General features: G+C 38.6%; 3 protein-coding genes across 6 annotated transcripts in view; 1 reads left to right on the top strand and 2 right to left on the bottom strand.

The window, feature by feature from the left end:
• Positions 1-5,064, bottom strand: part of SLC25A21 (solute carrier family 25 member 21) — a 251,729-nt gene extending 246,665 nt beyond the window's left edge. For both annotated transcript variants that reach the window (XM_032187582.1, XM_032187581.1), the window contains exon 1: positions 4,985-5,064. In XM_032187582.1, coding sequence (XP_032043473.1) covers positions 4,985-5,051 — 67 coding nt within the window. In that variant the 5' untranslated portion in view covers positions 5,052-5,064. The remainder of the gene's footprint in view (positions 1-4,984) is intronic.
• A 4,442-nt stretch (positions 5,065-9,506) lies between these two features.
• On the top strand, positions 9,507-197,065 carry MIPOL1 (mirror-image polydactyly 1). Of its 3 annotated transcripts, XM_032188980.1 has the most exons (13): positions 9,507-9,583; positions 35,135-35,196; positions 39,154-39,233; positions 55,528-55,723; positions 58,552-58,687; positions 62,248-62,353; positions 74,870-74,999; positions 80,167-80,200; positions 80,460-80,630; positions 102,166-102,273; positions 148,598-148,692; positions 177,261-177,488; positions 195,541-197,065. In XM_032188980.1, the coding sequence occupies exons 3-13, from the start codon at positions 39,161-39,163 to the stop codon at positions 195,605-195,607; spliced, it is 1,344 nt and encodes a 447-aa protein (XP_032044871.1). In that variant the 5' UTR covers positions 9,507-9,583; positions 35,135-35,196; positions 39,154-39,160; the 3' UTR covers positions 195,608-197,065. The 3 variants fall into 3 exon arrangements, with proteins under 3 accessions (XP_032044871.1, XP_032044873.1, XP_032044872.1); XM_032188981.1 differs by lacking the exons at positions 9,507-9,583; positions 35,135-35,196 and adding an exon at positions 36,729-36,792; XM_032188982.1 differs by lacking the exons at positions 148,598-148,692; positions 177,261-177,488; positions 195,541-197,065 and adding an exon at positions 127,137-127,910.
• Positions 197,066-222,381: 25,316 nt separating this feature from the next.
• Positions 222,382-226,078, bottom strand: FOXA1 (forkhead box A1). Its single transcript, XM_032189216.1, has 2 exons — positions 226,007-226,078; positions 222,382-223,644 (listed from the first exon to the last, which is right to left on the bottom strand). The coding sequence occupies exons 1-2, from the start codon at positions 226,076-226,078 to the stop codon at positions 222,382-222,384; spliced, it is 1,335 nt and encodes a 444-aa protein (XP_032045107.1).
• Positions 226,079-236,258: the final 10,180 nt, after the last annotated feature.

Genomic DNA, 236,258 nt, shown 5'->3' on the forward strand with positions numbered 1-236,258 from the left:
AGAAAATTGGCTTTACTGGTGCATTTACAAGTGCATTATTTGGGAATAATTTAGCTTGTAAGATGTTTCCTTGAAACTAGTACTATTTGACTGCTTCCCACCCTCAGTTTGTTAATACAAACAGTTTTTGTTGATGTCCAAAATGCCAGCCAGTTCAGTGCAGGTGGTGAAAGACAATGAACTGTAGTCTCAGATATTTCAGTCTTAAGAGACTTCAGAAACAGCAAAGTTTGATCACTTTAAAACATTATGGTTTCACATTGAGATATTTAATAGTTTCAGCTATAAACTTAGATAGTTGAAACTACTGCTGAGTATTAAGTGATTATTTTAAATACCATGTGAATGCCTGGCTTAAACGCAAGAAAAAGAGCAGTTAGGAAAACACTGAACAGTTACCCTAACTTTAGTTTCCAGAAAAATGTCAGCAAAATAAATTAGTTAAACACCTTGGGAAAAAATAATAATAATAATAATAAAAATGATAAAAAAATAATAAAAATAGCTGATTTTCCAGCTGTTTGAAAGTGTTTCCTGTACAACTATTACTTAAGTTGTTTCACAGCTTATGCTGGCTGGCATACCTTGCAGTGATTTTTGTCTGCCTAATGCCTCTAGTGATAGGAGGACCAAACACTGCTTTTAATATTATATTTGCATCCAACACTCTTACTCTGATGATTGGCTTTCCTGCTTGTAGATCTGGTTCAAAGGGGTTGCTGCAATCCAGGATAATCAACTTTGTCTACTCCTGAAATAAAACACCTCTCAAAAGAAAAGGTTTGGACTTTCAAAGGAGCTTAAGAGAATTAGACTCCCAAATCCTATTAGATTTCAATGCAGCTGGAAACCTAACTCTTTCCAAAAAAAATCAAAGCCGAGAGGTCTAGACAGGCAGAAATCCTGCTGTTTCATGAAAATAAGGAGAACGAGAAAAAAAGACCAGCTCCAGTTGTTCTTACACAGCAAGTAAATGTTTTTCTTTAAAAAGCAACCAACCAAACCTCATTTTATACATACTTTTGCATATTCATCTCACAATAACAGAAAGCCAATAGCTTATGATAATTTATTACATGGAAGTAGCAAAAGAAGCATGCTGAATTACAGCAAAACAAGTACTTAAAGATCCAGTCAATATTGCAGATTTGACAGACATGTTATCTTTGTATTTATCACCTTTGTATTTATCACTTTGTATTTATCACAATAAATAAACCCTTCAACATTTTAACTTCAGTATTAAAGACGTTTATCTTATTTATTTGAAAGTGTATGGGAACAAAAGAAGTGAACGTAAAATCTCATTTACATTTACTTTCTACTTATGTTACCTATGGTTTTAGCTAACTGTTTCCTTCTGCAGCCTTTATTACTATTATTAAATACACATCTATACCAAGCAGCAGCATCCTATAACCTTCCAGGTAACCAAATTCAGCTACTTCACTTAGCCAAGGGTCATCTGTGCAGTTGTTTGAGATGACATTTGCACTTCATCATTCAAACTGACTCAAGGGACAGTTCCCAGCATGTCATGGCAAATCTACCCAGGTATCACACAACGTAACTTGCAGTATTCAATTCCTCTTTCTCTGGAAAGAAATTTCCATTGACTTTGCATGCAACACTACTATATTTCTTAAATTTCTGCCTTTTCCACGCTGGCAGAAAATAAATAAATAAATAAATAAATAAATAAATAAATAAATAAATGTTTTTCTGGTCCTTATGAATTAGAAAAATTATTCTTCTGTGACTTTAACCCTTCATTGACTCAGCTGCTAAAATAGCCTTTAGGTTTCCTAGATCTATAGCAGTCCTGCAGTTACAGATTCCTATGTTCTTCTTTTCGCAATGAGATTTACAGTTTACAGATTTTGTTTTGTTTAATTTTTGCTGTACGTGCCACACATGCCTCAGTGTACTAATTAACCACTAGAGAAAAGGAGCATGCCATCAGCTCACTGTACTGGAAGGGACCAAACTTAACAAAGGGCCCCAGTTCCATTTCACTCAAACTCCTGTTCCTCACTGCAATTATACACCAAGGCACCCAAACAAAATCAAGTATTTTCAGTTATAGTATTGACCTCCACTCAGGAATCTGAAAATGGGAGCACACTGAAATGCCAACAGGAAAAAATATGCCAAGACTGACTTCGTACTTGAGATTGAGTTCACCCTCGGGAAGCAGAGCTTTCAACTTGATATGAAGTCAGGCTGTGAGCCACCCAGAAGCAGATGCCCCCCCTGCCACGGACATGAAGTAGGCCTGAGATCCCATCATGCCTGAGGTCTACAGTTCAGTAATATCAGAGCACCACTCAAGTTTATCTTTAACTTAGAAATGCCTCAGTCAGCCAACAGTATGTTTAAATCTTTTCTTTTTCAACACTGAATACTTTAATTTCTCCTTACTTCAGCATGCTAGTATCTTCTATTTTATCAGTCTTGTTGACTAGGGGTCACGCTTAATTTCTTTTTCCCCTTCCCCTCTCTTTATTAAGTACATGAACAAGTCCCGTCATCTTCCATAAAGCTTCAAAAATCCCTTTCTTCCTGTTCTGACAGCTTAGGCTTATCTGTAATCATTTTCCACTCGACCTAGCAGAATCACTTCTTATCAGATCCTTTTGCATCAGACATGCAGATGCTAAATAATGTCTCATTTTACCTATGCAGACAGTATTTCTGACCCTTCATTACACCTACTCTGCTGTACAATTCATTCCCTGACTACCTGGCTACTTTTCTATCACTGTTTTGACTAAGACACTGAATTATGGCAGCTTTCTTACAGCTTCCTACCTTTTTTTTTTTTTTTTTTTTTTTTCTGAACTGTGTGAGTTATGACTATCAGAACTTCTTAAAAATATATTCATCAATTCACCATCATATACATTTTTTTTTTCAGTTTCCTACTAAATACCACTCTGTGATACAGTCTAAGATATCTGTGACATTCACACAAGGCTAGTAAACATGAAAAAAGCCCTACAAGAGCCCTATGTCCTTCTGCAAAGGCAGCCAAAAGCAATGTAAGGTGTCTAAAAGAGATACTGGAAAACTAAGTTCAGGCAACCAAATTCCTTATAAGGGTAAAATACTAAGTACACTGTCAGCAACTCATGCCCTCCAGCATTTCATTTCTGCTTTCACTTTCTCCATGGTGGATCTACACAAATCTGAAATTTAACCATTGGCCTGAAGACCTCAAAGCTATGGCCTTCCTCATCTGTCTTATCTTTAAATCACAAAATACACCACCAACCTTCTAAGCATGTGCCAAGAAAGTTAATTTTCAAGTTTGATCCACTTCCCTCCAATACCTTAAAACTCTCAGTTTAAGCCATAGGCTTACCAATCCCTCAGACATGATGTTATTGTTAAGATGTAAGGAACAGTCCTTGTTTATTTCAAAATCAATGAGTAGAGATCTCTGGACAGATTTAAGGTTAGTGATAGAGTTAAGGAACCTGCCTGACTGGAGACTAAGCAAAAGGATGCAAGCACCTTAACTGCATATCTCTGGATTAGATACAATAAGCTTTCCTTATTATACTTAAATAAATAAATAAATAAAATATGTTAGGTGCAGCTTAGCTGTCTCCTTGAAAGGAAAATGCTGTCACTTTAGCATTTAAGCCTACCAGGTAAGTGCAAGCAGTTTTCATCCTCTCTGTTCCCTACATCACCCTCTGTTTTCCAATTCTAATCCTTCTGTAGGACTCTGCCTTCATCTCAGTGACAGTTTTCCTTGCAGTATGTTAGACAAAGTGCCTGTACCTCTGTGAACAAAGAACAGTGCCTGTAAAGAAAGCAGGCTGCCTTCAGAAGACGGACAGATACTGAGTTAGATCAGTCTGAATCAGTAACGTACAGACCCTCAGCTATGGGCAGAGAAATCTGTCATCTTGCAGAACATCTGCTGGCAAAACATCTCGCTATCTCTCCAGATACAAATGGACTTTAAGGGGCTGGTGCAGATTAAACCCTTCTTTTCTCTTCTAAGGGAAGAGCAGGATGGTACTGAGCTGAACCTAAAAATGCTTTAGGATTTTTAGAGCTATGTAAATCCAGTATGCTGGCAGGGCCCAGACAGCAGACCTCTCTGTTTCTGGTGTGATGCCTCTCTGCGCCAAAGCAGAGGGCTGAAAACAAAGGCTATGCAGAGTCAGGAGCACACAGAGGAAGCACACAACTGCGTGTTGGGGGCAGGAGCCCACAGGAGTGGGTTTAGTGGGAGCCAGGGAATTAGAGGGAAGGGAGCACCTACTCACACGTTAACCAGAGTGTTACATAAAGCACAGCTGTCCTCCTTCACATAAAACACTACATGGCAAAACAGCACCTTGACCCCGAAAGAGACACTAAAGAACAATTAAAAACACACTGCATAGCTGAAATGCCAGCGGGATTTACAAACATACCCTGCAACAGCGAGCCGTTGTGCAAACATTTGCCACGCTGTAGGCTCACGTCAATATTTTAGGTTGCTTCTTACTTAGGGGAAACAAGAAACTGAACCAGCAGAGCCGTCGTTGGGCACAGACAGACAGAAGTACGTGGTTTCGACACGCGTGGCTTGCAGCCCACGGCGGAACCCCCCACCGGAGTACGCGGGGGGCCACCGGAGGCTGCTGCGGTTTAACGGGACTCGCCCGCCAGCCTTATCGCCCGAGGGGCCGCGGGGTGTGCTCCGGGACGATACACCGAGCCCCGGGGGATGCCCGCCCCCGGGCAGGGGGGGCCGGCACACTCGCAGGAGTCGCAGCAGCGGCCTCGCAACGCTGCCCCCCTGCCCCGGGACCCCCCGGGGCCGCCCGCCGGGGGAGGAGCCGCCGCCGAGCGGGGCCGGTCCCCGCCGCTCCTTCGCCTGAGGAGAGCAACGGGACGGCGGCAGCGGCCTCGCCGCAGCCCGCGGGGCTCCGGTGCGGGGCGGGAAGAGCGGAGGGCCCGCGGGAGGGAAGTGGCCACTTACCCGCCGAGCCTCCGGCGGCGATTTGGTGAGAGGCCTCCTGAAGAAAGCCCGCGGGCTGCCGAGCCATGCTGAGTCGCGGGGCGGGCACGGGCGGCCGGAGAGCGGCTGCTGAGCCGGGGCCGAGATGGCGCGGGGCGGGAGGGGGCAGAGCCGGGGGGAGGCGTGGGCCGCCGTTATCGCCGGGGGGGGGGAGCCGCGGTTATCGGCGGGGGGACCGCGGCGGGGCAGGGCAGGGCCGAGCCCCGCGCTGCGGCCTTCGGCAGCCCGCGGGCGGAGGGCAGGGCTGGGCTCGCAGCTCCTGCTGGTGGCGGCCGGGATCGGGCTCTCCACCCGCTGCCAGCCCGCAGAGCGGGGCAGCAGGCGCCGGCATCCCCCGAGGTGGGGAGAGCGGTCGTGTTCTGTCAGGGGACTGACGGGGAAGGCCTGTCACCACACACCTTGGGCTTTCGCTCCCGTTTGGGGGCTTTACAGCACACGCTTCTTGCAGTCCTGCCCTCTACACGGCGAAAGCCCACAAGTTCCCCCGGGCACTACTTCCAGGAGGGATCGGGAGAGCCATTTGTTTCACCCACCGCCTTTCAGAAACATACTGTACTTTGAAAACCTTTGGACTTTGCTTCCAGCTCTTCAGTGTTCGCAGGACCCAGGTCTTTTGAGTGGCTATTACAGGTCTTACGTGGACCCGCTTGTTCCTCATGGTAAAGTAAACATGGCTTGGGCTCCAGCACTGGGACACAATCAGTCCTGGTTTGGGCAGTCCCCAGCGTTGTTTTTGCTTAGGCCAACCAGCACTTTTCCAGAAGATGCCAGGGAACAACAAGGGGATGACGTGGGCCAAAGGCTCTTCTGCAGAGGCTGTGTGGGCAAGGCTATGCGATGAAAGGGGAAGAAAGGCTACCTGTATGGATGTGAAGCACCCAAGGACATCTAGTCTCAGGGCAGAGATACATTATATTAAGTGCCAGGTTCATAACAGCATTTAGGTTAATAAACTACAGCTTACTCACTTAATCAGCAACTCAATACCTAGATGTTTTTATGGATTCAGAGCCTCCAAAAGCAGATGCAGTATCACAGGTGGTCTTTTGCTTTTCCTGTTGTATCACTGACCCTGTTCCACTAGTCAACCCCCTGGGTTGCCAACATCTAGTAGTAAATATTTTTTCCTTATGTCTCCAGTTTCTGTCTTCTCCCTGAGTACTACTGTGGTTTCCCGCATTCTTCTCCATTTCCTTTTTTTGCACATATTTCACAGCCTCTAATACTGCTGATTTTTATTAACTCAAGTAAAGCCTTGTCTGAGCTTAATGTTGCTCCTTTTCTAACAGTGAGAGGATACTTACAAGTATGATTATGTCAGTTTTGGAAGAAAGCAGAGCTACTGTTGATTTCAAAGGAACATTTATCAGTGTTGAGAATATGGATTTTAAGAGAATGGCTCTTGAATAAAGTTCTTGACTGCTTGTTTAACCAATCACCTAAATAATTGGGGATATTTATTTATTTGTTTGCTCTCTTGCTGACAGATCTACAGTGTTAATGCAGACAAGAATATCAATTTTGAGTGAGAAATCCTTCACCAGATCTTCAAAGTGATTCCGAATACTGTTTGTGATCTTGGACATCTTGAAGTAGAGCTAAGAGACTAGATTTGCTGGCACTTCTTCAGAAAATAAAGGTAGTTTTTACATAGTTATGTTTTAACTTCTCTCACCTAGAGAACAAACAAAACAAATTACTGTTACCTTAGAAGGGCATCAGTGTATACTAGTCTCTTAAAAGCATAGATAATTTGTAACTAGTTGCATATATTTAGTCCTGCAGCACAGCTACTAAAGGCAAATGTTCGTACACAGTTTTTTCCTAGTCCTTATGATTCATATTAAGCTAGGTCTGTTTAATATGTTCAAACAGTATTCTCACACACTCTATTCATGCCTCAGATAGGTATTTAACTACTGTCTGCAGTCTGCATAAATTTTTAGTTTAGGAAGAGTGAGGCTTCCAGATGTTCACTTAACGACTGAGCCAGTGACTTTAAGGTAAAGTCCTTGGCACTGTGAATCCTGGGCACCCCAGAGGCACAGTACTAAAGTCGTCATTTGATGGCCCAGACTCAGGTCTCACAGCACGTCATTTGATGGCCCAGACTCACAGCAGAGCTGAAGAGAATAGATAGTGGTTTTCCTTACCCTCCATTCCTGGAAAGGTTCCTTAAAGAGAGATTTGGCTTTGTTTTAACAATACTACATCTTTTCCTCAAGAAAGAGGGAAAATTTTGAATAAAAAATCCATTGTAAAGAAAGGCATACATAATTACTATAAAAGTGAAGATGGAAATACCTACAGTTGATAGATAAGAGAGATAGCATTCCAGCATTCCAATGGCTAGAATTCAAACAAATAGATTAACTAACATAGATTAAATAGATTAATCAATGGCTAGTAATCAAATAGATTAACTAGTAAAAGAGGAAATTAAGTAAAAGACAAAATGTATTTTACATTGAGATTAAAATACCAGTATCTATTTCATAAAGACAGAAAGCAGTACAGTCAGAGACAATTTCAGATAGTGTGAGAGAGTTCTCAGGTCACAGCTCTCCAGATTGGCTGGATGGAAATACGAAGGTTAATGCTAGACTGAGACAGAGAATCTAGAAATAAGTGAAGCAAAATAATGAAAGACTGTTAGAAACAGGATTTGTGTCATTTAACTGTCCATTTGTCCATTTTATTCACTGAGAAATAACCTTTTTTTAATTATTATTATTTTTAATACAAACCAAAAAGCTATGATTTGTACACTGAGGAATATTTTGAGAAGGAAGGATTCTTCAAAAACTTACAAGTGGGTTTTGTGCATAATATTTTGAAACTGCAGTACTTTCATCCTCCTCAGTCACCTGAGAATCATTTGTCAAGCCTTTCTAAACATGTTTTCCTGTTTTGAGAATGAATTGCAATCATCTTAATATTTAGAAGTCAAAGTTTTTTAAAAGCATCTTTGGAAAAGTCTTGTCATAAAGTCTGCTCATGAAGTACTGTTCTGATATATTAGTTTGCAGCGTATGCATGTTTTGCGAAGTGGCTAGAGATTCCAAGGTTGAAATGAAATGTAACCTTTGATAATTTAGAGCAAAGATAAGAGAAAAGCAAAGTTTTTTATTGCTAAAGTGTGAGAACATAGAAAATATACACAGAAGTGTTAATAAAGTGAGAAAATACTGGGTCTGTAACTGCAAAATGGAATAATGGGTCTAGTATTTAGTTATTTAATTTGCATGCATCAGCAAATAAATAGTAACTTGAATTCTTTGGTATATGTAAGAGCAGAGTGAGGATTGCTGTGGGAATACAGAATAACTCCCTAAAATTAATAAACTCCTAATGTGCTGACCTTTAAGTAATTAAAATCTCAACTTCAATGTTTCATTAACATTTGCATTAGTTCCCTTGGTTTTGCTCTTTGAGACTGCTGCTCAATAAATATAGCAGGATCATCAGGTCTCCAGTGTTCTTCATCATCAAAAAACAGATGCCAAAACATCACTACTTTTTTTGTTCCAGGGACATAGGTCTCACTGTGTAATGCTCCCTTTGATACAAACAGCAAATCTAGTATTATGGTGCACTTTCCGTAGTAGTTCAATGGTAAAGAGAATTTGAAATTGATCCGATGGTGAAGAAACTGTTTAGTTAAATTTGTTTTCTGCGCAAGGTTTCATTGCAGCACAAAGCTTTACATTAAAAAAATAATTTGCTTAGAATAGTTAGAAACTTCAGAATTAGAAACGTTCAGAATGCATGTCATTTTCATACAGATGCATTGACAGAATAACATGACATCCTTAGAAAATAAACTCTGCTATTAGGAAACTAGTAAATCTGTCTCAGAGTATTCAGTAAAACAAATCTAGTCACCCCAACACCATTATATTCTCTTGCTGAAAGTCTCTCATGTATTGCACGTTTCCCTCCCCACTCTCCCTCCAATCCAAGAACAGCATTCCCATTGTGCGGGTTTCCTAAAGCACTTCCAGACTTAATCTCATTTTCACATGGCCTCTTCCCAAGCCGGTCCATGTGGATCCACACTCTCCTCAGTAGGCTTGGCAGCGCGTTCTTCTCCGCGTGCGCTCACTACGTGCATTACCGCTAAGAAATACGGCTTCTAGCCCACCTGGGCAGCACTCCAGCGCCAAGCCCACCAAGAAGACAACGACTTCTCTCGGTGCATGGCCAGCAGGGGCTGGGAAAGACGCCAGCTCCTACATTCCCGTGACGGGGAATCAGGCAGCAGGCTCCCGGCTCCCGGCCCCCCGCAGACCCCCGCACCGCCTCTCCCGCCCGCAGGCGGCGCCGGCCGCTTCTTCTTGCCCTGCCCGAACCCGTGCACGAGCCAGTCCCCTCGCCTGGGCCGTGCTGTGCCCCGCCCGCGGCCCTTTCCGCCACTGCGCGGCTCCCGAGGGCGGCGCGCTCGGCTCTGCTCCGCATTCCTCCTCCTCCTCCTCCTTCTCCCAGCCCGCCCGCCCCCTCCGGGGCTTTGTTGTGGAGGCTGCGGCGCCGGGAGCGGGCCCGCGGGGGAGGAGCGCGCAGGTAACGGGCCAGCGGGGCGCTCGCGTGGGAACCCGGCCCCTCACCCGGAGCCGCGCCGTGCCCCGGGGGCTGCCCGCAGCGCCTCCCCGCCGCCTGGCGGCCCCGCACACCTCCTCGCCTCCCCGCCGGGCCTCCGCAGCCGCAGCGTTGCGGGCCGTGGAGCCCCGGAGCAGCCCCCGGCGAGGCGGTGGCTCCGCCAGCCTCCCCTCCGCTCCCCCGAGAGCCTTCGGCTCACCCCGTCCGGCTCCGAACCGGGGAAGTCGGGCAGCGAGTTGCCCGCTTTGGGGTGCAGGGTTTGGGGTTTCGATCGATGTCACTGCAGTGAGGAGGGGGGACACGGGAAGGCTGGCCTCTGCACGGAGGAAGGGCAGCCGGTGGCAAGGTTATTCGGAGGCTATGAAGTGAAACCTTTCCCAAACAAGTTCAGCAGGTCAAAGCTGGATCTGTAAAGTCAGGTGAGAACAGGCTGTGGAGGGTGCTCAGGCCAGCACTGCATTACAGAGAGGAAAAAAAGCCACATGCACCAAAAATGCCAAAGTAAAGTTTGCAGCCTGTGCTTTTGTTTTGAACATATATGACTTTAAAAGCACCTTTGAGAAGTTCTAATGAATTTTAAACCTCAGTTTCTAGGACTAGTAAGTTTCATACAAACCTGCTTTCTTGATGCTGTTGTAAAGGTCAGTTTCACGTGAGGGGAAACTAACAATGTTTTCTCATTGTGAGCAGTTCAGAGTAAAACCATCCATTCTGTGTGAGTAGCCTGAGGCCTGTTTTATCTGCAATAGCACGCACCTCCATGCTGCCTGTGGAGCACCTCTGTTGGCATCCAGAAGTAGCTCCAGGGGTTCGAGGTAGTTGGAGCTGGTTGCTGTAGGAGTTTGCTGGCCCTTCATTTGGGAATGCTGAGTGCCTTGCAGCAGCTGGATGTCATTTGTAATACTTCTGCAAGTTGTAGCTACAGTTGAACACTCTTATATTAACCATGCTTTAGGCATGGAAGAAAAAAACACTTAGCTACTGCAGAACTGCTACTTCTGTCTCAGGCAATTCCAGAAATGGGAATTCTGGAGGTTGTGAGGAATGTGGTTATTAGGACACTGATACACCCACCTTCTGTCCGTCCTTGAGCATCTGTTCTTGGCTCACTGTGTTACTTTGGGAATATACAACCTTGGTTCAATCCCAAACCACCATTTTTCTATTCTTTCCTTGCCTAAATATACTATGGCACTGACTTTTTTTTTTTTTTTCCTAAAACTTCACAAAATATCTAAAACTAGGTCCTAACTGTTAAGGTAAGCATGCTGTGGTTAAGTGACAACTCTGTTTTGGTTTTGTTTGCTTTGCAAAATGTAGCCATTCACAACAAAGTCCTTCAGCTGTTAAGCAGATTTGTGAAAATGAGCTATACATGGAGGAGGTAGCATGGGCGTGATGGCTAGGGGCTCTTTTGCCCATCACTGGTGAAGGGACCAGTGCTAATTACATTCTCTTGAAAGTGACCAGCTGAGGAGAAGTTACTGCAGTTCTAGTTGCAGTGTAGACAGTGAGTAGAGGGGCTGGGCAGTAAAATCAATGTACAGAAGTTATGAAAGGACAGCTGCTGCTGCAGGTTTGGGGAAGTTGGGATGCCGCAGTGACTGCACAGTTTCACATAACAGTGATAACATCACTGGGAAGATGATATCCCCCCCCCAGAACTTTGCTTCCTGGTAAATTTGCCTGTGGAGGCAACATCTGGGAGCAGAATATCCATTTACCCTTTCCTAGCCATTTCTTCACTAGTTTTAGATGTTTTGTCTAGTTTTCTTTGAAATGCCTGAACTGATGGGGCTCAATCCAAACTAGATCTTGTGGTCGGAAAGGTTGTATAATCTCATATATTTAACAAATGATTACTTATTATATGCATTTCTATATATCTTTTTTTGAGGTTACTGCATGTTTTCATATAATGATATCAAAAGTTCTTTATAGCCTGTTTCTGATTTCCATGACAGTCTGTAATGGGAGCTACTTTCTCTCCAATAGTATTGGGTAGCAAATGAATTTTTAAAAGAGCTGTCACCAATTGTCGTGTGAGAACTAATTAGACTTCATTGTGGGTTTTTCATTGGTTGGTTGTTTTTTTCTTGATTCACCTTATTTCCCTTTTAATCATTAGTTTACACCTTTTGGAAAAGGAAGTGTTGCTCTTGTTCTTTGCATTCTGTTCTTCTATCTCCCTGCTTTTTATAAATCATTCTACATTGTGCTGAATTAGAAATACATGATTATGGTGTTACCTGATTTTCTTGACCATGAAGAAATAAAACAATTGTACCAGGCTTACTATGTATCTTGCAGCTAGGCAAACCCAATGCAATATATTACCAGCAGTTACAGGACTATAGTGCTGTCACCCTGTAGCCCAGGTCTAGCTTTTTACATTTTGTGGAATTTTTAGTTTTTTAGGGTCTCTAGGTTGGTAGAAATGTAAGAAAATTTTCAGACCCTGCTGGAAGGGGTTAGAGGAGCAGGGAAGAATGTTTTTTGGTAATTGTTTGTGGAAAAAATCATTAAATTATTAACTGATCACTAGAATTGAAAGAAGGAAGATACACGTGAGCTAAGGGTGAAGAGTAATAGATGTTTTAAAGCGTACTTAAAGAAACAAAAACTTTCAGGGGTGCAGTCTATTAATTTCTCTGCATAGTAATGTTGCATCTGGCAGATATTCCTTAAAGTATGCTTTTTAAAGTATGCTGGCACTTGCCCTTACATTTTAAAGAGGAACAGCTTTTAAGGAGTAACAGAAGCAGTGTTGGACCCCTACCTGTAGAAGATTTTGTTTACTTGTTTGTTTTTAATTTCTCAAATGGAATTACTGCAATCTTCCTTATATGAGGTTTGGAACATCTATTACTTGTCTGTCCCAAGCACAAGTAACAGAAATATGATCACTTAAATTGCATGCTATCGGATATCTGTCATAGTGTGCATCATTACTGTGTATGGAGTTCCTCTGTTACTGAGCATCAGCTCCATGTGAAAACAGCTTGCCGTATTTACTCTGCACCATTATAGTTGGCTGAGCCTTGTCAAAATTATTCGCAGATTTGTCTTGTTTTTCAAAATAATTAAATCTTGGTGGTTCAGATAATAATTTTGCCAGTTAATTCTTTTAAAAGAATTTTTCTTTGATTTTGAAAGCTGGCACTGTAGCACCATGCCTTACACTGACCTTTATGTTGACCACCAGAATACATATGCAGCTTGCTTTCTTTCCTGTTTTTGTTTACCAGTGCTTTTCTGATACAGGCTTGTGAGAAGAGTGATGGGCTGAGGTGACTTGTGGGAAGCTATCTCTCTGTTTGCTGTGAGTTGGAAGCAATGCATGTGCGCAGGCATGCTTCTGTGGGATATAGAGTAGGGAAGGGGAGGAAAGACCAAGTAGGGTCCCTGAGTGGCCATGCAGCCTATCCTCATAAGAAAATCCAGCAGCTGGCTTCCTCTTCTGTGTGATCAAAGCTTGCATGTAATGCATCAGTAACATAATGTTCAAACATCAAAAATAAAAACAAGTCAACCTGTAGGCAAGCAATTATGCCTTCCCCTGTTTAGGCAATTTTAAAAAGAAAGCAGTCCTATAGATCACTTTGAAAGTGTCAGCTGAATGCTGTACTTACCTGTGTAAGTTTTTAGCACGTGAGAATAATGGGATCCCTTTACAGTCAGGGTGCAACTGGTGCTGTTGGTATGCATTAACCTGCTGGGCAGCCCTGCAACAAAAAGAAGGGAGTCCTCTGATATCAAAGACAAAAGTACTTGTAGGGCATTTTTTCTTTTCCTTTAAGTTCAACACTTTAAAGGAAAAAGGCAGGCAGAGTATGAGCAGAATGAGTGTTTGCCAAAATGTATTGCTGAAATTTATTCTAGAAATTAACGTTGACAAAAGCATATAATTCTGCTGGCAACTTTTTGTATAGATAAAACTATCAGTACATATATGGCTCTTGGTTTTAACAGGGAATAAAATACACAAGACTGGTTTACACACTCTGTTTTCCTTATTCAAAAGGAGTCAGCATCTATGATATCATTTATAGTATCACATTCTGGCCAGCAAATCAAGGAACAGATCCAACTTGCCTGCAAGTGAATGGTAAAACTTCTGCCTGTCACAGTGGCATGGGATTAGGCTCTAGGTTTGGAAGAAGTAATTGGTAATGACTTCAGCTCCCGAAGGGTGTTAATTTTTGCACCGTGAAATCCATAGTAAATTGAGTTAAGGAGATCCACATAACATGCTGGTAGACAAATGTTATCCTTTCTGTCCTTTTATGTAAATCTGTTGAAGACAGAATTTGATCTTTAAGTTACACATTCATTTAAGTAGTAATATTCCAGCCAGCTATGCTCTAATTTAAATGTTAAGTGTGAAATAAATTAGAAAGATCTAATCTGTTTCAGGAAGGTAATATTAGGACAAAGAAGGATTAAAATGTTTGGTTACTGGTGAGTTGTTGGGAAGAAGGTGGTGGCAACTCCTGTCAGAATTCATGGAATGAGAGCATAATTGTGTGTGAATCCCAACCGTTCTGGGAATGCTGTAGTATTCCCACTGGAAGAGAATTTAATGCAGCATCATAGGCTATTGTACTTAAAAGACTATTAAAATACAGTATTTACTTCAAGAATGTACAGATCCAGTAATGTATGTAGATTTGTACTTTATAAATAAAAATGTCCACTTGTAAAGAGTGCTGAAGAATTGCTTCATGGTTGTGTGTGTGTGTGAATTCTGCTTTGTGGGACCAAACCCAGAACTTCTGTCATTAGTTGTGAATTTAATAAATGGTACTAAGCTTAGATTCACTTTGCAAAAGGGAGTAGGGCTTTCTGAAGCATGGCAGTTGATATGTATAGAAAAGAGAAGGGAAAAGTGTTTGATTGATTTATTGGCAGAGCACAATTAAAAATATTGTATCTTGTTTCAGTTTTTAATACACGTTAAATATGTTTATAAATATTTGTATTATGAACACTGATTCTTGTTTTGAATGTTCTAGGTTTGTTACCTCTGGGAGTAATCAGTTCTGCTTTAGCCTTCTTTCTTGATGCTATTTCCAAATATATATATTTGTTCCCCCTCCCTCAAAGAAATCATTCTTGCTGCTTACATATTACATCTGATAGTAAATAAAATACCAGTTTAAACTTTGTTTGTTTGTTTGTTTTTCTATCAGTGCAGCATAGGTGTACAAGCTGAATTGACTGGTAAAAAGGCAAGCCAACTTACTAAGAAAAATGGTAACTCAGCTTGTAGTAACCTTCAGAGTGTAGTTAGAGAATGGAGAGTACTAACTGAGTATAATTAGAAAATTATTCTAAGACGTTCTAGTGGTCATTTCAATGCCATTGTTAGCAATTGTGCAAAAATAAATATTTTCTAAGTATTCATAACTCTCAATAATGGTATTTGTGTGTACAAATATGATTAGTTACGTATTTTATTGTGATCAGTTAGTCCTACATAACAGAGATTAGATGATGAAATGTGAAGATGTGTATCTTAATGCAGTGTCCTGTCGTTTATGCTTGTTGCATAAATTATACCCATCCTATAATAAAGCTATTAGTATTATTTTAGGTACTATTTGTTTTTGTCAAGTACAGTTCTTAATTTTTATTTATTTATTTTTTTTATTTACAGTTGGATTTGCTTTAGGATTCAGTTTCTCAATGCATTGTCATTGTGACTCATTCAAGTAAATAAAGTTTCAGGTTCTATAGGATTTTGCAAGGTTAGGTGCTTGGTAGGTGAGAATGGGGTAATTTGGTCATCTAAATTTTTAGATACAAATGTGAGAAACGAAGTATTTTTCATCATAGTAAGCTATAGTGTGTCCGTGTGTATCTGTGCAGGGATACAGGCAGATTTTCAATTTTCCATTGTATTTGAATGTTAGGATGTGGCTTTCCTTGTCTAAAGAGTTTGCTATATCCACTGTAGGAATCATTTGCTCCTTGTAATGAGGAAAATGGCATTAGAAAATAGCCACCATAACTTGAAGATCTGATGAATGTTTTCTGCTGACTCTTAAAATTATGCAAATGTTGTAGGATTTAAAGTGACGTTAAACACTAAACAACTTTTATTTTATTTATTTTTTTTTTAACTCATTGGAGTTGTGCAGCTTTTTATTTGCGGCACACATTCCCAGTTTTTGTAGGGCAGCTTTTTCTGTTGTTTTGCTGAGGAGATAATAAAAAAAAAAAAAAAAAAAAAAAAAGATGGCAAGGAACATCTTATGGAGAAGGTAACTGAAAAATCTCCTTTTCATGTTTTTGTCATGGACAGAAAATTATACTTGGAAACTTATTCAGTTGAGCCACAAGAACAGATTTAAGATACTGATTACCAGAAACACTGTCTTCTGTGTTTCCTTGCCTTGTCCTCCCTGAGACCTTTTGGTTCCTTCTCCCTGCCCTGGTAAGGTGGCAGCTGTTGGTACTGTGCTCTGAACAGGGAGCAGCTTTGTCAAACCATATTTTTTCTTCAGATAGCTTGAAGAAAAAAGTTTCCCTGATGGCCCTTGACGCCTAGGGAGTATTATTCTGGAGAGTGACGAGGAAAGGCTGCTTTCTTCAGTGCTTTGGCCAGCAGCAGGAAGACTGAGCAGAGCTTTCATGTATTCTTCAGTATTTCTGAAAGCTCCAAAGGCTATGTGACTTTAGACACATTTAGACACATTTGGCAGCTCTCCTTTGGCTGCTTTACCTTGGGCTGATGTGATATAGATAGTGGCAGTAGGCGGCGTCTTCTCTCTTCTGAATTTTCCAGGACCTAGGTGTGTGTTTGTTTGTTTGTTTGTTTTTCAGAAAATGTAATTCTAAAGCATTTATTAGAATATTCTTTTTTTTTTTTTTTTTCAGTGAAGGCAAGCCTTGTTTTCTTTTTGTGACATAATGGTGCAGTGCTTGTTTCTACTTTTAATTATGATGGGGCAACAGACTTATTTATACAAGTAGAGTGGCAGCTGACAATATGAATTTTCTGTGAAGATATTCTTAAAATAAATAAATCTGAAATCCCAAATGTGAGAGACTGACTTCAGCCAGAATCTCAGCATTTTCTGCATGTCATCCAGTAACTTTAAAAAAAAAGTCTCTACTTAGACCAGTATAAAAACAGTACAAACGTACTTTTGTCTCCTGGGCAGGTGATAAAAATGCTAGTAAAATTACACAGTTCTATTTGGACAGTAGTTGATATTTTTAGATATTTTTGAAGTGCATTGCCTCCTTGACAGAACTACAAAAACGTTTCCTTATACTGAATGTCTTTATTCCAAATATCACTAGATGAATGATACAGGTGGAATCAAGGACATTCTGTTACTCAGTAATCAAAGCAGGACAATTAATGTCAGATACTAATTAATATCTGCTTTCACATATGCTAATCAACTTTTTAACACTTTTTCATTTTTGCTGCTGATTGTCAGGATACCATGAGCTTGCTGTCAGTGAAAACAGTTTAAGATACAATAAAAGTGAGTCTTGAGGTACCTCAAATAAATACCTCAGTTCACTTGACCTGTATCTGAAGAAAAACAAACAGTAGGTCTATATTTGTCTATCTGATTGTAATGGTATTTATTTTAATTAGACCACAGGAATCCTGAACTTAAACTTTTCTCTTTGCACCTGATTACATATGATGAAAAAGGATGTGGTTCCACACCTATATCCTTCTCAACTGATGTCATTGTTCTTTAAGGGAGGCAGCAGCAACCCCATAGTTGTACTCAGTTATGTTTTAAAAATGCATTTTGATTACAATCTTAGCTTAGCAAATGAAAATCCCCCTTTAAGGATTAAACTTTGTTTTTCCCTCAAGTTCCCCCCCCCCCCCCCCCAAAAAAAAAAAAAAAAGGCAAAGAAGCATTCTGTTCTTTCTGTTATGCTTGCAGCTATCTTCTACCTGAGTTCACTGTAGGAGGTTTGTCCATTAGTGTCTTCAACTATCTTTTTAGAGGGACAAACTAAATTGGAAAAATAGGGCCCCAAGTAGGGCTGTGTGAATTCACTGGTGGTGTTGTTCACTATATCTCCCTGCCCATAGTGCCTGGGTGTTATTACTCCCTGTTCTGTTCCTGCCTTCTTGCTGCAATGATATCTCGGTTGTTTCCAGGTGCTTCTGGCTAAAGTCATGCTATCTCTTCCTGCAGAGGCATACAAAGAGATGTACTATGAGGGATATAAGTATTTCCATGATTCTGTTACCCTGACTTCATTGTTCTTTTGCCTCCTACAATACTCAGCCCCAGTTAGTTGGCTTAAACTTGGTGTTGAGTAGAGGACAGGATGCTCAAAGAAAAAGGCAGGGGGGAAGTTGTGGAACCCACTGCGCTTTTCTTGTGCCGTCTCTTTTCTTGCACTGTATTAAGTTAGCTGCTGATCTTCCTTGGCATGCCTTGGAGAAGAGAATTGTTGTGCCTGGTAAGCCATTTGTTGGCCTTGCCACCTGTGTGTGATCACCAGTTGGGCATGTTTACTAATTTGTCAGGTATTCCTTTCCAATCCCTGTAGTAAGCCTGTTCAAAAGTAGTTCAGGGAACTATGTGGACTGCTGCATAGAAGTGGTAGCACTGGCTCTTCTTTCTGCTACAGCTTCTCTTCTACAGCATGAGCTCATGCTAAATGGCCTTGGTTGATGAGCATTATCAACCCATGGGCACATGTGCTGCTCTCTTTCATTGCCATACGTGACTTGAAGGCAGAGTGGGGTCAGTCAGGTGAGGGTGTTAAATGACTCAATTTGAGAAATGCTGCACATAATATGTCGGTGGTAGCCAAATTGGTGTATACAATTCAACATGCTACAATTGCATGAGCTGCAGTTGCTACAGCCCAGAAATACCCTGGGTGACTGGTGATATCACCTATTGAAACATTTTTATCATAGAATCATAGAATATCCTGAGTTGGAAGGGACCCTTAAGGATCATCAAGTCCAACTCTTGACACCGCACAGGTCTACCCAAAAGTTCAGACCATGTGCCTAAGTTCACAGTCCAATCTCTTCTTAAATTCAGACAGGCTCGGTGCAGTGACCACTTCCCTGGGGAGCCTGTTCCAGTGTGCAACCACCCTCTCTGTGAAGAACCCCCTCCTAGCTTTTGCTTCTGGACAGTAGGGAAAGGTTATAGGTGATCTTCACTTTCTATGGAAAGTGAAGATCACCTATAACTGATGCCCCAAATCAAGCAGACATTATGAAATCAATTTCCAGTAATTTCCTGATTTTATCTGCATTTGCTTTATAGCTTGCTTTAAGAACAATAAAGCTTTGCATCTGGATCAGGCATGTAGAGGTGTATGTTGCATCTTGTAGAAAAATAAGGGTTCTTTAGGACAGTTGTCAAGCCATATTTTACAAATCCTAAAGGATAATAAAAGATTTCATACACATACACCTGTCCCTACTCAGTGGGTGTGTGCACATGTATTTGGCTGACAGTCTCCTGCTGAACCAGGACTTCTTTAGCAAATAGAGATGTAAACTAGCAGGTGGGAAGCTCTCTGCTCACTGTGCAGCGCCAGCAGCCAGGAGATGGAGCCTGTGCCCGCAGCAGGCCCTGCATGGGCTGCGCTCATAACACCCGAACCTGGCCCTGCATCTGAGTCTGCCCCACTGCACTTAGGGCATCACCAGGGTGGTCTATTTAATCATCCGGTTTTAGTTTGGGTGCTTGGTTCTCTCTCTCTCTCTCTTTATATATGTACATACATATATACATATGTATGTATATGTACATACACATATACATATGTATGTACATATGTATATGTGTGTGTATATATATATATATTTATTTTCTTGTTAATGCTAACTATTAATCCTGTTGAAACTAAGTGTTTGAGCACTGAGAACTTGAACAGTACAGTGCATAAATTCAAAATCAGCAGTAACTTATCCTGCAAATTCCATATTTGGCATGGTGTGTCTGCACACCTGCATTGTGGCATGTGGCTCAGCTAGTCAATGGGGTGGCTGTGGTTCATTCACTTCTATGTGAGCTGTTTGTAAAGCTGTTAAGAATATGCAAGTTGCAAACAATTTCTTTAGAAATAAGTTTATGAGGTGCAGTCTTGTAGGTAGACTGGTTACTACTCTAGTGTGAGAACAGTTGCTAAGTAATAAGGTGCTAATTTTACTTGAAAATGTGAGTTACAGCTCTTAATTTTAAAGGGACAGAGCAGGATAATGTTTCAGAGGTAATACGAGGTAGTGAGTTTGTTGTTGTGGTGAGATTTTTGGTTTTGTTTTTCTTTTTGCTGCCAAGAATGTACTTACTTCAAAGATCTGCCAGATCTGTTCTGTGATTGTAAAAGGTACACACTTTGTGTACCATGTACCTCACATTTCTTATTTGAAATTCTAAATGACTTATGTTTACACTTCAAAACAATGGAAAGGGTGTGGGTCCCTAGGGCTCCTGCTCTGACTAATATTTCTGTGCAGTCACACTCCTGTAAAGTGCGTTATAGCACAACAGGAAGGTAAAATCATTCTCAAAGACTGCAGATTTGTATGATGACCATATGATTACTAGGCTAAGTTGCAAGTAGAAATAATCTTTGGAAATGTGTTTCTCTGTGCTGGTTATTATGAATATTAAACCTGCATTCAGACATTAGGGAATGAGGTTAAAAGTGAGATGAAATTAAGAAGGCAGTTGTCAGAAATAAATTATTGAGTTAAAATTCTGCTGGAATGGTATAATTTGGTTTGCTTTATTTGTTTTGATGGTTAATAGTCACTTATGGTTTGCAAAAAATGAAATCACGGGTTTTCTTTAAGATGGCACATTAGCAAATTGCAATACAGCACTGAAGGATGGGTCATGTCTGGAGCTCTCTCTCCCAACGTGCAACCACATGTGTTAGTTAGACATTTAGTTGAAGTTGAAGTTGCCTTCTAATTTCTATTTGTGTCTGTCATCAATAAATGCTGGCAAAAGTAGAGACAGTTATAAAGTAGTCTTAAGCATTAGTCTTTTCTAAAGCACTGTGTTTTTAAAATATCGCTTATTTTTCAGCCAACTGCATGTAGTTGTCACCTTATCAGACCATTGTGATATGTGTGATGAGTTCTGAAGCCTGTTCTTGAAACTGATCAGTGATGTGTTTATAAGAGGAATTTAAAAAAAAAAACTGAAAACAAACAAACAACCCAACAAAACATGGAAGAGTTTGAATAGGGATTAACTGTTGTTACAAACTATCAGTTTTGAGGAGATCAGCTTGTGGCAGACATCTGGGCAAAATGCTTAGAAAATATTAACAAATCCCAAGCTAACCCCTATTGCTAACAAAGCAATTAGAATTCAGCCTCTGAAAATGATCTTGGAGTACATACAGACTTTCCTTTTTGGTGGAGATAGAAGATGCAGGTGAAAGTCCAAGTAGACGAGAGATTAAGCTGAATAGTGTCATCTCAGCCTCCTTCCTCCTGAACAGAAAGACAAAATAGTTCGTGCAAATAGTGCGTGGTGCAAAACGTCAGAAGTCTGAGTGTCCAGAGCTATCAGCTGTCCTTCTTCAAATATCAAAATATGCAAACATGATGACGAGAATGATGGTACATTTAGTTCTGAAGATATTGCCCTGGATAATAAAATGGTAGAAGCAAAAATTACCTACCTGAAGTTAAGTGGAAAGCGTATCATTTGGATAGCCCAAATGCAAAAAAAAAAAAAAACAGTGTGGTACCAGGCAGGAATATTATCAAAAAAAGCAAGCTGTAGAAGAATATAAAGATTTGTTTTGTGTTTATATAATAATCTTACTGCCATCAAGGGAAGGATTACTAAGTTTTAGCTCATGTTCTTGTCAAAGGAGTGTGGTTTTTTTGTTTGTTTGTTTGTTTTGGTTTTGAATTTGTTTTTGAAGAGGGGGAGGACTTTTTCAGGAAAAGTCTGTTGATAGAAAAAAAATTTCCGTGAAATACAAGTTAGAGCTGAAAAGACAAATGGTCCAGAAAGTGACATTCCAACAAATGTTTGCCCTTAGAAGCAAAAGAAGAGCTTAATAATCTTCTGTGAAACGTGAAATGAATGATAGAGTCAACAGGATGAGTTTCCTGCTCATTAAAAGGTGGGGAAGAAAAGACAAGTCTTCATTAAACTTGTTGGCCTTAAAATGTTTTAAAAATAATAATAATAGTAATAAAAGTTTTGCACATGTCAGTGTATAGAGATCATGAAAAGATGACTGATAGCAAATGGTTTTCTATGCTTGATGCATTGGTAGAATTTGGCAGTTGCCCTCAACCAAGTGGAGACCTACATCTGTGTGTGTGTTCAGCTTTACTTATGTATCAGCACCTGCTTCTTCTGAGAGCCATTTAGATTTTATGTAGTGCTTGAAGCATTTAGCAGAGGAATACAACAAATGTTTAGTAGCAGATATTGAAGTCTGAAGGAAGGGAGGATGACAAACATGTAGAACTAGCAGTTGTGGGAAACTCTGGGAAGATGCAAGGCTTCTATGGTCTGGTTCCATCTCTTTTGATCTAAAAGATCTCAGGTGGTAACTGAAACACAGTAATTCCAAATGATGGTATGGGCAGAAGTATTATAGTTTTTGCCTAACAGTAAAGGGTATTGCAAAGAGCTATTGAAGATCACCTGTAACATAATGAGATTTCCCTACTACAGTTTTTCTGTTGACAAGTTACATTCACTGGGGAGTGAGATTTTAAGCACTGAGCCCTTTAAACCACTCATGCAAAACAAGAAATCATAACGTACAGCAGGGGCTTCAAATCCTCTGTATTGATCAGGTGTGAAACAGCAACTGATTGGAAGGGGCCTGTTGGTCTTCTAAGGTCTGAATGGTTTCCGAATGCAAATGGGGGGAAACGGAACACTTTGACAACTGCAGTATTGCATGGAAAACTAATTTGCATGAGGTCATTGAGGTTTTTATAGCTTAAATTTGCATCTTAGCAGTAGGAAAGGCCAAAGTTTTAATGCTTGGAGTTCAGTGTTCATTCAGAGGCGTAAGCTTGCTAGATCTAATGCAAAGCATCTCACAAAATGCTAATTTTTCTGTTTGTAAGCATATACACAATGTATTTTACTATCTAGCCAATGCCTGGAAACCAGATTTCCTGCTGGACTAACTACCCCTAATTGTGGGCTAATTATCACTATTTATGGTACTTTTGTGTGGCAATAAAGGAAACTAGCAGGAGAAACTGGTCTAATATTGAGATTTATGAGATAAACAGTATAGACTATACTGTTCTTGTGTAGTGCAAAATTTTAGTTTATATGTGATTCAGGCAGCTAAGAGGGAAATTCAACTGATAGCTAAAATATTTTAAATTGTATGCGTTGGTGACAGCCTTTTCTGAAAGCTGAATGGCTTTGGTGGTGATTTTATTTTTATTTCCCTTTGCAAGTGGATTGTGTGAGGTGGGGAGTTGTGCTTGCTTCCCTGTTTAGCTTTGTAAATGTTGTGCTGTTCAAACTGACATTACTTATCCAGCAATGATCAGTATTCTATTTCTTTGTATCTAAGGCACAGATTCCAGATGGGTGTCACAAAACCCCTTTTTCCTTTTTTTTCTTTCTTGTTTGTAGAATAGATTTGAATCATCATTTCTAGAAGGAGATAGTGATTCATTCCAGTAATTCATGCAGGAATGATTTACAGTCTGATACAGGAAGGATAAGTCAGATCTTACCAAAGTTTCTTATGCTTGTGTCTGTTCTTAAATAGCATCAATTGCCTCCCAAAGATTTTTAACGTATTTTACACTGTTTATAAGTGTGTCTATTTATATATATTTAAAGTTATTAAAATATGTATGTATTAGGATTTTTAACTGTTTGTTCTTTAGGGTCTGGCCAGCTTAAAATTAGAGCTAGTGTTCTTTATCTCTAGTTATCTGTTGCAATACAGCTTTACTGAAGGACCTCTGTTGATCAATTTTTCATAATTTGAAAAAGCTGTAGGAGAACCCCTGTACCTATTTTCATATAAAACCATAACATGAAGAAAAATAGTACAGGAATGTTTTCCTGCATCAATTAAGAATGTACTGCATTGTCTTGATACCAGATAAACAATTTGATACGCATATATAGAGTTACATATACATAAATAGGACTTAGATAAACTACTTTAATCACTTACTTGCTTCTATCTTCTGATTTTATAGTTAACTTGGGAAGTAAGAATAATATTTTTTGTTGTATGCTTTTGTGGACTGGATGTAAATTAATCACAGGAGTACAGTGTCAGCATGAATTAATTATGTAAGTAAGCCAAATGGCTATTTCATTATTTTATTTAAATGGCAATAGCTTGAGAAGATCTTTTGTCCTAATAGATTAGCCAGAATTCATTTGAAAAAGTCTTAGTATGTTTAAGGTAATGGAAAAAAATCACTTTCAGTACATCCTAGAATAGATCCTGTTTAAAACAGATGACAGCCTGTCACGTTCAGTAGCATATCAGTCATCAGATTTATTCTAATTCCTTAAGCTGAACATTTCATTCAAGCCTGTAGATTGTCTTGTCAAGCTACCAAAAGCTTCATAGCTTTCCTGTCAAGCATATAGTTGCACCAGCAGTTCACAAATAAACGTTAAGCTGCAAAAATATTGTTTATTTTCTTTAACCTTTTATTCAGTTAATTCTGGTGTTCTTCGTGTTATTTTCTGCACATGTGTTTATCACAAGGTATTCAAGGTACTACTTCCTAAGCATGCCTCATCCTGACCATAGCCACTTCAGACCAAGGGCCACTCGTTTTGCCATGTGTTGTTTTTGCTCATAGCGGTCTAGACCACCACAGTTATGACATTCCTGCTTTAATCACAAAGGCCCAGTGAGCAGCTTAGTTTGCTGCAAACATCTAGGAATTCCACTACGAGCGTGCAGGAGGCACAGGGGGAACCAGTCCTGCCTTGTGCGGGGCAGCTCTGCTGGTGGAGATCTGCCCTGTCTGGAAAATTACAATTTTGTTATCAGCCTGTATAGCTATGTCATTCCCACTTCATCAAAATGTCTGTGGGCTTTTTTTTTTTTTTTTTAATGCTTTACTGGGCGTGTTGGTGCACATGGGGCATGGATGAATTGTGCTTCTTGCTTTTCTTTCAGATCTGCCACCTTTGAGCACAAATCTTTAAGTTGTGTTTTTTTGTTGGTTTCTTTTTTGACCTTCTCTTATTCTGAGCCTTTTACTTTGCTTAAAAGAAAGCTTCTGTGTAAATTGTAGCACTTGCATACAAAGTACTTGAGCCTGTGCAGTAGTGAGAACTTGGCTTGAGAAACAGTTGACTTTCTTTGACATCGACATGCATATGTCTAAGGGCAGTAGACACTGGGGTGGTTAGTAGAAGTAATGCTAATTAATGCTTGTGCTAAAAAAGCAAACAAACAAAAAAACTAAACTACTAAGTTGGGGCATTTGTATAATTTATATTTAAGTCCAAAAAATTGCTCAGTGAAGTGAGTTTTCAAGGATCACTAAAAAGCACATCTGGGTTAAACTAATGGCTAATATTAAACTGCTAATGCTATGGCATTGAGTGTAAAGTTGTGACTGCCCTTTTATAGGGGAAAAAAACTTCCTTGCTTACCTTTTTCAGCAATAATAAAAATCTAAGCTGAGTGTTAATAATTGTCCTGAACCACCAAATTCAGATTTCTACTCTACTTTCTACTGTTCTTCACTGGAATTTGTGATTTCTTGTGGCTTTTATTTTCTGTCATTTGCACATGGTGCTACATTTTCTCCCCTAATCAGATGTCTTTCTTTGTCATAAAATCGTACTTTTTTAATATACAATATTTTGATTTGCTGAATGGCAAATATATTCTTTTAGCTGGCTTATTTCTTGAACAGGTATTCTGGAAGACAGAGTGTACTTGTCTAAAAATCAACTGTGGGGTTGAAGCCCTAGATAGAATCATAGAATCAAAGCCTGAGTATTAAAAAAAAAATAATAAAATGTCAAGATAATGAGAAATCAGAAAATAAATTATACCTCTTACTAATTTTGACTTGTATTCAAACACAGAAATACAGAAATATGTAGCATAGACACAACATGGTTACAGAGAGATAAAATAGAGTTTTACAGAAGCATAATAGGTTTTTTGTTTGGTTGTTGTTGTTTTATTTTGGTTTGTTTGTTTGTTTTTTTAATTTAACATTTATTTATAAGATGAAGGCCTGGAATTCTCAGCATAAATCACAGTATGGTTCTGATGAATGCCAAGGTCAGTAGATGGAAACTTTTTCACTTGCAAAATGCATTTCTACTGTGGAAAATACCAATTAAATAAAGTGAAACTGATAAGCACCACCTTTCTTACTATGCATTCTTCACTTGCTTTATAACGTTAAAGATTTGGATACTTTTGGTATTCAAAGGAGTAAATATGTATTAACTCTCTCAGTATCTTCCCATACATTACCTGTAGCCCAATTAACATCTTATTAATTAATATAAAACTTGCTTGAATTTTTGGCCAAGAATGGAACTGTTGTTGAAATATCACTGAGAAATTAGATTGGCCCTGTAAAAGCAGACTTTTATGTACTGAAGATATGGTTGATGGGATCCAAATGATGCAGAGATGTTAGATCATATTTTAAGAATGATGAAGAGTGGTAAGAATTAGACTTCTCAAGGTATCATCTACTTAACAAGTACCGTTAACTAGACAAAAAGTTATTTTGTCAGGCTCGATATTTTGAAGAAGTGTTGGCTTCCAAGACGTCTTGATCAGCTGCTCTTGTTATGCAGAAATAGTCATTTTCACATCTGTTATTAGTTATAGACTCCAGGTTTTCTGAGCTCCTGTTGAAGCACCACTGTCCCCGAGGTCAGTTATTTGCTGCTGTTCCTTATGTTAAGTCATGTCAAAGGGTTGTGGTGTAAGTGACTCAGCAAGCAGCCCAAGAGTGCTGACCTGATGTTGCCTCTAGGTAAGTGTTGGAACTACAAATGGTCTTTTGTGTTCTTCAAAGCTCTGATTTGTGAGGTTCCAACTTGTTCCATTTCATCAAATCAAGGGGCTCTGTGAAGGAATCAGAATCTGTCTGATCAAGATCTTTGTTGGATAGACTTCAAGGTTTTGTGTGCCATCTGGTTTAACGAGCATGAAATTGTAGTATGGCACAGGTCAGCAGCTTTAATTTGCTGGGCTGATGACCAGATCATTGATGTCTGCTCCTCATTGCCATTTAGAAAGAATGCCGAGTCACAAAGATTGATGAAACTGCAGAAGGACTGATAAGGAAGTGTGACTCCTTGTGAGGTAGCACTTTTTCTTTTTGATACAATGAGATTTCTTTCAGGATCATAATGAACCCATTTCTTATGCTAAAACTGTTAAAAGGATGGTAGTGTACCCAGTTCACTAGTTTGTTTATGGCACCCTAAAGGTATGAAAGAACAGAACACCAGTGAAAGATTCCTTTAATCATAAATGTTATGGATGAGTGTGTAATGGTTGTGTCAAGAGACTCTTGTCCTGCAATATACCTACAGCCATCCAGCTAAGGGTGCTTAAGTTAGTTTCCTACACTAGCGTAGCATAAAGGTATGGCAATGTAATCATAGCTAGGAGCAAAATTTAGGCTTTTGCTTTGAGGCCTCAGAATGTGATGGTAGCAAAAATAAACATGGTTGTGGAGTGTAACACTTTTTCTCACACTGTACTGAAGGTGACTGCTGTGGAGGTGTACAAGGTAACTCTAATTAAAACAGTTTCCCCTTGAAATGTAATTTTGTTCCTCCTCTTCACTATCCAGTGGTAGACTAATATTTGTCTCCAGAATGTTTTTCCAGGATCTGAAGTGGAATTACAGTATCTGAAGGTTACTAAATATTAGGCAAAAATTATAATTCTCTTCATAGTTTAAAAGTATCTTTCATATTTCAAAAACCCTCCTGGATGTAAAATTCTTTTGGCAAACATTCACTATCTTGCACTTATGAGAGAAAACTTACTAAAAATAGCATATGCTGTTATCATACTAAGGTTCCCCACTGGTTATATCTGCCCAGTAGTTTGTTTTCTGTTTGGCCTAATATGCACTTTGCAAATTTATCTTAAAAGTTAAAAAACAAAAAACAGTTTACTGAGTATTTAGTATTACATTTTCTTTCCAGTAATGCAGCCATTCAGCTAGTTCTTAAGAATCCCACATGTAGTGAAAATAGCACAATGATGGATAAATATATATGTACGTGTGTGTGTGTTAATCTTGTTTTTTTTTTTAAACTAATCCAGTAAAATATAATTATTTGTAAAAGTATTACAGTTTACTAATGCAAGTGAGGAATTTGATCTTGTGAGTAAAAGCAGAATTTTTTTCCAGTTGCTATAGAAATTATTTCATAATATTATATTTCAATTAATAAAAAATAGATAATATTCTCCAAAATATTTTGAAACAATATTTGAAACAATTTTTAAAACAAAATATTTTGAAATAATAACCTGTTATCTGATTTTAAAATTGTGTTTGGAACAAACAATTGTTATTTACAGGGTGTCTGGACTTCTCAGATATCTAGAGATGCAGGTTTTTAGGAAGGTGTTTCTTAATGGTTTTCTGAGAGTATGAGTGTATTTTTATTTTTATTTTTATTATTTTTATTTTTATTCCAATCTGTTTTGAAAACACTCTGGGAAACCTTCAAATCCTAAACTGCTTTTTTTTTTTCCTTAAATTTAGCTTTGTTTAGAGTGAGCATCCTTATAAATCAAAAGTAACTTTGCACCTCAGTGAAGTTCAGTGTGATGTGTAAAAGAAATTCACTGAACTCTTACGCAGGTTGAGCATATTCTAATAAGCTAAGTTATATAAGGCAAAAACTGCCATCTAACCATTGTACCTCTTTTTCCAAACCTGTCTACTCAGTACATTCACAGTCCAACTGAAGAACTGAGTATGGTGAAATACTGCCTTGAGATCAGAAGGAAGCAAAAGAGGGCTGTTACTTATTGAAATGTTTTCAGAAAGGGAAATAACTGTTTAGATGTTGTGGTTTTAAAGTCTTGAAGAAATTAAAAGAATTAAGTACTCTGTGAATGCAGTGTCAAAGTGACATAACTTTATCAGAAAAATTACACCTTTTTTACATTAAAGTTTGAACATGTTAGGTTTTGCTTTTGACAACAAGAAGTCATGTTAAGTCTTGCCTTCAACAGCAAGGTGTTATAAAAGCACAGCAATCAAGAAAAGTTGCCTTTCTTCATAGTGTTTAAGAAATATTCCAAATGATTTTCTCCCTTCTTTCCTCCCAGTTTGACTGTGAAATAGAAAGCTGTTTAGGAGGTTTTTCTAATGCTGTATTAGACACAGAAGACATCCTAGTGCAAATACCCAACCTTCTTATTAGCTATTCCTTCAACATACAAGGTGAAGCTCTGGAGTCTAAAAGTCTTACAGTTTCAGCATGTCCAAGAATATCTTCAGAATTGTTCTATTTGTGTGTGTCTGTATATGTGTAAAATCTTGCATACTATGTATACTTATGTTATCAAGTCTTCTTGCTTTATCTTATTTATTTTTTTTAGTGATGCCAAGCAGTGCAACTTGTAATGCCCAGAACGTCTGACAAACAAGACTCAAACTGTTCAACAAGATTATGTGCATGAGAAAGCAGTCATCAAAATGAGCTTGGGTTTCAGAAGTGCTAAGTAAGGATTTTGCCTCCTTTGTCTAGTAAGTGGATTTAGAGCTCTTTTGCTCCACCCAGGAATAAATTGCGGGGCCAATATTCAGCTGCTCTCTCGGCTCTCTGAAACCTAACCTAATTTCTTCTTTTCACCTCTGGTGTCAAGTGTCGTGGCAATTAAAACATTAATGTAGCTTGATGAATCAAGGAATAATGAGTGTTAGATATCAGAATTTATGATGAAGTTGTAAGAATGAAGAGAACATCCATCGGTTTCTTTTTATAAAAACTGAAGAGAATCTTGCTGAAACTGGCTTGAGAATTCTAGGTCTGAAACTTTTCCAGGATTTTTTTTTCTTCCATTTGTCTTTGTGGAAAGAATCTGACTTTTTGAAGCTCAGAACCCCTAGTAAAAACTTCTGTCAGTTATATAATCTTCAACTTACCTGAACCTCTTTTTAGATTGTTCTCAGATAAGTTCTTTAAGGCTTCTTCATTGTAAATTATTTTCATGTTTTAGCCAAATAACATGCTTTCTAAGGCTTTCAAGTAACTTCAAAACACAGTAAATAAATGTTTTAAACAATGTAAGTTGGTCTGGCTTTTCTATTCTGTTCTTTATTCTTTATTTATTATGATGTTTTATGTAATCTTAAATGACGACAAGATCAAGGAACGCCAGTTCCTCAATGATCTAATTATGCAAGTGCATATTTCCAAAAATACTGAAATATTTCATTGGTTGAAATAGAAGAACAGAAATGACAGAGCTTTTATTGTATTGGGAATCTGACAATTTTGCCTGTTTTTTTTTTCAAGTTATCCTGCATCTCTTTCTAGACCTTTTTCTTTGAGTTTTCGATCATTTGTAAGTTAACTATTTTAGATTTTTAACTTTTATTCACAGTAGATATTTCTTTTCTACTCTGTGAAGATAACTTTTTTGGTCAGTTTCGGCTGAGAAAAAGTTTGAGGTATTTTCCAAAGAAGCTTAGATTAAAGATAAATATATTGTTTTTCCCAAAGTAAACAAAAATATTGCAGTAGTTTGATTGAGAAGAAAGCATTTGTTAGTGAACTTCATGAGTTTTGCACGGGCCCACATATCAAGCCTTTCAAGGTCCGTATGGAATGCATGCCTTTCCTCCAACATGTCAACCATGCCACTCAGCTTGGAGTCATCCACAGTCTTGTTGAGGGTGCAGTCAGTCCCACTGTCCATGTCGCTAACGAAGACATTAAATGGTACCAGTCCCAATACAGACCCCTGAGGGACACCACTTGTCGCTGGTCTCCACCTTCTCACTTACAAGTATTTGTAGTAAACTAATATTTGTTTGTTTATTTATTTAGTATTTGTAAATGAAGACACTGTGTGCTGGATATAGTTGATAGATTTAAAAAGAAACATAACTTGAAGAGAGACTATAAATTTGTTGAGTTGTAGGCAAAAGTATGTTGATGTTCACACCTGTGCAACATCTTACAATCGTGCAAGCACATTTTAGGAAACAGTTATGATCTTACATAAAGAGGACAGCTTAAAGGACAGCTTTCTCTTCAGATACTCATTTTTAAAAACTGGTGGCTCGGTTAATTCTGTTAAAGATCAAAACTGATCTGGATTTGTTGCTTTATTTCTCTACTCTTTTTAGTTTGTAAAATTTCAGGTGTCATGATTCTTGTCAGCTCTTGAATTTGAGTGGGTAGATAATTTTGGGGTACATACAATGCACTGGATGTTTTGTTTTATGACAGCACAGGAGGTGCGTTTGTGCTCTCATGCTGCTCAAAATGTTCTGACATAAGTAGTTGGTACAGCTGTATTTCTCTGAGAGGCCTGTGGGCCTCGTTCACTACCAGGTCTTGAAAGGATGGCACATTTCTAGCAGGCCTTAACATGTTTAGTACTCATGATGGTTCTTGATCAGGTTCCAATATCCACAATATTTTGTAGCCCTTATGCTTTACATTTTTAATATGTTTGTTGTCAGGAAAAAGGGGGCTATTTAAAGAACTTTGAGAAATGTGAGTTGGCTGGATAAACTGAGACTTTCTTTGCTTCCATTTGTTTTGTTGCCTCTGTTCCTTTTCTAAGTTTCTGCTCAATCTTCATTTGTTCTGTGAAGTCAGCTCAACAATTAAATTGGGTTGCTTTGGACAGGAGAAATGTCATTTCTGTTTAATGTTATTACTTGTACTAGTGGTTTATTATTATGCTACTAAATAACCCCTTCTCATTTTTACACGCGCATAATATTCTCTGACTTTATTTTTGTTTTTATGGCAAAATCTAGGCTAGAAACTTACTTATATGGTAAAATAAATAATTCTTGTGCCTTTCTACTTTTTCTCTGGTCTGCTGTCCTGCACTGTCAAGTAGAAAGCAATGCAGAATTTAGTGTATTGTAGTAATACTAGTTTTGATGACTTTAATTACAGTCATTGGCATAATAAACTAGGTAGGTAGGAAGGCACTTCTGAATATCACCCAGTTCACACCTCTGCTAGACCAGGCCGTCTAGCTTGTTAGGTCAGCTTGCTATATCCAGATGAGTTTTGCCTTTCTTTAGCAACAGGAGATTCAGTGTTTGACCTTCCTCACTGTGAAAAAAATCCTTTACCTTCCTTGTAAGTCATGTGCTACAGACCTCTCATCATCTTTCTGGCTCTTCTTGACTTCCTTCAGGATATCCCTGGGAGCCTCATACTGGACACAGCACTTAAAGTATCATTGTAGAAGTGTTAAATAGAAAGGATTTATCTACTGGTGGTGATTTTGTCAGCAGACTGTAATAGGCATCACCGTGAGGACGTATTCCTAATTCTACTAAATATTCTTTGCTCCAAATAGGACAGAAGCTGCTTTAAAAATCTATGTCTTTATCTGTGCAGGCTATGGAAACAACAGCGTAGTTGTAAACTATTTAGCTATGGAGATCTAGTGCCCTGGACAATACGTAATAATTGACTGGAAGACCAGTGATTTACTTACAACAAAGCTGAAGGATGGTTAAATGAATTGACTATTCTGCACTTAACCAAAGCATATCACGGTTTCGTGATTAGAGTGAAAAATAGAAAAAATGTTAACGGAGAAGTCACAGAAGAAAGCTACCTCACAGAACACACATGCAGATGAGAAAGATGGACAAAAAGGTAGAGACAGACTTTAACAAGATCCTGTGCAGTTTTCTTTACATTTCAAAGACATGGCAGAGAGGAAGAAGGAAAAGGCATGTATTGTCAGAGGAAAGACAAAACTAAATAAAAAAGAAAAGAAATGGAAGACAAAGGGCAGCTAAAAACTGGGATAGAAGAGAACAGAGTAGGCTGAAGATTGCTTAATAACTAAAATACAAATATTGTTATTTCATTTTTTTTAATGGGGGAGAGAGAATATAACAGGGGATAAGAGATATGGGGATCGGTGATTTAATATGCAGATAAAACACTTCCTTGTATGTGTGAAGAGAAAAATGAGCCTTGAAGACACTGACCTAATACCAGAAATTAGTCAGGGAGGAAAAATAAACAAAGATAAAAGTGCATGTCCTTTATCCAATTAAATTTAATTCAGGAACAGGTACAATCTACTCTAAACCAGTTAAAAACTGCAACAAAAGATGTATTCTCTCTTGCCTTTGTCAAAAGCACAAAACAGCGAATGAGTACTCTGTTTCAGAGTATGTCATCGTTAAAAGCATCAGATGCAAATTCTTCATAGAGAATGAGAAGTTTGTGCAGCAGAATAAAAAATATCTGAGCCCTGGTTCTCCATGTTTTTCTGATATATACAGGTTGCTCAGAACTTAATGCAGGTGTCTCATCTCTTTCAAGGCCAAGAATTGCTACAGGAGAAAAGCTAGGGATTATTATATTATTCTGCCCTCTGGGAAAATGTTTTTATCAAGCTTCCAGGTAATGCATTTAACTTCTAGAAGTCAAAATCTGGAAGTCTTTGTGGCAGTGCTGGAGTTTTACATGTGAAGTACTACTCATGCTGCATTCATTCATGGGGAGGGCTAATACACTTGCATAGCTTTTATATTCCCTTTAAAATGAAACAATATTTTGCATGAAATATTTCTATTTTAAAGCAAAAAAGAGTAATAAAATACAATACAATAAGTAACTCCATAATCAAATTTAAAAGTATATTTAATTTCATGGCTTTCAAATACCTAAGAGAGTGATTTTATTCCACACCTGACAAATATTTACAGTGACTATTTCAGTTATTCTTTGCCTAATATTTTTCTAATTTCCCCAAACTAATTTTAACTTATTTAGAGTTGCATTGTGTTTCTGATTTTCCATAAAGTTGTGTATGTTAGTGAGGAAATGCAAATACTTTTGTGGAGGAGTGTATCACTGCTTCAAAACTTGTCATGCACCTGAGCTAAAGAAAACAATCTGTTCCCTAGGGAAATGTTTCTAGAAGGTAATTTTGTTTCTTATATAGTATACCCTCCTAAATTAAGTTCTTTTGCTTAGGTTGGCCTGAGGCAAAACGTTTCAGGATATTTTAGGAGATCCTGGTGATCTAATTAAGCTTACAAAAATAACACTAACATTCATTCTTTATTTCCCTATCGATGAATTGTGTGGTGTTAACCTCTCCTTTAGAGCTCTGTCATTGGCAACTGCACTGTTAGGCAGGACAAAGGGTGGCTTGGTGCCATTCCCAAGGGTGCTGGGAGCTGGTGTCTAGTTCTGCCAGAGGCTGAGCAGGTAGAGGAGCCCCCCTTTGTGGCAAATGCTTCCAAGACCTAAGGACTTTTCATTAAGAAGAGGTGAATTCCATCAACACCAGCAGCCATTTGCTTCTTGTTGCAGCAGCAAAGATTCAGTAGCTCAAGACCTGTAAATGTGCAAACAAGGAAGAGGGATTTACATCCATCAGGGCTTCATACAGAGGGGTTTTCAGCCCTTTGGTTTCCAGGGAGGGAAGTCAGGAACTGAGCTCCAGGAACTGAAAAGCTGGACTTCCTCATCTGCTGCCCAAGGGGGGAGTGTGCTGGGAGCTACAGCAGACTGGCAGGAGTCAAAATGCTTTGGGTCAACATCACTGGTCCGATGGTTGAAAGTTTGTGATATTGTGTGGGTGCTCACTTGTGTGTGCATAATCTATATGCTGCAGAAGCTCCTGAGTTTGTTTTTTTCTTTGTTTATTTTTTTTCCTCTGAAAGTGGAAATATGTCCACAGCTGCAATAAAAGCTACCCAGAACTGCAAAAGCACTGTATGCTTCGTACCTTTGTAGATTTATGGTGTTTTTATATACCTCTTGTTTTTGTTTAATTCCTCTCAAGTGTTTGTGTTGGTAAGTAATTTGAACCAGTATTGGAATGCCTTCTTCTTAAATAACTCATTATTTTGTTCATTTTTTTTCCCCTTCTAAGATCCACTTCAAAATGCAATGTACCAAAAGGCAAAATATTTTGATGACAATCTTCTCAGTAAGAAGTAGTAATTTTAGCACTAATGTATTAAATAAAATAATAATAACAATTATGAAGGCAGTGTAGTGAGCTAAGTGAGCTTAGTTCCCATGGTTGTCTGTTACGGTTGTGAATAATTCAAACATAAGCATGAAAAGAAGTTGGGAGTTTGCAACTGTGACTGCTTGACTCTTGTTGGACAATAATAAGATTTCCTTTGTTTTGACATTCTTTAGGAAAAGGCTGGTTTTGCTGAAGTATATACCAGTTAAATGCTGTTGTGTTTTGTTTTGTTTTGTTTTTTTTTTTTCCCACAGGGCACCCATGCTAAATGGGAATGTTTATGTATTTCGTACATATACTTATGAAATTAAGCATCTAGTCTTTTTTTCTCTCTGGAAGGTACTTCTGCAAATCAGCAGTCCATATATGAAGAGTTAAGATGATATCATCTGTTGTTTAAGGTAAGGCTAAGGACAAATATTATTACTATTTGATAATAGATTCTTAATCCTTTGTTTTGTGAAGTGTTGATGTCTTCATTAGTCTTAAAATATGTTGCATATTCACAGAAAGCCTGAAATATCAGTATGTGGACCTATCAATTTTAATTATGACTCATTAGAACATCTAATTTTTTTTTTTTTGCTTAAGGTGCACAAATGTACCATTGAATCTGTTTTTTAAGTTTTTTTTTTTTTCACTTTAATGTCTGAATCCAAATTCATAAAGAGTTGGAAAAATGAGATGTCTGAGCTATAGGATTCACAGGGATTTTATATGAAGCCTATTTAATCAGGATAACACTGTTATTAATATTCATAAAGTCAGCTGGAACACAGATGACAGTCTATGGAGCCTAAAATTTTTTACTTGTGAATTTATTAAAAGCAGCTTAAAAAATTAATGGAATTTAAGTAAAGTTGACGAAAATGAAAATCTTATGTTAGCAGAAAAAAAAATCTTTATTAGAACTTTCTCTAAGACCATCTTGCATTGATATCTTTGACAGATCTCATTGGCACTTAAAGAAGAAAGATGCATGAATGGTCATTTAAAAGGATTTAAACACATTGGCACATTAATTTTTACATGAATAATAAGTAGTTTCCAAAAGCAATTAACTTACAGTGTACAAGATTTGAATAGAAAAATAGGACTGTGACATCAAAGGGCAAAGCAAATGTGCTGTACATTTTAAACTTTTAATAATATGACATCTTAAAGTAATTTATTTAATTTCCACAGTAGGTACAGTCACAGTGACGATATTTGTGTTCAACTTTGGTTTGTTTTGAAATACACAGAGATCAGGAACAAAGGCATATCTTGATGCCAAAGTTCTCTTGGTAAAGAACAATTTCATGCGCTAGCAATGATACATCCTTTTGAATAAAGCTTTTTTTACAGTCAATTTATGCATGTGGAAAATAGTCAGATACTGGTCCCAGCATACGATTCTTTCATGTGCTGGTGTGTGCTGCACTGGGAAGCATCTGTTATTTCTGTAGAGGACAAAATAGGTAGATCTGGGATTTCTTTAATTAGTGGGAAGATATTGGTTAATTTATATTTACAGAATATGTAAATATATATTATATATATAATATATATATATATATGTTTATATGTAAGTGGTTTTGTACTTAAATATTTAGAGTGAATTTTACTTGACTATTGTTTATTATATTCATCAGATAAAGGCTATTTTCCCCCCTCGGTTTCTTTGCTTAATGTAGAAGTAGTAGTCTTAACAAACACTGATTAAATAAATAGATAGTGAATAGGGAAGTCAGTATTTAAAATTAATTCCAGATTTTGATTTACAGTTTCATCTCGTATTTTCAGTTTTGTTTAAGTCTACCAATATATTTTATTCTTCATCTTTATTTTCATTGTTAGATAGATTGATTATTAGCTGATTGTATTGAAATTAAAGAAAAGCCTTGAAATAATTGTATTTGTTTTTTTTTTTGATGATTCCTCCTGAGAAAACCTTCATGGTTGTGTCCAGCTGCCGATAGGTGTTGACTTGAAATTTAATACTGAATAATAGTTTGGTAAGTTTAGATTCCAAAGATATGTTACCTTTGAAACGCCCACTGTAAAGCTATATCTTGAATAATACATAAATGTTGTACATAAGTTAGATACCCACTGCAGTATTCTTGTATGTGTTCAGAACAACCAGTTTACTTAGTGTACGGAATATTTGGCCTTCTATTTCTAATAATAGGGAAAGTATACTAAGAACCCTAGGGAGCTCCCCGAAGGTCTTTGTTTCACTTCGATAAAAAGGTTGCCTTAATTTGATATCAAAAGTATGTTTATTTTCTGTAAGTTTACAACAGAAAATACCTGTTAATTAACAGAACATATTTTCGCTACCGAGTCTGTGAAATGAGTCTCGACTTCTTTCTCCAATTATCTATTTGATATGCTCTATTATTTCCAGGAGAGGGCAGCATTTTCCTACCTGAGGTACTTGAAAGAACATGCCCTGCTTAGACTGTCAATGTTTCTTGTAATTACTCCCAGTATATTTGTTGCTTGCTTATGAATTAACTTGCATTTATGGAACTAAATCATTCCAATCATTTAATTACACCTGAGGAGCTGAACTATAATTGCTTGCTTCCAACTAGGATCTGATATGGCTTGAGCAGTATTAATTTGGTGTTTACTTTTCTGAGTGCTAAAAGCATTAAAATGATTGTGCAATGGGATTACATTTTACTAATTGCTGGCATTCATTAGCTGGGTAAATGGCGAGGAAGAATGACTGTATATTGTGGAGGGATAAAATTATGGTTTTAAATAGTATATTACTAGGCACATTAAGGCCCTAAGACATGTTTTAAAATACTCCAGAGGTTATTAAATACCGTATTTTCTTCATGTCTTGCTATATGAATATCTTATTAAAATACTGCAATTATTATGAACCTTTTTGTGCAATATGTAGGGAAATGGCTTCATTGACAGAAACCTATTTCTTGATATTAATAACCTTCTATATTTTCAGCTAATCCAAAGGTAAATGAGGAACTTAGGAAAAGATTGCCAACTCCAGATCAACACAGTTATACAGAATTGAAAAAGAAGCGTACAGCTTCATTTAAGGGACTTCTATAAAGAACTTGGTGTTCTGTAATGAAGTGGGTTTTTTTTGTTTTGTTTTGTTTTTTTTAAGACCTAAGCACATCAAGTCAACATTTTCTTATAATGCCAATTTATAGGTAAAAACAAATATGAGCTAGATATGGATTTCTTGAATAAATGCTAGTCTCTAATTTTACGTATTTGGAGAAGTATTATATTTTTTATAATCTGAGAGATAAAAAAGAAAATATCTGCCTCTTTTGGTGTCATGTAGGAAAAAAAAATTGTCTCCTGCTTTATTAATTAAAAATACATGTCCTGGTGTAATGCACTTGAATTTTAAAATGTTTATGTAATGTGTTTTGGTTTAACTTCTACATTTATCAACACAGTGACAATTCTTTGGGTATTTTCATGGTCTGGTTATTGCATCTTCAAGGCATGTGCTGTATCTTTTTAATAAGTGTAGAAAAATTTTTGCAGGGAAGAAATACAAAATAAGCATAATGATATAGTAAAAGTTGAAAAATTGTTCTTTGTATAATACATTTTAAAGGAGATGCCTTTGTAAGTAATAAAATTTCTGGTAAGCTTACTATATCAGTAAGATTACTACTTTCTTTAAATTTTTAACCTATAATAATATATATTTTTACATTTAAAATGTTACATAGTAAAACTAACATTTTACTGTAGGGCTTATGTTTGAGTTTGAGGGTTGTCTTTTGAAGATCCTCAGTTACACGAAGTATTGCAACCATGTAATAAATTGTACAGTCTGAAGCAATATGTATGCAAGTAGTAGGATGTGTTAAATTATTTATTTGTTTAGAAAAATGTTTGAGTACAGAGTTGGCATTGTCAAGGGCCACTTCATCTGTATTTAGCCAGGAAATTCAAGCAGGTGAAAGAATGTTTTAAAGTGAAGCATATACTACCATCTGTAATAATTACCAAAGTAAGCAGTCTCATTCCTTCGAGAGTGGACTATTCAGTGTGGTTTGTGCTGTGCTCAGCAGCATGTACTTCCAAGATCAGACTCTAGAACAAGAAGACAAACTAATAAATTTTGCCATGAAGGCATTGCATGCTGTAGAAAGCTGAACTAAAGCATAATGTAAACTAGATGTGTGAAGAAAATATCTTTTACTGAGAAATACAATTTAACACTCTTTGTTAGAGTACACAGACTTTATTGTGCTATTATAAATATTTTTAAATCGTTTGTCTTGTAAATTTTCTGTCAAATGAAGGCAAAGTATAAGTGTGTTATAAAGTATTGTTTCAAGTTTATTTATCTAGAGTTTGCTTTATTTTAGCTCTGAAATGTTGGAGGAAAAACTGGAGTCAGTGCCAGATCAAACAAGTTCAGAAGAACAAATGGAGAACTCGTCAAAAGGTAAGGACTTTTAAGATATTAATAAGGAACCTCAGGTGTTGTACCAGTGCTAGGCAGTGACTGGAACGTATTTGTTCTTGCCGATATGTAGCTGACTTTGGAAGAAAAGAAAAGGGGGAAAAAAACAAAAAACAAACAAACAAAAAAAAACAACAAACCAAAAAAAAAAAACAAAAACAAAAACGCTGCCTCTGAAAAGTATTTGGGTTAACAGGAGAGCAGCTACAAATGTGATTCTTTCTAGACCTCTATATATGTGCAGGCAAAGTAAGGAATGTAACGTATCAGCTTTATTTTCTGGGTTATTGAAGCTGCTTTTGTACAATCCTGACAAGTTTTATTTAAGTTCTCAGCCAGTATACTACACTTACGCTATTTAAAATGTTGGAGAGTAAACAACAGATCTGAAGTCTCAAAGTAACTTTCTTTGCTATTCATACCTGGCCAAAGTATGATTGTCATCTACTAATATTAGTAATTTCTCACTATTACCTCAACCAAATGTAGTCAGTAAGGTAGGCTGTGAGGTTGAGAGGGTTAATGTGGAAGGAACGGCATTCATCCTTTCCATGGTTCATGGAACTTTAATCTTGATGTGGATAGATGCTTCTTTCTATATTTGGATGACCATATTGCTGTTCTCTTCTATGCTTCGTGAGAGAAACTTTTTCTAAAGTTTAGTCTGAGAGCATGTTACATGAATGACTTACTGAGAAAAGTGTTGGGAAGTGGTCTGTGTCTATATAACAATGCATAGGTTGAAGAAAGCACACACACAGGAAGGAGACCTTCAGTACATCATAGAAGGGTGGATTTTTTCAGGAAGTAGCTATATGTAGGTTGAAAATAAAAAATGGAATAGTTGTGTCAACATCTAAAATGCCTCTTACATGGGAACCTGATTTGACTTTATTTCTTTTGGGGAATCTTATGCTCTGTATTCTTTCTAAAACTGTAATAAATATCAAGTTTCTCATGAGGAGAGAAGGAATACTCCATTTTGGAGATAATGCATTTCTTAGTAATGTAAAGGAATTCCTATCTATATTATATAGATAGGAATAAGTATAACGAACTACTTGTAGACCCTTTTTTATTCATGACATTTTGAGCTATTACTGACCTAAATTAAAAATGTTTTTTAATCAAATACACTGAAAACAAAAATAGTTATGGTGTAATAAGTTACTGGAGAACTGTATTCGGAAAATTTATATTTCAAACGTGTTATGGCTTAATCAGATTTAGTAATTTTAGACCTTTAGGGGTCAGCATACCCAAAGAATGGTTCAAAAGGTTAACTTTTCCAAAGTAGGCTGCAAGTGAATACCATGAACTGATTCTCTGTGAAATATTTTCTGTCGAATTGCAAGAAATGATGTTCTTTTGCAGTTCTCAGATACTTTAAAAATTGGGTAGTTACTGAGTTTCATGTTGTTTATTCCTCTGATGCAGTAAGTTAAAATTTTGTGCTATTTAGAAAGCTATCTCTTCCAAGCTACCATTTAATGTATTTGTCAATGTAATGCAAGTTGTTGTATGAACATAGAAAAACTTGGAAGAAAATGTGTTATACTCTATTTTTGTGTGTGTCAGTCATTAGTAAGTAATAATTTCTTTATGCTTGTACTCTTAGGACACTAAAAAAAAAAGGATTATGAAGTAAATAAATCTTGTCATACTGGTTTGGTTAAGGTGTTTTTTTTGTAAACTTCTATTTGAGTGTTAACAAGTTATTTTTTCTTATCATAAAGATGGCACCTCAATAAAATAACAGCAACAAAATATTCATTAGGTACCCTTGGTTCTATTACATTTTCTCATTGAACTACTATATCAAAGTAATTTTAATCTTCTGTTTAAATGTCTAAAGTTGAATTGTGTGTCCTTCTGTGTTCCACTTTCTTTATCTCTGATATCTTTCCTTTTTGCAGTGGGTACAGTACCATATCTAGCTGTTCTTACCTTATAACTTGGAAGGTAAAAAAGGTCCTTTTAGAAAAACATAATAATGACTTATTCAGTTTTTTTAATAACATAATGAGATCTTACAGATTATTTTATTTCGTGAAAAACAAGAGTTCTAAAGCATGTCTGATATTAAGTTCAGCTGATTGCTTGAGTGAATTTTCATCTAGTCAGAATTAAGAAAAACAAAGTACTGAAAAGTAGCAGGTTTATGGTGGTCGTGTGGAATAATGTTACCTGTTAACAGGTGCTATAAAATAAAATGCTTGAAAGAAAGGCAGTGTTTAAGAAAAATATATCTGAAGTGTTTGAAAGTTGAGAATTTATTTTTAATGTTCTGCATTGTTTGGAATGTTCTTGCATGGATTGAGTCTTTCTGTCTCTAGTCTGGTATATTAAGAAGGGGTAAGTGCAAGGCTTATTATTTTAGGTTTGTATCTAATTCAAATGTACTGTTTATCTCCATAGGATCCAGTTTTTAATAGGGTAGTGACTTTTCTCATTTCTCTCTAAGAATACTTGAGGGAATGTATTAGGAGTGTTGGCAGCAGGCCAGTGGAGGCTATAATTTCCAGATGAAAAATGTTCAGAATACAAGCTAGAAAGCATAGGACCATAGTCCATTATATAAATAAACATATATTAGCAAATAGGTGCATAGCTTTACATTTTGCAGGGCACTGTACCTGGACGGTGTTGTTACTTTTACATGGTTTACATGCATGACAAAACCGGCACAATCATTAATAGTGTGAAAACATAGGAGGGGACCTGAAATTGGGTGCCTTATGTATTTACACGTATATTCAGGACTTGATAAGTCAATTTTACAAAAGAGCTAGCAGGACAGCAAAGTGGTGAGTGCAAATACTGAAGGTAAATTTGTGTCTCATGTGGCTCATACCATGTACTGGGTTTGAATGGGTGCAGGTATACTTGTTCTGTGTTATATTGTATTGAACTACTGTAATCTTGCCTTGGTCATATTTCTGAGTGACCGTGATTTTTAAGGACAGGGTAGAAATTAGGCGGAGACTTTCAGTATAAAATACTGTTTGTTTTGTTTTGACAACAATGTTATAATTTTGCTGGCTCCAGAATGGAAAACATTGCATAATTATTATTTACATTTCCTAAAATGAGATAATTGATTATTTTTAAAGGGACAGTGGTTTGCTTACTTTCAAAGACAATTGTTAGATGTTATTCCAATGCTTGAAAACTATATATATTATTTTAAATCACTACTTAAAGCACATAATGTATTGCGTGTCAATGAACCAGTTCCACCTGTAAGAATTTGATGTCAGCTTTTATATAAGTACAGATACTTTCACTGTAGCTTCTTGTCCTGCAAAACAATATTTTTGTGGCTTATAAAAATGCTTTAAAATTGCATGCCAGTAAACTTTTCAGAGAAGGTTCTTGAAAGAACCACCGTAGTGTAGATTAGAATAAGATCGCAGAATCAGTTTGTGCAGGGAAGTTTGAAAAGTAAGTGTCTTATCTGGTGGTGAGCTGTTGTTTTCTAGTCCTGCAAAACTGAGGAAAAACAGAGGAGGAGTACAGGTATGTAAACCTAATGAATTAGTTAGGTGTATATATAGCTGCTCAGACACAAGTGTATGCAATAAGCTTATGCATAGACAATAGTCTTCATTGCATTGTGTGTTTGTGTATGCATTTGTCTTGTGTAAGTGAATGGTGCTTGCTGTTTTGATTTGTCTTCCATGTAAGCTTTGCTTTCAGCATCAAACATACTCTGTGTAGCTGCCCATCTCCAAGTGGCAAGGGTGGTAACATGTTTCTCTGTCTAGTACTGGATGCGAACTAGAGGTCAAGAGAATAATATTCCTATGTATGACTCATGCAAGATCAATCACATTGGCTCATTAATAAACATTCATGTTGAACAACAGTAAGAATGAAAGATGAAGAAAACATCTTGCGTGGACGAAGGGGGAATAGCGTGCCATGACTTAAGAGCTAACAACAAATGAAAAATCATCAAATGCTATTTGATCTTTCTCATAAATCCTTTCATGTGTATAAATTCTCATGTCTCCTTTTTGCACCCCCTTTCATTTCTTATACATTTTGAATAGTTAAATACAGTGCATTTGTGGCCAGTCTGCATGGAGAAACATTCCTCATGAGAAGCACAATGAAGTCTCAGGTATCTGCCTGACTCATTGGGGTGTTGTGATTTTGTTAGACCCTTTACAATACACTGAAAATGTGTAGTGCCTGATCTATGCTGAGTCCTGCAAGCACTAAAGATGGGGAGAGTGCATACTGAATCATTTAGTTCTTTAAAGTTTGAGTGCAGCTAAATTCAGAATGTTTTGAAACGTGCTCCAGGAAGGAGCAGTGCTTATTCCCACAGTGATTGTTATGTGGTGCTCCAGAAGGACCTTTTAGAAGACCTAGCAAAAGTACAGAAATTTGGTTATTTTCTTCTTTATAAACGTTTGGTGCTTGTATTTTAACAGCTAGAATGAAGCTTAAGTTCAGAGTAACGTAACAAAGGATTCCGTTAAAAAAAGCATGCTCTGGTTCTCCAGGGAATGCACTGGAGACTCTCATTTGAGAGTTCATCTACAGCTTTAGTAGAGCTTTTACTTGAGGTAGAGGGTATGTGGGTAAGGTGTCTTCCTGGTACTTTATGCAGAGTGACCTTTCTCTTAAGTCGGACACTTTAAATTACAGTATTTTTTTCTTAACTAATCCTAAAGCTGTAGTTTTCTGGGATTTTGTTCAGAATATTAAATTCAGAAAAGCCTTAGTTGTTTGTTTGTCGTAGGGGAGGTTGAGTACGTTTGGATAAGCGAATTTTCACTATAATTAATGGACATCAGGAAACATGACCCTGCCTAGATAAAAGGGAGTTCTGGATCATTAAGATTTAGATAATGGAAGGGGTTATATGTGAAAATCAATTGTCTGAGATCACAATAGCAAAAGAAAAATGGGATAGAAAGGCTTACTTTGTTTTTAGCTGTTTTAGAAAACATAAACACCGCATGCTTAGTAAAACTCTAGCAGACACTATGTTTGGAAATTATGTAATAACTCCATATAGGCTGTAATGATATCCTGAAACCCTGTATTTAAACTAACCTGAATTACAATGAGAGATAAACAGAATATTTACCCATCCCTTATGAGCTGCTGCTGATATGTAAATTTATTCTTCTACTTTGCACAAATATACTTTTGAGCTACTGCTTAAACACTTCAAGGTCCTTAGCCAAACAGTTTTAATGATGCCTCCAATATTATGAAAGTGTGACATTTGATGAATGCCTTGTATAGTTGTGATATCGGGGAAAGTGTAAACAAAAAACGCACATCAAGTCATCGTGCAACACCTAGATAATTTATAATTTTACTGTTTATATCCATCTTGACATTTTTTATCTGCCAAAGGCAGGTTTCATTTGGAATCTTAATCTGAGATTTATTTGGTGGATCTGGAAATCATAGCTAGAGTTCCCACAGGAAATGGTCCATCTACCAACAGATTAAATGGCAGTCCTGCAGTTGTTAAGGGAGCTCTGCATTTAACACACATGCATACTCATTCAGTCAGCACTGTGGAGAAAAATTAAAGTAGTAACCCAGGTTTAGGAACAATGTAGCTAAAAAGTCCCATATTTGCTGAATGACAAAGGGTTATATAGCAGCATTTCATTTTATTATTCGTGCTTGAATTTCTTGTTTGCTTTGTTGAGTCTGCTGACGAATACTAATAAATGCCTGCAACAATCCAGACGAGAGATGCCTGGCAACAAAGCTATGCGGTGGACCTCCCTGATCTTCTCCAGTTCACAACCTGACCTTTTGAAAAATTGGCTGGGCTAAGCTGCAGAATTTGGGTGTAATGGTTATTGTTAACTCCAGCTTTAGGATTTATTAATTTGTGTGATCAAGACTTACCTATACTTCAAAGTTTCAAAAGACCAAACACAATCATCCATCCATTAGAACTAACATTGTGTTTCAGTGAATCCCACTTCGTATCTGCCTAGAGATTCTGCTATTTTGATGCATTCGGAATATAAAAATGCTTTTTCAAGTGTGAGACCAATCCAGTGAAAATCTGGTGTCTCCTCAGGGACTAATATTTTAAAATAACAATACGTTAATGAGTGGCAAATGGAGAGTGGAATGCCAAAGGAAATGTGATATTTACACATTAATAAATGCATCACGATTAACTGCAGTGACTACCCAAATAATGATTGGTCACATATTTTAAGGACTTAGAAGCATTTTTCTGTTTTAAATATTCGCCAGTTTGTACACAATTGCTATTTAGATGTAAAATAGGAGAGCAAAAGACTTGATAAGAGACAGATGAGGGAAACATCATTACTAAAATAATCAGAATCCTCAGAGAATTGTAAAAATTGCCTTTGCCAGAATAACTCCAACTGTTCTTAATCTCCCTCTCAATTTATTTCTTTATGAGGGGTGTTGCCAGGGTTCCACACAAGTACAGGTGAATAAAGAAGCATTCAAAGTAACACAGATGTACCCCTGCTTAAATTGCTAACACAGAATGAATTCACTGTTCTCTTTAGATTCCTTTAAGGAATTAAAAAATGAACCATTAAGCTTCTGAGTTTTGTCTGTATTTTAGTTGACAAAAAGGTATTTTCAGGCCTGTGTGTGTGTGTGTCATTAGATCAAGCTAAGACAAAATATAATGTAGGTTATTTTTACTTCATTTGCAGAGACCTTTTTCAATAAAGTTCCAATGAGAATACATTGGGTTTCTTGACTGATTTTGGACTTCGTAAATGTTTAACTGTAGCCAATGATTGAGCATTTGAATTGCATTGTTTTGTTAATCTGACTGACTTCTAAAACAGTTTTAATTGTTCAAAAGTTTTCTGTATTAAAACCATAGTCAATGTAAAAAACAAAAACAACAAAAAAAAAACACATTTCTTCTGACTACTATTGGAATTACAAGAAGTTTGTATATGCTGTACGCTGCACATCTGTCTTCTAATGTAGAAATACTACAGTCTGTCATGTGAATTAAGATCATTGTTATAAAGGAGCGCAGAAGGATACCAACCTAGCTATTTTAAATTCCTCTTAATTTTTTGGTTATATAAACACTACTTTATCATTCACAAGTAAAAGTGATTTTTTTTTTCTTGGAGTCCATTTGAAATTAATTGCATTTTGTAGAATTCAGGCTTCCTTAAGCCCCTCTGACAGAGGAGAAAAAGAATTCCAGGTCTCTGAGGAGGAGAAAGAAACAAGAAGGGCTGCCAGTGAGGTAGCATAGCCTCCAAGATCCAGCATGGAATGGTGCCTTGGATTTCTGCAGCTTTATTTCTACCATGGCTTGTTTGATGACCTTAGCCTATTACTTCATTAATCACACTGTATGCATCAATCTTGCTCACTTTAAAATTACTATCATGGTGCTTATGTATCCTTTGCAAAACACCTTGAGAGTGTCCAGAAAATGTTGTTTTCAACATTTATTTCAATGAGTTTGTCATTTGTTTTGTAAAATAAGAGCACATATCCTGTCTCACTATGAGTTACCTCATCCTTTTCACTTCGGCCATGGTGCTCTCTGCATAGCCAAGAGTTATGATTGTTGGGGCACTGAGTGTACAATGCATCTATATGGTGATTTCCTCTTCATAAGTGCTAAGCCCTTGGCACTTTTCATAAGTGACATTTTGGCTAGGCAGAGCACTGAAAAATAAAGACTGTTAACTTTGTATTACAAAACTATTTGGATTTCAGTTTTCACATGTTATTAGGTTCCTGTGACTGTATTTCTGCTTTGCAACACAAGTGAGACACTTTGAATCTTACTGAATAATCACCTTATAATTTGTCCATTTTTTTTAAACACTAGGAAAAGTGTGTCATAAAAGGATAATTGTTTGCTGTTAGTTGCAAGTTATTGGTTCTCAGTAGACTACACTGCATTGAAGGGGGCTAAGTGATTGCTAACATAAGTAAATCTGTAGTAAAACCAAAGGTGAGTAAAGCTGCACTTTTGTTTGTTTTGGAGAAAACACATCTTGACCTTGTACTTTTTGTACTGAGCTCTTGTAATTGTTTTCCAGGAACAGGAATTACTTTCTTCGTGAAAATAAGTGCAGCATCTTGCCATGGGATTAACTCTGAAAACTTGCTTGCAGATTGTGGAAAAGTTAAAAAATATTGAGCAAAAAGTTAAAAATAATAGAATACTCTTTGAGGTATGCATGTAAATCATGTATGCTGTGTCTGTGTCAACTTCAATAGGAATGAAAGAGGAAGCTCTGAAAATGCATAAATCCTAAACCAACTCCTATCTTTCCACTTATGCCAAGGAGCAGGATTAGATTTCTCCCACCAGCTTCATTTTCTTTCTTTGCATATTTATGCCTATAAAATCCTTTAATTTTGTGCTTCCCACTCCTTTTCAGGATTTATGCCTTTTAATCATTCAGTATGCGGTGAACAGTTGAGTCATCTGAGCTTTTCACAGGCACTGTGTTTGGTAGAAGTTGCAGTAGTTATACAGCCAAGTGAATGGATGCTTGTCTTTGGCAGAAAGGCTGAGTTGTCATTTTCAGTTCATGAAGCCACAGTACTAATTTGTCATAGCTAGAAAAGTTGGTAGTTATCAGGTTCAAGTTTTGAGTTCAACGTTAATGTAGAATTTATATTTATTTGTATGTATTTTTATCTAAGAATTCAAGTCAAATGGCATTAGATATTATGAATTTAAGACAATTCCATAATCCATTTTTTCAAATGAAGCAAGTACAGATTGCTTTTTGCTAATGCAGCAACTGTATAGTGCTGTCCGAAGAGCTTGTTAAAACATTCACAAGTACGTGTGCATTGTCATATATGCATCCAACAAAAATCACCTTTTCAGAAATTTGTGATATTATTAAAGCACAAAATCTCTAGATAACCGGAAAGTTAATACAGAAGACCATCTAGTCTAGCAAAAATAAAAAGGTGAAGCTCTTGAGTAGAGCTCTGGCACACTTGACAGTTATTGCAGGAGGTTGAGGTAGATGCTTGGTTTGTAGGTAGGTTGAGTAAGAAGTATTTTTAAACTTTACTGTGTCCTTGCTTTCCAGTGGGAATAGGTTATTTTGGTATAGGGTTGTGGTGGCTCTTTCTTTGATTGTTTTAATTGGTAAATTACTATTCTCCTTTGGTACTTGAAATTCAGTTTTTGTTATTTTACAAAAGCAAAAACAAAAGAAAAACAAAACAGATCAAAGCTGAAGAAAAACTATAGGTTAACAATTAATTAGTTTGTTAACCACTAAATTTTAGGGGAGGTTAGTCACTGAGTTTGTAGTCAGTTCCACAAATGTAGCACCATGGTTTCTTCTGCATTTTTTCAAAAGTTTTTAATCTGACAGTATCATGTAGGAAGAGTAAGCTACCTTATTTGCAGTCAGCTTTGCTTTTTCTCCCAAAACTTGTATGGCTCATTCTCCTCCTTCCTGGTTGTACTGATTTTCCTATTCTGTTTCTTACTGCCATACCTCTAGGGGTTCATTCATGCAGTCTTTTGCAGGTAGACAAGAGCATGCTTTGTCTGTGCTACAGACTGCCTTAAAATGAATACTTGGAAGATAGAGGTAGCAAGTGAAGCTGGCTTGGAGCACCCACAAGGGCTTCCAGGGTCCCCATAATCAACTAGAGGGAGATTTGTAGCCAACCATGTATTTTGCACTAATGTATGCATGTTCAGTTCTTGTTGTTGTTCCTGATTTTTCCTTTATTTTTATTTCTCAGAGATCCCTCCTGCAAACATCTGAGCTGACCACAGCATTTTGGCTTGTGGGATGTTAAAAAGTGCAGATGGGAGAGGAAGGGCCCATCCAGCTTCTGCTGGATGATGGGACTGCTAAACGTGGTGTGTGGTGCACAAGGGAGGCTACTGCTTTCTTAGCCTTGTGGGTGAATCTCTGCCTCCTGTGCACTTACATCTTCAATGCTTCTTTCCATATTATCAGTTTCCATACTGCAGGATCCCCTAATGCTCTACTTTCGCCTCTCTTAGTGCCAATCCCTCTTTTCTGAGGAAAAAGCTCCGAGAAATAGTGGCTGCCTTCAGTTGCCCAGACTTGTTCAACATCTTCATCGATGACCTTGATGAAGGAATAGTATCTGTGCTCAGCAAGTATGCCGATGACACAAAGCTGGGAGGAGTGGCTGACACACCAGAAGGCTGTGCTGCCATTCAGCGAGACCTAGACAGGCTAAAGAGATGGGCAGGAAGAAACCAAAGGAGGTTTAATAAGAGCAAGTGTAGAGTCCTGCACCTGGGAAGGAAAAACCGCATGTATCAGTACAGGCTGGGGGATGACCTGCTGGAGAGAAGCTCTGAGGAGAAGGACCTGGGGGTCCTGGTGGACAACAGGTTGACCATGAGCCAGCAGTGTGCCCTCATGGCCAAGAGGGCCAATGGGATCCTGGTGTGCATAAAAAAGGAGTGTGGCCAGCAGGTCAAGGGAGGTGATCCTCCCCCTCTGCTCTGCCCTGGTCAGGCCTCACCTGGAGTACTGTGTCCTGTTCTGGGCTTCCCAGTACACAAAAGACAGGGATCTCCTGGAAAGAGTCCAGTGGAGGGCCACAAAGATGATACGGGGCCTGGAGCATCTTCCTTATGAGGAAAGGCTGAGAGACCTGGGTCTGTTCAGCTTGGAGAAGAGAAGACTGAGAGGGGATCTCATCAATGTGTATAAATACCTGAGGTGTGAGAGACAGAGGGATTTGGCCAACCTCTTTTCAGTGGTTTGTGGGAACAGGACAAAGAGTAATGGCCACAAGATAGAGCACAGGAAGTTCTGCACCAACATGTGAAAGAACTTCTTCACGGTGAGGGTGACAGAGCACTGGAACAGCCTGCCCAGGGAGGTTGTGGAGTCTCCTTCTCTGGAGGTATTCAAGGCCCGTCTGGATGCCTCCCTGGGCAGCCTGCTCTAAGGAACCTGCTTTGGCAGAGGGATTGGACCCAATGATTTTTCAAGGTCCCTTCCAACCACTTCAATTCTGTGGTTCTGTGAAAATGTGTTAGGTTTAATGTTTTTACTTGACTTTTCAACCACTCCCAGCTTAGCAGCATTGAATTCTGTCCTAGCTTTACTATTTCAAGCCATGACAGCGTTATCTTCCCCCTACTTCCATCACAATCAATTCCCAGCTTTAATTCTAGTGTCTTTATATTCCTTCTTCCTAACATTTGCCTTTCTTTCCCTCAATGTGAATGAGGTATTCATTCAAGATAAATACATAAAACAGAAGATCAGCTTCTCCCTATAGTGAAATATTAATATGGGCTTCTGAAGTTGTTCAATTCTGTATGGAAAATACGTTGTTTAGTATACTCAAGAACCAAAATCAATGGCGGTGATACCACTTAATGAAAACTACAGCATTTTTTCCAAAGCTTGCAAGGCTATTGTATGCTTTCTCTGATGTTCCTTGTGCAGCCTGATTATTGCAAATGCTACTTACTCCCCAGTGTGTCTCTGCAGCATTGGTAATTAGTGCACAATACAATTTGCAGGAGGCATGAAGAAAAGCACTGACGTGCATTGCTACTTGGTTTAAAAGGAAGACAAGAATCTATCATGTATCAAGGTCTAAATTACATGTGTTGGGGAACAGTGTGCTGTAGATCACGGGCTAAATGGAGAAGTGTTTTTAAAAATAAAAGAATTACTATGCTTATTGATCTGACTGTTTCAAACATCTTCCCCAAATCGTTCTACTGAAAAATTTAGCATGTTGATAAAACTTAAAAAATAATAATTAATAAAAGAATTGCAGCTCTATTAAACAAGCAAATAACCCTCTAACCTTAATGCCTTTAGGCAGAGTGCTTCTAATTCAGAGGGGATGAGGCTGCTGTCCTCCTCTCTTTCACAAAGCCATCAGGGGGAAAAACAGAGCCTCTGTGTTTCATCTAATGTTTCCAGGAATGCCACTTACAGGCTTGCTGTAATGCTTCTCAGTCTTACCTATGTCCTTGAGGGAATTGAATTTGGATGAAAAGGTGTGCAGCAAATGTAAGTTGCTTAAAGAAGCAGCATTAGCAGTAATAAATGCCAAAACAGGTATAGTCCCATGATAAATTCTTTTATTTTCAGCTGGTTTCTTTTACAATTGAAAGGGGGCATAAAATATCCCAATCTTTATAGGCCTAGGGATTTAACCAGGAGTTCATCTGCAGGTGTTCACATCATTATGCGGACCAGTGGAAGAAGCCTCATGTTCACAGGTCCTCATGTGGGACTGCAGTGATGCTGATAATCTGCTGGAAGGCTGATCATAGCATGACACAAGTGATTGAGGTGGGTTTCTGGAGTTCTTTGATGACAACTGCCAGACACAAATGATTGAGGAGCCAGCAAAGAGGTGTTCTTCTGGACCTCATACTTAGAAACAAGGAAGAACAGGCCGTGGGTGACAAAGCGGGAGGTAGATTTGGCTGCAGTTGTTATTAAATGGCAATTCTATATATGAAGAGGAGAGAACAAGGCAAAAAGCAGGACCTCAGCCATGGGCTTCAGGAGAGTAGATCATCATCTTAGATCTGCTTGGAAGAATTACATAGGATATTGTCTTAGTGAGAAGAGGGATCTAAGAGAGATGGTTCATATTTAAGGATCACCTACTCCAAGCTCAAAAATGCTCTATCCTGGCAAGCAGAAAATCAAACAAAGGTGGTCAGACACTTGTACGGGTAAGCAAGGAGCTCCTGACTAAACTCAGACATAATAAAAAAGCATACAAAATGTGGAAGCAGGGGCAGGTGGCCCAAGAAGAATACAGAGAAGCCGTCTGATTGTGCAGATATGGGATTTGGAAAGCCAAAGCCCACCTAGAGTTGAACCTCTCAATGGACATGAGGAGAAACAAGAAAGGTATCTACAGGTATCTAAAGAACAAAAGGATGAGGGGGGAAAATGTTGGCCCAGGGTTTAAATGCAGCAGGGGCTGTGGTGACAAAGGACATAAAAAAAAAAAAAGGCCACGTTACTCAATGTTGTCTTCACCTCAGTCTTTACTGGTAAGATCTACCTTCAGGAGTCCCACCCCCTTGAGACCAGGGGAAAGTCAGGAATAAAGAAAACTTAGCCTTGGTTGAGGAAAATCAGGTTAAGTAACACTTAAACTGAACATACATAAGTCCATGGGGCCTTAGTGGATGCACCCACAAGTGATGCACCCACTGGCTAATGTTATTCTGAGGCCACCGTCAATTGTATTTGAAGGATCTTGGTTGACTGGGAGAGGTGCCTAGGGATGAGGAAAGCAAATGTCACTCGTGTCTCCAAAAAGGGTAAGAAGGATGATGCTGGGAACAACAAACCAGTCAGCAACACCTCAGTCCCCGCGAAGGTGATGGAACAACTAATCCTGGAAGCCATTTCCAGGCACATGAAGGACAAGGTGGCAACTGGGAGTAGCGAAAATGAATTTACTTAGGTGAACTCGTGCTTAATCAACTTGGTAACCTTCTAGAATGAGGTGACTTAGCCTCTGAGGAGAGAGCAGTGGATATTTTTCTTTTTGAGGCCAAGAGAGCTGAGACTGAGCTTGCAGAAGGGAAGTCTTGGGCCAGGGGGGATGAGGGATCTTCTCAGTATATGCAAGTACTTGATGGAAAGGAATGAAAAAGTGGCCAGATTCTTCTTGGTAATGCCCATTAACAGGACAAGAGGGAACAAGTACAAATAAAAACAGATGGAATTTCCATCTGAATACAAGGGAAGAGGTCTTGGTTTTATTTTTACTATAAAGGCGATCAAACACTGAAACAGATTGCCCAGAGAGGTTGTAGAGTCTCCCTCCACTGAGGTCTTCAAAAGCTGCCTGGAGATAGTCTTGGGAACTCTGTTCTGGGTGGCCCTGCTGGAGCAGGGGGCACTGGATCAGGTGATCTCCAGTGGTCCCTCTAACTTCAGTGATTCTGTGGACTCTCTTGAAAGTCCTGGCACTAAAAGTAGCAAATTATAAAAACAAAAAATGTGAAAAGAGAAAAAAATATGTAGTTAATTATTCCCATGTTAACAGTGTAAATGTGGTACATAACTTCATCTAATGTTTTTAGCATTACAGAGCAAAAAGTTTTTTCTTCAACTCTTCCACGTGCTGTTGGTGAAAGGAAAGTGATGCCTAAACTAGGAGCAATTTTATGGCAATACAGTCACTGGTTGTTGCAACAGTTATGTTGTGCTTGAATTCCTCCAGGGAATGTAACATGCTTTACCCAAGGCACTTCAAATGTATGTGGCTTATAGAAAACGTTGATGGCCAAAGGAGAAGGGGAGGAAAGGTTGTTAAAGCAAGTGAAGCATTATGCTTGCCCTTCAGCATGTGAGAGAATAATTTGCAACATTTTTAATTTGTGTATATATACGTGTATGTATACGTATATACGCACACACAGATGACTGTGTCTTAAACAGGAGAAGTGGACAGGAAGATTTATTTGACTGGCAGTTCTTTATAATATAGATCAAATGGGAAACATCTCAACCAGGTGAATGCCTCCCTATAAAATGTTTTGCAAGTATTAAAATTCAAACTAGGCTGATTTTCAGATAGTAATAACTAGAGAGGATTCAGAAGTTAGCCATGTATGTTGCAATTCCCAAGCTGGGGAAGATTCTTAGAGTATAAACAATGATTTTTTAATGCATGTTCTTTTAGAGATCATCCTTGCTATATGCTACAAGGAGAATCGAGAGGTTAAATCCAGTTTTAAAATGTAACAGGTCTTTGAAGGAATCTATGCTCACAAACCTTCAGGATTTTGAGCCAGTGAACATTCGCTCAGAATCGAGGTGGCTATGTTCAATTTCTGCATTAGCTGTGAAAGGATCTGATTTGAGAAACATGTTTCAATCACAGTACTGGAAGCACAATACTGGATGCAGTGTTAGGTTATACTTACAAATGAATGTTTTATAAAGTTATGGTTCCCTCATGTTTATTACTACTCAGAAACAGATTCTGCTGCACTGCTGACTATTGTTCTTCTAGTATGAAAACCAGTGGTTATAGTTTAGAGGAATGGTGAGAGTAGACTCAAGAGGACTTACACTGAAGTAGATACAGAGAATATAGATCAGCCATGAGCACAAAAACATTTCCACAAGATAGTAATGCACAGCTTTGCATACAAACCTTTTCAACCAACTTAAGTCAAGCTACAAGAAGCCATCTCTCTGTGCCTGTGCCACTGTTTGTGCCATTCTTTCTTTTAGGAAGTCAACAGATTTTACAGACATGCTTCTTTATTTTTGACTTGGAATCTGTGCTTTTCTTTTTGATATGCAGCACGACACCTTGACACTGATTAATGTGTATTTTCAGGCTATTTGTAGATGATTGCTAGTGCACAGACAGTTCTTACTATTTCTGAGGAGGCAGTAATAAGTTGGATCAAAGAATATATAAAGTACAATTTATCCGAAATTTTTGGAAACTTTATTAAATAAGCTAAAGCTCCACCATGTCTTCTCAACCTTTGAATAATATATGCTTTTTTTTTTTTTTTTTTTTTTTTCCATTTTCAGCTTTTTTAGGCTTCTTCCTTGTAATTTTTAATATAATTCTATAATTAAAAGTTACTTGTTCTTGCTTTATGAAAGAGTATTCTTGTCATGTAGATCCTTCTTCCATTTAAATACCTTGATATCAGAAATGTATCCTAAAAATATCTACTGGCCAGGCTTAGGAGAACTACGTATTACACTCAACATTATAATCAGATCATTCTTCCATTTGACACAATTTGTGCTTTGCATTCTCAAGGTTCTTTAGTTGTATGAGCCTCTAGCTCATCCTTTCCAGGAATGCACAATGGGACTTTTTTGCTGCTAATTACAGCTTGCTAATACTCTTTTTCAAAGAGTGTTATTTCAAATTCCAAACGGGATTTGAAAATGACCTCAAAGCAAGTGAGACTCTAGTTTACAAGTTGAAACTGTACCTGTTTAGAGCAGAAACTCATCACATCTATCCAGGGTAGAAATGATTTTTACAGAAGATAGGTAGATGCAAGGGTCGGTATTACATTAAACAGTCATTGAAGGGGAAAAGGGTTTCAGAAATGAAGAATTTTTCAGGTTTGCGTGAGAAAAATCCAGTAAATAGATAGTAACTCCTGCCTCAGTGCTTGAAGGAGTACAACACATGTTCCTTAGTGGAATGAGGAGGCTGTGAATGGGAAACTAAAGTTCTTTCTCCCTTCTGCGAAATTTGTAATTTTTTTTCCAAATTAAAAAATATGTTCACTTCTATTTCCAATTAGAAATGCGCATCTCAGAAGAGAAAAGAGAAGACTTCTGTGCAGAATTTCAACTTCATCAGAATTCATCAAAAAAAGCAGAATTTTTCATCCAGGCAGAAGCTGAAGCATTGAAACTTTCAGATTTGTCAATAACCAGTCAAAGAAGAGGACCCCCAACTATGTGTGGTGATTGTAATTCCAGTCCTGCAGAACTAAGGTAAAAACAAATCCCTAAATATATTTTTTCTATATTCATAATATAGATAATATATCTATGATTTTTTGATAAAAATAGGGAAGTTTAATTCCTAGATGAGAATCAGCATGTCTTCTTTTTACTTAGACTGGGAAATCCCAATTTGTATAAACATTTTGTGCTAGTGGATAGCTGATATAACTGTGGTTAACCTGGAATGCAGCATTTCACCAGTGTCTTCTCCAGCATTGATGCAAAATGTGATCATGGCAATGGCTTATGAGGCACACTGTAAATATTTCAACTAACTGTGATCACTTCAGAGAATTGTAAAAATGCGTATTGAACAGAATTAGAAAAGGTGATCTAAGTCTAGACCATAAGTCCAGGGTACCCAAAGTATGATGAGTTAGTTGGTGATATAAGCTAGGAAGCAGGAATAAATCAGGTTGAAATCCAGGTGAAGTTGGAAGAGCAAAGATGTGAAGCTGTATTGAATACTTGGTAAAGAGTCTGTGGCAGGAATCTGGAGGACGAATATGGTTGAAGTGTAATACAAAGTCTGAAGATTTTATTCTGTCATTGACTTCTGTACTGAGCTGTGGTTCTGTACTGCAATCTTAAGAAACATAAACACTCATGCAGTATGTGACATAATATATGCAGGTACGTACTGACTATAGAATGTTATCAGTCTTGAGTGATAGGCAGTCTGAAGTTCAAGCGTTAAAAGTGTTACCAAGTTGCTTTTGAAGATGAGATCAAGGCTGCAGAGTTCTGTGACCTGCTTTTGAGAAGTCTACTCTAGCTCTTCACCTGTCTGACAGAGATTCTACATCTGTTTTTATTATCTTCAGAATGATCCAATGGAGACCCAATGTAAGAAAATTAGTCCATAGTACTTTTCCATCTGCATTGTTGCCTTTTTTTTTTTTTTTAATTGAAGCCGGGGATATGATGCTTGGACAATGCATCCAGCTTTAAAAGCCAAATGTTTGAGTGCTTAAGTAAAGCCCAGCATAGTGTCAGCCAAAGTCTGTTGCTCCTACCCTCGACAGTGTCACTCATGCTAGCAAGCAGGCTGGGCTTTTGAACATTGAGATTAACTTCCCACAGCAGTTAGCATGTTGAACCATTGTATCTGCACGTAGGATTCCAAAGCTATAGACCAAGACCTCATTGTGATAGAGACTGTATAAACTGCACAAAATCTGTCCTTCCCCAAATAGTTTGCAATTAGAATATATGATGAGAAAATAACTTCATACAAACAGAAAAGGAAATATTGAGTCAGTGTTGATTTGCATTATAGGTGATGGTCTTAGTACACCAGCAAGTGATTTATCAAGTTTTCTTTTACACAATAGGAAGAAAAAAATGAAGGAGGAACTCAAAGACGATGAAGTATATTCATAGTTGTTCATGGGAAGCATATCCTGAACATGGAAAATACACACACACGCACAAAAAAAAACAAACAACTCAGTGTTTAAAATGACTGGCCAATAGTCTCCAGAGTTATTCATCATTTGCAGTCCAAAACAATAGTAAGTGAAAATGAAATTCACTAGACAGAGTAAAGATGAAATAGAATCTTGAAGGTGAAGTTAAGCAGCTTATGTACCCTTCCGTCCCATTTAAATTATAGTATAGTATCCTAAGCATTTAGTTATATGTGAATTTCCATAGTGCCTATATATGAAGTGCTTTGAGTTGCATCATCGTTTACATGCAGAGTACAGATCTTAAGTTCTTTCTTAAAGAATCATATGAATAAGAAGTCAGATGGAAGCAGGTGAAGAAGCGGGTAGCTGAGTACAAACAAATGTTTACCTAAGCGGATGACTCTTTGCAGTAGCAGGTAGCTTTCCTTTTCTTTCTAGGATGTGAATTAGACATGCATGTGGTATAAAGAAAGTAATTTATACATTAAAATGGAAGTTCAGAAGGTACCGTTTTTCTGTGGCTACCTCTTATGACTGATAGCCCACTATAATCCATGAATCTATTTATTTTGCTCCCATCCTGGAAGTGAGATCTGGGTTACCTGTGATTATCAAAGGATACCCAGGGTGTTTTATTAAAGTCTTGAGACCGAATTTTTGTGATCATGTTTGTATTGCTGCTTCTTAAGCTTGCATTTTAAGCTGAGAGTGAAAAAATCATTTTATAGTCAGTTTGGGTTTTCATACTTGTTGCCAGCACAACAGTGAGCCCTATCCATTGATAAAAAAGATCATTGTTACAAGTCTGTAATATTTAAATCCATCCTTCTTCCTTACAAAAATAGCTAATTGAATCTCTTCTCATTTTTACCTGTCTATGGCTAGATAATCTTAAAACTCTGTGGATATACAGTATAGAATTCCTGCCATCAAATATAATATTTATAGTAACACCATCATTTTACAGTTTTCTGTAATACAAACTTATAGATCCTGTCTTCTGGATATTCTCATTTTACTTCATGTGGAATTATCCATCCTCCTGAAGAATTTGGATTCTTTTAATCTGAGCATCAATTTGATCCCTAAATATTTCATTGCTTTGTTGCTCCATGTTTTCATATTTGCTTCCTGTAAGCATTTTCTGTTTATAGGCTTCATACCCAATTTATATTCATCTGTTTCATGCCTTAGCACTCTAGTATATTTGCTTAATATTTCCATATTCACAGATTTTCTTTTAGAGTAACAGATTTAAGAAGTGACAGAGAGACATTCCTGTTACTGCTAATTAATATATTTGCAGTAGTTAACAAATGTTGTTAATTTATTTCTGCATATTTTGAGGGGTGGGGTAAGTGTTCTTTGCATTATTTTTCTTTTTTTTTTTCCTCCTAAAAATAGCACTGTAGAAGAAAAGAGTAAGAGGTTGCTGCCTGAATTTATATCCTCATGGAAGGATGGCACAGATGCAGGTGGAAAGACAGAAACTGCATTCCTCCTAAAAGAACTGGACACTCTGAGGGCCAAAAACAAAAAGGTAAAATTGAGATATTCAGACCACAGAATTTGCTGGTTTATGGTTGTCTTACAAAACATATATTTTAAACTGTTCCTAATTTAGTTTTGTTATTTATTTACATGCACCAATCAGTAGCTTTCTAGTCATTTTGGATTCTTAGTATCTGTTTAACAACTGCTTTTTCTGGAATTAAAAAATCTTTCATGCAGCCCTTTGACCTTTTTAATCAGTGACATAGGTTCCTGCATCATGGATAAAAAAAACACTGAAGTTAATGGAAAAGTTTTTGTTGGCTTAAAAAAGCTTGTGGATTAGAGTTCATATATGAAACATATTTATTATACATGGAACTATTACAACAGAATAATTAGTAGTAATGGCTAGAATCCCATTCATGTTACAAAACTATCCAAATCAGTAATTCTTGTAAGTCAACACAAAAACAATAGTAATTCTTCACCGAACTCTACAGTGTTCATATATTTTGACAGAAGATGCATTTTACTTCAGTGTAGTATTTTCATAGCATGGTGGAAGAGATAAAACCCATTAATACTTGGAGGTAAACAAAATCTTAAGAGATGTTCTGAAATGCTTGCTAGGAGACAAAAAAGCTATTGTTCTAATGCTTGCATATTGCTTGTAAGAAACAGTAAACTACTTTGAGGCCTGATCCCAAAAACATGGTGAACTGAGATTAAATATGGGAAACAGTTCACTATGTAAAGTCACAGTGTGCAGATTCTTACAAATTTAACATCTTAAACCTGTTTTATTTCCTTTTTTTTCAATCAGAGTTCTGACATTAGAGTTAACATAGTTGATTTCTGTATTGTAGTTCCTTTCCAATTATATTTCACAGAATCACAGAATTTCTAGGTTGGAAGAGACCTCAAGATCATCGAGTCCAACCTCTGACCTAACACTAACAGTCCTCCACTAAAACATATCCCTAAGCTCTACATCTAAACGTCTTTTAAAGACCTCCAGGGATGGTGACTCCACCACTTCCCTGGGCAGCAAAAGGAGCCCGCATCTCTCTGTGTTGCCCAGGCTACGCTGCAGTGGCTATTCACAGGCGCGATCCCGCTACTGACCGGCACGGGAGTTTTGACCTGCTCCATTTCCGACCTGGGCCGGTTCACCCCTCCTTAGGCAACCTGGTGTGCCCCGGCTCCCCGGGGCTCACCATATTGATACCGGCCTTAGCGCGGACACCCGCTCGGCATAGCGCGCTGCAGCCCAGAACTCCTGGGCTCAAGCGATCTGGCGGGCTCAGCCTCCCGAGCAGCTGGGACTACAGGTGTGCGCCACCGCGCCCGGCCACCGCTGCCCCACGTTCCCCTCAGCCTCGAAAGGAAAATGGTGCCCCCAGCCCCTCAGGATGTCCACAGCAGGGCATCCTCTCCCTCACAGAGCCGCTTGTTAATCCATGTGTTGTCTCCCAGAAGCTCAGCCGTTAGCCAAATAGAATCATAGGATTATTAAAGTTGGAAAAGCCCTCCAAAATCACCTGCTCCAACCACCCCCTACCACCACTGTCACCACTAACCCACGTCCCCAAGCACCACGTCCAACCTCTCCTCAAACACCCCCAGGGATGGTGACTCCACTACCACCCTGAGCAACCCGTCCCAATGCCTGACTGCTCTTGCTGAGCAGAAATGTCTCCTCATTTCCAACCTGAACCTCCCCTGGTGCAACTTGAGGCTGTTCCCTCTGCTCCTATCACTAGTTATCTGTGAGAAGAGGCCGACCCCCAGCTCCCCACACCTTCCTTTCAGGTAGTGAAAACTGGAAGGACCCCACACTCTCACAGGGGAAATACAAACAACCCTAACAAAGTAAAATAAAATAGAATAAAATAAAATAATAGAATAGAATTTGATCCATGCTTCGCCATCTGTGCCTTGTAAAACCTCTATTCATTTAAATCAAAATACCTATCTTCATCCAAAGTTTTGATATCTACTTTCCATTTCCTTTGCATTCTATTTTGTATTTATATGTATTTTTATCTATGCATTTTTATTTGTATGTACATTTAGTTTAGCATCATACTAGAAATGAAAGGATGTATGTTTTTCCTCGCATCTGCCATTTTAAGATATTGTAGTCATCATCATGTATTCTATTGAAAGTGGCATGTGTCTTCTCAATGATTGCTTTGGTTAACTTGATTAGCCTTCTATTTTTTGCAGTGTAATACTAATTTTTTCCTCTCAGAAATTTGACAGTTTTTGATGCTGAAATAGCACTTGGTAGTGACGTTGGCTTTTTACCAGAAGAGCCAGTGTATTTTATGACTGTCATTTAAGTATGTTTTGCTTCTACTACAGCCTTGTTTCTCTTGTGTTTTGATATAATGAGGACAGAACTGTAGCTTTTCTAATGTAATAGCATGGTTCAAATGATGAAACTTTGCTAAAGTTTGAAACTTAATTTCTAGAATACACCTGGTCTCTTTCATTAAACATGCCATCCCTGATCTGAGGTGACTCAAGCATTTCATGACAAGTTTTTCAGCTGTTGAATATGAAAAAGGACCAAAACCAAAGCAGTGTTTCATGAACAGAATCTGGAGCTCATGCTTCTGTACAAGCATGTTCTGGTCTATATAATGAACACACCCTGATATTTCTATGTTAACAGGAGGAAAATTCCATCCTACTTGAACACTGCATTGTTTGTACTATTAGTACTGTTGCATATGTTACTACCGGACAAATGAAAAATCTGTACTCTTTCCATTAAATTGTGCCTAGTGTTAGGACAAGAAGCAGTGGGCAAAAAATGGAACATCAGAGGTTCCCACTGAACACCGGGAGGAACTTCTTTATGGTGCAGGTGACTGAGCACTGACACAGGTTGCCCAAAGAGGTTGTGAAGATCTTCAAAAGCCAGCTGGATGTGGTCCTCAGCAACCTCCTGTAGGTGGCCATGCTTGAGCATTGGGGAATGCTCAAAGCTTGAGCATTGGGGAATGCTCAAGCTAACCAGCTGACACAGAGGTCACTGCCAGCCTCAACAGTTCTGCAGTTCTGTGAAACATCATTAAATATATGATGGCAAGCTCAGATCTGTCAAAAGACAGACTAAGTGAATTTCCAATTAAAAGAAAGATCACAGCATGTGAAAGCGTGTAGGTTTTCTGTCTGGTGATGCACATGGAAAATGATTCATTTACACCACAGGCTCTTCAGACATCAGTGATGTCAGTAATCTTGCTAAGAAATAGGCTACTAATGCCTGTTTCACCATCACCTCACCATCTGCATTATATTCCATGTAACTTTGACCTTCCTTAGCAAGAAAAACATAGCTAGTGATATCTGAAGAGGGGAATCCAAAATAAAAGTAATGGCAGGCACATTGCTGCTTGTTTCTGAGAGCAAGATAGGGCAACTGATGAAAGAAAAGAAAAAAAAAAAAAGCATTTGTCCTTTAAATAGATAAATTTCTGTGGTATAGCCTAGATTTTGTATTTTGCTGGTAAGAGAACTATTATTTAAAATTTTGTTTTGCTGGTTGACTGTTTCTGAGAGATAAGAATCTTACTGTCCACTTGTTCTGTTCAGCTTCAGGATAAGCTGTCTGAAAAGGACAAGGAGCTGAAGACAATAAAACTGGACTTAGAACTGCAAGAGAGAGCTACAGAAGCTAAGATTGCAGAAAAGATTGCAGGTATGGTAGGCAAGCGTTTAACAGATGGCTGTAAGGCTCTAACAGTACCCGCGGTTGCTATATGACGTGGCCTAGTGAATGTTAGCTTTATTTGCTAAAGGAGGGAAGATTTGACTTTTTTGTGTGTGTGTGTGGCTGTTTAGAGTTGCTTAGAAAATAGGTGGCTTTAACATCCTGGTACTGGTATTAGCAGGAGCTTTACCTGTATTCATACTGATTTGGGCATTAAATGCATTGTTAACACCATGTCAATCCAATCACAAAAAGGTTGTTTGTTTTGTTGGAAGGTCCTGAACAAACAAGGGGAAATAATGATTACCAGTGCTTCTACCTTTCAACCAGCAGTTCAAATACCACTTATTGTTTTAGCTCGTTCAGAGCAATACTACCCCTCTCCCAGTGTATGAAGATAGTCGCACATTCACCTCAGCTATAGACCTGCACTTTTGAAAAATCCATTCTTGCGGTAGTTAATGAATTTTTGTCTGATGATGATATGTATGTCTTCAGTGAATGAAGTTTATGCAAATTGCCAAAATGTAAGGTTTTTAAGTTTACAGTTGAAAGTAAGTACATGCTTATATTCTTAAGTGTTCTTTGGATAGACACACAAGAATGGAAAAAAATTGTATTCTACGGTTACAGAAATTTCAGAAGTGGTGAAGTTGACTATTTTTATTATTATTGAAAAGTGATAGTGTGTATAGTGTGGATGTGGATGAAAAATATCCTGAGGTTTTGCCCCAGATGTTTCAAGGAAATTTATGGGAGTACTATTATAAATTAATCATATCATTTTTTCATAAATGAAGTGTAGTATAGGTAAAATTATATCCTTGTGGTACTTAGGTGCCTGTCAGGGTCAAACTGAAACAACCACAGACAATTCACATACTACTGATAGTGAGTACTAATACCTGCCCAAAAAATATTGGTACTAGAGTAAGGAGTAACTATCTTTAAGAAAATAAAGCTGAAAATAAACTCTGTGGCTGAAAAAAACATACGGCTGACTTTAAACATGAAAATCCTGGGAATACAGGAATTCTGTGTATATCATAGGTGGAAGAGAATTGCTAAATTTTCTGTGATGGAGGATGGGAAAGGAGAAACTAGATATTAGGAAACAAGTTTAAGTGAAATACAGGCATAATTTTACTTAATTTTATTCCATCTTAGATAAACTGTTTTCTGTATTGTCAGAAGACAAAAAAATGTCTGAACAACATATCATAGTTGTATCCAGCAACTGAATGCTAACGCAAATTGTTTGGATTGAATTCAAAGTTTTGTGTTTGTTCTTGGATATTTGCACAGTGTTTTACCTCTATACCTATAACACAGAAATATTCTATTTGATATAGGTGTTCATTGGTCATTAAAACATGGAAAGAAATATGAAATGCGTGTCATTAGTTTCCTTGTTATGGATACAGTCGAAATATTTGTTAGTAAATTGTTTTCTCTTGCATTACTGTTTAAACTTTCTAATTATGTCCTGAGTATGATATCCCCTCCGAAACAGTATGACGTGAATATGGATAGAATAATTAACATAGTTATTCCATAGTTATTCCAAGAAGAGTAAGCCAAATTTTAATGAGAGCTGAAATATTTAGGATGGCCTTTAAAAAGATACCTTTTTGCTTCTTTTATGAGTTCAAGAAGTATAAAATCCTTCAAATACTGGGAGTAAAGGTAAGAGGCTCCTTACACTTAAGCAAAAAAAAAAAAAAAAAAAAAAAAAAAAGAAGCCTTGTTAACATCTTACGGATATTTGCTTCCAATTTTACTGTTCTAAGAATCTTACCAAGTTTGGATAAACATTTTGAAATCTGGAATGATGTGAACCAAAAAGAATTTGGAGATCTATGTGTGTCTCTCACAAAAAGCCTTGGGGAGGATTGTTATGCACAGACATAACCTAATAAAGAAGACTCAGCATGTTTCAGGAGAAACTTTTTCCTCATGTATTAAGTCCTTTGAGGAAAGGAGAACACATGCTGCTGTGATTTCATGTTACTAGTTAATGTTTAATTACTGCAGTGTATAACACATGGTAGAGTGAAGCCTGTAAATATGGGTGTTTGCATTTTTATTATTACTTTGTACTGACTTTATGATAAGAAAATGACTCCACAAAATTATATTGTAAAAAACATCAGAAAGGTACACCATAAAATGTTATCTACTTTGAGGAATATTACAATTCTATTTTTAAATGGAACCCTCTAATTGATGGGTTTTACCTAAGCAAGCCCTGTGGCAAGAACAGAAAAGCTGAAGACAAAGGCCATTTTAAAATTAAACTGCAGAACTCCTCAGAAACAAATAACCCAGAGCTTGACATTTTGTGCTTTTTACTTTCTTCAGAGAAACATGTGAAGAGGAAAAGTGTAAATTTGTGAAAACGTTGTGAGAGAATTAAAAAAAATAAATAAATAAAAATAAAAGTAAAGGTAGAAGAGAATGCTTACTATGTGCAATAAATAGTTTATTTTCAGAAGATTTTTATTTTTATTTTTTCTATCCTGGAGTTCACAGTTCATGAGGAAATTCACAGTTCTGATTGCAGTTTCTTAACTGTTAGATACTATTGTTTCTGGTGGTCTTAGTTGCCACAAGTTACTACTGTTTGTGCACTTCTGTTAGGTTTCCTCTCATATAAGGCAATGTCAGAAACTACAATTAGTTTCACTATGAAAGAATAAAAAGAGAGAAGGATACACAGGAAATATCAAGGGGAAAGCACTTCACAGAAGAACTGAGCCTAGGATAATGCACAGGAAAAAGAAAGAGGAACATCAAATGTGAATTGGATGTGAAGAACAGGACTGCAGAATTTTCATATGTTGAACAGAAAAGGGAATGAGTGCCCTCTTTGGGAGGGGAAAGGAAGAAGGAGCACACTTCCTCTGAGGACAGTCTGGAACTTAAGGATGGAGGTGCAAAGGAATCAAGTCTTTACTTTAAAAGAGAGAGCCAGCAGAGAGAACAGATCTTACTTTCAACAGACATAATAAATGACTTTGTTTTAGCCTAACAAGAATTATACACAGTGTATATTGGAATTTTTAGAGTAAAGAGCTTGCTGTGTGTAAGTGACAGTGGTAGAGCATAATGGTGTACCCTCTCTAGACTTAGAAAAATGTCAAAGCCCTGAACTTCTGACAGTTACCTCCACCATTACTGTAACAAGATATACCGTAGTTGACAGCAGAGCTTTGTCTTTTGGGGTCTTTGTGTTGCTATCACACTGCTTTATATTGGGATTAAGAATAATTTTGAAGGAAAATATAATCAGAAATATTTCTGATTATATCTGTTACAGAATTTCTGTTAGGGCAATAATTCTGTTAGGGCAAGAATTTCTGTAACAGGGGCTATTTTGTTTGCTTCTTTCTTTATTTGCTTTTTTTTTTTTTTTTTTTTTAACAATATCTGATGGTAATGTTATCAAAATTGAATACTTTTCAAATCAGAGTCAACTCAGCAGGCAGAATTGGATTGTCTCCAGTCTGCTAAGTATATTAGGTGCTGCACACCACCTTTAATGCTCGAAAAATGTATCAACATTCAGCATATACTTTCTGAAATGCCAGGGAAATGACAGAAAATACAGCATGGAAAAAAAAAAAAAAAAAAAAGAAGGTAGTAAAGTAATACTTCTAATGCAGTTGTATCTGTTATATACCTTCCAAACTCATGGAAACTACAGCAATATACCAGTAATTAAGTTCTTGTTGTCAGGTCAGTTTGTACTAAAATGTGGAGAATTGACATTTTTGGTATTATGGAATTCTTGTATATAGTGTGGAAATTATTCATGAGCGTTATTTAGCATTTCCTGAATTAACTTGAAAAATAATGCATATGCAATGGTTTTAATAGCAAAAATGAAAACAAATATCCAAGTGGCTATTAGCTTAAAGTTTGATTTAATATCCCATAAAGTAAGAGGAAGTAAGTAATCTTGCCAGTAATAAACTTTGGGTGGCAATAACTTCCAGCACAGATGTATTTTCCATTTCTTCAAAGCTCACTTTAGAGTCCCTTTTTAGATGTTATTTTTCTTTCTTGCATGTCATCCATTAAAGATTAGCTGTGGAAGGTTGGAGCATGGAGAGATTATGAATGACAGAACAACTCCTGCAGAATAATAATCAGTTTTTGGTATTTAATGCTGTTTGACTTTTGCAGACACATTTCTTATTAACCTTTGGTACAAACAGAAATCCAGGTTCCTGATATCTCATGGAGAAGATGAATTCAAGATCCTCTTCCAATTAAACTGAAATAAGGCCAATATTGGGTTTTAGCCAAAAGAACTCAATAGTTCCCAACCCTCGTGTTTATAAGCCTAAATATGAATAACATTTTACAGTTTAAGTAGGTAATGCATATATTTCCCTAACTTATTTTTAGTGCATAATTCATTTTGTTATGTAGTCCATATAATTATGAGCTTTTTTTTTTTCCCTGTTAATGCTTCCTTATGCAAAACTACTTCCTGAATATTTTTTTTCAAAATATTTCCTGGTAAATAACAGAATTTTGAGAATAGCTGTATGACTTGAATCCTCTGTACAGGAACGTAGACAATCCATCAAAAGAACAGAAAAAAAAAAGAAAAAAAAAAATGAAAAAGGTGGGGGCATTGTGAGAACATCTTATTTTTTGACTGTTTAATTTGAAACAATTTAGTTTTACCTTCAGGTTGTTAGAATCATCAACTGTCAAAAAAGTTGCATGCAGAAATTTGACAATATAAGATTAGCTGTAATAGGTTAAAATGTAAATTGTTAAGTTATTTATGGGGTAGAGTTTTTACATAAAAGCAAGCTAGTAATTTCTGCAAATTATATTAGTCTGGTCCTTCTCTCTTCCCCAGTATATGGTGCTAGATGAACATAAAGGCTTGGGTTTTACTCAAGAATATAAGTTCTGCAAATATTCTACTTGGGGCATTACAGAAACTTTTCTTTAACCTGTCAAATTTTAACTTGCAAACTTTAATGCAACATTTATATCTTTCCCCCCTAAAGTAAATATTCAGGCATCAGCAATTATTCACTGAAAAAAAGTTTAACAGCATTATTGTTTGATTTTTGAAGTCAGCTGTGTTTAGTGTACTAGAAACAGAGGCTTAAGTATCATACAAGGATTGGCTTTCACAAGAACTGCCTTGGGGTCTGTGTATAATACTCTCTCCTATTCTTTTCCCACTTTATTTTTTTTTAATTGAATTGGAATCTGAGTACACAAAGAACACCCTATACAGAGTTACCACAAAGCAACCTTAGCCTTTTATTAAGAACACTGTGTTTATAGCATTGGAAATGTAGGAGCAGATGAATGCTGTGCACTAAATACATACAACAAACACAAAGCAATAAAGAAGTCAGTGTGTTCTATCAGTGTTTGTTCAGATTGCTTTATCTATAAAGTCACATTTAGGTGTAAATGACTTGTAGTCTATAATTCCTGGTATAGACCAGTGAAAACTCTTAAGCAGTTTTCCTGTGATCTTCTTATCATTATTTTGCTTTTATTTTTCAGTTATAGGTCATAACTGAAAGTAAATGAATGGTAGTTTTCAAAGAAAACAGCTAGCAACTTAAGTTGTCTGTTTCATAATAGAACATTTCAGCACTATTTTTAAGTCAACAGTCAGCCCTGGAGCTCATGGTAGTTTGCCATTAACCTGAATGAGAACTGCATAAGGGCCTTAGGCTTTGAACATTTCGAGGGATTATCTGCATTTTGCAACATGTATGCGCAGAGACCAATTAGTGACACATTTTAAAGGCTTTCATAGCAATGCAGTAAATCTGTTTTTCAGTTCATTTGGCTATGATTGATTACTTATTTAAGAATTGTGAGCATAGAGTCATTAAATCTAGTAGAAAAAGAGTCTCACAGAATTTTGATTTCTAATATGACTGAATTACAAATGCATGCATGTTTGTTATTGTGTAAGGAGATCAAGTGTATATCTATATGGTTAAATAAAACATAATAACATTTACCCCTCTGGAAATAGCAAGGATAGTTTCCAGGTCCTTTTGTGACAGACAGAGACCCAGTAATGGGGGGGCTGATGAAAAGGAAAAGTCAGATCCTCATTGTACCTCTTTTCCCCTTATACTTCCCTAATTCCTTACACCATCTATCTGCTCTTCAGAAATCCAAAGAGAAAACACAACAACAAAAATCCCTAAAAAGCTTTAATTAAACCTCTCTGCAGGATAAATTTCAGCTGACAGTTTTGTTTTTTTTTTTTTTCATAGAAGCGACACAACATAATAAACAAGAAGCATGTTACAGGAATCTTGAATTCTAAGTATTACTTGGACAAGCAAGTTGTTTCATGTTTGTGCTTTTCCTTTAGAATAACGTGAATCTCCAAAAGGTAGAAAACAAAATATTCTTTGCTTAGTTTTCTCATGTATTCAACCTTTGCTCCCATGTTAGAGCTGTATGCCTGTATGACACAGAAGTTGAATCATAGGAAAAAAAAGTTTGGAGTAATTAGTTATGACTCTTTCAGGCAATTCCTGAATACTGAAGATGTGAATATGCCCTGTGCCTTTTTTTTTTTTTTTTTTAATATAAAAACATATCATCTCATTTGTATTTCTTGTTGCTGTCACAGTGGGAGTAACTATTAAAATTACTTTGATTGTGCCAGAACCAATGCTATAGAAAATCCCAAGTCACTTATTTTTCAGGAACCATTGTCCTTGAATACTAAATCTTAAACTGCAAAACTTTGACATTCTGCAATAATACATTGTTACTAATAGAAAAACATGCTTACCATGTCTTCTTGGAAGTAGATGATTACTGTAACTAATGTTAATTACAAAAGCAATTAGAGTTTTATTTGTAGTATTTCTTGGATCACTTTGTTATCATGTATTCAAAGCAAAAATAATAATTGCATTGCATCAGGTGATTTCAAACAAAGTCCAGAATATTGTTGCTTCATCTGTAAGACTGAATTATCCAAAAATGCAATTATTATAGTATTGTAATATTTATCATATCTTCTGAGATAGTGGTGTGTGTAATGCTGTCATCTTCTACTTATAAGGTCTTCCCTGTGTTCTTGTTTATAAATGTTTTAATGAGTACTCTTAAGTGATTTCTGCTGATGTAGATGTTGTAAATCCTAACAAGTTCTTCTTTCTTGACTCTCCTTTTCTATTTTATTTTTTTTTTCTTTTATTATCATTAGCACAGATGACCTTAGGAAATCAGCAGTTTTTTTTCCTAGGAACTGTGCTTCCCTCCCTTCTCCCAAAGTTTTGTTGTTAGGAACATTGTGAACCACTGTTTAAACTAGAATGGTTTCCAACACGCCTTCTCACTACTACTGTATTTTAAAGGTAGTTTTAAAAGTGTAGAAGACAAGTTTGCCAAAAGAATCAGGTTCAACTAAGAAAATATGTACACTGCTTTGACTCAGTAAACTCATACTCGGTATGGTTCATCTTCTTCATATTTACTTTTGCCCATATTAGAAAACAATTAGCTTACTAAACAAATTTGAGTATTTGGGAAGAAAAAATCTACTTTGAGTCTCTCTCATTTGACTAAGAATTACATGATATTTGATAAGCTTGTTTAAAAATGGACATATCCAAATATTATTGTAAACACCCATTGATTTGTTTTACCTGCAATATAAGTATTTTACTTAGTTGGCTTACATAGTAGCTAATAATATTTGTTAATGTAATTTAACTGCTGTGAACCTTTACTGAACAAATATTGAAATTTATACAAGTCAAAGAAAGAGAATCTCTAATGACTTTTGTAAAAGCTTCCATTTAATAGTTAAGGAGAAAAGTTTATATGACATACCAGACGCAATTAACAGTAGATTTTACATTTAATAAAAAGAAAGAAGCATATGTATTTGCTTTATTCATTCCATCATAATTTGCATTAGAGCTGTGGGTGTTTAATGAGCAAATTCCAGCTAAAATGCTATATTGATTTTCTAAGTGAACTTTGTAATAGCTATCTACCTTACAAAAGCTCTCTGTTTACAATTGTTTTCTTTACTAAAAACTAAAAATGTTTTAGAATTGATGAGTTTAGCATGATGATTCTTTTAAAATAAAGAGCTCTTGTAGAGTATGCAGAGGTTTTAGTTACAAGGCAAAAGATGTTATTAAATTATTCCAAAGCAAATAAAGTTTATGCAACTAAATAGTACTGTCACATTTGTATATATTGCATTATTTATATATATTGGAAATAATTCTTTTTTCTTAATTTTTCACTTTGGAAATTGAATATTTTAATTCTTGAATATCATTATATGTATATGAATTAGTAAATAACGCAATTCATTTTAGCTTAATACTTGACCATTCATAGTTCATTTTGTATGTCATTTTCATGCTTGAAACATGAGTACTATAAGAATTTGTGTTTCTTGTTGGTCAGGCCTCAAGATAAACAGGATAGGGTTGGTTGGTGCACCATTGGAAGGTCTCCAAGAAAAACCTCATGGTGTCGACCAGAGCAGTTGGTGACTAAGTAGCTGGATTACTTTTTCATTGGATCAGACATCAAGTGAGCATTCCAATATGGGGCTAGTGGTTTGCTGAATATGACATGTCTTGAATGGGACTTAGGAACCTGACTCGTTACTCTCAAGTATTTTTTGCTTGGCATTTTTAAGAAGCATTGGGATAATAATCTGGATAATTTTTTTACAGTTTTTCATATGGAGGATTTTTATGTTTTTATGGACACCTTACACTCCACATACTTTCCTAAATTTGACATCAAATGTTTTGTTTTGCTGCTGTATTGAAACCCAGAGATGTATGTGTTTCAGTGGCTTATTTGAAGAATCTCATGAATCTTATGATTTAGATGACTTCTGAACATGAACAGCATGGCATAGCACAGTTTCCTCAGGGTCACAAAGGCTAAGATAATGCTGAATCCTTGTTTGGAGATGCACAGAAACGTTCCTTATCCCATGCTCCAAGCTCTTTGCCCAATTTTCAAAGAAATAATCCACATAGTTCTTTAACCTAGGGCTAAATTCTGATACTATTTCTATTCATTTTTAGGTAGTCTTTAAGTTGTAATTGAAAGCATAGCAGTCTGCATGGAGGTCTATCTGCTAAGCAGCTTTCAGGAATTGAACTGGACTTTTGACTGTGACTCATCCATTAGCTCAATCTTAATGTTGAACATATTGTTAACAACATCATACTAATGAATACCTGAAAGTGTGTATCTATTATACTTTAAAAAATAAATTTGTAAAAATATTAAATACCATAAGAAGTGTATTGTAGTATAGAAGTATATAAGCATTGGATAACAGAAATGTCTAACCTAAATTCAGCAGAAGCTGTGGCTGGTAAAGGAATGTGAGGTTTTGTAGCCTGTTGAAATGAGTTAGATGAGGACTTTATTATTTTTAACTCTATTTTTTGTCATTTCTTGTTGTCGGTGTCAGTATTGCTACATGGTATTAAAATGCCACTGTCCTAAGTATCTTTTTCTTTTCATTTTTTTTTTTTCTTTTAAATTGGAAAAGTTAAGTCAGTTCTCCACAGCTACTAGTTAAAAAACAGTATTTTGTAATAAACCTTTTAGGTGGGGTTCACTGTTCAAGGCAATCAGCCTCTTGGCTGCTATCAGGAATGGTGAGATCTCAGATAAGCGGGATGCTTACGTCACCTGCAAAATCTCTTTCTCTGAGTGTTTTCATATTGCTATATATACATTTCTTTGGTTTCAAGACAAATAAGCAATAATTTTTTTATTTTTTTTAAGGCCTATATATTCATTATTGCCACTGGTTATTACTCGTCAGAGAGGGAAATAGATAAACCAAAACACAGACATTCTAGTGTACTCACATGCTCAAGATCCATTTTAACATTCAGCAAATGGCAATTTTCCATGCTGAGATGGGGAAAAAATAAGATCTGATAGAAGGAGTACACTTAAAGAGACCAGATGGAAGTTAATTAATCTGGAAATTAATTAACTCCAGAACAGTAATAAGTACAAAATCTGCAGTTATTTTAGACAGCTTTCTACTCATTGCAGCAATTGTTTTCATGATGAAAATTTTATAATGTTTTCACTTGCAGCTTTATGGAAGGGGTTCTCTGTGCAGTGTCTCTGGCATCATACTAGATAAACTGACATAATTTACTGGAAAAAAATATAGTAAAAGAGTACTGTAAAGTACAGATAGGTAATAATTACCACACATTAAAAAACTGCTTGTGTATTCCAGATCCAGCCAGGACCTAGTGGTTGCAGTGTAGTTTACGCAGGCACTCAGTGCAGAGGTACAAGATTCTCTGCCATCACAGACCTCAGCAGCCTGAGTGGAAGTCTGATGAGCTGAAATGCATTGCCCACCCCATACAGTTTCTTCTTGCCAAGTCACCTACCTTTTCAGACATTGGACTCCTCTTCTGCAAGTGCTGTGTACTTATTCCTGCCTACCAAGGTGTGCGCAGGCAGCTTTGTACCTGCTTTACTCATGCTTTATTTTTTCCCTTCCACATCAAGCAAAGCTTTCTTGTTGCAGATGGGGCAAATAGATCTTAAAAAAAAAAAAAAAAAAAAAAAAAAAAAAAAAAGTTATGTTGTTCTTGTGGAACAAGAAAATGCTCAGATAGAGTTAGGTCAGTATTTGGTAAATTGTGTGGACATTTCAAGCTATGCACTTCTGATCCTGATTTCTTTTGGGGAGGGCAGGGGCTGGGCTGGAGGAGTAAGGATGCAATTTGTTAAACCTCAGGCCTTATCACTAGGTTTGCAGCTCTTCTACAGATTTTTGTGAGACAAGGAACTTCACCCCCAGAAGTAACATTTAGCCTTTCTTTATATTCTTTTGTCCCATCTACTGTTATTGTGCAATGTTTTGTTCTTTTGCTAGAGCTTCAATAAACATTTCTTTACCCCTCAGTAACACACTTTTCCCCAGCCTGGGGACAAGAGGATTGCTTTCCTACCTTGAGCATCTTCCTAATTCATCTTTCCACATGCTTTTTCTGAGCATCTTCTCACCCATCTTACTTCCCTGGTTATCTGAGCTTCTTGTATTTCAGTTGGTTGTTGGTTGTTGGGTTTTTCCCTTGGTACAGATAAAGTGTATCTGGTAAAGCTGTGCCAATGATACAGCTGCTACCAAAATCTGCTGTTCCATTTTGTGAAGAATTAGAAAGTGTTTTATATTATATGGTGTGAAGTTTTTATACAATAATGTAGAAACATGAAGTAACAGTAGAAAAACTAACCTATAATGGCAACAAAGTTGACGTCAGCTGAGGTAAGAATGAAGGGGATAAAAGCTCTAGGCTGATGTGAAAAGGAAGCTTTTCTTTGAGATCTCAATGACATTAGCAGTGGTTCAGTAGGAGCAAAGAGTTCTTAAGAGAGTAAGGAGGTCCAACAGCAGTGGCTTAATAAAGAAGAGACTTGAGAAGGGGAGTAAAAATTGCCAAAATTAGAAAGAGTGTAGTATGGTGTTAGGAGGCTGTGGCTGAACACCAGCATGGCATTCTCATGTGCATTCAGAACTCTGTGACCTGCAGACCTTTCTCATAGCTTATTTTGTTGGAAGTTCCCATGACAATCAGTGAGGATATAGTCCTCTGTCTTGAAGTGACAACAGCCTTTCTATGGTATCCTGAAAGTCCCTAGACATTCAGACTGCGGGGTTTTATGATGACTGCGAGGAGATTTGCAGTATTGCAGAGGGAAATGATGAAAGTATGAATAAAGATTTTAGTGGAGGCAGGGTCGAGGTAAGGATTCTGGCAGTGTGCCAGAAATGGTGTTAGACATATTGACAGGGGAGAGGCAGGAAGAAAGCATAAGCTCGGGATGAGGAATGACTTGAAGGTGTTAGTTTGCTCCCAAGGATAGACAGTAAATCTTAGTTTATTGGCACCTAATGCTCCAAGGTCCATGTATGCTGTAACAGATAATATAACAGTATATTACACAATAAAGCAAAGGCTTGGCAGGGAAGGAGACATGCCAGCACTGCCATTTTTGTGATACCAGAGATAGACATCCTGGGAAAATATTAAAATTTGTAGTATTTATTTCAGCATGCCACCCTGATAGGAAGCAGTGTGATGATGGAAGTATTTTCATTGGTTCATTACTCTTAACTCTGTGTGATGTAGAAGAAGAAACCTACTATTGTCTCTTATGATTTGGAGATTTAAAATGCATTTTTCTATGATGCAAGTATTCCATGAAGCAAAGCAAATCACTTCCTTACCCTGTTTGATTATAAAGAGGTCAATTTAAAAAAAGTATTCATTTTAGCAGTCTATAGCTATTTAGTGTTGTGTCTGAAGAGTAATACAGACCTTATGCAAAGTAATCTGAGGTCAGTGGAAAAATGTTGATTTTAGCAGATGCTGGCAAAGGCCCATGTAAATGTGCATAATAGTGTCTTGCCCTGTAAAGCTTGTTTGTAAAACACACTGGTTACGTTTGCAGCTCTCGTGGAAGAAGTTTATTCTGCTCAACGAGAACGTGATGAGGCCGTCATGGCAAGGCTTAGATTAGCCAATGAAGAGAGAGATGAAGCATTTTTACGAGTCCAGCGGTTAGAAGAATCTCTGAAAGAGTAAGTTTGCATTTACTGCCCTGTGCAAAAAGATTGTTGTGTTAGTCTGTGATGGTCATAAACTGCTTGACAGAAATTTTGTTGAAAATCTTAGTACAAACTTGTCTATGATGAAATACCAGGCTAGTGCTAGTCTTACTGTGCTATTGGTTAATTTTTTAGCCATCTTTTGAGACCGTATTTTTCACTGGAGACTGAGTGCAAGGTGAATAATTTTGATTACAAAAATTAAAAATATAATCAAAAGCTTTGGTATTGATTTATTCAGAGATAAATAAGAGGAATGTGACATTTTACAAGGATCTTTTGACATGGAGTACCAAAATGTCAGTCAGAAGTTGCAATGTATAGGAAATCAATCAAGCCTTTAAGCCCAGTAGACATTTCTTTCAGCAGAATTTCTACTAATTATGTGGGTGATGTAGTAAAAATATGTTTTCCTCCATATCTTTAGTGTAGGAGCAGTTTGTAAGGGAAGAAAGGGATAACTAATACTTTCTAGAAATTTACATAGTACCATGTTAACCCAAAAGAAATAGGCAATCTCTTGTTAAAGACAACGCTCGAGTCAGGAGAAGAAGATAAGAACAGTTTCTTTTCTCTCTTTGGGATATACATAGCTTTGAAGCTATAGTTTGCTTTTGTGTAATCCTTCTCCATCCAAGTTGTGATCATTTTGGCTATCATCCAATACCCCCCACAGTCTAGAGTGGCTGAGAAATTTCCCCTATTTTTCTGTCAAGAGAAATTAAGAAAAAAATAAATAGGAAAATGAGTAGCTACAAACAAGTTAGTACCACTTCTCATGGAATATATGAATAAGTTCATGGAACTTAATGTACGTGACCTTATCCACATGTACCCTTTTGAATATTTGTCTGTTCCCTAAAATTTCTCCACCACAACAATTCTTGCTCTCTTTATATTCTGTGTAGGCTAAAATGGCCTACGGCCTTAAAATTGAAGAGGGTTCAAGGTCAAGCTGGAGGGGAATAAGGCCTTCAGAAATTGTTACTGACGTCTGATCCTTGAAATTATATGCTTTCTTGCCTTTTTTCTGTTTCATCTGTGGAATCTGTTTTGGTGGTTCTCCATTTCAAATTTTCACTCTCCTTTTTTGCATTATACTCATGTCTTGTCTTTTCTCTGTTGCTGATCTGCTTTTTCTCCTCAGCTTCCTTGTCTTTTTTTTTTTATAATTATTATTGTTTCTTCTTTATGGCCTTTGTAACTCATCTTTTACTTCCACTTCAGCCCTTTGTCATTTCTTCTATAAATCCAATAAGACTGCTGTTATTTTAATTGTGTTTTTCAACTAGCTGAAAATGTGAAAGCAAAAGAAATATAAGAGAGAAGGGCAAACAAGATAGGAGAACTGATGGAGGCAACAAAATGGGGACAAAACCAGTCTAATTCAGAATTATGCTTGCCAAGTTGCTTGTATATGATAGAACTAGAGTTTCAGTATTTTGCAGGATCTCCCATTCTGCCCTCCTGATACTGACTGTGGCACTGGCAACTCATTGGGAACAACCATAACCCAAGTCTTTCACATCCTGAGTACATTGTGACCTGTCACTGAGAGCATTACCAAATTCCTTAAGGAGATTCCAAATAGGCTTCTGAATCCCTAAGGGCACAAAGATGTTTCTGAAAAATGTTACATGCTTTTATTTTTATTAGTAGCTTTTAGTGTTGGACATCAGAGTGATAGAGACGAAAAATCTTAATTGACAGAAGCCACAAAGGCAGAGATCCCAAGTGCTGTATTTGTTCCCAGATTAAAGTATGTTAATCATCTGTGCTGCAAGCACTTAATGGTAACGAATTATTGGGCATTAATTGCTTAATATATAATTACCTGAAGGGGATAGAAAATCATTCTTTATGTCCAATAGAAGTCATGTTCCCTGCATCAGCTGTCTTAATATTTGTCTCTTTTCTGACCTTGTTACCTATTAAGCCAAACTAGTTTGATTGGAATGTCTTAAACCATATCAGACAGTATAAGATACTTAAAGTTGCCTTGCTCTGTTCCACTAATTTACTCAGTACTACCTCAGTCCATGGTGGCTGCAGCCATTTCCACAACCTGACCACTGTCAAGCTGACCACAGCTCTTTTTTCTTCCATATCAGTCATCTCTGTGACAGCACCTTCTTGATAACACTGTGTTTCTTCCAAAAGGAGTGTTGCTATAATACAGAGAAACAGTGCTTGTTGTGATTACTGGTTTGGAGGTTTTGCATTCTTTTTCTTTGAATAAAATTCTTTGTTATTTTTGAAATCTTTGGGGATTACAGAATCAAGAAGACAGGATTACCTCCACCAAGCTCAGCTGCTTTTCTTCTGGTTTACATGTGCTAAGCTTAGAGGATGCTAATTAATGTAGCTGTACAACTTGCAAGCAGGAAATTGCTGAGGGGAGCCAAGATCCTGCTGGACCACTGGCCTGGCCCCAGCACTCAGGTTTTTCGGAACATTAAGCATCATTACTAACTGTGGTAACACTTCACCTGAGGTGACAAGCATACTTTTCTACTCCTACATGGATGTCTGACATGTTGCAATGGGAGGAGCAAGCCAGGATTGTGCTAAGAAGATTCAAATTGAGGTGCTTAGGGCTCAGCTGCCCTCTGCAGTATTCACAAGAGTAGAGTGATTCTGAAACCTCACCCCTAATTTATCAGTAAAGGTTATCTCACTATTTATCTTAACTAAGCCTCATTTTTACACACTGCCTTCTCAGAATCAGAGCCAACCCCACAAGGAAATTACTTTTCTTAGCCTCCTTATTCTAAATAGTTTAATACTTTGGCTGAATGGAAATTGGGGGGAGCAAGTTCACCTTGACTCTCCACTAATCCTTGGGAAGGAGCAGTGATGATGGGATGAGCCATGAGGGACTTGGTTTATTTTGTTTAATTTGGGGATTTCTTCTAGAATCTTGGATCTTTTCCAACTACCACCCTTCATATATTCTTCCTGATGCTGGTTGTTCAAAACGTCAAGCTTTCTGTCGTAAAGGTGGAGCACATAGAGTATTTTTTTTGCAAAGTTTGTAGACTACTTGTGCCACAAGCATCGAGTTTTAGGTCACGAGTCACTCCCTCCATCTGCTTTGGACTTGTTCCAATCAGAGATTTCTACAAGAGGGCAATACTGAACAGACTACCAACCTTTATCAAACGCTTTAATGCTTTCTTTAAATTAGCTGCTAGAGCAATTCTATTGTCATTATTTAACTGTAGCAACTGAAATTCTTTTCGTTTTGTTAGCTCTAGGGGATATGTTAGTGTAATGTGTGCAGAAATGGGGGGGAAGGAACCCTTGGTTACTGCTGTTTAAAGTTGTGAGACATCTAAGTGAGACATCTAAGGGCAAATCATGAGAGGCACCAAGGCAAATACTCAGCTTTGGTTGCTGCTTTTTAATAAATATTGTCACCATAGGAAAACAGATCCCTTGTGACAGCAGTATGCTGAAAAGCTACACTTATGGTAGAAGTTCATGTTCTTTTTCCCACCCCCATTTCCTGTTTAAGGTGTCCTGCTTACCCAGCCTGATGGTCAGCTGGGTGATTTGTTGACCCATACTTTTAGCAGGGTAGAAGTCCTCTGGAGATGCCAGATCAGTCCTGCCAATTTACTTTGGCAAACACTGTTCCTTTCATTGTGAATACAAACTAGATGAAGATCCATTTTTAAGTCCCTCATGAAGTGGAACTTGGAGCAATGTAAAAACCTAGAGTAGGAACTCTACAAGGAGCAAACTCAAGGAGCCAGTTCTGAGAATTTAGACTTACATCTTTGTTGTTTTATGGTTTATATTACTTTACAAATACAACTGTAATGCTGCAAAGTTAGCTTTTTGTGGTTTTTTTTTGTTTGTTTTGTTTGGTTGCTGACTGTATGTGTTGAAGTAATTGTTTGTAAACTCCACATAATATACCAGCTATTGCACAACAGTAGTACATTCTGACTTGTATCTTTTTGATTTAAAGAATTAATTTCTGTATGGTCAATTTACTTTGTTTACTGTTATCTAGTAAAACTAATGCTTTAAGGTAAAAGGTGATGGTGTGCTGTCAAGTGCTCTGCGATGTTTGCTAGCTAAAATCTTGGCCTTATAGCAGCACCTGTCACAGCACTACTGAAGTGTGTGTTGCTGTTTAGCAGATGTTTAGTGGCTCATATCTGTCTTTTTAAATAGTGAACACTAGTAATAAACCTATTTTTAATAAAAGTCACCATTAAGTAAGTAGCAATGGAGTGGTGATGTAATTGTAATGTACTTGTTTTTCCAGAAATGAGGTCTCGTCCATTATAAAATACACATAAATGTTGTAAATGATATGCTGTACATATAACTAAGCTTAAGTGAAGTAAAATATATAGCATCTCATTTATTAGGTCACTGTGCTTTCACTCATTGCTTTTGCACAGTCAATGTTGAAATGCATATAACTAAATTCCTTGTATCATCATTATATTTGACAGGTCAATATATGTTATGTTAAATAAAAAGGGGAGAATGTGCAGGAGCGGGTTATTCTGTACTTAAATAAGGGTCTTTCAGAGAATTGGCTTAACTTACTATTTTATGCAAGATGTAAAAACAAAACATTTTTAAGGAAATTTCAACTAGTTTTTTGTTTGTTTGTTTGTTTGTTTTACTCCTTTTGGAAGAGAGAGGTAGAAAAAGAATTACTTTTAAATGAAAAAAAAAAAAAAAAAAAAAAACAGAAAAAAAAAAAAAAACAATCTTTGCAAAAGTCCTGTCCTGTTTCATTTGAGGTGCAGTAAAAACAACAAAAATACAACATCAGGTAAAAGTTGTAAGTCCAGAAATAAATAAAATAAGAGCATCAGTCATTTCTATCACTGGGGAACTTTCTTCATCTAAGCACATATGAACAATTGATCCTTGTAGTCATATATAGCAGTAAACATTAATAACTTAACAGTCTGAAGTCAGTGCTGAAGATATGGAGCATTATTGAAAGATGGAGTCGAGCAGGTGGCACTTTAATATGTTCAGTGTCATGGTTGACTCTAAAGACTAGTAGAATGAAATTACTTGAGGTTCTAAAGATTTAAAAAGCGAACTCATTTTGCTGCACTAAGGAAATGCTACTGATCAGGCTTTCTGTGTCCCTTTTTTCTAGGCTAGAAAATATTAACCCTGAAGAAAATGACATGGTAAGCCATTCTCTGAGGAGATTTCTTGATGTCAGTCTTATATCTTAGAGGCTTAAGTTCAATTGAGTGGGTTTCAAGAACTAAGATGTGGGAAAAAGAAGAATTGACACACTAATAATGTACATCTTTGCTGCAATATGAAAATTCAATAACTTCACTCAGTCAATTTACAATTCACATGTGCCTATTAATTAAAACCCTATATTAAATAAAATATATTAAAACTTCATGTCTGACTAACATATAATGCTGTTGGTAGACATTACAGGAATTACTGAACAGAATAAACAATGCAGACACAGGGATAGATATACTGAAGAACGGAGCTATAATTCTGAATCGAATACACAGGACCAAAGAACGTAAAAAGAAAATAATAGCTGAGGAAATGACTGCAGTAATAGAACAACGGGATGCTGCTTTGTCTCAAGTAAGTCTCTACAAGTGTATAAACACTCAATAACAAATTCCTTCTTTTTTTTTTCTAAATTTAAGTTTGGGGAATAAAATTATTGCTAACTTCTCTTTGCTGAAAATCTCAAAAACCACCCTTGTGGTAAACAGATGATTAACGAGCAACTGTTTCTTCAAGGTAGGAGTGCCCACTGAAATGATGTCAATCCATTTCAGAGGAAAGGTTGTGTATTGTTTGCCCCTGATCACTAGATGACCCTTAAAAAAAAAAAAAAAAAAAAAGAAAAGTTTTCAGTATTATTGTCCAATCCATAAAAATATTAAGGGCTTTGTTTTGCAGTATGCTGTAGTGGTAGTCCCACTGGGTGACTGGGACTCAAGGATTTGTAAAGGGTTATAAGTGGCAAAAATATACCTTAAAGGAAGATAAAAGTGCCACATGTAACAAAGCGATTCCTCCCTTTGTTTCTTTACATTCAGAAGCTGAAAGCCAGCATGTGGTCTGTGACTCTCCATGTCTTACACTTCTGCTACGTATCTTAAGAGAATATGATGTCCTTTTTTTGCTCAGATCAGCCATTCCCTGCACTTTCCTACTTTCACAGAAAAATATTGTCTTCATTCTCTTCACCTTGGAGTCTCCCTGTTTTTCCTGTCTTGTGGGAGAGTTGTTATGGCAGGTTTTTTCTTTCCTGGGTTTTTAAACTATACTTAGCTCAATAGGAATAGTCTGTGGGGAGAAGCAGACTAAGTAGGAGGTTATACGTCCTGGGAAAACACAGTATTTTAGACTGGATGGAAGTCCTTATGTATTTATCCTAACCAAAAAATAAAAAATAAAAAATAAATCTAGTTCTTATTTCAATATTGAAAATTTAGATATTCATTGAATATGAGTAACCTAAGTTAGCCTACATCTAAATAATTGTCATTATATTTAAGATCAGGCTTGTGGTCTTGACTGGTACTGATAATGTTGATTGAATTTAATTTGCGAAGTCTCCTGCTAAAAGATTCCTTTCTACACACCCTATAATGTTCACTTTTTTTTTTTTTTAGTCACCATTGTTTTTGCATTCTATCCTACTGTAACCTCAAAAGCCTCATCTGCTTGGTGCTTAAAATATTTTGTGTCTATATCCAATATGCACTGCAAAGGATGTTAATGTTGGAACTCTACTTTTTCACTGTGCTTTCTTTTGCTTTTATAGCAATGATGAGCAGCATAGCTACTGGGGCACATCCAACCATCCTGCCAAAAGTTGTTGCTCTTTGTTTTTTTAATTATGATTGGCTTTCTTCTGTGCACAGGGCATTTGAAAAGTGGGCAGCTCATTAGAGAAAAGCTTTCAGCAAAAGAGAAGGATCTGCTGATAGTTTTATTTTTGTTCTGTCAGGTTTTGGTTCTTTATTGAAGTGGACTTTCAGGCATACTTGGACCGTAAATATTTCATAAAGGATGTCAGAAGAATGTCCTTTTATGGTGTTATAATATACATTTTAATTGAGTTGGTTTTTATGCTGCCTGTTCAAGGAGTAATCCACAGGTGTTTATGAGTCCTTTTTTCCAAGTATTCTGCTTGGAAATTATTAAAGATAATTATTTTATAAAATAGTGAGCCAAGTACCACAGCTAGCAAAGCCATCTTTAGGTCTAACAGTGAAAAGCACAGGTAATGTTAAATAGGTAGTGCAGCTGAAAAAATAAATGAATGAAATAATACCACTCCCCCAACTCAAGTATTTGATATTTAGCTGTACCACTGTAATTTATTATTTATTGTAATTTATAATAGTTTTCTAATTATTATTAATAAAAGTCTGTTGCTCATATGTTGTGTTTCCACATTAGTGATCCTTTTGTGGCTGTAACTATTGAATCTGGAAGACAGGTCCTTGGAATTGAAGCTATTATATCAACCTGTGTTTCTTACTTGATGATTCCTTGGGAATTCGTACGGTACTTGAATTATTAGTAGTCTTTTGTTAACATTGCAATAACAGTAGTTATTACAGTGCTAACAGCAAGAACAATAGGAGAGGGATTCCTACATTAGACCACAAAGGGACTAGATATAATTCAGGGGATGTATATGCTTAGCATAACAAATGCAAATTATTAGAAGTTAGAACTGAGGTCACCTCAGGCATTCATAACATACGCAAGTTAAAATCTTTTCTTTTTGGTGGAGGTGACATCAAAATGGGGGGTGGAGGTGCAGGGGGGACTGATGAGAACAGACTGAGGCAAAGCAGAAATAGAGTAAGCCATTAGCATGCAGTGTCTACCTTCTGGAAGAAAGTAATTCTAAAATTCAGAGGTCAGTGGGCAATGGATGAAGCTAAAAACTTCATGACATGTTGTATGAAGACTGTGTTGTGCTGTTCCTGATTGCTGTTGTGCAGTGCTGGAGACAACAGTGTCTTCTGAGTGATCACCATAACCGGTTCCATGTGAGAGAGGACTGCCAATCTGATAATAAATGCTGGGACAGAAGTTTAATACAACTGGATCTATTATCCTTCTTAACAGTTGTTTTTTTTTTCACAGGAGACTGGCAGTTGACAATTAAACACCATGAATATAAATAACGTCTAGCTGTTGGAGTTTTACTTGTAGAATTTCTGATTTTTCTCAGTACGAAAGAATAACAGAAAAGCTATCCAACTCAAACACATTGCTTTGTTTTCAAGTAAGGAACGTGTTACATTGCTAGAGAATGGGCATTCTATAAACTGCATTTCTTATGACCAAATAAGTATAGACTGCTTTCAACTCATATTTTGGTAGTTTTGCAAAAACTGGTAGTTTTGCAGTGTCTTTTCTGGTAGCCATACTATAAAGCTGCATTTTACTGAACTGCTATTGCATGCATACAATGGTTAGCTAGTTCTTCTGTTTGAATTTCACTTGAATATTTACTTTTTTATTCTTCAAAAAAATAAAAAGCATTGCTCATGTCTTAGAAAGTGTATGAAAACACTTTCTGAGCCTCAAAAGCCCAGCAACTGTGCATCCTTTTTGAGACTTCAAATGTGAATGTTGCTTCTTATTAGGAAGCAGATAGAGGCACTGCTATCACTGTATTGAGCTGCACATGCGTATGTAATCTTAGATCATTCACTAGATTGCTGAGCAAATATGCAAACTACTTTTTGTGTGTGTGAAAACAAATAAAATGGTATAAACTCAAATATTTGATACTACTTTTAGTATGTATTTTCGAGTGAATAAAAAACAAACAACTAAAGCGTGGCTAAACATTGACATCCATCTTCTCCTGTACCTACCCCCTTAAAAAAACACACTCAACTGTTTGGTTGTATTTGCTAAGATATGTTTGTTAGTGAAGAGATACTGTGTTGTACTGGGAAGTTTGTGTCTGTTTTATGACTTGTTCTATGAGCAGAAAATGAAGAAAGATGCTGACTATCATGAGATATAAAGCATAAGTTTCTTGTCTTTATTGTTTGGATTTGTTTAAAGCCGTTCAAGAAAAAAAACCTTACCTGTCCAGTTGGTTGTACTACAGTTCTGCCTTTCTTCCAAAGTCTGTCTTGCTTGAGTAATCCGATTAGTGACAGACATTTAGGAAAGCTTATACATGGCCATAGTCACATTGTGTGATCTTTATAAAATACTTTAAGGAAAGTGGTTTCCAGCAGGAGGCAATACAGTGCAATATCTCACACTAGCAACCACTTATTAACCATATTACACCTTATGGACAGGCATGTTAATGTGATTACAAGGTTTGCAGCTGGAGGTGGGGACTTGAGTGAGTCATTACAATTACTTTTCTTACGATTTAGAGAAGAAAGGGGACCTTTCTTATTGATACCGCTTGAAGGAAGTGATTTTAAAGAAGCTAAATAAGAGATGAGATGGCTTATAGTTCAGGGGATTGTGTGTGTGTTACATTTTCAGTCCTAATTTTCTTTCTGTAGGCAATTTTTAATTGCGAAGTCAGTTCTATACAGAGTTTTAAATATTAAAGGTGTAGAGTTTTCAGTTTAACAAAAACAAACAAACATAACTCAACCAAGGTTTCATGGCTGGCAAAGTATCATCTGTAATACCCTGATCTTGAAGCAGTAACGTAACTGGCAAGCAGACCTGGTTTTACAGCTTTGAATAGTTTGATCACATCCTGCTGTGCAGGAACATGCTTATGACTGTTCATGTAAAAAATTGGCATGCACCCAGTTGTTCATCTGAAGCAAGTTTAAGTACCTTTCTCCATTTTGAGGCACTGTTTGGCAATGAGCAGGAGTTTTTTGTCATTGAAAACAAAGATGAGAAGCACTGCTTGACTTCCCATCATTATCAGTTTCGACTTATGACTAATAACTGATAAATGTCTGTAGTTACAAGCCATTTTTTTGCTAACTTTTTTGTAATGTTCATCTCAAACAATTTCCCTACTTCTGCACAAAATAAGGTGTACAACTCTGTTATCTGCAATTCACAGAGCATTAAGGCATTCTCAGCACACATGAGCAAACAGGTCTTATTGAAGTAATTAATGCAAGTGTAAAAACAACAGAAGCATACGTGAATGAAAAAAATGACTTACATATCTTGGACCCTTAATCGAGGAATCCTTAGGTGTTACAATGCTGCATGATTCTTATCTTACTACAGAAATAATTCCTTTGCAACCCAAACCACAGTTTAGGATATTATTTTTAGTAATTTGAATTAGCAGTTCAGTTTTACATTCTGTTTTGGTATCCTTTGATGCTTCCCCTACTACCTTTCCCCTTTTGCCCGCGTATTTGGAAAACACAAGAAAAAAAAAGGTAGAATGCTGGTAGAATGCACAGTTGTTTCTGAAGCAGGCATGTGCTGTAGGGTAGGGATGATTTTTGGTCACAGGCTAATTTCAGGAGGAAAGTGAAGGTAAAGGGGCCTTTTCTTGTAATTTGAGGATCCAAGGACCATTATGCTGGTTCACAGTTATGACTGGTGTGCTTTGGGCAGGCAACAGCAATTGTCCGTTGCCCTCATTTGCAGAGCTTTTCATTTGCAATAAGAAGTAGCAGGTGAGTGAGTGGGTGAGGGGAAATTACTTGCCAGCAGGATGGTTAAGCAGAGAGAGGTCAGGTGAGCTATCTGCAAGGTGCCCATTTTGGTGCATAATTTTAGTCCACGTCATGAGAGAAAGCAATAGGGATATAGAATAAATAATGGAATAAATTTAAAATATATATATAATTTGATATTCAACATTAAAAGTTACACTATGACAGCAGGGGAAGGGGAAAGAAATGTAATAGGAATTGAGGAAATTATTAACAATTTATTGATATTCACATCAGTGAATCTCAACAGACTTTTCTTCTTTGGAGGTAAGGCTAAATAAGAGGGATTCTGAAAAAAAGATCACAAAAAGCCAAGTCATATGAGCAATTGTTGCGGTTAGTATTATTAGTCTTCCATTTGGGTGTGTTGCATTGGAACAGTGCTTTAGAGTGCATTTATTTATGTGTACCTAAATAAAGATAATCCTTTCAAAGTTTAACTAGATCCATGTTTCAGGAAGTCCATTTAAGCTGAAATGGTCAAATCCATGTTTTCCTTAGATTATTCTAAGAAGCAGCAAAGTTTCATTAGCTACAGAGTTTACAGTGTTCCAAAGGAGCCAATGACCTCTGTAGCTGGGAGGCATGGAGCACTGAAGTATCATGTAAAGCTATTGGGAATGATGCTGAAGAATATCAAGAATCTTCTGTGTCTTACAAAAGGGCAGATTCTTCCCTACCTAGCAGCTTTAGTGTTCTAAAAATAAACCAAGCTGGAAAAATTATAATAGTTACTTTCTGAGACAATTAGGTATGCACTGTCTCTCTACCTCAGATATATTTGTGCTACCTGGAGCATGAGCATTTTCCAGGGGAACGCTCAGTTAAATATTTGGCTACATTCAGAAGATGTATGAAGTATTCTTTTTCCTTCTGAAGTAAGAATTTCAGTCCACAAAATCCCAATAGAGAGGAAACTGGCCAAACAAAATCCTGTTGAAGTCTTGCATTGGGAATTCTGATTTGTGTAGAATATTCCCCAAAAGAATAATGCCTATTTAAGCTTCCATCATGGTTCTCTGTTATGTTGCTTAATCCTTGTATATAACATACAGTTCCCAAAGCAATAAGAAAGCTGATTAGATATGAGATGTTTGGGGAGAATGATAGGAGATTAGACAGAGAATATTTGGAGACATCTGTGTATATGATGTTTGTTGGTCTTCTGACATAGCAGAGATTGTGATTTCTTCAAAGTCAGGTGTTAGTATTGAATGAAACTCCCTTTGACTTCACTGGAGCCAGCATTTCATTAGTAAAAGTGTCTTCCAGTTTGACTACAGCAAAGCTTTGGTTGCATGAGGTGGTGTAGTTTCTGAGTTAATGATGCTCACAGCTGGAAGTGCAGGTCATTAGCGGGAGAGAGTGGAGGATCTGGAGGAAATTACTCTAAGGAGCTCTTATACCTAACTTTTGTATTTAGTCCATGAATGCTAAATATGAGTAAATACGTAAATGTGAATGCAGTGTTTCCTTGAAGAGAGGGATTACAGTTTGCCTTTTTGAACTTGTGAAGCAAATTTTTAATTGCTACTGCATTTCCTCTTTTTACTGCCATAAGGTTTTGGCTGAATGATGCCCTGAGACATGATTGTTTGCATTGTTAAATCACCTGTTGTTCCTCTGCAAACAGTGTGTTGTAGAATTCACAAAATACATGTCTGCATGGTATCTGAGGGCATGATCAAGTCTTGTGCCTTTAATTGTAAACTTTAATGAATTTCCAGTAGAACATTCATCTTCTCTTCAGTACCTAGAAACTCCTCACCCCTTTGAAAATGACAGTAAATTTGCATGCAAGCTTGTTTGATTAATTGCTGTTTGACACTTCTATCACAGTGCTAAGCTCTAGGTTCACACAGCTTAGACTTCCAAGCCAATTTCTAGAATTAATTTAAATATTTAATGTCAAAACTCTGGGATGAAAGAGCAGAAAAATGTTTTGTATGCTTATTGATCACCTGTTGCAATAGCAACAACCCATAGATGAAATTTTCAATGTGATACAAGCGGAATTCAAACAGTATTCCCTCTGAAGAGGAGACTGAATGATTGTGCATGCAATAAATTCTCTAAGTACCAGAACTGTTTAGAGGTACTTAAAGGAAGTTTTCCATGGGACTTAACATCTTACAGTTTCAAGTTGGGTGCTGAGTATTAAGTTTGCTTTTGGTTTACTTGCATGTTGGTTAAAGCATCTCTGATTTTCTTAGAAATTAAAAATATCCAACTATATGTTTCTGTTTGAAAAGCTGGTTTTGTTAGTCAACTTCCTGGGAAATATTTCTGCAAAAGTACCTGTTATTTTGGGTACCCAGATGAGTTTGCATAAAAATTCTCTCTCTGACAGGAGAGGTTTGTGCTTGATATTTATATTTAACGTGGAGTCTGGAAAGGGTGATATGTCTGACCTCTGCATTTCCATTCTTGCTACTACCCTCTTACCATTTACTGAATGCTCACAATTGTAACTTTGCTGTTGGTTATGTTTCTGTCAGCAAGTAGTTGGAACAAGCAAGAACGAATATGGAGTAGGAAACAATTAGTTCCTAGCACCTGAGATCCATATGAACACAGTTTTCTCTGTGTGTGTGTTGGGAGGTGTTATTGGGTTGAATTGTATTGGTTTTGGTGTAATAACGAGTTGGTTCGTTTGGGTTTTACTTTGGACTGACTGTAGCCTAGATCTGTGAACTAAGTAAATACCCATTTGTTTCAGAGTGCACCAGGTGCATTCCTGGAGTGCATCTTTGAGCTTGTTTTAATCAAAAAAGGAATCCAGTTTGTGCAGTGGAGAGGGCACTCCTTGGTTCAAACCAAACCATATTAAATAGAGACAAGTGAGAGAAAGTCTAGATTGCACTCTCAGAGCAAAGCAGTATGCAAATTGTATTTTTTCAGTGAAGATCTTTGAGAGTCATTGAGAATTTTAGACAAAAGTTCAAGTGTACATTATTTGTAAGTATGGAAAAGAAAAACAAATCCTTCTAATTCAATAAAATAATTTTAAAATTAGTTACATTAATGCTCCGATAGACTATTAAATAAATTTAAGGATAAAAATGCAAGAGGTGACTTCAAGAAGGAGAATTAGATTTAAAAAAAAAAATACCTAAAAAGAAGTAAAAGGTATCAATGTTTTTGGAGGAAGTTTTCCAGTATGCTCTTATTCAACCTTTTTACTTTGAAAATTATTAATGACTTTGTATGCAGACTTTTCTGATGAAGATTTTGGATGTGTCCACAAGACACATATCAATTGTGTTCCTTCAGCAAGAGCCAGGTTTCTAAACTAGTATAATAGGTCACAAATAAATTGACATGAAGAATATAAAGTTTGGATTTAAATGGGCAATGAAGATATCTCCCAAGGATACGTTTCTGATCATGCTACTACCATAACATCAGTAGTTGACTGAGAATTTTGTGGGACATGGAGCTAAGGCGAATGGATAGAGCTGCTCCTTGTTGACTTCATTTATTTTTTTATCCCTGAGTCTCTAAAATGAAATATTCACCTATTAGAACACCCTTAGAACAGCATTAGAACACCCTCCTCAGTCACCTTCATTATTCAGGATTGGTGTTAAGCTATAAAGAGTGGTAGTAAGAAAATTTATGTCTGTCAGTAACAGAGGATGTAAGGAAAAGTGATTGTAGTAGTGCTAAGGTCGTTACTTATTTACAGCAGGATGGTACTTTGTGAAGGAAGTGGTGAAAGACTTCATAAGTATTATTGTAATTGTGATTTCTTTCTAGATTTCTATTTGTTTTTAAATGAGCGAGTAACCAAAATACCATAACTGCAGTTTCCCCTCTTCCTTTGATCTGTACATTGTGACCTTTTTTTTTTTTTTGGCTGTGAAGCCATTAGTCAGTTTCTAGAAGTCCTTAGAGTTGATGAAGTCAATTTATGTATTCTGGTTTACAGTGTTTGGTGGCCCTGGCCAAAAAAAAAAAAAAAAAAAAGGCAAGAAAATCCATGAATATTCTTTTTTAAAGAAAGATTTCACAGTAGTACTGTTTAATTTATCTATGTCTCATGTACCAAGTATGCCTAGATTTGTTTGTTGTATGGCTTTACTGTTTCGTGCTTCAGATGGTGAGTATCTAGGATTTGCCCTCTTTTCGATGTTCTGTTTATTCACCGTTAATTATTTTTCAAGCTGAGTTGCTCGAGAAGAAGAAAAATTTAGCTTCTGTTACCCTCTGTTGCAAATGAAGGGCATGCATTGCATGTGGAGGGCTTGTGATTTTAAGATAAGGTGGTCTGGGAACTTGTTAATATTTTCTGATGTTATATTTTATTGCCATTCCTTTCAGTAGTGTTTTTGGTGTATTTATTATTGAGTATGCTGTGAGTATACACAAAGTTTGTTTTTTTAAAAAGTCATATTCCAGTTCATAGTCTACTTTTACATTGAAAATACTTTTGTAAATGACACAATTCAAATATGTAGAAATGCTTATTTAAAGGCAGTCACAAAAGCTGAGATTTTGTAAAGTATTAACATTTTGGCTATACCGAAAAGGAAAAAAAATAATTGTGGATAAAGAACAGTACTACTCCATAAAAATAGAGCAACTTTTTGCAATTCTGGACGTATCAGAAATACAGAATATGTGTTCCAAATAAGTTTATAGGTTCAGAATATTACATTGGTATAATGTACCAAACGGGATAATGTAGAATGCAGAAGCAGTAATGCTTCTGAATACTATTGATACTTCTTTGTGTTGTTGGTAACATAAAATTGATATTGCCTTTTGCAAGAGAGTTTTAACATTACTTCTAGCTAATGATTTAGCAGTTATAAAATTATAAATCTAAGTAGAGTAAATTAAAAGGTCTGTTGTGGCATAGAGCTCTGTATTGGAAGAATGGTTATGGCCACTTTGCTTCCAGAACTTGCATTAGATGAGTTGTCACTGACAGATAGGATTTTCTTCCAGGTCATGTTCTAATCATGATGAGTAATCTTATACCTCAGACAGAGATTGTATTAATAGCTCCCAGCGATGTTAAGAACCAATAGCTTTCACTCTTTTTGTGTGGAAGAACTTTTGTTTGTTGTGTTCAGGACAGACATGAACATCACCTATTTGTGAGTTTACTTCCTTTGTCTTTTATAGCTTTGAGAAAAGTGTTCTTTATCAGTCTGCAAGGATATTTTTTTAGCCTTGTTTTTTGAGGTCCCATTTATAATCAAAATATTAAGACTTTAACTGAATCTGCAAAGCTAGTCTTGAAAATCTCACTGTGAAAATGAAAGCATCCAGTACAAACCTCCCAGAAGAAACGACAAAATCCTTGTTAATCCCCTGTACTAAAATCATCAGCCTATTTTCTACTGTAGGCTCTGCCTCTTCAGCAGAGCCAGCCTACTTTCTACTAGCCAGCAGCTGTGCATCTCATTACATGTTCTCTTTATGTCATGTGTGTTGTCTTCTATGGTACCCAGACACTTCTCAGCAGTAGTTATGCATTTACCAGTTTTGTTTATTTTGGCAGGCAGTTCCATCACTTAGCTTTCAGGATTTGTCATAACATTCTTCTATTGTTGTGTTTTTCTTAAAATTTCTCTGCTTAGGGTGTCCTATTCTCTATACATGAGGGATGGAATTGCCAGGAAGCTTTGAGCTGGATGAGGGTAGTGTTGGAAAATGCACATGTCAAATGCAGCTGATTTTAGGTTTAAGCATTCCTGCTTTTCTGTGACTTATATGAAGGCTGTTAATTCAAAGCTGCGTAATCAAGGTATAGAATGCTCTTGAGAAGAGTAACATGAATCCCTACAAAACACTTCAGTGAAGCTAAAAATAATTTCTGTTACAGTGTTCAAATTTTTAGATGCCATCATTACTTAATATTTTAAAAGTCTTATTCATGTACCAAAATCATGCAGACATTTCTCACTGTTATTGAAACTGAGCAATATAAAACTTAGAAATGTGTGGTTTTGTTTTAGTTTTGCAGAGCTTTTATTTACTTTCTTAAGCATTTCTTTGTGGGGTATCATTGTCTTCCGTATCAGACATATGACATGTGAGTCAATTTAAGCTTTTGCAAAGCTGGTTAAGCTCTTGATTTTTTTTTTTTTTATTATTATTTTTTTTTTAGTATTTTTATATAAATGGTATGGTATATATGGCATACAGGTATATATTTATATAATGGTATATGGTATATATAACCATTTTGCAATGCAGATAAGCAATTTGAAAAGATGTCTGAAATATGAATTTTATAGATTTGCTATTACCTAGATTTCAGCATTGGTGAGAAACTGATTTCACAATGAAATATGAAGATTTATAAGGTTACTTCATTTTGACACCTGTTTGCAGGCTGTTATAATGCTAGTATTAATATTGCTTTCAGGTACTTGTGATCTTCGGTGTTAAGGTTTGTTAAAAAAGCTTGTTGGTTCCTTGGAGAAAAGAGTAACTACTTCTGACTTTAGGTCATTTATTCAGAAACTATTTCTTGTCCCTGGCATGTCTGCAGAGTTCTGTGCTGTCACCTTCCTAGTTAGCTGTTATAGTTTGTCATAATCTCTAGTTTAAAGTAGCTTTTATTATACAGTAAAGAAATTTTGGGATAACACATTCCATGCAACAGAAAAACTGAAGAACTGACACTTAAGCAACTGATGGCTCAATTAAGAGTACAGTATTTAGCAGGACAAACAGATAGTGTGTACAGTGAGGAAAACCTGCAGTCCCATGATTACAGTATCTGAATAAAGAGATTTAAAAAAATGTGGCTTCTTTGCAGTGGTCCATGATACTATTTTCTGAAATAGTGTGATGATATTTAAAAATGGACCAGGAGTATTCCTGTCCTTTTACGCTGTAAATGCCAACTTAAGGTTTAGACAATAGTCTTGTTTGCATATGGATTTTAACAAAATCCATTGAAGATTATTTGAAAACTACCTCATTAGAATGACAGATTGTTTACTAAATCTTGTTTTCTTGTCAACTAATAATGGTTATGTTCAATTAAACAATGTTACACTTCCTAAAAACATGTCTCTGTCAGCAGTTGAGTGCCTTGCATATACATGTATCTGAGGATCGGATTTTGAATTTCTAGAACTAGGTGGAGGATCAGGCTGAACACTCATTTCTAAAATTTATCTTTTCGTACATCTTTGGTAGCTGGTGTTGCTGAAAACTTGGGTGTATCAGTCAACACTGCCTGCCTCCACTCTAGTACGTATATTTTTGAGTACTATCACTATGGGGATGCGGGAAAGGTTTTAAACAAAACCAGTTATCAGCTATCTGTCAGATGTCTCTTGGCCACGGGCCACCTGGTTGCAATGGAACTGGCTATGCTGAGGAGCCAGCAAAACGTGGCCACAGGATGCAATAGCTTGGTGTCATTTGGTCAAGTTAGCAAAGCAAAGGATTTACGTGTAGTAATGCCAGTTCTGACATGATCTTGTAGGTTGGTTTAAGCTTCTTAAACTTCCTATGTTAATTCTTCATCCCATAAAACAAGTCCTATTTATTAGTTTTTCCATCACTTTACTGAAATTGATTAGTTAATGTTCATCAGGTGTTACAACATCTCCAAGCACTCATATAATTAAACAATAAGAATTATTGAGAAAATTATCATAATAATGAGAGTATTTATGGGAATTGGATGAATCAAAAAGTAGACAAAAATGAGACAGTGCAGTGGAATAGACCTCACACAGGCCAAGATGAGAATTGTGAATTGGAGTGTGCAAACGTTCTGCAGTGCAAAAGAAAGGAGGAAAGATGCTGGATTCAAAAGAGGGAGAGATTAAAGAAAAATTGAAGGGGATGACTTGTTTCCTTCTTCAAGAACAAAGCAGGAGAAATAGAACAAAAAAAAAAAATAAAATAGCTAGTAAAAAAAAAAGTTCATGGTTTTTTAAAATTCATGTTCCTTTATTATATTTCCATTTTAGAAAGAATGTGTATAGGATCTACAAATCTGTAGGAGAATATTGTTATTTTTTGAGCCCATGTGATGAAGAGGTGGCTGGCTACTGTGGAATTTCTCCCTATGTAACTGAAGATAGAAAATCAACAGTATATTATCTGCATTTACCGAGTATTGTGACTGCAGTGGCCCATTTCATAACATTACAGCTCATTGTACTGACAAATCACAGAGGTTAGCACTGTCTTTCAAAACAGTGTGTGAACAAGTATGTGGGAGTTGTTGTGACTTAGAAAGTGCTGAGAACTTTCGTAAAAGAAGATCAGTATAGTATTTTAATATTCAGCTGCTCTGACTCGCTTCAGTGTAGGGCTTCTTGTAGGGCTATTTAATACGCAATCAGGTTGTGTTTTGTTTTGCTTTTTTTTTTTTTTTTAATCAGATGTTTCACTATGGGAATTAAAAAGGATAAAATAGCAAGAAAAATATTAAATAAATATTAAATATATAAACTCCTACATGATTGTGCATCCACATTTTAAAATTTTATTTGTATCTAACCATTGTATCTTTCTATTTAGTCAGTACCATTGTTTATCATAACACAATTGCTTTACACTATAGTTGACATGGCTGCCAGATGGTCCAAACTCTGATGAAGCCAGCCTTCCTGACCTTCAAGCCACATATCATGATTCTGCTTGGCCTCAGAACACTTAAGAAAAGCATCAGGAGCTGTGGAGGGGTTCAGTTTTGCCTAAACATGCATGTGATCAGGCAGTGTTCTGGTTTCTAGGCCTCCAGTGGTTCTCCCATAGGTCTACCTTCTTATGTCTTCCAGGCCTGTGCAGGTGCTTCCAATAACCTAAGGCTTCCCACATGATATTAGCCACCAATTTTTAGGTAACTGAATCAAGCACGGGATGACATAAGTTCTTATCAGGAGCATTGATGCAGAGGGATACAGCGAACTGTGAAGGCAACCAAATTATGTGGCTTCAGCAACTCTGCTGTTGTTTCCTCCTGTAGTAGGTGATGAGTCAGTCACAACCTGTCTTCAACAGAGCCAGGCTAGCTCAGTGGCACAGCCAGCACAGGAACCCTGCTTGAATGACTGGTGAATTACACAGAGCTGAAGAGCATCAGGTTTTCTTTTTTCATCTAGCATGTTTTCTATTATGAGTGACATTGATTAGGAAAGCCTGAGTGCACTGAGCTCTTCAAGAAGTAGATCAAATTTGTCTTGATATTTGAAATGTCATCGCTGAAAGAACAATAGGAAATGTTCTTATAAATATAATATAAAATATTATAAAATATAAAAATATTAAAATATAATGAGAATGAAGCTGTTTGGAGGAGTATCATAGGGCTAGGCAGTGCTGTTGAATAGTTGCACATTACAATTATTATAAAATGAAGAGTAAAAACAGTTAATTGTTTGAATTTTCTGAATGTCTGTGCACTTACAGTTGCTTTAACTGTTCAAATGAAAATGAAAGCTTGTTTTGCTGCATCTTCAGATGTTCAGAAATATAAAGGGAGAGGAATGGTAGGAGGAAACCAAGTCGTGTGTATAGAATGTTATCTGCCTTAATGCTGCAGGTTCCAACTGGCTCATAATGACAGAGAATACAAAAATGTTTCATTTGTATTTTAATGCATTTCTTTTGATGGGGCAAGACACCATTGGAAAAAGAGGTGTTTGCATGTAAGTGTTTCTCTTACTAATAGAATATAATTTGTTTTAAGATGCGTATGTTTCTGAGGCCTAAGCTCTACAAAAACACTTTTCTTTCTTGAAAACCTAGTAGTTCTAAGCTGCTGGGCATTGTATAAATAATCATTTAAACACATTTGTTGATGGTTTGACAGAACTTTGAAGGAAAGTATTTTCTTTCAGAGGCTTGAAAGCCTTAATTCAAAATTATAATTTAATGGAAAAATTTTTCTAGTGATTATTATGTAGAAACTCCTTTGTTTCTTTCTCTTTAACTGATTATTTTAGAAGAAAAAGGATAAAATCTATTTGTATAAATATAAGTGCTTCCAAACATCTGCAGTTCAAAGTACATAATTCACAGTGACACCAAAGGTTGGCTTGTGTTTTGACTGGATCACATTGGTATTATTTTTGTCTGCAAAGGAAAGAGTTGTGTAGCATCCAAGTGGTGCAAGATGTTTGCCTCTCTAGAAATCATGATGAATTTGGGACAAGAGGCAGACTGTTCAAAAAAATAAAATACTGGGGGGAGAGGGAGAGAAGGGCTGTCAAACTGAGAACACTTGCATTTTGTTGGGCATCCTTGAGCTGGGAGTTACTTTTAAGTGTGGATCGTTATACACGAAATAGGAAAAGGAGAACAGAATAATAAACTAAATGTACAATCAGTTGAACCCTGTATGTTCAGTTAATGTTATTTATTGTATTTATGTTACCACAGATAACAGCTTAAAATAACAGGTGAAAAGGTAGACAGGATTCTTCTTTTTTCTTTTTTTTAATGTTTGATATGTAGGTTAATTATTTGTACTTCATTTTTTCATAGCAGTGAATGTTCATTAGTTAATCTCAAAATGTATCTGAAATACATCGCTTCCAAAAGTATGCTGTGTAGTAGGATGTTGGTATCCCAGGAGCTCAGCTTTTACTGGTAGCTGTGCATTTTCCATCAAGATACTGCGTGTCATCTACTTTGTTGGAAAGTGTTTTGTTGAAAATACATAAAGGGAAAAATGCAATTTCGAAAATAGTTCATCTGTTATTTAAATGAACTCCTGCTTTACAATAATTTAGAGGACAGAAACCATTTTCCTAAGTTATTTAGTAGGAATTAGGTTTGTTATATTTCTCACTACTTCACTAATTGAGATCCCTGTTTAGGACAATCTTCGTGCATAAATGTCCACAGAATATAATGGATTACTCACAGATTAAAGTTAAGACTTCTGTATGCACTAAAGCAATAATGCACCAGCTGACCCATGGTAGTTGACTTTACACTCATTTTTAATTTTTGTATGACTTGAATAAAGATGTTATCTTTAGTTCAGTGAGAGAGTAAAACTATTTGTGGGAATCTGTACTAGATCTATTATTAAACTACAGAAAGTACTTAAGACTGACTGGATTGGATCAGATCAGACCAAAGATCCACCCAGCTCACCACCATGAGCCCATTCTCAGACAACAATCCGGACTTCAAGAAGAGTACAAGAACAGAACAAGCATATTGCAGCACTTCCATCTTATACTATCCCTTTTTTCAGCCATCTTATCAGTGGAGTCATGTGTTTATACCAGTGCTGATTTATAAGATTATTGGCATTGCAGATTTTGACAAGGATGATAGATAATTTTTATGCAAATATTTTTTGTTATCTTTTGATTTTCTAATCGAATTAATATATACAAATGTAATTCAGAATTCAGGAAAGAATTCTGCAAAATTTGGCCTCATATTAGTCTGAGTAAATATGTTTCATTAGACTTTGACCCTCGAATCTGCATTAACTGAAACTGTATTAACTTTTTTTTTCCTAACATATAAATTACATAATAAGTTGATTCTTTTATTTTGCTAGCATATTGCCATAACCTCACAAGGGGCTAATTTTAATTCCTTTTAATGGAGACTGAGAAAAATATTGTATGTTATACAGGAATATTAAAAGCAAGCGTAGAAGTAACAGCCACCAAGACTGTATTTGTAGTAAGTTGGTAGTACAGTTCTCTGTTATATTCAACTTATTCTGCACTTAACCAGCCATTTCGTTGATTTCTCAGCCAACGGGTGGTACAGTACACTTTCTCTTAGTCAAATCTGCACTGAAACACAAAATGAGCAACCCACCTCATAACTGAGATGAGAGCCAGGGTCATAAGTGTAACAAAACACTTAAGCCTATTTCAAAGCACGTGAACAGCCTGATTGACCTGAGTTACTCAGAGTTAAATATGCTTCTACATGAGGTCTGTAGGGGTAAGTGTTATCTTCACATAAATAAACTGACAAGTTACCAAATTGTTGTGGGACAAGGGGGTTCTCTGCCTAAGTTAGCACTTTTCCATATTCCATCTTTTTCCCTATTGATGCTACCTCTCCAATTGCTTGTGGATTTGTCTTTATTGTTGTATAATCTCTTTACTTTTTAATATTAGAACACGTCACTGAAGAATCACACTAAGTAATGACCAAAAATTACTCATCAATCTGTTTAGACATGGCAGGCACCGTAACACCATGTTAATACGTTGTAGATAGAAGTCAAAGAAGAAAATGCTGATAAGCTGACAGCATGTTTAAGATGATTTGTTTATACAAGTGCTAAAGTTGTGTTTGATATGTTAATGCAACCTCATTTTCTAGTAAAGGCCAAACACTATTAAGTGGTTATCTGCATTGATTTTTCTATCTTCCATCTTTGCTCCTTTTGTGTACCTGGAACTAGGACTATCTTTTAACAGTCTCTTCCCTGCGTGAGCCTCCAGGACTTTACTCTGTGGTATTCTGCTGGTCCAGGTCCACTTTTTGACTTCTCCATCAACATCCCTGTTAGTAGGTGCTCCGTTTTGCTGTTTGTCTGCATTTTTCCCCCATGGTAATCTTGGGTCTCCCACCACCACCACTGAAAGAAGTCAGCACCTGCTGAGGGTCAAACTGGTGCCTGTCTTGAACATCCAGGTTCTACCAAATCATATCAGCTGATGTTTTTTTTGTTTGTTTGTTTAAAAAAAAAAAAAAAAAAGGTTTTTCTAACAGTTTAAATTAGAAGATGGGGAGAACAGGTGTTCTTTCTGTCTATCTTTTCTTTCCTGAGTCACTTTTTTTTTTTTTTTTTTTTTGGGGGGGGGGGGGGGGGAGGGAGGATATGTCACGCACTTTGCTTTTCATTTTATGTCTAGCTACTTGTGATATATCCTGTGCAGGGTATTGGGGTATTTGTCTGGAAAGACGTGGTGCATTTAAAAGGGAGAAACTAGTTTGTACAGTGAAAATATGGTTAAAGAGAAGATTGAGTGCCTCTTGCTGGGAAGGGATGACATTCTAGTGAAATCTGTGCAGATGGGCACTGATGGTTGCTCAAGGAATACCTGCAGTAAAGAGGTTCACTGCCTGGCAAGTATCTTATCATCAGAATAAGGCTAGCTTAGGTGGGAGACTTTTAGAGGGAAAGTGTATATTCAGAGAGGGGAATAAACATTAGGATTTGAAAGGAGAGAGGGTTTCTTTTTTTTTTTTTTTTTTTTTTTCTTTTTCTTCCTTTTTTTTTTTTTTTTTTTTTTTTTTCACCATCAGGATTGCCACTCTGGCTGATGAACTCTGAACACAAGTCTGTGTGATGAGGCTGATCCTTGGTGAATTGCTTGTGTGAAAACTTTAAAAATCACATGCTACCATTTCCAAGGCTTTAATATCCTTTTCTTGGCAAAGTCTTCAGCATTCTGGTCAAGGCATATTCTTGACATTAATCTATGCTGTTTTCATATTCCTTGCAGTACTTAAAGTATCTGAGATAGAGTAGCAGTTTTCTCAATTACTGTCCGGTCTTTCCTAAGTGTGTAATTACACCTCAGACCACAATGTCTAGGCAACCTGAGTTGCACAAAATATTTTGTTTCTAACTTTAAGAGGATTCTATTCAAATGTTTTGCAGGTAGAAAGTTTTGCAGGTTTGGGGTGACTGGTTAGATATTCTTATTTATAATAATTAAAATGAAATATTTCCTTTAGCTTTCAGCTTTCTTAAAAGGATACGTCTGATGTTTCCTTTTTGCTAGTACTGAATTGGATGATGGCTTCTCTTCACTGTGCTCCAAGAAGTATTTTTATATATGTTTTTAGAAGGAAATCCAGTTTCTTACTTGCAGCTGTTGGCATTTTAAAGCCCTGGAATGAACCAATAAAAATAGATGTTTTTTGAAAGAACATCTATTTTTATTGGACCTTACTAACAACCAATGACACAGAATTCAAAAAATGTTGGCTGAAATTAAGAGAAGGACTGCATTGTTTAAAATCCTATTTTTAAAACTTTTATTTACAGTAAGATTACACGGAAGTATCGTATGCTCTTGTTCTTGTGAAAGAGCCCTTGTTTTTAGAATGCTATTTTTAATGGTTAAAAATTAGTTCAGGTATAGAAGTGTTGTAAATTGTAAAACATTAGTAAGTAGTAACACAATATTACTGTTAAGACTATTATTTCATACTTTCACTAGCAGGATGTTTAAAGATTTTGCTTCCAAGACAGCTACGTATAATAAATACATCCAAATTCATAATTCATTTGTGACATCTTCTGTAAATCCATTGTTTCCAACATATTAAGACACTTATGTGCAAAGGTCAAATGAGATCACCACTTCTTTCAATTATATCCTCAAAATGGTTTCAAGCAGTATACGAATTGAGTATACCCTTTTTTTTTCACATATCAACGTTCTTACTGAGAATGAAGTTAAAGGTGAATTACCATATGCTACCAAGGTTGATGTAGTGTGCATCCCTATCAACTCAACCTTTGCACATCTGTTTTATGTTACTTCTGTTGCATCTTTATGCTGCTGCGTGGTATGAGGATCACCCTGTGCTGTTTATTTCAGTGTTCTGACTTTACAGGAGTAAAATGTAGAGTGGGGTAAGATTGTGCCCATACTCTTAGTTGTGCAACCAGACCTACACATCAAGGTCTTTTTTTCTGTCATGTCCTGAAGCTAGGCTTTGCTCTTAGCATATTTTCACTTTTCCATTTTTTTAAAGGAATAGCATGAATATAAATTCTTGTTATAAAAGAAGGTTGAGATTTTGGCCTTTCATAAAATATTTCCTATAAGAAACCTGTGATGCTGCCAAATTGGGAATTATAGAGCAGTGTTTTAAAGAAGAGCATTGGCAAAGCAGAAAGGTGAGAGGCCTGCTGATATTACATAGCAACAGGAGTGTCATGAATAATGTCTGAAGAAGTAGACTGATTTTATTTACTTAATGATGTTTAGATCCTGTATGCTAGAGAAAAAAAAAAAAAAAAAAAACCTAGAGTGGAAAAAAAAGCATAATTTGGATTTAGTTTTCAGTAATTTTCCTGGGACCTTGTTTTTCATGCCTGCAGAAACACAATCTTTATGCTGTTCATTGCAGAATTACAGCTGTGATTTATGTTTTTTTGTTAGATTAAATACCTCAACTTTATAAAAAAAAAATATTTGCAGTCAAGTGTATCTTAACATTTTTATCTGGATTTCCTTATTTTGTAAGTGTCTTTTTTTCATTTTATTGCTATAAAAATGAAACTGCATTAAGGAACTTTATAACTCTCACTGAGAGAATTCACTACTCCAGGGAGATTTGTTACCTTTAAAATATTTTTTGTTTAGAGTTAACATCAGCTATGTTTCCTTGTCCCGAGTACAAAATTGTGTTGAAATATGTTGCATGCTCTTGTTAGTAAGCTCTGCTCTGTGCTGTCCAGAGTCACCAAGGTAGCAAAAGAGACTGAAATATTCAGGTGTTTTGAGTCAACAGCACTCATGTGAGCATTATATCATAATTCTCACTCCTTTCTTACTAATGTTTTCAGAAAGTATTTATTAAAATATTAGTTATCAATTTTGCAATACTACTTCCTTGCAATATATTGTTTTAAAATATTCCTGTTAATTTTGTATTTTTGCCTAGAGCTGTCCAATGGCTGCTCCTCTATGTCTTCCTGGTCCTTCATCCTTTGGGGTTTTGTTTGTTTGTGTTTATAGAACTCTTTTTTTTTTTTTTTTTTTCATAAAGCAATGCATTGTCTGCTGCTAATTACTCTTTTAAAACAAAGTAACTGTGCAAGGTCTCTTATGGTTACTGTAAAAAACAGTGAAATATAATTTAGTTCATGATTTGCTGACCTTTAAAATAGGTTCTCAGCTGACCACAGGAAGTATATCTGTGTATGCATGCAGTAGCAAATGTTAATTTTTTTTGTTCTTTGTCATTAAATTAAATATTTAATCAAAACAATCTTAAAATTTCTTTTATTTCAACATGTGTTGTGTACTTGGAATAATCTCAGCATAAAAAATACAAGTATATAAATTACATGTGTATTTCCTTATAAAAGGCTGGTTGGGAAGAGGGTGTTTAATTTATATTTAAGAGGGTGCTTGCTTTTCTAAAAGTATGTATTACTTCCTTGATAATCACTTACTCAATACATAAAAGCCAAAATACGGTATTATATTGGCATAACTAGGAGCAGAATTTCATCCCCATACCTTTGCAATTTTTTAAGACTTCTTAAAACATTATGCAAAATGTCTTTATCTGATACTAAACTTTGCTTTTTTTTGACATACAGTTGGACTAGGAGGAAACTGAATAATGCTGCACATTTTTAAAATGTAGCTCCAGTGCTGTTTTGGGATTGTAACATGCTTTTGTCTAATGTTTTCTCTACTGCAGAAATGGTGACGGGGTTATTTACGTTAATTCATTTGGCTTGTTGAAAAAAATATGCCCACACTCCTCTACTTAATGGGATTCTTCCCTCGTTGCAGTGCAAACGGCTAGAGCAGGAGCTTCATCATCTGAAAGAGCAGAACCAGACTTCAGCAAACAACACGAGACATCTGACTGCTGAAAACAATCAAGAACGTGCTCTGAAGGTAAATCTCCATTTCTTCTTGCAGGCAAATTAAGGTTGTAAGCCCCTGGTGCCAGCTTTCTGGGCTGCATATATCAGTTGTGTACATTTCAGCAGAAGTGAGCTATGGTGTTTGCCAACAACCCCTTCTTTAAACACAGATACAGCATCCTTCTGTTATGGTTTTATTTTATTTTGTGTAAGAAAAAAAAAAAGGAAAGAAAAAAATAACATACTCAAAAATATTGGGCTGATAATTAACACTAGGTTCTTGGAGTCTGTCATTGCACTACATTTTATAATGTGAAGAAAACTGCAACTATTTGCCTCACGGTACCTTTGCAAAACTAATATTTTAAAGCATGGCTATTTGATCTGCTCCCAGCAGTGTGTACTATATTAATAACATTGTTGACCTATACTACTAGTGACCACATAGTTGATACTACTATTTGCAAAAGGGTAGCTAGTTGGAATTGGGAGGAGGAATAATAAGTCTTGTCAATAAGAATAAAAATGAGCAGAGAGGCGGGAGAGGGTCAGAGAAAGGACAGTGTAAAGTGACAGGTTATTGCTGCTTTGAGAAAGGGAAATTGTAACGTCAGAGGAATTGATAGCTACATAACCAGCAGTCTCACTGCTAGCCAGAATAAGAGAAAATGCCAGGTAAGATGTGCAAGTATCATGCACGCTTATTCAACCACTATATTCTTAAAAATCTCTTTTATAGATAGTGGAGAGACAATGTAAAGGCAGAAGTTGCTTTGTTGATACTGTGTTGTCATTTTAAAACTGTTTGATGTAGGCAGTAAGATCCAAGCACATGTCATTTATACACAGATTTTCCTCGGCCGCCTTCTTCCTTTATTTTTTTTTTTTTTTTTTTTTTTAATGTTGGGAACATTGTTATTCATGCAACAACTCAACCAATGCAAGATATAGGAATTAAAGTAAATCTGTGTGTCATTTGACATTTCTCAGTTAAAAAAAAAAAAAAAAAAAAGGAAAAAAAAAGTATGATGAATAAACAGAGAGGCTGCATGACATAAAAATGCTATATGTTCTATGATCTTATTGCCATCAGAATCCATAGTGATTATTTCAAAATCAGGTGAGTAATATTGAAAGCAATCTATTCTCAGATGATGAGAAATAGAGATCATAAATATTCAGAGCTGTTTCTAACTGTAATAATAGCATTGTTTTGAATCCGGTATCACTAAAAGTTCATGCTTGTCAAGCATGCTACTTATAGTAAATAATATTGCTTTTCATTAATCACATGCTGACTTGTTTTTCCAGTGTCATTGAAAATGTTATGCCCAGACTCTTTCCTTCAGAAAATATAAATGCTTTATTGAGAATACACTTTTACATTTAATATTTTCTGACATAATGCTTACAGAATAATTGTATTTTCAGAGCAAGAAGTGACTTAATAGTTGAGAGTGTTACTAGGATTTCATCCTAAGCCTGATATTGCTCTCCTAGCACCTAATCTTTAAAGAATTTAATTTCTGGCTCTCACAGGCATTTTTTGATTTATTTTTTTTCTCAGAGTTAGAGGTTAATTGGTCGTAGTCTTTTAGAGATGAGAGTTGGGGAAGGAAAAAAAAAAGGAATGCTTTTAAATTTCTGGTGAAGTTCTACTTTATTAATGTTGTACCTCTCTAAAGTTTGTCTCAGCTCATATTACTGTTGTCTACAGTGAGGGCAGGGCCATCTGAGTACTTTTTAAAAGGCTGCTTGGTTAAGTTGAATTCTTGACCTTGAAAACTAAAATGCCTATTATTGCCAGTATTTCATACAGGCAGCATTGATATCCAGCATATCAACACTCATCCTGACCTAAGCAGTTATTTAAACGAAAAGCTAATCATCCATTTTTAGTGCAGCTATAGCCTGGAAAATACAGACTGGCTGGTAGGGATGAAAGTCAGATCAGCGCTTCTTTAGCCGTGGGTTGGACCGGCACTCTGGGCCTGAATGGTGCTTGGTTCTGGTGCTGTTGGCAGCAGAGCTCCCCTCAGGAGCCTCCTGCCAGGTGGTGCAACACGGGCTCTGGACACACACCTCCCCTGGGGAATCCTGCTCTCCTCAGCTGCCTTGTCCTTCCTTCTGTACGTGCTCAGTAGCTGTCAGGGGTGCTACGCACAGGTTGTGTGTACAGACCTGAGCAGCCCTCTTGGCTGCTGCTGCCAGTCATCCTCTGGGTTGTCTGACCATTTTCAGAGAAATATAACAGGCTGTTTGTCTCTGTGGTGCAGGGTTAAACATCAGCACAATTATTTTCACCATGATGCAAACAGCTGACTGCTTTAGCTATCTCCACATGCAGGTGAGAAACTGGGCTATGTACTGTTAACTCAGATGGAAGCATTTACACTCCTGCAGGAGGAGTCCAGATACTCATTCTATGTCCCTCCAGGAAAAATTATATCCAGGAAAAAATATATTATATATATATATACACGTATATACGTGTGTATATATATATATATATATATTTTTTACACTTAATAAAAAAGAAAAAATCACTTTTCCCTACTCTCTTAAATTAATAGATGTTATCTGACATAGTTTGGCAAAAGATGTATTTTGGTGATAGATGGCACATGAGGAACTTGATTTGCTTTAGGGAGCAATGGAAGTGCAAACATCAGATGTGGTATAAGAATACTTTTAGTCTTAACTTGATAAAAATACTGTAATAAGGATCGGCTACATTAAGGATGGCATAAAAGTTTATTATAAAAGGCGAGTTTCAGGACTCTGCACTGTCCTAAAATACTCAACAACAAAACCCTAAGTGTTACTATTTCTCTCTTAATTTTTAAAATCACCTCACAATTGTAAGTTGCTCAGAAGGAAAAAAAAAACAACACAAAACTGTAAGACCAGTATCCGCAAGAAACATATTTCTTTCAACGTATGTTAGAGTCTAACAGGTAAAACAAAATGAAAGCTTTCGACTTTATTTTTAGTTATATTAGCTCATGGGGCTGTTTCTACCCTGTTTTGAGGCACCAGTAGCACATAGACTCCTGAGTGAAATAAAGCAGCGGAGAGACTGTTTTTACCTGCAGGAGAGGTGTGCTGGCAGTAAACTGGACAGATGTAGGATCTGGGAATAGCAAAACTGATGTAAACACTCTGCATACTTTCATTTTTACATACTTTTACATCCCATGTCACACAAATAAAACACATGACACTTAAGGTGTGGTGTATAGATCTATAAAGTACCAGTTCACCTTAGTGTTTGATGTAACATCTGTACATGTTTGGTAATACACCTCTGTTAGATGTATTAATATGATGTGGTTTAAGATTTGTGTATTTAATGTATTTATGGGATAGAACATTCCTTATAGTGATGTGGGCCATGCAGTCCAACAATGCCAAATCGGTACTCGTAATTTTTATAGTATCCTTATTAGTCATAGGGGTTTATATTAATTGCATGACAAGACTGATTTCAAATCTTCCCTCCAGGCAATGCCCACAACTGCACAGAGGTCATTCAGGGAAGTGTGTGGGCCCGTATTTCCATAGCTAAAGTAAAATAATCCTCTTCTTTGTGAAACCATTTTTTAAAAAAATCTCTTATTTCAGATTGAATTATAGCTAAATCTTTTAGCGATAATTGCTTCCTAAGGGCCTATACATTTGCACTCTTAGTACATTTTCATAAAATAAGATCTGCAGAGTACTTTGCACTTCTAATGTGTCAGAGTCTATACGTAAGATTATTCGTTAGTGCTTGGCCTTCATAATTAACATTGGTCTCTACTGATTCTGATAAGTATATTCCCACAATACGCTGAAATATCAGATTCAATTAAACATAGAACAGTTAAGGAATTGATATTTTTTCATTAGTATTCAAATATTGTTGTGGATCATTTGATTGTTGGCTTTATAGTGTGTATTTTTGAAATACAGAGCTCCAAGTAATATATTTTCATAAAGAAAAATAAATTTTTTGCCTGTGTCAGTCCTCTTTACTCTGTTGAAAAAGAGTAAGAAATAAGTCTTGTGGGACAAATAATGTGAAAATTCATAGAAAATGTTTAACTGGATTTGAACGAAAAATAGGGAGACATGAATTCTTTTTTTCACAGGCATGATTTCACAGAATCACAGTATTTTCTAGGTTGGAAGAGACCTCAAGATCATCGAGTCCAACCTCTGACCTAACGCTAACAGTCCCCACTAAACCATTTCCCTAAGCTCTACATCTAAACGTCTTTTGAAGACTTCCAGGGATGGTGACTCCACCACTTCCCTGGGCAGCCTGTTCCAGTGCCTAACAACCCTTTCAGTGAAGAAGTTCTTCCTAACATCTAACCTAAAACTCCCCTGGCTCAACTTAAGCCCATTCCCCCTCGTCCTGTCACCAGGCACGTGGGAGAACAGGCCAACCCCCACCTCGCTACAGCCTCCTTGAGGTACCTATAGAGAGCGATAAGGTCCGCCCCTGAGCCTCCTCTTCTCCAGGCTGAACAAGCCAGCTCCCTCAGCCGCTCCTCGTAGGACTTGTTCTCCAGGCCCCTCACCAGCTTCGTCGCCCTTCTCTGAACCCGCTCAAGCATCTCCATGTCCTTCTTGTAGCGAGGGGCCCAAAACTGAACACAGTACTCGAGGTGCGGCCTCACCAGAGCTGAGTACAGGGGGACGATCACCTCCCTAGCCCTGCTGGTCACGCTGTTCCTGATACAAGCCAGGATGCCGTTGGCCTTCTTGGCCACCTGAGCACACTGCTGGCTCATATTCAGCCGACTATCCACCATCACTCCCAGGTCCTTCTCTGCCTGGCAGCTCTCCAACCATTCCTCTCCCAGCCTGTAGCTCTGCTTGGGGTTATTGCGCCCCAGGTGCAGGACCCGGCACTTGGCCTTGTTGAACTTCATGCAGTTGACCTCAGCCCATCGGTGCAGCCTATCCAGATCCTCCTGCAGAGCTTTCCTACCCTCAAGCAGATCGACACACGCACCTAACTTGGTGTCATCTGCGAACTTACTGAGGGTGCACTCGATGCCCTCGTCCAGATCATCGATGAAGATATTAAAGAGGACCGGCCCCAGCACCGATAAAAAATATTTAATAAATATTAAAATAAAAAAAAATATTTTGTAATTTTTAATCAGGAGGTACATTCTTTATAAAGCAGCTGTTAATCTGCTTTAAACACCAAAGAGACATAGTAATTTACTTTCAAGCCAAACTCTTAGAATGGAGGAGAGTCCGTTTCATGGTGATACAAAAATCAGGTGCCCTTTAGTGACTTAATGAGTTTACTCCAGCCAAATATGATGTCATTAGAATTTGTAAAGGTTATTTCTCTTCTTCAGAAATTGTTAGGATGGTAATCTTGGTTATGATTGTCCTTTTTTTTCTTTTAGAACTTTGTTTAATCATTTTTTTTAGTTTTCACTTTCTGTAGAATTCATCCTAAATGCTTCCATGGTTTTATTAATGATATCATAAATTTAGAGCAATGGGCAAGAAACTGGCCTGCAAGATCCATCAGAAATTCGTCTACAGTAGTGTCATAAAGCAATTATGGCTGTTATCACCTCCTTTCTGCTGACACATAAGAATTGTGTCAGGGCAGGAAACTATAGTACGTAGTGTTTTGTAGATAATCCAGTGAGGATGCCCATGAAAAAGCCACTCTGTAAGACTTAATTTAAGTACTTCCTGATTCCCTTCATAAATTGTGTTGATCTCTGGTTTGATTCCCAAGTTAATTGGAAACTGTTTTTCCATACCTGCTATGCTATGCCAACCACAAGAATAAATCCAGTCAACATGTCATTTATGAAGAGCATAATCCCAGAAAGATCTGATGTCTTGAGAGGTTAAAATACTTTTTAAAAATCTTGAACATGAAGTTTAGAATGTTTCTTAATGTTGAAACACGTGGAGTATCCATCCTATTTAGACGTATAGTAGTGGTTATTGAATAAAGGGCTGCTTTCAGAAGATAGTAGTTGTGGCCTATGTCTAGTCATTCTAACAGTAATTTTCATGTTTAGAGCTTCGGGGCTGAAGTTTCAGAGCTTCATTTTCCTGTGTTTAGAGCTGATTTATGTCTATAAAGCCTCTGATTTTTTTTCTGACAGAGCCACATGCTTTTGAAATATTTAGTAATCCAGAGAAACTTGCCTGAACCAGTGATAGGAGACTAGGAGATTCAAATCTCATCACTTCTATTCAATTGAGCATACAACTTTTTATATTTATTATAGTCATTAATTGCATCCTAGAAGAATGACAGAAAAGCCTTTCAGTATTTTAATAATCATTTTATATAAGGCAGCAGAGATTTTTTTGATTTATTGGAAACCTATGAACATGGCAAGCCCCAATCGCATCCAGAACACATCTCTGCTGACTTCAGCCATTTCATCTGTTATACCATTATTAACTTGGCCAAATACTGTTTGAGTAATAGAAAACAGTTTCAGTTGCTGATTAACACTATTTGCAGCTAACAGATGAATAGCTATGCTATCTAGTGGTGAAGTGGCTATTATACCTTTCTCTAATATGTAGTCTACAGTATAACTAGATATTACTCCCTGAAAAGTTTAAAACTTGCTGTTGAACTTCTTGTTGACATGGTGTTACTGTTTGTCAGTCATATGATAAAATTTCCCTTGCATTTTGCAGTAAACGCCTCTGGCCAATATGCACTTTCCCTCCATATCTAACAGAGAATATGAACCTCTGAAAGCTCAGTTTAAGAGCTTGTTCTCTGGAGTTAACCATAAGGCAATTATGCTTTCATTCAGGATGTCATATGTATAAATAATGCTTTTCATTCAGGATGTCACATGTATAGGATATCACACTATGTATAAAAGGGACTGCAACCCCATTTGCAAATGAATTTATAGGTGTGTTTGAAGACTGGGATGCCAGCTGCATCTTGGAAGTAGGAGAGGAGGAAAGGTAAATTGCAGATGTGCTGCTAGTGGGGACCAGATACACCCTGCCCTTGCATTTGCTTATGATCTGTTTCTATTTTATTGAAGTTACAGGAATGTTTCAAGAGCAATAGGAGTAGTTAAAAGGATTCTTGCAGGTTACCTCCAGCAAACAATACAACTAATCCTGAAAGGTTCTTCATGCTATTCTGTCAATAATTTATATGTGGATAAAATACTAGAGGATTTATCAAAACGAGATACATGTACAGTCTCTAACTTTGTACAAGAGCCTCCTAAGAAAGGTGATGCTTCTCTTCCTCTCTCAGGAGAGCTGTCCATTTCAGTTTATATACAAAATTATGTAATATGTTCATTGCACTCTCCAGTAGCTACCCAGAAGCAGTGTGTATGCTGCTTTTAAGTGCCTGGGGTTTGTGGGAGACAAATTTGCTGCCCTTCCAATAAAACTGTTATAAAGTATAAGAGATCACTATTCCATTTTTTGAGTGGAAGTTTGCTAAATTTGAATAGTCTTTGCTTTTAAGTACATAGTGGAGGTGGAAATAAAAGACCTAGTAAAACTTTGAACACGCTGCTGGCAATCTGGATAAGAATACACAAACATTTTTCTTCAGTTGGTTCTTCCTAGACACTCTAGCAGACAGAATAGGTGCAGTTGCAGTCTTAATTACCATTGAACAGAGCCTTTGCTTGTGCTGCACCCAAATCACTTACAGGTTGTCTTACAGGTTGTTACTGAGATTAGACCCAAGTCTGCTTAGCTCTTATCCATGCTAGAATGATTACTCACTTTATGGCTGGTATTTTGAAGCAGTACAGAACACCTCAGAAGATCTTAGTATAAGCCGGTGCATCATGTTGTAAATGAACACTAAAATGAGGCCATGTACAAATCCAGCAAAAATAATTTTGCCCATGTTCCACTTGAACGTTAATTTTTTGCATTCCTTTCTGCTAAACTTACAGTGTCTCCAAAAAGTGGCAACTACATTCTTAATAAGTTATCTTCTTACCCAGTAATTGATGCTTTTGCACTGATAGATATTTGTATTCATTAACAAAAATATCTTTGTTTGTAGCAGTATACAAAAGTTACAATAATTCCCTAAATGTAGCATAAGCTAATAATACAATATTTTCCTCTGATGGAGAACGAGGGGAATAAATGATGAAATGCAACACTTGCCATTTACTGAAAGTCAAGTCATCCAGAATCCCTCTAGAAAAACAGTGTTCTAGAGTCTGATAAATCAGTTGTAAATGAAAGATTATCTCCCTAGTTTCAGGGGAATGAGGTTTGACATAAGATTTTACATGATTTTTCAGAGGGCAGGTAGTGATCTCTTTAAGTGGCCATATTTTTGCCAGGGCTGTAAATAGAAGGTGGTGGTGGTAGTAGTAGTAGTAGTTCTGTTCTTGGTTTACTAGGGGACAGAATTTTGAACCCAGTCAAGCCTTGGGTTGTTACTGAATTGAAGGAAACAAGCATATGTACCAGAGTTTGCTGCATCGGTTGCACTGGTTGTGCCACCTTTCTTTATCTGTAAGGCTGTCCTTTCACTGACAACATTGTCTCACAAGGCAACCCTGTGTGTATGTTGTTCTTTTCACAACAGTTGCTAAGGATTTCTTGGACTTTGTTCAAATGAAAGAAGACCAAGCAGTGTTGTTTCTTACTTACTGTGACTTTGAGTCAAAATTATTTCAAAGCAAAGTAATACATGGAGTAGAGTGAATGTTTATAGGCAAAACAATATTTGTCCAGAAAATTATTTTGAGAAGACTTGCTTCTGTCTAATTTAGTTATACTTTTCCAAAGTATTGTGTATCTGAAGTAATTTTGGAATGTTTCATATTACCTGTAAACACCAGCACAAGAATGGCACTGCTCGTGTCTTGACAGACTGAACAAAGAGCATCCTGGCAACAAGCGTTTGTTCACCTTACCTGATGAGTTTGTCTTCCTTCTCTCCTGTTAACAGATACTGAACATCTCTAACCAAAGCAGATATGTTTATTGAACTTTAATTCAGTTCTAAGCATTAAGAAACTCGCACTGTGTTTGCTGTGCACTTTCATCTGCTCACTAAAAATTCCTTGGAGGTCTGTTGCTTTTTATTTGACAGGCTTCGAATCTATCTTGGCATCACATTACACTTGATGATCTTAAACATCAACAAACTGTTTGTATACACTACAAATGTCTCTTTGGCATCGGGGATGATGTGGTCATTCAGATCTTTTGTCTGAATGTTTTATATTTTGTTTCCATTTCATATGCGGAAATTGTCTTCCCAGTGGGTCACTCAATATTGTTACTTCTGGTTATCAAAAGTATTATTTCTAATGAATAGTACCTACTGTGCTACTTACTGCAGGTACTTACTGTGCAATATTTTGTTTTCAGGTTATTTTAAATCTGGACTATCATTCTCCCGCTCATCTAGACTGCTTCCATGTCCTCACTTTTGCACTCTGTGCAAAGAATCACCTATTTCATGATAGTACACTTCTGTGACCATGACCTTTCTATTGACATGGCCCTCTCATCCATATTTTTCATTTAACCATTCTGTAATTGCACATCTTATATTAACTTCATATGTTACAAATACTATGCACTTTCAGGTACCTGCTTTTCCTTCTAAAAGGATAGATTTCACTTTGCATGGTTGATTCACTTGATCACTGTTTGCCTTCCTGGAATTTTTTTCTTGCCCAGTGGCACGGCCTCTTGGACTTACAGTACAGTAAGATCTGCAAAAGATTTACATTTTTTTCAAGTGTAAATCTTTTGCAGCATTTTTATATTGTTTTTCTAAGCTGCACCAATGTACCTCAAAATTGGAGTAATTTATGGATCTGAGGCAGGTTGCAGATATATGTATTCCAGAAATATAAACAGACCTTCTGAAATTGTAAAAAAATTAAAAAAAAAAAAAAAAAAAAAAAATCTATGCAAGCATCCTGTGGCCTTCTAGAAATCTGACTGCTATGTGTTATTTTGCTCCTTATCTCCTTAAAAATGACACCCATGCTTTAAAACCATGACAAGGAATTAATGAGTTCTAAATTACACTGAAATCCGTCAGTATAGTTGTATTTGGAATCACAGAATCTGCAAGCAAAACATACTGTAGAAACCACAATAGTGTTAGAAAAGCTGTTCATATGAGAAAGTACATTCTTAAATAACAAAGACCCCATTAACTGTAATGATAAGCTTCATTGGTATCAATGGCATTGTTACCTGCTCCAGCCTTGGTTCATTTTTCTTTCATTCTCCCTAATAATATATTAGTAGTAGTAGTAGTAGTAGTACTTTGAACATCTGAGCTAGTGTCATGTTATAGAATCATAGAATATCCGGAGTTGGGAAGGACTGACAAGGATCATAGAATCATAGAATGGCTTGGGTTGGAAGGGACATTGAAGATCATCTAATTCCAACTGCACTGCCATGAGCAGACATGGCATCCACTAGATTAGGTTGCTCAGGGCCCCATCCAGCCTAGCCTTGAACACCTCCAGGGATGGGGCAACCACAACTTCTGTGGACTTCTATGTTCCAATGCCTCACCACCCTCTGAGTGAAGAATTTCCTCCTAACATCTAATCTCCCCTCTTTTAGTTTAAAACCATTCCACCCTGTCCTATTATCTGTTCACAAAATTAGTTGCTCTCCATCTTTTTTTATAAGCCCTCCTTAAGTATTGAAATGAAAGGTCACAATAAGGACTCCCCAGAGCCTTCTCTTCTTCAGACTGAACAGCCCCAGCTCACCCAGCCTTTCTTCACAGGAGAGGCACTCCAGCCCTCTCATTGTCTTTGTGCTCTTCCCCCAGGCCTGCTTTATCAGATCAACATCCTTCTTTTGCTGGGGCCCCAGTCTTGGATGTAGCACTCCAAGTGGGGCCTCACAAGGGCAGAGCAGAGGGGGACAGTCCCCTCCCTTAACCTGCAGGCCACTCCTCTGGTGATGTAGCCCAGGATGCAGTTGGCCTTCTGGGCTGCAAGCACATACTGCTAGCTCGTGTCAAGCTTTTCATCCACCAAAACTCCCAAGTCCTTCTCTGCAGGGCTGCTCTCAATGAGTTCTTCTCCCAGTCTGTACTCATGTCTGGGATTGCCCCAACCCAGGTGGGGTTGACCTTGCACTTGGCCTTGCTGAACCTCATTAGGTTCACCTGGGTCTACTTTTCTAGCTTGTCCAGGTCCCTTTGGATGTCATCCCTTCCTTCTGTTGTGTCAACTGCACTACTTCACGTGATGTCATCTGCAAACTTGCTGAGGGTACACTCAATCACTTTGATCATCAGCATCGATAAGGATATTAAACAGTATTGATTATCAAGTCCAACTCCTGGCTCCACACAGACCACTCAAAAATCAAACTATGTATCTGAGTGTTGTCCAAATGCTTCTTGAACTCCAGCAGGCTCAATACCTTGACCCTGGGGAGCCTGTTCCAGTGCCCAAGCGCAAGCGTGTTCTTGGTGAAGAACCTTTTTAAATCATCAAGCCTGAACTTCCTCCATCACAGCTTCAAGCCATTCCCTTGGGTTCTCTTGCTAGTCTCCAGAGAGAAGAGATCAGCACCTGCCCCTCCACTCTCCCTCGTGAGGAAGCTGCAGGCTGCCATGAGGCCTCCTCTCAGTCCGCTCTAAGCTGAGCAAACCAAATGACTTCAACTGCTCTTCATATGTCTTCATATGTCTTTCATTTGCCACTATAAATCATGTAAAATTATAATTCGATACTATAAATCATATTTCCAAGCATAGAATAGAATAGAATCATTCAGTTTGAAAGGATCTTCAAAGATCAAGTCTGACTGCCTCACTACTTCAGGGCTAACCGAAAGTTAAAGTGTGTTATTGAAGGGAGTTATCCAAATGCCTCTCGAACACTGACAGGCAAGGGGCATCAACCACCTCTCTCGAAAGCCTCTTCCAGTGTTTGATAACCCTAATGGTAAAGAAATTTTTCCTCGTGTCCAGTCTGAACCTCCCCTGATGCAATTTTGTGCTACAAATGCATTGTATCCAATCTCTCAATTTAGATGTGATATTCTAAATCTGAAACCATTTTGTATGTAAACCAGTAACTGTTTTCTGCAATGTTTAAAGAAGCCTTTAGTATTAGTTTCTGTTAATAATATAATCCCTAATCTTCAGTGGATTTTGCTCGTGGTTCTATAAGTAACCACCCACTGTGGCTTTACAGCGTGAAAGAATAAAATAAATGTTCCCAACATCACATCTTAAGACTTACATTGGCATAGTTTTCAAAGATGTATCCACATAGTACTCTAATAAAGCAAAGCAAGTACCAAAAATATTTAGCCAATGTTAACTTTTTCCTTTCTCACAGAGGCTGAGTAATAAATGATGCTGGAGACAAGATAACAGATTAAACAAAAGAAGAGGAGGAGTGATATTGTATTACTTTTTATTTTACAAATTTTTTTATACATATGAAATCGTACTAATGCATGTATAAAGTGTGATAAACCTTAATTTAAAGCCATTTTTTCTGTGTCTTACTGTATACCCTTTTTTTTATATGCTGCACAAGAAAATGATCCTCTTGTGTTTGAGCAGCAACTGTAAACAAAATCATGAGCCTGAGTGCATGATGACATGTTAGTTATTTGTCCTACAATAAAATGTATAAAATGTAGTAACCTAAGCTCTTGTGCAAAAGGCAAGCTACAGGGTCATTAAATAGCAAAGGTCTTGCTCTGACCCATCCATGACCTCCTTATCTAAAATGTCTCTCAGAATTGATAGAATCCACTTTAGATCTTGGGTAAAGGAAACCAGGGATGGGATAAAAGATCAATATAAGTATTTCAGAATCATATGTACGTACTAAGGGTAATCTTTGGTCTTTGTATGTTTAAGTTTATCCAAGTTTCTGTTCAGAGCTGGAGAATCCCATGCTAGCAAGTGATTATATAAAGTACTGCTTGGAGTAGAAGGGGGACAGATTAAGGATAATACTGAAACATTAGGTCTTATTATGGTCTTAAGGCTGTAGACTAACCTCAATTCAGAAGCCCCAAGATACTATTTGTTTGCTCCTATTTGTCTGTCTGTCTGTTGTAACCTGAAAATCTTTACTAGTCTGTTCCCAGGTGAGAAACTTCTTTAGGTTTTACAATGAGATGAAGTCAAAAGAAAAAGTGCAGTAATGTGCATAGGCATCATGTGCTTGGAGGAGTCAGGGCTTGATTTGCTTCTCCTTTTTAACTGCCATCTGTTTATTTGGTCTGGTGCAAAAGCACATTTACAATAATTCCCTATGATTTTAAATGACTATTATTCCCCATAAATAAAAGCAAAATCCTGATTTGCCTTCTAAGTGTGTGGCCGTGCAGAGGTATAAAGGAAAAGTGGACTCTTCTGTTCACAATTTTACACTGCACAGATGTGTTGTGTGTTGTGTTGTGAGATGTGTTGTGTGTTGTAGATTTGTATTTCTATCCTGGCATTATAGAGGTCTTTACAAAAAATGCTTGAAAAGCAGAAAGAACGAATGGCGGCATTTTATTTATTTTAACCTTTTTATTTTTCTTCTCTGAAAGTTTGCTTTATGAGGTAAAATGTTCTTCATCTCTTTTCTGGCAGATCACAGCTTTTCTGATGAGATACACTGGCAGCAGAGCTTTGGCTTTTCTGTAGGAATAAGCTTTAGAGTACTAAGTTACACATTAGGAGTTAAGTTGTAGATTTGGTAGTAATTCTTAGTTTCCAGGTCTTAACCATATTTAAAAAAAAAAAAAACACCTTTGCAGGCTTACTGGTGTTATACCTATTCTGGAGGTAATATATCTTTACTGATTAACACATTAATACAAGCACAGATAGAATTTTGGCATATGAAGTACTTAACCGTGTTTTACGTGTATATGGTTTGTAAGATGTCAGAAGTGTAAAATGAGGTTCACATCAGCGGAGGCATATCAATGCATTAGGATTTCAATTCAACATATTTTATATGAATCTTCATATTTAGAAACACTGCATGCATAGCTGGCTCCATCAAGTAGCTGAATCAAAATTGCTCGATACAAAGGGGAAAAAAAAAGTTGTTCACTGGAAACATTCAAAGAAGGTCTGATTTCTCCTATAAAATGTGTTTTCAATTAAAACCTCAATTTTTTATGCCTCCAGAATTCAGCCAGCTGTGTTCTTATTTCCAAAATTCAGCTTTCATTACTGGTAAGGTAAATGTATTTTACAAAGAAAAAGCAATAAAAATGTGAAATTAGAAGACAGATGCCTTAAAACTTTGGCTAACAAGTTGAAGTAACAATGTTATTGTTTAAATAAGTACACATCACATTTCCTAAACACGGTATTGATGTGAACTGGTGATTGTGTTAAGCTGCTAAACAGCCAAATTTGCAATTAAAAATTAAACTCAAAGACTCAAATGTCATTTTATACTTAGATTAGTACATAAAGAAACCTACTGGGACTTTATTTTCTGAACTGTGTTTGTTGATACTGTTCTTTCCATCTCCAAAATTGGTTCTCTGCTCAAGAACAGAGGTCATCTTTCCCAGTTTTACTAAGTATGTTCAGATTCTGTTCAGTTTCATAAATTTGCCATTTCCTTGTGGATCACAATGAAGACGATTATTTCAATGCTTGCTTGTATTTGATTATTAAAGAAATAACTGTGACGCTGGAGGGGTTATTAAGGTGTTGTGATTTGCACACAGAGTTCTGTCTTTACAATTACATTGGCCACCCATTCTGAAAAATTTTGAGAACTTATTTTGAATACATCAATACAATTTAAATTATTATTTACACTGCAAGCATCATTTGGACCAGGCTTTCAAATAGTGAAGGTAGTCTTGTAGATTAAGCCCTGATTCAGTGTACATACATAGCAGTGATTGTTCCAGAGAGCAGTCCTCCTGACACTAACAGTTACTATTATAAGATCTAAATTTTGAGAAGAAAGGAGCCCTTTCTTACTTTGATCTAAGCTTGTGAGTTCCACATGCACTTGAATTTTAATGGAGCTGGGTCTCAAATATACAAAGTCTCAAAGGTGGTGCCACACACGTTTAGGCTGTTATAACAGAACTCAGAGATAGTGGAAACTATTGAAATTTGTTTTCATAAACTAGGTATCTTACAAGATACAAGAAGATCTGGTAAGCATACATTTATGCTTCACTAGTTCTTTCAGAAAAGCTCAGACCAGAACACATTCTAATAGGAAAAATCTTTGATGCCCACATTAGACTCTATTGTGCTTTCTCAGTTTTAAAAAAATAAATAATAATCATATTCCTTCAAACTCTTTCCATCCAAAATCTCATTATGGACACTTTTACTTTAACCATACTTCTTAATTGAGTTCTTTGGGGAAAAAAAAAAAAAAAAAAGAATCACAGAATACCTCATTGCCACGGTACTATAATCCTTTACCCCATCTCTCCATCTCTTAAAAGGATGGAACTATTTAATGCAGGTTTTTATTTTAAAAAATTGAACTGTGCTTGCCTCCACTGTTCAACAACTGCAGGTAGTTTGAATCCACTACTTGGTGTCAAGTAGCTCTATTTTGAAGAGACATTTCAAAGTTTTTCTTTGGAAAAGGAGCATGTAGGCTAGAGGGGAGTGCACCAAATACTTTTTTTCTTTTTTTGTAATTAGACTTTTTTTTAGACTTTTAATTATTAATTATATGCTAATAATTAAGAATATGAAATGAATTAGTTCAGTTCATTATCTGCTTCTATTTCTTACAGCTGAGGTGTAATTGTCTTAGATGTTAGAAGAGAGAGAGACTCAGGGTAGAGTGACTGAAATCTCGGAAATGCTTGGATAGCTACTTCCGTTTGTAGTTGCTGTACGGCAGTAACAACAGAAACACTCATTTTCCAAACTAGATAAAATAAAATCTGTTTATCTAGCCTATTAAACCTGGGTGCCAACTTTCAAACAGATGCAGTTTTAAGCTCTGTAGTTGCTAAATCCTGAAACATTTGGTGTATAAACAAAAAGCTAACATCAAATACAGCATTGCTGCAAGACATAGTAATGGTGTATATATGCTACATTCACACAAAATAGGGAGATGATTGCTTTTTTTGTATGTTGCTTAGGGTTTTTTCTTATGTTAGAGTATTAAAACAGATATTAAATTTTATCATTAATGCAATGCGTGGTCTCTCTTCAAATCCCCTTAATTACAGATTGACTCCAAGGATTACACAGCATGGATTTTAATTTTAACTGCAACAAAAGGAAAAGCTGCTTAAAAATTATTCTTGCTGAGTGACTTCTTGGACCACAAAACAATTTTTTACATCTTTTGACAAGTGTTGTCAATTTTTTTAAAACATTAGAACAGAGTTAAGTGCACCGTCAAACTCCAATCGTATTGTGTCTACTTCCCAAATAAAATGTTTTATTAACTTTGTCCTCACGAAGGAATGTCTGCTTCTCATATTCTTGTTTTTTCAGTTATCCTTTTGGAGAAAAAGGCTCGTAGTCTTGCTGAGATGTGTTTATGTTTGAAGAGAATGACATCAGACTTCATATTTCGTTTCTTTAGTAATTTGAAAAAAATTTCCAAGCAAAGTTGACGTTGTAGCAGCAGCAGCGTATTTCACACCCTTACGTTGTTCCCACTCTAACCTCTGTCTTTAGGGCTTAAGAGCTCCACTCTGAAAACTTCATTCCAGCCTGAAAGTTAAAATAGCATGTCTCAGTCCAGAAACAACATTTTCACAAATTGGGGCCTAATCCAGTAAGCCTCACTCAGGAAGCTACTTCTGTGAGTACATATTATTCATAAGAGTAAAACTTGCAGGATTAGGGCCCCGTTTTGTAATCTGAGGGGTTTTTCTCCCCATTTCTCAATGATGAAATCAGCTTCTCATTTTGTTTGTTTCATTTATGAATGCTCATTTTTTACGGTTAAAGTTCTGTAGTACTTTTTTACAGTTTTACTGTACTTCTCATGCCAGGTCTTCAAGACACAAGAGAAAAAAAAAAAAAATAGTAGTTGCTCTCCAGAGCTGCATCAAGTAATAGTAAGTGTCCAATGCTGAGTGTCTACAACTTCTCTTGAAGTTAGGTGCAGCTGAAAGTGCCCCTTGTCTTTCAGAATGTGAATGTGAGTTTCTTGCTTCAACAATCAGCCCCTTTTGTGACTGAGTATTAACTTTTTATACAAAAGGCTGGAAGGATGAGAAATTAGTTTTTGGCCAGGAGGTCACTGTAGTGCTGAGGAATAAATCTGTTATTGCTGTTTAATGGTATTTAGTAGTTTGATTAAGTTCCCCTAACTCCCATTTATTAGCCTAAAACATACTTTCTGAGCTTTCCCAAACCTGCAGGTGAATAACACCATTTTTGCTGCGTTATTGTGTGGAGTGAAATTTTTGTTCTTTAAACGGGTTAGTTCAAAAAGCATTTCTTCCCTCTGTTTTCACCTGCCTCTGAATTGTTGCTATCAAAATGCTTAATGGCTTTCTCTGTTAGCGTATTAATGCACTTTTTTTAATGGACCAAATTAAACTAGTGGTTTGTATTACAGTCAAGAACAATTCCTTTCTATTTTAACAGAAAAGTATTTCTAATGCAAACCCATAAACACTCTAATTTACACACAATGTTGTTGTCTAATTTCTCCATTATGTGCAATAGTCTTAATAGTATATGATTTTTGAGTCATGTGTGCTTAATGCAAAGGCCAGAAGTAGCAACAAATGAGGCTAAATTGTGAATACACTTGCTTTTTATGGCTTTTGCTGCAATGTTTGCATGCGTAGGTTAAGAAGTGTGCACATGTGTGCAATTTAATAATTTGTTAGGTGATTCACGGTACTGTGAGTAACATTGGCTGATGACAGAAACTTAATGCATTACATTTGTTACAGTTGTGTTCTGTTGGCTAGATGCAGCAAAGTTTTGCATGTATTATTTGTTAGACTTGTAATAACGTATACAAAATAGTGTGTAATTTGGACATAAAATGGCCTACAGGGAATAACAGTGACTGGTTTTTAATGTATAATTTAAATTTGCAAGTCATCTTTTGAGGACTATTCTGTGAGGTTGTGAATGTTTTTGAGAGCCCTGGGAAGTTAACAGGATGAGGATGCTCAGGGCCATTCAGACAGGTCCTCTGATAAATAATACTGTCTCTTTACCACACACTTTTGGAAAAAGAAAAATCCTGCTTATGTCCTAAAATAAATAAATAAATGTATGCCTGAGCTCTGTCTATCTTATGAAGTAGTTCATGTTTGTTTAAGTTAGAGTACAGGACACGCAGACAGTCTGGTGTCTGGTTTTTGAAGCGGGGGTGTGTAAGCATCTATGTCAAAAAGAAAATCGTTCAGGAATCTGGAGGCTGAGACTGACAAGAAAAATCATCCTTTGCAATAAGCAAGGCCTGATTTTGACATATAGTATTGCTGAAAAGAACATATGTCTGCAGCACATTCACTGTTGATAGAGGTTTTGAGGCTCGCACCATTTTCCATATAAACTGTCATTCTTATTTTCTTGATCTAGATTTTAATATATAGATTATGAACCCGTTCTGCTTTTTGAGGCAAGGTGTGTTGCTGGGGCTGTAGTTTCAGTCCAAATGTCACCATCTCTGGTTAGTGCACCAGCCTTCTAAAATTATATTGGGACTGGCTGTAGCTGGAGCTGTTTCATTTTTGTCACCTGATCATTATTTTCTCTTTTTTTTCTTTTTTTCTTTTTTTCTTTTTTTCTTTTTTTCTTTTTTTTTCACATTGATTGCATAAGTGAAGACTAACAACATAATTTCTGGGAATTAGGTCAGCTTTTGCTTTCCATAGTTTTTCTCTAGTCAGTACTTCAGGGCTGCTGAACAGGATGCACTGTTTCCTGGAATAGCTAATTTACAAGCAAGTGCTTTTTCAGTTCTGTACGTATTCTTGCACAATAATTGAAAATCAAGGTTCATTCTTGTAGTTTGGGGGACTCGGGGTTTTGTTTTGTTTTTATTTTTCCTCTTATCCACTGGGTTAAATCTCTTCTTTAATTATTGCAAAATCCCCCAGCTGTCTTTAGTTGAACCTGAATCATGAAAATGAGGAGTCTGAATTACATTCAAGGAAGAAAGGGTTCAACTTGTAGCATGGTGCTTGCAGGTATGTCAGTGGGCACTGAAAATAAAATAATTAGAAATAGAATGGCTCTTTTTCATGCAACTGATTTGTAGTTGGCTACATCTGAAAAGGAATGAAAAAATGATCTTTTTGCTTGCAATTTCCCAGACAATACTATGAGCTCCAAGTTATTTTGAGGTGGTGAAAGGTGAAACATTTGACATGTTCTTTTGGGGCACTACTTTAAAAAAAGAGAGGGCGGGAAAGAGGCGTTGCCACATCAGAGTTAAGGGTGTTTGTGGTTGTCCGTGACAGCGGCTCCAGTTTTAAAACACCTGTGTTTACTTTCCAGCTTTTCTCAATCGGCCTGAAAGTGGCCTAAGAATGGCACAGACAGACCTGCACTGTGGCTGTGTTGCCTTTGCAACACACGTACACACAAAAAGAAAGAAAAAAAGACAGAGATAAATCTCTTGTTATGCAGCTAATCATTAACAGCATTTTTGTGCCTAGCTGAACTTTTCTAAATTTTCTAGTCTATCAGATTGTGTGTATATATTTTTTTTTTCATATCTCTTAAGCTTTTTTTTTAATCTTGCTGGTCATTCTTTTCCTAGCAAAAATAGAATTAACTTAGTGGGATTTATTATTACTAGTAGTAGTAGTGGTAAAAATAATACCAGAAATTTGTAATTTTGTTGCAAAGTGATATTGCATTCCAGTATTTAGACATATATGTTCCAGTGTGCCAATTAAATATATATATACACACATTATGTATATATATATAACACTATCTCTGCCACCTTCCCTGAAACTTATCTTACAACTTTTTTCTGAGTAGAATTTTGCTGGACAGAACCCTAGTATTTGATGTATATTAACTTTTTGTAATGTCTTAGCTTGCATTTTCTCCTGCAAATGCCCTTGTCTAGCCAAGGGTTATACAGTTAAGTTTACAAAAAAAAAAAAAAAAAAACTGCTTTCTCTAGTATTTTTTTTTTTTTAACTGATTTTTCATCTCTTCTACCTTTCTACTTCAAATGACATTGCTGATTGTAGAAATATGTCTGCCTCGTAAATACAATGTTGTGGGCTTTCGGTGGAACACTTAACATAGCTCATTTTTTTGTTTTTCCTGTGGTGCAAAGAAAGAAAGCAGTGCTGATAGAGGAATGCTTCCTCCCTTGGACTGATTTCTTCTTGAAACTGTCTATCAAGCTTATAATTTTAAGGTCACCATATTGTGGTGAACAACATGAAAACCTTTAACCAAGTCACCTAACCTAACCAGAGTACTGGTTAATACTGTTGATCTAACACGTTGATCTAACACGTTGATGTTGATCTCATCAGAGCATAGTGGAAACAGACTAGCTCCCTCCAGATTGGGCACTCTGGATAAACAGAAATTGTCCTAGAATGATGATCTCTCCCTTTGTGCTGTGCAGCAGAACTTCCACCTCTGCTTTCCCAAGCAATATGAAAGGCAGGGTGGTAGCAGTGCTATTTCATATCAGTAAAGGAGGCAAGCCAGTACCTTGAATCAGAACTGGGAGGAACAAGAGATCTAAAGAGTTCACAGAGCTGATTTCAGTGGGGCTTTGAAGAAAATTAAATGGTATGTCTGAAAGTTGGGGAAGCTGCCACGTTTATTGAATTACCAGGTGTGGATCTGTTTTAAAAGCAAGCTGGGTAAGGACAATATATGAAAGGGAAAGAAAATGTTTTGTGAATGTAACTGCCTTGTTCTGAAGACAAAACTGAGATCTTGGTAAGAGAGAGGTAAATAGGGAGCTAATACTCAAAATGTTTCTAAGTGTTTTGGATACCAACCTCTCATGAGTTTTAATGGTAGTTAGGTATCTAATCCACTTAATTTTTTTGTATCACACTAAGTAACTGTCTACAGTTGCCTCAGCACCTCTAAAAATCTGATAGTTGTTCACTTTTTGACCTCTTAAAATTACTCCCTGCTCCCTGTAAAAGCTAATGGTTAATTAAGAGCAAAATTAAAGACTGCAATTTCAGAGTCAAAACTTGAGTGACCTTGAAAATGGAATTGCCTCTATGAAATACATTTATTCAGTTTGTGCTTCATCTTGCTACTTTGATTTATTCTGTGAAACAGCACTGAGGAAGAAGTTATATAAAACTGATGTCAAAACAGGATCAACCTATGGCTTGTTGATTTAGTCATGTAATAACCATGTGTGTGACTCTATACTTCACTGTGTGGAGTCTCAGGCTGATTTAGATTTACATGTGCATTTCAGATTTCTATGATATACAGCTGAGGAATGCAATCATGAGTGAATTTTTCTATTATTCTACCTTATTCCTTTTTTTATGTTTTTCACTAACTTCCTTTTTTATTCAGTCACCTGAATTGTTAATGCCCTAGGGAGAATTCACTTTTTCCTATTGCTTCAGGAACTGTCACAAAATTCTGACAGAAGAATTTCTTAACCTTCTACTCAGTCTGCTTCTCAGTCAGGAAATGGTCCTACCTAGAGCAAGGCCATCCTGGATTTAGAAAAGTCAAAACCAATTTATTGTTTCCTCCTACAGTCTTAATTCTGTCTGGTAAGTCACTCTAGTTGTTCACTCAGGGATTTATAGCATTAAAATAGCTGTGAAATACCACAGAGCCTTTACAGATTCATTGCAGATATAAGACAGAATCTGCTATCTAAGAAAAGGCATAATTATGTGGGCAATAGACCAATTGTCATCTTTGGGGATGTATACATAAAGGGGTACAGTTTTTCATGTGGGTGCTGTGAACAGCCACACGTTGCTCCTCTCTGATCTAGACTGTGTGACAGTGTTATTGTGTTGCAAAGTCCAGCACATGATACCTAGCATCTCACCTGGAAATACTGCTTCACCTAGACTCTTGAGAAGAGTCTGGGCATTTGTAGCAAATCTGCAAAGTGATTTCTTGGGGTCTGTCCTAAATTTACCATACTTCACGCTTTTCCTGTTCCTGTGCTGGGATCACACCAATACTGAAAGAACACTTCTGTCTGAAAGAAATAAGGCCAAGCAGGGACAAATACAGGTGAAATCTAGAAGTGGCAGTAAATGCAGGGTTTGTTTGTTTGTTTTCCTACTCAGCAGCACATCCTTTGCTTGCTTGTTGTGTTATGCTTAAATTTATTTTGGAATTTGCTTCAGGGCTCAAATCAAGCAATTTCATCCAAAAGTCTGATGGCATTCTTGAATTGTCTAGAGCTGGTTTTGTAAAACCAGCAAGTATTCCATGCAGAAGCTCTGTCACTATAATTAATGACTGTGGTTTCTGTCTCAGGGAATAATTTGGGAAGAGGTTGTTTGTTGCATAAATATTCCCTCCTAGCAGGACACTATCCACAGCACCTCCTCTAAAATTATTTTTTATCAAAACCATTTGTGTGACCCAATACAGCTTTAATTTGGTAGAGGCTTTGATACCACTGATCTTGGATATCTTGCTATAACTGAAATGTCATGAAATATCATGAATATTCAGTTCAGTCAAGACATGTGTCAAGATTGCTGTAAACATTTTCCTTTACTCACTGTTCCCTCCTGGACCAGGGGTAAGGAAACATCTTAAAGGAAAGATACAGGTTTGTCAGCCTTGGCACTGCCTCTTGCTGTCTTTCCAGGGGATATCATATCCTCAGAAGAATGCACAAGTGCCAAGAAGTATATCAGAACCTTTGTGTATCTGGTTCTACATCGACTACATGTCCATGTTTCATCATGTCTTGTTTCACCTGTTATCTTATTCAAGATGCAGTCTGAGGGAAACCAAATGGTTTATTTGTTTCTAAAATATGTTAATATCTGAGATTTGCAAAGTTCTTCATTCTTGTTTGTAAACATCACATAGTGGATTTGGTTTTCTATGTGCAATGCTTGATTTGGGAAAGTTATGTTCTTAACCACCTGATACATCAAACACTGCCTCTGATCTACTCAAGGAGGTAGCCACCTGCAAAGTTTTTACTGCTATATATACACTTTATTTCTAGAAGCTTTGAGTCTTCCACTCACTGTAAAAAATAAAAAATAAAAAAATAAATTCTTCATTACTCACTTTTCAGAGAGCAAAATGAGATAGAGTTACACATATGCTCTAGTTATTCTCTGTGTTTACAGCAGTTGTGCATACAGTGCATGAGAAACAACTGTTTAAAAATGTCCTAGTTTGCAAATGTGAGGCTCATCTTCATCTTCTTGATGACCTTTCATTATTCTGTTCTTTTTATGTGTATCAATGTGACTGGAAGCCATCTGTGGTCTTTAGATCACAGCCTCTTCTGGATAGAAATAATTTCTCAAGAGAACACTACATGAGAATGCATTACCTTAATTTTTAATATAGTGGGGAAAAAAAAAAAAAGAGGATTTTAAATGAAGCAAGTAGTTATTTACCTTTGTTTCAAGGTAAAAGAGGCATATATGATTATGCAGTCTTAGTTTTCCAATTCTGATTTTTAGCAGCTTTCAACAGCTACTGACAGAAGAATAATGGTTGGGTCCCTAAGAGGGTTCTCTCTCCTCTTCCATTCCCAGTTTTCATGGAACTCAACATGCCACTCTAGGTAGATGTGGGAAGAACTTTATCAGTAGTCATTACTGTTTAACAGGAGAAAGCTGTGCACAATATATAACTACTACATAAAGAAACAAAAAGTTAAGTTGGGTTTTGAAGGGTGATCTGGAGGTGTTGTAGTAGGAAGCTATATATAGGTAGAATCCAAGAATTTTATGAGGATATTGGAGGACATGAGGATATTATTACAATGAAAGGTGGTACAAGGAAAGTGTAAGATACTAGGTTGTAGTATCAGACAAGGCTTCCTTAGTATTGAGTGTACAGAAGACCTTACTTGGTTTGATTATTTTTTTAAAGATGTGCTTTTCCCCAAAGAATTGCAAATATTTCAGTATGAATACAAATTTTCTTTTTTTATTTTAAATTTCAAAATGCTGCATATAGTACTAGAACTGCACATAGTATGTAAAATAAAAATGTAAAACTGCACAAACAGTCTGTCTTAAAGAGTTTCCATCATTTCTCTCTGTTGCCTTTTTTATGCTACATTTAAAGTGATGACATTAAGCCTTGAAGAGTTTTTAACTTATCAAATTAAAGTCTACAATTTTCATTAGTTTTTAATAGCACCAACTATCTGTGGACATATTTTGGGGAGAGAAGTGGAGATTAAGATGTGGTACTAGATATAAATTGATGTTGAAAAGATACTGGCACTAAAACTACCTCTCATAGTTTTAAACTCATTCACTTTTGCATTCAAAGATTCATTCAGTGGCATATCTGACGTGGATTTTTTTTTAAGTTAAGGAGAAGTGAATTTTATTTCCTGATACTTGGAATAATTTGACTTAGCTTTAGAAGAGTAATTTGTTTAATATTAACAACTTTTGTTCAATATTAAAAACTTTTTAGATAAGTTTTCTCCATGTAAACGCTTCAAAAGAAAGGTTAACAAAAAAAATAATAAAAAAAAAAAAAACACAAATTTTGTCAGATAAAAGAAAACAAGATTTGGAATATTTTTTTTCTCATATTATGTTCTACTCCTGTGTTTTGACCTATGTCTGAAAAGCACATTGAACTTTTGTGTTCTTCTCTTTCATTTTTCCATACAAGTTTATCTTGTCTCTCTTCCCACATCTTACACTGTACCTTCAGCATCACTCAGCTTTCTTCTGTTCCCTATTCTCAGAAATGTTTTCTTTTGTCTTCCCTCATTGTTTTCCTAACTTATCCTTCCTTTTTTTCAGCCTGGATGCTTGTTTCTTCCTCATCTGTCTCAGCCACTTCATTGCGCCAAGATCCTGAACATCCCTAAAGACCTTTGTCCCGTGCTAAGAGCTGTACCTAAGATACTGGTATTTTCGTGTGTGTTGGCTTTAGTTGTTCTGTGAAGCAGAAAGATTACTTCAGGTCCCCACTAATCAAGCGGAAAATGGATGACATGAGCAAGATGTGAAAAGCTCATTGGTAGCCCCTGGAGAAGTATTACATTCAAAGTTGACAAATTACAGGGGATTTAAGAAGTGCATGATAGGGCAAGCAAATGGTCTTGCTTTCAGCAAAGTTGTTTGTCAGAACATTCATCCTTTTAGGAAGGCAGTTTATTTAGACAATAATTATGAGTATTTTGTAGATTTACAATTTTTGCATGTTATTTGCTATGCATGCAAAAAGCTAAACTGAAGTAGCCAGTTAATCAAGAGTTAACCTCAGTTCTGGCATTTCTGAAGTAAGCATCTTCATTTACTCCCTTTTCTCTGAAACAGTACGTTAACATTTTTCATTACAGGATCATGTGTGCTTTATTTCACAGTATTCCTGCTTCACACAGTATCCAGAGAACAGCCAATCAATATATTCTTTTTTTATCTGCTTTGTTCATTATGTGTGTCAATCCCATGTTTACTGGATACTGTTCAAACCTTTCCCTGAAAACAGAATTTTGAGTAACCATCATGGGGATTTTCTGTAGTATTCAATGTTATAAGAATCAAAGGTTTAATAAACAATTAATTAATTAATGTGTTTCTGCAGGACTGTTTTCTTTGTGCTTCATGGAGAAACCAAGGCATGAGGAAATTAAGGTCAAAAGTACCCACAGTTTTTGCAGACCTATTGAAGACATACACGATGTTACCTTTGGAATATTTGTCATTCATAAATTCCCAGCATTTAAGGCCAAGCCCAGAAGCCATCTTTACATAATTTAATTGGTTTTAAGGTTATTGATTTCACCAGTTGCGCCTGTATTGATCCCAGAAATGTGTTTGTTTAAACATACTTTCTGGAGAGGTATCTAGGTGGGTGTAAAAAAAATTCCAGGAGAAAAGGAGATCACTATTTCCCTTTGATAGTTTGTCATAGTGATTCAAGTTGTGCTTACTCAACTAGATTAAAAAATCATTCTTATCCTGTATTTTCTGTCCATTTATTGAAAGACAATGACAAGCAGTAGTGAGATAAAATGATTCTGTTCCTGGTACTTGATTTACCTTGTTCCAAATTAGCACAAGTATCACTATAGATTTTTAGTGGATAGACATATCCTTGAGATTTTAAAAATATGTACAGAATAAGCTCTTTCACTACATGCCATTTTCCCTACTGCTTACATGACCAGTGCAGCTCCTTTCTGTATCTACTGTGGGTTTTTAATATCCTTGTATGTAAAAGCAGATGCATTTTATAACATTGTTCCTCAGTGTCATGCATAAAATACAATCGCCTTAATTGCTTCCTAGACATACTTGTATTTTACTATGTATACACCAGAAGACTGCATCTTACCAGTTTTTCCACAGCAGTTCACTCACCTCATACTGAAGTCCAAAATCTTTTTCATAGTCATTGCTTTTCATAATACAGTTAACCCTTTCTATGTGTGGCCTGTGTCTACTGTTCTTACGCTAAGAGTTTTTGGTTTTATTAAAACACACTCAACTTGAAAAGACCTAATAATCAAGGGACCCAAAACATTGTTTCATCATCATTTACTTACTTTGTCATTCATGAACGTGACTAGCTGTGTTTATCTGGTTCTGAGTAATTGAAGAATACATTGAATAAGAGTATGGCTAGTACTGATACCTGTGCAACCTTACGAGTATTCCAGTATTATTCAGTGATGATTGACTCTTCGAACATGAGGTTTTGGTGTGTGTTGTTGTTGTTGTTTTGTTTTGTTTCTTTTAACTGTTGGCCCATTCTGAATCCATTTAGGGAGTATTTTCATGATGATGCAAAGTACTTATTTCTCTTTTTTTTTTTTTTTTTTCTTTTTTTTTTTTTATCAGACTGCCATGTGATACTATGTTAAAGCCTGACAAATCTTTGTGTGACATCTGCTACTAATCTCACAAAGAAGGAAATCATATTTGTTTGACAAGACCTATTTTAAGCAAAAATACCCTGACTGGGAGAAATTATATTCTTTCATTAAATTCTGTATTAAGTTAAATCCAGTGTTTTCACTTTTTTGGCCCAGTTTTTTATCCCACTAATTGAAACTGGACATTGTCCAGACATGGATCTTCTCTAACGACTCTGTAACACCAAAAGTGAAAACTGTATGAATCAGTAAATATAAAAGTTATTCCTCCTTAAAAACTAATGAAATGCTTATTAATTTTGTACAAAAATGTAACTATATCACCTTGTTTTTTAACAAATACATAGCAATTTATATGGTGAATACTACTGAATTGTTTTTGGTTTGTTTTTTGTTTTTACATTATAAATTGTGACATAGGTATTCCAGCGTTGGAATGGGTTTACGCATTCCCTGTTCCTCTCATAATGAGAAATACTTATTATCTGTCGAGCTAATTTTATCAGTTCAGAACTTCTACCTCTTAGGATATTTTTTCTTCTGTAGTGTTATGACTTTTTATCATTTGTTTGCTTCATTTACTTTGTACATGAAAGAGGAATTCTTCTTTCTCTTGTTTGTGAGGTCAGTTATTCTTTATATCCACCCTTAAATGAATCCCCGTTTTCCATCATATACTTGTATCCTTTTTTTTCCTGATTTTGAAGATCTTTGTATATTTGTGAGAATGGTTCTGTGCGTGTAAAGATTCTGGTTGTTTTTCAATTAATTTATAAATAATTAGAGATGTTATAATAAATCTCTGGTACGGTGATTAACATCTCTTGTTTTATAATGAGATACAGAATGTTTACCTCATACTAACAAATAATTTGTGTTTTTTTTAAGTGTATAATACTGATTTATAGTTGCTCACATGAAATTTTCAGCATATGTCTCCTAAAATGAATTTTCTTATAGTGCCATTATTTTTCTTTCCAAATATTACAGATAGGTGCTGAAGAAAAGCTTGTCCTATGCTCTAATTAGATTTTCTACCCAGCAAATCTTTCTTAAGTGATGTTAGTTGGCTTACTGACCTGTACATATTCAAGAGCTGTGGTTCTGTGTTACTGATCACTCCAAAAGGAATAATGGTCTGGGTTTTGTTTTCTAAGGTGTCATAATCCTTTACTGCCTCTCTTACCCTTACTATTAATCAGAGATTTTAACATACCTGTCGTACACCAGATTTTAGTAATGCTGACTATATAAAATTTCTTCCCATCAATTAGAATTTCCTGTTGCTTCTTATTCAGATTCCTAAAATCAATACATAAACACAATTGAAGAGATTATTTTCATTATATTCTTTGCCACATTGGTTCAGCTTGCTCGTTAGGTGCTGAATTTGAACATGTACCTCATTTGCCTTCCAAATAACCTCCCCTTGTGTTGCTGGTTTAATATCCTGGCTGCTCCAGCTAGTTTCCAACTGAGAAGATTAGCCTCCTACTTGTGTGGTGTGGGCCGTCCTGTTCATGCAGTCCCTTCTTTCACTGATGGGCTGTTTCACAGATTGAAATCCGCTTCTTTTCAGTCCTGGATGACAAGCAGTAAATACTGGAAATAAACTTTTTCACTTTTGATATCTGTGGATAGCCACTTACATTTTAATTTGCCTTTTAATTGTTTTCAATGCAGATTAAGCCTTCAGTAATTTAATCTCAGGTCTGATGTATAGGCGTTATATAACATTTATGTTCTTTTTCTCATTGACTTCAATTGCAGCTGTGAGCACACAGTACTTCTGCAGATTAGACACAAGAGACTTATCTTGCACAGTCAGAAAATGGGTAACATACTGTGAATCCCTCTGAAAACTTTCAGTTAAGTCACGCTGAGGTACCTTAACCAAAGGACGGATGGATTTTACCCATGCCCAACAGGATGTGGTTCCATTAAATACAAAGTGTATTTTCTCATGGACTGCAGTCTCATTCCTATGGCAGCAACAGAAGAAACAGGAATAAGCAGGTAACAGCTCCTTCACTGGACAGGGATGATTCACTCTTGGGTTTAGGTCCACCCTGTGCAACAATTAGGAAGTTTAGAAGACAAAAAAAAAATAAATAAATAAATAAAAAAACTGAGCATGGTTATGCAGTTAAAATCACAATGCATTTGTGCTGCTTACCTTAACACTGGCATTTCTAACATCTCTGTCCTTGGCTCTAACTGGCATTTCTAACATCTCTTGTCCTTAGTTATGTCCTGCTAAGGCAGGGGCCCACTTACCAACCTTCAGTTGTCCAAAGACCTTTGCTGAGCCACTCATCCAGGTTCCACTCATAGCAAATACAGAGGGGTATATATCACCAAAGGGCAATTCTTCTTCCCTTTGGATAATGTGGAAGGTAGGACAGAAGAAATATATTTTGGAGGTGCCTGGTTTACTTAAACTTTATGTGGCTGAAAGTAGGGGAGGTGAATAACACCATTTCTTTGTGCAGGATTTGTGAATTATATACCTATCTCTGTGTATAGAGGTGGTGGTATGCTTGTAGGTGGGCTTAGGTGTGCATGGCTTTGTACACCTATATGTATGCAGTGTTAACTTGTAGCTGTGTAACACTACATTTCTTCTCTACTTACAGTACTTCAAAATAAATTTTTCATCAAGCCTTAGGTGTGTTAAGGTTGCATTTCTGAGCTACTGAATTCAGACCAAGTTAATCTGTTTTTGTTAGCCACCAGTGAGAACCAGTAGTCCTGTCCTGCAGAACATCTCAGTAAAAATGTGTTATACATGCAGCAGTGATAAGGAATTACTCTGGTTGGTAAAGAACAGCACTTTGAGCTGAGAACTTCTCAAGACCTGGTATATTTAATGGGCTTCTATCTAAAGCTTGATAATGCATTAAACAGCAAGAGGTTGTCTGACTTTTGTCCTTCATTGTTTATAATGAAATGGATTAAAGATGTGTTCCCTGAAAATCCATTGGTATGTTTATTTTTTTCCTTAATAAGTTGCTAATGATATCTGGTGTGTGTTTTTTTTTTTTTTTTTTCTGGTGATTTTTTTCATTTGTTTTGTGGTGGTTTTTGTTTTTGTTTTTTAAATGCATGTTTAGAAGATTAGCCTAACCTTGAGACAGGTTCCCTAACATTGTACTTCCCTCATATATGTAAAAATACTAGGTGTAAAACCATTATTTACTATTTTAAGAAAATGTTCTCCATAAAATTAAATTCTTAAAATGTGTGCCTTCATAGGAGCATTTTTTCAAGTCAATAATCAAGATTTAATCTTCATTTTTTAGCAGTGCTGCTTATTTTTTTTCCCTATGGAATAGTAACTGCAAAATATATATGTTAAAGTTATGTTATAGGAAAGATGATGTAGGCTTAGTTTAAATTACTGTATTTCCTGACACACTTTTGGGAAGTTAGTTGTTTTTCGTAAGCAATTTGGTTGAATGCAGTAATAATGAAATAGACCCTTGTGTTATCAAATATAATTTGTTTTTGTCAATCAATATTTACTTACCATGGATTTTTTTACTGAGCTGTGAAGCTTATTGTTGATACCATCAACCAGTTTCAATGTTTGTAACAACAAATATTTCAACCTGATATATGATGATAATGATATCTGTAATTATTAGGAAGCAATTATTCCTGACAATAATCCTCCAAAATATAATAAAAGGAGGACTTAAAAAAATAAAAAAATTAAAAAAAAATTGAAGAAAATGAAACAAACAGTGGGGTATGATAGTAACTCAGTCAGAGGTGTGGTCACCTAGAGTTGAAAAAACATTGCTGATTAAAGACAGCTAGCAGTTTGTCTAGCAGAGATATAAATTTTGTTTTGTACAGAAGGGCTTTTTTTTTTTTTTTCAGAGAAACTGGCAATTTTACTGCAGTCTGGTTGATGTGAAAAGTAAGACTTTTTCATGGGAGGTTATATATTACCTAGCTATTGGATACAGTTCTCAGAATTTTTCAGAATACCACAGTACAGTAAATTACAGAGAAAATACTAAGTTTTACAATATGATGTTTTTTAAATTTATCTCACACCATTAAGCCTCAGCAGACATTCAGTATTGAATGTTTCTTGGTGGTATAAATTAGACAGTACTTTGTTAAGTTTTAATTAGACAGCCTCAGGAGGTACAGCATACTGTACTTCCATGTATGAAAAATGATGGGATTTCAGTGTATCTTCACAAATTAGGAACTAAGGCTGGCTCCTAAGTTCACTGGAAAACAATACATTTGGGGTCTGAACTTATGAATACCTTAATTTTGTGAGTACCATCTTCCGGGTATTTGGTTTTAGTGCACAGGTTACTCATTGTATTAACTCTGATACTTAGAATTAAGGGAATATCTTTTGCTGAAGACAAATGTTACATTTGTCTTCAAAATTTGACATCAGGATTCTGGGCAAAGCAATACTAAATTAAACCAATGATTTATACTCTTTCTTATAAAAAGTCGGACATACAATGAAATGCAGAAAGAAAGAAAAAAAAAAATGATTTGAAGAAACAGAGCTTGATTTCTTAATATTTAACTTGATATTCTCATAAATTTTTCCTGCTGTTTTGACCTCTAGCAGTAATAGTCATGGACATTCATATAGTATTTCATTTCACCTGAGGCTGTTGATACTTTAGTCATCCGAAACAGCTTCTTCTAAACAGTGTCACTAGGATGTAGTTCCTCCCTCAAAGGGGAGTGGTCTTTTGTTAGATTAGGTAAATCAAGAAACTCATTCATTATCAGCGCGTTACTAATTCCTGCCTTAACCTGTAGAACCAGGGATCGAGCAGCTCTTTTTCTGAATACAGCAAACATTAGAAGCTACTGTTCCACCGTTTGCTTTAGTTTCTTGGGGTAATTGAATGAAAGTAGATTCAAATCAGTAGGGGATTTGTTTGTCAAATTTTGCAAATCAGGTTCCAGAAAATGAAGTTTTACAAGCCCCAGTCAGGAGTCCAAGATACCAAATTCACTTCGGCTTTTGAAATAATGTTCATAGTGACTCTTTCAATCTTAATTTTGATTGATTACTTACCAGCAGAAGTTTGTACTAAAATCCTTTGTCCACTTTATCCCTTGCTCACCTTTTCATTCTTTTCATGTCAATTATTAACACTCTGACGTTACTTGTTGCTGCAGTAACTTTGTTTCAGTGCAGCTGTTGCCAGGTGAATTTTCTTGAGAGCTTGATTGTCACATTTACAAAGATTTGATGAGATAGCCGAAAAGGTCCATTTCAGGCAGCAGTCTTCAATGTTACCTTTTCTTAGGGGACTGGCCTGGATGTTTCTATGCAGTTTAGTGGAAAGCAAATTATAAAGGGAAGCACAGTGTACCCACTGTGATTCCTGCCCGCGGGCCCTGGGCTTTCTCAGTGAGTTAGGTATCACCACATGGAAAAATACATCGGATTAAGTTCACTGGGACAGATTCGCTGTGGCCTGGTATAACAGAGGTTTGTGAGAGTCTCAGGAGGCAGAATGTGTCTGTTTTATTTGCTAATTCAGATCTTTGTGGGCCTGATTTTTGGCAGGGAAGTGTAACCATAATTATGTCGTGAATCCAGTCAAGCTGTGCGTTGCTAGACTGTGACTGTTGCAAAACCGAAGACCAAAGTCCAGGTGCTTTCAGTTCCCTGACAGAATGCCAATGGCCAAACAGCACACGCCCTGCCACGCTTTGCTGCTGCTAGAGGCAGGTTTGGGGTTAATTCTGCAGGTACTGCAGTCAGTGCTGTCAGTCAGTTCACAGGCCTGAACCAGTCACCCTGACTGCAGAGTTTGGGCAGCTGAGGCCCTCACCACGTACATGCAGTTTGAAGGTTTTCTGGAGCGTGGATGCGAAACAACGTTCACAATCGTTTTCTTCTTCAAGTGTCTGTTTGCTTTGTGGCTGTTTCTGTCATGGAAACCCATGCAGATCACCAGCTCAGGAGAATTTCCTGACTTCTATCCTGATTTTAGTTAGTAGCTTTTAATGTTAGATATAAGGCAGGGGGGCCGTGTATTCAGATTAGTTCCTGGTTGGAACAGTCTACACTTTTAACTTTTCCTTGGTTGACCAAAACAGAATGAGACCACTTCCCCCCACTCACAGCACCCCTCCATCCCCAAGTTACTCATGGGTGACAAACAAAAGGCAGAGCCAAGTTTTGCCTTCCAGGGGAAAACCCAGTGTAATGGCCTAACCACACAGTAAAGATAGAGGGAAGCAGCTGAAGAAAGAAGAAAAGAATGAAAACAGAAAACCATTCCTTCTCCTTTCCTTTTCCCACTTTTTTAGCATTCTAACAGTAGAAAAAACTAGGCTCAGCGTCAATGTTTCCTTTATAGCATTCTGTGGATTACTGTTAATAGATGTGAGGCTGTGTATACAAGGATGCATTTCAGCTTTGTTGCTATGATTTTTTTTCTTTTGAGTCTGCAGCAGTGAAGTACATTCTTTTCCTTTATTTCAGAATTATAAATCAATATCCTGCTATGTATCTTTCTTAAAACAGCTGCCACCAGAATATGATATACTTCTGCTCATCCCCGTGGCTGAAACATTTTGTTTAGTTGATTTCTTTACGTGTCCTTTAAAATGTTGGTAGCTCCTGTTAATTGCCCCAGTGCCTACTGATGAGCCCAGAACTGATTGTCAAGCTTCCCTACTCAAAGCTCAGAGAACAAGCTGCTTATGATAACCCAACGGAGACATGAGGGAGGTCTATGAAAGGGAGAGTATTCAACCAGCCTTAATCCTTGTTTTCAGTAAGGCAGTGTCTTTAAGTGCAAACTAATTAGTGAATAGACATGGTTGTAGATTCTTGTCTTTTGTTGGCCAGAGATGAACTGAGCAGCTAATAGAAATGGTTTAAAATCTCTGCTTTGCTTTTCTTTTAATGCACTTTAATAGGGTATGGAGATGAGGAAATAAAAATCAAAGCAGGAACAAAACTAAATACAAACCATCCAACTACCTGTGTTGATACATTCCATTTAGATATTAGCAGTTATGCTTGTGACTCCCACTTGTGGAAGTCTGGCCCTGTGCTACTAAAATAACTATTCATTTTATAAATTTTGACATATATCAATACTAGAAAAGCATGTATTTTTTTTTCCTGTTACAGTAATGTTATACAAGCATTACTTTGCATTTAAATAGTATGTTAAAATCATCCATCACAAAGTAATCAATCAAGATAAACATAGTTCTCCCATTTTAGCGGTAGTGAAACTGAATTCCAAGAAGTGAAGTGAATTTGCTTAAGAATTGATGGCATGCCTAAGACTAGGCCCTAGATCTCCAGAGAGATGGCCCCCCTCTTTAACCATTTGTTTATCCTGTCTTATTACATATTGTACAATAAAATTTCTGAACAGGTAAAAGAAACATTTACATATTCCAAAAAGTCATTTATGGTAAAACTGAAGGAAAGGCACACATGGAAACTGAGCTAATAATGAATGGTATCCAGACGTAGTCACCTGAAAGAAAAAGCATTCCTTAAAGATCAGTGAGACATCTGAAGCATGGCAAGAGGGTTGGAAAAAAAAAAAAAAAGTGTTTTTTTTTTACTGTTTGTATTTCCCCTATTATTTGCATATTGCTTGACCTTGACACAATGCAGACAAAAAGTAGGCATAGCAGCTTACTGTTTTACTTATTTTTTTAAATTAATGATAAATTGCAGTGATATTCAATAACAGTACCTTGGTTATTGAAGCTCATAACCTTTTTGCTGCCTTTATCACCTGTATTATCGATAGGAGATAATTACTGCAAAGCAGCTGGCTGTTGGTTTTAGAGAGCATCAATTGTTCTCCTGTCCCAGCTGTTGGCTAATAAGGACAGTCAACACATCTGTTTCAACAGCTGGTAATTAACAAAAGCCTAATTGCTGCAACTCTTTTAACAACAGATCTATGAAAGAGTAGGGATGTGGAGGAATATTATTTACTCTGTGCTTTGCACTTTCTGTGACCAGTTTCTTTTTTCTTTTTTCTTTTTCTACTTTGAACACCACTGCCTTTGTCTGACACATTGAATGGCAGGAGAACACAATATGGTAATCCAGAGCTTAAGTTTTTCAGATCTTTGTTGGTGTTTCTTATTGCAACATTTCTTTGCTAAGTTGCAAGATAAAATGGATCAAAAGCATTTTGTGGAGTTTCATACAACAGCTACAATCCACAGCAGTATGCCTAGGCAATAGGGCTGCCAATCCAGCAGCCTCCAAAAGAAAGTAATGGGTTTCCCCTTTTCTGTATGAGTTTAATAGCCCTGCACCCCTCCCCAAAAGAGACGTCATCATTCTAAAAGTGGTGGTTATTTGAAGAATTTTATTGCTGCTGTTCAGATTCTTCACAAATCTGGTTTCACAGATGGTTGTTTTCCCTTCCTCTGATGAAACCTATATGCATGTCAGTTTAAAATTTAACGTCAGGTGGCACCTTGCCCTGCACAAATATCTCACCATTTTATCTTTACAAAATTGGAGAGGGTTCTGCACAGTGCTTGCCTATGTATCTATATTTGTCGTACTGATCAGCAAACACACAAAGACATTGCTCTTGGTTAGATTTATTCTGTATGTTAACCTTGTATACAGCAAACATATAATTGGAATATTCATCACTAAATAGAATGTATGTATACAAATACAGGGAAATGTTAATCCCATTTAAGTCAATAGCAAACTTCTGTTGGCTTCAATGGGTCAGGACTTTCTCTGCAAAAACAAATTTTCTTAAAAGTTGGAGACAAATTCGGCATTCATCACACTGTACATGAGAAGACAATGCTCAAGTATTAATGGAACTATTGCCTGAAGTATTATGCAAGTCAGGCATGTATTGCAGTTTGTGTAAATGACTGAGTCAATAAAAATTTTGAAGAAATAGCATTTAAAGTGGTATTTTGAAGCAGTAAACTGATGGTGAAAAAATTGTGATTCTTTGCTAAAAGTTAGTCAAGATCACTTGATTAAACTTGTGGCACTAACATTTCAGTTGGCAAATATTTCTGTACACCGAGTTCTTTAATTGTCTGCTGGGTATGTTGAAAGGTATATAAGAAATTCTACCCAAGTGCTTGCCATTGACAGAATACAGATTGCATAATTAAAAATATTCTGGCAAGACAAGTTTAGTTCAACAGGTGTTCAAGTGAAGAAATGTATAATAGGTGCAGTGAAAAAGTACAAAATACACTTTGAACAAATAAAAACATAAGCATTGGCTAAAATTCTAACTGTAAGAAAGTAACATAGAGAAGTGTTTGCTGTCTGGGTTTATCAGGATGTGATTTTTGTACACCACAATCCATGGTGATTGAAATGGTCTTATTTGTCTTGTGCAAATAAGATGGAAGAAATATACCTTCTGCATTATATTATCCTAAGGAAAATTGCTGGAGCATTTGATAGTTGACAGAAATGTTTGTCTTTGGGTTGTTTTGTTTCATTTTGCAAATTACATTTTTAAAGAAAATCACTGTGGGTTACACATGATTCTTTTCCTTCCTCTCCTTTTTCTTTCTCCAGAGATTTCAAGTATTATTTGATATGCGGGAACCACCTTTTTTTCCAGTTGAAATGTAGTTGAGTCTGAGTGAGCTGTAGCAGAAATTTAAGTGTCTTGCAATCATGCACCTTAATTTTGGTAGAAAGTGAAAAGAATGCTTTTTTCTGAGGCAAAGACCTAACAGAAGCAAATTGAATAGACATGCAGTAGGGGTAAATATAATTACCTCATATAAAATTTAGTAAATAGATTCATTTTAGTAGAAAGGACTGGATATCTTTAGTATCAGAACCGACTTTTGAGTTCTGAGTGAAGGTAACTTAACTATATGAATAGATCTCATTCAGCAATATAGTGTCCATAACAATCTGTGGAGGCATCTGTCCCCTGCTGATTCAATAGGAAGGTGCTGTCTATCAAATCCTCTCATGTACTTTTTCCAGCAGATAGATGGTTCCTATAAGAATACTTGAATACTTCTCGCAAACGTTCCTATTTGCCTTTCTTACTCTTATTAAAAGTCCTTAGACTTCTACTTGGGTAGAAAACATTGCAATAAGAATGTGGAAAAAGCAAGATTCAGGGAGTTGTTCTGCATAAATATGATCAAAATCAGCACTGGATATTCAAACTCAGAATGTTTGATTGTTTCTACATATCAAGGACTGCACAAAGACTGAAACTGTTTTAAATTATCTGTTGAGGATCCTCTCATCACAAGAGACATGATGGCAGCTTGTTCACGTGTCTCAGAAATTCACAGCCATCCCAGTTGCACAGGCAGTTCAACGTAATAAAGCCTGCAGACAGCCTCAGGAACAGATATGCAGCTTTTTCTTTTTCCCAAAAGTGCTAGGCACAAAATTAATCCAGCTGGGGAAAGAGCCCAAATTGTTTTGCTAGGTAGTCAGATGAGAACTTCAGATATCAAAGGAGAAGAAATAATAATAGGCTTGCCAGATTCAAAGTCACTGAGAATGTCTTGGTACTTAAAGTCTGGACATATTTGTGTGGGGCATATACTTATTGATTCTCTTATTCCTAATTTTCCTGCTAACAGAAACATTTATTCAGTAATGATTTATTCTTTTCTTAGGTGTAACAGTTACTGTTGAACTCAGTACTTTGATTTCACATCTGTGTGTATAAAAATATCTGATAAATTTGAGTGCGTATGCCTCCTTATAATTTGTTTTCCATAAGGTGAAGTAGTAAATACTAACTCAAGCTTTTCCCTACCTATCTTTCCAAATCCTGCAAGACCTACGGACAGAAGCAATCCTAGTGAAGTCAGTGGGACCGTTCATTTTTATAGTTCTGTACAGGGTCATGGCCTTTATGAAAGATTCATAGTTTAATTGCTGTAGTGGGATTCTGACACTCCTGCCTTCTGCAGAAGTCCTGTCTGCCAAAAGGTAACAGTCATTCTGTCTCTTTGCTTGAAAGGTTATAATTTCGGGTATATTGTCATTTAGCATTGGTTATGAGCTTTCAAGCATAAATTGTCAACTGCTTTTTTGCTCAAGTTACTGCGTTGCATGTTTTTTTCTGCCACTTTAATGAGGCATGAATGATTTTAGTGTACATATTTTCTTACGGAAAAAAGATTTGTGAAATGTCAGAGTGTCTCAGACTAAGGAACTGGTGTCACACTGAAATCAAGAGTAAGGAACTCTGATAAATGAATATCTTAATAGAGAAGCCAAAGGATAAGCAAGTCCAAATTGTAATGGAAAGACACAGTCAATAGCTGGTCATAGGTCAAAGCCAAGGACTTTACTATAAGGTAAAGTCTTCAATAGAGGTTAAGTACTGAAATAAGGTTAGAAGGGTACATCCAAGCAAGAATTACTCCTGCATCTTTGGAGTGGAGCTCTGGGACAGTCCTGCTGAACAGTCAAGTGTGCCTCATCTGCCTGTTGGGAACAGAGAAGCAATTTGTCATTCGAACTCATATATAAGTCAGGTTTATCAAGCTTGTTTAAGTTAATAAGTCCCTGTTAGTTGGTGAGACTGACTATTTGTGTTTACTGCAGTAACTAAAATAGGATCAGGACGTGGACTTGCAGAATGACACACAATCATCTATTCTTTTTGTTAGAAAGCTCCCTGGCATGGTTTTAACCTGCACTCCCAGAGAATGCCTTTTAAAGACACTGGTTACCAGGGTCTATTCCCTTAGACAATCTGGTATTAGCAGCCCTGCCTTCTAGAAGTGGACAGAAGAGAGATTTTGGTGTGTGAATTCACGGCAGGTCAAGCCACTAGGTGTTAAGGCTGGAAAATAGTTCTTGGATGCTTCCTTTTAGGAACAGAGGGATGCTGCTGTGCTCAGGTTTGGGGCTGTTAGCAGAACTTGAAAACATACCAGACTGAGAGCCCTAAAAGCACACACTGTTTCTGCCTACAGCACAGCTAAAACGTGTCTAGCTGTAATACGAACTTTCTTCTGTTCTTCTGCCAGTTCAGTTCCGCCCCAAACTGGATAGGACACTTCTGGGGCTGAGGGGAATGTGCTTTTTATTGAATAGGGTCTTTGTTATTGTAAAGCTTCTGAGACAACATTACAACACTACCTTTTGGATCCTGTGCTGACGACTTACTGTTTGTACCAGATATTGTCTTGATATCATAGTGGCTCAAGTCATTTATGTGGACAAGAGGTTTATCATGGGTACTGACATTTGAAGCTTTCCCATAGCAGTCTGCCAGTAGGCCTCAGAGGCAACCTGGAGGGCTGCTTCCAGGCTATCTAGCTTGTTCCAGCCTACATGGTCAGTTCCTTCTTCCTTCCCTCCAAGGAGACTGCCAGTAAAGTTTGCTGTAAAGCATAATATTCTTCATGGTGTGGGGGAAGCAAGTCAGGTCTTTTGGAGTTGAGGGAAACATGCTTGTTATTAAAGCAGATCAGAGAGGTTTTTCTTCATTGTTTCAAGCTTATATTTGATAACCCACTCTGCCTTAGAAGAGACGTGTCTGGTTTCTAGTCCAGTCACCTAAGCAGCCATGAACGGGACATGAGAAAGCTTCCTCAGATAACCAGAATATTTTAAGTCCTGCAGAAAATATTTTCTGCTTTAGACACACCATGTCCAAAACAGTGTGTTTTAATTTTTATTTTTCCCTTCAAATACAAGTTTCTCTGTATTGCTGGTATCTTTCCATTATTTCTTTGAAATTGTATTTTACCAACTGATTCTTAAATCAGAAATAAAGGATGTGATGTCACCATGGCCAAACCTGAATTGCAAAAAATACAGTCATTTGATTTACAGTCAAGGTTGCAATAGTTTAATAAAAATTATTTCCATTGGAAAATGATGTGTTGAGAAACTACATTTTCGTGAATTTCTAATGATTTAAGTTAGCATTCAAAACTTTTTTGTCTCAAGTTATTTCCCAGAATCTTTGTTTGGTAAAAATTTGAGTCTACATTACCAAATTCAGATTTTATTTCATGTTTTAAATTTATTTTTATTGTTTAGTTATATATTACATGAGATGTTAATAATTTATAACATTTATTATATTACAGTTCCAATTTTCACTTTTCATTTTTAAAATTGGCCAGGCCAGCTGCTACTTGGACACACGTTGCATTTTTTTTCTCTCTCTATATATATAAAGCACCTATCACCGTATTAATAAACACTCTGGAATCACTCTTATGGCAAGGGTAAGAACAGGAGTTGTCATTAGTACCTTAGCACTTTTGTTTCCAGTGATTTAAAAAAAAAAAAAAAAAAAAAGGCACAAGACTTTGTTTTATCTAGTTTTCTAGGTCAAACTGTCCCATTTGTATTGTAGTGAAACAGTTTGACACGTTAACACTGTGAGATAAAGAAAAAAACAAGGTGATCGCTTAGCATGTCATTAGAGATCTAGGCATTTTCAGTTCCCTCATGTTAGCTGGAGTCTTTTTCTTGACCCTGAAAACCTCTGATCCTCCAATTAATAAGACAAGTGCTCATTTTCTTTTCTAGATCATCACCTGCTTCTGTTGTGGAACAGTTTGATGTGTTGACACTTTGAAATAGAAAATAAGATGAGATGAGTAATCTGCACTAAGTAGCAGCTGCTAATGTAAAAACAACAGGATGGTTAAAAGTTGGATGTCATAATGTGTCACAACATGACCTGCTCTGTTATGCAGTACATGCTACTGTTATTGACATGAGATGTAAAATGTGAAAGCAGTAAAAGTAGTGTAAAATAAAAATATCTCTTAAATGGTTTTAAAATATTTTTCCTGATTTTTTTTTCTTAGTCATTCTAATTCAAAATGAAAGAAACCTTTGCTCTCCTTCCCAATCTCCTACTGCCCTAAGAAGACAACTGGCCTCTTACTGTTGAACTAGTCAGCTAATATCACCAGAAACATAATACTGCCCCCAGCAGAAACTGGGGCAATTCAGTTGGCCAGACATTTCTGGCTAGATTCCATTTCAGACCCCAGATAACACAAGACTGAAGTAGCAGAACAATACCTTATTGCCATCATTCACCACTACCCAGCTCTAACAAATGTAAATGCTTGAGTCCATAAATTGTAGAAATGACCCTTGAGAATCTCAAGACTTCTTATTCAGCCATCTTTTAATCCATAGGAGTGTCTGGAATCTGTGGAAGGAAAGCTATTGGTAGAAGCCATTACTAAGTTAAGGAATACCTATATGTTAATAAGTCTCTTAGTCAAATGAGGGGAAAATGCTTACGGGAAAGGGTGGCAGTTTTATTTGGGTGAATTATAACCTCAATAAGAAGAAAGTGATTATCTACAAAAAAAAAAAAAGAGCACTCATTAACCAAGAAAGTTATGTCTTTAAAAACAGAAGATACAGGGACAAATGAAAATTGCTGGAGGTTAAGCTAAATTGGCCTGTGGAAACGAAATTAAACAATAGTGTAATGACTGAAATGAGAACAAGGAAAGAGGAAATGTGCTACCATTCTGAGAATGGCATAGAGATCAAGGATAACACGTATTAGGTCCAAAAGTGTGTGATCTTTTTTTTTTTCTGCCAGCATTTACTAATGATGATGTCAACTATGAGGACAAGGGTTAAGAGAAATGAAGGTAAGGAAATGAAATATAAATGAAATATCCTAGTTGTTCAGTAGGTTATTGTGCTCAGATAGGGATAATATTGGTCTTCATCCCAAAATTCCAAATTAAAATTGCAGGAATTATAGTAAAGTTCTTTAATAAATTTTTTGAAGTTGCGTGTGGTGTAATTTGACAGAATTAGCAGAGGCACTGTCAACACTTAAAAGGGAAAAGAAAAAACAAGTCCTGGCAATTGTAGACCAGTTAATACATGTATTTATTTTGAGTCTTTGGAGTTAATTTGGAAGGAAAATACTTAAAGCATCCATTAACAGTGTATTGAAGTACAGCTTTCACCCAAATAAGATCATGCAAGAATTCTTCTTTGATGTAATTGTTTATTTAGACATGGAAATTTGTTATATATAAGCTAACACAGAAGTAAAGCTAAAGTAGTGCCACATGAAAAATTATTAATTAAAAAAAAAATAGAAAGTAAGTTGTTATTTTACAAGCAAGCATAGGTTTAATATGCTGCTATTAACTGAGTACACCTAGCATCTCTTGTTTGGAAGGATGGACAGGTTCAGCTCTTGTCCATCTGCAAAATATCATACACCCATGAAGGAGATGAGGGGTTAGTCAAAAGCAATAAGGAACTAGTTAGCAGGAAGGCAAGAACAAACAGCTTTGAAAAGAGAAATGTTAAGGTCCAAGGACTGATTTAGTGGAATTTCTATCCAGTTTCTCTGGCTGGTGATGAACCTGTTTTCTTCAACGTTCTCATTAAGAACATTTGGCATAAAGAACAACAGCATACAAACAAAATAGCTGTTTGCCACAGAACTGGGAGGTATTATTATTTATATTGTTAATACAAAAGAAGTTCAAGCTGTCTTGCTGAATGATTGGAATGGCCTCAAGTACATGAGAGAAAAAAAAAAAAAGAAAAAAAAAAAGTGTGGTGAAATTCAGTGGTACCAGGAGTTTTTACTGTTAGCTGGGTAATAGCAGTGGACAGGTGAATAGACAAATACAGGAGGCTGACTGTGAGCAAAAGGAATGCAAGAACGTGCCGGGGAAGATGTTTTCACTGGAGTTAGCAAGTACTGCTAGCACAGCACAGATGGGTTTGGGTTGATTGATCAGGGGAATGGAAAGCCTACTTGCTGAGACATAACAGAAAGAATTATATTTAGCCTACACAAAGAAGGAAATGTATATGCTCTGTAAATATATACAGGTGCAATATATATGCTTGATAAATGCATAAGAAAAAAAGTAAGAAGATGAAGCTATTAAGCTTTGTTATTCACATTCATTGAATGTTTTTTCTTTCTGTTGTGTGCAGAAAGGCATTATGAAAGTCATCTCTTACCCATAGGGAACCTGACAGCATAGGATGCTGTATTCCTACCTCTTTCTATTTAGAGTAGAGTTGAGGATGTTCATGTTTGCCCTAGTGGAGATAGGAACAGATAAAAAGTGTTTTCCTTTGCTTTAGTTTTGAATTTTTCCCACCAGTGGGTTAAGAAAGCATGTAGCATTGTTCCTTTAAATATTTTGAAGCACAGGCAAATGTATTTCAAAAAAAGAGATTTTCTCATTCAAGATCTGGCTTTGCTAAGTCTGATATGGAGCAATTAGCTTTTAAATTTTATTTAATTGAGAAAATTAATTTTTTCTACAAGAAACTGCTAAAATGAAACATAAGAGAAGTGTAGAAACAAGAATTTTCTTTTTCACTAGATTAGGTTGGGAGACAGAAGAGGAAAGGATCTAACCACATTAAACCAAATATGAAAGCATTAGAATTGTTGGGCAAAACAAAATTGTGAGAAAGAGACTATATCCCAGTTATCAGAATACCCTTTCAGGGTTAAACAGAAACTTCATTGAGGGTGGCCCATATGCCAAAGCAGTGACTGACCTCTCTGCTAGATGTGCTTTCTAGGGAAAGCCTCCACCAGAGGAATCTAAGTGTAATTCTTTTTGTTTTTCTTCTTTCTCTCCCCTAGTTTCCAAAAAAAAATTTAATCAAAACTGATACATTTCTGTGAGAACTTCTGATTTCCACATCGTGACATTTTCTAAAGGAATAATATTTTGTTAAAAAGTTCCCAAATAGTTATTGTTATTACTAGAGGTGAGCTCATGTAGGACTTTTGCCACGTGCGCTGTGGATGGATTTCAATGTATATTATAGGAGTCTTCCAAATATTTTATAGTAATCCAGGCACCATTATTTTAGTTATTAGTTTAACTTCATTATGGATGTTGTTCTGCTTTCCTCCTCCTTGTGAAGGAAGACATCTTTGTTTTGTGAGGATATTTGAGTCATCTATTTATGTTTACCACTCTTCAGGCCTGCGAATAAGCCATTTTTTGCATAGCTGCATATCATACACAAAAGTTTCTGCACTGGAATTCTTGTTGCTCTCATGTTGCTCCCTAGTATCAACCTACTACATGCTTTTCAGGAGGTTACCAAATGCCTTCATTTCTTCCCTTTAGTTGTAGATGTTTCCTGGTGTTTGTTTTTTGTTTGTTTGTTTGTTTGTTTTTCACTGTTGGTTTGGTTTGGGTTTTTGTTTTGTTTTTTAAACCCAAGCAACATGATTCTGCTGTTACATTTACTGGTGTAAATTAGACTCAAACCTAGTCAAATCAATGCAACTTTGTTTGCTGAAAACTGACACAAATAAGAGTCTCCAGACCCAAGTGCATTCTGACTTTTGTCCTGAAAAGTGAGTGGCACGTTAGGTGTATTTTTTATGATAGTTCTCCAAAGAGACCAGCCGTTAATCTCCCCATGAGTAGGTGTGTCAGCTGCACACATTTCCTTTCAGTCTACCATTTCAATCACACTTCACAGTACACTGAAAATTGGCAAGGATGTTAATTATTGGCCTCTAGAACAAACCACCTACTTTGATTCAAGCGTGTTTTCCAATTTTTAAGAATGTTGTTTCACCTTCAGTACAGTATAATTATAGAAAATAGCTTGGTTTGGCTGACATTCTTGTGTTCTGTGCGTTCTGCTTGCAAGGCAGCAAGCAGCACCAGGCAAGCGGCTCACCTGCAGAGGATTTTAACCTCTTGATGGCAGGAGTTAGGGCTTGCCAGCATCCAGTACATTGTTTTCAGTATCTGAAGCTCTATACCACTGTCACTTGGAGGTTAAACATTAACGCTTTCTGCTTTTCAAGCTGTAGGAATGCTCCATAGAGTTAGAAAGTTGGTTTTTATTCTCCAAGAAATTCCTGTTAACGTTTTATGAATGTCTGTTACAGGAACAGCTGCAGCAGTGGGTTTTGTACCCCAATAATGCAAAACCCTGGGTAATGCATGAATGACCCACTGAGCAGCACAGCGCAGAGACTGGTTGTGTGGCTGCATTTGTGCAGGGCTGTGTTTGATAAAATTTGCCAGGAGTCAGCCATGTATCCAGGACATGATTAATCAACCAGCAGGATAAATTGCCCATAGATGACTGGGAGTTGACAGTAAACAGTAAAACACCTGCCTTGAAGACATATAGTCTTAATAGATGTGCAGGAAACAACAAGTGCGAGTCCTGTTTTAGGAGAGGGATTTTGAGGTATACAAACAGAGTTGTTCGTGATTATACAGTGAGCCTGGCAGAGCTCAGAGCTGAACTCTGTGCCATTCCCTTCATGTGTTCATCGCTCATGTAACAAGTCTTCAATTTACTGAGAAACTGTTCCACAACACTGTCCTGAGGAGTTGGCAGAATTCACCATCAGCATTTCTCACACACGTACGACTTGGTTTGGGGCTCTACAATTTGTACAATTAATAACTTACACCATGCATTAAAAACATTGGAAACCAGCCATATGCTCAGGCTCATGTGTCAAAGAATTGTTGGGCAAGTCCTGTCTTATTTGTTGTTACAACAATTAATCATCCACTGATTATAAGATAATTTATATGGTATCTGGGCCCTCAAGGGAGTTCTGCAGTGCTATTGAAATTGGACATTTTAAAATTAATGTTGATTAAACTGTAAGGTAACATTAAATATGCATGAGTACTTATTTATCCTACTTCCTCTTTAACCGTAGTGCCATGTCGAGGCTGGCTACCTTCCTGACCTTACAAGCCACACAGGCAATTTCCATAATGGTTATGAGTCACAAGCCGTTCACAGCACAGTGTGAATAAACAAAGGGAGGGGGAACATCCGGGATGGTGCACAGGTGGGAGATGACAGTGGTTCCTTAGGGGTTCCTCACCCCACTAGGAACCAGGTCCTGGATGAGAGGGCCGCCACTGCTGGTCTCAGCAGTCCTAGCTGGGAGCATCAGGTGGCGCCCGGTACAGGAGCTGCAATGCGTGAGAGCCACGTGCAGAGCAACAGTTGCACATCAGTTGTTGATGGCTGAGTGCTTTGCTCCACTCTCTGCAAAGTATGTTGGTCAACACAATTTTGCACTAGGAACATTATATAAATATGAAAAGTGCTGATAAACATGTGACTGAACTGAATATAGCTAACCTTAACCATTCAAAAAGTTTACTATATATGCAAGGGAAAACCATTCAAAACATGATCCTGTCAGGAAAAAGAACAAGAAACAATTTCAATGCTACAAGAAGAAAGGAATTTTTCATAAAAATTACATAGCCAACGTTAGAGAATAGTATAACATAATACATGTATTACAATAAAGCATGGCTGAAATGAATGCACAAAGGATTTTTATGTTTTCAAAGCAACATGGGTATTCTGAAGAAAGTGTTTATCATTTGTTTATTATTTTTCAGGCAGAATTGATAGCCTTGCAACAGGAAAAAGAGGCGGCTCTTCAACAGTGCAAAAAATTAGAAGAAGAAATGCAGAGATTGCATGTATACTACAGGTAAAATAATTAATACTCATATAAATCAGTGACTCATAGGGGAAATTTTCTGTGTGATGTCTGACTCTAAGTGAGGAAATAGCCTTATCAAATAGGTATTTGTTGGAAATGTGAATGCATCAATGAATCAAGGCTGCATTTCTGCTTTACTGCTCACCAGCCATCTCTTTGAAATAGAAGTCCATTTCTTGTAGCCTAAATATTCTTTAACTTTTTTTCTAAGGGAAGGGGAAAGTTGCTGGCAGTTAACTCTCATAAGAATGAAATATCTGTGTAATAGTGATGCATTCACTTCAAAAAATGAGGAGAAAAGAACCAGTGGGTATAAATGCTTATTTCTTCCCTGGTTGTTTGCACATATGCAACCTTATCAACATAGATTTTAAAATAATCTGTAATTTTAAAACACTGTTTTCTAACTCCCAACTTAATGGACGTGTTTTAATTCCTTACATTCTGTAGCAGTATGTAGAACAACAGAAAGAGCCATTCTCTCATTAATTTAGATGGCTGCACTGAACATTTGCATGGATCAGTGGATGGTAGTCCCTAAGGAAAAGCTCTGTGTGGTCCAGTGAAGGAGTTAGGTTGTTTTATGGAGTGATGTTGGGTTACAGCTCTCATTTCATCCTGACCTCCTGTGTGAGAGGGGGTACAGAGCTGCCAGCAGGTCAGAGGCAAGAGAATTGGCATCAACACAGCAGAAAATTGTGAATCTGAAGGCTGAATGTCTGTGATGAGGGATGTGGGCTGCAGAGGTAAATAATAAATGTAGTGTGAATATTATGTTCATGGGAAATAAAGGTAACTAGTTAGTTATGACTAAAAAACATTTGCAGTTGCAGAACTGTGTGTGTTTTCAGTGTTCCAGCATTTACAAGTGGAAAATACTCATATTTCTAGAGGTTTTTAGAGTTTCCCCTTCTCATTAAGTTTATTAAAACCTTGGAGGGAAGTCTCAAAAACAACTTCTGTTCCTAAATCTCATAGGCATTTCTTTAAAACCTGTTAATAGTGAATAGAAACCCCAAGCAATTTGTGATTATTGCTTTTAATGAATTTGGTCAGCATTTAGTGTGTGCGCAAATTATGGTATGATTTACCAAGATAGAAAGAATTTATTATAGTATCCTTATTGCTCACTTAAATGGGATTTGTAGAATAATTTAAAAACAGAAATGCAATTTTTATATTGATATTTCAGAAATTCAAACTTACTTGTGTTGGTCTGCATGTTGTAGGAGATTTGTCATTGACTTCTGAGTTGTTAATACAGTGTGTCAGGTTTGCTCTAACATATAATATTTAACACGAGTAGTAGAGAGCAGCTGCAGTTAACTCTAGTATGTACTTTAAATCTCAGAATATAATAATGACTTGTTCGAATCACCATTGCAATGTAGCACACTATTAATTTATGGCTCTTACTTTGAACAGGGAAAAATTTCATTATAAGTTTGATTATGGTGTTTTATAAGACTTACTCATAAGGTGTGAAAATTGTCATCTGAATAACCTGTGGGTCAAGAACTTTTTATTACTACTAAGTTATGCCAGTTACATGGTAATTCAGAACACTGAAAATGATTTTATCTCTTATGTCACTGTCCTTAAAGGATGCTTCTTTCTAATGCATCCTAAAGTGGATGTAACTCACAGAGTCCTTGAGTAGCTGAGGTTGGCAGGGACCTCTAGAAGTCATATGGGCCAACCCTGCTCAAGCAGGGCCACCTAGAGCAGTTGCCCAGGCCCTTGTCCAGACAGTATTTGAATTATCTTCATGGTAAGACTCCACAAGCTCTCTGTTTAAGATACACTGTCTACATGTGCAAGCACACTGTTTGGAAAGCCACCTAGAGTTGAATCTGGTGAGTAATGTGAAAGGGAACAAGAAAGACACCTGTAAGTACTTAAGTAGTGATGTTTGAAGTCTTAGGTCTATCTTTTGCTTTGGCTAGAAATGAATTACAAAGATTCTTAGAAACATCTTAACATTTCAGTTGCAGTTTCACATATGGTGCATGAACATCTGCAGCCTCTGTCATCCAGTAGTCTGGCATTACTCTGAATGCATACCAAATGAAGTAGATGAAGAAAAGAGTGTATGGCATGTGTGTGTAAAACATTAGGGAACTATATCAGACCGAGTGTGAGATGACGACAATAATCATAAATGACAAAACAATGCATTTTCTCAGGCCAACTAACTGACCAAAAACTTATTTTCTGTTTTATATGTGGAGCCTATTTAAGAATTACTTGTGTAGATGTCTACTAGGTCTTTTTATTTTCTTTTACTGATTGTAGGTATAACATTAAGTACTGAGAGTATTTTTCAGGGAGCCTGTTTTGGACTGAGGTGGAAGTTTGATGCTTTGATCCAAGTGAATTGGCAAGACGCTTTGCTCTTTAAGACAACCTTACCTTGGAGTTATTTCTCTTTTGGACTTTAGTGCTCCCCAGGAATCATAATATGGGCCTTCACACATGTTCCGCTCCTCATCTGAACCACAGGACTGCAGTGAGATATCTTATTACACAGACTGCACATTTACTTCACCTACTGTTCCCTCTCTCTTTTACCAAATTCTCCCACTTTCTGTCATCTCTGTGGTGCCTTGCCCACTATGACAGCAGCTTGGGAATTTTGGCACCATTTGGTGCCTTCTCCTGGTTCTCCTCTTAGGTATTCCTTGGCCTTAAAAAAGTATTTTCTCCTACTTCTCATTTGTTTCCTTGTTTGGACCAAGACTTCCACATCATCCTTTAACCTAGAAGAAACAAATTTAAGAAAAAAATACTAGAGGCTAATGTTAAAATGTACAATAGATACCTGAAGCTGTGCCTACATGCACAGCAACATTTTAGGGGTTTGAGCATAAATGTAACAACTATCAGCATATGTTAACTTTTGAAGGCTTACCTGTGCAAACAGTAACACTAAAATGTGTATCTTTATACAGCTCTGTCTTTCATGAATATTAGTATAAGCCAGAAAAGGCTGAATATCTTTAATATCTTTTCATTATACAAAATCAGGGAAGAGATATTTAGTTCCAGATTATCTGTATGTGTGAACATGCAACTGTATATATACACAGACATGCTCAAAGGAAGGAAACAAGTACAAAAAATCCTTCTTTTTTTTTTTTTTTTTTTTTTTTTTTTTTTTTTTTTTTTTCCCCTCAAGGAAGATGATCCCTGGTATCTAGACACTGCATACATTTTTAGGCCCCCAGTACAACAAAGCTATATAAATTAGTTTAAATTCTACAGCGGACAGATGGTATGGTCAGGGGGCTGCAACATTTGCCCTGTAAAAAGAGACTGAGAGTACTGCTTCTGAGCATAAGCCTGGAAAAAAAAAAAAATATATATATATATATATATATATATATATATTTCTTAGGCAGCTTCAGAGAACCTAATAGAAGCCTGCCTGTATCTATGAGGAGGTTGTCAGGATGGATGGACTCTTCAGAGTGCTGCATGGCAAGAGGGTGAGAGACAACAGACTTGAATTGGAACAAGACAGTTCCAGGCTTCAAGACCAGGTTGGGTGGGGCTTTGGGCCATCTGGTGGGAGGTGTCCCTGCCCAGATCTGGAGGATTGGATCTAGATGGTCTTTTAAGGTCCCTTCCAACCCAAACCATTCTGTGATTCTATCTGTGGTTCTATGGTAAGGAAAAACTTTCTCAACACAAGGGATGTTCAGCAAAAGACCAGGTTGTCCAGAGAGGTTTTGCTGTCTCCATCCTTTGAGATTTCCATTGATAAAGTTAATAAAGTCCAGAGTAACCCAGTTTTTTGAAGCAGAAAGTGACTCCTAGCTGGAACAAGAGTTTCATGGAAGACAGGAACATCCAAACCAAAATTAAAATGAACTTTGTGCAATAAAAGATTGATTTGCACATGAATTTTGACTTTCTTAAAAGATGGTACATCTCAGAAATAATCTGTCTCTTTTTAAAGGGAAAAAGAAGTAAAAATGAGGAAAAAGTGAAAAGGAAGAGAAATCTAAGTCAGACACAGAAGGGAGAGGAAGTTGGCTCAGAATAAAGTTGGGCAAGTTCTCTGCTTCTGTTTATTCTTTTTTTATTGTTCCTGTGTCATGTCTCAAAAGGAAAATTGGATTTTCTGTAGAGTGACATCAAAATGCATATCAGAAATGAAAATTTGCATAACAGTTAGGAACAGTATAGAGTTTCTAGCTTACGAGGAAAATTGTTTCACCGCAATGCTCTTTAAGCTAGGGATTAATGCAAATCATAGATCAATGACTGAGGAAGGCTATATCCAAATAATCAGTTTTGAACTATGAAGGAGTGTTAATCCCACTACCACTTTCTCACATACTTCTGTTGTTTGAATGTTGTCATATGTTTTTAATCTTTTCAGTTATATGGTCTGTCCATTTTTATAATCAGTTTCCTTGTATTTCAACAGAAAAAACACATAAAAATGCTGACAGAGATATATGCTGTTGCATACTGATTATTTTTTCCACATATTAGATAAAACAGCACAGCTGTGTATGAGAAATGTATCTCTATACAGGGAAGTACATATATATTTTTCCAAATCAAAAAAAAAAAAAAATCTATGAAAATCTCTAGCAACAGGAGTTTTCATAGGCAAATAATTTGAACAGAGTATAACTAGTACAGCAAAATGTACACCTCTAAGATGTCAACCCCCATTGTAATGAAAGATAAAAGAGCAAAATATAAATGTAGGGGTATCTACTTAAAAGTATGTTTTTTGTAGGTTTCATGTTGGTGTCAGAGGCAGTGAGACTCAGTTCATTAAACCTATTGTTTGCTGTACAAGATGTATAAGAAATATATATTTGTGTCAGTTTACACATCTTTGAATGAAACTGTTAAGAATAAGAATTGGTATGTTCAGCAGCAGGAGTTAATAAGGGTTGTAAGGTAAAATTTAGGGATGCATGTAGTAACTGTGAGTAGTTATTTCAATGATATATAAGAGCTTCCTTTGTGATTTAATCCGGTACTCTAAAAGCTATGTATTTGCCAAGTCTGATGTTCCCAGGGGAGGAAGGACAGTAAAAACTTTGCAAAAAATTTTTATCCAGAGGTTCTTCCAATTTGCAGTTGAAATGTATAAGATGCAGTTGAAACATATAAGATGCAGAAATAGCTACAGGCAAATGTACATTTACTTCACTGAATTTCCTAATAAACAGACGTTTAAAAAACCTTGCAACAATAAAATCAAAAAAATTATTTTTTACTCTCCTGATGCTGAGATTAAGTAAAGATCTGAAAGAAAGATCATAGTTAGTAGAGATGGAGTTTTAAGGGCAGATGCATGTCACAGTCTCAAGAGCTGTACATTGCAGAGTATTTAGGATCTGCAAGGTACACCCACCATGCAAGAAAAAGGTATCTTTACAACTATGTGACAATTTTCAATAATGAAGTAGAAGTCTAACTTCAGTGAGACCCCTTCTAATAGTAAGCACTATGATCTGAAATAAATATTTTTAGAAGCAGACATTCAGTCAACATGGGTAGCTTCTCCACCAGCATTGCAAACAGAATTGTTGCTCCCTAACCAGTTGTATCATTTTTAAAATTTATAAACTATTGAAAAGGTTTAATAAGTTTTTAATCTAAAAGCTTCTGATGCTGCTGATGATTCATTTAAAGTGGGATTCATGATTTATGTAGCATGAGCAAACAGTTGAAAAAACAATTGATTTTATGGAGATACATATATTTTTTTCCCACAAAGTCTGTTGTAAAATGATGTGCAGGTTGATATTTTTAACGATTGAAATTGATAGACTTGAAAGAGAAACGAATCAAGAGTTTTTTATGATTTCCTCAAATGAAAAACATATAAGCACAGGGACAAACTTAATTTTCATTTTAATTACAGAACTAAATCACCCTATAACAGGAGAAATAGATGAAGAAATGTGCTTTGCAAGGCAGTATTTGCACTTCTGGGAAAAAGAAAAAGGCTGTATTCTGTTCAAGCTCTGAATATAATGGTGCATGTTAATTTACGTGTTCTTTAGGTTCATGGCCAGTGTTATGGATTATAATACTTGAGTGATACCATTTCATCCCTGTTCCATGGGCCTGTAACAAGGATCCCTGTTCCAAGGATATGTTAACAGCATAATTCTTGCTGTTAGACTGTCCTCTTGTTCCAGTTGTAAGGACTATTATAAGCTATAGATTATTCTACGTAACATCAGTAGTCATCCTCTTATATTCTGCGTAGTTCACGGGGACAGTAGTGGCAAGTAAATCAGAATACAACTGCCTAAATATTTAGTCTACTGTTCTCTGACTGTCCCCTGCTCAAATATTTCAGCCTCTCTGATTTGCCACCTCTTTTTCAGATTTCTCCAGTCCAGATTTATCTCAGGGTGGCATGATGTGCAGCAGGAGATGGGGCTCCTTTAAGGTCCAGCTTCCCAGTCCGAATTAACTGGAACCCATTTACACTGGGATGACTGAGGCTGCAGCCATGAGTGCAGAGCAGTGATCTCAGTCCTTCCTTTGCAGCTAAAGCAAGATACCTTGAGCACTTGCCACTGCAGTTTACCTGAGAGAACTGATCTTTCCATTGCTGTTTTTTTTTCCTCACTTTTTCTTTTATGCCCATTGACTCATTTTCCTGCTCTTTTCATTCTGTCTGCACACTGTAATTCTGACACTGCTGTTGTTTCAGTATTAGTTGATTTAAACTTACCATAATGTGGCTAGTTATGGTCATTAAGAAGAATGACCAGACAATGTATGGTATCAGTGTAAACATACTGTTACTTTTGCAGAGCAATTCTGGGGAGATCAGGATAGAAGACAACAGCTGTGTTTTCAGTATTCTGTGTCCCTGCAGCGGTAACTTCTGTTTTATCCAAGACTTTCAGACACTAACATCAAATGTAAATCTTGAGCTAAGTAAATCTCCCACTTCTAAGCAAAGGAGAGATTCTCTTTTATATCAAACAGATGAGATGCTTGCATGTATTATACAGTTGGAGATAGTGCAATATGTCTTCTTGTGAAGGAACCTAACCCTCTACAGTGTTACACAGCCCAACATATATAAAAAAAAAAAAAGGCTCTGTAAGGGGATACTAAGGTTTTTGTTAGTCTTCTGTTACTCTGAAAAAAATCAGCTGTGACCTCAGCTATATTTCTTAGTTGATTCTCTACATATAAAGTCCCACTGATTTTTTTCTATGGAAGGTTTCAACATTAAAATAAGGTTTTAACCCCCACCCTTTTTATTTATTTATTTAACCTAAATAAATATGCATTCTCCCAATTTATTGAACTGAGTGCTGAAATTGGTCGGGATTTAGAGCCTGCAGGTTCTAGTTCTCCTTCTGTTATCATGCCACTTTCCATTGAAGTTCTGCAGACCCAAAAGTATTGCTGTTTTAGATTGGTGGGGTCTTTCACACTTTGTAGATCTGCAAGCATTTTCCCACTGGTAAGCCCCTCTTTTTTTTCTTTCCTGCCTTGTATTTCTTGATATCCTTATGTATTTCACATTTTATTGAATTTATTATCCTCTTCCCCTTGCCCCATTCCTAGACTTCATGTTCTCTAGCCTGGAATTGATTGGTGTCTCCTTCTGCAGTTGCTTTACTTTCTCGCAATAATTGCCAGGGAGACTGACTTTATAAACCAGTGGATAGTGAGTTTTCTTGGGAGTGTGGCAGACCAGACTCTCATATGCAGTTAACACTTGACCATTTGCCCAGAAGAGGGATGGTAGAGAGAGGCTCCAGTATAGGTCATAGGCTTGGTGTTTACAGCACCTATTTGGCAGGCAATGAAAAGGCAGAGCAGTGTCTGAGCCTGTTTGGAGGGGGGATTTTTTGTTTGTTTGTTTGTTTTTGTTTGTTTTTTTGTTTGTTTGTTTTGTTTTGTTTTACCTCCCAATGGAATATCTTAGCCAGCAGTGGTCTCTGAGCTTCTTCTCTCTCATTCATTTAAAGACACACACACAACAAAACAGACACAAAAGTTTTTGAAAGTTTCTCTTTTTGTCCTGACGTGATTTCAGAGATTTTCCCATCATATTGGGGGAAAAAAAAAAAAAAAAAAAAAAAAGTTGCAGCTTGGAAAAATAATTTCCTTCTGAGCTTTAGTGATTTATAAAAACTTAGAGGGAGAGGAAGCACTGAACTGTCAGAGATCCCAGCTGCCTGGTGGAACAAGCTAGCCTGCGCCATCCCTGTAACGAGCCCTGGGGTGGATGTAGCACACTCAGATTGCCTTGTGCTGCTGTTGACTCAGGCATGGATTGGTCTGACCTATATTCCATGAAATCTTTGTGCTTAATGTTTCCATGGGCTGGCTCTTGTCCTTCAGAGGTGCTTTGCCAATAGAAAACACTAAGCAGCAGGTCTGAGGAGGAATGTGGGCAGAGAGAACATGGACTGAAGTGATTAACATGCTCTGTGATGGGGTTTTAACTCGTACTATTCCATGGGCTATGTCTGTTACTGAGTGTGTTATGTTGGAAATCTTTCTCCAACTTTTAAAACTTGTTGTGGACCAACCTGTCCTTTGTTGTGCCAAAAACATTAAAGCTAGAAGCACCCTGCAGCGGATTATACTGTATTTCATCAGACTTGCACAGACTTCTTCCTATCTGCTTCTCTGGGGTAACTTGAACTAAAAGAATGATTACCTTGTCAATGTTGCTGTTATAGACCTTTTCAGATGAGTTTCTGCTCTTCTCTAAGAGCAGGGATTTGCTTGACAGAAAGGAATTCCTTGCCAGTGGATGCTGATATGGTCCTGTGACTCTGTATGCAGCGCCGGCTGACTTTCTGTTAACAGCTCTCCCTGGTTCAGGCTGATTCTCTTCCCCCTCTGTTTCACCTTGGTTCTCTGTGGTTTTCTGTTATGACTTCTTTGGTTTCTCAGTGAGCTGAAAAGTCTAAGAAGTGTAATTTTGTTCTGTGCTTTTTGGAATAAGTACTTAGCTAGAGGTTTCTAGGAATTGTTTTTCAAATTTGTTAAAGCCTAATAAAGTGGAATTATTGGAAGAAAGGTTTTAAGTCTCTGGAATAACCACCTACAAGCAACCAGCTGACTACTGCTGATAGTTTGGAGCAGATTATTAATGTAAAGTATACTGCTGTAGAAGTACTTGTAAAAATTAAGATATTGAGATCAGATAAGTTAATATCTGTTATATATAATGTAAGAATACTTGAAAAAAAATGTTGGAAAAGTTGTACAGAGCATTTGCAGAATTATGAAGGCTGTTACCTGGTGGAAAGGGTATGTGACCAGAGGCTAAATGTTCTGGTTCTGCAACTGAAATGCTGAATGAATGTTGTTAATTCACATCACTAATCTCTTTCTCAGCTTTATTTGTATAAAATGAAGTATTACCATTTTCCGTCATGCCTTTAGAGATCTATGGAGTATCAAAATGTAGGTCCTCTTACTTTAAAACCAGGGAAGGAAAACAGACACAGGATTAGAAAAATCCTTCTCTAGAGCAAGTTAGAGAAATACAGAAAAAAAGATGTGTGTAATAAGCTGTTTGAAAGACAAATTTTCCCGTAAGAAATTCTGAAGAAAATCTAAAACTAGAATGAAAAGAATTTGACTTTCCAAGAAAATATTGTATTAATGGGAATTTCTTTTGCTATGAATATGATACTTAGAAATAACGTAGTAACTTTGTCAGAAGGACTTTAAATGCCATTTGTTTTCTGTTGATTTTCACAGGACATGTTTTTATGTTAAAATTAAATTCAGTGAAAAAAAAGATCATTTTGACTTATGTTTTGATTCAGTTCTCTTCAGTTGAAGAACTGAAGCAAAACAGCATTTAAAGTGAAATGTGAAGGTAACAGGAAAACTTTCACTTAGAAATTTGCCACAGGAAGCCAACTTTTTTTTTTTCACTGGAACATACATCTGCCAGTTAAAAAACATTTGTTTGTTGAGAAGACTGTCCGCATGAAGAAATTTCAGGCAGTGCTAGACATAACATTACTGTCCTTACTTTGGGTTTAGCCCTGCTCCCAGCTGAGTCACTGGAAAACTTTTTTTAGGAAACAAGTAAGAATTCAGGCGGGAAGAGAAATCCTCTGCCTGTGGCAGAAAATGAGCCAGAGGATTGCCTACCTATTGTGTTAACAGAGAAGCTGAGAGTAAGATATTTTTTTTCTATTCAGTTGTTTGTTTGTTGTTGTTGGGTTTATTTAGAGGTTTTACTGAGTTGCTACATGCGTGTCCTGTTGATGCCTTTCACTGGAAAGTTCTCTGTTTGTACATCCCCAAGCTACTTTTCTAGCTAACAGATAGAGATCTGTGTTTTGGAAACTGGGGGTTTTTAATGTTATGTCCAGAATTACATAATGGTGTGTTATTCATCTGGTATGAATAATTCTGCCAGCATAGGTGTGACAGCTTTCATTTTTAATGTCAGGTGTAGGGATGGATTTGAAGGTTTCAGTCAGTTTTCCAGTGAAGAAATGGGCCTGCTGGGATCTGCACAATCCTCAGACTCTGAAATATTGGAGTAAAATGCAATATATTAGTAATGTTTTTCATTTATAAGCTGTGGTTCATATTGTTAGGAGGGGAAGGAGAACTGGCCCAGAGCACACTGTTAGTTTTTTTCCACTGCCACCAAGACCAACACATGTATGCAGCAGGGCAGCACTGCTGTCTCACTGGCAGAGAAGCTTGTCTGGCTGTGAGCGTTGAAGGAAAAGCCAGAGGAGGGCAGGTAGGAAATTATGCCAAGTGAGTAATCAGTGGTCTATTTTCTTTGACATCAAAGTGATTTTAAAGTACTTCTTCCCCTACCTGAGCTACTTCACATCTTGTTTTTGTCTGCTTTAAACCTGTTCTATATCAGTAATACAGATTAAAGCACGACCACCCACGTGTTTTCACTGGCAACACAGAAGTGGTGGCAAACAGTGACACAGAAGCAGGAACAAGCATTAGTAGGCAAGGGACTAGAAATTGCTGAAGGAAAACATTTTGCCATACTGCAGCCTGAAAAATCCCTCTCTGCCAGGTGGACAGACAATCACATGGGGTCTCCTCTTGTGTCACGTCAGAAGCAAAACTCTTCACAGCCTCTCTAGCTAATATAATTGAACTTTTTTTTTTTTTTAATCTGCAGTAGGTTTGAAAGAGTGCTTGGGAATCAGGAAGAATTTTTTTTCACTATGCCCTAAAGCTTGGTAAGGGCTTTATTTCTTAATTTCTCCTTTTTCACACACCTAACTGGCCACAGTTAGCATGAAGGCTACTGAACTGAGAAATACAACATTGCAGTGTCTGATAGCAACATTTTCTTTTGGCAACTGGTGGCTAGTGTCCTCAGTGAATAGAAGGGCCAGTAATCAGATCTCAGAAGGAAGAGAAACCCACAAGTCCTGGAATCCCAGGGTGCAGTCCACTGAGGCTGATGGTGATTAGAGCAAATGAAGTCAAGGTCTGCAACACAGAATCCACCATCTGTGTCTCTTCTGTCTTCAGGAGAGGAAATTTTATGCAGTTCTTGCCACTTTTTAGTCTCTAGGGCTGCTGCTTTTTTTGAGAGAGAAATTTCTTGGCTCTGATAATTTCAAGATTTTTGATTCATGCTCTACATTGTTGCTTCTAAGCTTGTGAAGTTAATAGCGTGTATCTGCATCATTCACTAGACAGCAGGAAGAAAACACTGGCCACCACAAAGTAAGCTTTGAGGTGCCCAAATTGTTTCAAGAGTTTGTGTATGAAATAATTAGGACAATTGTGTAAAATGTTTGTAAATATTAACATCATAAAAGCTGTAACTGTAAGGGATCTCTCTCTTTTCAGTGTAAATTTGTATTCAGTACTGGCCAAACCAGACTACTATGTGTAAACAGTATCAGCCCAACAGCCAATAGACTGAACCATAAATACAGTAGTTTATTTGCAATTTGTTTGCTCGTCTTCTGTATCTTTTTTTCAAAACAAAGTAGGAAAGTGGTAGTGAAAAAAAAAAAGGGTGATCATTTGACTTTTTATTATTTACTTGTCATGTATTTGTTTTGTTAGTATTTCTGGCACTTGTGGCAGGAGAAAAATGTTTTATTTCATTTAGTTTTATTTTATTCTTTGAAAATAACATAGTAAAAAAAGTGTCGGGTAGAAACAAAGTGTACTCACAGTTGGATATTACTGTTACAAGACAGGAGATGACAATGGTATCTTTTCAGTATATCTGTTATCTGTGGTGTCATTAAACCTAATGATGTGCTAAATAATAAAAGCAGCCTTATCACATCATAAGGCCTTGAATTGTGTCTTGAAGTTGCCATGCCTGTGGGTTCTGTTTAGCTTTCAGAAAAGGGTTTGGAGTCAGAAGAAGCTGCAGTTCAGAGTGCATTTATGTGATCAAAGCTCTTTAGACAGATGGCTGCTAGCACTCCAAAATGATTAAAATATGTTCCAAGCAACATCAGTCTGTGGGCTTGGGGACCCAACCTTTCATTAGTCAATAAAGGGTCTTGAGTTCTTGAAAATGAAATCTTTAAAAGCTAATAAGGCTGCTGGTTTCCTCTGAGCTGTTTCTTCAGATTTGCAGTTGTGGATTGGACTTGGGCCAGTATCTGTCCAATAATATAAGGCTTTAAAAAAAAAATCTGGTTACAAGAGACCTCCCAGCAGATCTGCCTGTTAAACAGTGTGGCCGAAATTTTCGGTCTTGAATATGTAAGTTCAGGCACCTGAGTTTGCATTTAGGGGGCTGGGAAGGGACCTGAAAGTGCCCCTTCAGGTCACCAGCCACTCAGTGGAGGATTAAATGATAGGCATCTGCACTTGACTGTTTCAACCTGTTCTATTTTATTCTTAAAACTTTCTGAGTTGGCCTAGCATCATTTCCAGAACACTTTCAGCATACCCTAAACAAGATACTGACTCATTAAGCAAGTTTCTCAGAGCTTTTAGAAATCAATAATATTGTTTATAGCATTCCCGAGTCCTGTCAGTACTTGTGAATTATGAATGTGCCATAGTGTGGTTCGGTGCTGCAGCGCAGTAGGGTTTATTCTGTTGTCTGCAGCAGGGTTACAAGAGAGAGCAACTGGGGGCTTGTGCAAATGCAAAGTGTCTGTAACCTCTGTGTGTCTATGTGAGAGCAGTAGCAATAAATGTCTGTTCAATAAGGTATTAACAAGTCCAAGCCTTCTGTGTGTTTTTTTTTTCTCTGACAGAGAAAAGACCCCTCTCACAATTTGTGAATTTCTGAACTTGGTGTTCTTGCCCCATAGACTCTATACAAGACATAAAATCTGAAGGTATGCTTGTTCTCCCAATTTCTCAAAAGTCCTTCAAGATTTAGCCCACTGCTAACTTAAAGAGAGTGTATAAATTACAAAATAAAAAAAATAAAATCAGTTTTGACATACATCAACAGAAGCAAAGCAAGTCACAGTGATCCCATTAGCTCAGTGTGATCTCATTAGCTGGATTGTTCACCCTGTCTTCTTTCACCTTGGGAACAGTTCTCACATTCCTTTTGTCAGTACTTGATGGGGCCAGCAACTGAAGTTCTTCCCCCAGACACACCATAGTTACTCAGAGAATGTCATACTTCATTTCTCTTTCCCATGGTCTCTCCCTGAAGGTTTTTTCTGTGCTTCAGTTTTAACAGCCAGTGATTTTTACTTATCATAAGCAGAGGCAAGTCGTTACTCTCTTTTGTTAAACATACATCAGATTTTGCATTCTCATTATTTTGGTGAGCTGATTTCTTTTTTCTTTTGTTGTTAAATATCTGGTTTGTGTTTCCCAAAGCTTTTGTCCACCAAATAAACCCATCATATTCTTTGCTTTTAGAAATGACTTCTGAAATGAATCATATTCTCACTGAAAAACATACAGCTCTGTGTTTTTAACCTTCTTCTTCCTGTGAACCCTTTTTTCCTCAGACAAAACTAACAACTCATTTTCCCTGGAGTAAGTTGCACAACACAATAGTCTACACTAAAAGCTCAGGACGTAGTGGACATACCTCTTAATGTCTCCCTTTCTGGAGGTCTTTACAAACAGATACATTTACCTTGGACTCTGTCCCATTTCAGTGTGCTCTAATGTGGTCTTGTTACTTTCTCTTTATTACTATTTCTTTGTGCCTCCTAAAATTTAGGCAGTTGATCTAACCACCTAAATGAGTGAGAACTTCAGGGTAAGGAGATACACAAAGACTTCATCAAAGTGCTATGATTTTAAGGTTTGATAGTTCCTGAAGAACTAGCACTAGGAAAGGAAATTAGAAAGAAGATATTCATATTGTCTTGGGAGAAGACAATTAATTTCTCTCGTTAGAAATTATGTCTACCCTCTATACCTCCTAAGGTACTAGACATCATATTAGTCACTTTTCCTTTTACTCCAGGGAATCATATAAATCCTTTTATTAAGAAAACCAGCATCCTACATAGCCTGTGTCACTTCTTTCTTGGATCGTTTTCTTGAACTCTGTTTCCAGATGCCATGTAGTGAGAAAATGCCACAGAGTGCTCCACGTGTACGCTCAGGTCTGAGGATTTCCTGCTTTAGTGGGGGGGTTGGACCCAATGATCTCTCAAAGTCCCTTCAAACCCCTACAATTCTGTGATTCTAGGAACCAAGCAGGACTTCTAGAGCAGCATGAATCTGCAGTGGTGTATGATTTTTACATGTTGCCAAAGTGTTTTACGGGGGCTTCTGCTTTGAGTATTCTGATTTACCATTGTTTTCATCCAGAGTTGCAAGTCGGAAACCTGTAAATATAAAGTCCTAAAGGTCTCTGTTTGAGGAGTGAAAATGAAGGGCCTCTTTTGGAATGTTTTTTCTTTGCCTCTTGATTCCCCTCTCTGTAAGATGTGAATAGTGCTACTCATACATTTTTGGAAAATACATTGATTTAAGTTTTCTTTATTACATTCTGCTACGAGTTAAGTGAGGGAAACCTAAATTTATCACAGTAGCTATTGTATTGCAGCAGGCCTTCTAAAATGCAAGTACAGAACTGCCTTTTCCAGACAAACGATATACTGTGAGTGCCTCATTAATACATTTAATGTTTAATGACCAACTGTTTCTCCTGCTTCCTCTAAATTACTGTAAAGTTACTATTCCACGGAGAGAAAGTAGCTTTTTATTCTGGAGAAGACTGTGGCATTCATTGCTTTGAGTGAGAATGTAATCTCAAATAGTTCATAATATTTCCTCTGCTAAAAAGCAGCAAGTATTTGAAATGCTTTGAAATGATGATGCTGCAAGACAGAAAATCTTTCTAAATATGTCAGTGCAGTTCAGATTTAGTGAAATTTTTGGTCAAATCAAGGAATATATGTACATAGCTTTGTTGTAGAAATGCTGCAGAGTTCCTTCTTTCTGTTTGTAATACTGCAGCTCTTTACGATTAGGGGGAAAACTGGTTTAGCGAAGGAGGTGTTGAGCCTGCCAAAGTTGATGGAGTAGAATTTGGATAGCCATTTAGTGTGGGACAGCTAGACAGGAACAGAGAACCATGTAAAATGAGTAGATTGCTACAGATTTATGCTTGCCAGAACAAAACAGGTAAACTGTGAGTTTAAAGATCCTGATTAAGATTTGCAAACTTAAATAAAAACATGCCTTTAAAAACTCTAGAAGATATATATATAATGATAATTATTTTGAAGATTATTCTGAAGGAAGGTTACAATAATGTAACCTGGAGGAAGGTTACAATAATGTAAAACACTTCAAAATGATTTTTACTGAACTAATGCTTCAGTAATGGACGTTAATACTGTTGACTTAATTCGTGGATTGAATGCAAGCAATTTAGACAATAGATAGTATCAGGTGCTAATAGATCAAACATAATTACTCTTGATGAAATAATTTTACACAGTTTAACAAAATAGTTTCAATTATTTATACACTGTAAAGAAAACACTGAGTAAAAGTGAAAATACTAAGGTTTCTCCTCTAGGGGCATTGTATGCATTTCTGAGTCATACTTTTTCTTCATAGCAACCTTTCCTCTATAACAGCTTCCAGTGCAAGTTATTACAATTCTTTTTGCATAACATAGGTCATATGAAGTTCAGCTGTAGGTGGGGCCACTGTAGTAGATTGGGGGACAGTCTTAATAGATCCGTTTCATTAATTAAGTCATGCATTTTTTTATTAACAAAACCTGTATGTCAGGTTTAGCCAGCTGGGAACCATTCTTATGGTTGTTATCTTTGTCAGAAGGAATATTGAGAAAATAAGGAATTACTGTACACGCTTTAACTCCTGATTAAACAGAGGAATGACATCCTTTCACCCGCTGTCCATGAAAAAATAACTTAAGGGCATATCATAGGCTTGATTTGGAGGATGTGATCTTACATATCTCATTAAGGCAAAAATTGTGTACATTGCATTCAAAATTTAACCTGAAGGGTTTGTTTCATACCTAACCCATGGCCACTGAGATAAGCAAAGTCAAAATTTCAAATATCTAGATTATATATGGTTGCTTATTTTATTCATTTCATTTCATTTCAACTCTTGAAGGAACTTCTTGTTCTTCTATTTGAATGTATAAAGTAAGATTTTATTGGGCTTTTTCTCTTCTGGTGTTCCATTCCGAGAGATCAGAAGGAAGAAGATTTTCAGGAAGCATTTTGTTATTAGACACAGAGAATGGTGTAAGCACCTACTGATGGCCTCAGCCTTCAGTTTCTTGATACAAAAATTCAAGTCATTTTTTACTAGGCTTTCTCCTGGTCCCCAACAAGAAATGCACTGACTTCAACTATCATTAAGGAGGACTGAACAGAGGGCAGCTCTTGCCAGGGAGAAAGAAGTGCTGTGGATTTGTCCTTCATTTGTTCGTCAGACAAAGGAGTTGAAAGATGGATGGTAACACAGTTCATAACATCTGATTTTTTCTTTCTTTTACTTCTGAGATAGACAGGTTCATTTGACATCACAATCTGTTTCAATCATATTCTGGAAAAGGGAATAATACAGAGGCTAGATTTTGATCCTAAGGTCTTTAGTCAAGTTACAGAAATACCTATTCTTCCTTTTAGCTCTTCTTCCCTACTGTCTTTAACCAAAGGAGTGATCTATTACTATACTTCTACAGCTGTGACAGTAGAACAAGGATTATCGTGACATAGGAATTTAGTTCTCCTTCTTGAGCAAATGTTTCCGCTCCTATCAGAGAACAGAGGATTGGTTAAACATGTAGAAGTATAGCACATTACCTTTTCCTGTCTAAAAAATTAATAAATTTAAATTGAAGTGTCAGTTCAGTGCTAGCTGTATTTCACAAGAGCTTTCATGCTCATTCAGGTTCCTTGTCAGGTCCTGAGAAAATAATTAATTCTTTGGTTCAGTGCAACCAATACATTTCCTGCTACAATGATTCACTTTTACCTGCTGGTTATGGAGAAATGATATGCTGGCCAAAAGAAGAAGCTGGAGTTTTTCTCATGAACTCCTGCCTCATGAAGTTAACACTGCTGTTTTCCTCTTCACTCAGACTGAATTAAGTGCACAACAATGTTATTCTTTTAAAGATTTGATTTCAATAGGCCAGTGGTTGAAACTCATGGGGATGAAAGAAATGAGGTGAGGGAGCTAGTTTAAAAGTTTTAGGATACAAAAATCAATTCAGCATCTGTTTTCAGCATCTTTCCAACCCTTATACTTTGAAGCTCTGTCTTTACTGACTTTTCTCAGCAACAGCCAGTCTAATCATTCACATTCCACGAGGCTTGTGAATCACGCAATTTGGCTTTCAGTCGGTGAGCTATAACCAGCTGATGGCCCTTTTCCTCTGGAAGGATGCAAGGAACACCTTCTTGGGTAACAAAGCTCTTGGACTCATGGCAGGTGGGAGGCTGCTGTCACTGCTTGCACCTTACACATTGGTGGCAATGGTGGCTGAACCTGCTATGGGGAGGCAAAAACTGCCTCGTTGTGAGAAGCTATAGTGTGTTTTCCAGAAAGGTCCTAAACCTGGATCTGTCTCCTAAAATTAAGCAGGCTGACATACATCACCAACACATGCATACTGTTAATTAGCTGTTTTGTATCTTCCTGTGAATAATAATTTGTGCCGAGATCTGAACCAAGATTGGGGCATCAGGATTCCAGATGTGGCACACATAGATAACAAGAAGCAATCCCAGCCCCACAATGCTTTGAATTCAACAAGGACAAAAAGCAAAGGAAGGGCATTTTTCTCCCAGTTTCATCATGGCAGGCTCAGATGTGCATGTTGTGACTTGTTCAGTACCACACAGAAGATGTGAAACAGAAGAGGGAATTCAAGACAGAGCTCTGATCCCCAGTCCACTAAATCATTCCCCAGCATATGTCCTTGTTTCACGTTAGGGAGAATGGCCCAGACAAGTCTGCCCCATCACTTCAGTAAGCATTGGTACAAACAATAGAGAAGTAGACTTCCCTTATATTAAGTTTCCCAGGCGTTCCCTTTATCATTTAAGCCATCGTTTCAACTGGCTTGTTTCGTAGTGCTCAACTGTCCAAGGAGCTGTGTGATTTATATATGAATAAGGGTTTGGCAGCAGCAGCTAGGTAAGACATGGCTTACTGAGTAGCAATACATTGCCATTGTGTCATTCACATGGCTTTCAGGAGGCAACTTTCTAGGTTATTTCTGCACAGCAGTCCCAAAACCATCTCCATTTTTGCAAAGGAGAAGCCATGATAGTTTTAAGGTAGACACTACAGGCATCTGTACTAACCTGGTTGAGGGCTTTCAGACTGCAGCATTTGCAGTCTTCCTGGTGACTGCAGCCATCTCAGAGGGGCACATATTGCTGTTGACAGTACTGACAGCAGAGAAACCATGTGCTGGGCACACTCACGTAGAGTACATCAGTGTACCTCACTTCCTGGCACATTGGTGACCACAGCCAGGCATGTGCTGGAGCACAGGACACCTTGTTCCACCATGGTCAGAGTTGCTTAATATTTTTCAGTAACACTTGTGAGAAACATCAGACAAAATTGTTCAAGTACACTCTATTTTTCTGGGTATGGGGAGAAGTATACTCAAGAAAAAATGTATATATATGTTTTTTTAAAGATATTCAGAGAGTTTAACCCAGATGAATCATTCACTAACTGAGGGCAATGATAAGAGGGCAGAGCCTCATGTGAATCCCTTCCCAGGTCAGTTACACCGGGTTTCTAGCTTTAGGGCAACTCATCTCATCCATTAGATCATCTCTCTCTCAAATTCCATATGTGTTTAGTTATTCCATCTTTGAAACACGTTTCCATTCTTTGTGTTTCTTTTAATTGCATTCTCCTGGAGAGACACTTCTCTTCCATCTACTCAGCTGGATGTTCCTGGATATGCTGGAAAGCAGGGCTGGCTTCTAGCCCTGTGTCCGAGACAGATTTGCCTCTTGCTTTTCTGGTTCAGTGGGGGAGTTAAGCTATGCGATCACAATAGCAAATCAGGACAGCAATAAAATTCACAATCATGTCTGATTTATAAAGATAACATTGTACTAAATACAAGATATTTTCTAAGGTTATTAGCAACAGGCTTTCTTCAGCTGGTCGTTTCTGAATAGTGCCATGCACTTTACTGCCTGATTGATTTACAGGCCTTTATGATTTTAATTAATGCTGTTTTCATCAGAGACAATTACTATTGATTTGAAAACTCCTGGCTGTCCAGTTTATCTACGCCAGTGTTTGGGAATTATTCCTGTGATCTTTATTTTGGAAATCTATTGAATAGCATCAAGAGCACTAAAGAGACCATTTAAACACTGGGGAGAAAAAATAGTACTTATACTTCTGGGAAAACTTTTATGGTGATTCACATTTTGGAAGCTGAAACACTATCAATGTTTTATTCCCAGATCATTTTCCAAGAAAAAGCTTGGATCCACTCCTGAATCAGTTTCTTCAATATGCTTAGTCTCATAGTGAAGTTGAATCATGCAGAGAAGGCTGGAAGACTGTACTGGTTGAGGGGATCAGGAGACTCCTCCATCCTCTGCCCTGTGGCATTAGCACAGAGGTATGGAATAATCCTATGTAATTCTCTTAGGAGACATTCAGATCCTACCTGGCTGGAGCAGAGGTTTACATGCACTAGGTGTTAAAGAATCAGGATAAAAGTGTTTATCTGTTAAGTGAACTGCTTTGCACAGAAAAATACAAAATAAAATAACACTTAATAAAACTCATTAGCTGAGAATATACCCATCTGAAAATGGGAGTATTCACTCTATGGGGGAAAAAAAGTCACTGGATATTAATGTATAAAGGGTTGGGTTTTTCCCTGGTGAAAAGAAACTAAAAATCCTAGGCCATCTTGATGTGAGCAAGAGCTAGGAATTTTACAGAAACTGAAGCCTTGTAAGAAAATCTCAAATGTGCACTTGTATAACAGGTTTTGAGCAAGTCTGGCACAATATCTACTACTACAGTATAAAGGGCTGGGTTCCTTGATGTATATTTCTAGTTGGCATTTTATCAAGGAAATAAACTTTGATTTTTTTTCTTTGTGTGTGTGTGTGTGTGTTATGGGCATTGAAACTTTATTTTTTCTGTCCAAAGCTTTGATTTAAAAGCATTAGATCATTAATTTAAGTGCTTTTGCATAAGACTAAAATTGTAACTGAACAAATTATTTATGCAGAAAGAAGCAAGATAAAGTTTCTTTCAAGAGTTCTTTAACATATCAGATTGATAACAGTCAAAACACCTTTACTGCCATTAAATATTTACCAAGACTTGGCTTTTGGAAGAGGGGCAGTTCAGTGCAGTGTGTTTGGCTCCATGCAATGCTATTGATTAGCTATCAGAAGGACGTAGTTAATGGGTAACGAGGTATTACAGAGTGCTCCACATTCTTGTCAAGTCTTTTCTCTGAAGATGACCTAAAATAAAGTCAGTTACAACTGGTGATCACCCTACGACAGATTGCACAAGCTCACCTACGGTATGAACAAAAGGTTCACAAGAATCAGTTGACCAGGGCTTAAGCAATCCTTTCTAGTAGTTGTTGTCATCACTGCTGGACTTTAGAACCGAACATGTTTACATTTAATTAGAAAGAACACACAGTTTACATCGCACAGTAGCTATCAGTATCGAATCAGAATTGATTTCCGCTCTCTTTCTCAAATGACTGTTTCCTTCAAACTAATTAAAAAAAGGCACATGTAACAAAATGACTCATATAAATTTTAAAGCAAAGTAAACAGTATTCCCTGGAGACAAAAATAAAAGTCAACAGCACATAGTCATTACACTGAACTTGTTTTCAGGTGATTCTGATGCCCGTGTTGTGATCTATACCTGTGCTATCAGATTTATTTTATGTACATGTATATAGATATATGGGTGGATGTATATATGAAGTATCACTTTCTACTGAGTGGATGCTCCACTGATTATGTCAATTTTCAGGGGCAGGATTCTTATTTGTTCTGTCTGAAGGGCGACGAAGCTGGTGAGGGGCCTGGAGAACAAGTCCTACGAGGAGCGGCTGAGGGAGCTGGGCTTGTTCAGCCTGGAGAAGAGGAGGCTCAGGGGCGACCTTATCGCTCTTTTTAGGTACCTCAAGGGAGGCTGTAGCGAGGTGGGGGTTGGCCTGTTCTCCCACGTGCCTGGTGACAGGACGAGGGGGAATGGGTTTAAGTTGAGCCAGGGGAGTTTTAGGCTAGATGTTAGGAAGAACTTCTTCACTGAAAGGGTTGTGAGGCATTGGAACAGGCTGCCCAGGGAAGTGGTGGAGTCACCATCCTTGGAAGTCTTCAAAAGACGTTTAGATGTAGAGCTTAGGGATATGGTTTAGTGGAGGGCTGTTAGCGTTAGGTTGGAGGTTGGACTCGATGACCTTGAGGTCTCTTCCAACCTAGAAATTCTGTGAAATAAATTACTTCAGTTTATCCGATACAAGAGGTGATACACTAGTATTAATGCGTTTTGTAGAAGGATTTTGTCCATTCCAAATAGAATTGTTTGTGTGTAGGTCACACATAAAATGGAAATCAGAAGCCATTATCCTTACCAGTGAGAGGCTGTAAAAGAAACTAAAGGCACAAACCAAATTAGCCCTAACTTCATGCATAATTTCTAACAAAGATATCTCTGCTAGATTTTCTTAGCTCTGCAGGCAAGTCTAAATTCAAACTACGGTGACAGGAGATGTTATTTAAGTCTCAGAGCAGAAATGCCTGACCCTTGAACATGCACATTCTTTGACAACAGGAAAGATTTCCATGGCTGGCATTTTGGAGACTAGATCTTCAAGCCAGCCATGTACTGCATGCTGCCAAGTACAGTGAAGTCAGAAGGAGCCAAGGGAGCTGCCATCCAGACCTGGATGGCGGTAGATGTGTGGATCTGTAGGAGCTGATCCTGACATGCCTGCTCTGAAGGCTAATGTCCATCAATACCTGGCTTCCATATAACAATACCACATTTCCAATACCACAATACCTGGTTTCCATGTAAGAGGCAGTGTTCAGAATGAAACTCTTGGCAAGGATCACCAAAAAGGCACAAGCAATACATATTGTGTCCATTTTCTACCTGTTTAGTTGGTGTACCAAAAGCTCTATTAATTCAGCATACAACCAGTTACTGCTTTCTAAACTATGTTTAGCTTTGAAGACAAAGAGCACTGTTCTTAAAACTGATGTCAAAAGCATACTGACGGTATGAAAAGTAAGCCACTATGACATTTAGGACAGGATCCTCCATCTTGATTCCACCTGGTTTGTGTTTCTGCAAATCCCTGACATAGGCAATTTCCCAGCTAGCTAACAGCCAGCATCACTGGCTTTACACCACCCACTTGCATACCCCTGCACTCATTTATGTCCATGGAGAGGCCTCTGGCAGCCATCAAAGAGCCCAGGATCTGGGAAAGTAGAAAAACATCTTGTCCCTGGGCTGCCGGTGCCCCTCCTGCCTGCCTGCCACGTTCAGCTGAGCCAGGATCCATTCGGCTGCAGTTATCATGTTAGTGCTGCCCAGGGAAGGCAGTTGGGATTCTGTGATATGCTGTACAATGTGGAGGTGTTGGCACCATCTTAAACATCCTTTATATTCAAATACTGAGGTCACTCTTGATGACTTGATGCCAGTTCTGTCTTCGATTAATAGATAAGGTTCCCTCTGTATTTGCAGTGTTACCTAAACAATCTATTACTGTAGGGAATAACTACAGTATTACAAATACTACCTTAAAGTTATTTTGTTAACTAAAGCCATTGGCAAATATTTAAGAATGGCCAAAGGATATGAATTGGCAATAAAGAGCAGATAAAAGATAGCAAAATCCTTTCTTGCAACTTCTAGTATGGTAAAGTAAGCACTGTACAAAATACAATTATTTTTAAAATATCAGATTAATTTTACATAGAAGCTAGGCTTCAGGGCTGGATAGTCTCACTCTGTGAATGCTAGACAAAAATACTCTACTACAGCCAATTCAATGTCAAAACATGAGAGGAACATTTTAAAGTGAGCTTGGTTGTAAGAATAACATGTAGTCAAATAAACTGTAGAGCATCTACAACAGATGCGTTTGTGTATAAAACACAGTGCCCTAATTCTTGGAAGAAATCTGATAGCCTGTGGATGTGTATATTGCAATTAACACAGGTACATCATGGAATCCTGGTGTCATGTGAGTCGTGTTAATCTGTATCAAGTATTATATTCGGGCTTAAACCATAAAACATACAGTATTCTCTTCTGTAAACTCTGACGCACTGTATCTGAGAACTGATATGTGTCTGAAAAAAGCTAATGCTTGAGTTATTGTCTGCCAGACTCTAATTAATCTATTAGAGATCATAGAGGCCCCAGCTCCAGGTGCTGCTGGGGAGAGCATCTTGTGCTCAGGAAATCCAGAAGCACTTCTTGATCACAAGCTATTAACCATGGGTCTGCACTTACCTGAAGAGGATAGTATCACAGCTGCAAAAATCTCCAGAATGCTTCCTTCTACTTATTGGTATCATATCATGTATGTTTTGCTTGGATTCTGTTTCAACCAAATATTAGTCATCCGTATGCTATTTCTGTGGGAGTCCTGGACCATTTGATGCTGTGGTGAACGTGAGGAATTATAGGTGGTGCTGGATGTCGTGTGTGTATCACTGACATGAATCTGTGCTATCTGAGCGATTTACCTACTGGCCACATGAGGTGACTTTTGTTTACTGTGCATCTCTGTAAGTGAAGGGTTTGTAAAGGAGGTTTGGCTTCCAATTATTTCTTGATGAGAGCATGTCTCAGCAGTCTCTCAACCTCAAGAAAGGCTCAAATGATTAAATGAGGTGCCCTAGGTCCTTGCTACCTCTCCCAGGTTGGTCCCTTGGGAATGGTGTGGGTACTGCAGGGTGCTTGGCGCTTCGAGAATGAAGTGAGATCCAAAAGAGAATGTTTGATGCTTGAAGTCACCAGAAGACCATCTGGGTTTCACTTTTCATAAATTCAAACTACGCTGGATCTAACATGCTTCAACAGTGACAAGTCCCTTTTCAGTAGTGAAGCTCAAAGCACCTTGCAAAGTCATTGCTCTTATTAAAGGTGAAAAGATTGAGGCCCAAGGAGCCACAATGTAGTGGCATTTAATTTGTATATGTTGAAAAATGGAAATTCTAAGATGGATGATCATCAGTTCAAGTTTGCACTATAAATAATGAACGCGTGCTTCAATCATACAGCATGCAAACGATGCAGGTCACAGGTTTCTCCAGATCATTTCAGGAGAAAATGTTGAGATTCAACCTACAGTTCACCATGGATCCAAATTAAAAAGTAATTGAGATTGGTGGTAGGGACATGCATGATCATTGTTTATCAATCAACATGTTATTCTGTAAAATCCTAAGGTTTTATCACTAGCTGAAACAGAGAAGAAAATCATTAGTGGGCTCTGCCCAACAAGTGCTTATCCATGGGTTTGGTGAGAGAATATAAAATACAGAGGATGCCTGAGCTCATCCTACAGATGAGGTAGTGACACTCTGTGATGGACTGTAAGAATGCACAGAATATAGCCTGTGTTATGCATAACATGCACTAATGTTGTAACATGGTCTGTGGCCTGAGCTAACACAGCTGGTGCCATCAGGTAAATTAGTGAAAGATGTTTAGGAGGTTGTACTGAAGAGGAAAAAAAAAGTTCTTTTAACATTTGTAATTGCAGAGGAAGGAAGGCTAATAAAATATTTGTCTATGGTAGGGCAATGTCATCTAGTTACCTGTCTACCAGCTGTCAGGCTCCTGACTCACCTGTAATGCAAACTTGACCATTTTATTTCCTCTGCTTTGCAGGAAAATGTCAAAGTCCTTCTAGGTGTTATGAACTTTTTTTTTTTTAATTTAAATATTGTCTTACTGGATTCTTTCCCAAGGGCACCTCTGAGGTAGTGTTTTCAAGGTATGAATGCTGCCTAGCCTTTGAGTGGTCTCAGCACTATGAAGGGACCCTCTTCAAAGCCATCCCAAGTGCAGGCTGAGGTTTGAGTAGTCTCCAGAACTTGAGTGTCAGAGACATTTGTGGTGAAAACCAAGGTCAGACCTACATGCATTTGGGAACACTGGATATGTTTATCACTGGAGATGGGGAGTAAAGTGGGAATAAATAGGGAATGTTTGTTGTTGTTTTTTTAGTTCCCCCCCCCCCCTCAACCCCTTTAGGTGGAAGATTTTTCAGTAATTGCTTTGGGTGGAAAATCATTTCTCACCTTGCAGCAAAAGTATGCCTGGTAAAGAGAGAAGTGTTATAAGAAGAGCACTTCATGCAGTTGATTTTCAGCCAGTGAAAAGTCCCTCTGGGAACAGTTATAATGTGAAATTTATGGCAGGCTTGAAGGTGCTCTGACTTTGGGGGGACCTCTTGCTATCTGCCAGAGCTGCATACATGACTTCATCACATATGACTTTTTCTTCTTCCTGGATATGGTTAAGGTGGCCCATTAACTGAAGCTCTCAGAACCAGGCTTAAGCAAAAATTGTTAGACTCATACTACCATAGTAAGCAAAAGTTTTTTTGTTTGCTTGTTTGTTTGTTTTGTTTTGTTTTTGTTTTGTGTGTTTGTTTGTTTGTTTGTTTGTTTTTTAATAATGAAAGTGTAAATTACTTAAATCAAGGAACAGTTTGAATGCTTCTGTGAACCATTCTTTAGGCCTAGAACTCTCATTTATTTTTGATGTATAGCATCAATATTATTTTAAGAAATAATCTTCTGGAACTTTGGAAATTGTATGGTCTTAAAAAAAAATGTTTGAAAGATTTATCAACCGCAGTGTCTTTATCTATATGAATTGCACTGGCTTACAAAATGTATACGTCAGAATCTCAGATTCAATCATTATGAGTTAAAACATTTAACTATGTATTGCATACTGTATTATTCAGGGCCAGTCTTTCAGAAGGAGCCCAGTTGTAGCCAGACAGAGACAATATTTTAGAAACTAAATAAAAGGCCATGTTTCTCATATGTTGTAGAAAGGAAAATATTTTTTTTTAAAAAAAAGCTCTCAGCTGGTATAAACAAGTTAGGATTTTTTGTTTGTTTGTTTGAAAACCATTGACCCATATATTCACTGAACAGATTAGCTTCTCAGTATTTTTTTTTTGGTTGTTTGTTTGTTGTTTTTTTTCATTTTATTCTTGCACCAGGTGTTTAAGAAGTAGGCATTAGTGGTATTTCAGTACCTATCTTTCAGCATTATTTGCATATCTTTGTATTTTTCTGTGGTGATCAGTGCTCAACCATAGTGGAATTTCAATCAGTAAATGTTGTGTGCAACCTTTAATGAGTATGTTCTAGAGATTTTCTAGAGATTTTAATGTCTCTTTACAAATATTTATTTTTTCAATATCTTAATTTAATTGAAAATGTTCTTTACTTTATTTTCAGACAACCTCAAGTAGTAGGCATAATGACATACCAACCTTTTAGCTTTTAGATTTCCATTAGTTCATGAACAGTTTTTTTTTGGTCTATATGTATTATATTTTAGTTTGTATATGATTTTCCTCTATGGAGTGACAGAATGAAGGATGTTTTCTGTATCTTAATAAACTGGAAAGGAAGAAAGTATGCTATTGCATACTACCTGCTGTCATGCAGAATATTTTGAGTATTACAATCAGTCTCCACTGCTACTAGAAATTTATGCTGAAATAATGTTTGATATGTACATGGTCATCAATGAAAGGGTTGGTATCAAGTCATACTCATTAATACAGCAATAGCTTCTGATATTCAAGAAGTCAAGAAGTTTTTTTTGAAATTACTTCAATTATTTATTTAAACACACTGTTCATTATGGTATCTTCTTTTGTTATAAATCTCCTACTTTTGTTATAAATCTCCCACTTTTGTTATAAAGGTACCCAATATATTGGGTACCTGCTGCTTCCATGAAAAATAGTTCTGCAGTCTTACAGGCTTCATTGAGATTTTTTTCCTGATACACAATAGTCTTCATTTAAGAAGAAGAACAGGACGTTAAGACCCTGTTCAGTTTCATTTTTAATTTATGATATCCCTTTGATTTGTTCAGAACTTTCAGGCAGTCAAGTGCAAAGCATATAGTACTGTATTCTGGGTCTGTAAAATGAAGTATTACTATTTTGTGCTCTATGATTTGGTATCTTTGTGAATATAACTCAAAATTGTGTATAAAACTGAATGAGTTGAGTATACACCTGTGGCACTTCACTGTGCAATAGTTGGTAAACATGTCTACTTTTTCCCTAAGTCAAACCAAAACAGTGACTCAGGAAGGTCTTTCCAAGAAGTTATGGTGGAGTATGTTGAAGTGTCCAGTAATAAAACAGTGAAGGACACTATATATGTTGAAGTATCCAGTGATAAACTCTGATGCTGGCAAGTAGCCTATCTCAATCTACCACAAAGAAGCTATTTAAGACATAGTGTATCACAGTATATGTGTTACTAGCTTATTTAAACCAGCATCAAGAAACATTTAAGTTCCATCTCACAAAAATATTGACCGAGGGCCTTTAAAATTGTTTAGCATGCACAAATCATTCATAATTCTAAGAAATCCTGATAACTTAATTATGTTTGTAACACTTTTATTACTTTCATTGTATTGAAAAATCTTCAATTTTGCAAAATTCCCTTCAGATGATGAGTCTTCTTGCTAAAAGACAGGCCTCTGTATCATGACATAATAACACATCAGTAACTTACACTGATTAAATCAGTTTCATATATTTCAATAACAGCTTTTTCCTGCAGGTCATAAAGTGATTGGGAGAATAATGCAGTTGAAAAATACTACTACTTTATAAGTTTGTTTAACAGGTTTTTGACTTTTTAAAATTCTGCTACTTGTTACATACTTGTAGAAGACCCTTGTGGAAATGAGGTATTTTCTTGTTTCTCATCACCTTTGAAATAATATTGGTATTAATGCATATAGATCCATATATGATAATATAAAGATATTAATTAAACTGGGTGTAGTATTCTTGCAGTTCAGCCTTAGGCTGAAACTTAATGAACTGTATGCTTTTTTTTCCCCAGTTCACACAAACCTTTGTCTCAAGGGATGAGCCTGAAGGACTGGCTTAACTGTACTTTCAGTACTTCTGAAGGTAGACTGAAAGACGAGGACATTGTGACTCTTACCTATGGCCAGATTGAAGAACTGGCAGCTCAGCTGTGGCAAGCTCAGTCAGAGCAGAAGGACACTGAGATGAAGCTCCAAAAGGCCTTGGAGGTTTCAAAGGAGGCCAACGAAAAAGTTCAGAAGTAAGTCATTTGCCTTCTTTCAGGAAAACTTGTATTGGAAAAGCAAATGAAACATTGTTCTTTTGCCTGTGACTGAAAATGCTGTTGTACTCAGAACTAAGTTCCTTTAAAATGATTAATTTTTTGTTGACTGTTCAGCTCATTACTTATTCAGTTATGAAGCCAATTATTTTAACAGTTATATAGTGTTATGGAAGAAAGTGTGCCTGTCACTACTGTTATGGAAACTGCATGTGCAAGGCACAAGGAAAGTGTTTCCATTTCTGATGAATCATTTACACCCATGGCAATTATATAGCAACAGAGTATTTGCCATTATAATTGCATGGTAGAACCTTCAGGTTCTCATGATTTCTTGTCTGGCATGATTCATACAGGAAATGCAGATGGGGTTGTTTAGGGGATGGCTTCAAAATCTCACTGAAATCGACAGGAAGTCTCTGAATGGATGAGCAGGGATTGCATTCTCCTTCCCAACGTACAATTCTGTGTTGAAAGGTTACTGAACTTCAAAACCTGAAGTTCTTTTCTGTTGAAGTCCTTATTGTGACAACAGTTATTACTAGCACAGAAGCTTCTGAAGGTCTGATTGCTGTGATGTAGGCAAATGTATAGGCTTTGCCTCTTCACAGTCTGGTGTTTCTCATTGCTGCATTGCATTCATCAGCTTCAGAATACCCTTCTCACACCTTTCCAAGGCTGTCAAGGCTGAATTGCAGATTTTACCATCAGTCCATGTTTTTCTTCAACTTTGATGTCTGCAACATATTTCGAGAGTAGCTAGGAGTTGGCTTATAATATATTGCAAGAATCTAATAAGAGTTCTTCCTGTTTAAAAAAGAAATCATGCTGATATTTCCTCTTACAAAATATGCAAATTACATTTTTATATTGTTAAAATTATTTGTAAGTACCTAAAATATAATTAATATATGTATATGAAAATACATCTTTTCAGTCATCTCCTTAAAAACCTCCAGTGGTTGAGAATCATTCAGATCTTTATTCTGAACATTTAGATGTTTTTGAAACTTTAGCAGGTGCATTAAACATGCTTGATAAAAATAAAACTATGAAAAATAATTGCAGCACCTAAAAGTGAATGTTGGCTAAACTTTTCTGTACACTGCTTGATTTTAAAGTTGTTGTGTTTTGTTTTATTTATAAATACTTACTGACTATATTTAAGTGAATAATGTTTTTGTTTTGTTCTTGTTTTAGAGAATTCTTGTTTAATCCCATGTAACCACAGTGCCTAAGGTAGAAGTGCAGGCACAACCTGAATTAAAGTAGTGGTGATACACTGCTATAGCGAAAAGTATTTATGCAATTTAACATGCTCAGCTACTTGGGAAAATTTTGGTAAGGTTAGTTTTCATTATTGCTAAGATCACACCACTGAGCCTATAGCAAAATTAAACAATTGGTTGAAGCCTTTTGATGACAATAGCATGCCTTTTTTACCAAGAAACTGTGGAAATGCTCTGTGCGTCTTCCCAGCACCCAGAGTCATCCACCCCCATCTTATAATTCAACCTGCAAACAGATTAAGCAGCTGAGTTTGTGGAAAGTGTGTTTACTTTGAGCTAAGAACCCTTGTGTGACACTATAGAGATTCCTCTGACACCTCTGGGAGAACTACACAGACAGTTCTTACTCATCAGCAGGGAAACCAGGCTGAGAATTCCCAATTCCTTTGTAGATTCAACTGCTTCATACAAATTAGTGTTTGGCAATTAGGCAGGAACTCATTTGTTAGCTTTGCATTTTATTTCCAAGATGTAGGATACTCTACATTTCAGAAAGGAACTGGCAATTTATAAACCTGTCAACTGAAAGACTTCTTGATATTAATTACAGTAGTATTAATTATTAGTACTGTCTTAAGAGCAAGCTGCTTGTAATTTGAAATGTGATGCTACGTTTCATAGCCCAAATAGGTTTTTTAAATGTCTGTTTACTTGATTTTACATTCTTTTAAATGCCCAAGTAACATTTAATTCTGTTGAAAGACATATTTAGCAGCTATATGAAGTAGTTTCCCAATATTAATCAGTAAAATATCTGAATAACATAAGCAACAGTTAAAACTCTGAAGAGGAAAATAATTATTAGCTTCACTAAGAAAGAACATAATTAGAATAATTAAAATAAAGTTGAAAAATATGTACTTTGTATTTTCCTATCATGTAATTTACTAGTGTTCACTGTGCCTTTGCTAATCTGTTCTCTGGCAGCACTAAAGAAATTTTTATAATATTCCTAAAAACTTGAGTGTTTGCAGGCAGCATCACATGCAGAGCTTGCAATGGAAAGGGAATTCGTCTGCACAGTGTTGCCATAATTTCTTTAATTTGTGTACCTACCTGCAATTGGTTTGCTTTCTAAGTACAAGACAGAAGTCAAAACAGTGATCCTGGGCTTGCAGTCATCAGGACACAAAGTATCTAAAAAAATTCTGGATCCTATCCCATATGAAACAGCAGCTGGGAACCAGAAGGGGGATATATTGGAATCTCCTAGTAGTGAACTTAGGTATAGTCAATTCTGTTGATACTGAAGTAGTGTGAACATCTTACATCAGCTCGCTGCAGGTGTGATATATGAATTGCAACTGTGTACTCTTGCTTGTAAGACGATTTGCAGAGTCCTAGCAGGGGTGGCGGTGGTGAAACAGAAAATAGCGATGGTTGGAGTCCCGCAGATCTAGCAGCATTTGTTTGAATCTATTTTGATTTTGAAATACTAACAAGGTATATATTAGACTTTGAATAGAGAACCATTCTAGTTTATAAAACAAATACACATTTTAAGTGTGTGAAGCATGTAAATAAATATGTGTATATATACACATAACACAGTGCATATTTATTCACATATTTATTCAGTAGGAAATTTTGACAATTTGTGGGGTACTTAAGATTTTTAATTTATGCTCTGTAGAGCATATAATTTTTGACATGTCATTAACATTAACAAAGAACAAGGACAGTAACACAGACTCCCCAGGAGCTCTGGCGTGGTGCCACAGGCCCCCCCGCAAGTTTGTCCTGCTGGAGAAGCCGGGAGCCAGCTGGTGCAGCCCCAGAAGGGAAATGGGGCTGACCTGGAGAAGGTGGCTGGGAAGGCCTGTGAATTAATTAAGTGCTCTGCCAGCAGAGGAAGCAAGATATTTTAAAACTGTCCTTCCTGCTGGAGCCTCTGGGATTGAGGAGTGGCTACTGGTGACAGTGAGATCAGAGGAGGTTATAATGTAATACCAAATCAATATTAGCCAATTATCAGTAAAGGTTGAGGCCACTTTTGATGTATTTTTTTTCCAGAAAATGTTCTATTTTTCTGCAACAGCTTTGCAGCTGGGTGAGAATTTTAATGTAATTTGTCTTTGAGGGCTTTTTTTTTTTTTTCTCACAATTTAATGATTCCATCTCAGTAAAGTGTAGCTCTGCATATGTGAGCAGTCATACTTGCATACTCACAGAGCTTCATGTCTAAGTTTGTAGTGGAAGGTATGCATGTAGAATTTCTATTTAGCCTTTCTGCTTCTAAAAGCAAACTCAAATCCATGAAGTGATGGTGCAATGCTAAAATATACAGGTATGAAAATCAGTGTAAAATCATGATAGATATACTGAGCACACTTGTCAAAGTAGTTCTTACTATGAACAAAACAATTATAAAAGTGATGTGAGCCCAAAAATTCTTACTTGTTTTGTTCTTAACTATTAAAGAAACCTTTTCTTTTTTTTTCTTTTTTTTTTTTTTGGGGGGGGGTGTGTTGTTGTTTGGTTTGTTTTGTTTATTCCTTTTATTTTATGCTTTAAAGTGGAAGGCAGGAGAGTTAGAAATTCGGATAAAATATTTCAGTTTATTGAGTACAAGAAAAAAAATAAGCTATCTTCTAAATAAGCAGGTGGTTTTATCAAATTAAATTACTGTCTCTCATAAAAGAAATACTATCTTTAATTTACTTCCAAAGGTGTGGGTTTTCTAGCCACCTAACTTTCACTGTTATTGGAATGCACCCATTTTGAGTGCTCCTGGATTTCCCTCCAGCATTTCTGAACATCATTTCTGTTTTCAGAGTTGTTCACTTAGTTTTGCTTTTTAGCTTATGCTGATAAATAAGTCCATCCATGAGACAACAAAAACAAACATTTCTTACCAGTATCTGACACATTTAAAAGAGTACAAATTTTTTTAAAAATAAGGGCTGCATATTAACTAAGTGGTTAGAGTCCCCTTCCTCTGCAAGTAAAACTAATCTGCCTTGCTAGTACAGGAGTCGTGTGCATTTCACATTGATGTCCAAGACGTTCTCTGGTGCTTGCTGGAGGGTCTAATCTTTCCCAGAGTGGTCGGAGCAGTGCAGTTCAAGAACAAGAATGAATATTTGAATAATCACACCACAATGTGAGGTGACCCTCCAACAGGGGACTGACCAGATACACATATGGATTTTGGGAAGACACTCTGATGCTCTTTTTTAACACAGCTGTGAGAAGAATGTGGCTAAGACCCGGTAGTCTTTCTGGAGTATAGCTGGCAAAGGAAACCATGAGGAGAAGAGAATTTAACACATGGGTGTAAGAGAGTCCGCTTCATTGATGCGATCTGAGGGGAATGTCTAATGACTGGAAGAATCAAACTTGGCAATGAACACACAAAGCTCTTTTCATCAATTCAAACACGGACTCTAAAGCTGCAGATGGTTACCTCCAGCCTTGCCTATTCAGTGCGGGGTTGTATAAAATGGCACTTTGGTGAATACTAATAGATCAAAACAAAGATTTAATAATATAAAGATGTGGTGTTCATTTTTAAATGAGGATACAGGTCAGTGTCTCAGAAAAGAGTAAAATAAGTATCTTTATGTATAGGTCTAAAGTCTCTGGAGATTTTTAACTGCAAACATGGTATCTTTAATGTACAGATCGTATTCAGTACAGCACAGCTATGCAGGGAACAAGCTAAAAGCAAGCATTTCTGATTTATTATACTGATTGAGCCTCTTTGCCTCATGCAAGTGTTGTTAACTAGTTATCTCCCTTCTAAAATCATACCTACATATATTTAGTTGAAGTATATATTGTAGCTTGTATGCTTTCAGTCACTTGTTGTAGATAAGAATGGAGCTAGTTAATTAGAAATTGCAGGCAGAAGCACTGCACAAAAGAAACAACTTGTACATTCACTGGGACTTAGAGCTATTTGTTTTGGAGGAACGACCAAATGTTAGAGAACTCGGTTTTATTTTAAATTTTGAAAATACATGTCTTTTATTTTCATCTCTCAAAACAATTAAAATAATTTGATTTCTTATTTTATTAGGATGAAACATTTAGATGTTCAGACTTCCCTATTAAAACTAGGCTGCTTTTTTTTTCTTTTTTTTTTTTCTTTTTTTTACAAAACTGTATCCTGAATGAGAGATCATGTTAATGACTGGAGATGAGTAGTACAGTTTCATAGATATTAATAGTTTCACTGATTTGTGTCAGTAAATAATTTAGCAAATGTCAAAAGTGATTTTGCTTTTAATGAAAACCACCATGTTTTCTGCTGCTGTGAATTTCTGCTGGGATTGAATAGTTGGTAATCTTTTAATATCATATAGGGAATAATTTAATTGGTGCTTGCATTTTGAGATGTAAAGTGAGTTCCGATGACTTGTTGAAGAATGTAAATGTAGAGCTAGTTTCTTAGTTACAGTAAGTTGGCTTAGCTCTATTGCACTGAGTTGCATTAATTTGTCCCAGCTAAAGATCTGACCTGTAGTTTACTGTGAAACAGATAATGGTGACTACATTCAAAAGACAAGCAAGTGAGGGCAAAGTGCTAAGATTTTCTTACTTACTGTAATAAACGACTGAAGTCAATGGTTTTGAGAGTTTGCAAGGAAGGAGACAAGGGAGGAGAAACTCTTGTAGCAGTCTAAGATAGCAATGAAAATCAGCAATAACTCTGAACTTTCAGAACTGAATCAAAAGTTATTAAAGGATATTCAATGTGGAAAAAGCTGCTTGATGAGGAGTGATGTGTTGGCTGCCTCGTGCAATAATTAAAAGCAGATTATAAACTGCATGGGGCCCATAAGAGATATACAAGCTCCACAGGCGGGGTTTTATAGTGTTTAGGAAACCCACACTAGCCAGATGGAAGACTCCCAGACACGCAAAACTACCACATACCCCAAAGAATTCTGCCGTGCAGCAGAGCTGATGCAAAGTTTCTTTGGCATGCAAGGCATGAAGAAGAACATTAGAGAATCTGAAACACAAAATCTAGTACCAAGTATATCATAGCTTACATAAAATATTACCATTAGCTACGGTAGCAAAAACAGGCAATGTGAAATTATTAGGTTTAGGGGCAATGGGCTTGCAATTAGTCTGCCTTAGGAATTAGGTTTAATGAGGAATTAAGACTAATTGAAATGTGTGAAAAAAGTTGTGTCTGATCTAACAGAAAGCAGGACATGGTAGGGACAGAATTTATTTAAATACTTGGAATTTTGCTCTAACACCATTGACTTCTCTCAGAATAATTCCCCTCAGACTGCAATAACATGCCTGGTGAATTGATGAATTAAGAAGTCTTGTAGAGATACATATTTGTTGTAATAAAAGAATTTAGTAAGCCAATAAAGTTGCGTTCAACTTCAGATAAATTTAACATACGGAGTGAAATCAGTTTCTAGTTGTGGGGAAATAAAATATTGAACTAGCATTCAAATCTAAGGTGAGCTGAACAAATTCAGCCACTCGGGGCATATTCTCTGGACCTTTCTAGATATGCTGTGTTTTGGTATCACTAAGCAGATCTTGTTTCTCTTGTTATGTCTAAAGTATCATTCATTCTGCACATAAGGAAACATACTACTTTTGCAAGTCTGTAATGAAATGTGTTTTCCACACCGAATCACATCATCTTCACTGGATGACGCATCACTTGTGAGTTTTTGAATTGCATGCTTCATGTTACAGTCCAGTTAGGATTTGCAGGCTGTGAAGGAGGGAGTGGCTGGTGCTACCTACCACTTGCAGTAATAACTTCCTGACCCAGAGAAGAGAGGACTTGCATTAGCATAAACAGAAACTTCTGACTGAATAACACAAAAACTGTCTGGCTAGTTTAGGAGCACTCTTCTCTTATAGCCATTGTTACAAATCCCATCCCAAGGTGCTGTCTTGCTCTCTGTGCAATCTGGAAGAGGAACGTGCCTGTGCAGGCCCTGTTCTGAATACTGGAGTCCTGAAAGACAGATCTGGTGATCTGAGCCACAGCTAAGACCCTTGGTGGTACTAATGATTCACAGTTTCTTTTGGTATTTCCTTGTCTTTTCAGGATGGCCCTTAGTAGATCATTTTGTTGTATCAGTACCAGAAGTCTCATACAGTTATAATCTGTGATAATGCCAGAGCAGATTGTAGAATACCAATTTCATGGATATTTTTAGTGTCACAAATTAATAGTGAGGCCTTTAGCATCTGATTGTTTATGGTCAATGCCAGGAATATGTTCAGTGATGTACTTAACAGAATGAAGACAAAATAATAATAATAATCCCAGACAAAAGGGAATTACAGATAAAATTTTAATGCATCCCTTGCACACCCAAGACATCCATTGACTACAGGAAGTTTCACATGGATGAAGAACACAAAACTGAGTATACAATCTAAGTCAAGTGTTTATTTTCTTTGTGTAGCTATGATTTACATTTACTTAACCTCTGTAAATCATGGATTGCAGTGCAGATATTGTTTTCTTAAAGTATGTGTAGTTACAATATAAACACAAATATTTATCATCATTTGAATATTTATCATCTCAGTCTTTCAGGAAAATATAAGCAGTGCTGAAACTTCGTTCTCTCAAACACTAAAATGTATTCTATGAAAGTCAAATGTTTTCACAGTCAACATAATCACGGCATCCCAGTTTTTGACCTGTGTGTTCATTTACAGTTTGCTTATAGCTGCTTCACAGAGATGGAAGTTTGTAGATTACAACATGGTTTTATTGATTTATCAGTAGCAAAATACACTAAGTATACTCAGTAAACTGGATTGGCTAGCTCTTGGGCTTGTATTGTATAATATCAGCTTGTTGTGGAATACTTCAGAACAAAATCAAAATGTTGGCATAGTTAATATAAATGGTGTAAACCAGACTTGCAAAGACCAATATTTAGTAAGACCAAAAACACAAACAAATTAGATTTTGAAGTTGTTTGCCCAATAGGAGGAAGCACACTGACACAGTATGTGTAAGCTTAGAGTTAACTATTCTCTGGAAAAATATTAAATAACTTTGAAAAGTAGATTGAGTGCTTCCTGAAGAAAGGCAAGAGAACTTTTTCTAAGACTTGCTTTTTTTCCAAGATGATAAAATGAGTGTCACAGCAAATAATCATTTACTTTAATATTTTATATCCAAATAAAATAAATCCATGGCATTTACATTGCCGTTACTAAATAGTATTTGGTTTGTTTGCAAGAGTCATTTATTTGTGGCTTGGCTGAAGGAATAAAAATAAATTTGCGGTTCCTTCTGTTAATACTCATACTGTTTCTTAACATATGCAAAAGATTGAATACTGTAAATGTATGTGCAGAAGCTCAACAAGAAATCCCAGACTTACTGAAGCTTCTGAATTACGTATAAACTTTTGGAGAATTGCTGGAATGGTTCTTTACAGCATCAAATAGGAATAACAGCCTAGGCCCAATCCAGCAAAATATTTAATTTTAAGCAAACTTGAAATATTTTTTTTCCACTACTTACAGTGTACCTTTACTGAAGAAGGAACTACTTCAACAACAACAATAAAAAATTACAGTTCATGTTTCTAATCTAATACTGAGTCATGGAAGTAATAGCCAGATGTTTTCAAGGCTTTTAATTTTTTTGAACAAGATTTTTTGGAAAGGCAGCATTAATTGTGCTTGTAGGTATGAGAGCTAACAAAAACTTTAACCCTGTAATTGCCCCTGCTTTACTGGTAAATTTCTCAGTTTCCCTTTTCTAGGTTTTTGCTGTATGTGAGGTGGGTATAAGTATACAGATCTAAACACTGACTTGTTGTAAGTCGTAAATCTTGGACCAAAATTTAGCATTTCTGTTTCATATTATGGAATTTTTGTCCATAGAAAGTATCAGAATTCATCTTTTGAATGGAAGACACTGCAGGTATTGGGATATGTATAATAAAACTACCATATTTAACATTTTACTCTGGGCCTCATAATACATCAATTTCTGTTACCGCATACTTTTATTTATAAAATTTAATCATATAATTATATGACTAAATAATTATATATTGAAATATATAAATATATATATGTATAAGAAGGGTATAATAAGTGCACATCTACATATGTAGGAAAATCCTAATTGGAAAACTCAGCAAAAAGTTATTTCATAGGTCTCTGATTTTAAACACTAGGAAAATATTTTACTCTGCTTTTGAAGAATTTCAGGAGTCTTAATGTAAAGCCAGATTTTTATGCTTGCATCAGCAGAAATTAAAAGCCTTTTTTCCTACAATCAATTTCATTCACATCACCACAAGGTAGAATTGCCACCAAGGCTTGAGTCAATAAGCTCACCAGTTCAGAAAAAACAAAGCTGTCCTTGAAATTAGCTGAAGATGCACTGCTTCTATCCTCATTCAGCTTCACTCAAGAATTCTCCTATCTCCCAGGAGCAGAACAAAATGTGACACTAAAGCTCATTTCCAGTCACATGGAAGGAACATGTAGCAAAAAGGGCCTGAAAGGCCCTTTTTTGAAGATTCAAAAAAATTTCATGTGAATTGTCTTGATGGAATGGTGCAAAAGACAGTTGGAGACTGGTGCCTGCCTCTGAAGAGAGGCTACTGAAGCTTGTTTTACTTTTACTTTTACTTCAGTAAAAGGTCTTTGATGTGTTTTAAAGAGCATTATACGTGTGTAGAAGACACTTTGGTCTGTGATGCTGAGTCTCAACTAGTAATTTAACAGCTCATTTTTAATGTGCAAATGAGCAGTGAGACACCTTTTCTGTTTTTGTCCCTGCATGTGGGACCACATTGCAACATCACCAAAATAGACAAGCTTCACACTGATAACTTCTATCTGTAATATATTACAAACATTAGGAGGAGAGGATTTTTAATCCATGGATTTTTTGTTGGTCCACTACTGCCGAAAGACAGCTCTTTTTTTTTCTTTCTTTCTATAAATACTTTTTAGGAGGATGACTAAGTGTGAGTCGCCCTGAATCCAGAAGTCTGTGGGCACCACTGAATTACACCAGAAGGGTGGGGAGTTCAGCTACCAGTCTGAGCCCGTTGTGAATGGCTTATCACAACTGGAAGCTCAACTAAATCCTTTCTTCTTGCATCCAAACCCTTTTGCATTGTTACTTGATCTCTCAATGATACCATAGAAATCACTCCAGTGTGGGCAACATCACATGAGTCACACAAGGAAGGAATGTTTATTGAAATACATCAAACCCATGTAAAAGTGACTATTTTGAATGTATAGTGGATGGATTGGATGATGGTTTATGGGAAGGAATTTTCTCTCCACAAGCTCCAGATTACTCATGGTCACGAGGGTGGGACCACCTCAGGGAGATAGAACATAGCTGAGAGCTGTCTAGAGCCAGCAAGTCTGCATCAGGTTTTGTAAAATACTTGCAGAATCAAGAAAAAAGTTAATGTTGTCTTCATTGTTTATGATATCAAGAAGAGTCTGCCAAAGTTGTGCTTTGATGCGGTGGACTTGGGAAGCAGCCTGAGCAGTACATCAGTATTTGAGATTTTACGAACTTGTTGTAAACAAAGCTTGACTAGAACGTGCCCAAAAGGGGAGGGACTGGCTCAGAACAGGCAGCTGAGAAGTTCAGACCTGGCCTTGTAAAGAAGACTTGTTTGAAATACACAGAAAGGTATAATGTAGTGGTTTCAGACTGATACTTTTAAAGTTTAGAGTCTTTTAGTAACCCCATTCCCCACAGATACTTAAATGAACTGCTGGTACTACATTTCATCAGAAATTCTGTCTATGGTTTTGAGCAGGTTTTAAATAGTTTTTTGACCTTTTTTTTTTTTTTTTTTTTTTTTTTTTTTTTTTTTTTAATGTTCCTGAAGGAAGATATAGAACAACAAAATCTTCTAAGTAGGTCTTTTTTGCATTTCCTGAAGTACGTCTCAGCTAGATGTAGAATAAGAGAACTGGCTGGTTGTTACCAGTTGACATGATCCAAAGCATGGATTAAGAAACTGAGAGGGGTGGGTTCTGTATCCAACAGTTTTGGATGCTAATTCTGAAGGCATTTATGGCTATACTTGTGTGTGTGTGTGTGTGTGCATATACATGAGGAACCCAGTTCAGTTCAAGACTACTTATATATGAAGTTAAACATGAAAAAAGTTTGTGAGTCCTTTTGGTCTTCTTCGTTGGTTGAGCTTCAACAAGTCATTTCCCTTCTCTGCATGCTGTTTTGCCCCATGCAAAGTACACATAATGCAAAATACACCTGATGTCTGCCTTTTAAGCACTTTACACAAAAGTTCTGACCTTGCTTTCGTATTGTGAGAGTTCAAAGGAAAGAATATTTGCTTTCTGAGATTGTATTGCTCACAAAAAAAAAAAAAAAAAAAAAAAAAGGTGAGGAACTGTTCAGAGACAGAATAAGCCTGCCTGTAAATCATGGCTCTGTAATGATACCAGACGTCATACCAAAGGGCCAGACTACTGTTCCTTAGGAGCTGGGAGCTGATAGGAAGCAATATTTTTCCCTTTTCAAAAGAATAAATACTGTGATGGAGTACTTTCTACAGGCAAGATATATTAGCAATAAAATAAATCTTCTAGCTTTTCTTAAGCAGATGACAGAGAGTTCCAGGAAGTATTCATCAAGAAAATCCAAGAGACACTTGCCTATTCATATCAGCACAAACTTTGTGGAAATTCTGTCACAGTAAGCAGTAGGCTTAGGTGGCAAGATTTCTCCTAGAAAAGGGACTAGCTGTAATACCAAGTGAGTGGAAACAATAACTGTCAGTACTAAAAGTATTTCAAGCTTATGGAAGGAGACATAGAAAAGGGTTTTTTTTGCACAAGTAGGTGTCGTGAACTTTTTATAAAAACAGTATATAAACTGTGGGACTGAGGCTGGAGTAACTAGGTGAAGTTCTCTGATCAATACCTTTCACAAGGTGGCATTAAATCCAGCACAGAAGCAGAAGTCCTGATTCTGTATTATTCTGTACTGTGATCTACATGAATGCAAAGTAGAGTGAAATGCTGTCAAAACAGATCAACTGTGTTTATCACTCACTTTTCCTCCTGCTAGTGATGGCACAAGGTGAATGGTAATGGTGAGCTAGCCCATAATCTTCCAAACAGAAGGTAGAGAGCAAACAATTTGACAAGATTAGTTATTGTGAACCACAGATAAAGGCTTAATATTTTAGCCAAGGCCTGTGTAAGCCAGGTTTATTTTGAAATATGTCTGCTGTCAGGAGCCCAACTGGCTGTATTTACTCCTAAGTTTAATCATATACAGAATTACTCTTTTGGGTTGAGAAGACGCTGAGAGGGATTTAATAGGAATGCTTGTTTTGTGACAGGGCTTTTCAGAGACAGAATGGCTTGCCCTGCCAAATTTAAGGTCTGTACGTTTAATGGAACATACTTTTTGGAGTGACATTACAAACAGTGTTGGGCAAGCAGGAATTGGCGGCAGTGCCTAGAGTAATTAGATTCAACACTGTGGTGTACCACAGTTTAGAGCTCACTGATGCTGCTAAATCAGTCTCTAATATTCAATTTTAAGACCAGAAAGGGCTATTAACACCAGTCAGTCCAGCCACCTGTCTAACACAGGGCACAGAATTTCACCCAGCAATTCCTGCATCAGGTTCAAAAATGCTGCTGAACTGCTGTATGTCATTTAGAAGACACACAGTCTCCAATGCAAAAGATGCAGAGGAAACTTTGCTAGGTAGAGGCAGCCAGGTCCATATGAGCTCACATAGTCGTTAGCAAAGTGTTGATTTATGAAGATTTCGGTTACAGACTGGTAGATGACCCATTACATGATCCCAGGTAATGTATTTCAGTGAGTCAATCAGAAATTATTATTGTTGAAAAGTCAGGGTTTTGAGGTGGCAAAAATAATACCTACATTTAGGAATAAGAATAATTAAAGTTTCACTGAACCACCCAGAGGGCAAGAAGGAGATGCCTCTGTAGCACACAGGCCACTTACTGCAAGGCCATACCCTTACGTTCCAGGCTTTTATCCAGTGAATATTTAAGCATTTTATTTAATCAGAGCAGCCTCAATAACTGAAAATGAAAACAAGGTCCCCCCAGAACCCAGTGTTCGTGCAGTGCTACTTCCTGAAGAGGGAAGTAGCTGGAGCCTGATTCTCTTCTTAAGACAGTAGACCTGAACCAGTTTCCTCCAACTTCTTGAGTAAATGATCCTATCCAAGTGACTGGTTTCTAGAAAGGTGATAGTATCATAGCACAGCAGTATCTTCTCCATGTCACTAATTTCCTTCATTTTTGCACAAAATGTCAGAAAACAAGTATGCTGAGTAGGATTCAATGAAACAGATCCAAGAAGAAAACTGAAGGAAAGGAGAGGAAAAGAAAATGAGTTTTGTTTTGTTTTGTTTTTTCATTCTGAGATGAAATTAAGTGAATTTGTTTGTTGGAATGCTCACAAAACAGTCATTTATTCACAGAGCCCAACTGCTGAATTGTTTGTAATGCATTTTATTTACCTAAAATATTTTTAAATGCTTGGTTTCTAAAGGGAATTAGTGTTAACAAAACACATTCCACAAGAAGCCAGAAATCATGCAAGTAAGGCCATCTTCATAGCCTAAGCCTAATCTTATCTACTGGAAAGATAACCAAGGGTTATAGTTTAGGTTTATAAGCCTTTATATAGCATTTCAAAATCCAGGAGGGTTTTGTTTTTATCACTTAACCCCCACATCTGCAGGTAGAAGCTATTGTTTTCAGCTAGTCTATATATTGCTTTGCAGATTAAGTCATAGGCTACTTGAAGGATGCTTTTTTGTTTCAGTTGAGTATACGTTTTGGCTACTTCTGGGGCATGGTGCCCTGCAGGATCATTCTGTGATGCTGTAACTCAGTCGTTTACAGAACTTGTGGATGAAGGCCAATGTTCTCATTTGCACTGAGTTCCTTTGGCCAGAGAAGGAGCAGTGTGGGAGGACCTACATGTATTTTTACTGATCCCAAGCTCCAGTTTAAACCTAGATTTCTTCAGCAGTCAGCAATACAGTGGTTGCACCAATAGGTACCATCTTTGCAACTATACATTCAGCTTCTGGGCTTCTCAAACAAACTTCTCTCTCAGTAAGAATTGTAGGTCTACCTTATTGAGCATGATTCAAGAACAAAAGTCATTTATATTCAAGGGAGTAAAACTCTGTAAAGCTCTGCTAAAAGTCAAAGGAGGTTGTCAAACAGTTCAGGAACTATGTAAGAATATTCCATGTAACATCATGCTCTCTGTATGGGCATTTCATTAGATGTATACATAGGTGGTAAGAGAATACAATTCGGAGTAATTGGAAGACATTTGTGGTGACATTCATGTTTAGGTACCCTTAGGAACTTCTTAAAGCTTAGCAACACTTTTAAAAGTATATACTCAAACTGGTAATACTATAACAGCAAGTAATTATATTTTTTTTTATTTCTGTAGTAAAACACAGTTTCCCCTGATACTAACAAATAATTAAGCCACTAAATTCAAGGCTCTTCACAATGATGAGTGTTTTGCTTGCTTCTCCTGAGTGTCATATTGCATGTTGCATCGATACTATGAAGACTGTTACCTTCACAAGCAAAAAAAATGTCATTTGTTAAACCAGTGTCCTAGGATACTATCAAATGTAGTCAGTACTTCTTTCGGTTAAGTAAAGTATGATGAGGCTATACTGGCAGATATATCATGATTGCACAAAATAATAAAAACTGTTTTCTTCAGGTCACTGTCCTCTGTATTTTGAATCAAACTCTGCAGACCCTGAGACTTTTAGAGTAGTTCCCAGCACCTCCCATTCTGCTGCTTAGATATTTCAGTTAGTTTTTATCTTGAGGTATTGCTTCAGTTGACCACAGATTATGACACTCAGCTTCCAAAAGGAGCTGCCTGCAGTAACCCACCAGGCTTGATGCAAAGCCTGATCAATAAGGCATGATTCTGTCATCCTCACCCCTTGCAGGTAGTGCCTCATTTACACAAATGGCCTTATTAGCTGCCTTTTATTACTCACAAAGAAAAATGTTGCTTACTGTGAGTCAGGATGGCAGAGTTGGGCCCTTGGTGAACAAAGAGTCTAGGATTATCGTTCCGAAAAGCCCCCTGAGGCCTGTATCAAGAGTTATTAACCACTGATTCAGCCCATAGCATTATTTTGTAGGCTTAAGTGGGATTTCAGTGGTATATTGGGTCTTGTGTGTGTGTAGGGGTGAATTTTGCCCTCTGTTATTTTCTCTTATAAATAGCTGTTACAGTTTCTCTTTTACATTATTGTTTAAATCTCTTTCAAAGGTATGGATTCTTAATCCCCTGCTGATTTTTTTTTTCTTTCTTCTAATAAAGAATAAATAAATTTGAAAATCCACACATGACTGAAACAAAAGGCAAATAAGCCCTACACAGTTTGTATTTGGTGCTGGATACCTCATTTTGATGATTTCAGTCATCATTCATTTGAAAGGCAGAAGCTATGATTGTTAAGCCTCATTATTTTCAATGAAGCCTGACAGTTTCAAGGTTAAACAGAAGACAGCTACTTTCATCCCAGTGGTATTTCTCTTCAAACATGGGCAGCTCCTCACTAACTTGCCTGCTCCAATGTGCAGTGCCATTGGTTGGTCACAGAGTGGTGCACATCTAAGCCCAATTGCAGGACAGTGTGTAAGCAGTGACCCTATAACCTGTGTCCCTGAAAGAAACCTCAATTATTGAAGGCATTTTTCCCCTGCTTCTATAAGCCACACATGATTTCTTTTTCACTGAGCAGTGATTTAAATAAGCTGTGGTCTCAAATTTTGTTGTTTCTGCTGCTTATCAGAAAACAATTGGCAGCTCAAACCTTCTGTTTGCCAAGACAGTTTGAAATGTTTCTCCTCTCCTTTATTTTCCTGAAGCACATTAGAGAGGGTGTTAGTGAGAGAGACCTCCAGTGATATTTAAAGTGGTGAGAAAGCTGCAATGCTGCTTCTGAACATAAAAAGGTTGTCTTTGCTCATGAGGGTGAGGACTGATCTGTCATTGCTTTCTGAAATTGCACGTGGACTAAGAACTGATTTAACACAACATATCAGGAGGAAGGGGCGACAAAAATATGACCTATCAGTAACTATGAGTTAAAATTCATAGAACCTAGAAAAACCATAGATTCATCCCCTTTAAGGAGTAAATACGCTGTGAAAGCCCTGACTTTATACTTGCATGGACTGACTGCAGTGAGTTAGGACTGCCATAGATGTATGTTACAAATACAGAAAAAAATGAACCAGCTGGTGAAAAAAGAAAAGTGATACTCGGGCAATTGGAGGGAATGGAATAGCTAAGAAGTGCCTTTTTACCTGCACTTAAAAAGTGACTAAAAGCAGATTATTTAGAGTCCCTGTGAAACAACTAGAGCCAGTTGAACTCTCCCCATACATTTCCTGGTGTCTGATAATTGTGTTAGGGTGGTGAATTCTTAATCAAGTTTCAGGAGTTAAGTCACCTGGTGAGTACAATAAGAGGTGTAGCTTCATGGCACTTTGGTGGTTCCTGGAAAACAAGAGTGTTTCAATACGTACCATGTGTGTTAGTCATGATTTGTGGCAATAAATCCAAGATGTGTTAACTAGTTTTCCTGCACTGAAGTTACTAATGTATCCATTAGATAAAATACATTTTACAGTTTTGATAAAGCTGTTATTTTTTTATTTCCTATCTACATTCCTCATGTTATATAATATAAAAAAAAAATCTGTCTTTTCAGATAAGAAAAATTGTTCAACTTTGCAATAGCGAATGCAGCTACATGAACTTGCAACTGTTTTTATCCATTATAAAAGTTGTGTACATAATATGGCTCGGAAAGTATTTCAGTACTTCCAGTATGCAGTGTCTAGTTTTGTATAGTTAGTTTATTGGTCGGAGAGCTTTCATGGAAGAATTCAATAAAATACAGATAAATTGAAGAAATCACTTGAATACCTAATTGCACAGGAGTGCTTAAGGTAAATGTGTACAAATAGAAACCCCCTGAACAAATTTAGGCACATGTGTTTGCCTATATATCAAAGGAAAGAACAAATTAAGCCAATGAAATGCTGGACATGCTTATAGCCCATGCATTAAAATTAAGAGGATTAGGTGGATCTCTGTCCCACATATTTAAACTTAATTTTTGCGTAGTACACATAACAATCATACAAGCCACCTTCAAATATCAGCATGCACAAGCTCAGAAACTTTCTTAGGTATTTTGAAAAAGCTTTTGATATAAAAGGCATGGGTTTGGGGGCATAACTTTATAAACTGGACAATCAAAGTATCTCACACTGCTGGATAATGGGCATGGTATTTTTTAAGGGAAATAACAGCTAAGTGTTACATTTAACAAGAATCATGGACTGCTCAGATTTTTAAAGTACAAAAACCGAATGTCCTGCTAACAGCAAAGGGTATATTTGCTATGATTGCTACAAAGGGTTTTGTGTTAGTTCTTTATGGGGGTTCAGACACTACATATAGTACAAAAGCAAGTTGGTATATATCACTGACTGCAAATTGATTGGGTTGTAGGTTAAAAAGTTTTCTGTAAGTTGTCTGCATTTTCCCTTAATGTCTGTCTTTTACAGTAGTGCTTTGTTTCTGAGTGTGACCACCACCAGGACAGCTTGGTTCAGTGCAAACACTGTCTCTTTCAGCCAGAACATTCCTAACGTTAGCTTCCTTTTTTTTTCTCCTCTCCCTCTCCCCTGCCCCCTCTCAGGTTGGAAAGGCTGGTGGACGTCCTGAGGAAGAAGGTTGGAGCAGGGACCATTAGGACCGTGATCTGATTGAAAGCTCTAGTCTAAGGAAGCATTCACATCTGGTGACCAGGCTGCTTCATTCAGCACTGTGTAAACACTAAAGCCTTAACTTAGCAAACAGTTGTTAGAAGTGGGACACTCCAGCGACATTCCAAGCTGAGATAAAATCAAATCATAAATGTTTAACTACTTTGCTGCTGAGTTCTGTGATTTGTTGAAATGTTTCACTGCAAACATGTATTTGTTTTTAAGCAGATGCATTGTGGCTCTGTGTACTGTGAAAAATGATGTAGATGCTTATTTTAACAGTCTGTTCTCTCAGTGTTACTAGACTACAGTCTGCTGCAAGGCACAGCTTAGCCGTGTTTCCAAATACTGCCAGCTTCAGGTGCAAAATCCTGAAAAGCAGCTTCAAAATGTAAATCCCTTACGTTATTTATGAAACTGCAAACAGTCCAGTATTTGTATGTTAAATACAGTAATTGATAAATTAGGTTCACATTCAAGAAATAACTCTAAACACTATATTGAAGATTTTTTTCCTCTTTACTTGTAGCCCATTGAATTGCAGCTAGTAACTCTAGCTACATCTGAAGGAAGGATATACATATAGCTTTATACAGCAGTTGAATAACTACTGCTAGTACATGGCATTTTCAGCATACATTAAAAAGAAACGTACAGTTAGGTTTCACTGGAGGAACAGCTGGGTAAATAATCATAAATTGCTCTGTGAAAGCCTTGTGACAGTGTGCAGTATCTCAGACAGTGGGGAAGGTTTCCTGCATTGTTTTTGGTCAGTCCTCTATCCTTTCCTATGAGGGGAAATCCTTCAGATGTTCAGAAATCGCTTTACAGAGTCAAAACTCATCTCTTCGGTATAAGGTGAGTGGCTCACTCATTCCCTACAGGATTTTTTGCCAGCTTATCTTGACCTCTAATTGCTCTGCAGTGCTGGAGTATCATCCAGGTTGGGTTTGATGCCAGAATGCCAACCGTCTGCTTTGCATACCTTTGAAGTGCCCTGGGAGTGAGCTTGAAGGCTGATACAATCCTACAGGGAGGGAGGAGATAGAGGAGTGGGGAGGAAACTCTGGGGTACCCAGTCATTGTAGGCCTTACAGATACACAGGGAGAGTTGGCCCTAGAGGGAGGAGCCAAACGTCTCCATGTATTCTACATGTCTTTGTCACATGAACAAAGGTGAGCGGAGAGGTCAGCTCAGTGCTCATAGAAACGTGCTCAAGAAGGGCAGCTGTAATCTCTAAGCAGCCCACATTCAGTAATGAATCTTGGGAGCATGGTGGGCTTTGAGCTATGGCCAGGACTAGCCAGCTCCTTCAGGGTGTACGTAGCTCCTAAGGCTTCTGCTTGGTCACTCTGCTTTGTCTTTAATGTTGTGGTGCTGTCTTTCCTCTTAACGTTTGCTTGTACAGAAGTAATGATAGGGCAGTCTACCAAGAGGAAAAAAAAAAAAAAAAAAAAGAGGAAGAAAATTAAATTTCAGTTTGGGGTTGGGAGAGACAATTCAATGCTTGTTTTTCCTTTCAAGCAATTCCATGTTAAACCATCATCATCTGCAGACCTAAGCTCCTCTTAGTTTCAGTCCACCAAACCTGGCCCCTTGCAGGGAAACGAGTAGCATTCTTTCAAGACAAATTTGCCAAAGTCACTTCTAGAAACTTCTGAAGTGCTCTGTTTAAACTTATGGACAACCCTGAGATAGCCAGTGAGGCTAAAGTCTCCCCATGACACCTACTCAGCAGGAAGAAAGCTTAATGCTTCCAGACCAGAAGACTGTCCACATCACCAGCCCCTTCACCCTCTCTGGTGTGTTGCTGTCCAACATTTGGACAACTCAAGTGCTCTTTTATCCACTGTCCTCTTTGATCCTTAAATAACTAATTGAAAGACAAGATCTGAGCTGTTGGTGCTGTTGAACCAATTCTGCTTTAGGGAGGTGGTAAGGAAGAAATGAAAATAAAAACAGTCCTCATGATTGCTGTACTAGGGTAGAACAAAGGTCCAGCTAGCCCTCAGACTGTCTTTGGCAATGACCAGTAGTAGATGTCTAGGAAAAGGTGTACAACTGGGACAACACTAGTGACCTTTCTCCCAGATGCAATTTGGCACTGAGGGGCTTTCTGAGCCAAAAGTGGTGTCTGTATTAAGCAGCATTTTTTTCATCACCTGTTTTTTAATCCATTTAAACATTTAGTAACTGCTCTTTCCTGTCACAGTGACTGAAGAAATATTTCCTTTTCTTTGTTATGAACGGGCTATAGTTATTTGTTATCACCTTGTTTTTCTATTAGAGAAACAGTAAACAATCATTCCCTGGCCATACCTTTTCTTGGTCCCTTGTAAGTTTATGTATTTCATGTCATTCCCCCACCATCTCTTTTCCAGACAGAAGCTCTAGTCTCTTATAAAGAAGTTGTCTCATGTTTTTAATTGGCCTTGCCATGCTGATGTGTTTCTTTTCCAGTTCTTCGGTGTTTTTACTGAGATAAAACCAGATTTGTGCATGCTATTCAAGCTGTGGACAAACTGTGACTTTATCAGCTCTCATAATTATGCTTTCTTTTTCATTCTCCAAGCCATTTGTAATAATTTTTAGCATTGTGAACAGGGCTTTTGCTTTACCTAGTGAACTGTCTTTATCTCATCCCATGAGTTCTCACACTTCTACCTTTCTGATTCTCTTCCCCATCCCACCTGGGGAGAGTGAGGAAGTAGCTGTGTGGTGCTGAGCTGCCTGCTGGGTTAAACCACAATGATTTGATTTATGACAGCTTGTGTCTTTTGAATTAGTACTTTTATAATACAAGTAATTACTTTAGATCTTCAGTTACAATATTCAGCTCAGAGTTCATCATAGGTTGTACAAAGTCCGAACCATTCTCTGAACACACAACTTCACATGATGGGTACCCATGGCACCTGATGTTTTAATGTGCATTCCCTGATTGATTTTCACTATTTCCTATTCCATCTCTTCTCACGGCTCATCTTTACTGCTGCAGTAGTACAATCAGCAAATATCACTGTTCCCAAATTACCCCCCTTTTCAAGGTGATTTCTTAGGTTGAACAGCGTGGGGTCTGGCAAAGATCCCTGGAGAACAGCAAAGTAGCTTCCCTTCACTGTGAAAATGATATATTTATTCTTAACTATTGTTTTAATCTAACTTTTAACTACATATTTTCCCATATAAAGATCTTTCATCTTACTCGTTTGTCAGCTTTGATGAGGAAGCTTGTTTGCTATTTTGGAAATGCAAGTTTACTTAATCAGGGCTTGTTTTCCATGCATGAATGTGCTAAGTTCCTCCTCCCACGGGTGTATCAGAATTCCTCACCTTCCCCTAAGTCCTTCCTCCTCTGAATGAATTGTCTTGTGAGTGCAGGCTCCATACAGCAAGACTGTTTGACCTCCCTCCTCTTGTGTCAGCTGGCTTTGTTTAGGAAAGTAGCATCAGCCAGGCTAAAGCAGTCTAATACATCTACATAATACTTGATTCTCTACATTTAGAAAATAATTTTGTTTCAAATTTTTCCTTTTAAAATATTGCACCTAAGATGAAAAAATGCTTCCTGACCCTGTCTTATATCTTGTACCAAGTAGCCTGAAATTTAATTAACTTTTTAGTAAGTTTTTTTTTTTTTTTTAATCGTCCTGTAGATAAAGGACTTTGAATCATAATTAAAATAGGTATTGATTTTTAAAAATCATCTAGAAAAGTTTGTCTTGTTTGGAAAGGACCTTTGGAAATTCACTGTGCTGAGAGGTGAAAATTCAGAAACAGTTGGGCACTACCTCCTCCTTACTAACAACCTGGTGTGTGGTCTTCAGCAAATCCCTTAGTGACAGTTGTAAAAGGTATGCAAGCCCTCAAGAGGTACATAGGCACCTTGGGGGAGCTTTCAAACACATCTGTGCTGTTAATGTCAAAACACTTTCGCTTCTTCGCCCACAGGAGGGAACGATGAAGGTCACACAGCCCCAGTAATGGAGGCCCAGCCTTTAGTGCCTTCAGGTGAATTTCTGGCCCTGATGAACTCAGTCTGAGTTCTTCCTTTCAGTATAATGTGGGCAGGAACTCTGATCTGTCATGTAGAAATAGGCAATAATGATAACATGGGGTAATTGGCTTTTATCTTACAGTTTATTCATTGAGAAGTGATTGATGTCTGTGCAGTGCTCTGAAGGCGAAGAAAGCGCCTGCCCCATATAGCAGACATGCAATAGTCACTTCTGTCCTAATTTACGAGAGGATGAGATTGCATCAGATTAACTAACAGGAGTAGCAATTCATTTGCCTCCCGATGGAACAGCAGAGTTCATGATGAAAGGTGGTTCACCATAGGCAATGCTTATGGTGGCAGTTGTAATTACTGGTCAAATTAGTGTCTCTGCTGTTTTGAAGAGCACTGAGATGTTCAGAAACATCCATCCCTTGTGAGATTTTGTGTTTCTCTTGATGATCCTGCAGTGCGCTTGCATTGGGAGCCATTTCTGTTATATGCCAGGGTAAAATATGTAAATAGCATCATGTTGGCTCGGGATAAGAGCGTTATTAATGCTTTTCGGCACTGTAATTATATTCATAGTAAGCCTTCCCTAAGCCCACACTAATTAACAATATTGTGACAAATCAACTTTAACAGAAAAGAACTGTGGACCTTTAGTCGTTTAGTACTGTTTTTCATTCAGCCCACAACCCAAATCTAGTAGCATGGTTTTCTGTACTAGTGTTGGGAAAACTACTGATATTTGAAAAGTTCAGAGCCAGCTCAGTCTTGTTAGCAGAATCCTGTAGATGAAGTCAGTTTGATTCCTCTTTAAATATATTCACAAGAAAGATTCATTAGTTAATCATTAATGTAAGGGAATATTAAAACAGCTTTTATAAATAAGCCATCATATTGAAATAGTTAAGTAAAGTCAATATGTTGTCACTTGAACATGTATTTATCTATTTATTCCAAATCACAGGACGCTTTATAAATATTCACCTTAATTTTCAAATTAAATGGCTTTATAAATATTCTTATCAGGTGATCAAGAGTTGTAACATCCTTAATCCATATACACAAATGAACTTGCTATCTAAATGTCAGGATTTCTCTGTGCCTTTATTCTATTCATTTAGAGTAATTCCAGATGAAGGCTGTTAGGGTTATTTTATCTTCTTTTTAATTTGTACCCCAAAGATTTTTCTCACATACAAGAATTAAATGTGAGGCACATTTAAATCTCTGACTGGCAGTTTCTCTGATTCAAGTCTTGCTGTGATCTCAGTGTTACATATACTGACTCTTATCATTGTAAAATTTCACATCAGGTCTGTGGAGCTGGACTTTCTCTGTTCTTCTCATGCATTTGTAAATAAAATGCATTCATGAGTCCAAAAAAACAAAGTGGTGTTCTCATATTAGGTTGATTATAAGTCAGCTGTGACTTATAATCTAAGACCACTGCGCTTCAGTGGTCTAAACATTTCATTCTTCAGTTTTGTTGGGAGCACACGTGTTCTGGGAGGCTTTTAAACAAATACTTGAAATGGTTGAAAGATTTACATTGCCAGTGCCTAGCTAAATATGTAGTCTTAAGAAAAGACATGGTTTATTTTGGCACCATTTGAAAAACTCAAATATTTTAAACATTTGTTAAGTTCGAGCTTGCACATTTGAACGAAAAGTTTGCATTCCAAAATTGCATCTCAGGTTACCTGTCTCTCTCTTTTGTATTTTATAATCCCTTTATTAAAATAGTCTTTGCAAAAGAAGTTGAATTTTGGGGTGTTTTATTTTGGTTTTTAGTTAATTGTAAAATATTGCTATTAACTTAATAATTAAGGTAATATTTACTTGGTAACTCAGCTCAACTAAACATCAGAAATGCAAGTCCACTGAAGTGTTTTCAGCATTTAGAGCTTTGGACTTGTTTGTAAAATTAATCAAATACAGGGATATTGGCCAAATCCTGCAGTGCCTTATATTTAGTCATTCTGTGTGCTGTGATAAGTACTAGCCCCGATGTTGGGTGCAGACCCAGACAACAGAGAAAACAGGTTGAACTGATAAAATAGAATAGCTCAAGGAAAAAGAAAAGCTATCTTTTGCCTGGAGTTGTTTTTATTTTCTGTCTTTCCTTCTCTTGGCAGAAGAGGGTAGGGGAGGTTGCAATGTTTAGTCTAATTTTTTTATTTTAAAAATAATTGCCACCTTTGATTTTTCCCATAGGTTTTGACCTGGAACTCGTACTGAAACTTAAAAAAGTGAGAATGTATAAATTGAAACCAGTACATTTTGTTTAAATCCCACCAGATCAACAAATACTGGAGCACACCACTACAATTGTGCACATGCTTTGGTGTGTTGCCCAGTCAACAGCCGACTGCAAAGGGTCACACCCCTTTCTGAGAAGCTGTCATCAGGAGGCGTTTGGCATGTTTCTTCCATGGTTACCTTGGGCCAAAGGTCCAAATAGTGCCACATTCACAGGAGCTCCTAGGTATTTGAACAGCTTCTGAATGTGATAGAAGAAGATCCATTATCATATGGTAAAGCAGCAACATACCTGGTAGAATTGGTCACACCTGATAAACCTTGCAGAATATGTTACATGAATTTACAGCGATTAACACTCATACGTGAATGTGCACACAGCATTTCACATAAAATTGACAAATTTAATGCTTTCCCAAAGAATTCAAAGGATGGAAAATATGGTATATTTTTGACAAAATGGAAGGGAAGGGAAGGGAAGGGAAGGGAAGGGAAGGGAAGGGAAGGGAAGGGAAGGGAAGGGAAGGGAAGGGAAGGGAAGGGAAGGGAAGGGAAGGGAAGGGAAGGGAAGGGAAGGGAAGGGAAGGGAAGGGAAGGGAAGGGAAGGGAAGGGAAGGGAAGGGAAGGGAAGGGAAGGGAAGGGAAGGGAAGGGAAGGGAAGGGAAGGGAAGGGAAGGGAAGGGAAGGGAAGGGAAGGGAAAAAGCTCGAGATGCAAAAGTAGAAAAGTACTTTGACACTACTCTAATTCATTGTTTGAAGCCTTGGGACCTTTGTTCATTTGTGTTTGGCTTTCACTATTGTGCCGCTATTTCACGAGTTCTTTGTGATCAAATAGGTAAACGGCTTACAGTCTACGAGAAATGAGGATACTGGTGTCTAAGTGGAAATCTAGGCAAGATTTCAAATATCTCCACTTGAAAGTCAGTTTCAAAAAGTTAACTACTCTCTTCACTTGGATATTTAGATTATTCAGAGAACATATTTAACTCAGATGCAGCCTCTGTAGAACTATACTAGACTAGAAATAGAATAACAAACAGTAGGAAGTCTCCATCAACACATGCTCATAGCACTCTTACCACTCCCATTTACTGCCCTAATATACTTTATAAAATTATCAGCTATGTTTCTTCCACTTTATGTAGAGAAAAAAAATATTTCTCACCTCTAGCACTCTACCAATGCAGGAAGAACATCAATATTACAAATTAAGGTTACCAAACATCAGTGGTACAGTTAAGCAAGAAAGAGAGATGCAAGAATAGATAAAGACTTGGAATGTGATCTGCTATGGCATTTGTTATATAAACTTGTTTTAAAATGGAGGTGCACAAATTAAACGCTTCAAGCTATGACCTCCAGTATGGCAGAACTAATCTACCACTTAACTGTACTCTTACTAGAGAGGACATTAGCCTCGCATACAGTTCAAAAATGTAGGGTTCCATATCCATCTCATAGGACATGTGGGGCTCCAAAATACCACATCATGCATTTTGGACCTAGAGTTATGAATTCTCAATGTATGATCCAGTCAGCAAACTGAGAATGATGTAAGTAAATCATAGCTTCAGCTTGGATTCTTCTTCCTGTCAGACAAGGAAGGCACAAATCAGGACACCAGGACTGCCCTATTGGTGCTAAAGCAGCAAAAAGGGAAAGTGAAAGATAGAAATTACAGTTTGAGCAGAACAGCAGAAAGGAATTTTTGGGGAAAAAAAATGTGGAAGCTTAGTCTGCTTCAGATTAAAAACATAATGATTGCCACTGAGTGACAGAAATACTTTGCTTTGCATAACCAAAGAAGTGGAAGTCAAAGCACAGCACAGCTTTTAAAATCTTTGAAAGCAGGTGTCTCACTAAGGCTAAAGTTGATGTGAGAGCATAAGGCTAGAAAATTTGTTAAAATTTGGTTTTGTTCATTTTTTTTTCCACTATATTCTTGTTTGATAGGACAAGCTACCTTGGTTCTAAATTGTGAATAAGACAACGTTCCTAATTAACGTTTAGCTGTTTTGGTCACTGTATAACCAATATGTACAATTGGCAGTGTCCCCTTTGCTTCTCACAGGTTGAGTAATAGAAATGGCAGTTGTCCTATCAACTAAGGCCGTTTTGGTATAAATATGACATAAAAGTAATCATAACAAAATAATAAATATTGAGCTCTTTCAAGGTTTTCATCAAGAAATCTCGGCACCTGTTTAAAAAAATATATATTTATTTATTATTAATTAATTTATTAATAATTAATAAAATAATATATTTATTATTTATTATAAATTTAATTTAATATTGAATTTATATAATAAAATTTATTATTATATAATTGTTATTATTATTGTTATTGTTATTATTATTATACTTTCTCCCATCAATTGGTAAAATAAATGGCTAAATATATATTTGATTGCATGTTGAATGTCTTCACACTGGACCTGATTGGAATTGACTGAACTAGACTGAAGGTTTTCTTAACATCTCTACTGGTGTGGGCATTGTGTGTCCAGATGTCAAAATCTTACTGTGGCTCATGTGCATGTGAAATGCTACCTCTGGCCATTCAGAGCTCTTCTTCACAACATTTCTAACAGTTACACTCTCTGTCTTGCAAAGCCACAGCTTGCAAAGCCACAGCTTCTTCTGTCCAAAAGAGTAGTTCTCCATCCTGACCCAAAGGCATCGGATATGGGACTAGCTGCATGCAGGTATGGTACTTTTGGGTGAGTTTGCTCCCCTCCTGATAGCTTGAAGTGCAGGAGAACAAAGATGTGTAAACTCAGGCTGTTCTCTGTGTTAAGCAGAGACTTGACTAAGGATTGTGCTGCCAGTGTGCAGGGATATCTGTAGAGAGGGAGAGGGAGGGCTCTCATCTGCAGAAATACAGCATCAAACATCTGAATACAGTAGTGGCTGCCATCACATGACTGGAGTAGAGGCCAGAAAGCTTCACAGTTTTGCTCTGCTTTGATCACATAATGGAGAAACTCAGCTCAATTGCTTTTCAAGCAGCTAAATGCCCTGCTCCCTCCATATTTTGCTTGTCTGCTCGTGATAACTTTATTTCCCAAGAGCTCTAACAGCCACTAGAGTAAGACTCTTATAAATCTGAACTGCCTGTGCCTAAAGAAAATATGCTTTCATCAGTGTATTTTTGTGAAACCCCACAGGACCGTTCTCAACATTCCTATATAGCTAAGCCACAACTGCCTGTTGTAGCTATCTTCCCTGATTTTCAGTAATAGCATTATTCTTGTAAATTTCCAGTCATTGAGATTTGATCTGTGAATGACTAATATTGCATGTCACAAAGAGTTTCATACAGAACCTCACCACCCTTGCACAGACTCATTTCCTGTGGAGCCAACCATTTGTTATCAGGTGAGCTGCTATCTGTTATCTCATTAAATGTCTGATTTCTTTTTTTTTTTTTTTTTCACTGCTCTTGGCATTTTATCTTCCTAGGGCTCTTCTCAAACCACCTGCTGCAGGTGCCTAACTGGCTGTTATAACTATTGCTCTCCACTAGTAGTAAAGTGAGCCAAGGTCTGGCAGGCTGAACCACATATTACCCTCTTGACCCAGGATGTGTGGGAGATATACCACCACCTGTCATAGGCATGTCCTGTTCCCGCCTTCCACCCCACCCCCACCCCCCACTTGCCAAACCTGTAAATTATGTCTTTGGTTCCTATTTAGTTACTCTTCTACCTAAGTGATTCATATACAACATGTGTCTAGCTAGCTAACAGTTTATAGCGATTATAAGATGTTCACATGGTATAGTTCAGCCCAAAGAAAAAGATTGCCTTGGCTTGAACAGCTATTGCTTTTTGTAAAGGTGGAAAACACTGATAGAGTGGCTCAACAGGTAAAAAACCCATGGCAAGCTCCTTCTCCTCCTTAATATACTGTTGCTTTTCTGTTGAACTCACCCTGGTAAAGCTGGATGCTAACCAAGCTGTCATTAATTCCATCACCCCTTGGTCTGTTACAGAGTGGCTTCCCTTAAAGCTGGTCCCAGGCCTTCACATGGAACTGCACACATGAGGGGAATTACAGATCCCCGACTATAGAGCATGGAGAACCCACTGCTGTTATTGAACTTGTTTTCTAGACTGTCTTTCTCTTCTGTCATCTCCAGACCAGAAAGTCTCATTACTCTTCTTTTTCCTGTGGAGTTAAAGAGCGATTTACTCTCCCAAATCCTCCCCTGTTTTGACAACTGGAGACCATTAATAGATTACCATTAGCCTTTTGCTGGATAAACTGAACAAGGGGAGCGTCTGACATCACCTACCAGATATTGCTCAGACAAGAAGGCATTCTGGAATCCTTTCTGATTCTTGGGTGTAGGGATACTTGAATTGGACACCACTGCTTTCCTGGTCTCAGACATGCTCTGTATGAATCTGATCTCTCCCTGTACTTCTCCTGATCCCAAGGACCATGCTCATTTGCTAAGGCACAGCACCACCCAGGACCTCGTGCTTGGTGGGATACCCCACATGTCCACCCAGTGATGCAGTCTCCCATGCTGTAAGTGTGCTCTGCATCCTCAAGTAAGTTGCATGACCTTGTCTCCATGGTGTTAAAGGAACTTGCCTTCATTTCAGACAGTAGATTGTATCTGGAGTCAAAATAAATTACCTCAATAAAAGTAAAGTTGGAGGAAGATAAAGAGGGAGGAAAAAAAGAGAAGAAAGTATTTCAGGGACTGAAGGATGAGCAGAATAAAGGAAGAGGGGAGAGTGATTACAAAGGAAAGGACAAGAACATGGGAAAGGAGAAAAAGAGGGGGTTGAAATAAAGCAGGAGTAAGAAGTTGGCACCTAAGTGAGAAAAAAAAAAAAAACTTCTGAGAGAGGATGGAAAGGGAGCACTACAATGAGAAGGAACAACCTGAGCAAGAATAAAAGCAGAGCTAGAGAGCCATTCAGAGACATGTATTTGTGGTTCATTCTTCCTTCAACATTTTCAGGATGTGAGAGAGACCAGACCGAAACTGATCCAAGGTACAAAACAATAATGCAAGAGTAAGCTGAACAAAAGATGATAACATAGATGTGGAAGTCTCATTTTAGTAAGCTCTGCTTCATGAATGCTGATTCCTGTATCCTTTATTTTTATTGCTGGAGCATGAATGGTCCCAGTAATGGAAAGAAATAGCTGCCTGTCATAGCCATCTGAAAGTCACAAAAGCTGAAGCGAGGAAGATGTCTAGTAAGGCTGCTACAGAGGAGAAAAAAAAAAATGTGATTGTGCAGTCAATCTTGTTGGTTTAGTTGTGTTCCATGGTGATTTTAATTACACTGTAACTTGAGCTAAGTCAAAGGATGGCAAGAATAGTGGCTGGATAGAGGAGGTTAGTGGAATGCAAATAGAAAGAAGTGGTGTTGGGGGCAGGTCTGATGGGCAGGGGGCAAAGTTGCTGGTGGCACCAGCATGACAGGGAGCTGCTCCCAGAGGCAGGCAGGGCTGGCAGTGAGGGATGACAGCCACTCATTGGCACGGTGATTCTGCACTGACCATGAAAGGGAGGGAGAAACATGTCCCTGCTGATGGTTAGGAGAGAGGAGGTCTCAGGGGTGTCATGGGAACAGAACTGCAGAGCTGAATGCTAGCACGGAGAACTCACTGTCCCAGGCAGGCCCTTCACAAAATATGAGGCCATACCTTGAATTCACTTGAGTTTTGCCATAGTTGACAGCAGTACTCCCTTACAACCAGAGGGGTATCCAGCCACTGGGTGGTAACTGAGCTTTCAGGTCGATCAGTAGTGGATGGTACTAACATCACTTATGCCACTGACAGACCCTAAATGAATACTGTTTGTATAAGCAATGATATCAGAGCTGTGTGCTCTGCAGCAATTGAAAGAAAAGTTATCTAGATGACTAGCACAGAGAGGCAAGAATTTTTGACCAAAGTATTGCTAGGAACATTAACATGTTGATTGAAATACACCTGACACTGCTACCCTGAGGGCTGCAAAGCCATGTAAGATACATGAAGTATTCACTTCTTCAGTCTATGCTGCAGCCTTCTTGTGGTAACAAAAAGCTACTGAAGGTCAATACTAAGAACACTCATTTTAGTGATGTGGGTATAATATTTGATTTTGATCAGGAAAAAGAAAGAAAGCTCAGAAAAGCATTTGTTTCTATGGTATGTACTGCACATGTGGCCAATAAGTCTTATTATTGAGGGGAGGGATGGTAGCACATGGTGGCATGTGACACATTTAAAGGTCTCATATTTCTTAGCAGACAAAAGCAGTCCCAGGGCTGACAAATGGCTCTGAGCATGGAAGAGCTGGCTGCACCCCTCTGCTTGGAGCAGTGTGAGAGCAGGGGCCCTGGGGGCTCCTCTGAAAGCCAAGAACCCCCCTGCAGCAAACTTTTACTGCATCAGGGAATCAAGATCACAGATTTCCCCTTTGATTTTTTCAAGAGCTCTTGTCATACCAAAGAAAAGCCAGTATTAAATGTGTGACACCTTTGCCCCTGCTCTTTGGGGAGCTCTTATCACAAGAGAAACTGCATTTCTCTTTTCAGACTGTAGAAGGACGCAGAATGCATCACGCTTCCTTACAGTGCCCTGGAACATCAATGCTAAAGCAGAAAATTAGCGATGGACAGGTTGCAAAACAAATTGCATGAAGTTTCCTTTGTGAAGAAGCTGATCCAAGTTTTTGTTTTGTTTTGTTTTTCTTCAACAAAAACAGGTCTCAGAGGGCCAGGTGGAAGCCTTGTTGCTCTTTCCTTTCAAGACACCACCTAAAGTTGTAGATTTAATAGCAAAGTCATATTCCATTTCCTTCTGTTATATGTATGCATAGATAAGATTTTAATTTGCCTTAAGATTTTCATGCCATAAAAAGTAAGAACATTGTCATTTTAGTAAAAATTACTTGAACTCCGTGTATTATTTTCATAATCCCGTCTCCCACTCCTGTATATCAGCATTTTTTCTGTATAGACCCTGTGGCTTGTATAAGTCCTGCTTTTCTATAGCTGTTTCTTGACAGCAGGATCAACCCTACTCCTGCCAGGTGCTGAAACTACTGATCTTGCCTCAGCTGAATAAAAGTTGTGGGTGCGACACCACTGCTCTGAGCTCCGCTCTGTGGAATGCTACATTTGTATTAACATGTATCTTTCTTTGTGATTTTTTTTTTTTTAACTGAAAATGATGCCCTTTAAAATCTCTTCCTGGAGAGAGAGAGAGAGTTGGAGAGAGAGAGAGAAAAAAAAATACACTCCCCTTGGAATTTAACCTTAATTTGAACCAAGATCGGTGAAAGAAAAGCACTTTCGTGCATTGTTCACCAGCTCCACCCAGCCAGCCCCTTATCTAACCTGCGTCTCTATTGCTTATAGCTTTGTAACTTTTGCAGTAGTAGGCTCCACATGCTCTTACATGCTTTAAAACCAGCTTGGAGACAGGGTGACACTACAATAGCAAGAAACACCTAGCGATCCTATCTTGCTAGCCCTTAGACTGTGCAGTGCAGTAACAGGGACTGGCTTAGAAAGGGCCTAGTGAGGAGCAGGGTGAGCAAGCAGCCCTCTTAGCCCTGGCTGCTGGCAAAGGGGACAGTGGCTTCATAAGCCCTAAGCCAGCCTCTCCCTACACCCCGAAGCAGGGGATTTTAACCATTAGTAACTCTCGGTTTTAACCCAATTCCTTGTGTTGTTTTTTTTTCCTCCTTTAGAGAGAAGCAGCCAACCCTTCATTTGCATGACGTCAGCTCAGGGTCAAAATTCACCTTTAAACACACACATAAAACAGCAAGCTTCCTTGTTTGCTGTTCAGAGGCGGACTTCCACTGCATGTCTCCTGTTGTCTGGATGGGGGGAACAGCCAGTGTATTGCCTTCCCATTACTTTTTGCTTCCTAGAACAGGCAGACAGCTGCTCCAGGTGTGGTCCACCTTTATGCTGTCCCCTGGCTTCCATCAGCCATCTGCTCCCTGCAGCCCTCTCATGCTCCCAGCCTCCCTCAATTTCTCCTGACTGGTAACCACTTGGCCCACCTGCCTCTGCTCACCTTCTGCTTTATATCCCTCCCTTCCACATCCTGCTTCCTCCAGGCACTTGTTGCTCATTATTCCCAGCCCCACATCCCTCGTGCTCCACTCTTACCACTTCTCAAGGGTTTATGTGAGCCTTATGTTGCCCTTTTAGCTAAGCACTGTCCCCCTTCACCTGCAGGCAGACGTGGCACACACCTGGTGGAGGGCAGTGGGTGGTGTCACCCTGCCAGCAAAAATAAAATGAAATAAAATGTCCATCACCTGGGGAGCAAACATCTTAAAACTGAAGGCAGGAATCAGACACTCATGATAGGTGCTCGAAATAAAGACCAAATTTTATGCAGCTCACAAGGAAAGAGAGGATGCTATTAAATGCACGAATAACTTGCCGTGTATCCTCCCCTCTTTTAACAACCACCGGCTGCTTTTTTTTCAAAGAGAAATTTTGCGAAATGCTGTTTGTTTTTGTTTCAGGTGGACTGCAATAAAACCCTTCAAGGAAATACTGCATATAGCATTGTTCCTACTCTCCTCGAGTGTTTGAAGGACCCCTCAGAAGGAACATGCACCGGGAGACGGGAGGGAGGAAGAAGGAAAAAAAAAAAAAAAAAAAAAACACTAAGAAATATCAAGGAGACACGGTTAAGCATGAATCATTTCGGTCTCTCGGTTGAACCCGAGGCAAGATCAGATTTCACATCCACCCTCGACGGGGCTGGCATTTTCACACACGCTGCAAACCCCTTGGCGTGGAGGTGCCTTCATCTCGCGGTTACTACGGGGGGGGGGGGCGGGGGCACTGGAGTGTATCGAAGCCAGATTTATTTATTTTTTAATTCTTGTTTGTTTGTTTTAAGAACACTGCTGATGCGAAGAACGGTTACTTGTGCTAAAAGAAACGAATGCCCAGATCGTACGGGCAGGCTGGGAGGTACCGAGGTACACCCCCGGACAGCTGCAGCTCCCAAGTGCGGGGGTCTCCGGGGAAAAGCAGAGCCTCTGGAGCGGCTTGACTGGCGGGAGGAGGAGGAGGAGGAGGAGGAAATCCCTCCGGCCGCTGCCCTACGCTGACTCAGCAGCCGGGGCTGTCGGGGCGGGGGGGCTCAGCCCTGGCTTTAAGGAGCAAGAAGGGCGTAGGGGGTGGGCAGGACTACAGAACAGCGGTAGGTTGGCAAGTTGTGCCACATCCCCGGCACCCCCAGTGCCCCCGCCGCCCGTGGCAGCCTGCCCCCGGGCTGGTGCGCCCCTGCAGGAAGGAGGAGGGAGAGAAGGGGGGATGGGGGGGGGAATCCCGGGGAGCCCCAGAGCGCACCCCCCCGCCCCACAGCCCTGTTCCTGTACCTTCTTCCTCAAAAGCACCCCGTAAAGTGCTTTCCTTCCTCCCGCGAGGTGCCCTGATGTTTAGCAACCCAGAAAACATTTTGTAATTTAAACTGGTGTTATTGTATTATTTTGTATACACTTTTTTTTTTCTTCCACCTAGATCTCTGATTTTTCACGTCTCCTGCTGTGTTCATGCTGGCTCAGGCGTGATGCATGTGCCAAACCGCAAAGCCTATGGAGCACAGGTCCTTGCAGATGAGGAGAGCTTGAGCCTGCGACTTCCGTAAATTAAAGAGCTCTGTGTCTTAGTGTGTCTGTGCACTGACTGTTTTCAGAGGGTTTTAGCTGTGGTTTGCCGCTCAGTATTGAAAGGTGTTATTGACACTTACAGGAGAAAAAATGACAACGAGATTTTTTTTTTTTTCCTTTCATTCATTTTAAGTATAATGGTTTCTCTTTGGTTTTCCTTCTTCTATTGTGTCCCCTCCTAATAGCGTGGGCACCGCCGTGGGAGGAGGACTGTTGCACTTCTCCACCGCATCGACACGTGCTCTGTGTTTGCTGCAGCCCGGAGTATCAGGCTGTTGAGAAGTATTCGATCCCAAATGTATACAGTGATGGTTCTTAGACTGCCCTGGCGTAAAGAATCCACCTGGTTGAGTACAGTGACCTTGCTTCCTCCGAAATAAAGAATTTGAAAAGCAATGACTCATTTCCATGAATGTCTTTCTTGATTAATACTGAGGTTTTTAATTCTATTCCTGTATTTCTAGAATGGCGGCAATATTTATAGTGGGAACGCAATTATGCCTTAGAAAGCATATTAATGCATATTAAAGACTTGAGTGTTACCCGAGACATAAAGGTGTTGTAAAATCTGCCAGTAGGGCAGACTGAAAGCCCCGGTCTCTCAGATGAAACATTTGCTAAAAAGTCCAGAACTACTGTGTGAAGAGCCGTCATTATCAGACAATATGTGAAAAACATCGTTTCCCTTGCTCATTTTTAGTGCAAGAAATGTATCTTCATGGCATCCAGATGAGACTGTACACTTTTTCTGAGCTTTAACCATCAAAACCAGCGTTAAAAAAATGTTGCCGGGCTCTCGCCGTCCCATCCTGCCAAGTGCTGTGCACCTCCTAGAGGCACTCGGAATTGCTCTTATTTAATTAGGTCTTATTTACTTATTACATTCCGGTAACACATGGGTTGCAACACGCTCTGCAGCGGGAAAAAGCCGCGGTCGGTGCCTGGGGAGCTGCCCACTGGATCCTCGGCCCTGCGGCCGGGGCAGCAGCGGAGCTAGAGCCCGTAGCCACCCCTCAGCATTCCGAAGCAGCTCTTCGCTTTGCCTGGGGGTGTTCGGATCTCAGCTGGCTTCGTGTGGAAAGCAGGAGCGGATAAAGGACGGTTTCGGTGGGAGAAGGAGCAGTCGGACACTGCTCCCATGCAGCAGCCGGCTCTCTCTCGGCTGTCTCTGCCACCCATCTGGGTTCCCAAACGGCTTGCACTCGCACAGACACACAAAAAGGGTTTCCCTGCATCAACCTGCATGTCCCTGACTTTCTGCGCTTGGGCGTTTGCTCGCTTCTTCAGCCTGGGAGAGCACGATCCCAGCCAGTCTCACCTTCGCTATTGCCAAAGGGCGCCAATAGGGATGAGGCAGAAAGGGTTTCCCCTTTTCGCCGGGGCCACCCCCGCTGCTACCCCTTCCCAGGGCGGCCGTGGGGACCCTCGGGACCCCCCAGGGCACTGGACTTGAGGCCAAATTTGACAGGCGCCCGCCGCCGTTGTTTCATGGCGGGCTGAAGCCCGCGGATCGGAGTTTGGGGTCCGCACCTCGCTGGGCTTGTTTCCAAAGGGGAAAAGTTTCCCGTGGCTTCCCCTCCTCCGAAATTCCCGCAAAAGCTCAGAAATAAGGGGGGGGAGGGAAGGGGGTTCCCCTCGCAGCCCCCTCTGCCGCCCCGCGGATTGATGATGCTCCGTAATGCTCCGCCAGCACCACAGGGAAGGGGGCTCCGTCCTAAACGTGGCTGCTATTTCCATTTTCTATGCCTGATAGATTGCAAGGGAAAAAAAAAATAGCGATCAATCCAAATGAAAGTGATATTTACGATATTTTAAATCCAATCGCCTCTGCATCTGTTTCACGGAAAATACAGCCGTGATTGGTAAAACATAAATCCACAGACCTTACTTCAACCTATGTGTTAAATCGTGGAATTTGGAAGGAAAAAAAAAAAAAAAAGAAAAGAAAAGAAAAAAGAAAAAAGAGGGAATTGTGTTTAATTTGGCGAGTCTCTTCTGTTTATTTTTGTTTAGTGCTGCATAGTATTACATGCAACTTTTGGCCCTGGGAGGGATGAAGGGCGGGAAGCCCTGAACTGATGTAAAACAGAAGAAATGCAGGCTACCTAATGTCTGACTGGTCCAGCGAGCTGGAGATGGTGCACTGTCCTGCTTTTTACTAGAAAGAAGTCTGGCGTGAAAGCAGGATCTTTGTTGCCTAGGAATTAAGTTGTAGCTGCTGCTTATTCCTTACCTGAACTCCTAATCCCCTGTTTGTGCTACAGCACAAAACAAATTATTTCTCGTAGACCAAAGAGCTCCCTTGTAACAATTAAAGTCTATTGTGTAAAAGCATAAATGGCGCATTGATCGTTAAGGTAAAATGACTTGTAAAAGGTAATTCTTGAAGTATGTGGTCATTTAATCTATACTTTGGAGGAGTCATTATGCACAGGGAAGTAAACTACAAACAGTAAAATGCTTAGTTAGCCAGTTAGCGTGTATGCTTTGTCTAAATAGACCTCAGTAGAAAGAAAGTGAGGTTTGCTCCTAGTTCTGGAGAAAACAAGGCATTTTGCTACCGTTTTCCCTGGGAATATCCACATTATTCCCGATTTTTCTTTTTTAAAAATTTCTTAAACAAATAAACGCACATGAACCTCAAATAAAAATAAAACCCCAAAGCACTTCATGAGGTGGGAAATATCCTGATATCCTTGAACCTCGGACTCTGCTGAGGTCAGTGCAATCTCGGTCCACACTCATTAGGAAAAAAAAAAAAAAAAAAAAAAAAAAGGAAAAAATCTACCCCCTGCCCAGGGAGTGTTTAAAAGGAGGAGTGTGGATCCACATAAACCAGTCCTGTCAAGGTCAGCTTTGTCTTGTGAAAGGAAAGGCGACAGGGTCAGCATTATTGCACATGAGGAAATCCCCACGGGGATGGAAGGGATGATCTCTCTCTCCTTCTTTCTCCCCCTTTGGCCAAGTGTCCTTCACTCGGGCAAGATTCCCACCGAAGCCGATGGGCATTGGCTTCGTCCCCTTTGGGGGACGCGCAGCAATCACTGGGAAGTTTGGAAAGGCGAATGGGTTCCTCGGTGGAAAGGCTGCGTGTCGCCGGCGTGCAGAGAGATGCGAGGGGCGGAGGTCGCACCTCGAGCCCATCTCACTGCCCGCGCCCGCGTGTGACACGCACAAGGCCCCGCAGCCGCCCGCCCCCCTTTAAGCACTCCTTGGAGTGTTTTGCTTGGCTTTGAAAATTAGCCTGTTTGGTTAACATCCGATAGAAAACATTTACGCTGGAAGCCAAACAGGCAAATATTTTAATCTCTCATATTAACACAGCGTTTTTTTCAATCGGGTGGGTTTTCTATTCCGATTATTTATTTATTTACATGCGCCTTCTTCATTCATTCGCTCCGTTCATTCATTCACTCGCTCGTTCCTTCATTCATTCATTCATTCATTCACTCGGCCATCACTTGCCCTCCCCCGACGAGACTGGGGCCGGCGGTAGCCCGGGATGAGCCCCAGGGGCGCCGACCCCCGCCGGGCTTTACTGGCCCGCCCGTTGCCCTAAGCCTTGCCGGGGCGTGTTTGGGGCTGGAGCCCCCTCCCCGAGCCCTACCGAGCGTCCCTCCGGTGCCTGCGAGCAGGCAGGGACCGCCGAGGGCCGTCGGCCCCAGGCGGGGACCCCCCCGGCAGCCCTCCCTCTGCCCCGCCGGCACGGGGATAGGCTCGGGGCCGAGGCAGGGCAGGTAGAGCCGGACGGGGGCGGCCAGCGGGGCTCAGCCGGCCCGGCGAGGGAAATGTCAGGCACCTCTAAGCCGGCCGGTGTCCACTCGGCCAACCGAGGGAGGAATGCGCAGTCGGACCACCAACGTGCCTTGATCCGTACAATGCACCACTTAATACACTTCTGTAATTTAAACTGCTGGGGACCCCCTCCTTCCAAGCCGATTTTCGATATAGGTGTTTTCTCATCCCCCCCCCTTTCCCTTTGAAATGCCCCCACCCCCCTCACCCTCCCGCTCCCTTTCTTCTGAGCCCCGCTCTCTAATTCTAGATGAGTATTACTTTGCTCTTTTCGTTGGCCAAGCACAATTGTGTTATTGGAGATAATGAATTCAATCCCCATCAAAGAGTATTAGGAGCGCCTTGGCCCTGTAGTGCCTTTTTTCAAACCGGGAATGAAAGGCAGAGAGAAAATTCTCTGGGTAGCCTCCGCGATGGCAGCTTTTGAAGTGAAGGGAGGCGGGCATTGTTGTTCACATTTTTGTCCATACGGCTGAAGAAAGACCGGCGGCTTTTGATGAGAAGATGAGAACCGCCTCGTAAGTTGAGCAACAAGTTAGATGGCGAAGCCTTACCGCTGCCTACTGCCTGTGGATAACATATGTCCCGCATTAATAGGGGCTCAAGGGAACAATTGCCCGGGGGGCGGGGTGGGGGGAGCTGTGCACCGGCTAGCGGCTCCTTCCTCCCCCTTCCTCCGAACCCCGATGCCCCCATGGGGGTGTTCTTAAGGGAGACTCGAGGAGATGCTGCACGGCTCCCGGCCGGGAAGGGACTCGGGGGGTCTGGGACGGGCAGGGGGCTTCCCTCCGCTGCCAGCCCCCGGCCATACTGCCGGGGCTCGATGCTGCGAGTGTGTCTGGAGGTGAGGACATCCCCTATTCCCAAGCAGGAATCTTTCTCTTATTTGTATTTATTTGTTTCTGCTAAACGTGGAGTCGAGACTCGGTTTTGTTGCTCTGTTTCTTCTCCCTTGCCTTTTTGAACAACTTCATAACATACCTGAAGTCTGTAAAGTATTCCTTAGATAAAACAGCCAGCCAAGGAAAAAAGGCAGAGGGAAAACATATGTTGGTCACATCAGATAATCTCAGAACTGGAAAACTTGTTGCATACATTTGAATAAGTTCAGACATGCTCTTATTCCAATCTCCTGCCCCGCGGTTCAAAGATTCCCCGCCCCGGGGGCTTTATTATGCTAAAGAGGTCATTACTGAGAGTCACTATGGAGAGATCCCGGGTTTCAAAATGAGGCCCACCTCCTGGTCACCAACATGTTTACATTTTCCGCCGGTCATAACCGGAGGAAATGTGTGTTAGCAACCTGCCGGGCAGGCTCGAGGGGAAAAAAAAAAAAAAAAAAAAAAAAAAAAAAAAAAAAAAGGGGAAAATATATTTCAGCTGCTGCGCAGTAGATCGCAAATGTAGATGATTCACCGGGGAGCACTTAGAAGCAGAGGGCACAAAGGCGGTGTTTGCCGTGGGGATGGCTGCTGCCAGCGGACCAGCCCCGGCTCCGTGCGGAGGATCCCAGCCCCGGCTGGGGCTGGGGATGTAGGAAGAGCCCCCTGCGGAGCGTGGGCTCCCCCCGCAGCCTCCCGAGCCTCGACGGCACCCGGCACCCTGAGTGCCCCCGCCCCGGTTGATCAGGATGGTCTTCCCCATGGACGACCCCGGCACCCTTTTGCTGCCGAGAGGTGTCCGCAAGCTGAAATGCAGCCTCCTGAAGCGTGCCCGGCCGGGGATGCCAACCCTCCAGAAGCCCCCGTTCTCCCCCTCCCCCCCCGGCACCGGGTGAAGGCGAAGGACGGGGGTCGCAGCCCCACGATGGGTTGGACCACAGGTGGGCATGTGTCGGGCTGTCCCCGCCCGACAAGGCTCCGGAGCCCACCGGGCCCGGGCCCCCTGCCGCCCGCCCCGGTGCCGCCCCCGCGGCGCCCTGGAGCTGTCCCCGCCGTGGGGGGGTCCAAGAAGCATCCAGAGCAATAATAATAATAATAATAATAATAATAATAATAATAATAATAATAATAATAATAATAATAATAATAATAATAATAAATTCCCCATTCTCCCGGTAGCTCTCTCTTGGAATAACGAGCAGGTGTAGGAGCCTTTGATAGGAAAATTAGATTGCCAATAATAAATCAGGAGTGACAAAATAACAACGGAAACCGACGAGGAACTTCCCCTAAAACAACCCGGCTGGGCAAAACCCATCCGAGCAGTGCTCCCGCAGCAGAGGGGCCATTCCGGGAAATGATCGTTTCAATGAATTCAGCTAAATGTAGGAGTTTTGGGGTGGGGGGAAGAGAGGAGACTGCGTTTATTTTTCCCTCTTAGACCCAAATGGATCCCGTCATGAGGCTACATCTGTTTTAAATCCTGATGAGTGGAGACAAAGGTGAGCGCTGGCAGTTTGATCTGTCCAAAGTTCAAAGATCTGAAATCTCAATGAGTTTCTGTTTGAGGTGAAGGGGAGAAACACAAACACCATGGCACGGCTTGGGCCAGAAAGTTGCGCGGTTCGGGAGTGAAATGCGAGGTTATTTACACTAATCTATCCTTAACTGCTACTTTGTCACAATGGGCAGAATAATTAGTAGAAAACAACCAGAGAGAACAAAGGCAGGTTTTCTTCCTATCACATCCCATTTTCCACTCTTCCCTATTTTTTTTTCTCCCGCCGAAAAGACCTGTAAATCGCAGAAAATGCACATTCTATTATTATTTTTTTAGCTATTACTCTGCACTTGCTGGTAGCCAAGAAACCCTGATTTGCTTTAAGAGAAAAAATGACCCTTTTTACAATGCAGCTCTTGACATTTAAATAATCAAACTAATTGCATTTTTATTTTATCTATTAACCATTATCCTGAATTTCCTAACCCAATATTGCAGCGTGGGAGTGTTGCGAGAACTTACGTCTACATTCCTTACCTCAGTCACTCTCTGTGCACTATTGTGATGTGATTTTCGCCTGGTCATTGTGTTTTGTGTGTATTTCCACTTGTCTCCCCTGGAAACAAATACATATTAATTATATATATGTTAATATATACAATATATGCATCTATACACCTCCCGAGAGAACTTTTCATCCTATCTTTATGCGAGGATAATTTGCTTCTTCACGAATTAAAATCATCACCCTGAATGCACATGAGAAGTGTATATTTATTAAGTGTCTGTTTTAAAACATTTTTTTCAAAGCGATTAAACACGTCTAGGCACACACGTACGCCTAGATCCCGTTTTATCACAGCGGAGAAGAAATAATACAAGGTGCGTTATTATCTCACTCAAGCGTTTTATCTACAATATTGCTGTAAAATTAAAAGAAAGCCAATTGCTCTAGTTGGAGTTACAGCAAGGGAATTCCTTTATTTCTGGTTTGTGCTGACGGACCAGTACCATTCAAGTATTCAGTATCTACTCCACAACTCGAAACAACATCTGAAGCTACGCCAAAGACTGGAGTGTTTTCTTGCGCCATTCTTTTACGACCTGCTTTTTATTGACTTAGTTTCTGGAGGAAAAACTGCTCGGGAAATATTTTTCCTCCTCTTCCCGTCCCGCAAATTTTAAATCAATTCCTTCCACTAACCACACACCCTGCCATCGTTTGTCGATGTAGCTGCCGGGCTTGTCCATCCAGACCCCTAAAATGAACATCCCTTCCCGATTTTGGGTGCCGGGGGCTGTTTTCATCCCCTTGACTCTCCCCACCTGCGGAGAGCAGGGGCCGTGCGGAGGTGCCCGGGGCCGGGGCCCCCTCCCGCCGCCCTCCCCCCCGGCGCTGCCGGCCCCTGCCCCAGGCCGGGGTCTCCATCGGCGCCCCAGATCTTCCAGTGTCTTCACGGAGAAATCCCCCGCCGCCCTGACCGGCTCCCCGCTTGGCTTTAATGACGCTAAATGAGCCATTTTCGCTCCCTCGCACGTGGCCGGTTGGAGATAATTGCCGGGCAGGAAAAGGCGAAGTTCCCCTATAAATTGCGGCGGCGGCCGGAGGCTGCAGCCCGCCGGCTCCCCGCTTTGCCGGTGGCCTGGGGCTGAGTTCTGGCAAGGCAGAAAAAAAAAAAAAAAAACCGCCCCCCCTGACTGTTTCCCCCCGGGCGGAGCCACCAGTCCGACTGGAAGGAGATGCTCGTAAGCTCCCCTCTGAACATTACGGGGCGGGGGGGGGGGGTATTCTCCTTTTCCATGGAGCCCACTTCCACCCTTGTTTTGCACCGGGGTATTCGTGAGCACGGGATTAAGGCCGGGCAGGTTGGAGCTGGGCAGAAAGCAGGGGACGTTTCTTCCCCCTGTTGACTTCCAACATGCTTTTTGCGACTACCCGCATCCCTGCTGTGTCAGGGAGCCACTGCCCGCCTCGGCCACCATGTACCCGCACCAAGAAAAGGAAAGAATATGGCCTGGGTGGCGGCGGGGCACACGCTGTATCCGTGACAGGCTCCGCTCCTTATCTCTGAGAGGTTTGGAGCCGCGTTGGTCCGCTTAAACCCTTTTACTGCCCACGCCCCGAATATTTCCATTACACACGGTCTGTGCTCCTCAGCTGATATGTGAGACCTGCTGCCTTATCGCTGGCGGTCGATTGATATTTTCTGTGTACAAGCCCAAGGCATTAAATCAATGTCTCCGCTCCGAAGTGGCATATTCTCTATAGGCTGGTCTGTGGGAGACAAGCGAAGTCCTGCTGAAAACGGGCTTCGTCCTGCCTTGATTTCGCACGAAGCTCCTTTTGGCAGAAAAAGTGGGACTTTAAATAGCATCCACCTGCCTGAACTTGGTGCTGAGCTACCTGGAGCTGCCCCTGGCTTCGGGGAATTTGGTATTGTTGGGTGGCTCACAAAAGGCAGCGGGTAAAGGGGCTGAGCCCAGAGGTTCTGGCAAAAGCTCCTGTTCCCAACACGCTGTCGGACCCACCCGCGGTGGGGTCCTCGATCCATGTCTCCGCCGACCGAGTGCCCCCACGCCACAAAATGCCGGAGCCGGCAGCGCCGTGTCCTCGTTCCTGCCACCCACACCGAAGGTGAGCCCCCACAGCAGAGGGGCTCTAAAATATTTTTTCAATTTTTTTTTTTTTTTTCTCGGTAGCAGCTTTGGAGGAATTCTCTTAGTTTGTGAGATTACCATGTGGTTGGCTTGGCTTTTCTTTTTTCTCCCACACTTAAATTTAGTTTGTCGCCGCTGTCCCTAACCCGTCAGGGGGCAATTATGTGCTAATTACGGGAATTACACGGGCCTTTTATCCGGCCGTCTTGCACGAAGGGGGCTGAGCACGGTGAAATCTGTTCCCGTTTAAACCCCTCCCGACGATGCCTAGCTGGGGAGCAGCGCTCGCCAGCCGCCCTTAGCGGTGTCAGGCTGAGGCTCGGAAGCAGGACCTGGGCTCGGCCTTCCCTTCTCGGGGAAGTGGTGTCTCATCCCGGCCTCCTCGGGGCGAGAAAGAAACTAAAAGAAAAAAGGCAGCGCCGCCCGCACGCACAACGCCCCGCGATAAAAAACCCGCGCACGCCGGCGCAACCTGCGCGCCCCGCGCAGCGCTGGTCCCATCCTCCCGCAGCCACCCTGCCGGCCCCTCCGCGCCAGCTCCGCTCTGCAAACCGCTCCTCTTCGCAGTCTCCCTTCAGGGCTCCCTTTACTTTTATCGCAACTGGCTCTACTGCCCGGCTCCCGCCCCATAAATTTGGAAAGAAATTAGCAGAAGTCGTTCCTTGTTAACATTTGATTTATTTAAAGTCCTTAACTGCAAATGATCAAAAACATACTTCACGCGTTAAATTCTCAGTTATCGTTTTAAATCAAAATATTTTTTTCAATTACAATCACATTTATAAAATTAACAAAATTTCTTAAATTCACTTGTAATTCTTTTTACTGTCATTTAAAGCAATTTCCAGCTGTAAAGAAAGAAAAAAAAAAATATAAACCATGCAATAAATTAAGAACATTGAGACAGCGAACAGGAATAATAATAAAACCCGTCTGGCTATGCTAACACCGTGTAAAACTGTGGAAAGTGCATTAACACTGGATGAAACAAGCTAACGATGGCGATAATTAAACGGCCACAAAAAAAAAAAATAAAATAAAAAGGTGTGGAATTTATTAAACAAGTCGGAAAAGGAGAGAGAGAACGAGCTCTCCTCTTTTCCTCTTTTCCTTTCGTTTAAAAGTCAGCGTTTCCTGGGGGAGAGGGGAAATAACCTTGTTTTACGTACATAGCCCTAGCTGGTACACAATGAAGAGACACTGAAATTAAATAAGCATGTCATCCACATGTTGACGAGAGTTCCTGATGAACGAGAATCTTCAGTAACAGATGGGAAGAAAAAAAAAATATCCAACTGGTTGTGACCTCTTGTAACTTTATATTACATCCCAAGACAGGTAACACTTGAAAAAAAAAATAAGAATAAGGGTCGTATCCTGCACTCCAAAGCTCCAGTTGGTCCCCTCGGGAGTGCAGGATCCGGCCCGCAGCATCTGGGTGTATGCGGGTTGTACTAGCCGAAGGTTTATTTTGCAAGTATCAAAAGGATGATCCGAGAAAGTAAATAGTCCTCTTGTTGCTTAGAGATTCTCTTAGTGTTTTGCTACTTCACAGCAGTATTGTCCTTCAAAGCCTTTTTAATTAAAAAAAGCCTTAAACGTCTACTCGCTTCTTCATCTCCGTATTGTTAAAGTATTGCCACATACCTGTAAACTTACATGAGATTATAGAGCACAGAAGGGGGGGATGAGGGGGCGGAAAGCACAAACAAGTAGTTTACAAGCTCAACATTTTTTTTCTTCTTTTTAATAACACCCTGCAAAGGCTACGGGGATCTCGGGGGACCAAGGCCGGCGGGCGGGGGGTGAGGGCGGGTATGTACAATAGGGAGGCGGCCGGCTTTGCAGGAGGTCGTGTTGGATAATAACAGCACACGACGCGTCGGGAGACAACCAGAAAGTAACAGTCCTGTGCACGCAGCGTGCGGGAACACCTCGGGGGGTCACAGCTCGAGGGAACGGGGGATGGAACCCGAAGGGGAGCGGGGCGCGGGGTGCGGAGCTACGAGGTGTTTAGCACGGGTCTGGAATACACACCTTGGTAGTAGGAGGGCTCCAGGGCCGAGGGCTCGATGCTGCTCCGGCCCGCCATGGAGGCGCTGCCCAGGGGTAGCCCGCCGGAGATGCCGGCCCCGTAGGAGGAATATTGCAGCGCCTGCTCGTAGGCTTTGAAGTCCAGCTTGTGCTGCTGCTCCGAGGAGGACATGAGGTTGTTGATAGAAAAGGGGTGGTTGAAGGAGTAGTGGGGATCCCCTTTGAGGTGGAGCTGGGGTTCGTGGGCTAAGGAGTGAGGGGGGTGTGGGACGGAGGCCAAGGCGGGGACGGAGCTGATGGTGGAGGAGGCGGCCGAGGCCGAGGTCTTTAGCTCCGTGCTCGATCCGCTGTGGTCCATGGACGAGGGGCTGGTGGACGGGTTGGAGCTGGAGAGGGAGGTGGCGGTGTCCAGCTGCGCCGTTTTGCTGTGGCCTCTGTGCAGGGGGGAGTTGGAGCTGGAGCTGGAGGCCCCGGCCTGATCTTTCCTGCCCTCCTGGGGGGCTTTGCTGTTCGCCGGCTTCTCGCACTTGAAGCGCTTTTGCCGGCGGAGGTAGCAGCCGTTCTCAAACATGTTGCCGGAGTCGGGGTGCAGGGTCCAGTAGGAGCCCTTGCCGGGCTTGTCGGGGGAACGGGCCACCTTGACGAAGCAGTCGTTGAAGGACAGCGAGTGGCGAATGCTGTTCTGCCAGCGCTGCTGGTTCTGCCGGTAGTAGGGGAAGAGGTCCATGATCCACTGGTAGATTTCGCTCAGCGTCAGCATCTTGCTGGGCGCCTGCTGGATGGCCATGGTGATGAGGGAGATGTAGGAGTAGGGCGGCTTGGCATGGGGATAGCTCCGTTTGAACGTCTTGGCGTCCCGCGTCCTGCCCAGGTTGGACTGCGTGTAGGCCATGGGGCTCATGCAGGGGTTCATGCTGCTGTAGGGGCTTAGCCCGTTCATGGGGGCGGGCTGGGCCGACATGGCGTTGATGCCACCGGGGCTCAGCGCCGTGCCCATGGCGGCCACGCCGGCCGGCATGCCGTTCACCGGCCCCGCCGAGCCCGCCGGCATCCCGGCCACGGCACCGGGGCTTAGCCCGGCTCCCAGCCCTGTGTTGGCGTAGGACATGTTGAAGGAGCCGGAGGTCATGTTGCCGCTGGTCGTCATGGTGTTCATGGTCATGTAGGTGTTCATGGTGTTCATGGAGCCCAGCCCCGAGTTCATGTTGCTCACGGGCACCGAGGAATAGGCCTAGGGCAGCCAGACGGAGAGAGGGGGTTAGGAGGGAGAGGAGGGGCAGCCCCCGCAGCCCCTGACCCGCCGGGGCCGATTCCCGCCCGCCCGTCCCCGCCGCCCGGCACCGCGGGAGCGCTGCCCCGGCTCCCCTCGGAAAGGCCGCTTGCGGGATGAAAAGGCCAATTCATATTTAGGCGTGCCTATAAATAAATACACGCGGGCACACGCCGCCGTTTTCCCGGCCCGCCGAGCCTCGGCCGGGCAGCGCCGACCGCGGCCCGCCCGGGGCAGCTCCGCGCCCCGCACGCTGCGGCTCTGCCTGCCCCGGGAGGAGCTCGCCTCCCTTTCTTCCCCGAGGTCCTGTAAATTTTGGAGTCCGATGGGTTAGCAGAACGTTTAAAGCCATCTGATTATTGAAGCTGACGGGTGTACGACGTGCCAAGGAGAGAGATATCTGCCTGCCCTTGCTCAGAATAACCTTGCTCATCTCTCCCCCCGCACTGATTTAAATCGGTACACTAGGTGTGACAGCATCTTGTCACAAATTAAATGAAAATAAAAATATTTTAAAAAAACTGACAGCTCATGTCGGCACGTTTCACGTACGGAAAGGTAAAACGTGCTCCCTCTTCGAACGCATTTGCTAAAAAGTCAGTCTATGAAGTTTTTTTTTTTTTTTTTTTTTTTTAAAGAAAGAAAGAAAAATAAAGAAAACACAACGCAATTTCTCCATAGTATAAACAGCCTGAGCTTTCCCTGCCTGTGATTTTCTACAATCGTCCAACGTGCAAAAATTGTAGAGCTCTACTACTGAACACAACTCTTACAAAATGCAGAACCTTCGAGCCTGGAAATGAGGAACAGGAGGGAGAAAGACGTTGCAAGATGTATTCCCAGTTTCCCTCGAACAAAAGCAATAGGGGTAAGGGAAGGATGTTCAGCGACGGTTAAATGTCACTGTAAAAATCGCTGTTATTCACTACAAATTCCACGAGCTTTATAAATGCGGTTTTAATTTAGAGGATCACGGTAATTATTGGCGAGGATACAGCGTGGATGGGTTTTCCACCTTGCATCCGTGTAGTGATTCAAATTAAATAGCACGGGAGGAGAAAAGATAGAGACTAAAAAATAGCATAAGGGAAGGTCGCTTAACTTAATGTTCGTGGATAATGAGCATGGCGAGGATAAATGACTGTGGAAAAGATACATAATTAGGATGACCCTTATTTGCCCTTAGCCGGCTTCCCTCTATTAAACAAGGTGCCAGCAGGGTGACACGTATCTGCGTGTGCCCGCGTGGCCCTATGGGTGCTGGGTGCAAGCCTCGGGGTGCAGGGACGAGGCGTGGGGACTGTGCAGCCGTGTGTCCGGGTGTGCTGATGCAATGCCTGTGCGCGCACACCTAGGTGCCTGCTTTGCTACCACACTTCCTTAAAACGGCTCCTGCCCGGCCAGCGATCCGGGGGGGTTCTGGTGGTGCTGCCGAGCGCTGGCTTCTCCCGGGGACCCGGGCAGAGCCGCACCGGCACGGTGTAAAACCAGGGCCCCCACAAGGCCGGGCTGTACCCGGGGGCGCTTCCGTGGCCCACTCCCCGGCCGCGTTTGGGCCGCTGCTCCCCTTCGCTTGCACCGCGCTGGAAAACAGCCGGGGGCCGGGGCCACGTCCCGGGACGCCGCGGGCCGGCTGGGGGCGGCCGGGCCAGGCCGGGGCCGGGGCCGGGGCCGGTGCTGGGGGCCGGGGCCAGGGGCCCCCTCCCGGTGCGGGGAGCCGGGGCCCTCTCTCCGCAGCGCCGCCAGCCGGCCCGCGGCAGCAGCGCACACCGCAGGCGAGCCGTCTTGAAAAGTACGAACAAACGGCTATTTATTTATTTATTTCTTATTTCTTTTCCTTGTTTTTTTCCTTTATTTTTTTTTCTCCCGGCTTTACCAGGTGAGGACCCCAGCGGGGGGCTCCGGACCTCGCGGGGGGAAGGCGCTGCCCGCGCCCCGGGGCGCGCCCCGCTCCCCGCCGCTGCCATATGCCGGGGGCCGGCAGCGCGGCGAGTCCCTGCCTCGAGCCCGGAGTTTTCGGGGCGCTTTTGTGCCCGCCCGGAGCGGAGATCGAGCCTTTCGGGGGAGCTCAAGGGTTGCCCCCGGCCTCCTCCAGAGGGCTCACAGCCGCCCCGGTTCTCCCTCAAGCGCCTCCAGGCCGGGTGGATTTCCTCGGGGAAGCCTGGCCGGTTTCAGCGTTGGAGGGGAGAGGCACGTTTGCGCTGGCCGGAGTGCAAAGCGATTCCCGCGGCCGCTGCCCCCCTCCAGACCCCCAGCCCTCCCTCCGGCCCCCCTTCTCCCTCGCAGAGGGCAGCAGCGGAGCCAGAGCCTGGGATTTACTCACCTCCTGAGTGTCGGCGTAGTAGCTGTTCCAGTCGCTGGTTTCATGCCCTTCCATTTTCACAGTCCCTAACATTATGGAGCCAACCTGCCCGGTGTAACCATCCAGCCCTCTTGCAAGCGAGCGACGGGCAGCAGGAAAAGAGCCCGAAAGCCCGACCTAGCAGGAAGCCAGCTCCCAGGAGAGGCGGAGGGTGTTCAAATCTCCTCTATAACAAGCCAAAAATAAGGCAGGGAGCGGTGTGGGGCGAGACAGTTGAGAAAGTGAGGAAGTGCCGGCTGGGATGTGAGTGGAGTTGAGCTGATGTGGATCTTACGTCGCAGAAGTACCCACCTCCTCCTCCTCCTCTCCCCATTTGTCCGCCGCACAAAGGCGTTCGCACCTACAAAGCCGGAGATGCACCTGCAAACAAGGCAGTTCCCCTCGCCTGCAACTCCCCCCGGGGCGGCACTTTATTTGCAAAGCAGCGTAATTGGTTTAAGCTTGCGGGAAAAGAAGAAGAGACGGAGGTGGGAGAGGGGAAAGAGAGTAGGAAAGGGGGGGGGAGGATCCCACCCCTTTCAGATGGACAGAACAAATGCTAGGAGGGATCGCTGGAAATGAAACGAGGCAGATAAGGGAAGGGCAGCCCCCTCTGTTTGAATAGAATGCAAAAGGCCATCCAGCCTTAAACCCCCGAGATTAGGGGCAATATTTACTAAAGTCCGGTAGATGCTCCTTTAACTCGATGGCCGGGACGTGCTCCAAAGTCCCAAGCCCCGCAGTCAAACACGCTCCCCCCGCTCCCCCCCCCCCCCCCCCCCTTCAAAGCTAGGCACGGCGCAGGTGCTTCTGCGCCCCCCGCCCCTGCCGCGGCGCCCCCCGCTCTGCGCTGCGGGCGGCCAGCAGCGCCTCGGAGCCCTCCGTGGGTTGCACGGAGCCTCGGACCCCCCCCCCCCCCTTGGGCTGCCCGGAGCCCTTCAAACGGGGCTGCCGCCCTAGGGCTACGGTGATGGTGATGGTGTTTCTTTCTTGGTGTCTTGCATTTAGAAACCCCGTGAGTCACGGCGCAGAGACACAACACTACAGACACATGCGGACAGAGGCTTGAATGCGGATTCACCGAGGTTAACCTCCACTTGGCAAACATCAGGTGAGTCACTGGAACCGTTTAGTATCTTTACTAAGGAAAGCCTTCAGGTCAGAAGACTACTTGGGAAGCCTTCTCTGGTGCCAGGCACCCAGGAGCAGCAATTAGAAGTAGTAGCTATCCCCTTACCAATTTCTCGCTCCTCACCTTGATTTCTTGAAAGGAAGAGGGGAGGAGGAATCTACGTGGGCTGGAGGGCAAAAAGGGACAACAGCGATAAAACAAATCGACGTTGGAAAAAGCTCCTTAAAAATATGGATGTAGGGAATCGCTCAGTCTTTGCAGACGGATCTAACATACCCTTGTTCTGTTCCTACCCTGCCCGGCTCTTTGAGTTTATGTCAAGACCCGAGACTTTTCTTGGGTTTCTAGTCTTGAGCTTTTTCTCACCCAGTTACTTTTTTTTTCACCTGATAGCAAATAAATAAATAAATCCAGAAATGAAAATAATAAATACCCCCACCTACAAAATCAACCAACCAAACCAACCAAATAAACAACATCCCCCCATCCCTGGCTATCTGGGGAATAGAAATTTGGAAGGGAAATACAGTTTATTGGGATTTTGAAAAACTTTGGCGTATCATATCATGCAAAGTAAAATACACAGCTGGGTCTGAATTTCTCCCTTGCATGTTTATTGTCCAGTAAGATAGCAATTACTCCACACTGATTTGTCCTCCAGCGATCTGCGAAAACGTGACCGTCAGTCACGATTTTTTGAAAAAAAAAAAAAAAAAAAAAGTTTCTTACACAGAGGAACCAGGGATTAAAATGACGAGATATAGGTTATATAAATGAGTTTTCTCTTATCCCTTTCTTTGTTCTTTCTCCCCTCGACCTTCTTTCTTTAAATCTGGCAACAGAATTAAGTCAAATTATTGAAACAAACAGAACTCTGGAATCAGCAGACAAGAACAGGGGATGAAAATGTGTCTTGAAGGAAATAAAATGATAAAAAAAAAAAAAAAGATAAAAGTACTGAGTTAAACCCTACTTTTCCAAGTGGTCAACCTACACAAACGCAAATTGGAGCAAAACCTAGAGGAAAATCTAAGTGATACTAAAATTGCGGTCTTTACGTATGCACCCTCCCTCTTTCCCCAGTGGGAACAGTCTATACGCCTGAACACAGAGCCCCTATACTCGTTTAATTCGGTGCTTAAGTCTGCTCGGGAGCCTCCCAGAAGAACAGCCGCCTCCGGCGAGGCTGGGAGGGGTTCAGCAGCCCCAGTGCCCCGCCGGCGGTGCCTCCCCGCCGTGTGACCTCGGGGCGGTGCTGCCCCGCTTCCCAGGGCACAGCCCTGCGGGAGCAACACCCGCCGGGCCGTCGGGCAGCCCACGCAGGGCTCGCTCCGTACCTGGAAAAAGAGCAGGCACGAACCCGACGGGCGGCACGCTCCTCGGATGCCGGTACAAAACGCGGGGCCGTTTGGCCGGAACCGCCCCCGAGGCGTAGAGGGCACCAGGTCCCGCTCCTGGCTGACCGTACCGGGCTGGGCCGTGCCGTGCCGGGCCGGGCGTTGCGCAAAGCCGCAGCGCCTCCTGTTGTCCAGCTGCGGCTCCGGGCTCTGTGCCCTGTTCCTAACGTTGCTCCCGGAGGTGAGCGCACAGGCGGGCTCCTGTCTGTAATCTTAGAGAGCGTTTCGGTTCGTTGTGCAGATCGGTAAGCCCGAGGCAGAGTCAGCCGCTGCTGGAAATTCCCTTCAGCCCAGGCTGCTGTGCTGTGGCCCCGGCAGCTGAATGCTTTCCTTGTGTGAAGCAGCGCATCAGACGGGTATGCCCGTGACCATGGGAAACGAGGGGATTTCGGTAGTTCCCCTCGGCCCGCTCCTCCGTGCCTGCGAAGCCCTATCTGGGATGCTCGGAGAGTCCGGCGCAACTGGTCCATGCCCTTTGCAGCAGCCTCAGAGGGACGGAAAGGGCTCTGCTAGGATGCAGGACGCGTGGTACAGAGCAGGAGCTCTTCGGGCTTGCGCCTTTCTAGATTTCGGGACGGGAACCGTGGCCCGGTTTGCACGGAGCCTTTCTCCAGATCTCGTTAGAGCACCACTTTCTCATCACTTCATGCACCGTTTTTCCCCTGTTTATTTATTTATTATTAATTATGGGGAGCTACTTGTTCACCCTGGAGAAACGCGCAGGCGAGCTGTATTTTCACTCTTTAAACGAGAGCAGGGTCTCGGCTCCTGGCTCCGCCGGTGCACTGCCAAGGAGGGAAACACGATACCTGTCCTAAATGAGGGGAGCGTGCGCACACACGTGTCTGTGGGAGTGGGTGTCGGGGCTTGGCTCACCCACGGGTGCCCAGAAGCAGCCCTGGCAGCAAGAGCTCGGCCCTGCCGTGCCGGGACCACTCAGCAGCCGGCCGCTTTTTGGGACGCGCATGGCCTCTTTTGGGGACGTGCGTAGACGAGAGTCCCTCTCCCGTGGGAAGGGGATCCCCGGCCACGCCGCGGGGACCAAAACCCACGTGGGGACCGCCGGTGCCCCTTGTCCAGCGCTGCTCGGGAGCGCCGCCCGCAGGTACTGTCCACGCGTGGGGCGGGCGAAGGATGGAGCTGGCGGGGGCTTTAACTGTACCTCCGGGGGATGGGGCAGCGCTATTTTAATCTGCTCCTGCCTAAGAACCACTTGTCCTCTGGAAGAGGCAGCGCCCGCTGGCCAGCTCCTCGGTTTGACTCGCAGGGTTTATTTAATTTTATCCAGATGCCGTCGCCCAAGGGCTGGGGATCTGTCGGCAGTGTTTGTGTGGGGCAGGGCTCTACCTCGGAAAGAGGCTGCCAGGCTGTCTCCGCATCAGGATGCCTCCCTTGCTCCTCACTCTACAGCCGCCCTTTCATTTCTCCGGCTCTGCCTCCCGCAGAGACCTGGCTCCCCCATCCCTCCCGGCGGTGGGAACCCCCCGGGGGCTCCACCTGTTGCCGACCCCAAATCCTCCCCACCCACGCGGGCAAACAGGAACCGCGTGGGAACCTTGCCGATACCCGCAACCGGGATGGGTACCGCCCACCGCCCTCTGCCTCCCCGCTGCTCTTCGTCTCCTTCAGCCCCGGGGCTTCATCCCCGGGGCTCAAGGAGGCTGCGGAGCCTCCGGGGACCCAATCCTGCCGGGCCCGAACCGTCGGGGCAGCGGGGGCGCTCCCACGTGTGTCTGGGGGCTTGCTCCCGGCGTGCGTTTTACGGGCACCCTACGAGGCCCCGGGGACGTTGCACAGCTCGTTGCAGAGGCAACTTTCTGCTGCCACATTTTGTTTTACTTTATTTTATTTATCTTCATTACCTATTATTATTATTATTTACTTTATCTAATTTAATCTGATTTATTTTTATTTATCATTTTCTTTTTAATTTTAGTATAATTCATTACAATTCATTGCATTTCATTTTTTTTCTATGCATCATTCAGCATGCAAGTAGACATGAGAGACCCGAGAGACATTCCTGACATAAAATAAATACATACCACCATCTCTGAAAATACATATCCGACCAATTAAAGGAGAAAGAAGCACAAATAATGAAATGAAAAGCTACAAATAAGCTAGTGTCCGACGGTGGCAGAGATCAGAGTAAGAAAGCAGTTTACTTTTTCTTTAGTGTAAAAAAATAGCTCTTTAAGTAGATAAATCGTGATCCAGTGTATACAGTCACTTCATTTTTGCTAATCGGGTAGATGTGAGTATGTTGTTTGCAGAACTTCAGCTGGTAGGATGCTCACACTGCAGTATGTGATTGGCAAAGTCTGTCTTACTTTACATAAAAATAAATGCTTTTGACATTTCACACAATTCAAGATCAGCCATGTAGGTATGTATTTCATTTTTTGGGTGCATTATTTATGTTATGATTTACTGAAACAAAAATGGCAATTCTTCTGACGTTTGTTTCAATCACTGTGCCAATTCTGATGCAATTGCTCTACATTTTTGAAAGTTTTCTTTGTTTTAAGTGTGCTCTGTTTCTGAGCTGAGAAAGGCTTCATTGACCACCGTCTGTCCTTTCTTTTCTATTTTCTTTCTTTTTTTTTTTTTTTTTTTTTTTTTTTTTTCCCAACACTACCTGTTCATTGAAAAAAAAGGTATTTCCACTCCTCATGAATCTGACTTCTCCAAAACCTGCCGTGAGTTCTCTGTGAGAACATCTGTTTTACTGATGCAAGCCAAAGATCCATCCCTGTATTGGTCAAGAGATGCAGAGCTGATCAGCTCCTTGGGATATTCATGTCAATATAAACACACCCGTTCTTCTGCAAACTGACCTTTCTAAGCAGAAGGTTGAGCTGGCAACTTGGATTTTGTGTGATGGAGAGTGTAGAAATGCTACTCTTCTATCACTGCATAGTACCATGTTTTCATTTTTTTTTTTTTTTTGCCCTGATTTCCCTCACCTGTACAAAATATTAATTCTCCTTCTCTGTCTCTACAGCAGTTTTACAGAAAAGCACGGGAGAGACTAGTATCCATCATAACTCTTTCTCAGCTGGCTTCAGTTCTGAAGAATCAAATGTACAAAATCAAGGCTGGCTTATTTAAAGTCTTCCCCAGGGAGCAGTTCCACAGCTTTACCCAGCTTGCAGTTCCTAGAGCACAAATGAATTCAGGCTGTGTTAACTGCACATTTTCTTGAGCTGTATTAATACGGACACTCAGCATTGTGGGATGTGTGGCGGTGTGATCACTCATACAGAAACACTTCGGCCATTTACACCATCAGGGGACATACACTAACCTGCACATAGAAAAAAATGATATTTACCCTGGAAAAGGATGTCTGGAGGCCCTATGTAACACATACCATAGTTTTACATTGAAATGTGAGAATGTGAGTGTCAACTGGTAATACCCTAAAATTATAAGCAAGACACATAAAATAGGACAGTCAACTCGCATCTATGGGAAAGTGGAGAAAGGTCTGGATTCAGTAACATTTTAGGACTCCTCAGGGGCAGCAGCTGTTCAGTAGTTTGGAGAGTGGTTGGCTCTCCCAGCAGTTGGCCTGAGCTTCTGCTGCTGCTTCAAGCATTTCAAGGGTAATTCTTCCTGCTGAGCAGATTTGAAGAGAATGACATCAGGAAGGTCACTTAGCTCACCATGAGCCTTCCGTTCCGCCTTCATGTGAGCTCACTTCTCTTTGCAACTACTGGTGAGACAAGGAAGAGGCAGGGCTAGGCAGATTTCATTCATTCCTCCTCCACCCTTCCCCAGCCAACAAGGAAGCTGCCTAAATGTTTCTGAAGTGCATGTGGTTTCAGGGTTACTCCTTTTTAGGTAGCAACTTAAGGTGGGATGGTTGGGAAGTAAGCCAACACTGCTTTCCTTCATGTCCTCCAAATGAGAGAAATTCTGTCTTCCAGCCCAACAGTTTCATAGTTGGATCAAGTGGCTTTCCTACTACCTGCTGAACATTGAATCTTTAGCTCTTTTTCAGGAACCACTTGTTCTATTCCAGAAATCCTGTAAATCTTTTCTAACCTTACCCTACAACACAACTGAAACTTCAGCTTTTGCAGACACCTCTCCTCACCCCTCTCAGGACATTTCCTTTTGCTGAAGAAACTAAGCAGATGTAAAGATTTTTCTTGTGATTAAATAAGATTTCATTGTCCTTCAATGCTGACACTTCATCTGTAAAACCTGAGGAGAACTCTTCAACTGTGAGATCTAAAAGCACAAATGCATTGCATATATATATATATAGATAGATATACACACGCACACACACATTCACTGTCAAGTTGTTGTCCTAAGTGTAAAAAGGGTTGGGGTAGAATAAGGGTCTGGAAAATCTGTTTTCTAGTATTAACTGAAAGACAATAGAGAATAAAGATAACATGATCAAGTTTTAAATCTAAAGCTAGTAAAGGGTTGAGCCCAGCAAAGATTTTGGCAGGTGTCTAGCTGTAATTTATTGATTTATTGCTTACAACCTTTTTTAAAGCCAGGAGTGTCTCTGACCTTGTGCCCATAATAAAGGCTGTGTGTGATAGGCTTCTAGAAGTTACTCATGTAAGTTTTCTTGAGTTGTATAATGAAATGGCACAAAACTGAAAATATTGCAGTCTCATCATACCAAAAAATAAACCTGAAATTCAAGATCACTCAAGATGACCCAATTTTCTCATTTCAGATATGGTTGAGAATGAGAAAGCTCCATCTTGTTTCTATTTTTTTGTTGACTTTTATTTTGAATTATAAAGGAAACACCATTATCTAAATAACGTCTTTCATTTGGTGGTTGGGGGGGAGGTGCTCAAAACCATAGGAGGAAGAAAAATTTTAGCTATTTCTGCTGACGTAGTACTGGCAAGTACAGATATCTCACAATCACACCAGAGATTAGTAGGGGCTGGGTGTGCATCAAGGAGAGGATATAGTGATTAGAAGAATGACAATACTTTCAATGCTCACAGAAGGATTGAATATATGATTTATAATACTAATTCTGCAAAACCTTTCTATTGCTGCTTACTGCACAAGGGATTCAATACGGATTGATCTGTGAATAATAACAATAAAAAAGTGTTTGCTTCAGCTCAGCTGTATCAAACCCTTGCAGTTAACCAAAAAGCTTTTCAGTGCTGACACTGTCTGATTTGTTTGTGTGCCACATCCTCAGAGACCATACCTCACAAATCAGCATTTTAATTTATAATTGTTTGATTTTCTGTGAGTCTTTATGGCCATTTTACACATATATGTGACAGAAACATTAAACAAAGATGTTGATTCCCTAAAAAGCAAGTAGTAACGTAGTTACTAGGTATACATACCTTTGATTTTCTATTTACTAACAGTCAGAAATATAGTCTGTTATGGATCTGCCACTAGTTCTACTGTGAGACTTTAAAAAGTTATTCATACTCTTTGTGTTCTTTGTGTTCTCTTTGTGGTCTCTGAAATGGAATAATGCCACCTGGGCATCATGGCAAAACCATATTTGTAAATGTGCTGTTATCCTTACAGAATTGTTGCACTGTTGAATAGCCTTAAGCAAGTGTAGTCCCATTTTGAGGGACGGTAGACAAGCACTTTGGCTGTAGCATGCCAAAAGGGAGAGATCAGAACCCCTCAGCAGGTCTTCTGGGGATTTAGACATTTTTCAAGTGAAAAGATTTTCACATCTAGCTGGAAAAGGATGCCAAGGTGAAGCTTAGTCTGTAGTTGCTATTTAGGTGCAAGCTGCAGAAGATCTAGCAAAGTAGCTCTGCCCTTAGTTTTATTTTCCCTTAAGTGATTGCTATTTAGCTTTCCAGGGACTCTTTCTGGCATTGCTGGACAACCCATAGCAGGTTGTGCATATGTCATATGCACTCTGCTGTCCTGATTTGCAATTGTCTAGACTGAGGTAGCTATTGGAGAACACCATAACTCCTCCTGACTGTGTGCTTACTTCTTTCTGAGGCCTGGGGGGGAATATGTGCATCTAAATCTCATTGCAGCATGAACTTGGATCATGGCAATGGTGTGCACCAGGGGTGAGACTTCCTACACGGTGTAGACTCAAACAATTTAGGAGAAAATAAACTGCATTTGAAGACTTTCTCTAACCAAATGAACTGTTTTTTAAATAATCACTTTTTCTCCTAAATTGAAAAAGAAAAAAAAAAAAAAAAGAATAAAAAGAAAGAAAAAAACCCTTCTTTATAACATTAACAGACTAATAACATGGATGGTACAATTTATATGATATTAGAAAGCTTAGTGATCTGGTGAGGCCTAATTAAGAAAAATAATAATGTGTACCTAGGGACTAAACTTGCACAAGATTTTCCAAATCTAGATCCATTTGCTCAGTATAAGGATTCATCTACTGATTAAATTTTGGACTTTGCAAGCTACAGAGACGAGGCTTAACCTGGTTAACTAAATACTTAATGTTAATAAAAACCAACCTCCTGGCTTCAAGCAGCACTGTGAGCATTTAGAGGTGGGGCACATAGTGATAGTACCTGGGGCATGGAGAAAAAGGTTTCCCTGTATCCCTGTGTACCAGAGACAGTAGTCATCTCTGCAGCTCAAGCTGAAATTCTAGAGGATATTGGCAACACTTATTCCTGGAATGATTGCTAAGCAGAGTGTGTGGCTTTGCAGGGGAAATAGCACTTAGGATTTAACTTGTCAACAGCTACCCTTGGTTGCTAACTCCCTACTGAGAACCTCGATGTTGTGGAACAGGAAACATATCTGAACTACAGTTTGAACCTTTCAACCTTTCTTGCAACCTAAATGTGTTCTTCTGGAGCCAGTCCCTGCTTTGCTACAAGCTGAGCTGGTGGACCACAGATACGGTAAGATAACACAGCACACTCATTTTCCCGCAGGACACCATCATTTTACCAATGTCTAAGGATTTTTCCTCCTTCCTAACTTTTTTTTTTTTTCTTTTTTTTTTTTTCTTTTTTTTTTTTAATGCAAATACTTGCCATTCAGCATCTCCTTATGGGAACTTCCTGATGCAAATACCTCTTCACATGCAGGGCTTTTTCTTCCATGCCCCACTGTGACTCCTGCAGAGAGGAGTTGTTCTCAGTAAACTAAATTGTTGAGGCTTCACTGACTGTGTAATTAGTTTGAAATGAATCTGCTCTCTAGACTTACATCTGCATTAACCTGTTGATAGGATTCGTCTTCAATGGGGGAATCAAACACTTCCATGCTTGTTTGGAACTGCTCTAATGGCTTGGACAGCTAATGGGAATCCTTCCACACAGAACAACTACTTCCTATCCCACCAACTGCTCCTCCAACTATTCTAGTATTGCTACTAGAGAGAGGAAGAAGCCAACTAGACACAAAATAGACAGGCTTCCTAGGGTGTATTACAGGGCTTTAATCAGTTATCTGATTATATACTACAACAAGAAGAAATCCTACTATTAATTTGGTTTTAATGTGACTGGCTAATGAGTTTTTAATCTTTAACAAGTCCTGAGTTCCTTTAGGAAGCTAAAAGTGGGCTGTCTAGCCTAGTGCATGGGGCATTGTCTGCAGGAAGTACACTGGCCACCCCCTTGGACTCCAGCAATACAATTGGGTTGGAAAAAAAGCTACAAAGCTGTAGCTGAAAGCTACAAAGAAAGGAGAGGATAATAGAAGGCACTTGCTTGTTGGATCCTTCTAATCA

This window comes from Aythya fuligula, chromosome 5 (assembly GCF_009819795.1).
Source record: "Aythya fuligula isolate bAytFul2 chromosome 5, bAytFul2.pri, whole genome shotgun sequence".
Taxonomy (NCBI): domain Eukaryota; kingdom Metazoa; phylum Chordata; class Aves; order Anseriformes; family Anatidae; genus Aythya; species Aythya fuligula.

Bases quoted from the DNA above. Each gene is read 5' to 3' on its own strand.
- FOXA1 (XM_032189216.1), bottom strand. From the start codon at position 226,078: ATGTTAGGGACTGTGAAAATGGAAGGGCATGAAACCAGCGACTGGAAC. The intron at 223,645-226,006 runs GTGAGTAAATCC...TGGCTGCCCTAG, and splicing joins ACTACGCCGACACTCAGGAG to GCCTATTCCTCGGTGCCCGT.
- MIPOL1 (XM_032188980.1), top strand. From the start codon at position 39,161: ATGTTGGAGGAAAAACTGGAGTCAGTGCCAGATCAAACAAGTTCAGAA. The intron at 80,201-80,459 runs GTAAGCCATTCT...TGCTGTTGGTAG, and splicing joins ACCCTGAAGAAAATGACATG to ACATTACAGGAATTACTGAA. The intron at 80,631-102,165 runs GTAAGTCTCTAC...CCCTCGTTGCAG, and splicing joins GGGATGCTGCTTTGTCTCAA to TGCAAACGGCTAGAGCAGGA.